At 41.1% G+C, this 243,889-nt stretch overlaps 1 protein-coding gene, 2 long non-coding RNA genes, 1 other non-coding gene and 1 pseudogene across 16 annotated transcripts; 2 read left to right on the top strand and 3 right to left on the bottom strand.

Moving 5' to 3' along the window:
* The first annotated feature begins 12,889 nt into the window (after positions 1-12,889).
* Cobll1 (cordon-bleu WH2 repeat protein-like 1) lies at positions 12,890-176,365 on the top strand. 13 transcript variants are annotated; one of them, XM_039106329.2, is made up of 16 exons: positions 12,890-14,755; positions 15,262-15,388; positions 101,789-101,977; positions 114,440-114,641; positions 117,327-117,555; positions 118,596-118,634; positions 125,315-125,412; positions 125,518-125,742; positions 148,139-148,301; positions 148,979-149,053; positions 150,268-150,372; positions 153,657-153,885; positions 154,835-154,932; positions 163,585-165,482; positions 167,522-167,701; positions 175,162-176,365. In XM_039106329.2, the coding sequence occupies exons 1-16, from the start codon at positions 14,746-14,748 to the stop codon at positions 175,246-175,248; spliced, it is 3,954 nt and encodes a 1,317-aa protein (XP_038962257.1). In that variant the 5' UTR covers positions 12,890-14,745; the 3' UTR covers positions 175,249-176,365. The 13 variants fall into 13 exon arrangements, with proteins under 13 accessions (XP_038962257.1, XP_038962258.1, XP_038962261.1 ...); XM_039106330.2 differs by lacking the exon at positions 118,596-118,634; XM_039106333.2 differs by lacking the exon at positions 150,268-150,372 and having other exon boundaries at positions 148,979-149,038.
* Rps11-ps10 (ribosomal protein S11, pseudogene 10) lies at positions 21,701-31,878 on the bottom strand (annotated as a pseudogene).
* On the bottom strand, positions 109,249-109,312 carry LOC120101991 (U7 small nuclear RNA). The gene has a single exon (XR_005503036.1). It is a non-coding gene; the product is annotated as a U7 small nuclear RNA (small nuclear RNA).
* Positions 131,891-144,449, bottom strand: LOC120101557 (uncharacterized). The gene is made up of 3 exons (XR_005502176.2): positions 143,281-144,449; positions 137,829-137,925; positions 131,891-133,930 (listed from the first exon to the last, which is right to left on the bottom strand). It is a non-coding gene; the product is annotated as an uncharacterized LOC120101557 (long non-coding RNA).
* Positions 176,366-183,598: 7,233 nt separating the features above from the next.
* LOC100911508 (uncharacterized) lies at positions 183,599-191,730 on the top strand. Its single transcript, XR_145872.5, has 3 exons — positions 183,599-183,921; positions 186,431-186,534; positions 190,802-191,730. It is a non-coding gene; the product is annotated as an uncharacterized LOC100911508 (long non-coding RNA).
* The last annotated feature ends 52,159 nt before the right edge of the window (positions 191,731-243,889 follow it).

Genomic DNA, 243,889 nt, shown 5'->3' with positions numbered 1-243,889 from the left:
TCCTCTTTGTAGCTTCCTCAAGTGCTAAATCCGAAGCCGGAGATCCACATGCCACAGTTCTCAGGGCAGCTGCTTCCTGACAGCACAGAGCCTGTGGCCCAGGGCAAGTCTGCATTCGAGCAGGGTGTCAGAGCTTGGGAAGTCAGCGGAACTTGCATGGAATCTTCTTAAATGGATTCCCCCAGTTTTTCACTGTGATAGGCTAGTGATGTACCACAAAAACTCGTTCATGAAAATGGACATGCTTCCCTCAAAAACAACCACGTCTGCTCAGGAATCTTTTAGCCGTTGCATTAAGCAAGACTTTTATTACTGTAACCAGTGACTAAGATCAATTAAAACAATTCGAATTTGTGTTTAACTACTAGCTTTCAGATTGGGATACAGCTGTGGTAGAACATTTGCCTAACATTCAGGAGACCCCGGGTAAATCCCAAGCAGTAAAGAAAAAGGAGGAGACAGAAAAGCAGAAAATGTGAAGGACAAAGAGAAAGGAGGAGAAAGAAGAAGAGGAGGGAGAGGGGAAGGAAGAGGGGGGAGGAAGAGGAGGAGGAAGAGGAAGAGGAGGAAGAGGAAGAGGAGGAAGGAGGAGGGGAAGGAAGAGGGAGGAAGAAGAGGAGGACAGGGTTTTCCAGTTATTAGACATTTAAATTTACAAAAATAGCTCTTCTTTGTGCTGAAGAGGTGACTTACTGATTAAGAGCATTGGCTGCCTTCCAGATCTGAGTTCATTTCTTAGCACCCACATGATGGCTCACACCCATCTTTAACTCAGTTCCAGGGGATTAGCGGCCCTATGCTGGCCTCCTTGGGGAGCCAGGCATGCAAATAGTGTACAGGCATGCACACAGGGAAAACACCTATACACATAAAATAAAGTAAAATATTAGTATTAAAGTTGTAACCCGTGTTCTTTGCTAAAAAGACTTGAGTATGCTTTTTTCCATTAATTTGAGTGGCCTTGGGGTAGCTAATAAATGTATGCCTCCCCATTACTTTATATGCATGCAGTGAGAATTAATTATACCCTTAAGAAATATGGAATGCTTTAGCATCTTATAAATAAACACAAGAGAGCTAGGGAGTTTATACAGAGGTAAGGGCACTAATTGTGCAAGTCTTAGGGTCTACGTTCAGATCCCTAGAACCCATGTCAAAGTGGAAGGCAAGGGCTCATACCCACATGCTCTGCCAGTACCCACATGCCAACACATACACACACACATAACACACACACACACACACACACACACACACACACACACAAAATACAGAGAGAGAGAGAAAGAGAGAGAGAGAACGAGAACTCTCTCTCTGAGTGTCTCACTAATCATATACACATCCTTACACAGAAACAAACATTTTAATAAAAAAAGCAAATATGCAAATAAGAAACTCCAAAGGCCGCACCACCCACGACTACAATTTTGGTAGAGTCTCTCTGCTTGGCTTCCTGCGACACATCATGTGACATACTGTGTAGTTCCCACAGGTGCTCTTCTCCGGGATCTTAAGATCTTTTATATTTTATTTTATTCTATTTTCCTAAGGGATATTTTAAAGAGAGAATTATGATTGGAGTTTAAATGGCACATCACTCAAAAGCAAAGATTTCAGATCGGAGGGTAGATGTCTACCCGATTCCGGGTAGTGACTGACTTCACAGACCTCTGAATTCTGCTTGCCGGCCCAGGAGTCCTGGGAAATGCCATCTGAATGAGTGAATGCATCTTGAGAATTTTAAAATACATGTGCAGTGGGCACTAACAAAGCCAATACCTCACAAAACTCAATGCCTATTAAGTCTCCAACATGTGATCTTTCACTATCCTGTGCTCAGGGCCCCTTAATAGCACTTAAAGCTAACTTTAATTATCAACTAGAAATATCAATAAACATGTGTTCTGAAATACTGGCATCTCAGTTCTGGTCAATAAAGATTGTCAACCAAGCTATCTACATCAGAACAAAACAAAAAAATGAAAAAAACAGATTTGCATGTGGAAGTGTCCTTCAAATAGAGAATAGAGTCATTCAGAGAATGACAGCTCAATGCTATAGAGAAGCACTTTAAACAATTCAATTATTTCCAGTTGTGCTTCTGTTTATTTTTCCTCCCATTACAGGCTGCCCTGTAGTTTAGTGTACTGTGTCATAACAGTACAGATATGCAGAGGAAATGAACAGGCACTTTCCACAGAAGACATGTAAATAGCCAAGGGGTTATGAAAACACAGAGCCTCTCCCTCCCAGAATGAGGCTCTCAGCTACAGTTTCCAGCACCATGTCTGCCTCTACACTGCCATGCTCCCCACCATGATGCTAATGAACTAAGCCTCTGAATCTGTAAGCAAGCCCTCAATTAAATGCCTTCCTTCAAAACAGCTGTGGTCATGAAGTCTCTTCACAGCAGCAGAATAGCGACTAAGACAGTAAGAAAAGGCAAACGGTCGTCTTAAATATACCTCCTGTTGAACTCTAAATGCCACTGAAAATTTGTGTTCTCGTATCCAAGTAATAAGCAGAACTCGGGGCTTGGGGATTTAGCTCAGTGGTTGAGCGCTTGCCTAGCAAGCGCAAGGCCCTGGGTTCGGTCCCCAGCTCCGAGAAAAAAAAAAAAGCAGAACTCGGTGGCTCGGACCTGTACTCGCACGCAGCACTCTGGGAAGCTAAGGCAGGTCGGTTGTCACAACTTTGAGGCCACTTCATGCTACCTAATGAACTCAAGGCCAGCCTAGATGACATAGCACGACACTGTCTTTAAGACACCCAGAAAAAAATTGAAAAGAATCATATTTCAAAGGTGTTTAACATCTTTCTATACAGCTCACTTTTGCATATTATAACCTAAAGGGAGCACGTATTGTACTGCTTCCTAGAATGAATATGTGTGCTGTTTTAGACACCAAGATTAGTGTCATCACATAATTGTGTCCAATTGGAACAACAAGATTTTGTACTTTGTCCAAGCTTTTTATTCTTAGGGAAGCATGTATTTATCTGAGAGTAAATGAAGTAATAAAAAATAAGAAAACATAAAACTGAACATCTGCTTGAGGGATGTATACATATTTTTTTTTATCATTTTGCCTATGTATGATACTTTCATCATTTACAAGAGTTCGAATCCAGTGTCCACTGTCAGATTCCTCCATGGAAGTCTCCTCCATGGCTTTGGCTATAGGAACCCTTTGCTGGGCTGGTCTCTTGTTCATACTTTCTTTGTTTTCCTTTCCCACCTTTTCTATTTGTAATCTTAATGTCTTTTTCCAAAAACTATACAAAACTTAATTACGGGACTATAAATAAAAGTAGTAGTAGATGTTTGTTGGTATAGTAAAGTTTACATCAAAATGTAATATATACTGGATCGAAGTTTTCATAATGAAATTCACGTACATGTAATAATGTAAATGAAAACACTTTTAAAAATATAGTTTATACAGAAACAGCTGTTCATGCTCCATTTCCCTAAAAACATATCTTGATCTTTGTTTCTTTGAAAACCTATTTTCCTCTTTGCACTGAAGACAGAAACATGCAAGCTGATTACAGTTTCCAAATGGGTGGGATGATTATTTGAGTGTCCAGTGTGTTGAAATAAAAACTGGGGAGAATTAGTTTTCCACTACAATTACTTAGGGAGTAACTATTACTTGATATTTTTATAGGAAGCCAGGTACAGTGACATGTTGGGACATGGTCCAGGAATGGGGTGCTGTGGGGGGAATTCTGTGCTTGTGAAAAAACTCTAAGAAAACAAAGTGTTTTGTGACCTCTGTTCCTTCAAAACAGAATTGTGCATGAAATGTGATTTTGTACTCCTCCCAGGTGGAGCAGATAGGGGTGAGTTTACTTCAGATCACTCATTGTCTGCTGTTGCTATTCAATTAACTGAAGTATATTTTACATGCCTTTGTGGAAAGCAAGGTTTTGCCATGTGCGGCTTTTGTTATTGTATACAGCATAACTGATGAGAACTTTACTCATGTGACCTTTCTTAACCAGCAGAGTAGAAATTATCTGGGGTTCAGAATAAAGTTGGCTATTGCATGAGACTTTTTAGTCTGCCACATTTATAGGCTCCATTCTCCCAGGTCCTTTAGAGCAGTCACAGTGGTTCAGTGCCTTTAATCCCACTACTCAGGAGGCAGAGACAGGTGGATCTCGGTGAGTTCAAGGCCTCCCAGTGCTATACACGAAGATCCTGTCTCAGTAAAATAACTGACCATTACACTGTTTATGCACTTTTCAACAGGTATGATAACCATTGCCATTTCTATTCTCATAAAAATTATTACGATTGTGAGATAAATCGCATGTCTCAATCAAATCAAATACTAATACAGCTAGCCATCATATTACCAAGCGCTTAATGGATAAACCCTTCCAAATACTGCAAATCACAGCGATGTTTGGGGAGACAACTGAGTATGCAGAATGTTTTACTATAGTTAATTTTCCATTGTTTAATGGAAGAAAAGGATGTTATATTTGGAATTACCTTCCTAAAATATAAAAATTTACTGGTTTTGGATATGAAACTTAATGTTTACTCACATCAAAGTTTAAAGAAAGGGGACTGGAGATACAATTCCACGATAGAGTATTTTCCAGACATGCAGAGGCCCAGGGATCGATCTTACTTCTGAGAGTAAAAGAACAATACTATGCTTTTTTGTTCATTAAGTCTTGGTTCTGGAAACAGTCTCTTACTCTTAAACCCATACTAGTCTAGAACTAACTGTATAGTCCTTGTTTGTCTCAAACTAAAGCTCCTCCCTGCCTTAGCTTTGCAAAGTGTCTTAATTATAAACACAGGCTACCATTTCTGACTAGAATAATACTATTTTCAAAAAGAAAATATAGGGGTTGGGGATTTAGCTCAGTGGTAGAGCGCTTGCCTAGGAAGCACAAGGCCCTGGGTTCGGTCCCCAGCTCCGAAAAAAAGAATTTAAAAAAAAAAAAGAAAATATAAATCCTGCCTTTCCTCTTCCTATGTTTGGAAATATACGTGCCTTATCATGTTCTGCCTTACTTCCTTTGAATGGTCATGAACTATTCCTGGGGAGATGTGAATAAAGATCTTATCACCTCAGATAAGGGGCCAAATAACAGAACAAACAAGGGGTTCTACCAAGTCAATCTTGAGGAACCAGTAACTATAATTCCAGTTTTGTTTCTTTACTAATAAAGTTTTGGGCAAATTGTTTAGTTACAATTTCAAAATTGTAAAATGAGGTTAGGGATATATATATATATATATATTCAAATATATGTATAATATAATATCAAATATATATACATATATATTATATATATGAATTCAGAGTTCAAACACTCTATAGTTTATAGATCTGAGCGTTTTGCCTACATGCAAGTAAGTATACCCTGAGTGTGTCTTCTCTCCATGGAGGCAGAAGGTATTGAATACCCTGTGCCGGAAGCGATGGGTGACTATAAGCCCCCGTGTGAGTTGTAGGAACCAAACTTGCGTCCCCTGAAAGAGCAACAAGTGTTCTTAACAAAATGAGGCACAGACAGTTTAGATACTTAACATAGATAGGAAAAAAAATTACTTGGAGATCGTGGAATATTTCTGCACTCATAATAGAGATAAGGAAATTAAATATTCCACAGCTAAGTGATTTGCCCAAGGTCATCATCCTGCTAGAAGCTTACTGACATTCCTTACAGAAGCATGGATGACTGGAAGGCTGCTGCCTCACTAAAAAGGGGGACAACATGGGGGACAGCTCATGGAAACTGCATATCGGAAGCTTGCTGCACAACTTGCAGGCAGCTGAGTAGGAGTCTCCTACTTGAGTCTCAGGTCTCCTACCTGAGTCTCTTCAGGAGAGACTCCACCTAGGAATCTTTCCTGCTTGTGTAATTTGTGGAGGAACTCTGTGAGTCTTGTAAGTTTCCTAGACTTCCTGTGACTTATGGGATGTTTACTTCAAGAGCTTTGTAGGTTTTGTTTATTTCTGCCATCATAACAAACCTCCCTCTAGGATGAAAGTTTTTACTTTGACAGCAATTGCTACATAGTATTGTCTCTTGCAACCATTCTGGAAATGAGAAAGTATCCAAGTGGATGCTGTTTTTTTAAATAGTCAGTTTTATTGAATTTTTAACTCATCATGTTTTGCAGTTTTTAAGACAAAAAAAAATCACTCTGTATTTTCCTAGAATAGACTTTCCAGGAAGAGTAAGTAGTCATTAATTAAATTTTATCTCAATGTAAAAAAACATTTATTTCAATGTTAAATCATATATTGGACTAGGAGAACAAGATGGTGAACATGTATGCTGTGCCTTTATGGGGCATGAAGACCTCTGAGCTCTCAAGTCAAAGTGTAAAGGAATTTGGCTAGCAGTAATTATAGGGTCCTCTACCTTTCTTCCATAAAAGAAACTTGTTTAAGAATCCTGGCTATCAAAAGAAGAAATGATTGATTTTTTAATATTCTACAATCTTTTAAAAATAACACTATATAGTCATGTGAAAAATATTTGGGACTGTTGGGCAAGATTTTCATTGCCTACCCATGTTTCATGTCCAGATTCTGAGACAGCAACACTAATGTGTTTAAAATGTATAGCATACTCTCTATCCCTTTAAAAATGTCTTCCTACCAAAATGATTTTTTTCCTAGATTGGATTATTCTGATACCGATTGGTAACAATATTTTTACTCATTGAAAGTGAATAAATCCCTATATTTAAGAGCCAGTTCTATTCAAAGTACCTGGTATTCATATTTAAATCCCATTCAAATATAGGGTTTTTTTTTTCTTTTTCTTAAAAACAAACCTAAGGACCAAAAGATGAGGTCAAATTTCACCTATTTTGACAAAATTAACTACATTTTTTTGCTTAGGACTTTTTCATGAACCATTTATTTCATGCTAGTCATAACTGGGTATTGTATTCCTACTTTTAGTATAAATATGAGCTTTTTAGTATAAATATGGAAACTTTCTATGGAAGGCACCTTTTCACATATGCAGAATATAGTAAACCCCATTCAGCGACCAATTTGGGGACCTTTAGGGCACTATTTTATCTAGTGTTTTCACTCTCTCTTTCTAAGTCTTAGGAGCTTTGCAAACTGCCTGTCAGTCCAGATCACAAACCATACCTGAGCCAGGCCCCCACTGATTTGGGCAAATTACCCAACAAGTCCTACCACATTTCCTCCACTGGAGGCTCCTCAGGCCCCTCCTCTGCCACTCCTCCTGGGAGGCTGAACCTGTGCGGCTAACTTACCACAGCCGAGGTTCAAAGCTCAGATACTCGAGCCAGACAGATTTGGCTGAAGATAACTGAGTTCACCACTTTCTCTAAGCGACATTAAGAAGGGAGCCGCTCTCGGCTAAGAGTGATGCAGAGACCGCCTTCAGAAAGGGCAGTGGAGGCTCTTTTAGCAGGAATGTTGCAACGGAGAGCTCTCTGTGCCTGTGTTAAGGCTCGGCCCTTTGAGCCATTGTCCTGTTCCAAGTGCAGAGCTCTGGCTTCTTACAGGATGGTGACCTTGGGCAAATCACTTAGCTGTGGAATATTTAATTTCCTTATCTCTATTATGAGTGCAGAAATATTCCATGGTCTCCAAGTAATTTTTTTCCTATCTATGTTAGGTATCTAAACTCTCTGTGCCTCATTTGGTTAAGAACACTTGTTGCTCTTTCAGAGGACGCAAGTTTGGTTCCTACAACTCACACGGGGGCTTATAGTCACCCATCGCTTCCGGCACAGGGTATCCAATACCTTCTGCCTCCATGGAGAGAAGACACGCTCAGGGTATACTTACTTGCACGTAGGCAAAACGCTCAGATACATAAATTATAAAGTGTTTGAACGCTGAATTCATATATATATTTGATATTATATATATATATTTGATTATATATATGTGTGTGTGTGTGTGTGTATGTATCCCTAACCTCATTTTACAGTTTTGAAATTGTAACTAAACAATTTGCCCAAAACTTTATTAGTAAAGAAACAAAACTGGAATTATATTTATTATTGTTGCTTAATTTTCAGTAACGTTACAGTCCTTGCCCCCAAACATGAAGCAATTCAAAAGGTCACTCATAAAAATATTGCTATGTAAGATATTCATGCTGAATGTCTTTCCCCGTCTCTCGGTTGGCTTCAAAGGCCTTGGCTGCCTGAACCTGCCTTGTCCCTCAGGATCTACTTCAGTCTTAGGCTGTGCTCTGGAGTCCGGGCCCCACAAGCTACTCCTTATCTGGAACGAAGGCACTGCAAAATCTGAAGGTTTGTTATCAATAGAGCCTGTTCTGCTGTGGGGCTGCAGGACTTCGTGAATCACTCTGGATACTGTGGCAAGTGGGGAAAAGCTAAATCAGGGCCCTCTGTATTTATGTCAAGGTTCACCCTCTGAGGAATTGAATAGAAGTAATTACACTGTCTATGTCTCTGTACTAACAAGGGGACGGAGGTGTGGGAGACCGTCTACCCATAGAAAGCAGCCAGACAAGGAAAACAGCTCACAGAATTTGTATTTGAAACACTGCTAGCAAGAAAGGGGCCCCCAAAGCCCCAGAGCTCCAAATCTAATTAGTCTTGTTTTTTTGTTTTTGTTTTTGTTTTTTGTTTTTTAGTATATATCAAACATGAGTTAAAAGCCTTCTAATATTTATTACCCCCATCCCTTTGTTTTTCTTTACAGCTTCGACACTACTGTGGTAATCATGACAGGAAACATGGCTGTAAGAGCATTGTGTGTGTGTGTGTGTGTGTGTGTGTGTGTGTGTGTATGTGTGTTTGTGTGTACATGTGACCTCATAACGTTGATGAGAAACTAAATAATACCCCAACACACTTTACATGTGTCCAAGCCATACAAATCCAGCTTAACGGCCTACATGTTCAAATAAGCCAGGCAGGTAGCTGTTGACTGGAGTATTTTCTTGTGGGCTTACAGGATTTATCAGCTGTCATAAGACAAGAAGCAAGACGAGGTTACCTACACAAGAGAGCTTTATCGTTTTGTCATTTGTCTAAGACCTGAAGTCTCTGTGCCTATTTTAGGGAATCCTGACATATTCTCTGGAATGATCTGTTTGTGATTTCTCTGTCATCATAAATAAAACGGGGAAAGATCTGGCCCCGTACTAAGTAAACACTTAATTCCAAAATGAAACCATGAAAATGGGATTAAGATGTTCTTTCTGGGTTTGCTAAACAAGGTAATTCAGAGTTGCATTCCGTGTTCACTTTAAGCTCTGGATTGGGTAACTCCACAGGGACACCATGAGTGTCACCTTTTCCCTGAAATACTTCTCAAGGACAGCCTTGCCTCTGCCCAAAGGAAGAGACACTCATCCTTCCAGATCTGGATGTGGATTGAGTACTGCTAGTCAGTCCAGGTGTGATTATTACGCATATTTTAAATGCCACGCTCTGTCGATGCCACGGAGCGCACTAAGTATGACTAACAATCCTTTAGCACTCAAGAGCTTCCTGCCAACTCTTGCTGCAAAATCTCACTCTTTAAAACGTCGGGGGAATTTTAAAAATCAGTGGAATATGCTGATTTTTATGACATTAGTCACAAAGGTGCAACAAAAGCCAGCATACTGTCATTTTAGTATTTGTATATGCTTACATATCAAAGTCAAATCAGTCAGCGAAGCTTGGGATTCTGTAATTATCCTGGTTTCATTATTGGGAGTTCATTATTTGTTACCTGAAAATAAAAAGTAATTTCTTTTTCTCAGTTTTTAGCATCTTGGCAACACAGTGGTGACACACTGGTGATCAGTTACGATTCCCCACAGTTATGATTTCTAATAATCGTGTCTGTAAAATCAGTCAGTGCGACCAGAGTTGATTAACACAGAACCATTTATTTGGTTCTTTGTGTTTGAGGCCCAGTGTGATGGTTTAATGGAGAAACATTCCCCATAGTCTCTGGCATTTGAATGCCCGGTTCCCACTAGGTGGCGCTGATTAAGTCCTCAAGTCACGTTAAGTTTGTGCTCCTGCATTCAGTTTATGCTCTACCTGCTGCCATGCTGTCACGACCATTATAAACTCTGGAGCCATAAGCCCAACATTATAGACTCTCAGTTTCTGGAAACACGAGCCCAAATAAAATCTTCCATAAGTTTTCTTGGCCCCATTGTTCTACCATAGCAACAGAGAAGTAAGCAAGAACCATGGCTAATGTTGAGCCCAGTCCTCTTGCCTCCACCTCCCAAAGGGTGGCACTGAAACCAAGTTGTGCCACCACCACCTGTTAAATCTGAAAGGGAGCATAGAGAAAACATACGATAGTCAACCATCGAATCAATGAGAAAGTTGAACCTTGCAAATTCAATTTCCAGGTTTAATAAACAAAACACACAACGTCAGTATTTCAAACTTCTGAGAAATGGCAGTCGCTTAGTAAACATGGGACACGCTTATAGCCACAGGAAGACATGGTGCTGGAGGGGTAGTTGAGAGTTCTGCATCTGGATTAGCAGGCAGCAAGGAGAGAGGGTGATGCTGGGTCCGGCCTGAGATGTTGAAAACTCAAAGTCCACCCTTAGTGGCACATTTCCTCCAACAAGGCCACATCTCCAAGATTACCACTCAGTATGCCCGTGGGGGCCATTTTCATTCAAACCACCACAGTATAGACTTTTACTTTCCTTTTATTACTCCACAGTGAGAATTTTCAAGCTAGGTGTGTTGGCTATTCTTGTTTGTCATGTACTTAAACCTAAGCAGACAAGTACATCCGTGAGGGATTTTTTTTTTCTTAAATAAGTCATGTGAAGTGGGATGACCCACTTTTAACCCACATCTTTTGAGGTAGGAGGATCCACCTTTACTCTGGGCTCTGTCTTCTGGTGGCAGTTAATATAAGCAACATAGAAGAATAAAGGTCTCCTTCTTTTTACCCTGTTTACCTGTTTACCCCCATTCTTGCTGGACAGTCCATCCCTTCACTAGTATTAGAGCCTACTTTGAGGTTCTGGCATATACTGAAGACCAGCTGAGATATCTAGCCTCATGTACTGGAAGGTTCTTGGACCTTCCATTTGTATACAACCATTGTTAGACTGGCCAGACTACAGAGTGTTAGATATTGTGATAAATTTCCTGTGTGTGTGTGTGTGTGTGTGTGTGTGTGTGTGTGTGTGTGTGTGTTCTAGAAGTTCTGCTCCATTAGAGAACCCTGACTAAGTTATACTCCAAGATATGCATTGAAAAGTTGATATTTATTTTGAGTCAAATGTAGCTCAGATTGGCTTTAAACTCAGTATGTAGCTAAGGCTGAGCATTATGTTCTTCCTGCCTCTACCTCCCAAGTGAGAAGAAGCAGCAATGTTTCCTCCTTATAAAGTCTAACTTACCTCCCATCTGTTGTTTTCAGTCATCCTCCAGAGCCTTTGATGTAAAAAGTCCTCCTTAGACTCCTTTGTTTTAAGAATGTTAACAGTTTCCTCCTATATAGAAACATTCCATCCTGTAGGAATGCTCCTTAAGCAGGGAAGCAAACAACTCAAGCAGCTTCAGGAAGTCCCTGAAACTGATCAGATGCATTAGATCCTTCCCTGTCAGAGTAATCAATAAAAGCAGAGAATTCCTCTCAGATCAAGCGAAGCCAAGTTGCTTAAAAGGACTCAGGCAAACTGAGCTTCCAGGAAGGTTCTCATGAGGAGAAAAGCTGCAAAAAAGTCTCTTGAGACTGATAGAAGCAGAGCCCAGCCAAGCTATCTGGAAGAGGTTTAGACCAACTGAGGTACCTAGGAAGGACACCTCCTAGCTTGTGGAGCTGCCTGTAGGCTGTGCACTGTATTCCATGTTCCCAGCCTTATGAACTATCAACCCAGGATGGGGGTGGGTTTTGGTGATACAGGTGTTTTGAATCATTTCTGCTCCTTTAAGTAATCTTAACAAAACTCACTTGTTCACCAAATCGGACTTTAGTGGTATCTGTACTTGGGTCTGTTGTAAGCTTCCTAGTTGGGGTGAGTGGATGTGTGTTGCATCTCCCCAGAAAAAGTTTTTTTTTTTGTCACACAACAAATCTCTTAAACGAAATCCTAAAGTTTCTTTCATTTCCCTATTCCACAAGTAGTTGCAGACCGCCTTCTGTGGTGTGAGCTACATTCAGAAGACAAGGGTGAGCACAAAGCCTCTTCTGCCCAAACCCCTCCTAGTCTGTTTAGTAGCCAATAATCACTGTCCATTTTCCTGAACTTAGATCATCACCTAGATTAGTAAAGCACACCCATGGGTCTGTGGACAAGAATAGTTCTAGAAAGATTGACTGGTGAGGGACTCCGATTTGGAGCAGCACCTTCTCTTGGGCTAAGAGCTCATAGGAAATAAAGGAGGGAGCCAGACCAGAGCTGGCACATGCCTTTCTTGTTTTCCTGGCCACTGTGGCATGGACTGCCCCATTCCATCACACCATCCTTGACCTGATGAATGGACACCTCTAAATCCCTAAAACCATTGTCATCAGGTATTTTGGTCACAGCAATGAAAATCTAACTGAAACAGGTGTGGCAGTCACTGTCCACCTAATAATCTACTGGGTTGAAGAGAGAAAAGGCTATTTCTATCTGTGCTGTCTGCGAGGCCTTCCCAAAGTGATGATCCCTGAGACAAAACCTTCAGTAACAATGACTGCATGGAGTAAGAGGGGAGATTTCCAAACAGGGAAATTGAGCAACATCTGGACAGACTTGAACAACTTTTCAGAGGGACTGGGATAGGGCTATTTTCCAACATTATGTATGAAAAAAAAAAGGTTTCTAGCAACTATGTTTACCATTTTGCTGATAAGTTATGCAGTTACAAGACTGCAGCACGGACAGTAATGCATAAGAACATGAAGTCTAGTCTTGGTTCTCAAAGATGTTGAACACAGTTTATTGAATTAATCTCACAATAGATTAATAACTGCTTTGGGGGATTCTCTTGTAAACCCTGAACCTCTCCAAGGAGCTGTGCTCAGGGTAATAGTATAACATATTTAGAACCCTTCAACTTAATGTCACCTCCATCTTAACCCATCTCTGCACGGTGACAATGGCGGGTTACACTGTGGAGGCTCAGCACTCTCCTCGGTGTGATTCTACCAGGAAATGAAACGTCTCACTTGTCAAGTAAGCCGTTTGGATAGGCTCGATGTAAGTGCATGGAAAGTGTGGCCCTGCCCTGTGCCCAAGAACAAAAGGATGTAAGGGAAAACTGGTGTCATGAAAATTGCTTTCAGCAGTTACGAAATGTTGTAAAAATGTCTTAACCTTTAAGATCAGCCTAACCGTGATCCATGATATTACTGGTGTGCCATAAATCAAGGTTGAAACTAATTAAGTGCTTGATCCTGTGATTCAAAGTTATAAACTTTAAGTAGTTTCCATGTTACTCACTATTTGCAGCCTGTCTATGCAACAGCTGTAAATCTATCCATTTACGGTCAGAAAGGATTCATGGACTTGTCAAACCTGTGTTATTATTTAAATTCTAAAATCCCGATCCGTTTCAAACAATTGCCTCATTATTAGTCAAATTAGTTAAAAGCAACTTCTAATGATATGGTTCTACTGTAGTAATTGCAGAAGTCACCAGGATTTCTGCCTCCATTTTATATTTAAAGATGCGCTGAGACCATATTCTGCGCCATGAGGGACAGTGAATCGATAACGGACTCAATCTAATTATATGGAGTAGCACTTAGTACTTTCAATTCCAGAAATCATTGGAGGTGGTTGCAATGAATGAGAACCTTTTATTAAGCACGGGTTATAAATACTAGTTTAATTTTAATGTGTGCCAAAAATGTAAGTCCTTTGTTAGCCCACATCATGTTTTTATGTCTATCACAGATTTGTCACTTGGGGTATCCATTTATATATTCTTTAATTTAGCATTATTTTCTGAGGTAAGCTTTTGGACTCATCAATATGACTTTAAAATAGTTGGCAAGCTTCTAAGAATGAGGAGAGGATATGCTAATACCCTTGGTTGTCAGGTGGGACACCTCCTCTGAGAATACTTGTAGGAACCGAAACTACAAACAAGCAAGCACTGAGATTCCTTTATTTCTGTGAAACTTCCAGGAGGCCACTAAATCTCTGCTGTTCTTTCTTAGCTTATAGACTGTCATCATGAGAACGTCCAGTCCTCAGATCACAGCTGTTGGATGTTTACATCAAGAGAAGCATGCCTGGGAAGACAGGACGAGCTTAAACCTGCCAGGGATTAGAAAGATCACAATGTCAGAGGTGCCATTTACAGGCTAGCAACCGCAGGGGTCAGTAAGGTTAAAAAGAAAATCCAGCACTTGGAAGGTCAGACTGCAGGTAGTCAATCAGCAGAGCTCGTTCCACGAGCTCTCCTCACTTCCGCTACAGCTTGGGCCCTCCCTGGGGTTTTGCTGGCCAGGTATCCTCCCTGTCCGCCCACTGTCCCTCTTGGGTTCGCGGGGCTTCCCAAAGCTATGCTCTGGCAGTGGGGGCTGGAACGAGCCGCCTAGACGATTCCTGTCCACCGGTCTCCCCCGCGGTACCCTAAAGCCGCGTGCCCCGGGGAGGGGTGCGGGGTGGGGTAGGAAATTCCTCCTCGCTCCACGTCCCCGCCCGCTCGCCCTATCCGTCCCCTCTCCGGCTGGCTGCCCTGCTCGCTCCGATGCCGACCTCGTCACCTTCACTTCTGCAGGGCGAGTTGGCCGAGGCGACTGCGAGCTCGGGACTCCCGGCAGGGCTATGGGGCAGGGTGAGTTGGGGCGCTGGCGCGGCGGCCGTTCTTCCGCCGCGCGCTCGCTCCGGGGCGTCCGAGCCAGCCGCGCGGGGGAGGAGCGGAGCTCCGGGTGGAGTGCGCGGAGCCTGGACGGGCCGGGTCCCCTAAAGCAGGCAGCGGTTTGGGAAAGCGGGGGCGCTGTGGTCCGCAGCACCTCCGGAAAAGTTTACACGGGATTCTGTTGGTGCGCAGCGGGCTGCTGGAGCCCAAGCACCAACTGCGGGCGTGGCGACCGTCCCGCGCCCGGTCCGCTCCTCCTCCTTCGCAGCCGGGGCGGCCGCGCGCCGCCCCTTCGCCCCCGACTGGCTGCGGGTTGCGGCCGGGGCGGGGACCTGTGGCTGGCATCGCGGCGCCCTCAGGCAGGGACCGACCCGCAGGTGGAAGCGCCCCGGGGAGGCGGGGCTGCCCCCAGCTGCCGTGGGTCGAGGCGGGCTCTTGGCTGTCCCGCTCCCGCCCTGACCCGCCGGCCTCTCCCACCCCAGCAGTGACGCGCCGCCTCCGAGCTCGAGCCCGCGCCGCGGCCAGCAGCGCGATGGACCGCAGTGCCCGGGATCCCGTACCCCGCAGCGCGCCTCGCACCCCCGCCACGCAGTCTGCCGGCTCTGCAGGGTAAGTAGGGTAGTTGCCCTCCCGGCTGCCGAGGCCTCGCGCGCTTCACCTGCCCGCAGCGAGCTCCCCGCGGGGCCGCCCGGCTCCCGGGCCGACCCACACGCGGGCAGGAGACTGCGTCCTCCCGGGCGAACCGGGGTGGGGGGTTCGCTGGTTTGGGCGAGCTTTCCGATCGGGGGGTTGCGGAAGGCCAGTCGAATGGCAGGCGTTGGGTGAGGAGTCCCGGAGCAAAAGTGGTAACAAAGGGCCCCTTGTTGGGGCTGTGGAGCGGCGGGGGACGACACCTGTAAGTGCGCTCCGGGAAAGGAAGGAAAAGTTTCCACGGCCAAGCGCTCGGGCCCAGGCGGGTGGCTTCTGTCAAGGTGACTGCAAGAAAGGGGCTTCCTAGAAGTCCTCGGAGGGCTCAGCAAGGTGTGCCAGCTGTCAGCCCGGCTTGACAGTTCCGGGAGCAGGCGGGGTGCTCGCCTCTGACTGGGGGTGTGTGTGTGTTGTGTGCCTCTGGCCAATTGGTGATGCCAAAGCCGAGCGCGAAGCCAGTCGCATTGGCAAACACCTATACTTTTTTTTTTTTTTTTTTTTTTTTTTTACCGTCACGTGTTTGAGGAGCGATTGGAAGGGAAGGGGCTGTCACATGGTGAGTTAATATTAAATGAAGCATGCCTTCCTGCCAAATATGCTAAAAATCACTCTGTTAAACGTTTGGGTAAACAGTGGTGAGAACAGGTAGTCCTGCAAGGGCCAAGCAGAACTTGAGAATAACCTTTGTCGTGGTAAACGGTCAAACTACACAACCCTGCTTCAGTTGAGAACGCCCCATTGCTATCTTGTAGCCTCTTTACCATAAAGCACCCCCAATTTCTTTTTTCTTTGTTAATCAGAATCTAGAAATGCCCTAAACAAAGTATGAACATTCCGGAAATGGGAACGTTAAGGAACAGGCGACTTTGTAAGCAATGAATGAGAGTCGTTCAGTTTTTTGTTTTTTGTTTTTTGTTTTTTTTTTTTTTTTTTTTTGTGGTTTAAGAGTGAAGAAGTCATTTTTCCCTGGAACATGACAGGCGTTTCCTTAGGAGCAAGTCACAGCATGTTTATTCGTCAGAGGCCATGCGAGCATTGGCAGTTGTCTAGAGGAAACATGGAAGAGTCTCAAGGCTGCATGACTAATCTAACAGATATTTAGTGTAATGCATACGTAGAGGAAATTTGCAGCGTATGAATTCGTTCTTTTTTTCTCTAAAGTTTGATCTTCTCCATGCAAGTATCCCTATTGCTACAGAGCTCCACTTTTTCTTGGCGGGGGGGGGGGGCAGTTTAGATACTAATGTGTCTCCTTCCATGTATTTTAGCTGTGTGAAATAGTAAATATGTTGATGGGATTCTGAATGTAAAACAAGGCCTGGGGACAGAGCTGTGGGTTTATGTAAGTTAACGATGAACCAGCTTTCACCCGAAACTGAATTAGACTCTTAAGAAAATAGCAGAGAATTCCATTGTGCATTTGTGTCATACATTTACACAGAACGCAGTCACAGATGCTCGAGGGTCAGTTCTTTTGAACAAAGTAGGGGAGGGCAGAGAGCTCTGTGACGGAGCAGCGTGAAGAGCTTTCTAGTGATAAGCCTAGAGCACCCCAGTTTGTATGCTCGAGAACGTAGGGGCTAAACCACTGAGTTCCTTAAGAGCATGAATATAATTAAATGCTCAATGAGTCATTCATTCATTCATTCATTCATTCATTCATTCATTCATTCGAGACTCCCTTTAGCCCAGGGTGGTCTGGAACTGCATTTATAGTTGAGGGTAGCCTCCTGCTTCTGACTCCCAAAATTGAGGTTACAGGCACACACACCACCACACCCCACAGAGGAAAATATTTTAAAGGACCTTTGCACTTACTTTTCAAACTTCAGGGAAGACATCTGGGAAAATGCACCTGTAAATAGACCGCAAGAATACCTAACACTGTTCTTTTAAAAAATACCTAACACTGTTCTTTTAAAAAATTGAGCTTCTAATGGCTCGTCTTCTCCCACTTGTCTAGTCCAAGGCTTGTTACGTCCTTTGAGTATCCAGGATTAGCGTTTGCTTTTGCTTTTTCTAAAAAAAAAAAAAAAAAAAAAAAAAAAGCCCTTTAAAAAAGGTTTAAATTGTGGGAAAATGAGAATATTCAGGAGGTGGCAGGGTGCGATCCTGATATGCTATAATTGTTGGTTTTGAAGGAAGGCTCCTTACTATAGAACTAATTATATCATGACTCAATAACCTAATAGGTGGTGAGGCCTCCTTTAGTTCTTATCCCTGGATATTGTTGTTCAAAAGAAGTCCTCTGTTGTCTGTAATTTTCCAAGGTCTAGGCCTCTGTAACAGGTTATTTGAAGGACAAATCAGTGCAGCTCCACATTTTACGACGGGGTGGGGTGTGGGGGAGGAAATGCTCTGCCAGAGTTACTGAACCAATTAGTAAAACCTGAGGTTTGAGGTGTCCGTTCACTGTGGTAATTGATTTGACTGTCTCCTGACTGTGATCTACATTCTAACATACTGGTGTTGAATCGTTAACTGACTGCTAGAGTTTTAGGTATGGTTTTCCTCATGGAGATTTCCAGGTTGGAAACTTTGCCCCTCCCCCTCCCCCACATAACGGAATTGGGGGTGTGGCCCCTTTAAGATCTGGGGCGAGGTCATTAAGAGGGATTAACAGGAGTGGATTGGTTATGGGCACAGAATACAACTGTTGTAAAGTGAGCCTGGCTTCCTCTGCTTGCCTTCTGCTCCGTTTCTTGTGGTCTCTTACTTTTGCCTACTGTACTGTACTGTACCTCGGAACTAACAAGCCCTCACCTGGTGAACACATAGAGCTGTCTGAGGGCAAGCTTTCAGTCTCTACAGCTGGAGCTAAACACACCTCTTTTCTTCATGAAGTACCTAATCACAGGTATTGTATTGTAACATAAGATGTTAGCACCCTTGAAGGGGAGGGGGAGAAACAACATTATTTTAGGAAAAAAAGATATTTTGTAGCCTCTTGGTTACTGTTGCTTTGAAACATTCTAAACAATTGTAATATTGCATATGCAAATAAAAATGTGATAGCTTGTTTTCATAGACTTATGTTTAGCATAGCCTGCTGAGACACCTGGGAGAGACAGACTTACCTGCATAGACGTTGTGGCTGCCTTATGCACACCTCCCAAAAAGACCCTGGCCCTGCAGTGAAAGGTTTCTAGTCATCACACCTCCTCAGGGGCTTACCCTGGCTGCCGGTTCACCTCCTCAAGTCCTCACCACCTTATTGGCTCTCCTTCACAGTATCGGGTATAAGTATTCACTGGCCATTGCAGGTCTCGAAGGCTTGGCTTTTTGACTTTGAAGAATGCTGCTGAGTTTAGACTTCAAAGCCACAGAATTCCGACAGCTTTGATTTTTTTTACTTGGAGATTAAATGTTTGTGTATTTGTTTTCCCCAGGAGTTGGTTTGTTTTGAGACGAGTCCTACAAAGGGGAGGCCAACATTCATCTGGATCTTCCCACACCACCCTCTTGCAAATGATGTTTTTATGTGTTCTAGGATACCAGGCTAGATTAAAGTTTGCATGTTTAACACACACACACACACACACACACACACACACACACACACACACACACGATTTTAAAGTAAACTTGCAAAAAGCAATCTATTTGAACTGGGCTCTGGCACTTATTCCATTGGATTAACCTAATACAGAAGATAATCCTAGTAACTGAGCCTTGTAACCAAGTAATGATTTAGCTGTAAACTAACTAGTTATGCCTTAACTAGCTCCATGGCCAGTAGAATTGTTTTCTGTAAGTGGTATGCAGCCATCTTGGTGGTGAGTGTTTTTAGAAACTGCTCTGATTGTAGGAGCTGTGCAGGTCTTAAATCTCTGCTCAAATTAACAATGGTATTTTGAATTCATCTAAATAATTTTCCTTCTGAATATTAATAGATATCACATAATATATATCCACATATAGGTATGTTAACTGACATCTATTATCTGTATTTATTATATAGATTTTCACATAGATGAAAGTTAGCTGGTTTAATTTGTATTGTGACATAGGAAAATTGCTTACTAGTTTCCATGGTTGGAAATGCTAGGCCAGTGTGTCTTCGAAGAGAAGAGCCCTGTTGAGACACAGATTGAAGAACTAAAAGGTTTTAGAGGTGAGGGTAGTAATCAAACTGATTTTACTTTCTACCGTGGATATCCACTGTTACTGGTTAAGAGTTTCTTGTGGTCAGTGATGGCCCCAAAATATTACATAAAACATTCCAGAAAGGAACAGTTTGTGAATGTCCTCACATCTCTATCTTAGTATATTTTGCCATCTGGATTTAGGCCATCTTATCCAACCCAAGAGATAACTTTGTTTAGTATATGGTACAGTGCCTAGCCATACTTTGTCTCCTAGGCCACAGTCACTTGGTAGCCTTCAACCAACTCAAAGCACAGTAGTGTTTTAGGGTCAAGAAAGCATTATTTGTTGGGTATCTCATGCTTGTAATCCCAGGACTTCGGAAGTTGGGGTAGAATAATTGTCCCGAGTTTCAGCCATCTTGGGATATAGAGTGAGATCTGGTCTCAAATAATAATGATAAAACCAGAAAAAAAACTTCCTCATTTTAATAGTGGTCTCATCATTCCAAGATTTGCGATTCTGAAAATTCAGATATGCCAAAAAAAATTAAGTACACCATGATTTTAAAAAGGCACATTCACCTCATGTAACCTTTGTTACGGTAACATTCTATTTTCTAGTTATGGTTTCTAGCATCTCTTTGTTCCTAATTTATAAATAAAACTATCTGAGGTAGGTGTGTGTATAGGGAAACATGGTATGGATAAGGTTCAGAACCAGCTATAGTTTCAGGCAACCATGGGAGACTTGGAACATGATCACCACAAAGAAGAGTATGCTTTTTCTCCTAGAGTGAAGTTACCCAAGCTTTGTGTCTTAGTCCTCTGTAGTGTGGCATTAATCACTGAGAAAAAGCAACATGCGTGTGTGCGTGCGTGCTGATCTCAGCTTGAGACTTTATCTTTGAAATCATGTGCTTATGCTGGCAATCTTTACTCACCCAGATAAGCTTCTCCTTTGCCTTTTCAAAATGTAAATGTCAAAGTTTTAGTTGACCTTGCTTTGAAGGATCATACTGTCTTGATTCCGAAACAAACCTGGAATAGACGGGATGTCAGCAAACTCACTTTATACTTTTGTAGCTTGGGAGCAATGGAGTTAACTGGAGGAAAATTGAGGAAGGACTTCCCAACTGCTTCTGTCTCTATTTGGATTCATTATTGGTCCTAAAGATTGACTATTGAATATTTAGCATATGTTTCAGTGTGAGAATCACTCAGGTAACTTTAAAACTAGTGGCCGTGCTTTCTCACACATTGATCTGTTCTGGTTTGATTGGCTTGGTCTGGGCCCAGGGCATTGCTAGGATTACTGTGCCACCAGGTTTGAGAGTGACTGATTAGCATCAGCAGCTGAAGTTGGGGCAGAGGCACTGATCATTTTTAAGGAACTAAGCTTGATTTTGAGTTTGTAAAGATTATATTCACAATTTGTATAGTATCTTTTTTTAATTCTTAAAATAAATTGCTTTTCCTTTTCCTTTTTTTTTTTTTTTTGAGAACGTATATTCACTCCATCTTATACTCGCTGGATTGGCATGGCCATGATCACACAACTGTTGTGAATGCAGGGATTGTGGAAGCAAGACCCTATTTCCAAACCTGTGTGTTTTATGGACAGACTTAGCATCATCACACATTGAGTTTACAACTGTGTCATGTAATTACATTTGGTGCTATGGTTTATAGGAAATGGGTGAAAGTGGTTTTTATTTCAAGTTGTCTGGAAAGTTGACTGTCCCCTCTCTTTTCGAAACAGTGTCTATATGATATGGTTTTAAAAATGCTACACACTCCAGTGATTATGAAAGTGTGTAACACTGAAAAGGAGATTGGATACTTGGGCTGCATGTTGAATCTCATAGTAAATTATTTGTGGTAAACTGTTTCCAAACTCACAGTTAAAACTTGTATTCTTACTTTAGGGCGATCATCTGTTGTATGAGAAGGTGTTTAATTTTGTCAGGATGTGTCTGTGAAGTGTACTTCCAGCAAAATTCCAAGAGTAAGAGAGCTTACCAAGTGAGAGACATGAAATTGTTCAGTAGGACAATGCTTATTTTCTCCTTCAAAGTCTTAATTTCCTCTGAGTGAGGTAGAGAGAAACAGAAATTTGCTCCTAACCATAAGTGATTTGCTGAAGAAATTAATCTGTACCCTGTAGGGGAAAAAAGGGAATGTGATATTAGGTGCAATTAGTGTTTTGCTGCCAACTTAATGTCTGGTTTATGCTTTTAACTTGAGATACTATACCCTTCCTCATGAGTTTGCAGACTGTGGCCTGACAGATGTGACCTGCAGGTCAAGATGGGACCCTGCCAGTGCTTTTCTCTCATTTTAAAAATTGTAGTAAGCAATGCACACAATGTACAATTTACCATCTTAAAACATTTAGAAGTGTACATGTAGTTGTGTTAAGCGTATTCACATTGCACCCCCTTTTCCATATCCACTGTTCTGTTGAAACGGAAAGTTTGTTTCCATTAAATGGGTCTGCTTCCTCTCTTGAGGCTCCTGGCAGTTTATTCTTTTTTGGTCATGATTCTGACCACACTGAACACTTCTCCTATGTGGGGTCTTTTTTGATCGGCTTAGTTCACGTGGCTTATTGGCTTCCGTGGTTACATGTTTTAGCTTGTATGAACAGTTCATCCCTTTGGGTTGGTTAAATGTATGTTCGTATGTAAAGATCCAGTCATCCATCTCTGGATGCTTGGTTTCCTAGATTTTAGTTATTGTGAAGAGTGATGTTATACATCTGAGTGTACAGATAGTGCTTAGAGATCCAGCGCTTGGCCCTTAGATCTGTGGTGAGATGTGGAATGGGTATCTTCGCCCTTCCTTTCTCTCTCCCTCCCTCCTTCCTTCCCTCTCTCCCTTTCTCCTTCCCTCTTTCCCTTCATCCTTCCTTCCTTCTCTCCCTCTCTCCTTTCCTCCCTCCCTCCCTCTCTCCCTTCCTTCTTTCCTTCCTTCCAGATAGGGTCTGATTATGTACTTCAGACTGGCCTTGAACTCAAGATCTGCTTCAGGGTCCTGATACTGGGAACATAGGTATGTGCTATCATGGCTTTACTTCTTAAATGTATTTTAAGTGTTTGGAGACAGGGCTTTGCTCTGTAGCTGTGGCTTCTTGAAACTCAGTATGCAGTCATATCTGCCTCTGGCATACGGGATTCCAAATGTGAGCTTCGATGCCTAGCTCTTATTAATTTTTTTGAGGAATTCCTATAGTGTTTTCTTTAAGAGTTGTATCATCTTACATTCCTATTAAAGTAGATAAAGCTCGTAATTTCTTCACTGTCTCAACAACTATAATTTTCTGATTACCCCTTAGGCCAATAGTAGGCATCCTAGTGGTATGACAGAATCTCTCACCCTGGGCTTGGCTTCTGTTTTCCTTCTGGTTAATGACTTCATGTAGCTTGTCAGTTACCTTCTTTGGGCTACTTGTTTACTCTCTTGGGAGAATGATCTGTTTAAGTACGTTCAATGATTTTGAAAACAGATTTCTATGCTTTGTTTCTTGAGCATAGGTGTTCCCTGGATATTAATTTCTTGTTCTCTGCCTGTGAGAGCTGAATTACCTGGCACTGGGCACCATGTTCACAGTGAAGTTGAATAGACAAGATTGTACCCTTGTAGCCTGCAAAGCTAAAAACATACACACCTCAGATACTTTATATGGAAAAGTTGACTGACACCCAACCTAACTTAGGAGGTGGAAACATGATGTATTAATCTTTTAAATTAGAACATTTATTTTTCTTTTTAATATTGAACATAAATGTCATTGGGGTCTAAATGACTTATGCATTCAGAAAATAAAATAACATCATATATTAGAGGGTTTTCATAATAGTAAATTGTTTTTTTCATTTTTTTAAATGAAGACTAGGCATGTTCCTTGGCAAATGTATTTGAATTTTTACATTTAGAAGATATAGGATTTCTGTTATCTTATATTGGTTGGACTTCTAGACTCTTGTACGAGAGAAACCGTTGCAAACAATGAGGGATGTGGTTAGAGTTTTTAGAAATAAATGTCCAGGAAAAAAATGGTTCCGAGGCAGATGGAGTTCCTATCTATTTTTTTTTTCCTGCAAGTTGGAAAATTACTTTATTTGTTCTAGGGCATTGGCCAGAGTCCCCTTGGGACTTCTGAAACTGCTTCTTAGTGTCTGGAGCCTTAGTGAACTTGAGCACATTGAATCGAACAGTCTTGCTCAGGGAGGGGCCTGCACTGTCCCTGAAACAGGGAGACGGATACACAGACATGTTCTTGTACACAGACATGTGTTCTCAAAGCGGTTGTACTTTCGGATGTAATGGAGATTGTACTCACAGATGACAATGGTTCACTGCAGCTCCATCTTGTCACAACCCTAGACGGGATCTGACTTCAAATAAAGACAGTATCAGTTAAGGGGCTTTTCTTGTCTATATAGGTGGCCTTGATGGCCTCCTTGGGTGTCTCGAAGCCTAGATTGATGATTTTGTAGTACAGGGGGAGTTTTTCCTTGCCAGATTCTCCCAGCAAAACATGATTCTTGTTTTGAAAGATCGTAGGCTGCTTTTGGTAAGTAGGCTCCGTCTGAATGCCCACCTTCCTGTTCGCCTTCCTCCTGGCAGCCTGAGAAAAGGAAGAGGTAGCACTATCTAATTTTTAAAAATTTTAATTTACATTCATGTATGTATGTGTGTGTGCATATATGTGTGCACAGAGTCTGAGGTTCTCCCCTGACACTGTGTGTGTTCCCTGAATCGAAGTCACAGTGCTGGCCTTGGTAGCAGCCATCTTTCCCGCAACGCCATCTCATCAGCCTAGTCAAACCAACTTTACATTTTCCATCATTTTCTTTATGGTTATTAAAGATATTTCTTAGCCTTGGGCCTTTTAGTTATCATGCTAATGTTAGTATGATAGCTATGAGACTTTTTTTTTTCACCATTTTGCTTTGCTGAATTTTTTTCCCCCATCTGTTATAATAAAAACAAACTAAAAGTATGGGAGAATGAAGTTTCCCATGACTATTTATAAAGGGCCAAGGGGCTCCGGATCTGCATACAAGCTCCCTATCTTAGGAATGCCTGTCTTGGAAAACGCTTTTTAAGGACTGGCTGGTCCTTAGGAAATGTGAGGAGTGAGCTGTGGTTGCTGGCTTTTCATAGACTGAATCTGCAGTGCTGTCCATGAATTTGAAGTTTTAGGTATGGATTTCAAACATCTGGAAACCATGGAAATGAATTTTGATTTCTTCTGGGGGAAATGATTCAAGTATTTTACAGGCAAGATTTTGAAATATTATTGATTTTGAACTTGAGTTATAATATCTGGGCTTCATCATACGGTTCTGTATAACAATTTTGATTGTGTGTGTGTGTGTGTGTGTGTGTGTGTGTGAGAGAGAGAGAGAGAGAGAGAGAGAGAGAGAGAGAGAGTAGGTTGATTTTGAATAGAATCAAATGCTCGAAATTACTGTAATCTATTATTATAGTAATGACACCATCATAGACAACCTGTATTCTCAGTCTGATCAATTCGAAACCTTAATACTGGGCTTCTTTTTGCTGTTGCTCTGAGAACATTTTGACAAAATCAACTTAAGGGAAAAAGGGTTTAGTAGGGCTCACCATTCCTGGGTACGGCCATCGTGTTCGAAAGTCAAGACAAGGAGGGCTTACGTTTACAGCGAGAAAGCAGTGAGGGATGGGTGTATGCTCAGCTCTCCTTGTCCTTTGTCTACAGCGCAGGATGTCAGCCTGTGGGATGGCACTTTGGTTAATCAGGAGTATCCTTCAGGCACACCCAGAGGTTCCTCATCCAGGTGATTCTGTAGCTTATCAAGCAGTCAATTGAGATTAATCATCATAAATACCGCCAAGCAATCGACTGCCTTTTGGCATATTTGCTAAAATCACAGCATTTCCGTTCATGACCTAATACCATAGTATCTGTAAATAGGCAGTCTATTTCTAAGGAAGTAGTTAAGATACTGAACCCTAGGTGAGGAATTTATGGCCGGCCCTGGAAGATTTCCGTCTGTCTACTCTGTCTTCAGGGTATTATTTATGCAAAAACAGAAGTCTGGAAGCACTAGATGAGCCCAGGGGGATCAGTGGTAGCCAGCCAGCATTTTAACAGCTGTCGCAGTGGTGTGTCAGCCCATTCAAACATTCTAGAATAACAGGAAATTGAGCTACTAATGGGAAAATGACTGAGACCCCTCCATTCTGGACTCCCTGGGATGTGCTACGCCTTCTGGACCAATCAAATCAAGAGTCGTCAGGATAGTTATGGGAACCACTGAGTTGACTTTCTCACTTGTGGAAAAGGATGACGGGTTAGGACAAACTGGAGTGTCAGAGAAGCAACCTGCCCTCCACCCGCCTTCCACCTGGTTCTTTAACATTCTATTGCCACTTGCTGTATAAACTTACAGGCAACGATAGAAAACCCCTCCTCATAGGAAAGAGGTTGCTATCTAAGAGGACCGTATCTGTGTTTCCTGTCCTTTGGCCCACCCTGTTCCTCTGCTGTCTGTTACTCCATGGATTGCTGTACCATTTCTGGACAAGGTATCCTACCAGGCTAGGGAGTGGCTTCTTCCTAACTCTTGTTGCTATGTAAGATATGCCCTTCTCCATCCCTAGAGAGCGGTTAGATACTCTTGGTTTTTTGCCGTGCTTCAAGAGAGTCAAGCTCAAAGTGGCAGAGAAGAGTGTGTGTGGGTGAGAAGAGGTGAGTTGAAAGTGTGCGTTGTGTGATCATATGCTGCAGTCTATCTCTGTGTAAATGTTTACGTGTGGTGAACAAATGTTAACGCACCCATGCATGCGGGTACATGGACACTGGGTTAATGTGGAGACCAGACGTTGGCTGTCAGTATAGTCTTCTATTGTGCTCCTTAGTTTTGGACCATGCAGCCTTAGGGATCTGCCTGTCTCCAGTTCCAGCACTAGGTGACAGGTGTCCATCCCGCCCACCATGCCCAGCTTGGTCTGTGACCCTGGAGATCTGATCACAGCTCTTTCCGTGTATGCGGCAAGCACTTCACTCATTTTTCTGCTTGTTCTTTCTTTTGTTGTGGTTCATTTTTTATTGTGATAGTCCATTCCCTATGAGCTGTTTTGCCATCTAAGAAAGTCTGAGCTGTGGCATCACTTCAAGAAAAATATTTAACACAAGGAAAAGAGGGAAATATACTAATTTTCCTCTGGACATTCTACTTGGAGCAGATTGTTTTTTTTGGGGGGGGGTGTCTCCAATGTATTTCTATCTCTGGTCCAGTCTTCTTTACCATATTTTCTTTTAGAAATGGCAGTGTGCTTGGGAAGGTGCAATTTTCAAAAAGAACTCTCCCCTCCCAAGAGTGATGTTATGTGTTCATAGAACTGTATAAGGCCTTGATTCATACAGCATGCTAAGAAAATTCAGACCTGGGATTTGTAAAGAACACATTTCCTGCCCTCATTTGGGTCCATAGCTGTAAGACACATAGTTTTGAATTTATTTGGAGAAGTTCTTTTTTTTTTCAAAGGACTTATGATTTTATTACATATTTGAAATGCAACATATTGGGATTTACATTTTTAGGTGCTGAGCAGGCTCTGCAAGCTTGAATTGATCGCAATAATGCTGTTATTGGGAACAATTGAACATCATAATAAGTCTTGATAGCTCAAATCCATTCTTTTTTTTTTTCTTTCTTTTTTTGTGTCCTGCCCAGTAAGCACATTAAACGTTAAAACTGGTGGCCTGCTATGGCTGACTGCAGTCTGAGCAGTAAGGAGGGTCAAGCAGGAGGGCTTCTCTAAGGTCAAAGGAAGCCAGGGCTACATACACAGTTTGGGGTTTACCTGTTATACAGAGTGAGCTCTTGTCTCCAAAATTAGAGAATGAGAAGAAAGACAGACTGGTTGCCAGCAGTGGGGCGTCTGATCGTTAGGTTTGGACACTCATCGCTTTTTTATAATTACTTTGAAAACTTAAGTGGCCTAGACACCGTGGTTCTGGAATTTTCATGGATGCTTGCAATGGCTTGGACACCAAGGTGATGTCAGTCAGTGGTAGTAATGGTTTGGGCACTTAGAACAACAACCAATGCCACAGGGACCAAACGGTGAACGTTTTATAACTTCTGGTGTATTAGTCTGCAGCATGTCCTTCGGGAGATTTGCCATCAAGAAGCGGTTTGTAGATGCTCTGGCTGCTGTACTCTAATCGTTGAAGGCCTCTGGGATGTTCTCTGCATTGAAGCAGAAGGTCAGACATTCCGTTGATTGTCGAGTTACTCATCCTGCAGCAGGATTTGGGTGGTGGGTGAGGACTTGTCCCACGTTAGTTGCCACATAGTTGCTGAGCCATGGTGGCTCTAGGACATTTTCTGGGAGTGATGCATGGCCATGCAGGCTCTCCCAGACCCTCTCAGGGACACGTAAGGAGGACAAAGGTAGTGTTGCTCAGAGGCCTTTAACTCAGTTTTAGAGACAAAACAGTTTAACCCCGTCAAGGAAAGGCTGTTGGTGGTGACATATGCATTTAAAGCCACAGAACTTAAAGATAAAAAATCATGTTTATTTTCAAAATAAAACGGCAACGCTTTTGTAATTTGGGTTAACAACTCTATTCATATGCAGTATGACTTTTTAAAATTGTATATCAGTTGTGTATATTAGTTTCTTTTCTCTAGCCCTTTGTGATCACCTAATATTTTTACACTACCCTAGAAAACAATTTCAGGGAGATTGGAAGGGAGAGTTGTCTTCTATTCTGCTTAGGATGGCTGAGTAATGCCTTGTTTGCTAAATGCAACTGTCAAGACGATCACATTTATACTTGGGATGAAGATAAAAGATAAAAGGACAAACAGCTCAGAACGTGTTATATTTAGGGGGTTGATAAATGAAAGATAACGGTTTCTGATGGTGGAGAAACACGTTCTTCTGACACTGACAGAGCTCTTCTGAGGGTTTGGATCTATGGCACTGTTGTGAAACTCGCCAGTGATCTCAGATTATTTAGAATGTTTTATGTGCAAGATTATGTACGACCTCTTCAAGAGCAACATCTGTAACTTCGGGGAGACAGCATGGCTCCCATAGGCTCATGTTTGGGGCCACCTGGTCCCCAGCCTGTAGCACAGTTTTGGAAGGATATTTTGGGACTAGGCTAGCTGAGGTGTGGCTCACAGAGGCTGTAGCCTTTGCTGGTGTAGCCTGTTGCTGTTTCAGGTTCTAGCTCTGTTTCATGGTCTAAAAAGTTGGGGCCTTAGCCAAGGTCCGGCTCTCTAGAAACCCATGGCTTGTCTACCACCAGGGACAATTTGTAAATTGTCTCCCCCTCCCTCGCAAGTTGGTTCTGTCAGTCTTTTGTCACCATGACAACCAAAGTAATATGGGAGTGAGAGGCTCTGATCCTTAGTCTGGTTGACAATTGTGTCAATGAAGGTAAGTCCTTAGTACGTATGGTTTGTATCATTTATCTAGTTGTTTTTCCAGTCAGTATATTTAAATGGCATGAAATGACACAATAATGAGAGAGCTCTCTCTAGCTCCCAGCACACGGGAGGCTGTGGCAGGAGGGAGGATTAATTACAGTGAGTTCAGGCAAGACCAGCTTGAGCAATAGCGTGAAACTCTGTTTCAAAAAAACAAAAAACAAAAAACAAAAAAACAAAACATTGAAACAAGCAAAACCAACACAAAATACACTAGCAACAACAAAATAAACATTTCCGGTCCTGTCCTCTCCAACCCCTGCTTGGAATCATACCTAGGGCCTCACGGCTGGTTTTGCCCAGCTCCAGTTTTACTATTAGTTTGGTATCCTGGTAGGATACTGTAGTTTGAGTTTTTTTCTCTGATGCACATGACAAGCATAATAAATACTGTGCAACACGAAAGTTAATAGAGTGCTTGCCCACCGATGGAGTTGTCTCTTAAGATTTTTAATTTTTTTAGGTGTCTGCATATGCATGTTTTGTGGTTTTGAGCACGTGTGAGTCCAGGTCCTTAGGGAATTCTGGGTCTCCTGGAGCTAGAGTTGCAGGTAGTTGGTGAGGCATCCGATGGGAGTTGCTAGGAACCAAGTTTGGGTCCCCTGTAAGGGCAGTGGGTGCTCTTAGTCACTAAGCCATCCCTTTGGCCACAGTACAGTCTCCAACAGAAATAATATTTTATAGTGAATCAGGTGTAAAGTTTCAGTCAATTCTATAATGTGAAGATTTTGTTTCATGGTCACGTAGCCTGTTTTCAGGTGCTTCAGAGCCTTACGCCTTGCACGTGAAGCCGTGTCATAAGCAAATGTATGTTGGTATTTTGTTTTCTTTTTTATTTAGTAATTCTCACTTTAAACTTAGACTTTAGCAACCATCCCTGTGTTGACAAAGGGCCTTGTGTTGTTGCTGTTGCTGTTCTTTACCCATTGGAAGCCTTTAGGTTTGCTTTATGTAACACATTCTACCTTTCGCTACTAAGTGTACACAGTGTATCTTTACATCTCCCGTGAAATAGGAAGAAGCTGAGGCCATGTTCCTAGCTGCTACCTTTATGTAAATACCAGGTTTTAATTTATTTTCTACAAATACTTAGACCAACAACACTTAGCTCTTTGATAGGAATCAATTTGTGGGAACTTAAGCCTTAGGTCAGTATTGGGAATGGACGCAGAGAATTTGCTAATCTAGTAAAGGAGACGCTTCGCTGTGGTCCGACGAGAGTGTCAGAGTACTGGCTGCTCACTCTTGTAAGCACTGACAGTAGGCTGTTGCCCAGATGCTGTCAAACGGGATTATAAAGTCACTGGTCTAAATAAATACCTTATCACGCTTGAGATTCAGCCCAGCTTTGCTTGTGCTGCGAAACATGCTCGTTATTCTGAAATTATACTGAACATAATCTTTAACAGCACGAGTGAAAGGTGTTAGTGCTGTGGTCATGGGTCAGAAGTAACCAGATGGTGAGACGATGGTGCTGTTATTTACTGGTTTGACTTTCCTGTTTGAATAGGGACAGGGAAGAGCCTTTGATTTGTAAGTCAGATTGGGGCTTTGGAAGGGAAATGATTGTTGAGTCCCCACAAGTAGGCAAGTAGCACTTAATCATTCTGACTTGTGTCAAGACCGGAAAATCTGAATTGTCAGAGGCCTTGGCATTTGGGGAAGGATCTCTGCTTGAAGAGGAATTGGCCTGTTGACATAAACAACAATAGATTGAAACATAAGATAGAATTATGAATGGGTTGTTTGTTCTAGTTCCAGAAAGAAGAGACTGAGAATTCAGAAGTATTATGGGTGGGGGAGGGGGCAAGAAATTAAATTGTGTCAGGCATAGTAGTTCAAGCCTGTAATTCCAATTCAAGTCTTGTAATCCAGAATTTTGAAGGCCTAGGCAGGGGGATCTGAAGGTCCAGCCACTCTGGACTGTTTAATGAGACTCTGTCTTAAATAACAAAACCTGTAAAAACTTCCATTTCTTAGACTGCCCAAAAAAAATCACCTATAGAACACATCTGTTTCTCTGATGGTTTCGAGTGTTTTCTTTTTTCTTCTCTCACTAGATTTAAGTGCTGCTGAGTTTTTTAGTTTTTTTTTTCCTTTACCAAAATGGATATAAAACTGCAAACTTTTATAGAAAAGTTTTTTTTCTTTATCTAGGAATATTTTGGCAATCTGTTGGCATTTTATAGTCGCCTAAAATAAGATGGACTCCTAAGTCAGTGTTTATCTTTAGAATCAACAACAAAACAATAAAACCTTGAAGGGATATTGGGGAGGTGGGGAAGGGGTTGAGAGGCAGGGGGTTGAAGATGGCTGTGAGGGAGGTGAGAGCCATCTGAATGCATTATATACATGTATGGAATCATCAGTGAATGAATTTAATTAAAAGACAACAAAAAGCCCTTTGTGAAATGACAGCATATGGGCAGGTGATCCGGCCGTCCCCGAGCATGGAGCATTAATGGTGAGTCACATTCTTTTCATTCAGAGCTTCAGCCTACTTACAATCCTCCGACGGAATGAGCCAGCATGCTTGGCTCTCTGGCATTTAGCAGCATTCGTTTTGGTTTCAAAGAAAACTGGTCCATCCAGAAATCAGCTGGCCTTTGGCAGGCTGCTGTTGTAGGGTAAGCTTGGACGGAAGAACAGGCACTGAGTCTCTCTGCACTGCTTGTTGGCTTGGGCACTGGGGGACCCCTCCATGGTGTTAGAAAAGTCTAGTACCACAGAATCAAATGTGGGAATAAGACTGGCAGGTACCAAGCATGGCACGGCCAATAAATTTCAAATAGCCGTCCTCAATTTTTCGAAAGCAACCCATTGTCATGTTGCTACCTTTACTGCAAGGATGGACATTTAGCTCTCCCAGGAAGTAGAGGATGGTATTTGGTGAAGCTTCCTCAGTATCCGTTCCAGGTAGGTGCCTCTTTTTTATTTTCACAATAAGAATCATAACCCCCCTCCCCCCATATATTAGATTAGGAATGTGCTAGCAAGGTGATTGCCACACTGTACTTCTTATCATGCCCTCAGGCCTTTCTGGGAACCCACTTCCTCCTGCATCTAGTGGAAACAACTGAAAGTGCCTTTCTTTGATTTTGGTGAGACAGGCTGTGACTACACATTTTCTGTGGTAACACTAAACCCAGCTGCAGCCAGCTGTATTCAAGGTAAACAAGAGCTTGCCATGGTTGTGACCACAGGTCCAACACTGAAGAGAACAGTCCGTTTACAAACTGATCTCCCACCTAGCCTAAACACTGCAAATGCTGTAAAATTGTGTATCTGTCTAGAATCTGACTTTAGTTACTGATAAGCACAAAGAGTCCCAGGGATTCCTTAATTTTGCTCTCTGAGATGAGTGCGGTACACTGCTCAGTGTTTTGAGGGGAGCATGCACAGTGCTTGCCTTGGATCATTAAAGCTGCGACTCTTTCTCCACCCCAGATCAAAAACCTTAATTGTGCCAGGCGTGGTGGTGCACACCTGGCCTCCTAGCTCCTGAGTGGCTTCAGGACAGTGCAAGCTTGAGGCAAGTCTGGACAGTTTACTGAGACGCTGTCTGACAGGGGAAAGTGCTGGCTGACAGATTGCTGGACTCTAATAAACACAAGGCCCTGGGTTCAAGGACTGGGTTGGAGAGCCTTCATTGGGGCAGATATGATAAAATGGGTCTCCTGGTTTTCTTTCTGTTGGCTATGATAATTACTCTGACCCAAAGCACCTTAGGGAGGAAGGGTTTCTTGGGCTTATACTTCCAGGTCATAGTTCATTGTTGAGGAAGTCAGGGCAGGAACTCTAGCTGAACAGAAGTAGGTAGAGGAATGAATGCTTGCTCGATCATTTCCAGGCCTACACTCGGCTAGCTTTTCTATATGTTCTGGGCCCACTGGTCTACAGATGGTGCTGTCATGGTAGACTGAACCTTCCGACATCAACAAATCTGACAGAGGCAAATTCTGGGACATTTCCTCTTCCCAGGTGACTGTGGGTTGTACAAACTCCATAGAGAAGGTAATGGCAGTGCATTCGTATATTCACTTGGATTTTAAAGGTATTTTTGTTTGTTTTAACAAAACCATATGCCAGAAATTGAACCCAGGACCTTGTACAGGCTAGGTAACAATTGCCTACCCCTGAGTTGTATATAGTTCTAGACATTTTTAAGTTGTTTGAGACAAACTTCCATATACCATTTTTCGGCAGGTCTGAGAAGAAAGTTTTCTTCAAAACTTCTTGACACCGTACCAGCTTTTTCATCGTAGATATTATTGGTGTGTTCTGATTATACCCAGACATAAACTCGGCATTTAAGAATGTTCAAAGAGACGGGGTGCTTCTACTAAGTTGGCTTTAATCAGTGTGTTTCGCAAGGTAATTTGCCAAATGGCAGAGACTTTGACAGCTGCAGAGGTCAAACAAATATTCGTAAAAAAAATTTTTTTTTAAATAAATGAGTATTTGTGAAGTCAGACTTCCACTTTTAAAAGGTGCAAGGTTGTGGTAACTTCTGTGGTGATATTGGGCATTAGAGACACACACTTTTAATCCCAACACTTGGAAGACAGAGGCAGATAGATCTCTGGGAGTTCTGTACAGTGAGTTTTGGGCCAACTAGGGCTACCTCGTGAGAACCTATCCCAACCCCAAAACCAAACCAAACCACCAAAACCCACCACCACCACCAACAACAACAACAAAACAAAAAGGACAATGGATTTTGATTTGCCTGCAACTAATCACAGGAGTGATGCCAGCTCCTGTTGGCATTTTACTGCTGTGCTCAGTGGCAACATTCAGCTGACAGCCACTACTTGTTCCAGAGAAGAGTCTGTATCTTGAACCGTTACTATGCAGAGTCACATGACCAGAGAGTGGCAGGTCTGAAAGCCAAACCTCAATGTTGTTGGAGACTGTCTTTATCTTACCAATCGCTGTATGTTCTGCCTTGGAGAACTATCATTTCGACAAGGACAGAGTGTAGCAGAAGTAACCTTAAATGGGGCAAAACTTTTTTTTTAATTTTATTTTTCTTAAATCACTTTTCATTGTAAAAGAACATGCTTATTAATACAGAATATCGAAAGAACTAGTGACTTTAAAAAATACTTTTGCCTCCTGGACATAATAATGCAAATAATGGGCACTTGAAACGTTTCCCCGATGCATTATGAACTTAGAAATTGTCATGTTTTATGCAACATGGCTCCAATGGTCAAATACTCTGTTGAAAGTTGAGTTAAGCAGTTTTCGTTCATTGGACCCTGGGGATACGGCCCTGTGCATTAAGCAGGACCTTGATGGAAATGCAGTCAGCAGCATTTTGCAAATTCATTTATCAGAGTGATGGTTCAAACCTTAAAGTCCACAGTGTTTCCAGAGTAGTGCATATAACATTGTACATAGAATGCATGTTTCAAGACTGTTTTGTGGGCATTCAGGGTTTTTTTTTGTTTGTTTGTTTGTTTGTTTTTGTTTTTTTGTTTTGTTTTTGTTTTTTGTTTTTTTTTTTTGTCTTTTTTGGCTATACCTACTATGTTCATGTTTTCTCTAGGTTTATGCTGTAAGTTGTTAGTAATTTAACATTCTTTTTGAAATGTCTGCCTAGCAAGTTCTCTGAATATCCTTAACATGGTTTGGTGTTAGTTTTGCTTTTCACCTTTTGAGCCTTTGAACTCTTCCCGGTGAAATCATTTCACTGAAAGGTATGTAAGCTTTAGCATCTAGAGAGGACCTTTTTCCAAGTTTGGTGCTAGGAAGGAACCACCCACAGGTTTAATTCCACAGCTAAAAACCAAAATATTTGTGAATTTAAAGAACTCTGTGCATGCCATTGGGGGTGAGATACAAGAAAAAGGACATTCTTTGGAGGAAATAGAGGCAGTTAACTTTTGGATGGAGTTGAACTAAGGTCTGACTGCATGGAATTGCCTCCCAGGTTCAGGATATCATTTCTTCTGTGGTGGCCTGGTTGCTTTAGAGATTTTTGAAAGAGGTTCCCACTGGGTAGTTCAGGCGGGCCTTGAACTTGCCCTTTGAGTAAGGGATGTCAGAGTTGTGCTACTGGCCCTGCTCAGAGGTGTGCCTTGTATAAATACAGCCCAGGTTAGCTCTGGGCTTCTCAGCAGTACAGGGAGGAAGTAAACACCTGACCCTGGGGTACAGGGGCATGAAACAGACCTCTCAGGCTTTTCTAAAGGGCCAAGAAGCTGGGTCTCTGACAGATTAGAAAGGGAGAGGGTTAGTCAGAAAAGATGTGGATTCAGCCTGTTTAGTAGATGACTCATTTGTAAGGATAGGAAACCTTTCTATTCTAATCAACAGTTAACTTTTAAATTAATACTTGCTGAAAACCAGCTGTATCAGATATCAGGTTGGGCATTAGCAGGAAGTACACTGATAATATTACTATAAGACAAAGAAATTATGTTCATAGAACAAGAGCATGTTGGCTGAGAGGAAAAGGTGGTTCTGCCTTAATAATCTTACATCTTTGGCTGCAGATGGCTCACATGGTAGAGTTGCTTACACTCAGGTATGACAACCTGAGCTCTATCTCTGCACCCCAAGGTGGCAGGAAAAAAACCATATTAGAGCGTTGTCCTTGACCTTACCTTGTGATGTGGTGTGCACACACCCGCTCTTACACTTATACTGATTGATTATATATATACATATATAATATGTGTACATATGTATATATAATATATAATATGTATCATATATGTATGTCAATATGTATATGTGTATATCAGTGTGTGTACTCATGCGCGTGCACATACACACACACACACACACACACATCTTTAAACAACCTCTGAGATCATATAATACCTTGTTAATATAAGGAACATCCCAAGTATTCAAAAACGCCAGTCAGTCAAATAGTTTTTAATTTTCCCGTGTTGAATGGTATCGTGTGTGGTTTGTAGTCTCTGGACCTTTTTGAGAAAGGATACAGGAATGTACATTGTGTGAATGTATGTATTCTCTTCCTCACTGGTCAGAGTTTTCCGCAGCTCAATGGACTCTGGGAAAGGCAGTGTGAAAACTGCCTTTCTTGGCCGGAGTTTGTAAAGGCAAGAGTGGAGAAAGCTGTCCTCACCAAGGAGCACAGACTGCAAGGGCTACTAAGGTGCCAAAGGGAAAATTCCTGCAGGGAATATTTCGTAACCCAGGAGGAGTGAGGATCATTGCCATGGCAGCAAAGGGCAGTCGACTCTCCCTGCGGAGCTGGCTGGCTCGGCGGACATGGGCCAGCCAAGCTGCCAGTTGGACAGGCCACATGGAGGTTATTCTTCCTCTGAAGATACTCTGGCCAGGCATCTTCATTGCCTTAAACCAGGGACGGGTGTTTGTGGAGACTCACAGGAAGCAGTTGAAGAAGCTACGTGTAGAGAGAAGAATTAAGGATAGTAATAACTCCTCGAGCACACGTTCATGTAACAAATGTCTATAGCTGAGTGGTTGAAAGTTTTGAGACGCTCCATATCATACGACCTATGCAAGATTGGCTTAACCTGCCCACTTCCAATCCCCCCATTTTGTTTTGAAACAGGGTCTCCCTCACTGGGCAGGCAGTCCCCAAATATGTTAGGCTGGCTGGCCACAGAACCTTAGCTATTATTCTGTCTCCATCAAGAGTCCTTGCCACCATGATGGGCTCTTCACATGGTTTCTGAGGGTCAAAGTAAGGCTCCACTGTTCATAAGGCAGACCCTCCATGAACATGGACAGGGACTAGCTCTCTCTCCAGCCCCAGCTCTCCAGTCTTTTGCTCAGGAAGTCGGTAGTATTTGGCTTGGGAGCATGGTTTCTCAAGTGTAAAGCAGGCTGTTTTGTAACTCATTATTTCGTGGAATGTGATCTCTGTCAGCACATTTTTTCTAGCCTGTAGCAATCATTAGAAAAGGCTCTACCTGCTAAGATATAGAGATAGTAAAAGTACACCGTGTCTATATTAAAAAATTTTACTACCTTTCCTCTAGGAGTGGTAATAAGCAAGTGCACAGTGGATTTTATTGTGAGTTACGGTTTCTCACCAGAGGACTTTGTCTCTGAGCCTGTGACCATCTTGTCGTGCATGGGAAGTTTTTCTTTGGTGATTTTATATCCATCCCATGTGCACAGACTGGACAATACTGGCTGAGGTGTTGAGCAAGTCAACTGTGACTTGAATAGTTAGATATAGGAACTCTCTACCACGGGTATCTAAGAAGAGAACCATTCAGATTGTTGAGGACATGTCTGAAGATGATAAGTGCTCTTACTTGAATGGGTGATGTGTTTCCTCTTCAAATTCCTCCTTAAAAATATGTGTGTGTGTGTGTATGTATGTATGTATGTATGTATGTATGTATGTATGCATGCATGCATGCATGTATGTTTTGTCTACATGTACACCTGCACACTTGAAGAGCAAAACAGATCCCAGGGGCTACAGTCATAGACAGTTGCGTGTGAACTGTCTCGTAGGTGCTGAGAATCGAACTCAGGTCCTCAAGAAGAGTAGCCAGTGCTCTTAACAAGAAAGCCATCTTTCTAGCCTCATCTCTAAAGTCTTGATAAGGGTCCTTGGGTCCTTCTCCTGAAAGCACAGACTGTCTGGAGTACAGAGAATTGGGCGACACCTGAGGATCTGTTGCCATCCGTTAGTTGAGCTCTGAGGTGCTATCACTTGGCCAGTCCTCATGTGCACCTGAATCTATTTAATTAAAAAATTGCTAGGGCCGTTTTTGAAGGAAGACATGTTTTCTAATCACAGAGAGTGATTAGCACCCAACCAGAATACTAGTAGGCTGTGAACGGAGATAGACAGCGACGGTGACCAGCAAGCAGTAGGTCTGGGCAGCCAATGGGGTGGGAGGTGTGTTTCCCTTGTTATCCAGTGGTTTTTGTTTGGATAAACTCGCCAGAAATTTAAACAGCTTGAAAGCACATCACACATCAGTGAACTAGGTAACTTCCAAGATTTGTCAAAACCTCTTAAGTTTCTAGTGAGCATTTGTCTGTTTTCTGAAAATAACTGCATTTTGGTCTGTCCTGAATAGAAAGACTTGGAAATTCATGAAGTTAAGAAAAAAAAAAGTCAAAACTAGTTGTTCCTCATTGATTTTCTTCTGAGATAACCTTTAAAAACCTTCTAGCTTTTGAAATCAAGAATGCACTTTAAATGGAAGTTGTCGAGAAACCTACCATCAACTTGTGGAAGAATGAGCTCCTCCTTCTCCCCCCTCCCCCTCCTCCCCCTCCCCACCCTCCCCCACTTCCCCTCTCTCTCCTCTGCTTTGCATCTCCTGTTTTGGACATGGGCACCTCTCCTGACACCACCAAGCTTTCCTTTTAAGTTCCCATTTTTCAGTTGGAGTTGTCAAGCTAGCACAGCTTCTATGTAAGGGGAAATTACTCTTTATTTCTTGTCTCTTTGATGACTCGTGGTGTTGGGGAGCTCTTTATTTAATAGTGTTTGTTTTGCTCATATGCATTCACACAGTGGGCAGAGATCTCCTCTTCCTTCGCATATTCGTTTTATTTGATTTATTTTTCTCCCCTTCAGCTGGGGATAGCTCTGGATGACTTAGAACTGACCATTTAGACTAGGCTTGTCACAAATTTTAAGAAAGATCTGCCGAAGAAGTGGGGTACTAGGCCCAGGTAGCTGATTGTTATGAAAACTCTTAACACTAAAACCTTTCAACATTGTGTCTTGTTTTTAATATTTTCCAGCCTTAGTGGAGACGTTCAGCTTTGTTCATTGGAGAATTTTAGTGTTTTAGTTTATTACTGTTTTACAGATATATCTGTAAAATATTTTCTGTTACATAGCCACAACAAATAACTACCCAAAACCCGACCAACTACTAGGAAATTAGAAGAATGTTTTTTATTCAGTATATTGTGAAATAGTCTTTATGTCGGAAATTGGAGGTTATTAGAAGGTATAAAAAGGTGAGATTTCCTTGTGACTGGAAGTTAACATTGGTTGGAGGAAGCGGCTGAGAAATGTACTGCTCATCATGGTAAGTCCAGTAATTAAGGCTGCATAGGAAGGCCCGAGGCTTCCTGGGAGAGGGAACTCTTGGGCTGACCTTTTCCTCCTCTTCCTCCACCTCCTCCTATTCTTCTTCCTCCTTTTCCTCTTTTTCTTTTCCTCCTTCTCTTCATCCTTTGAGACAGTAGCTCAGGCTGCCAACTTGTGATCCTGCCTCACATTTCTGAATGCTAGAATTACAGGTACTAGCCACCATGCCCTGCTCTGGAACTGAGGTGTACATCCTGCAGCTGAAGCATGTAGGAAAAATGGTAGGAATTCAGTCTGTGACTAGTTCTGTCCCAGGGCACAGAGGGTCTTTAAAAACGGAGGTGTGAGGAGTGCATTGGAAGTTGCCGAACTAGAGCCGGAAGAGAAAACTTGGCCAGGTCTGAGCACACTAATGCTCTGTGTGAAGGAGATCCCTGAGTGGTTTTGTGTGAGTAAACCAAGCTGGGTGAGGGCAGCTGAGACTCTATGTGGAAGTAGCCTGCTTGCATACATTCTCTGAAGACTACAGTGGGCTGACTTTCCTGCTTGTGGAGCAGTGGGATTTGGCTTTTTATCTCAGTTGTGCTGAAGCTCTGACAGCACTGTCAATATCCCTTTGCCCGGGGCTATGGCCTTTCCTGCCTAGGCCTGGAGGCTTCCTTTATGAGATACAGGAGTACCTTTCACCAGGCTCTCATTGACTGACTCTCACTAACCACAGCTTCTTCCTGCTTGGGTTTCTGTGGCCTCCTCTCACATGCCTTTCACCCACCGGTGTGACTCCATTCAGCCTGTGCTGTTTCAGTCAGATCCTTGGTGTGTGTAGCTGCACCTAACATTTAACTTACAATTAGCAACTCTTTGAGGTTGTTCTGTGCGTTGGCCATCCATGCTGGTCAGTCTCCCTTGTCACCTCTCATCTCAGCTGACCACTTCATTTTACCCCAAATAAAAGAAAATATTTTCGTATCACAGGGGTGACATGTTGTTAAATATTTTAGAGTTTTAGAATCTAACGAGCTTTTTAAACTCCCATTTCCTACTGTTCTTAGCTGTTGTCTCTAGTCCTGTTTTGCTTTTTCTTGTAATGTTTATTACACTTAAAGGACTGTTGACAAACCTGAGGTCAGTTCACATGGAGGTCCTCTCCCCTACTCCTGGCTGCCTGACAAGGCATCAGGGATGCATGGATTCCTATCCTAACTTTCCTCTTTGGCCTCACCTCCCTGCCTTCCTCTGCCCACATGCCTTCCACACCTGGGAAGTCACCTGTGCCCTGTCTAGATATCTAGAGCATTTCACATTTCACTCATCTCTACCCTGCCCGTCCCTCTCCACATGGAATTCTACTGGCCCAGCTCCCTGTCCAGAGGCGCCATGTAATTGTCAGTAGAGGCCAAGTTCCTCATTCTACATTCTTGACGCTTTCCTGGGTCCTTGAACCAGTACATTTATTCTTCCTGATTGCCTTCAGGGATGCAGGCTTTTACACAAAAGGATAAACTTTGGTAAAGATCTGTTCAACTTTTTTGCTACACTAACACTTACTCTCATTGATTTTTTTCCCATGTGCAATTGCTTTGCCCATGATTAGGACTTCAATGATTGAACAAACTATTATAAAAAGAAGGATGCAGTAAAATAATTTGTATTTTTAAAATAATTGCCCATTCTAGACCTACCTCCCACCTCTTTTTCTCTAGGAATCTGGATATATACTTTAAGTTATTAAAAGTGGTTTGGGTAAGGATGATCCTGTTATGTGGTAAAATTCATCCTGGGGAGGTGCAACACATATATCTACTCATCTCAGATAGGGACAGGCCAAAGTACAGATACCACCAAATTCCAACTGGGTGACAGAATGCATTTTTTTGTGGTTACTTAGAGAAATATGGGTGAGGGGTTACTTGAAGGAGCAGAAATAACTCAAAGATAGCTGCATCCTCAAAACCTACCCCAACACACATGACAGCACAACACTCATGAACCTGGAACAGATAGCACAGCCAGTCGGTAAGTCAACAAGTTAGAGAGTATCCTTTCCCGCTGACTCAGTGGTCTAAACCTCTTCCAAGGCAGCTGGTCTGGTCTCAGAGCATCTTTGCACCTCAGCCCCACTAGTCCGAGAAGACACTCTAAGCTATTGTTATTTACTCTGGCAGACAAGGGCCTAGAGAACCTGGTCAGTTTCAGGAACTTCCTGAAGCTATTTTGAGTTGTTTATCTTCTGTTAAGAGACAGAATGTTTCAGTCTCAGAGGATCGCTATTCTCCAATGGATTCCCTGGCCCTTTAACCAATTGGCTCTTTTGTGATGCTTGCTGAAAACTTGCTTGAAAAAGTATCATTAATCCTCCTTCTTTGATGTTTTAAGAACCAGGCCGCATGGCAGTGCCTTGACATAATTTAATTCTTTTCTTATGTGAGATTAATAAGGAATAAAGCCGTGTTTTCATGTCGGACCTGCCTTGGTTTAGTGCACATGCCTTTCATCACTGGGTTCATCTGTTTTATTTATTTAAATATTCATTAAGTGTACATTTCTGACTGTGCCTTTCTGCTTCAAGATCAAATCAAGTTCAGCTTAAAGATCTGCTCAGAGTGGAAGCAACTGACTTTAGCGTTAGCCTCTCTCCAAACTAGCTTAGTCGCTTGCAAGTTCTGAAGTCAGCAAAGTTAGGTTCATCAATCGAATTAATAATAAAAGAGGTTAAAAAATAAATATGGTTTCAGAGTCACTTACATCAACAATAGCTAGTCAGTCAACTCATGGAGAATTGAAGTTTTGCCTCTGCTTTCTTTGTTGCAGAAAGGACAGATAATGAAGGAGCTTGGTAGAAAGCCTCAGATAGCAATAGTGATGTCTTGCTTTTTCTAGAGTTGGGGTAGTTGGCTTTCAAATGGAAGAACGAACAAGCTATTAAATATTTTTTAAAATATCCTTGCCTGTTTATTTTTTTTTAGGTATCAACTATTTTTGGTGTTTGGTGGTGTTTTTTTTTTTTTTTTTTTTTTTTTTTGATAGATTGGTTTGTTGCTGTCTTGTCTTCAGACCAGTATCAGGGTGGTATTGTGGAGGAAAAGTTGGCAAAACGGTTGTCTTGCTGTCTTAGTATTTTCTTCCTCATCAGTCAGTATGGAAGCTTTGAGAAAAATGTGATTGGCAAATTTTTGGACCATTTACTTATTTACTGTTTGAGCACTGTGTGCCAGAATACGATTGGCCAGTATTTATTATTACCTTATTAGTTGTGAAGTCTTTTGTTTTTGTTAATTTTTTTATTTTTTGTGACTGGCCTTCTTTGCATATCCTGGCTGTCCTGGAACTAACACTCTCTCTGTCTCTGTCTCTCTGTCTTTCTGTCTCTCTCTGTCTCTCTGTCTCTGTCTCTGTCTCTCTGTCTTTCTGTCTCTCTCTCTGTCTCTCTCTCTGTTTGTCTCTCTCTCTCTGTGTCTCTGTCTGTCTGTCTGTCTGTCTGTCTGTCTCTCTGTAGATCAGGCTGACCTTGAACTTAGAGAGATCCTCCTGCCTCTGCCTCCTGAGTGCTGTGATTAAAGGCATGTACCACCACTGCAGGACTAGACATGAAGTCTTATGTGGTCTCTTGTAATTCTATCCTAGCATTTGGGGCTCTGTGAGAGCTACTGCTGAATTTGGCCCTCAGAGACAATAAGTGAAGTGTGTCTTCTCCATTGTAGCTCATATTTGGTACCTACAGGTTTATCTATTTTATTCAAGTGACAAATTATCTTCTTGTATGCATAGGAGAGACTTTCCATAGGGAATTTTCCAAAGCTTTGTAAAAAGTAGCCTTCTGGGCCTAGACTGTGGCTCCAAACCCTTTGATGATACTGCTTGTCTGACGTGCACGAGGTCCTGCATTCAGTTCCCTGTACTTGATAGGCAGGGATGGGGATAGGGGAGGTGGAGGCAGTGAAGGAATTTAAAACACCAAGTTCTTGCTAGCTGTTCTAATGTCATATACACATAGACCTGAAAGAAAACAGCATTACTTTTTCTTGGCTGGGTGACCTTGGGCAAATGACTTAAATTCTCCTAGCTGTTGTTCTCTTTCTTACAAAATGAGATTAGAGCTGATTGTGTGTGCGTGTGTGTGTGTGCATGAAGTGGGATCCTAAGTCCATTTGTCATTCCTTTTCTTCCTTTTCCCTATAGAACCAATGGAGTCACATGACCATATTAAAATTCACTGAAAATATCGGTGTTTCTGGTACATTTTCTCATACATTTCCTTAAGGGTTCCAGTGGCTCAAGGAATGTTTTGGGTTTTGGAGAGCAAAAGCTGGAGCTGAATTGGCAGCCCCTGTGCTTCTCTCGTTACACTTTGTCTTTTAGAGGGAGGGGATGCTTCACCAGAGTAATTGGTTCATCAGTTTTTACTGCTTGGAAATGCTTCAAAGGCAATGCCAAATCTGCACTAAGCTGAGAAGGACTAAGGAGAAATGTGGATTCCTGGGGATAATGGGAATCCCTTAAGTGCCTTAGCTAAATCAAGGGGCCAGGTAAAATCTTCCTTCTGGACGAGTTTTATGCTCTGATTCTGTATCCTCTTTATTCCCACGAGACCTCTAGAAGGGTACATGGTTGTTTATCCAGTAAACTGCACAGGCAACCATGAAATTGTCAGTGTTGATTAAACAAAGACCTTTTATGACAGTGTGTGTGTTTCTAGTCTCTTGTACTGTCTGGCTGTGGTGTGAAAAGCAGTTGACTTCCAGGTAGCATATGAGTGTAGTGAAGATGTACAGTACCATGACTGTGTCAGCGTTTCTGCCCATATGATGACACACAACTGAATCTCTCATACACACACACACACACACACACACACACACGTGTGTGTGTGTGTCTCACTTTCTGAGATCTGATTCTGGAAAAATTGAATGTTCAGTTTTGGCTTTCATTTAGATGTGGAAGTTAAATATTTTGGTCTCAAGTCCTTAAGAAAATTGTTAAAGGACTAAATGCCTCAATCTTTGAAGTGAATCCATTAGCCCTAATTTATTTGAGTCTAGTTAAATGGATTTTATTTGGTTTTAGTGCATCATGGGAATATATAAAAAATAACTAAGTTACTTTTTACTTTGTGGTTTAATAATGATTAATAATGATTAACATCACAGAGCCTTGTCCTTGCCCATACTGTATTAACAGGATATCATGGCTGTGGTTTTAACAGTAAAGTCAGCTAGCAGGTATCAAGGGCTTATTATACACCAGGTGCTGTACCAGAAGATCAACTTGTGTGTGTTTTTATATCGCTTCACTCTGGGTAGCTAAGCTGTTTGTTTTACAACTTGAAAGATTAAGTGGGAAAAGTAAGGTCTTGGCAGGCACAGGTGTGCAAGGCGAAAGCATCATTCTGGAGCCACTAGACTAGGTGTCTGTCGCCTGTCATTACCTCAGTGGCACCACAAATGCGCTTCTTGACATTTATAGAAAGTACGTTTGTATGAATTGAAATTGAACTTATGAAATGAATTGACTTCAGTGTTGGAGAGCAAACCTGGAGGCTGGAACTAGTTAGACAGGCGCTTACCACTGAGCTACCCTCCAATTAAAGTTAATCTGCATGCTCTATTTCAGACTGAATTGTTAAACATATAATGAGATAAGTGGATTGCAGAATCTCAAAGATAGACTATGGCCTGCCTGCCATACTGGATAAATCACAAAACTGAGGGACTACCCACCAGCTAATTGAGTTTGGTGTGTGGTGGATTCCAAATTATTATTATTATTATTATTATTATTATTATTATTATTATTGTAGAACAGTGGTGCTGTTTATCCCATATACGTTATTATTTTGGATCTTTCTGTAAAGCAGGTATTCACAATTGAAAAGCATTCAAATGTTCTTGGCATCCCTAGTTCCTTACATAACATCACAAGTCTTAGAAATAAAACAGTTTTGTTGTCTCATTTGTGGTACTAGATGTCGGTTAACAAATAGTATGTCCCAAAATACCTTCACCTACTTGTGCTGCCTAGCTTCAGTGTGTGGTGTGGGATCCTATCTGCTGAAAATGTGGGTGTAACCAGTGACTTGGGGTCAGGAGAACCAAGAACATGCTAGTTTTAGAATGAGAGCACATGTGTTTGGACATCTCAGGCTTCTGAACTGTTGGCTCCCAGAAGAGAAAATGCCACAGTAGAGGATTTTGAGTATTAAACAGGTCTAAAGTTTAACTTGGAGGATATAAGCGAAAGCTTCATTTTCCTTTGAACTTGTTCTGGCTGCTGCCACAGTTCTTGACTTCTTTCTAGTCTTAACATGATAGTAGAAACCTTCCTGTATTTCTGGGGAGCACCTTGGCTCCATTGTTATGTTGGTTCCATCCCTAAGGTCTTTCAGATAGGGACTTTGTCAGTGATATTCGTGGGAGTCAGAATACCTTTGAACACCCAGTAGTCTTAGCCAGGCATGGTGGCTCGCACACCACGACTGGTGTGTGACGTCCCAACAGTCAGAAGCAGGCAGATCTATGTGTCTTAGGGGAGTCCAGCCAGGTGAGTGGCAGGATTCTGGGAGCTACACAGAGAAAGCTTGTCAAAACAAAACAAAACCAACCAACCCAGTAGTCTTCGAACCAAGAGCACGGGGAGAAAAAAACCTGTGAATCTGTTTGCATTTTGGTCAGGAAAGTGTACTTACATAATTGGTCCCAGATCATGGGATTTTAGTTCTCAAATTGGAGTCCCTCTTTAGATGTACTACCCTATGTTTCGTTGAATCGAGGATTCTTAGCGGATGTTGGAGTCAGCATTACTTTTTCTGGTGCCGAATTTTTACATATGGTTCTACAAGTTTTAAGAAATTTTATTGGTGTGTATGTATGGTGTATGTGGCAGTCAGGGACCACTGCTACAATGGGACTGGATCGTGATTTTATACACACTTAGTATTCTTGTGCTGTGTTTTGAGACAGGCCTCCTCATGTCGCACAGGGGAGCCTTGAACTCCTATCAGTTTCCTTGCCTTGGCCTCTCTGGTGCTTCTACTTTTGGTTTAGTGCCTCAGTCTTTTTGTTTTTATATTAATTTAACAAAAATAGACAGATTTAGAAGATAAGAACATGAAAGTGGGAACACTGGTGTTAAAAGGGTTAGAGTGGGACGAAGGCAGATTGATAGGGAAATGAAAGGGTTGGGAATGGCCAACCAACACCCAGTATGTAGGAACATACTGTAAAGAAACTTGCCACCTCGCATGATAACGCTTTTTAAAAGGAAGACTTTTAATCTGTCATGTTGCATCATTGTTGACTCATGTGACCTAGAATATAAAAATGCAGGGGCTGTGCTAAGAGATGGCTTCCTCTGGCTTTGAGTTCCGCCCTTCCCTGTAACTCAGTTGTCCTTCCCTGACGGCTGGCTCTGTGCTTTGTGTTCAAGAGTGTACCCAGAGTGACATGACACTTCTGGAACCAGACGGGCTCTGCTGGTGCCCCTGGGACTGTTTTTTAAGTAGATTATATCTGTTATGCAAGTTTTGGCTGCCATTTTCTAATTTGCCTAATTATAGACTTTTCCCCTTTTTATCCACTGAGTAACGTGCACTTTCAGGTTAAGTAGCCTTTATTCAGAGTCAAGAACTGACAGAATGAAGCTTGAAGCAGGCACCTGCACTTTCCTCTCTATTCCTTTAAAAGTAACTCTTGTTCGGGACAGAATTTTTATTTGAAACTCAACTGCAAACTCTGTCACTGATGTTTGAACTCCAATTAGGAAAGTTAAATTAAACATGAATTTAGGACATTGATGGTCTGCAGAATCATGACATTACAGGTGTGCTCGATGGGAGTGATTATGTAGTCACTGCAGTTGGGTGACCTGTTCTGGTGTGTTAAAAAACGTATTTGTAGCATTAGAGCATATTTATTTAATGGTCTGAGACTACTGTATTCCTCTCATGGGAACATGAACTCAGTTGGGGTTTAAATTGATCAATAACATTTATCAGTGGATCAATTACAAAGTTAGAGTTTTTGTTCTTTTGATTTGAGAATGTAACATGTAAGAAGGGATAACATTAAATACTCAGTGGGTTTCTTATCTTCCTGTCACTGTTTTTTGTTTGTTTGTTTGTTTGGTTTTTTATGCTAACTGATACTAGGAGACTCCACTAATAGCTTATTAAAGGCCAGTCCTATATTTGAAGCAGCTATCTTAAGAAGTTTAGAGCACAAAACCCCTTTTGTATCTTCCTTTCTCCCCTTTTTTCTCAGATTCCTGGTCTCATAAGTGAAGTGACAACATCCTGAATGACCTCAGATCCAGGGAGATTGTGCTATTTAGACATAAAAATTTATTAGATCAGATGGTCCATGATGAATAGGCATCTCCTTTGTATTTAGGTATTTTAAAAGTACTTTAGCTGAATGTTATCAGATACCAAAATACTAAGATAAATAAGCTGTATTTTCCTTCTCGACTCTGCTTCTACAGATGTTGGAAACATATTTCTTTTTTTTTAAAACATTCTTTTTTTTTTTTTTTTTTTTTTGGTTCTTTTTTTCGGAGCTGGGGACTGAACCCAGGGCCTTGCGCTTCCTAGGTAAGCGCTCTACCACTGAGCTAAATCCCCAGCCCCGGGAACATATTTTTTAAAGTTAGCTTTTTCCCTTAAAATTCAAGGCTATGTCTTACAGTTAATTGAAAGGAGAGGCTTTTATCTCACAAGTGAGAGAAATCAGTTACCAATGAGAATGGTTCCACTCTTTCAAATGCTGGTACCGCGTTGAGGATGACTTTCTGTGCTAACATTTTTCTCACTGTTGTGTAGTACAGAGCCGATGGCCAGCAAGACTGTTTAGTGGATGTTGTAGTAAGTGCCACATTGTTTGGCTATAAAGAGAAACATTGTTCTTACTGTTTGAGATTATGTGAGTGGGGCAACAAACCAGCTATTTCTGGTTCTAACAGTTTCACTAAGTGACTTTTTTTTCATAACAAATGGGGTGACAAGGAAGGTATTAAAAACTACTGTGGACCTTTTGTTTTATGTATTAAAATCTAAATTTTAAGTTTTTTTTGAAAAAAGAATGGTAATGTGCTGTGTTAGCTTTAACTTTTTACATGTGTTTGGGTGCTTTAAAAGTCTAGTACACTTTACCCTAGAAAGCTGGACTTGATAGAAAGGAATAAAGAATATGGCCAGTAGGTGAAGGACATGGTATAAAGTTCACATCTGTCTTCCCCTTGGATTGTGCTGACAGATTCCCTGATTAAATCCCATTAGTTTTATTTAACATTACTACTAACATGTAGTGCTGTGACCTTCAAGTCAAAGGCAGAAGCTATAAGAGATGGCTTAGAATAAGGCAGTTAGGCGGTTAGCAGCAAACAGACATGGCTGGAAGACAGAGGCAGAAAAACTGTCAGAGCTAAAGTCAGAAACCAGAGCGCCACCACACACCAGGAAGTCCCCAAGGTTACCATCATTCCAATGATACCAACTAAAGTAAGAGAGGAGTGTAAGGCATCAGACTAAAGTAAAATGTGCTTTTGTGTACCCAAGAAGCTTGTTAAAAAATTGATAGGGCAGCCCAGAAGGAAAACTTAGTTTATTTGCACAGATATAAATCCTTCAATCCAAAGATAGTATTTAAAATAAAGTTCAAATAAAAATAAATCAAGCTCTTGGAAGTAATGATCAGATTTCTCTAGACATTTAGAACAGCAAAGAAACAAATCAAAATGAGTAGAAGGCCCGTGGACAGAAGCCAGTATTAGCAGCAGTCTATGCTTAGAAGCCAGGAACTGTGTGCATTTCATGATGAACGTTAAAGGTGAGAGAACGTGAACTAAGAAATGTGCCCTGTTTTGTTAACTGATGATGCCAAGAGGAAGACTGGTGTACATGAAGAGGAAAGGAACAGGCTGGGAGCCATTCACCTTCAGGGAAGACAAGAAACTCTTACGGACTCAGAGAAAAGTAAAGCAGACATGTTAGGGGGTGCCGAGGGTCAAATTGGGGGGGCAGCCGTTTATACCAAGAATGGAACCCAGTCAGGAGATGGTGAGGGCTTGGCCAACCGAGCTGTGTTAAGTGTTTCACAGTCAAAGCCAAACAACAACAACCAAAAAACCCACTAGATTTGGGGATGCTAAATTAGAAATTCTAGCCAAAATGGAGAATTTTCAAAAGAAAAAAAAAAAAACCCACATTGAATCATGCATGAGCTGTTGAGTCAGCTATAGAAATTTGATGTTGAAAACTGCTTCTTAATGGAGCTGCACTATATCCAGAAGGTTCTGGAGTGAGAACACATTTTCTCCGGGCATTTCCCAAGGCAGTTGGCATGAACTGGAGGACCCCCTGGTTCATGACGGTAGTGTGAAATCCTTGGATCAAATTACTGTGTAGAAGGTAAAGCTAGTGCAGGAATTCACCAACTGCTTCGTGAACCACTGCTGGAATTCCATATTAAGGGAAAGACGGTGTCCAGGGTTATAGGGAACCAGATTTACCTTTCATGGGCTGCTTCTTTTGTTTACCCCTTACGTATTAAAACACAGATTCTAGACTTCTCTGAAATGCATCTATCCTGCAGTTTCTCCCATTTTCGCTAAATGCTGAAATCATTTCAACGCCCTGGCTTACGTTCTGAGTCAGTTCAGGCTGTGACAACAGGGTCAACCTGAGACTGTACCTTAATCTCTGCTGCTCCTGTCCACAAGTCACCATTCTTTCACCTATACCTAAAAGGACTTTGTTTTGCCCAGGGCTGTCGCTTTTTCATGCTCTGGGAACGTTGAGCCGTCCATAGATGTTTCTTGCCTTCAGCTCCCTGAGGTCTGCCCTTTTGGAGCCTGCTGTCACAAAAGCTGGGTCTGAACCATCACTCTCTGGTTTTAATTGGGACAGAGTTCAAGAGTGTCTGGAACGTTTGCACCTGAAAGTCCTCATGTGTATCCTCTTCCGATTAGATTAGTTAACACCAAAGTGTATACGGAAAGTGACTAGAGATAAAGAATCTTGTGTCTGATCCTGTGTTGTAGGTTGTACATCTCAGCACTTGGGAGGGGGAAGAAGAAGAATCAGGAATTCATGTCAACCTTGGTTATATGTAGGTTTGAAGCTAGCTACATGAAATCCTGCCTCAAAACCTAGAACCAGACACAAGACTAAACAAAAAAGCCACCAAGGCGATTTAGCACAAATGTGATGTTGCCTCAGGGTTTCGGTTTTATCCATGCCTTTCTTAATAAGCACACTCGCCTCTCTTTGTCCCTTTGTCTCTTTGAGGTTTACTTTACAACGCTATTCACAACTCGTTAGCAATACATGAAGTTGAATGTTTCCTAGAAAACTTTTAAAAGTTAGACTTTTAAAAGTTAGGTATCAAAATTCTGGGTTTTTTTTTTACATGCTAACGGTTCTATTTGTTTCATTCTGTGTCTGTTTTTTGAGACAGAGTCTCTTTATTATGTAGCAATGGCTGTCCTAGAACTCACTACAAAAACATGGCTGGCATTGAACTCAGAGAGTTCAATGTTTTGACTCCCAAGTTTTTGACTCCCAAGTGCTGGGATTAATGACAAATGCCACCACATCTGACTAAAATCTCTGAGTAAAAAGCTATCCCAGAGTCCCATTTTAATTGCCCCAGGTCTCCTAGAGCATGCCAAAGTGGACGTATATATGTTCTGACTTCTTCACCCACATCACCCAGGAGACTTTACTTGGCAAGCATTGGACTTATGGAAGAGGTCTGCAGAACACCCGTGCATCCTGACAAGTGCTTGTCTGTTGCTGTACTTTTCCCTGCCTGAGTGGCTAAGTAGAATTTAGGTTTCCAAGATAACAATTAAATCTGTTTCAAAATTCATTACTTCGGGTACATAGCCATTTACTTGCTTGAATTGTTGAGTCTTAGCTTATATTACAAAGGCAAGTGTAACTGTATGATTCTTTCGTGAATTGCTACTGGAAAAAAACAATTCTTGGATTATACATTACAAAATGATGCTTGATAACATACTAAATACTGTGTCAAATGCCGTGGAATTCGTGACAATGAGAATAATATATTTTATAGTTTATTTATTATCATTATTATTTTCATATTGAGAGAGGGTTTCTCTGTGTAGCTTTGGATATTCTTTAACTGACTCTGTAGACCAGGCTGGCCTCAAACTCAGACATCTGCCTACTTCTGCCTCCTGAGTGCTGAGATTCCCGGCAAGAATCATGGCTACCTGACCCATTTTATACTGCCTTAATTACTTCCTTCAAATGTGCTTTTTCATTCCTAGCATTTTTGAATATTAATTTGCTATCTATATACTTGGGCATAGAGTATAAATATTAATTATAAAAACAATATATTTGTTATATATTTACATATAATTATATATTGGGGATGTATTAGTGTCCTAAATATATACAGTTAGCACATGCATGTATAAACCTAATTACATGATAGGCTGTTGCTAGAGGATCACTTTGAGTTTGAGACTAGACTAGGGAAAAGATTCAGGCCTCTCTTCAAAAGATATTTTGAAAGACATTTTGAATTAGTTGATAAACTGTCAGATTGTAGAACACTGAAATGACACTTTATATTTTCTTCAAGTACAGCTACAAGGAAAAGGTATCAGTATAATACTGTATTAGGTTGCTTGTCCCCATTTGCATCAAAACGTAATTATGTAGCTGAGGTTGGTCTTGAACATTCTTCTGATTTCTGAAAGCTTAAGAAATAAAACAATCAGGCTGGGAAGGTGGCTCTGTGGATAAAACAGTCTCTGTGCAGGTGGGAGAATCTGGATTTAAATGTGCAGAAGCTGCATGAAGTCAGGGTGGAAGATGAAGGAATCCCAGTGTTCAGTGAAAAGGAACCTAGGTCCCAGTGCTGTACAGTGACATGGAGGAGGGTCCCAGTGCTGTACAGTGACATGGAGGTGGGTCCCAGTGCTGTACAGTGACATGGAGGTGGGTCCCAGTGTTGTACAGTGACATGGAGGTGGGTCCCAGTGCTGTACAGTGACATGGAGGAGGGTCCCAGTGCTGTACAGTGACATGGAGGAGGGTCCCAGTGTTTTACAGTGACATGGAGGAGGGTCCCAGTGTTGTACAGTGACATGGAGGAGGGTCCCAGTGCTGTACAGTGACATGGAGGAGGGTCCCAGTGTTGTACAGTGACATGGAGGAGGGTCCCAGTGCTGTACAGTGACATGGAGGAGGGTCCCAGTGTTGTACAGTGACATGGAGGTGGGTCCCAGTGTTGTACAGTGACATGGAGGTGGGTCCCAGTGTTGTACAGTGACATGGAGGAGGGTCCCAGTGCTGTACAGTGACATGGAGGAGGGTCCCAGTGTTTTACAGTGACATGGAGGAGGGTCCCAGTGCTGTACAGTGACATGGAGGAGGGTCCCAGTGTTGTACAGTGACATGGAGGTGGGTCCCAGTGTTGTACAGTGACATGGAGGTGGGTCCCAGTGTTGTACAGTGACATGGAGGAGGGTCCCAGTGTTGTACAGTGACATGGAGGAGGGTCCCAGTGCTGTACAGTGACATGGAGGAGGGTCCCAGTGCTGTACAGTGACATGGAGGTGGGTCCCAGTGCTATACAGTGACATGGAGGAGGGTCCCAGTGCTGTACAGTGACATGGAGGAGGGTCCCAGTGTTGTACAGTGACATGGAGGTGGGTCCCAGTGCTGTACAGTGACATGGAGGAGGGTCCCAGTGCTGTACAGTGACATGGAGGTGGCTTTGTGTTTGTACCGTAAGGTGGGATGTAGAAACAGGAGAATTCCTGGTTGTTTGTGGTCCAGCTGGCTTGGAATCTGCAATGGTGAACAACAGTGAGACTTTGCCTTGAATGATGTGAATACCAGGCATAGAAACCAAAGGTTGACCTGTACATAATAAGCCCTTGATATGTATATGTGTGTGTGTGTGTGTGTGTGTGTGTGTGTATGTATGTGTGTGTGTGTGTGTGTGTGTATGTATGTGTGTGTGTGTGTGTGTGTGTGTATGTATGTGTGTGTGTGTGTGTGTGTGTGTGTGTGTGCGCGCGCGTATTAAGTGTTCATTTCTCCTGTGGAACCACATAGAAGATTGCTTTCTAAATTACATTGTTAAATATATGTTGAATTTTAGACACCCCCAAGCCACTTTCTAGCATGGTTGTACATTTTTCTACATTGCATGAAATTTTCCTCGTTTTGCAAACTCACCGAGTATGATCTTGTTCGCATTTATATTTAGCTGTTTTAGCACACTTGGAATATTTTTATTTTTCCTCGTTTTTAGAGTAGCTTTAACATTTATTATTTTTATGTGTGAAGAAATTCTAACGGTGGCATGGTCAGTGTTCAATTAACGGTGGTGGAGGTTACACCTAAACTATATAGGTCATGTGCTCATTTTGTTTTTAGTTTTCATTTCTCTACTTGCAGTATATTTATAGTTGCTTCCCAGGTGCTTATCTACTGTGTCATATACACTTTTTACATATCCGTGTAGGTCCTTGGGCTCTTGTGTATTTTCTTATTTTTGAGACAGACTTTCGTGTAGAATCCAAGCTGGCGAGGACTTGTGCCAATTCGTTTTCACCTCTCAGTTGTTGCGATTATGTGAGCAGCCATGCCTCCCTTTGTTTGCACATTAAAAATTGAGTGGTTATTGATGTTCTTTCATCTTTTCCTTTTCTCTCCCCCTTCCCCTCCCCCTCCCTCCTCTACTTCTCTTCCCCTCCTCTTCCCCTCCCCCTCCCTCTCCCCTGCCCCTCCCTTCCCCCTCCCCTCTTCCCTTCCCCCTCCCCTCCTCCCCTCCCCCCTTCCCCTTCCCTTTTTTTTTGGTTTGAAAGGGTCTTACCATAGCTCAGACTATCCTGGAGCTAACTCTACAGACCAGGATGTCCTCAAACTCAGAGACGAGCCCGAATCTGCTTCCTGATTGCTGGGATTAAATGTGCTTGCTACTACTACACCCGGCTGTAGGGTTTTTGATTTTTCTGAGCAATTGATATTCAGGGTTTAATTTCATTATTTTAACTGTATATTCTGTAATACAATTTTTAATTTTGGTGAAGCAATTTCTAAAATTTCTTTTCTACTTATTACTCTGGTGTCCTAAGAATTCATTGTCTAAGTCCACACGGTAAAGATTATCTCTTATTTTGGAGAAAATTGTAACTTTCTAGTTTGTACTTAGCTCTATTACTTATTTAAATTATTTAAGGTACAACCTTTTACTGTTTTTGCTTTATTGTTTTTTTTAGTATAGAGATGTTCAGTTAGTCCCATGTTCTGTCCCTATAGGATGCTGCTTAAGATTTTCTCTAAATGAATTTGTGTACCTTTGTTCCCAGACTGCCCTGTGGTCTGGGATCTAGATGAGTATTTCTTAATGGTTTCTGTAGCTCAATATGAAGTCACCAAGTCATTCATTCAGTCTCCACTCGTCATCCTGTTCCTCCTCACAGCATCATGCATTGCGTTTTCTTTGGTCTGCATTTTGAATCAGGATGTCTGTCTCTGCTTTCCTAGGACTTGACTGTGGTTGTTAAGTATGTAGATGAGGAAGAATTGCTGCCTTTATGGGGCTGCGTTTTCTGGTCTACACATACGATACAGCTCTCCATTTAGGAAGGTCCTTTAGTTAAGCCTGCTCATTAAGCTTCAGAGTAGAGATTTTCAGCATACCTTGGGAAGAGTTAAAATCATTTTGACGTTCTTACTGATACTATACCATTGACTTTCGCTCAAGAAGACAAAGGGGTAACTTCTTTCTGGGTGTTCAGCACCCTCCCTGTTTTGTTTTCTTGGCTCCTTCTCGGTTTCTGCTGCTTTTGAGCCTTGAGCTGGTGAGTTCAGCAGGGTAATGGGAAGGAAGAAGAGTCGGATCTGATGCTCCAGTTCTGCTCTTCCGATGGCCTTATCAGATTTCTCATGCTGTCCTTTCATGTGTCTGGATTGGAGAAACCAAGTAGAGTATGTTTACTCATTTCCTGTGAAGCCAGGACCTGGTCCAGTGTCTTCTGCTGACTGATCAAGCAATGGTTAAAAATCTGTAGCTATGAGGAGGTGGTCTACCTAGATATTGAGACCTTGAGACCTTGTAACAGCCTTCTCTTGTTTTCCTGACAAGAAAATTATAATACAATTCTTTCCTTAGCCTGATTACCCAGTTATTATTTATAGTCAAAGTATTTATTAGGGAAAATTATTTTTGGCTGGAGTAGTTGTAATTAATTTTCTTTTAAAAAAAGAGAAATCTTGGTGTTGTTCCTAAAGAACTAGTTTTGAGTTAAAACTCCCCCCAGTGTCATCCTTTAAAATACTTAGCGAAGTGAAAGGAAACAGCGGTTTTACTTTGTGTGTGAGAAATTTAATGTTACGAAATTTAAACATTCTTAAATAAAAATGAAATTAAAGTGTAATTTTTAAATGGGGAGGGGGGACTGGTGAAGTGGCTTAGTAAAGATGTGTGCCCACTCATGGCGGAAGGAGAGAACCAACATCTGAAGGTAGTCCTCTGATCTACACACACCCACATACCCATACAGCGCAGCAAAATCAATATGTAATTGGACCTTTTGCAGTGTACATATAAGAGATGAAAATGAACCTTTAGAGAGGCAATCCTCTAATGGATGACTTACACGTCACTGCTTTCAAACTATCCATCTATCTATCCAGAAACCCTCCAGTGAGGTCGTTAAAGCCTTCCGTATTGAAATTAGGCAAAAGCATTTTTACTTTACATGTGTCGGCCACTCCTGTGTCTCAAGCTTGCTTAAGTATGCCGTCTAACAGCTAAACTGATACGGGGTTCTGATGCAGTCTGCAGTAACCGATCTTTTCAGGAGGTGTTTTAAATTATCCGCAGCTCCACACAGAGATGTAGGCATAGAGTTCAGGGTTTCAGTTCCTCTCCTCTCAGAGAAGATCTGAAACTGAACATCTGTAGGAACATCTGTGAGGGTCATTCTGTGTTCTTACATGGAGAGAAGAATGCAAAGCATTATATGGTGTTTGAGATAAACGAAGAAAGGGGCTGACTGGCTTTTATACAAGTGAGGCAGAGCATCCTGTGTCTTTCCTTAGGAAAAAAATATGTATCACAGTTCCCAAAATTTGTAATGAGAACTGTTTTGAAGGGCTGACTGGTGTTTGTTTCCATTTTGTCTCATCTTGACGAGGACTAGGAGTCATGGGAATCATGTGATCACGACAAAGTGAGAGCAGAGGCATCGAGGTCAGAAGGGGCAGCGTGAATCCGAGAGCTTTGTCACTAACAGGTTGCTTAAAACTTTTCCTGTTTTCTTGAAGAAACAGATAGTGATATTTATTAGTAATATTTATTTTCAAAAATGTTCCCAACTGTGCCTGGCCCATAGTTATATAAATATTTAGAACTCTACTGGGGCAGTAATGGCAGACTGTTGAGGGATAACCAATCACTCTGTGATTGACTTTGAGGCTGGCTCTTCGAGAGAGACTGCAGATTGAATACTATACACTTGGTCAAGCCTGTGGCTGGGGAGGTTATAGGCCTTAGGAAGGAATACATTGCTGATGTTTTGCTAAATGGACATGTAGCCAAACTGTCTTTTAAGTATTTATGTTTATACCCATAAGACCAGTATTGTTCTCAGTTTGAATCAAGGAACCTTCTTTTCGCAGTGGTTAAAGCAGAGACTCTCAGATGGTCAAGGTGCTAAGACTATGTGACTGTTAAGTGCTTAGTCCTCAACGGAACCTTTTCATCACTTCTATTTTCATCACTTCTTTCTCAGATACAGGAAACCTCGACAGAACGGACAGTAGAAAGATTTTAAGATCCAGTGGGTGGGAAGGAGCATAGTGAAACACTGTTTTCTGGATATAGCATCACTGTGGTAATTATAAAAACATAGCAGCTACGGCCACCTGCCCCATGATTGCACTCAAGTGAAATATGAAAAGGAGAAGAAAGGTTGGGGAGGAAAAAGAGGTCAGCAGAAGCGAGAGTGGAAATGATCACAGAACAGTATACACAAGTGTGTCATTATAAAACAATGCTAAAAATAAAAAAAAAATACAGAAGAAATCTTTCCATCATGGTAGGTTAGAGATCAGAGGAGGAAGTCCTTAAATGACTTAGAGTTATTTATTTATTTAATCAATATCTTGGACTGTAGCCCAGGCTAGCTTTGTACTTAGATCTTCCTGCCTCAGCGTTCTGAGTTGTAAGGGATACATATATACCTGTACACCTGACCACCGCAGGGATCTCTGAAAGATCACTAGTTACTGCTCTTCCTTGATTGAGGAGCATGCTTTGCTTAGTTAATGTTGTGTACAGTTTGGGGTCCTCTGGCTCCCTCGGTCTGTTTATGTATTCTGAAAGTCGAGATGCCAATTAGTATTAGGTTTAAATAACATTTTTGTCTGGGCAGGAGCCAGGCAACAGTGGGTTAGTAGGGTCTTTATAAAATGTTTTATTTCTTAAACTTTTTTAGGTACATGTGGATGCCATTTCTAAATATATCATGAATGTTAGAGGCCCCACTAGGTCTCTCTCTATATCATATGATAATAAGTTTAGAAAAGCACAGAAGCCATACCTAGGCATTCTGAACTCTGGGGTGAATTCATGAAGACTATACACTGATGAGAGGGGTGGGAGAATAGAGATAATTGGTCAAGTACTAATACAAGCACTTTTCCATTACATGCATAGCAGAAAACTACTATCTGGCGTGTGTAGCAGTATGATTTTGATAGGGAAACAGGATCCATACTGGTATGTTGAATAGGAAACTCATGTGAAGAGTCATTAACTGTGTAAAAGCATAATTATGATAAATATATCTCTATCTCTATCTCTATCTCTATCTATCTATCTATCTATCTATCTATCTATCTATCTATCTATCTATCTATCTATCTATCTATCTATCTATCTATCTGGGAACACAAGGCACCCTAGGGTGAGTGAGACCATGGAAGAACAAGCTTGCAGCGGGGGCCACACACTTCCTTGGAGAAAGTATAACATCCATCCATTGGAAGCTTTGGTGGTTTGGTTTGGAGGTGTGGACAACTCTCCAGAGAACACCCAGAGGACAGGCGGTCAGTCAGCCACTAGTGGTGTGGACAGCGGTGGCAGCCCAAGAGCTGCAGGCAGACATTCTTCCTGGAATGCTGGATGACGGAGGATGGGCAAGTTTGAGCATGAAGACATGAAGGTTCTGTTCCGTGTGTAACCTTCCCTGTCCACCTGCAGCAATGCAGAGACCTTCAGAACATACAAGCCTGTGAGGGTTCTGAATTCAATGTCGAGATAAAGTAGAAAGGTGACATTTTTGTACCTGCTGGTGACTGGGGCCGGATCTGTCCATGGATGGTGCCAGCGTTGCTGGAGGTTCCCATACCCACATCCCGCATGCCCCGCCCAACACAAAGCTGGCCGCTTGGTCAGCCTCATCTGTGCTTGTAAGAAGTTCAGTGGCATACAGACATGATTGGAGCAATGCTAAAACCATTCAGTTGTTCATCAAAAGGTGCTCTTTAAGGAGTGTGTTTGGGGCTGAGAAGCAGCAGGTCCCGACACACAGCATCTTTCGTTTTGAAACAGGGAGGGATTACGTCAGTGTGGTGAATCTAGAAATGATGCAAGATACGGCCATGACTCAGTTGCAGCCTTGCCCTTTGAAGGGTTGATGTGTAAATCCTGGTATTTAGATAATATCAGTCTTACTGACTGTTGATGAAGGACACACTGACCTTTGATTATCACATCCCTGAGATCTGTGGGAAGAAGCTGCTTGGGTTTGAGGCAGCGGTTTGCATTTTCCATGGTTGTCATGGTGACAGTATTTCGGGGTTTGTTAAGGGGAACACCCCAGTTCCTTTCCTCTCTTCACTGGCCACCTCCTTTCTTATCTAGCCAGGTAGATTGGTGTTTGCCAAAATGAAGTGTTGTTTAGTTCATCCTGGTCTTCAGATGACTTAATAGTCTTCAGTTTTCTAAGTCAGTTCATTTTTAACTTACGTGAGTTGCTTCTCAGGTTTGCGTCATGGACTCCCAAACATTCTTGGTACCTGGTTATGTCCTGGAAATGTCCTCAAATGATATCTACCATGACTAATTTTCAATTTTTTGAGACTTAATTGTTTTGGTTCTATGAATCACAACAGCACACCACTACCTCCACCCTGGAGAAGGTGCTACCCAGCTCCGGGACTTGGCATTAAAATAGTCGAGTGCTTTCCCCAAAGGGCTCTCACTGATAGACGGGGGCTGTGAGCTTTGATGTAAAGAAGGGACATGGAGGCTTAGGCCAGAGCTCTGGAGTGTGCAGTCCCTAGCAGCTCACCTCCAGCTAGCTTTTAGGAATCTGGCAAGGGAGGGCAGGTTGCCCTGATGGACTTCTTCCATTTGAAAGCGCACAGGCAGCTCCCTTTACACAGCCCTGATTTTCCTGCTTTCCAATCAGGAATCAGTCTCTATAGCCTCCTGCAATACCACATTCAACCAGTTCTTTCCTCGTGCTTTTCTGCTCATAAAAGAAAGCAAAGATGGAGCTTTTGTGTTGAATGCTAAGTGTGGGCCACAGAAAATCTCAACTTTTCTCCTGGCACCGTGAGTGAAGGTCTCTTACAGCCTCTCATCTTCTGACCTGGTTTATTCACGATTGGCTTGGTCACCCCCTTCAACCATCTCCTGCCCTCTGTTGACAGTTAGGCACTGTTTTTCCTCACAAGGTAATTGGCAAAGATCTTAGAATTTCTTTCCCAAGAGAGTAATAAGAGGTAGTGAGCCCAGTGGGTTATTCTGTGAGTCTAAGGCTGCCTTCCTCTTGTGGCTTTGGTCTTTCACTTCATTCCTGCATGTCTGGCCTGTGCACTCTTGATGGCTTCCTCCTAAGGTAGGTTCCTCAGGGAGACGTCCAGCCCTGGCCTTTTGAAGAGGCTTTCATTTTCTCTACAAAATACTGTACTTTTAGATTATTCCAGTTGTTTCCTTGAGATGTTATAAGTGTATGTCACAGTAAATATCAAAAATGGGTAATCTTTTATCCCACGCTGGCACTGTAGGACCATGAGACACTGCAGGGCATCTTTATTTCAGTGACTCCACGCTGCTACCCCAAGTACTCTGACCCAGGCAGTCCATGAGCCATTCCAGTGTGGCACCTTCCTCGCCACACTGCTCCCCCCCTTTTCTTTAAACAGTCAGATTTATGTGTTAAATTCTCAATCTACGATACATCCACACAATACTCAAAACCAACTGATAAAGATATAAACAGCCCACCTACATAAGATAAAGTTACCTATAGAAATGCATCCCTTAAGAAATATATATATATATATATATAAATATATATATATATATATATAAATATATATATATATATATATATATATATATATATATATATATATATATCTAAGGCCATTTAAGACCACCCGGATCTAGGTTGTCCTTCTCCGTCTCCATCTTGATTCCCTCCCTTTTCCTTCTCTCTTGCCTTACAAACACTTTGTCCCCACATTTCTTTCTTACTGTCCAGTCATGGTCTTGACCTAACTGGTGCCAGCCCTCACCTGCCTATAGACATCAACCTACAGGTGTACTCTTAAATTCTTTCACAGAAAACACAGATCTAGGTGAAAGGGTTTGAAGTAAAGTCATTTTTGACAAGATGTCATAGCTGGCGATTGAATGTCACAGCATGTCCCAAAAGGAGACCTATTGCTCACGGCCTCTATTCTTGCATTCCCTTGAAATACTTAGTCCTGCTTGCCAAGTCAGCTAAACTCTTTTGTCTTATATTTGGGTTCATACATACTGAGAAATCATGTTTTCATCCTGATAAAAGACTTGCTTATTTCCCTTAGAATTTGGTTTTAAAATGCAGCTTCGAAAGACACATGTGCACTTTAATTCGCCATTTTACTAACTCTAAATACCAAAGGCTTTCTCTAACTCTGGTCATTCCTTCTCAACATTTAATGACCCTGGGTATTGTGGATGTATCTTCTTAGGAGTTTTAAAAATGAAGATTGTATTCATTGTCCTGTGGAGAATTTTATTTTATTTTTTGCACTGGTCAGCATAACTTGGGGGGGTGAGAAAAGATTAGACGGTACAGGCAAAGATATGTTTAATCAAACATAGTGAAAAAACATATTATCAATAGCAGTGCTATGAAGAGATTTAAATTTAAATATCTTAATTTAGTAATTAAATTTTGAGGAAATTGTATATTTTTCTTTCACACTTGGCTGTGTAATATCTCTGCTTGCCTGCTCTTCTGTGTGCACAGTAGTCTCTTGTTGGAGGATTTTTATTTATATCCTCTGAGCACACTGCGGACTTCAAAATATTATGTTGTTTAAACACACTATAAAGAATCCCCTTTTAGAATGTTATTGTAAAGGAATCGTTTTTAAAGGGACGCTTCAAAAAGTAGTTTCCCTTTCAAAATAAACATATTTGATTACTTGATATGTGGAGCCCACTTTCCCTAGGGACGGAGATGAGAAGAGTCTAGAAGGAAGTGGGTTTCGTGAAGACTGGTCTCGGTGATAAGTATTTCTCACAATTCGCTTTTGTTTTTATTGGCTCCGGCTTTTGGCATTGACTTAAAGGGTTTTAAGATTCATATTCTTTTCTTAACAATGCTAAATCTCAAAACACTAGTACTCGTTGGGTGGGGAAAGGATTTTTCGAGTCTAACAAAGTCTCTGGCTCTGAGATACAGGGCTGACCCAGTAGGATGCTGCAGCCTGAGGATTCTGTGGGTTGTAGGACAGCCCTGTGGCCTGGTTAGTCCTGTCCTCCCTTTTCTGCTCTTGGCATGGCCCAGCAGTGTGCACCTGGCCGGCTAGCCAGCAGAACGTGCCAAGCGCTATGAAATCTGCTGGGCCATCGCTGTGCCCAGCAAAGGGTCACTGAAGTGTCAGAATTTTAACTATGATACTTGGAAGTTCTTCAGGAGCGTTGTTCTGGTTTTGTCCGCTGTCACACTGTGTCTGTCTTTCTGCAGTGCAGTGAGATGACACATCTGTAAGTGCACACAGGGTTCTTTCCCCTCAAGATTTGCCATCAGGACAGGGTTACCTCCAAAACTTAAGGTCCTTTCCTTTGTATAGGATACTCAGTCTTTAGACAAATGGCTTTTTTAAAAAAATGTCTCTTGTATGAATAGTGACACACATCTCTGAAGGATTATAACCACAGTCTGTGGTATAAGAACAGACATTGCTGGCACCATGATACAGATGAAAAGGCTGGGGCTCAGTCTCCAGCTTTCAGTCGAGGTTAGGGTTGTTCATCTCAGAGACATTGGTACATTATAAAGTCAAATAATTACGTTGTTTTACAAAGAAAGTTTGCCACTGACTTCTTTACGTTGTTACGTTGACCTTATAAGTTGGAAACCACATGATTTGAGAGAGGGTCTTAGGAGTTATGGGTAAATAATTAGTATATATATATATGTACATATATATATATGCTATTTGAAAATGCCCCATTTAAACTTCATTAGTGGTAACACATGCACACACCCCTGTAATCTAATTGAGAATTGCTTTTCTAGTGGTGACCCTAATTTTTTGACACTTCATAGCAGTTTACAAAACAATGTTCTGCTAGGACTGAGTGTGTATTCCTGTAATCCTAGCCACTGCCAAGGTGGAGGCAGGAGGGTAAACCAGCTTGGGCAACCCAGACAGACCCTGTCTCAAAGTCAAATTATAGTAAAAAGGGGGCAGTTTTTAGTGGTAGAGCACTTATTTAGGATGCGTGAGGCCCTGAATCAAAGCACTGGTAACAGAAAGGAAACCAGGGGTGTGTTGATGGTCTCATGAGCCTGCAGGAAGTAGGTACTTAGCTGGTCTGGATTGTTGAATGTCTTTACCATTCTGTGCCTCTCCGTGTTTCTCATACATACAATGTTTTTCATGCTGTCCCTTGTCTCCCTTTGGACCTGTCGGCATTGGAAAGGAACCACATGCAGCGTACTGTGGAAAATACGATTGCCCAAGTCTCTTCAGGTAGACCGTGGTTTCAGATCACTAGTGGCTTACATCCTTCAGGATTTAATTTGTGAGCATTGACAAAGATGAAATGTTCTGATAATAGTCTGTTACAAAATGTATCCCAGAGTCACGTGAAAATACTTGAAACTAAGTTTTGTCGTAATTTACCAAATTTGTAAAGTGGCAGATAAAAAAAAAATGATAGGGGCTTTTGATTGTATGGGACATCTATTTAAAGACAGTTTTAATGTCTTCTTTTGAAAATCACCTTAAAGCCTGAAGCCTGCCTTTACGATGGATTATAAGGCACTATCGTATAGCAGAGACTCGCCTGGGTGAACGGAGTCCCTTGCAATCTTACACTGTAGTGCGGAGGGAGCCCCAGAAGGAGGAAGGTGCCTCAAAGGCTGACTCATTCCCTTGGTCTGTCTGGTCCCTATGGATACACTGGATACACCACAGAGCCTCTGTCTCTTGAAGGATCCTGGAGGCTGATTATCTCCAGCAGGAGATAAGGTTGTTGTTCTTTTCTTTCCCCAGCAGAATAGGGATCCCTGATTAGGGGTAGAATGGAATTTAGGGGTAGGAATGTTTATGGGTGGGGAGCCTTGGGTGTGTCTTCCAGTGGAATGTCTACTCCAAGAAGTGGTTCCAGGATCTGGTGGGCCTGGACAGGGAGTCAGTCCCAGGCTGGAGCAGAATAGGTCACTTAATCTTCTCCCTAAATATTTATTTTAGTGCAGGAACAAGTGAAGGGGCAATGTCTGCAGGCAGAGTTTATGCTCAAAAGTATTCTCTCGAGATCCAAGGCCTAAGTAGGAAATCGTAAACATTTGAAGCTAGACATTTTAGCCTGAAACCATTTAGTAATTTTTTTTAAAGGTGAAAAATCTTTCCCCGCTGGGGACATGCAATGTTTATGACTCATTATATATTCGTTTTACACAGACCCTGTTTAGCTGTTACTGCTGAATGTGAGTTTGAAGGAAGCCCAGGCTTGAAGATCTAGCAGTTGGCTCAAGCCCTCTTGTTCGTGGAGTCTTCATTTGGATTCCAGTCTTTGATACTTGGGTTTCTTGTTTCTTCATCATCACCCTCTCCTGAAACAATAGCCAGCCTGTAGTTTCCTGAGTCCAGTCGGGGTGACTCTTAGAACCTATGAGAGTGAAGGAGCCCAGGACATCTCACCCTCAAAGCTGGCAGCGTGAGAAGCTGTCTCATTCTTGCTTTAACTGTTCTTATTATTTCTCGAGACAGCATCTCACTGTCACTGAGGTGGGTCTTGAACTCCTGATCTCAAGGAGTCATCGGGTTCCTGGGTAGCTACAATTTAGAGCATGTGCTCTACCAGACACTATGCTGACCTTTAAAAAAAAGTAAGTCCTTGAAAGTCAGGAGTTGAAGAAGGAGGCTTTTGTCTGTTGTCTACTTGCCGGTTTTCTGATCTGAAGTGCCTAAGAGAACTTCCATTGCTTTGCTGGTAAACCATCTTAAAGGAGACTGGAGAGTTTAATTTCCTGGATGGACTTTCCTTACTAGTAATCTCTCTCTTGGCTAATTATCACTTTTACCTAGGAGGTAGACTAAGTCTACAAGTCTACTAAGTCTAAGACATTACTACAAATCATCTTCCAAGCGTTATGATTAGATAATGGAGTGGTGGAGAGCTGGGGTTGTAACTCGGTGGTGAAGTGTGTACTTAGTTTTGGAAGACCTGAGTTCCAGTCTCAGTCCCATCATATAACAACAATGCGCTCTCTCTCTCTCTCTCTCTCTCTCTCTCTCTCTCTCTCTCTCTCTCTCTCTCTCTCCCCCTCCCTCCCTCCCTCCCTCCCTCCCCCACCCTTCCTCCCTCTCTCTTACTTTCTCTCTCACACACAGACACACTCACACATACACTAATCCTACCCATGAGAAAACTAAAGCAGTTGCGTACTTATCTGATGTGTTCTATGTAATAATCTGAATGTATGTTTTCAGCTTTCAGTTTGAGAGAATAAAGGGATGAACATACAGTTTTAACATTTAATTGTTTATTTACTTTGTTTTGTCCCTTTTAGAGACGGGGTCTCGGTATGTAGCTCTGGCTGTCTTGTTAACTATGCAGACCAGAATGTACTAGAACTCAAAGAAATTGGCTTGCTCCTGTCTTCCTAGTGCTGGGATTTAAGGCACGAGTCACTACTTGGGCTGACCCATACTTTTAAATAGAAAAGAATTTCATGAAAAAGTGTAAAAAGACTGGCATCTTGGGGTAGAAGGGTCTTTAGCTGCAGTGGGGCCAGGGCCATCACACGCAGTGATGCCATTCCTGTAGCTTCCAGAGACATGCTCCGTCTGTGTCTGCTACCGTCCACAGGTGGGAAAGCCGTGTCTCAAGTACGGTTATGATTCCTGAAGCATGGAGGACCACAAATGGCGCTCTCAGCACCTCAGATCCTGTTTTTAGTGTAAAAAAAGCATCTGGATCTTTGCTGCTTTTACACTCAGCAGTGACTGTACACTGGGGCTCTCCTCAGAGGCAGAGCACAGGAGCCCTGCTGAGCTCACTTCCTTCCTGGTCTCTGGCCTGCATATCTGTTTAGCAGAGCCCTGGGTGGAAGGGAACCTAGGACAGGGGAATACTCCGGGGTTTGGTTCTGTCATTCAGGAAGGTTCACAGGAAGGAAGCTGATGCTGGGGTTTACCCCTCCACTACAAAAGTATGATGAGACATTTGCTGGTTTCCATAGCCACATTTCCTGACCTGTGTCACCCCCAGCCATCATGAAAATGTCACCTTTGGTCCTCTTAGACCCGCCATGCACAAAGGTTATTCAATTTCTGCTTTTCTATATACTTGGGTGAAAAAGAGTTTTTATCCATGCCGTGGGTGTGCGCTCAGTGAAAGCACAGTAAATGTGATTAAGTTATCATGGTTAACCTGAAGGTTTTTTTGAGAAGCTAATTTTTACAGCACATGGAAGAAGTTGAGAAATGCCAGGAAAAATTATACGTGATCCATAAAATTTTATATTAGAGGGTTATATACTATATTTGTGATTATATAATACCATAATTTATATACATGCATATAATAAAGAATGGGCTGCACAGAATGATATGTATATATATACTCACATATACATTTATATAATTTATCTAGATGAAATGAAATCTAGATGTGAATTTTGCTGGGTACTTTTGATGGAGGAATTCTTTAAAGAGGCAGTTTCATGGTGCTATTTTAGGTCCTGCAGAAACGTGAGAAGGAAGTAGGTTGTTCCTAGGCTGGGGTTGTGGTTTTCTTGGGGGGTGTTTCAGATCTAGTGCCTTCCTAACACTGCTTAGTCTCACAAGAGACATTTTCCCTCAGTGGCCAGTGATGTCCTCTCCATGCACCGATTTCACTTCTGAAGTCCCTTGTCTTTCTATTTTCTTATCGTCCTAGCACCTTTTCTATTTATTGCACAAGTGTTGGATCCCAGCACGTAACCTAGGGGGCACAGAGGAATGAAATTCTTTGTTCTTGATTAATTACAAAGGGTATTTGTATTAACTGTTTTCTTTATTTGTATTTTTATCTGCTTCATCTGTTTCTCCTACTGCTCGTGAATGTAGAAGAAGAGAGAAGAATGGTAAGCATCTAAATGGAAAACAAAAGAGGAAAACAGGGGCTGGGGTGGAGGTGGGTGACCAGCCCACTGTTTTAGAAGCTTTCAGAGTTACATAGTTAACCCAGTGAGTGTAAAGTGTGTGGAGAAGCAGCTAGTGGTCTCAGCTAAGAATCTCACTTGTTTCATTTGAACTGTGTCCTTAGAAAAAAGAAGAAATCGCAGAGAGACACTGCCTGCAGTACCCTCTAAGTTTCGAGTAGAATAGGCTTGTAGGCTGTGGGTTTCTGGTGGATAGTTAAGGACTAACACATATTCTCACCTGATTGGAAATCCAAATAGAGAAAAAAAGGACCGTAAATCAATTCCTTTGAGAATCAATACATTGATTTAGATATTGCCTTTGGACTCTTTTGTAGATGTTTGTTTGTTCTTGTTTTTCAAAAACAGTTTCTTAGACCACACCTTCTCTGATTAGCCCGGAGTGCATAATGGATATTTTGTGTGTTCCATTTTGCTTTATATCCACTCACTCTCATGAACTGGGTATGAAAATCCCTGAACCGACTGCCTTGGTGGGTGGTGCCATTAGGCCAAACACCATTGCCCACTTTCTTGCTTGCCTATCTACTACTGCCCTGGTCATTTCCCATCAACCCCCCTCATCCTCACCACCACCTCACCCAGACTGTTCCTAGTCTGCTCTAACCTCCTCATTTACGTGCTGTATTAAAACATGTCACAGTCTAGTATTCTATCGCATGCAGTATGCATGTGTTTATTTTCAGTATCTGCTCCTTCAAACAATCACTCTTATTATAGCATAGAATCACCAGACCTTTGAAAAGAAACACTGGTTAGTTCAACCCCTATTCTCCTGGCTTCCAAGCCAATCCTTTTTATTGGCTGTATACCCTGTGCCTTCGTTTCTCTGTATTGATTTAGTTTCTTTTCAAAAAGACGTATCTTTCTCTCTGTCTGTCTCTCTCATCTGTCTATCAGTCATCTATCTTAGCATCTGTCACATGTGTATATGGAGGGCAGAGTACAGCTTGCAGGTGTTGATTCTTTTTCCTTCCAGTACATAGGTTTTGGGGATTGAACTAAGGCCTTCAGGCTTACTGGCAAGTACCCCCTACCTGCTGAGCCATCTCACTGGCTCCTACTCGGATTGATTTCTGTGGTTGATTATTTAACACCTTGTGAATGATTGGATCGGTTTCAGGCTTTCCTTTCTTTTTAGACTTACCTTTGCCCAACATGCTACCAACTGTGAAACTCAGAAACCCTATATTAAAGTATCTCCCGTTCTATTTTCTAACTAGTAGGTGATCCTAGAGGAGAAAGTAAGCCTGGGTTACTCAGCCATTGGACTGAGAACAGGGTCCCCAGTGGAGGAGTGAGAGAAAGGACTGAGGTAGCTGAGGCGTTGAACAGGATTCCTAATCAGCGCCCTGTTTGCCTTTCTTAAAAAGGCAGCCTCCGCTGTCCTTTGTTAATTGCCTTTTTTTCTTTTTAACGTTTCAACCACCAGTGAAAACCCTCAGCAGACGGAGTAGTTGATGACTAGAACATCATACAGAGTTTGTTTGTTACCATAGCAACCCCAGAGATGATATCTCTCTCTCTCTCTTTTTTTTTGATCTCTTACTCACATGAAAATGTTTGTGCAGCTTCCTGCTTTAACCCTGCGGAGAGTTACCACTACATCCTCCTGACTCATCATGAAGGGCTTTGACCGTTGTTGTTTTTTTGTTTTTGTTTTTCTTAAAAAAAAAAGAGGGGGCAGGGGACAAGGGGAAACCTTATTTGATAGTTGAGTATTTCATTCATGGGGTTTTCCAAAAGCTTTAAGGGGACTGCCAGGAGTGCCTGTCTGTTCCTGCTGCTTTAACAGGGTACCACCAACTGGGTGGTTTACAAAGAACAGAAGGTTATATTCTCAGTATTCTGGAGTCCGACCAGTCCAGGATCAGAAGGCGTCAGCTCCCAGTGAGGTGGTGCATCCTCACGTGCAGAGTGCAGAGGGTAGGGAAAGGAATTCACCGCCTTAAGGCTTTTGTGAGGACATTCATCCAAAATGCAGACTCTACAGTGGAGTGTGTTGTAGAAGAAGTAGAAAAGGAATATTTCTGTGTCCTGTGAGGGAATGTCGCTTCCATAGCTTATGGATATGGTCTCTACTTGTGTAGCACATGGACTCTGGGAATCTAGGGCACGAGGCTGTAGAGGGAGAGATGAGGGTTGTCTTCTCAGAAGAACTAACTTGAGAACCGGCTTTTCCAGAAAGATAGATAGTGGGTAGGTAGATAAGGCTATACCATGGTGGAATTCACGGGGTCAGCTACACACAGAAATTCATGTGGGTGTGGTATTGCCATATTACCAGCATTACTCAGGGGTAAAAAACTTGAACTCAAGAAATACCTGTGTGTTATACCCCAAAGGTTTTTAAAAGGAGTTAGAAGTTCAGAGTGCGAACACAAGGGCCACAGCAAGGTTTGTTAAGGGACTCTTGTGTATATAAACCGTGATGTCAGGGCTCCGTTTAATGATCTCAGATTCTTCTTGAGAGGATGAAGCTTGCATAAACGGAACAGCTCCGTTTCGTTTGTCACATTCATTGTGACTGCAAGTAAGAGTTCAGTGCTGGGAGGCTTGTGGCATGAGAGAAATGATTGTGAGGTGAGGAGAGAAACAGCCTCGTTACCACTAAGCTGTAGAGTCCTTTTGCCCCACCCAGCTAGGAATTATGGGTAGGTGAGGGGAAACTTTTTCCAATGTTCACAATGTGCTCAAAGCTTAGGGGCCTGGCTTAGAAAAGACCCAGAGGCATCTATCCCAGAGCCCTTTAGAAACCAGAGGCTCCAGGCTCTCAGGTCAGAGGCTTATTGCAATGGGATTTAATAACCAGTGCCCCCCTTTCCCCACCAGACCGAACGGCTCAAATAATTCTTGAGTTCCGGACAGCAGCAAGGAGCAGCGGGTGCTCACCCGCTTGTATTAAGAGCGTTCAGACAGCCTTGGGTTCCGGAACGCCAGCTCCCTGCGGTTGCAGCTTTGGAGTGTAGGGTATTTGGGGCCCTTGGGTGTGGCATCTCTGGCTGAGGGTCTAAACTGGTAGCCTCTAAGGTTTGGCAGCTCTCTGGGACTCTTTCAGTAACCAGTCCACAGTGTCTCCTTCTCTTCTCTAGCTCTTTGCAGCCTTCTCTCTTCAGCCTCAATTTCCTTCCACTTCCTTCCTACTGCCAGTCTCCCTTTGTCCTCACGGCCTCTGTTCTTTGTTATCGCCCTCCCCCATCACCCTTTTCCACGCCTCAGCCGCTCCTCCTCACTAACCCATGTGTTCACTGCAGACTCTTTCTTCACAGCGCTGTTACATTTCCCTCATTCTACCGTGTCACCCTGCTCTGCTAATGATAACCGTGATGAGCAAAGTTGTTAAGGCCACCTAAAGGAAGCCTATCATCGGGCCTCATGTGGCAACACTAGAGAGCAGCGCAGGATGTCTTTTAGTTGACTCACAAAGGGAGTGGAGCAGTGTCTTGGTTTTTCTACTGCAGTGATACTGTTAGCAAAAGCAGCTTGGGGAGGAAGGGGTTTACTGTAATTTACAGCGTATAAATCCATCCTAGGGGGAAGCCAGAACAGGAAACTGAGGTAGGAACTGGTAGGTTTCAAACCCAGGGCAAATGACTGAGGTGCTTATTTCACATATAAAAACACACCTGGCTGCTAGGTTCTCCCAGCATCCCTCAGGGTATGGTTGACATACCCTGCCCTCTACCCTAAACTTTTCCAGCTCAGAGGCTATGCGGCCCTTCCCTATACAATTGAGCTATTTTGGCTGTGCCAGTCTCTTGGCCCAGGCCACTCCCCTTCTCCCTGGGCAGAGGAGCTTCTCATGCTCTCTCTCCCTATCTTTCCTCTCATGGTCCAGCTCAGGGGCATGCTCACTCTGGACTCTCCCAGATGTCCCTGTCCCTGGCTATGCTCTCCCTTTTATCTATAATAAACCTTATGTTCCATCATGCCTTTGATCAGTCATGTCCTTTCTTTTTACTTAACTTTCTTTTTTCATTTAGAAAATGAAACAGGCCACGAGGATCACTGTTTAGTGACTTGCTCCTCATGGCTTGCTAACCCTTCTTTCTTAAAACACCCAGGACCAGACCCGGGTTGGCACTTCCCATGGTGAATTGGGCCCTCTCTTTATTAATTATAAATCAAGAAAATATCCTACAGACTCACCTTCAGGCCAATTCTATAGAGGCATTTTTCACTATTTTACTCCTTCTTCCCAAATGACCCTAGCTTATGTCAAGTTGACACAAGACTAGCCAGCACGGAAAAAAAAAAAAGAAAGAAAGAAAAAAAAAAGAAAGAAAGGGTTGGGGATTTAGCTCAGTGGTAGAGCGCTTGCCTAGCAAGCAGAAGGCCCTGGGTTCGGTCCCCAGCTCCGGAAAAAAAAAAAAAAAAAAAAAAAAGACTAGCCAGCATGAACAGCTGAATGATAACATCTAGAAAAAGGGTTAAGAGCACCAGTGGAAGGGGAAGCCCTTGGTCCTGCCAAGACTGAACCCCCAGTGAACGTGATTGTTGTGGGGAGGGCGGTAATGGGGGGAGGGTGGGGAGGGGAACACCCATAGAGAAGAGGAGAGGGAGGGGTTAGGGAGATGTTGGCCCAGAAACCGGGAATAACAATCAAAATGTAAATAAGAAACACCCAAGTTAATAAAGATAAAAAAAAAGAAAAAGAAAAAAAGAAAAAGGGTTAGGAAAGGGTGTTTAAAGTAGTCATGGCACATAGTCTACCATGCAAATGAAAACCATGTTCGACCAATCACATCAGTGTCTTATGTAGATGAAAGACCATGCTTGTACCAGTCACAAGACTTCTGGCAAGGTCCCTAGGGAAAATAGTTCTCCTCTGCTCTAGGGGGGAAAGGCTACATAGTCACCTAGAGTTCACAGAGGCTCAGAATAGCAAGTCTAGAGGAGGTTATCTGGAACAGCCCTGGCTGGGTCATACCTTTAGGAGGTGAACCCTTTGGTCATAAGGGGCCTTAGCTGCAATATGGTTTACTCAGGGCATCAGTGGAGTGTTGAGAGTGTCTGTTGCTGGCATGGAGGTAGTCCGTCTGGCTGCTGTGTAACTGTTTCCTCAGGCCAGCCAGAAAGGTCCAGGTGGTTTCAACCTCCTGTCTCCTCCAGTGTCCTTGCTTATTCAAAGAAGTATTTATTATTAACACACACAACGATTTAGCATTACTTTATTGTGCCTCAATAATGTTTACTTCCTGTTCCAGAGCTCCAGCAGGGAGAGGTGGGTCCTTCTCGTTTCAGTCTGAGAAGACTGTGCTCCACATGTTAATTCTCCTCCCTGGACTTCGGTCTAGGGTTGCCTGTGATGGAGGCACAGCTAGGAAGAGCTGACAGCCATTGCCTGGCTCAGGAGACGTGCTTCCTTCATTTAACTTCATTCTCAACTCTGTTTCTGATAGTAGAACCTTGGTGTGTGACTTAACATCAGGGATAGCGAAGGTGTCTTCACTACTCTGGTTCTGGGCAATCCTGGTAGACCCGGTTGCTTATACCAACCATTTCCTGGGCTGCTTTTCTCAGTGCCTACCCACTCCTGTAGATAGATGTATCCTACTCTTTTTTAAAGACCAATGGGATTTGGCATCTTTTCTATGGAATCTCAGAAAAAAATGTAGTTACTATCTAACACTTAAGGGCCGATCTCTCCATTCTATATCATTTAGGAACCTTACAAAGCTATGCATACTAATGAACTATTGATAAAGTATTTTCGATGTAACCATTCATTGACTTTGTTTTTATTTATTTTGTGTATGTGAGTACACTGTAGCTGTCTTTAGAGACCCCAGAAAAGGGCATGGAATCCCATTAAAGAGTGTTACCAGCCACCATGTGGTTGCTGGGAATTGAACTCAGGACCTCTGGAAGAGCAGCCAGTACTCTTAACTGCTGAGCCATCTCTCCACCCAATGTAATCATTCAAGTAGTGGGTGACAATTTTATTTCCTAGGAGATGAAGTTGAATCTTCAGTAGGTTTTATTAGTATTTCAAACATGTAGCTTTTTTTTTTTTTTTTTTCGGAGCTGGGGACCGAACCTAGGGTCTTGCGCTTCCTAGGCAAGCGCTCTACTACTGAGCTAAATCCCCAACCCCGTAGCTTTTGTTAAATGTCATTTAATAGCATGATATTTTTATTCCAATTATTATGAAGTATAAGGCTTTAAACAGATATCTATTTGTATCAGTAGCAATCACACAAACTGGTAGGATAGAGGTAACCAAAAAGTAACTCTCTTAGGTATAAAATTATACACGGTATGCAGCATTAAGTGATATGCAGTGTTATGTAACCAGTACCATACCCAATTGTCATCCTAAAAGAGAGTTTAGTTTGCCTATGTTAAACAATTTGTCTCTGTCTGCTTTTAGACAAGACTTTCCCTTGGGAATTCAAGAGACACATCTATTTACTCTATATAGGGAGCCCCTGAACCACCAAAATATGGATACCACCAAAGTCCAACTTGTGAACCAATGAGTTTTATTGGGGTTATTTACAGGAATTTAGACGAGAGGTTACATATAGGAACACAAATGACTCAAAGACAGGTATATTACTATGGGTGGCCACTTACAAAATCTGGGTGACTTTAGCATGCTACATAGTCTGTAGGCAGCTCAACAGGTTGGAGAGTGTTCTTTCTTAAGTGTCTCAGTTGGCTAAACCTCTTCCAGGCATCTCAACTGATTTCTGCTTCTTTCAGGCAGCTGGAAGGGTCTCACAGACTCTTTTGCAACTTGGTTTCTCTGAGACTGACTCTCAGCAGTATTTGTTGCTTAGTCTTGGAAGGGAAGGGCCTAGTGAATCTAGTAAGTTTCAGGAACTTCCTGAAGCTATTTTGTGTTGTTTACCTTTTGTGGTCAGATGGAATGTTTTCAATTTGGGAGGAAACTACACTTTCTTCTGCAAACTATAGCAATACCTAGTGTGCTTTCTGTTTTGTATTTTCGTTTGACTTTTTTTTTTCTCAATGTAATAGGGCACAAAGTATTGGAAATAGGCTGTTTGATTTTTTATTGCTCAGTTTATGAAATTAAATATATTGACCTATTTACCAGTAATACTAAACTTATTAAAATTTATAGTCATCTTATTATTTTAAAGTTTGTCATCATGACTTAACTTAGAAATAATATGTCTAGGAAGTTTTATTTAACATCAAAATATTTATAATAGAATAATGAAAACTCATCAAAGTAAACAGAAACAGCAGTAGAATTCAGGCTTTCCCACATACTTTCTTAGTACCAAAAATTAACTGACAGAAAAAGTGAGCTCATAAGATGTATCACTTTGTAATCAGGAAATCTAAAGTGGCAAATTACACAGGTAAAAAGGCAACATTTGTTCCAGGTTACAGGATTGTCTTCTTTACTGTTGATTATATGGGGAAGTAAGGTAGAGTAAAATACAATACAAGTTTTTGGTGAGTTGAGAATAAACTAGTGATGCTACTGAGTAGGGGAGTGTGTTTTCAAAATCTGTAAAGTGGTAAGGTTTGAATGCCTAGCTGAATCCTTGAGATTCCTGAACCTTACTGTGTTCCTCTTTCTGTGTGACTTTCTTACACGTTTTTAGTTTTGATTTTCCTTGAACATGTCACATCTATGCCTTTGAAACAAAATCAGGGTGTATGACTTAATTTGGAGCACTTTGGGCATTAAGTTTTCCTTTATTGCAGTGGAGTGCCTTAAAGTCAGATAGCAGTGGCTGTAATTCCTACCCTGCAGGAACAATATATTTTTATTGACTGGGAAGTTTTTATCCTTGCCTTATCGTGAAGCATCTCTCGGGGAGCAGAATGCCTGTCTGGAGGATTGTAGAGAATAGCAAACAGTGTTTAGGGAGCCCTCTACCAAGTCCCTGTGTTCAGGAAGCTCAGCAGCTCTGGGTAAGGCGATGATACCAAGGTGTTCTATAGATAAAAGTTCAGTGTTATCCTGAGGTGTCTGCAGCTTGTTAGTTTCCATTCATTTTCAACAGCCTTTGCAAAGTTTTTCCTCCCTCCCTCAGGAAGTAACTAAATACACATTGTAAAATTCAGAATATTAGAGAAGGAAACACATTACTCACTGTTAGTGAAACTCTGAAGGGATGTGTGTATTGAAAATTCTCCAGTTGGTAAACGCCCCTGGGGATATGTGCACAGCACAAGCAAGGTCTTAAGGAGAGTCTGTTCTAGGCTGACTAAATGGAAGAGCAAATTATGGGCTAGAATGGTATTTGCTCCATGCCCAGAGACCTCACAAGGTGACAGCAGGTCTTCCGGAACACACAGCATCTCCCTTCTGTTTCTGGCTGTCCCTGCCTTCTGAATTCCCACTTTGTCCAGCGAGTGGACTAGACAGCCCCACCCAGGACAAACATCAGTTGGCTTCTAATTAAGGCACAAAAATGAAAATGCACCAAAACGGGGTTGGTGTTTAATAAATAAGGGTACTGTGCTTGTCTGTGCTTTGTGGTGGTGATGATGTGTGTCTCTTGATGGAGCTCACAATCCTCTATGCTCAGTGCCAAGGAAAATAGTAATCAGGTCTTCAATTAATGGGCACGTCTTTCTTTTTTGAGACAGGTCTTGCTGTGTATCTTAGTTTGGTATGGAATTGATGGTCCTGCCTCCACCCCCACCCAACCCCTCCATGTGCTGGGTTACAGGCTTCTGGACCACCACACCCATATTAGTTATTCATAATTTTCCAAGGGGAGACCACATTTAAGTGGATCTGGAGGCAAGCATTCATGAGAAATCTCTAACCTTTTCCATATCGTTGACCAGAAGCATTAAAGACGTGAACTTGACCAGTGAGACTTGTAAATTCAAAGGGAAGACTTGCAAGAGATTACCTCCATTTTTCCAAAATGACTATTTGAAACCTGCCCGTGCTCTTTTTTGTAGCACCAGGAAACACCATGTTAGCTACTTCTGCGCTATGAGCACCGTGCTGAGGACTTTGCAAGAACTCTTAAGTTTTCTCCATAATCCTTTGAGTGGCTATTATCCTTACTCCATTGCACAGATGGGAATCAGAGATAAAGTAGAGAGAAGCAATAGCTTGAGGCCACTACAGACTAATGGCCACTCAAGAGTCAGGTCCAGGGCAGATGATAATCTGCTTTCTTCTTACTGTGCTCCTTTAATTACAACCATCTGTTCCCCATACTGTGGTATTTCCAGGTATCAATAGGACATGTCACTACTCTGTTGACTCCAAGTCACCTTAAGATCTAAGGTTTATATGACTCAGCGTGGCCTTTATCTTTAGATGCTGTGTTTACCGTCCCTTTGGGAAGAACAGTCTCCTGGTCCTCTCACCTATTATCTTGCTCTGTTAATGCTTAGCAATCTCCCATGGAGTGGGGCTCAATTAATGTTGAATGAACTTCTAAGAAGGTCTGTTGGCTTCTGCATGGATCTGAGGAGACTCTTTGCGGAGGAGGCCCTGGAATTTATCTTTTTGTATTAGTTCTTGTAAAAAACAAACAAACGAACAAAAAACCAAAAACAAACTCACAGACAGTGACAGGTTCTCATTTCCTGTTAGCTAGGTGTCAGTTATCCCCGCCACCAGACCTCTGTCTACTTATGGCAGTATCTTTTAAGTTTGATCCCTTTCATTTTGCTCTGCCTCGGTGACCCTCCTGCTAAAGACCTAGTTTTATAGTTTGTGTGCGTGTGCGTGTGTGTGTGTGTGTGTGTGTGTGCGTGTGCGTGTGTGTATAGCATGGTGTAGTGTGCTCACTTACTAACGAGCCCCATCTGTCTTGGTTTGGAAGTGTTCTGCCATTTCTTCAGAAAGGCCATTGTGAGCCTTCTTAACACTCTTTAAGTTCAGGCTTATCGAAGTACTCCAGTTCCCTCTCATGTGATGCTGGCTGCACATATGCTCAGGTGTGTGCATGGAATATTCCAGGAGAAGCCTGGGCAGTGTCCTTAGCAGAAATGAAAACAGCAACAAGTAATATTTTTTTTTTGCACTATTTTTGTTTGTTCGGGTTTTTTTTTTTTTTTCCATCAACAGAACAGGAGTAAAGAGTCACCTATGAAGAGGGTCTCAAGTGAGAAAAGGCTTCCACCAGGTTGTCCTGTGGGCTATGTTCTTGGTTAGTAATTGATGTGAGGGACGACCCAGCTCGTGGTAGGCGGTATCACCTCTGGGTGGGTGGTCCTGAACTGTGAGAATGCATTCTAACGAGTTCAGTAAGCAGCGTTCTTACATGATCCCCGCCTCAGTTCTGGCTCCCACGTCTCTGACCCAACTTCCCTTCATGGTGGACTGCACCTTGTAATGGGAAACAAACCCTTTCCTTCCCAAGTTAGTCTTGCTTACAGATTTTTATCACATCAATATAAGGCAAGCTAAGACCCCCACACAATTTGAAAATGATCTGGAGTGATAGTGGCCTTTCAGATGGGTCTTTAATCGTAACATGTTTACATACATGTGACTCACAGCATATTGGTGTTTTTGTTTTTGTTTTTTTTCTGGTGTAAGACCACTAGAAAACTTTCTTTTTTTGCCAGGAGGAAAACTGAAAATGGATTTTTTTTTTAAGTGAAAAGTTAATATGCCATGTGCTCACATTGGAGAAACTAAGACACAAGGATTGCCTCAAATTTAAGGTATCCTGGGCCAAATAATGACTGCCAAGGCCGGATGGGCTACAGAGTTAGAACGATCTCATAAAATGAGCAAAACAAAATAGAACTCAAATTTAGAATTAAGTTAATGCCGAATTTCATGAGTTATTGGATTTATTATTAGCACATGGCTATATAAAATGCTAGTAGGAGGAAAAAATGAAATAGCAGGCAAAAGAAATAGGATTATCTTTAAAATTTATTTGTCTGTGAATCCAAACTTATTTTAATGCCATGTTTCTTTTTAAATTTAAAATATTCAACATTAATTCATTTTTGTTTTTGAAGAACTAGTAATACTATCCCTTAGATGTGTTTATATGTGCACACATATAATATACAAATTGATCGCAAGTTTTCCCAAAGAAGAGTTAGTCATAATTTTTATAAGCACATAAGACTTGGTAAAATGTCGTAACAGGTGCATTTATTTGACAGAAAAAGATCATGTTGATTCTCAAATCTGTCTCTGTTGGAGGCATCCCAAGAACGATAGGGGTTACAGGGCAACCTCACAAAATAAACGCAAGACAGGACCAGTGATAAATGATTTGGAGAGAATTGTGCTAGTATAGCATGATTCCTGGAAATGTTTATGAGGAGGGAACATTTGAACTGAGTAACAGGAGAGCACAGTGGTTGCTGGAACACAGAGGACAGAAGAGGAGAGGAACCGGAACCGCCTCCCCCCTCTCTCTGGGCCTCCCTTCACCAAGATAAGCCTGGGATTTTCCCAGGGAGTCCCAGGGAGGCGTCGAAGGCTTGAGGACTGAAGTGGCTGAGACGGAGGTGCGGAGATGATGGCACTGTGGGTGAGGTGGAGGTGTGAACTGGTGCGTTGTGGAGGTGAAATGCATTCAAGTGAGTTGAGTATGGGAAGCAAAGGAAAGAGAAACTGAACATTACATACTGTATCCCCATGGGTCTGTTTTTATGATGGCGAAGTCTGGGCTAAGGGGAAAAGAGAGCACTTTGGAGCACCATTGTGTTTGAGATGTCTACTTAAAGAGCTACAAAGAGATACCTGAAAGTAACTAGGAAGGGTAAGGGGTTATCAGTGATGTCACCACCTGGGGACCAGGAGAATGAAACTCAGGACACTGCGCTGGTCAGTACTACCAAAGGGACAGGAGAGGCCTTCCGGCTCAGATTGGATTGCACGTAGGGATCTGATTCCAGACTAGTAGTTTAAGATTGACGACTTGAAAGTAGTCAGATCTGCAGGGACTAGAACAGAGAGCCCAGCTCTTCAAAGCACCAGGAGCAGCACTAGTGATAAGGATGATAAGGGACCCCCTCAAAGCTGCAAGGACAAGGACGTAGCCAGCTGGATTAGGCCAAGAGCAAGTGGGGCAGGGGAGTTGCCAAGTAGAGACAGAAAGCACGAATACCTTTGAAACAGATGCGTATATTTAATTTCCAGCACGATGTGGCTCCTCCATCAAAACGCATTAAATTATTCACTTCACCTGCCTTTCCCACTTCCTTTTCGTTTCCTTTCTTGCTTTCTTTTCTAATTGTAAGAGCGTTTGAAATACCTTAGCCGGTTTCAGTGTTGTTAGCTGCAGCCCTGATGCTGTGTGTTAGAACTCTTCTCTAATACTCCAGGTCAGCACTTGAAAGTTTTGCTCGGCAGAAGGATGTGAATATAAAACAGATGGAGATGTAGAGGAAGCTAACGTAATTCATCAAAGCCGGAAAGGGCTTCCGGATGATTTGGGGTGAAGGTGCTTACCCGGGTGAGTTCGGTTCCAGGCTCCACCTATACACCTTGGTGTGTGCATCTCTTTTTCCCCCACTGAGAATAAATAAATTAAAAAATGTAAGAGCTGGCAAGGATATTGTAGAAAACATGTTTGGTTTTATTTTTACCTATGTCAGCATCACCGTCACATAAATAGAATAAGCAATAATACGTCCGTTAGTGAAAGTCACAGAATGTCTAATTTCGTATTGTTTTGACCACTTTTATTTAGATGGCTTCCATTTGATTTTGATGGTCTGGGGGGAAAAATCTAAATTGTTGCTCAGATATATTTGCATCATACAAGGACTGGCTGTGAAGTTCAACCTTTCAGCTTGCAGCCCACTCACGGGATGGCCTTTGCAATAGGCGTGAAGTCCCCATGCTCCGGTAGCAGCGTCCAGTTCCACACTGGACAGTTGTTCTCAACTTCGTACCAACAGAAGAGCCCTTGGACCATCGGCTGAGAGTTGCTGTGTCCTCGTACCTTTGACACGATCCAATGCTGACTTCTGTTTTCACATGGCGACCTTTCTTCCAACTATTCTGTAAATAATTGTTTTCTTTAATATTATGTAGATGTAGTCCTTAGTACTAAAATAAAGTGTTTAGGTAGTCTGCTTGAATAGTGCTTAAAACACTAAATGTCTGTATGTATTGAGATCTGCAAGCAATTACTGCTTTATAAAGAAGAGAAAATGCTTTCTGTAATTCCATTATTTCTTGAAAAATAACTTTTTTAAAATATTGGGGATGAAATACATTCTTTGTCTCTCTCCCTACCTCTCTCACTCTCTCTTAAAAAAGAAAAAAGCAGGCTTATGAAAATGTTACATGCTCATTCCAAGAATGATTTTGTAAGAATCATTCTTCACAAATTCCTGCCTTTACATATTTGTCAGAGGTAAGAAGTGCCTGGTGCCGGTGTTCTTGTGCCTCTCTCTCTCTCTCTCTCTCTCTCTCCACACACACACACACACACACACACACACACACACACACACACACACACACACTGGGAATGGAACAGAGCAAACAGTCATCCCAGGATTCTCCAAGTAAATAACTAAGGCGGTGCTGTGCCGTGGAGACATTCTGCAAGAGTTGTAGGTATGTTTGATTTTTAAAAATTAACCAGGATTTTTTCCCCCCTAATCAGTTGCTTTAAAGATGCCTGATATTCCACTTCGAGCAGTTAGTCCCTTTAGATGTTTTATATGTAAGGACTCTTCTTTTCCTAGGTCGGCAACTTGTAGAAAAGGCTGAGGAGCTTGCGTTTCTGTTGATGTCGTTTTATCGACAACATCAACTATAATCAGCTATGTAACCCACGCTTGTTGGAGGAGTTGTAAGTGAATGACTTGAGCTCTTGTACGTCTGACCATTGCTGTTCCTTTTCTCTTGAAACAGATTAGACCTAGGAAAGTTCCTTCAGGTTCTGTGGAGCATTCCACTAAGATAACTCTTGCCTGGGCTCTATTTGTTTTACAAAGTCTAATCACAGTTGCCCCTTATTCATGAGAGTCCTATGACGTTTCCGCTGTTCTCCTGTTGATAACATCAAATAACATCCAGAATTGTTCAGTTATTAACAGAGAAACCGAAACTGGAGCGAAGGCATCTGTTTGTCAGAGGACTCACGTCCCTATAGTAGACTTGTTCGGACCTTCGTATTTTAACTTCTCAGTAGTGAGTCTGTATGTAGTCAACTTTACTTGAATTAAAATTTAAAAGGCTGGTGCTACATAACTGTTGAAGCAAGCATTGGATCAAACATCAGCACCACTTCTGTGGACTTTGAGTATGAATGGTTGTTGCAGAAATTCTGACTGGTTCCTGTCCGGCAATTTATGGTTTTGTTTAATGTAAGAGCACAAGCTGATTCACGTCTTTGCTGTGGTGCTGCGTTTCATACTGAGTGAGTGCAAAAGGATTAAACAAAATCGGCAGCACCGGGGATAGAACTCAGGATCTTGCATGTACTAAGCCATATCCTCAGATCCCTGTGTGCTAAAGTCATGATTCTCTTACCAAGGACTTTTAACTACCTCCCAGCAACTTAGATAGTTTCCTGGTATCATGTAATGGTAAACAAATGTGACAATATTTTCACTGTGTGCTAAAAGTTTGAAATTGAGGGCCTGCTAAGAGTAAAAACATTCCATTGCAAGTCCAAATGGTTTGTGTTGAAAAGTTAGTGACCTAAAATAGGGCTCAGAGGTTAAGAGCATGGCCTCCCTCCTCCTCCTGTGGTGATTGGCTCTCAGGACCTCTGCCAGGCCCTCACAACCATCAACTCCAACTCATGATCTGATCCCCTCTCCAGTCTTCTTTCTGGTACCTGCAGGTGTGTGGTATACATTCATTCACACAGACACACGTACACAAACTTCACAAACCAGTAAACAAAAGAAAATCTTAATTTTAAAAAAAGATGGAGAAAACTGAGCTACCATTGTCTAGGGACCTTTGGTGTCACTTCTTAAAGTACAGCTGATTGTTATACGTGGAGATCTTCCTGGTGCTGATTGTTCAAACCTTGTACAAAACAGTAGAAAGCTATAATTGTATGTAGATGGGGTTCCAAGTGTTCAAATTACATGCCTACTTGTTACAGATCTAAAGTCTGGGGAAATTTTAGTCAATCGAATAAAAGCAAGTATGCACACACATACAAGGGGCTATTCCTAGATAATTTATAGAAATACAGCTTACATAATTGAATTTTTAAGTCGTCCATTGACATCCATGCAGAGGATTTTAAATATAAAATATAAAAAAAAAATACTTGTAGGAAAATCCCATCACATACAACGTTCACATTAAATCAACAAAAAAAAAAGTTCATCATATTGTTTTAAAAATAATATAGTATTGTTACTATTGGTCACTGGTTAATTGGTACTTAGGACACAGTATGAGGATTAATGAAAGAAACTCATTTGTTCATGTAGCTGATGAGGTCGGGCAATCAGGACTAGATATAGGCATATTTAAGAATGTCACTAATGAAGAAGAGGAAAATAGTCACTGGAAGTCTTGTTGCTTCCCACTAGAAAGCAAATTACATAACCATGCAAAACCAGGCGAAGAAACTGAGCAGCAGAGCAGTTTAACACAAACCGATTGCACATTCCACATTGAGAGTGTAGTTTTATTCTATTTAGTATTTGAATTAATTACACATTAGTATTCAGAATTAAGTTGAGGCATGTTTATAGTATTTTGAAGTTTATGTTTAAGTGAAGGGCTTAAATGCCCTCCTATAACTATTAACCTTGTCAGAAGTAAATGGGTAATAACTCATGGGAAGATACAGTTGGCTCGTGGATCCTTAGGTCGTGTGCAGTGTACAGTTTAAAACATATTTTCCTCAAATTAAGCTACTTTGCAATGCCTGGTGTTACTGCAGTTTTCTCGGGTTAATTTCCTCTGCTTGTCAAGCTTCCAATCCTCTAGACCTGGTTTGGTTCTATTTCTTGGAACACCTTGGTTTTTTGTTTTCTCACCAGATCCAAACAAGGGCAGTATGCAAGCTAGGGACCTGCCTGGCCACTGAGCTACACCCACGACCTTGGCAACTTGTATATTAGAGCTTTTAACTTCTTGAGAAAGTGTCTTTTAAGCTCAAATTTTTAGTTTGTCTTTTGGAAATGCGCTAATCCTCTGCTGCTGTAAGTGCGTGTATCCAAACATGACAGTATGTTCCCAAGAATGAAACTCTAGGAAATAGTCTCCCGTCTTATTTAAACAATAACACATTACATGGCAGATAAAATTGATGACCTGTCACCTGTGGTTTGTTTAGAATTACGGAAGATGACTTTCAGTTTTCCATATTGAGTCAGAATTAGGTTGCTGGTCAAAGTTAGCTGTAACTCGCCAGAGTGATGTATACGAACACACGCATAACACACATATCATAAAATAATAAAAGAAGCATTATACCCTTGAAGAAAAATAAAGGGCCCGTTTTTCTTTAAAGAAAGAAGGTAGAAGGTGATTGTGAAAATACAGTAACGGTGTGAGTGGTGTTTATGAAATGTTGAGGCAAAACGTAGAAAATAACCTTTTTACAAAACCATTCCGATAGGCACACCTGGTTTCTGCTCAGCATCACAGGATGATGGCGCTGCTGAGACTCTTACCACCTGCACCTTAGCATCAGAGTAATTAGTGAATTAGTAATTAATAATTAGTGAGTCTATTTTAAGGGAGTCCTTGGCTAAAGCAGGTGCCGGTCACTTTCTTTGGGAGGACTCTGAGCAGTGAGGACCACTGCCATTGAGCATGTTACACACCATTGCCTTTGTTTCTAGACCCATCTATTTCCTCAGGGAACATTTGTGTAAGTGAGAATATTCCATGCGCTTTGTGACCTCGCTTCTCGTTTCACGGGAGGAGGAATCGCAGTGGACGGTTATACTCAGCTGTGTCCTATGGAAATGATAAGATGGGAGGGCCAGGGGCAATATTGCTTGATTGAACCGAGGGATGCAAACAGTTTGCTTTTTACAGTGCACTTGTTTTCATTTATCCAAAATGATTTAATGCAGCTTTACAGACCATGAAGACAGGTCTACTGAACATTTCTTAGTGTGTACACATAAAGTGCTTTTCTGCTGGCAGGTCTCATCTATGTGTTCTTTCACAGAAATCTGAGGTCTGAGTTTATTTCATTCAGTGTGCTGTTTGTCTCTCTAAAAGTGTATTCTTAATTTTTCATGATTGGAGAGGATGTATTTAAGGTAATTTCTTTGGGAAACTTGCCAGACCAACAGTGTATGAAAGCATCGCACATGACTTAGAAAAAACAGGAGGAACATGCCACTGTTTGGGTGTGATAGAAATGCTGGGGACCCTATTGGTTAGTTATATTTGAATTGTTGAAGACAAGATTGTTTTGTGGGTGCATGCTGCCCATTTAAAACTGAAAATTTATTCTTTTTATAGCTCCTTGACTACACTGGTGAGAGAAAACTCACTTCACATTAAATGCATCAAAAGCTATATCCCATTGTGCTTTTAGCTAAGGTTTTCTTTTTTTTAAATTGGAATACATTTGAATACGCTGCAAAGTATTTGTGCGTGTGTGGTGTGTGTGTGTGTGTACGTGTGTATGTGCGTGTGTTGTGTGGTGTGTGTGTGTGTGATGTGTGTGTGTGGTGTGTGTGTGTGATGTGTGATGTGTGTGTGTGTGTTGTGTTTCATTTATCTACTGGCATTTTCTTAAGTTGATCCTTTAAGCAAATAAAAGTTACATTTTTCATATGTCAAATGTTCTGTTAAATCAAAGTCTCACAGTATTCAGACTCAGTGGCTTTTATTTGCTAGTCAAAAATCTATCAATTTTGATTGATCAGTACCTGGAATTGTAATTTACAGTAATACATTGTAATTTACAGTGAATACATGGGTATTCGTTGCTTTTATCTATTGAGTGTGTGAACAGATACCTTTGGTTAGTTTGCTATGGTGTGCTTACAGTAAAGAACAAAACAAAACAAAACACCTCGGCAATAATTAAGGAAGCAGGAAAGCAGGGCCTTTTCAGAGACTTTTAGATAATGCTCTTGGCTGATACGTAATTGACTTTCAATTTCATTGTCTTGTTTCAATGACCCGATAGGAGTTTTACAGTTTCTCTGTCTTGACTGCGATTTCTGTCATATTCACCATGGGATGGGCAGCATGTAGGAGAACATGCTTTAAGATACATTTGTATTATATTGAGAACTTCATACATGTATGTTAATCAGAACAGGTAAGTAATAGAAACAGGGCGACTGCAGACTATTTTGTCTCCAGGTAAAAGGCATTTGTGTCTACGGAGGAATAAAATGCAGAGAGACACACATTCGTGCCTTCCTACTTTCTAGAGCACTGTTTCACTGAGCTACTACTTACTACCTAGTATTCCTTCTGCTGTGTGATCTGACCCATGGTGCTCTCACTGAGTGTTGCTGCTGTTCTTAGAAATTAGGTAAGAAGTCGAGCGCCAGGAGGTTTTTTTTAGTCTGCAAATGCTTGCATGAACAAATCAAGTATTTTTGGTCATGATTTTCTGAAGATGTGTGAATGTATGGTTCAAATTCTGTGGCAATTCTATACGTATAAATATTATAGAAGTTTCTACATTTTAGTTAACTAGGTTGGTCATAAGTTTCCTTACCATAGTGAAACAAAGCCCATGTCGGTAGATTCTCCAGTTGGGAGACGATTTCTGGTTTGCAGGTCCATGCCTACTTTGAATTTCATCCAAATGTTGCTTCTTCTTGTTACTGTTATTTCGATTTTTGAGACAGGATTTTTCTGTGTGGCCCTGGCTGCCCTGGGACTTTTTCTGAAGATCAGAATTGCCTCAGACTCAGAAATCTCCCTGCCTTTGCCTCCAGAATGCTGTGACTAAAGGCCTGTGTTACCACCATCCTGCTCCAAATTGAAGACTTAAAATTTTTAAAAAAAAATTTTTTTTTTTTTGGTTCTTTTTTTCGGAGCTGGGGACCGAACCCAGGGCCTTGCGCTTCCTAGGCAAGCGCTCTACCACTGAGCTAAATCCCCAACCCCTAAAAATTTTATTTACTTATTTTTACACTCCAGATTTTATCCAGGTCCATGCCCCCACGCCCACCCCTGCACCATTGCCCCTGAGGGTTCTACATCACATACCTCCCCCCACCCCCACCCTCCCCCAATCTCCCCAAGGATGTCCCCACCCCACCCACCCCACCAGACCTCTAAACCTCCTGGTGCCTCCAGTCTCTTGAGGATTAGGTACATCTTCTCTGACTGAACCCGGACCCAGCAGTCCTCTACTGTATATGTGTTGGAGGCCTCATCTCAGCTAGTGTATGCTGCCTGGTTGGTGACCCAGTGTCTAAAAGGTCTCAGGGTTCCAGGTTAATTGAGACTACTGGTCCTCATACAGGGTTGCCCTCCTCCTCAGCTTCCTCCAGCTTTTCTCTAATTCATCCACAGGGGTCAGCAGCTTCTGTCCATTGGTTGAATGTAAGTATCTGCATCTGACTCTTTCAGCTGCTTGCTGGGTCTTTTGGAGAGCAGTCATGGTCGGTCCCTTATTGTGAATGCCCCATAGCTTCAGTAATATCAGGTCTTGGGGACTCCTCTTGAGCTGAAACCCATGTTGGGCTTGTCGCTGGGCCTTCTTTTCCTCAGGCTCTTCTCCATTTCCATCCCTGCATTTCTTTCAGACAGGAAGAATGATGGGTCAGAGCTTTGGCTGCGGCATAGCAACCCCATAAAATCGAATTTACTGAATTATCATAAACATGGAATTCCTAAAGGAAGTCTCTGTAACAGCGAAGTAAAATGTTTTGGGGAGGTATTTTATCGAGTCACCCCAAAATGTGCTATTGATTAGACATACATGAGACAATGAGGAATGAATTAAAATCACAAAGCCAAGACATTTCTTAAGTCAGAGTGGGCGTCCATGAGGACTTGTGTGTGAATGTCCTTAGCAGTGGCATTTTCAGTAGCTCAAACGGAGGCAAGCCCAAATGTCCATCAGTTGGTGATGACTGAGTCAAGCTTAGCTTCAGACAGTGACTGGCTCTAGGCGATAAGGAGTAACAAAGCTTGAATGCCCAGCACAACACAGATGAGGCTTAAAAACACTGAGCTCCATAGAAGATGCCAGATACAAAACTCGAGTGTTGCATGATTAAATTTACATACAGTTTCTTCAAAAACAAATGTATAGAGACAGAAAATAAACTAGTTTTGTCACCTGGCACTGCGTGGGGTTAGGTTTAGAACAAAGTTACTATAAACAAAAAGAAAATGGTCCATTAGAAATTGTTTCTATGTGTGCACACAGTCCAAAATTGGACTTTGGATTTCTTGAAGTTGGAGTTACACCAATTATGGGTGCTAGGATCCAAAGACGTTGGTCCTTCAATGGACAGTAAACTATTTAAAGCAGCCAATCATCTTTCCAACCAAAAGTGACTTTATATAAAAGATATACACAAATGCCAGAGGAAGAAGGTTGACGGTCTAGTGCAGCCCTTGAGTTTATAAAAGAAAAGGCAGCAGCCACCACTTACGAGTCATTGAACATCATTTTGTGTACCCGGTAGCCAATTTTAAACCTTTACAACTTAAAATCCAGTCTTATTATCCTTCTGTGTGTGTGTGTGTGTGTGTGTGTGTGTGTGTGTGTGTGTGTGTGTACACATGTATGTGACAGTAATCTTCTGTGGAGGACAAGGTAACTGTAGATTCTTTGCCCTCTTTCCACCTGAGGGTCTGTGGATGAAATGCTTCTCTGGTCAGGCAGCCGATAACTTTCTTATTACTAACGAGTTTAAACCTTTCCCCTCATTTTATAACCTGAATACATCTTACTGTTTGGAAGGGCTTCTGTTACTGGGTGTACATCATTGGTTTGCTTTTGTTGGTTCTCTGAGTTGTCTTTTCATCTGAACTTTCAGGTAACCCGAGTTTTAAATTTTGATTTAAGTCAATGAAGACTTTAAAGTTGTTACTTATTTTTAAATCTTTGATGAGCTGTCTCTGAGAACTTTTTATCCAGCATTTCACTCCAAATATTTTACCTCCTAAGGTTTTCTTGTAAACATTGAGGAGTTCATGTTTTACATTTATAGTACCATTTGGTTAGTTTATGTCATAGATTCTGCTTCAGATTTTAATGCTTTTTGAGACACCATTCTTAGGTGTCTGTATTTGTGTTTGCCAGAACTTGCAGATGGGATAACTGTTATGAAAATCATTTCAAGGGGTTTTCTTTCTCCTTCTGACTGGTTTGGTTTATCATGACCTGCACCACTCCCCAACACAGATTTAACACAGTGTAGACAGTGACTGATTACTGCTTTAAAAAATTATTATTTGATTTTGAGATTGTGACTTCAACGTAATTTTTTTCTTCACTCTTTGATTGGCTAACCTATCTTCCTGCTTGTGTGGAAGATGATTCATTCCTACTCTTTATTATACACGCAAATACTTATAAATTTCATGTTTAATTTTTATTATTTCCTATGAGGTTTTTGAAAACTAATGAAACACTTTGTTGGATAAATATTTCTTATGTCTATTTGTTATGTCAGATTATAAGAAAATTATGCATGCATATATTTTGTCTTTGATCAGTAACTTTCTCTTTGCATCTTTCTGAGTATTTAACCCCTTGAAACAGTGAAAGCAAATGCTGAATATCTAAAATCAGCCTTTTATGCTTAGACTTTAGTGTGCAGATAGTCTAACTTTTGCCTAGTTATCTCTCCCAGTGTTTTATTATAGAAACAAATTTCATTGCTATTAATGAATTTTTAAAATGTATTTTTAAATTACGTTCTTATTTATGTGTTTCGCCTATACATACATATCTATATAGCTCATGTGTAAATTACAAATGGTTGTAAGCTATCATGGGAGTGTTAGGAATTGATCCCAGGGCCTCTGGAAAAGGTGTCAGCACTCTTAACCACTAAGCTATCCCTCCAGCCATGATTTTAATTGCTCTTTAAATAACACAGTGTTTTATTATACGTGTTTGCATGTGTACACTCACGGTCAGAGAAGGACTGTGTGGAGTTGATCCTCACCTTCCCTCTTTACTTGTGTTCTAGGGATTAAACTCATTTGTTACGTTCATATAGCAAATGGCCTTTACCCTCTGTTCCAACTTGCCTGCCCTACTTAGCTGCGGTTTTGGCTGAGTTTTGGATCCTCCATGACTTCTCTGTATACATCATACAGAAGATACAAAGCAAGCTTATGAGAGAGAATATTAAGTCCACGTGCTACTGCCATTTATGTTCTCCTGGGCAGAAGCATGTAAATGGGACTAGACGATTGGAATATGGTTCAGGGCTTTAGTGTGTTATAGAGAAAACTCATTAGTAATTTTTGTGTATACCCCGAGGGATTAAGAAGGGCTCATAGTAGAGCCCTGATATTCCAAGTGCTGAACGGTAAAACAATTGCATGTGGGAAACACAACCCACAAGTTGCTCAGAAGTTATTATTTTTTGTTCGACAGAAGCTCATGTATTTCCTAGTGTGTTTGCCAAGTGAGAGAAAGGCACTAGGGACCTTTTTCAGATTTCCAATTCCTCAGAGCCCCAGAAGAGACCCAAAAGCGTCTAAGGACAGGAAGAATTCTCACAAGTAGGAGTGAGTCCTGTCCACATGACTCATCTCACCAACTATTGCCTGGAGATTAGTTCAGCCTGTGTGCTCTGACCAAGTTCTACAGAGCTGCTCGTGTCTGTTTTCAGTGTCTAAACAAAAGTCAAGCTCAAGTCTGAATGTGCTATGACCTAGGATCCTCTAAAATACCACATTGTGGAAATGCTAAAAGATAACTCAGTGGTCAGGCACAGTGCCTCCAGGACTTAGTGAAATCCTCGAAGCCTGTGTGATATTTCCCCAGCCTGCTAGGGAGAAAGCAGTCACTGTTGGGGATGCTGGGGTTGCTGCACACCTGGAATCTGCTACGTACACAGCAGGCCTTATTTAGTTTACCTGTGTTTAGCCTGAGGAGTTTGGCATGCATTTGTGGTCATAGCACCTTCTGTGGGCCTTGGGACAAATTTCTTCATTTCTATAAACCACAAAGTAAAGTGACAACCGCCTCATGAGATTAAATGCAAAATTAAAAAAAAATGTCTGCCTAAGACTTGGCAGTGGTTATTCATGGTTTGTACTCTTTGCTCCTCTGCTGCTTGGCCTTGGTGGTCCATGGTTTATTTTTATTCTGATGGACGCTCTTGAACTCCCAAAGGAATGCTATGCTATAGCTGTTGAGAGCCCTAGCATGGGAACCAGCAAACTTGGGATTAAAACTCTGCTCCATTCTGACTAGCCAGGCGACCTCAGGCAGCCTCGCCAACCTTTCCATGTAGAAGTTCCTTCAGTAGCACTTAACCTCATGGTGTTATGCAGACGTGTTATTACACATCTGGAAACACTGAAGGTGGTTCTTTGTGCTGTATAGCTTTATGTCAACTCGACACAAGCCACAGTCACTGAAGGCTGGGGAGCTTCAGTTGAGAAATGACTGAATGAGATCAGGCTGTACGGGGGCCTGGAGAGCATTTTTGTAATTAGTGATGGCTGTGGCAGGTGAGCAGGTGGTCCTGGGTTCCATAAGAAAGCAGGCTGAGCATGGCATGGGAAGCAAGCGGTGAACTGTAAGCCTCCATGCCCTCTGCATCAGCTCCTGGTTTCTGCCCTGTTTGAGTTCCTGTCCTGACCCTGAACAATGATATGGAAGTGGTCCTTGTGTTTCACTAGAAACCCTAATTAAGACCGCTTTTGCCCCCTTTCTTCTCCTCTGGCATCATTGTATTCTTCCTTGTCTTAGTCTTTGTTGTTGTCACCTTCCTCCTCCTCCTCCTCCTTAAATTGAGACTAAGTCTTGCTATGTTACCTGGACCATTGTAAAACTTCTGTGTCAGCCTCCTGGACCACCATATCTGGCTAAGAATTTCTAACCCATTGAAGTGTTTCCTCTTGAGGATATTGGATAACACTATTTTGTTTCTTACTCTTGTCCTTTATTAGAATTTGTCGTTAGGGCGTAGATGCTAGTTGGGTAGGTGCTTTGCTTGCTTTGGTGTAGAGAATACCCATTGTTTTCGTGTTTGCTTTGTAGTGCCAAATGGCAGGAAGGGATGAGTCACAGCCTTGAAAGAGAATGGAGAACACAGAATTAGATTATTTCTTTTTGATACCGATCATGATTCTCATTGGTTAGTCAAGGGACACGATAGTTGAGACACTTCCAGTCTGACTCATAGATCTTTGATTCAGCCTTGGGTAAGTTACTTGCCTGGGCAGAATGAGAAAAATTTCTTTCTACTCTTCATCTGTGTCACTCCCCATTTAAACCCTCCTTTGCCCAAGTAGTGGAAAATGTACACACATTCTAAGGTAGGGGTGTGTGTGTGTGTGTGTGTGTATGTGTGTGTGTGTGTGTGTGTGTGTGTGTGTGTGTCTGTGTGTGTGTGTGTGTGTGTGTGTCTGTCTGTCTGTCTGTCTGTGTCTGTGTCTGTGTCTGTCTTTGGGCTTTGAGTGACCAATTACATTTGTGACAACTTGTAATGTGTTACAGAATACACTGCTCCTGGCAATCCACCCACGTTTCTCTGGCATTATGGAATGAATGCATCCCTCAGTTAAATCAGCAAATACAGATTGAATTCCCCATCTGTGCCAGCTTAATTTCTAGGGACTGGCACAGGAGAGAAGGAGGGAGTCCAAGTCCCAATCTTCAGGGGACTTTTATCTGAACACTGAATAATGCACAAGTAAAGACACGGGGAAGGTAATGTGTGGTAGTGATAGACAGGGTGAGGGAAGCATTGGGTTCTGAGAGGATATACTGGGTAGGACTGGGGTTGACATATCCTTTGAGAGGTCTGGGAATAGATCAATAAAGTATTTTATTATTGATTACGTATAATAAGGACTTTGAGTGAACTTCTATACATGTATAACATATTTTGATCATCCTCCACACATCCATTACCTCCTCCCCTCCTTAATCCCTTCAGGAGGAAATGCATTATCGAAATGGGCCCAAGGAATAGGTGATTAATGGTACAGTGCTAGGGAGTGGTTTTGGGTGAGGAAAGCTGTGCCCCGGTCCTCAGATGTGGAGGGACTGGGTCTGTTTGAGAAAGCAGTGTTTCCTATGGTGAACCTGGCACCATAGGAAATCTCATGCTTCCTGGGGCTTGCCCAGCTGTCTAGCATGCAGCAGAATCACTTGGAAGGCTGTGGTGTGTGGGCCACCCTACCCTTGACATTGATGTAGCTCTGGAGGAGTTTGCCTTTGTAAGGCTTCAGGTGCTATTGCTGGTGTTCTGAATCACAGGAAAAAGTCCATGGGGGCTTTAAAGGGAAGGAAAGGTCTCTGGGATTCATTGTCAGTGCCAAGGAAAACCGATAGGGAAGAGACTGACTGATGTTTAGGAAGAGGGCCTGACTATTGTGAGGAGAATGGATTTCAAGGGAGAGGAGAGACAGCAGAAGACAGTCAGGAGGTAATGAGAGCCTTATCAGCCCATGAGGTGATGGCTGAATTATGCAGATAGTAACAGAGGATCTGGAGCAAGGAACACAGGTTCCTCGGTTGTAGACAAACTATCCTGAATTGTTTGGTAATGGATTGAAGATAGGTATAAGCGGCTGAGAAGAATCAAAATGGGCTTAGAGTTTTGCTTGAGTTCACTGTAAGGTTAGTTGGAGACACAGAGGTGGAGGAAGGTTGATATAAGAATGGAGGCTGGGGAAGAAGATAAAATCTGGGGTTCTTAAAGTTGGGGGTCCACGCCTGGTCAGCCAAGGGAGATGACTGTGAGATGTGGAGACAGTAAGTGGCAGGTGTGGAGTTGAGATTCATCCACGTGGAGATGCCATTTAAATACTGCAGGTGTTGAGGAAATCACTTATGAGTATGGTGTGAACAGAGACCGGAAAAGGACAAAAAGTGGACAGCAGAGTCTCTGACTGGAGACTGCACGCTGAGAGGATGGCAGTGGACACAGGCATGCCAGTGAAGAAGGAAGAACATGGTGGACTGTGCTCTCACCAGAAAGTCCACAGAGGATCCCAGGTGGAGAGCTTTGGCAGGCATGAAACAGTGCTCAGTGGGACTGAGATGGACAAGTTCATTGCTAGACTTAGACCAATGCCATTAGTGCTGTTGACAGGGGAAATGTCAGCTGGGCCACCGTGGCCCGTCTTCTTGGGCTGCCTTTCCTTCTTGCTGGTCAGATCTACATTGAAAGTCGCTTGTATGTGAAGTTAGTCAGGATTCTCCCCAGAGCTCAGTGTTAAGTCCACTATGGAACAAATTTTATTTAACTAAACCTTCTCCTCCTTCATCACACCCACACGGAAAAATGCAAATTTTGAGGAGCCAGTCCCCGCTGTGTTATGATGAGGCATAGTTGGAGGGCCCCAGAATCCCTGTCAGTTACTTGGAGGAGGGGCTCATCACCCACACTGGGAGGACTCAGGCGTGATAGCACTTTGTATAGGGAGGGTGGGAGTGCTGTTATATTTGGGGTTTGGTCTTGAACTGTGGTATTCAAAGGCTCGTAAGTCCTATTTTCATGCCTTTGTCATTAATAGTGAAGCCAAATATACAGAATATTACATAGCATATTAAAGCAGAGGTGCCAATACACTCTGAGCCCAGAGTTCAGGGAAGAGCAGCCTTGGCTCAGATGCCATTTTCACCTTTTCTGTGAAACGAAGAAGAGACTTCCGATTTGGATTTCATTATTTTCCTAGATCTCTGTTTCTTCTCCATCTCTTATGGATATCAGTTCTGACCATAATGGAGTTAGGATCATACTAGACACAGAAATTTAAGTGTTCTAGCTTTAAAAAAAATGATGAAAAGACCAGTGTTAGTTGTAGGATGCCAGTGGAAAATCAGTCAGCTGAGGTTTTGGTATTTTAAGAATGTATACTGGGGGAGGCTGGAGAGACGGTTCAGTGGTTAATGGCACTGGCTGCTCTTCTGGAAGACCCGGGTTCAATTCCCAGCACCCACAAGGCCGTTTTCAAGTGTCTTTAACTCCAGTTACAAGTGATCCAACACCCTCATATATATAGACATACATGTGAGCAAAACACCAATGCACATTAAATTGAAAATAAAGACATAATTTTAAACATGTATCACTGGGTGTGATGATTGGTTAGACTGCATTTAGAAACACCTAAGAAAGATACTTCTGGGTGTGATGGTGGGAATGTTTCCAGAGAGGTTTAACTGAGGAGGGAGCACCCACTCGGATCATGGAAGACAGAGGCTGGGGACGCAGACACCAGTGTTCCTCTCTCTCCGTGACTCCTTGACTGTGGGCAGACACAATGTGACCATTGCCCCCCACCCCGCTGCCACAGCTGGTACCGCTTTATTACAGTGCTTTCCCCATGATGGGTCCTCAGACTTCAAATCAAAATAAATCCTTTTGCCCCCCCCCCCCTTAAGTTGATTCTGTTAGGTGTTTTGCCACAGAAAAGTAGTACATTGGGTGTTTGAAATTACAGATTTTCTTTTTCCCTCATGAAGATCGTTAGGCAGTAATTTGGGCCAGTAATTTAACTCAGCTGGTAAGAACACTCACTGCTAAGCCGATAGGAGTTCAGTCTGCAGGACTCACATGTTGGAAGGAGCAGACCAACTCAATGGCCTCTGTGGCATGGATGTATGTGTCTTCCCACCTCTTTATAAGTAAATACACGTAATTTATTTTAAACGAACGATCCCACAGTGATTCACTGTGGCTTGCTGGTTTTAAGGGTTGATTAAGTTTTCTTCTAATCTGAAGAATTTTTTTTTTGTCTCAAATATGTTTTCGTGTCTCTTCTCTCTTCTGCCTTCTCTAACTGAGATTTGCCAAGGAGAGCACCCCCTGCTGCGTAGGCCATGGTAGCCATGCTACTGGTGAGGAAGAGCTGCTATGAAAATCCTTACCTCGTTCTCTTTACAAGGCGTGGGGCACAGGTGTCTATCAGTTCAGTAATGAAGCCCATTCCTAATTGTTCAAAGCTATGAATTTGATCCTGATTGTCAAAATCAAGCAGCCAATGGGATGTGTGACTTTAATGACGATATTATCATTCTGAGATTTATGTTTATTACTTAATTATGAGTCTGTGTATGTGTTCACATGGGACCCATGGGAAACAAGGAAGAAGAAGCTGTTCAATGCTATAGCACTGTAGTTAATATGGTTGTGAGCAGCCATTTAGGGATGGGAACCCAACTGAGGCTCTCTGTAAGGACAGCATGTGCTCTTAACTGCTACACCATCCCTTCAGCTATGAAGCTATAATTTTATTACTCTAATGGAAAGTAGGACCTGGTAAGATGCTCAGCAGTTGAAGTACCTGCTAGGTGTATTTAAAGGTTGGGGGTTCAGGTCCCCAGAATCGAATATGGAATGCCGGGCAGGCTTAGTGACCTGCTGTAATTCCAGGCCTGGAAAGTCGAGAGGGAGGGGATCCTGAGGACAAGCTGGCTTAGCTGTACCTGTGAGCCCTGCCTTGAGAGGTGCTGCTTCAATACTAAGGTAGAGGAGCCTTGGCAGATGACTCCTGCCATCAACTCTGGGTCCCCATATAGACGCTGACATACATACACCACACAGGATAAACCGTAATAAAGACTCGAATTGGTAGACGGTAGTTATCATTGAATACTTGTGTTCGGCTGTCTTCTCTCTTCCCTTTCCCTCTCCCTCTTCCTTGCCTTCCTCTTTGCTACTAGAATTTCCTGCATTCAGATAGTCTATAATCTATATTTGACCTTTTTTTTTTTTTTTTTTTTTTTACTGGACTTGGTTGACTTCCAGTTTTTTTCACTGCTCCGTGTCCTGTAATCGAAACATGAACTCCAGAAGTGAGTATGTTAAAACATATTCAGATTTTTCTGCTGATAGTTGAAGGTCATGGAAGTTAAAGTATTAAAGCCATTTAGGATTCAGGCTGATTCCAGGCCTCCTCCTGGTGTTCTCTCCTCCTGGTGTTCTCTCCTCCTGGTGTTCTCTCCTCCTGCTGTTCTCTCCTCCTGGTGTTCTCTCCTCCTGGTGTTCTCTCCTCCTGGTGTTCTCTCCTCCTGGTGTTCTCTCCTCCTGGTGTTCTCTCCTCCTGCTGTTCTCTCCTCCTGGTGTTCTCTCCTCCTGCTGTTCTCTCCTCCTGGTGTTCTCTCCTCCTGGTGTTCTCTCCTCCTGGTGTTCTCTCCTCCTGGTGTTCTCTCCTCCTGGTGTTCTCTCCTCCTGGTGTTCTCTCCTCCTGGTATTCTTTCCATGAGATTAGACGACAGAAGATGGAGTAAGTGACCCAGATAGACAAGCCCACACTTTGTGAATGGGTCACATTTGGAGCCAACACTAGCTGGCAGGACATGCTCTACAGGGAAGGTCTACTGTGCCTGCAGGAGCTGAGTCACTTGACTCTCCTAAGCTCACCCGCCCCACCCCCAACTCCACATAGCCATTTTTAGTTGCTGTCAAATTGCTTTGGTTTTCAGGGTTACCCATGTGCTTGGTGACGGGTGATTTGTTTTGTTTTTGCTGTGTATCTTCATACCTTTCTTTTTTGGTCATTTGATACTGTGAGAATCTTAGTCTCTTGTACTTAGTGTCCCAGGTACTTACATGATCAGTACCAAAAAAATGGGACAAAAGCTTTGTTGATTAAGACAATAAGAGGAGCCTTGAGTATATCCTTTAGGGCAGTTCTGTATAAAATAGCACTTTCCATCTGCCTGTGGGTGGTTCTGCAATTGATGTGTGTTCATAACTAGAGATGGAGTTTCCTCACCAGCTCAGATTACCTTAGGATGCAAGATAGCAGCTTTCGCATAGGATGCCGAAAGGTGAACATTTTCTTTTTGGGTCTGGTAGACAGGGGAGAGGTTGTTCAGGAGGTTTTCCTTCTCTGGATATGGAAGGGCTGGTTGGGAAGTGTCAGATAGCTGAAGCTGCAGAGGGCAGTAAAGATGGAGAACAGGAAAGCAAGACATGGCGTGGTGACCTCTGATCAGCCCGTGATACAGTGCCGACCGAGGCTTTAGGCATTGGACATCATTGTTAGGAATGGGCATTTTGAGTTCCAGAAAACTGAAGGAAATGTGACCCCCAAAGGTGGGGAAACCTGCAGTCTTTTCTAATTCATTTTCCCCCCTCCTGTTCTAAAAGGAATTTTCCAATCACTGTGTTTCCTGATTAGTTTTTGCTCAGGGTAAGTCGACTATTGGCCTAAGCATATTACCTTTGTACTAAGCCACTTTATTTGAATCCTCTTACGTTTTTAGCTGATCCCACTGACTTTTTATCTCCTTTCTCCTCTCTGTAGAGTTTTATCAGCGTTCTACAAGTACGTCTTCATTTGCTTTCTCTGCCATAAATATAAATTATTTCTAGGCATTTTCCATGTATTTAGAGTTCTTCACCCAAATCCAGTGCAATGGTATCCCCCATATTTAAAAACTTTTGCTTCCCAGGAAAATTAGATTCATGACAACAGTACCTTGCACTCACTTAGATCCATCGTCAGACTTCATGGTAATTTTGTATGTCCGTCAGCCCCGTGGGCCATGCCTTTGAAAGTCATATTTGAATCATTTGTCTTTAGGTCTCTTGTGCTTACTTGTACTGGAAGTTATCTATTATAGGATAAATGGTTGTAATCTACGAGTAGTCAATTTCTACAGATTAAAATTTAGCATAAAGCAACATTTTCCTTTGCAGATAAAAAAAAAACCTTGTTATATATAGTAACTGGTTTAAAATTTATTCTTATTGCAAATTATGAAAGAAGCTTTCCTAAATATAAATCTGATTATATGACTAAAAATTAAAAACTAGTTATAATAATCTGATATACAAAGAACTACCTCTGTCTTTTTACTGCAGTGCTCAAAGTTGCTTGGGCTTATAATTGTAAATTTACCGAGTGGAAGGATGGTGTATTTATCTTGTGTGGATCTTGCATTTTCTCAGGAAATGCAGAATTAAAATTTACATTGGTCCTGGGAGGAAAGTAGTAATATTCTTTCTTCCAAAGCAGTTAGTTTTCTTAATATATTTTTATGTGTAAAAGTATTTTTCTGCATATACATTTGTGTACCTTATGCACGCCTACTGCTCACAGAGACCAGAAGAATGTATCCAATGCAGAACTAGAGTTATAGATGGTTATTAGCTGCCGTGTGGGTGCGGGGAACTAATCCCATGTTCTCTGGAAGAGCAGTCAGTGCTCTTAAACTCTGACCATTTCTCTGGCCCTACAATTATATTTTTTTAAGATAACATTTTCAAACTTTTAATTTTATTTAAATACTAAATAATATGTATATGTCACTAGTTATAGTTTTTTTTTCCACATTTCATTTTTCAAAGGCCATCACATTATTTAATTGTTTCTATAAGAATTGTTTTTGGGAATTCTACCCTTTCTATTTCCAAGTAGCCTCATTGCCCTTTTGACATTGAAAATATTTATTAGTGTATATATCTGTGAAATTCCATTGGAGCCTGTTTATAATGTTTGAAATAACTGTATTTGTTACGGTTGCAAACTCTTCCTCTGGTGTCAAAATACGTAGCAAAAACAACTTAAGAAAATGTTGTCCATCCTGACAGGGAGGCGGGTTGGGGGATGGGGGTGGATCCTTGGTCAATAAGGAAGGGAGATGATTGTGCAGCCTGGGGCTCTGCCTGCTTCCTTTCTTGGATTTGATTTATACTGGCACCACCTGTATAAGGACGCGTCTTCCTCTCTCAAGTAAGTCTTTCCAGAAACACTTTCACAGGCCTACCGGTAGGTCTCTCTTAGGTGATTCTACTCGTGATCTTATTCTTTTAGCCAAAGCACCAAGTGATTTCTCTTCTGTGATTTTAAACGTATCCATGTTAATTGTGAATAGTAACCAGTTACAAGTCTGTCTCTTGTCATCTTGATAATCAAAACAGTTTCTAAGCCATAACCCCACACGTACAGTCTTTAAAGGCTCGTGGTCATCTCATGAAGCAAGGGGGCATTTTGGTTCATCTGTAAGAATCCCAAACTATGAACAGTTCTAGCAGTTGTTCAGAAGTCCAAAGTGTCTTAGGAGACCCAAGGTAAAATAAGAAGTTTTTAAAACTACCTTATTGTTTCTTCCAGTTTACAGAGAGAGTGTGTAGAGACACATACTCCAAAGAGGAGGAATAGAGGCAAAGAGGGAAACCAAGCAGGGAAAACATCCAATCCTCAGCTTCATATGCAGACGTGAGGTGTGTGATGCTCTCACTCCAGTAGACTTGGTCAGACCAGGTCCTTCCGTTTCTTCCGTCTAAGTATCCATAGCTTCTAGCATAGACTGGCTCTGCCCCATGCCTGCAGCTCTCCTCAGTGTCATCCAGTGGCACTAACATTTCCGTCATACTGGGTTCTTCACTGCAGCTGGGCATTATCTTCATTGCATCATGGAGCAGTATTTCAAAGTAGGGAGCCCAGCTTCGATGGGCCTATGTGGCTTTATATAACCATGATACCAACCACCATGATCCTATAAATTTTGCATTTTTTTTACACTTATAAAACCAGCCCCTTGTATGTGACGTTCCCAAGATCTGCTGCCAACTCAACATAGAGACTGGACTCCTCTTTCACAGTTTTCATTGGCCTTTGTGTCTTGAGGGAGTGAAACTTAGGAAAATAACTTTTCCTGGGTAAATATTTGTGAGCAGGGAGTCCCTTCCACAAGGGAGACTGTCTGTGGCATTTTCATTTCAGAGTCTCTCTTGTCAAATTGACCTGCAATTCTAAAAGTTAGTGCCTTTCATAGACGGGGTCTTGCCGTCAGAATATCTTTTCCGTTACCCACTAAAGAGTGTGAGATTTATCTTTATCGGTACTAATGAATCTCTTTGCTGCTACTTCATATGTCACAATCTTGTCCCCACCTTTCCCCACACTCAAGTTCCTTTCCGTGTGCCAAGCTGCGCACGTTTTAGTTTCTGCTGTGAATCTCACAGGAACCTCGGTAAACAGTGTGAGCAAACACAAGGCCACCGTCCGAGTGCTTTTGCCTTTTAGTTCTCTCTGCTGAATGACTCAGCCCATTGCTTTTAGCCTCGCTCAAGTTTTTAGAATGCAGCCAGACTCACTGCCAGAACAGAACACGACTGGCCTCTAACCCAGTTCCTGATAGACTCCTGTTCATCTCTGAAACCTCTCGAGAGCCTGACCTTTACTGCCTGTGTTTCTGAAGGCATTCTGGTCTTCTGAAGTCCTGAATGGCCCATTCAGTTCTGCTCATAGCATTCTCAGGCTTCCCCAGCCTGCAGCTCCAAAGCCTTCCATATTCCTTCCACAAAGCAGTTTTGTAGGTCTATGAGCCACAAGGTTAGGAAAGTTGCTTGGTGTCTTTATTTTTATTTTATTTTATTTTATTATTTCATTACCACAAAGTGTTTGAAAAAAGCAAGGAAGAGTGTATTTTGGCTCCTAATTTGCCAGTATATTCTGTCATAATGGTGAGGAAGTCATAATAATTAGGATTCTAGGGCAGGGGTGAATGCCATCACTCCCTCCCCGTCTCCTTTCTATGCAGTCTGGACACTAGCCTTCCGGAAGGTGGTGCCTACACTCAGGGTGGATCTTTCCTGCCTCAGTCAAGCTCATCTGAAAATGCCCACTGGGTAACAGTCGTGTCCGGCTGTGTGTCTTACAGACAGCAAGGGAGTTCATTGTTCAATGCCAGGAGTAGTACCAAATGCAGCCACTTTTAGCTTTCTTTTTTTCTTTTCTGGTATCATTCAGAGTGGTGATCTGGTAATCAGGGAGAGATAGAAAAAAAATTGCTAGATTTAGAGATTCAGTTGCAAACACTGCACCAAATCTAAAAAGAAAGAAGTTCTGTGTACATGTTTGGGACCAGAGGGTAAAGTAAGCTAGATGGTAAAGGATAGGTAATATTTATGTGGATAGAGAATTAGGGTACACTGAACTTGAAGGAAAGACTCAGGGGCCAGTGTGAAGTGTATAGTACAACAGTCCATCCTGAGACATTGTTAATAAGTTATCTCATCAAAGAAGAGATGGAATTCTTACTTCAGTAGACCTGAGCATATTTACTGAACTGAATCAAAGCCAATATAGATTTTCTTTACCTTGTCTTCTTTGTTTAAGTGTATGTTGATTATACACAGAGAGCTCTGGGTTACATAGGGACATTTTCATAAAGATGTATAGCGCCATTCTCAGGTCACCCCCATGTCCTTTACTCTTCTCCCTTCCCCGTCTCCCATTAGTCATCTTCATTCACATTCTTTCTACTTTTAGGTCATACACATAGAAGTGATTCTATGTATCTGTATAAAATCTAGGGTCAACTAATGAGTGAAAACACGCATGATTTTTATCTTTCTGAGTCAGAATTCACTTTCTGTTGTAATCCTCAGTGGCATCAGTTTTATTGCAAGTGACATAATTGTATAACACACAGGCACTGAATCATATGCTTTGTGTGTGTACATATCTGTTTTCTTTATGCATTCTCGTCGATGGATACCTAAGGTGATCTCACAGTGTGGCTGTTGTAAATGGTGGGGCAGTAAACCTCCTTCAATATGAATGCTATGATATGCTGACTTCAGAGCCCTTTCAGTAAAGAGTGGGGTGGCTTAGCTGGGTCATGTGGTCCACTGACTGTGATTTTAACCCACAACCTTCATACAGGTTTCCAAAGCGGTTTGACGAGTTTACTGTCGTACTTAACTATTTATAAGGACTCCTTTGTCTATAGATCTTAACAGCGTTCAGTGTTGTTTTTATCCTTAATGTCCATTGTTCTGATTAGGATGATCGGAGATCTCAGTGTTATCTTAGGTTCTTTACCTAATGGACAGTGATGGATATTTTTCATGCATTTATTGGCCATTTATATTTCATGTCTTTTAATTTAATAAATGTATAATTCTGATGTGAAAGTAATCAAAACTTAGGGATTTTTTAAAATATAATTTGATTGGGTTTTTTCTTTAATAAAACTAGATAATACTAGAGAGCATCTGTTTTATTTTCTGAAATTTCTTTTTATTGTAGGAGGAAAACAAAAGCGAAGGCACCTCTCCCCCCTGCTGAGATGAAGGGCATGGATGTCTCTTCGGCTGAGGATCCTGTAGAATCTATTCCTGTCTCCACAGAGCAACATGACAATATGATAGATAAAGACATCGAACTCTCGGTGGTCCTGCCTGGAGATGTTCTCAAATCTACTACAGTTCATGGCAGGTATGCCGCAGTGGCTAAAATGCCAGCAGGCCACTCTCTTCTGTCGCCATTGAAACCACTGGGATTCATGCCTTCATTTTCCTTCATTTGACAAAATATATCTGTTATCAATGAGTTATTACCCGTTTTTTAAAGTACGGGCTAAAAGAATAGTAAGTCTCCTCTTGCAGTGTATTAATATCAAGCTTGTGTATTCCACTGATGCAGCTCAATGATTAAGACTTGGAATTTTCTCGTATTTCGTTATTTGCTGGTGGGTGTGAAAAGCCGGTCCTGCTGTTTCATTTGTCAGTCAAGGTTCCAAAGCCCAGTATCTGCAGCAGGGTTCATTCCTTCTGTCCTACCCAATTTGTTCTTTCTGCCTCAGGCTGCTGCTGTAGTGTAAGAGTTAAAAAGGTAGCATTTTCTTAACTTACCCAAACAAATAGATTTTTGTGCAACATTAGGGATTTTTTTTTTTTTAATTCACTGATTTAATCCCATGGCTGTATCAAGTAGAAATAGAGAGTCAAACTTGAAGTAGCAGGGAAGGAAGATTCGAGGGAAGGAAGATGTGATTGAGATTGACTGTTTTAAATGAACGAAAGTTGGGAAAATGAAACAGAGCTGCTTGTAATTTTCCCTTCCATCCTGAGGTAGAAAGCGGCATGGACCGTATACTTGACCTCACGGTTCGCCTTCCTACCTTCCGCATTGTGTTGCGATCCAGCGGCATGTGTTAGAAAGAGGCTGCTTGCCCTTAGCATGGGATGATGCCCTGGAGCAAAAGGAGGAAGCAATGTGTTAGTAAGTTATTGCCTTCTAATGCTACGACTTTCTGTAAACTTCTCACTCCGGATGATGGTAATTTTAAACCCATCACAATCATAGGTCACCCTAAACATTATAACTTGTGGAAATAAAATGCAGGCAGCCTTAGGAAATACTTCTTAGAATTCCGGCTTAGGCTTTTGTTCTCCTTAAGTCTCAGCGAGTTACATTGTTTCCATTTGTTTCTGTAGTTAAGGTAGTTTTAGGATTTCATCAGGAAACCCTGTTTATGAGGTTGCTGCACTTGTCCCTAACCTTGGTGGCTCCTACCTGTGCCTGTACTCTACCCCTTCTGGGGGAGAAAGTAGAAGACACTGTTCGGCACTCTAACAACATAAAACAGTCAGAGCAGTGTTCTACTGTCATGCACGGAAGTAAAACAGTGATAAGAATTGATGTAGCAGAGGCCACAAAACCGACCCCCAGCAGTTCAGTTTTCCTGGCTTTCCTCTAAGGCTTGTGGGTAAAGCTGGTTTCTTCACTGGCCACGCCTTTCTTTGGATGTTCTGGTAAGCTCACTGGATTGTGGTCTTTTCTGTCTTGGGATCAGCTGTTACCCCATCTGCTTAGACTCGGACTTGAGCCCTGGTCTTCCCATGAGACTTGTACATTGACAGGAGTCTCAGACTTTCTGCTTACCGTCTTTGCTCTGGACATCTACATCCTGAGTCCTCTGTCCTGAGAGCTTCAGGGAATCTCATGATAAACCGCCCATTGCAGGGACTTTTGGCCTCCTTTAGAAGTCTTTTAATCATCTAGGTTTTCTACCTTCTGTTTCTCGGCTGGATTTGTTTCCCCTTTTCCTTCTTAGTCTAATTTATGACTGGATTTTATGCTGCATTGTATTCCGCATGTCCACAGTTACTTTGGGTCATCTATAACTTAAAGGTTCTGAGTCATTTTTTGCTACATGTCTTCTTACTGGGACCAGAGGACCATAGACTTTTCCTTCCTTCCTTCCTTCCTTCCTTCCTTCCTTCCTTCCTTCCTTCCTTCCCTCCCTCCCTCCCTCCCTCCCTCCCTCCCTTCCTTCCTTTTAATAACATTTTTATTTAATCTTTTTTTTTACACTCCAGATTTTATTCCCCTCCCAGTCTACCCTCTGACTCTTCCACATCCCATACCCCCTCCCCCCTCATCTCCACAAGGATGTCCCTACCCCCCAACTCTCCACCCAACCAGACCTCTCTACTCTCTGGGGCCTCCATTCTTTAGAGGGTTAGGTGCATCTTCTCTAACTGAACACAAACCCAGAAGTCCTCTGCTGTATATGTGTTGGGGGGTCTCATATCAGCTGTGTATGCTGCCTGCTTGGCGATCCAGTGTCTGAGAGATATCGGGATCCAGGTTAGTTGAGATGGCTGGTCCCTGTGACTGGTCCCTTACAGGGTCTCCCTCCTCCTCAGCTTCTTCCAGTTTTTCCCTAATTCATCCACAGGGGTCAGCAGCTTCTGTCCATTGGTTGGGTGTAAATCTCAGCATCTGACTCTTTCAGCTGCTTGTTGGTCCTTTCATACCTTTGTCTTCTAAGCTCTTTGGCTTCTCCATCCCTAAATCCCAGGTAATTTTCCATCAATCAATCTTTGTGTGTGTCTAAGCCCAGCTATTGTTGGTTGAATTGCAGCATTTGCTTATCTATGGAAAAGTTTTGTGCCTGAATTGTTAGGATTAAATAACACATTGTACATTGCTAGGGTAACATGAAATCCTATCACTGCTTGGCACAGATTGGCTCTATTTTTTAGGGGTGGGGAAGGATGTTGGGGTTCAAAGCCAGCGAGCTCTGTATCACAGAGTCAGACCCCCCAAGCTCTTTTCTGTAGGGAACTGATCACCCTCACCTGGCCCCTGGTGCTTTGTTGCTGCACTCACAGATGGCCTGACTTGAGGACTCTCAGTTTGTACAGCTATAGCAATTCAACCCTGAGTTAAGGAAGTCCAGACTACCACGTGTGAAGATTGCGGTTTGTCAGTTTCTCCTCTGACATTACGTAGGCTTTTCCTTCCCTGCCCTCTTTTATAAAGTGTCTTAAGCTTTGCCATATGACTCTTTATTCTTCTGTAGGTACTTGGTTTTTAAACCTCAGTATCTTTATAAACACCACCCCCAGCACTCTACAGGACTTCTTTCTGCTGTTCTCCAGTTAGCTTATGCAGGCTCAAACGATGCTTTATATAAAAGTTTCCTGACATCCCTAGAATCACCTGCTTCCTCTCACTTCCATACTCTCGGTTCTTTGTGCAATAGTATAGTTTCCCATAGTGTTTTATGCTATGCTTTCTATATATTTGTCTTTTATTAAAAAAAGAGATGTATTCTTGTCTTTAACCTGTGCGCATTCAAGTGCATGTGTGCTAGTGTGCACGTTACACACAGACACACACACACACACAAAGACACAGACAGACACACACACAGAGACACAGACACACAGACAGACAGACAGACACACACACAGAGACACAGACACAGACACAGACACAGACACAGACACACACACACACACACACACACACACACACACACACACACAAGTACAGGTACACGGGTAGGCCAGAAGGTCCAGATCCCCTGGAGCATGGGTAACAGGCAGTTGGGAGTCAACTGATATGGGTTCTAGGAATCAAACTTGGGTCCTAGAAGAACAGTCTTAACTGCCACGCTGTTCTTTCCAGGTAGAGATCAAGGCAGAGGTGCCCTAAAAAGGAAGTGTCTCTAATTAAAAAAAATTGTTTAGGGCTCAAGTTTTGTGAGTTGGCAATTACTTGCTAGCAGTTTTTCTTATAGCAGCTTGCTTTTCATAGCCCTGTCACCTGGGATCTGACTGTGGTCGTCTTTACGAACCTTTCAGTTAGAGGACTAATGAGTATTCTAAATGTCGGTGACATAGAGTGTGATTTTGAGGGTCTTAGTATGATTCTGTGATATTTTTGAAAGACCTTGCTCTCTATTTCAGAGTGTAGTGTGGGCTTCTCTGAGTGTAGTTTGGAGTACCGCAGGAGTATGGTATGAGGAATCCTACGGGTGTGGTTAAAGTGGTCTTAAGAGGTCCAGGTACTGATGAGCCATTGTTCTAAAAGGTGTTAGTTAATAAGCACAAAAAATACAAATAGTAAAATGTATTGTATTTATTAAAAGTGTTAACTAAAGGAAGATATTTCAATATAATATCTTCTCATTGTAAAAAGGAAAAAGATTCTACAGAGTGATCCAGGAGTTCTTTGTAGGACTGAGGAATTAGTTTTAAATAAGATCAAGTGCACAAGGGTATTTCAGACAAATCAAAACCTCTGAGGAGTCTGTCTCTAGATTTTTTGAATTTTCTGAATCGGTCTAAATTATATTTGAATGTTTATTTTTAAGCATTTGTTTGTAACATTTTTAGGATTTATTTATTTAGCTTATGTGCAAGAGTGTTTTGCTCACATGTATGTCTGTGCACCACATACATGCTTGGTGCCCTTGGAGGTCAGGAAAGAGGATTGGATCCCTTAGAACAACACGTGTTCTTAACCACCGATCCATCTCTCTAGCCCAGCCAATTCATTTCGATGGCCTGATTTACCATGCATTTGTTGCAAAAAACATTATCGGGGTCAGATTGTAATATGTATGAAGAGTAGTATGTGATGTGTGTGTGCTTTGCTTTTCAAAAGCATTTTCCCCCACAGTATACCTACCCCATCAGTGGGAAGATGTTTCAAGATGTCTTGTCACATCTCCCATGCAAGACTATGTATAGGATGTTCCCTTCATGAACATGGGCATGTCTAACTTTACCTGCAGAAGAATGTCCTTGTGTGTACACTGGTTTTTATTAGAGTTTATTCTGGTTTGAAACACAGTGAGGTTGGGGCATAATAGACCATGCTCAGGAGAGAACAAGCACACATTCTCCTGAGTTAGTGCGGCAGGCTTAGTGGGTACCAGAGTTTCCTGATGTCATGTCCTAAATAACTCGGACTCATCTGTCTTTGCTATCTTCTTACTTTGCTTGTGTTGATGGTAGCTGTAGTCTGATTGAAAATGCGGGGCATTTCTGTCTGCAATAATAGCATAGCATGGATGATGGAAGGAGGGAGGAACTAGAATATTTGTGTATCTCAGGTAGTATGTGTGTGCATGCTTGCTTGTGTGTTTATGTCTACATGCATTTGGGTGTATGTGCCTATGTGCAGGTGTACCACTGAGTTACTGTTCTCACCGCTGCTGCTCTTAACTGCTCAAGTGAGCATTGGAGGCAGCTGCTGTTAAGGACGAGCTGCCCTGGTACTTTGGGGAGAGTTCCTTTTTTGTTTTTTGGATTTTTTTTTTGTTTCAGTCTATAAAACAAACTGATTTCTGCTCACTATCCTCCTGCAGCTGCCTCCCAGGAGAAAGTACTATGCCTTTAAATTTTCCAGTTGGGGAGATTGATGAAAGTTTCACATTGAGTATGTATAGGGAGAGCATTCCATGCTGTACGAGTAACCCCTTTCTACAACAGGGAGGAAGGAAAGGCCAGTTGTTTATAACAAAGGAGGAGACAGCCTTTTTTTTGTTTGTTTGTTTGTTTTTTTGTTTTGTTTTGTTTTGCTTTGTTTTGATGTGATCAAATCTTAGGATACCATGAATGCAAACAAAGGCAGGAATGCTCTTTAAGTAGAATCCCCAGCTTGAAATTATGCTTTGCCTCATAGCTTCATGTGTGTCCTCAAGGATTTTGTGTCAAGTAACTCAGAGACACTTTGTATAAAAGCTGTGGCCCTGTTCCCTTGGTTAGTGCCACTAAGAGCAATTCTGACTGGTACAGGGCAGAAAGCAGTCAACCCAGGAGGATTTACATGGAGTAGAGTGCCACCTATTGGAAGTAAGTAGATTGAGAAAAGTGACAGGCTACACCGTCGTGAGTCAGTTTTTGTTAAAATAATTATGGACCAGAATTCAAAAGTTCACATTATAGTTGTATTTATTGAAAACTGCTAAATAAAGTCATGTTTGTGCCCAGTACTTGGGAAGCAGATGTAGGAGGATCAGAAGTTCAAAATCACTTTCAAATGAGTAGTAAGGTTGTGATCAGCCTGGGCTATATGAGACCCTGTCTGCAAAGAACAAGCAAAATAACAACAAACCAACCACCCAAACAAAAACCGGATTTCTCCAGGCTGGTTTGGTCAATGCCTGAGTTAGGGTTTCTGTTGTCACCATGAAACACCATGACCAAAGAACAACATAGGGAGGAAGGGGGTTATTTGGCCTACAGTTCCGTATTACTTACTGTTCATCATCAAAGGGAATCAGGATAGGAACTCAAGCTGGGCAAGGTCCTGGAGGCAGGAGTCGATGCAGGGGCCATGGAGGAGTGCTGCTTACTGACTGGCTTGCTTAGCCTGATTTCTTCTAGAACCCAGTAGAACCCCTCCCTACTACTCGATCAGGGATATCACCACCCACAGTGGTCTGGGCCCTCTCCCATCAATCACTAATTAAGAAAATATCCTGCAGGTTTACTGCTGGATTTTTAACTTTTTATTAATTCTTGGTGAGTTTCACACCGTGCATCCAAATCCCACACATCCCCCTGGCTCTATGTATCTGCCATCTTCCCTGCAATACCCCAAAACAAAACCAAAACAATTAGACAAACAAATCATAAAAAAATCTCATTGTGGACGTTGTAATATGTCAGTTTGGTCCACAGCATTCCCTATGTCTACACGTCTTTACCACAGATGTTCATTGCAGCGAGTCGTTGGTTTGGTTCAAGGCCTCTGGCTTCTGATACACCGTCAACATTGGATCCTCACAGGGACTCCTCAGATAACCTGCTGTTATGGAGATACTGCAGCTTTGGATCTGTGGGGCTGGCCCTTTCGCATGCTCCAGCAGCTCTCAGATGAGGTAGTTGAGTTGGTCTACAGCTGGGTCTTATGAAGGCATTTCCTCATTTAGGCCCCCCCTCCTGATATGACTTTAGCTTGTATCAAGTTGATGTAAAACTAGCCAGCACGGTTAGAATTCCACTCCCCCTTTTGTCCCTTTTAAATATTTACCATGAAGTGGTTGGCCCTGGTCCTTGGCTATAAATTCACATAGTGAAAGCTAAGTTGTCTTTGTAGGAGTCTCCACCAAAGACTAGCCTGTGCTTGGAGAGGACTTCTGAGGAAGCAGTGTTTGAGGGTGGTAAAACAAACAAGTCAAAGTCAAATGTTGGGTACAGGAGTATAGCCTTGTACTCTGTTCAAGATGGCTCCCTAGACAGCTTTCTTAGATAGTTCTTGGCTCTGTAGTCTGCTCCAGACAGCTTTCTTCTTGAGATACCTCTATGTAGAGACAGCTCTCTCGTGCTAGAAGAAATTCTAAAAGCTATCTGGATAGCTCATGAATTTTTCCCACCAAAGTCAGAAAAGCTGCTATAAAATATTACTGGATTTTCTAGAATAAAATTCTAAAAGGGCTGTATTAGTTCTCCAAGTAATTCTTGGGATTTCGGACCAAGGTCAAAAATCCTGTTAGAAAAATTCTGAAAGAGCTATGAAACATTTTAAAAGAGCTGTGTTTGCTCTCCAGAGATGTCCAAACAGCTCAAGTCTCTCTGGAAAAAAAAAAAAAGCCTGCTAGAACTCTCTGCTGGCTCATCTCATGCAGACAGACCAGAAGCCCAGTTTTTATTTACATATCAGTTTATAGTCTCTTACTCCGGGTTCCCTCTAGAAACCTATGAATTAGCATTCCATGACTGTAGCCTCTTGATTCTTAGGAAAAGGAGAGCAAGCATTTTTGTGTATGTGTGTTTGTGTTGTTTGTTTTTTACATTGCAAATGAATTTGGAGACCTGCCTGCCTTTGTTAGGCAGAGACAATAAGGCAGCTTGGTGCAACCTCACCTGGAAATTACCGTTCCTACCAAGCCTGGACCTGGACCTGGACCTGGACCTGGACCTAATTAAACTCCCTTTGTCCCAGGCTGACCTTGAACTTACAAACCTGCCTGCCTTGTAAGCACAAACAAAAATCTTAGGTGGGTGGATCTTGCTAGTATCTTTCTGACAAGCTATCTTATAGTGCAGCTCCTTCTGTTCCTTTAGATCTGTGAAACTCCTTATACAGTCTATATGCATCCCTATATTTTGCATAGTTGAGAAATTATATATTTTTGAACTCATGTTTTTCAGAGTTCTTTCCCACAGCCTTAAGGGCTGTCCTGAAGGTCTCAGCATTTACCATTTTTTCTAAGGACATGAATACACACTCGATTCCTGGACTCCATTTCTAATTATCATGAAGTCATTAACATTGGCAGAGAGAACATTTTCTTATAACCTTGGCAGGGAGAATATTTCCCCAAGGAGGAACATGAATTAAAATATATATTTTTTTATACATATAACCCTTACATCCACAGCAACCATCCACACTTGTGGAGATCCATGCCCTGCTGGCTCTGTTTTAGGGGAGGGAACCATGTCACGCTGTCCCTTACATCTCCGAGCCAGATTTGGCAAGTCTCTTTCCCTCACTCCATTAGTTTCTAACTAAGACTTGCTTTGTCTCCTTTTCTACTACTGAGCTCTGAATTCCTTTACAGACACTATTCCTACTTCTAGTTTGTAAACTTGGTCGTTGTTAGTGACTCTTCTGTGAAAGTTTCTCATCTTTAAAGAAAAAGCATATGATTTCCTCTGAGAATCAATGTAATATTTACAGGACTTTTTGTTTGAGAAAGCTCTCAAAGACCTGGTCTGATGTCTCTTGGTAATTGAAAGTTCAGCCAGGCTGATAATGAAGACCCACAACTGTGTGGTATATTTAGTGAGTATAGTCTTTTTTTGTTGTCGTTTAATTGTTCTTATTTATTGTGTTTTGTGTGATGGTTTGTTTGGGTGTATGAGTGTTGTTGTTGAGACAGGACCTTTGTCTATAGCCCAGGTTGGGTTTGAATTCCTAATCCTCCTGGTTCAGTTTCTCTAGGTCTGGTATGCACTTGGCAGCTGAAATATATTTCTTTTTAAATGGGAGGGTTTGTCTTTTTCTTAAATAAAGGTCATTATTTCTAACTTGTTCTGCAAATAACATTAAAGGTAAATGTTTGTGTAGACTACAGTATAAAATGGTGGGTTTCAAGGAGAAAACAGTTTTTACTCCATCTATTTTTAATATTTGATAGGAAATCATTTTTAGTGATGACCTGTTTGATTGTTAGCTATCTTCACATTCTGTTGCTTAATGTTTGTCTCCTCGTTTCACACAGCACAGTAAAGCTCTCCCAAGGCCAAGACAAAATGTGTTTTCCATGTTGGATGCACCGAAGTTTGCAGTGTTTCATTTCCGAGTTTGTTTGGACCAGGAAGGGTTTGCACAGCATAGATCTCACTCAGTTGCTAGCGTGCATATGTAAGTCAGAGAAACAATTCATCTCAACATGGATTTGAGGATTCGTTGAAACTACAACAATAAGATACATTGTTAGAGACTAGAATCTTACTTATTCTGTTCACTTATTGTTGGGTGTCCCCATTTTCTAGGGTGTTCCTATGTCTGCCCTTTATCCCTGAGTCGTTCTTTTGCTCTCAGCTGTCCCAGATTGAATGAAAAATTACCTAGGCACCCTGTTGGCAGGTGGCCTTGTTTAAGCATGTGGAGGCTTGGAAATCCACCTATGTCATTTTTGCACTGTTCTTGGAGCTCTTTATTGCATTGTGACCTGAATCTTTTGATATCCAGCTGGATCTTGAAAACACAGAAATAGAAGCTCAGACCATCCATTATCAAAACCAGGTTAAGATTACTACTACTCCGTGTCCCAGATACAGCAAGGGTCCCAGAGGATTTAGAAAATATTTGATGAAGTCTTTGATCTGTGTGGTGAAACTGTGTCCTAAAGCAGATATCCTGCTCTAAACAACCATTTCACCACTATGGACATTACTTTGAATCATGTGGATGCAAAATGTAGCTGGAAATAGTTGGAGAGTCAGGAGATTCTAATCCAAATGACTGTTGTAGGTGACATATTAATATGATTTCTTAAGCCTCATTTGTTCCACTTATAAAATTACAATGTAAGGACTAGCTTTCATGGTAGAGCTGATCTCAAATGAAATAATAGAAAGGAATTAAATACAAAAGATGATTTTTTTTGGTTTGTTTATGAAACATTGGCAATCTCACAGGGATTTCTTCACGTCAAAGAGTTTTTGAAGACTTTTTTTTTATATTAGCTGCTTTAAAAGAATTTAAATATTCTTTCCAGGACATCACTGTATAAGTGTCTGCAAGTATGAATAATAGTGCTAAAACAATGATAATGTTAAGGCTACAACCAGGTAGCGTGACAAATCAGGATTCATATTCTATTTCAGTTTCAGTTTCCGTTGCTGTGGATAAGTGATAAATGGGGGAAGAGACCAATGCACGCATCACCGAGGCCGTAGCAGTTTAATGCATATGCTCCTTGACCACTTTAATAATGTGCTTTGGGTCTCAGATGGTCCCACCTTGGGCTGCAGGGAGATGACTCTTTTCCTGACAATAGTAGTTTATGGCCTAACCTGCTACCTAACTGTTGTCAGTCTTATCATGTGAGGACAGTTATTCTTAAGCCAAGATGGTTGTCTTTGGCAAAAGTGCTTTGGCATTCAGGTGGATAATCCTCATCTATATTAAGGGCTGGCTTCATTTTCTGTGGGTTCAGGATGTGTTATTGCCCACTGCACCTGCTTCAGAGTTGGAGTCCTGCCATTTAGAGTTGCGGCTCCTTTACAACAGAGCCACATTGTAATTCCCACCCTTCTGGTTGAGGGAAACTCTGATGTGGTTTACTGTCAAATACTGAGCCTTCTCTTATGTGTTTTAGCCATTCAGACTAGTCTGAAGCTACATTTGTAAAAGCAAATAGCCTCCTTTATTGTCGACGGCACAGCTTTATATAAAGCAAGGCTACTATGCAAATTTGCCAAAGTTTTCAGTTCATATTTCTTTTCCCTAGAATGTGTGACTCTCCCCTCAACAACTGTTTCCCCTTACACCAGTCAGTGCACACAGATCTCAATAGTGTTTTGTGGGGTGTGTGTGTGTGTGTGTGTGTGTGTGTGTGTGTGTGTGTGTATGTGTGTGTGTGTGTGTGTATTCAAAATAGCATTGTCCAGGAGGAAATAACTCCTCTAAAGTTTTCACATATTAGCACTGCTTTTATTCATTGCCTCCTTTTATTTCCTAGGAAGAAAGACTGCTAAGCTGGGGTCCTGCCAGAGAGGTGTTTGCAGATAGGTATACATGGATTCTAGATAAGGTCTGGGTTAAACTGGCCAGAGCCTCTGTCACAGTTTTAGAGGGGTCTATAGTCCCCTTAGTGACTGTATGTATATAGTCTATAGTCCCCTTAGTGAGTGTAGGTATATAGTCTATAGTCCCCTTAGTGACTCTATGTAAATTTCAATCATCTCTTCTACCACCACCCCCTTTCATTCTTTTTCCTTCTCTCCCTGCTCAATATTTAGTTCAGGCCTCCACACCATTAACATTGGAGGTATAGACTAAGCTTCCCACATAGATTTTTGCTATAGCCTTCTAATTGTTCTTACAAGCTTAATCTCACTCTATAAAATCTCAGTTCTTTCCCCAAGAAGCTTTTAGAAACACTGTCAGACAACCATTGGACTGAGAACAGGGTCCCCAATGGAGGAGTTAGAGAAAGGACTGAAGGAGCTGAGGGGGTTTGCAACCCCATAGGAAGAACAACAACATCAACCAACCAAACACCCCAGAGCTCCCAGGGACTAAACCACCAACCAAAGAGTACACATGGAGGGACCCGTGACTCCAGCTGCATATGTAGCAGAGACTGGCCTTGTCCAGCATCAATGAGAGGAAAAGTCCTTGGTCTTGTGAAAGCTAGATGCCCAAGTGTAGGGCAATGCCAGCGTGGAGAGGCAGGAGTGAGTGAGTGAGTGAGTGGGTGGGTGGATGGGTGGGCGCCCTCATAGAAGCAGGGAGGATGGGATAAGGAGTTTAAGCTGGATGTGAGTACATAGTGAGTTGAGGTCAGCCTAGATTTGGAGCAGATTGTAAGTGGACTGCAATATTGCTGACACCTGGCCCAGTCCATCAAATAGAATAATAGATCTGTCAGGACCAGCATGTCCTCATTCTGTGCAATGACAGCAGAACCTAGGAAATACTAAATAAAATAATCCACATAATTTATTAAAAGTTTGGGGTCCTTATATATTTGTTTAATAGTGCACAATTCTCTCTCCCTCCCCACCCCCAAACCCCAAAGGCTGTACTTCATTCTATGAGAACTTTGCAATGTAGCCAACTCATGAGTTAAGTTAATTTTGAGTTATAATATTGAGGATTGTCTCCTAATCAAAGTGATTAACTATTCTTGGGTAAGGAAGGACTCATACAATTTATGACATAAATTGGCAGATAAAAATCTGTAGCAAATTGTTGAACCAGTGCTAGCATCTAAGACCTTAAGCGTTTTAACCACTGCCTTTAATCTGTTAGGATTTTGTCTTTCTGATTATCAGATATTTAAGTTGCTCACACAACTCTTGTTTTGTAGCCTTGCTTGAAGACAAACAAGGAGCACAGTTTTCAAAAACAGTTAAGTTTTACAGTCTGTTGAGTTGGACTCTTAAAGCCACCATTGTTCGTCTCTTTCAGTAAGCCCATGATGGACTTGCTGGTGTTCCTCTGTGCACAGTATCACTTAAACCCATCAAGTCACACAATCAACTTGCTGTCTGCTGAAGAGAATCTCATCAAATTTAAGCCAAACACACCAATAGGAATGCTGGAGGTAGAAAAGGTCATTTTAAAGCCGAAATCTCTGGATAAGAAAAAACCTACACCTATAATCCCAGAGGTAAGGATTCTATCACAGACTTGATGTTCTTATGTTTGAAACACTCAGTTAAGTTTTTAGTCCATGTTTATTGTTCATATCAATAAAATAAGAAGGACATTTCTGGTCTGGATTTGTGGAATATGGCACTAACGTTTTCCTAAACCACCTGGTTTGTCAACTAGTTGTTTATTCTTAGGTTAACTATAATTGGGGGAACAGTTTAGATATCAGGTTCCCTAAAATTGAGTGGATTGACCACATCAGGATCTAATAATAACCATTCCTATATATTAAAAGTTCTATATTTAAGCAATACTTTAAAATTTCATATCATATTTGATTTCTCTGTATTGGTAAGATACTAACTTTACACACACCAGATCACAGCTTATTATCTTATATAGTAGCTTCTTTTTCTTTTAAATTAATTTTTATGTGTGTGTATTAAATGTTCAGAGGCCAGGAGAGGACATAGAATGTCCTTCTTTATCTGACTTCCTCCTTTAGGTGAGATCTTTCCCTGACCCAGGAGCTATGGTCTTTTCAGCTATTTTGGCAGCAAGCACCAGGTCTCCTCTTCTCTGGTCCCCACAACACTGGGGCTTTAGGCATTTGTAAAACCACGCCTGCTTGTTACATGGATCATGGTTACATAGCAGGTACTCTTAACCACTGAGCCACCTGTTCACATCCTTACCTTTTTAGTGCATTAACAAGAATATTTGAACCACAGTGACACTAATCTATTCAGATGATATTCTTACATTCATTCATTCATCCATTTATTTATTTTTTATTTATTTTTTATTTATTTATACATACTTGACCAAACCCAAGACCTCGTACTTACTAGGTAAACATTCTACCAGTGAGCTAATATCCATAGCACTTCTTTTCTTTTCTCTTAAAGTTATTCACATGAAGTTACTGCTAAAAGAGTACAGGCATAGAAGTTTAGGACTTCAAAAATACTTCTGACTAATGAACGTCAAACAATTTCATAAAATATATCACACTTTATGCATTGAACTTGTAGTTCGCTTCCATTCGACTTGAATTCATACATTCTCCCAGTGTCTCCATACATTGTATAAGCATTTGATAAAAACATTGACAAGGATTTAATGATAAAACACTAGCTGTAAGCTTTGATTGAGTGTTAAATATTAGTAAGGCAGTGGTGTGTCTTCTGTCTAGGTCTGAGTTTATCTGATGTATGCACGTGCTGTTGGACCATATTGGAGCAAGTTTATTTCTGGAGCAGATAGACTGTCAGCCTCATGAGCCCCCCAGTAACAGAATTCTAACTTTTAGGTTTGAGCATCATTGAGGATCTGAAGTCTGTACATTTCATTTAGTGCAGCTACCTATTTCAGAGTTCCATTTTTAATGGGTTTAGTCCAGTTACATCAAAAGAGAGACACACTTGAAAGAGTGCACATAATTTTGAAATGATTAGTATTAGGTCTAATAAGCATGATTTTGCTATTTTTGCTATTATATTAGAGTTAACTGGAAGGTTAATAGTACGAACAGTCAATGTCAATGACAATATGTAGTAGTCACTTACTGATAACTGACCATGCATTTCATTCCTAGCATGATTGATGATAAGGATAGTAGTTTTTCAAATGCCTTTTTAAAAATTGCAGCCATTAACAGGCTATTAAAAGACAAGCATTCCTTACATAAAGGACAACGTAACGTGCAGGTAGTATGATTGTATGCATTTGATCATTTAAAAATAAATATTTTGGGGCTGGGGATTTAGCTCAGTGGTAGAGCGCTTACCTAGGAAGCGCAAGGCCCTGGGTTCGGTCCCCAGCTCCGAAAAAAAGAACCAAAAAAAAAAATAAATATTTTAAGACACAGTGTAAAAATATTAGTAATACTGTAATGTATGAGACTTTTTTTGTTGACTTTAAATCTGCTTAATATTTTACTCTCAAGAATTTTAGCTAGGAAGTGGTGATGTACACCTTTAATCCTAGCACTCGGAAGGCAGAGGCAGGTGGATCTCTGAGTTTGAGGTCAGCCTGGTCTACTGAACAAGTTCCAGGACAGCCAGAGGCCACACACAGAAATTTTGTCTCACCCCCATCCAAAGTATGCATAAACAAACAAACACTTAATAGAATTTTGAATTTAAGTATTTTAAAAAAAACTAGGTCTTGTTCACAAACATAATCCCAGGTACATAGTAGGCTATGACAGGAGGGTCACAAGTTCACAGACCTACCTTGACTATAGATTGAGCTCAAGTTCAGCCAGGATAACTACATTACATCCTGAATCAAAGGAAAATTAGAAAAAGGACCAGGGCCTTAACTTAGTGGTTGAGTACTTGACTTATAAGAATAAAACCATTTGTTTAATCCCCAGGACCATTAAAAAAAATCAAGACACCTAATTTTTAAATCGGTTGTAGCATTAATGAGAAAGAGAATTTTGCACCAGAAGAAGAGAATAGAAAGAAATGTTTGCTGACTGAATGTAAAACCCTGAGTAATACGTAACTCTGGGTAGAATTTCACAGAATTTGTTTTAATTAATGACCTGTGGTTGAGGTGTAACTCTGGTTTTAATTCATGTGTCACAAAATTGAGATTCAGTCATTCTAGATATCATTCTAGATGCCACTGTGGAAATTTTATTTTAGAAAATAAATAATGTTGTAACTGCTTATCATAATTTACATTTCAGAAAACTGTGAGAGTAGTGATCAATTTTAAGAAGACACAGAAGACCATAGTGAGAGTTAGTCCCCACTCACCGCTTCAAGACCTTGCTCCCATTATATGCAGTAAATGTGAGTTTGATCCATTGCATACAGTGTTGTTGAAGGATTACCAGGCTCAGGAGCCCCTCGACCTCACAAAGTCTCTTAATGACCTGGGACTAAGAGAGTTATATGCCATGGATATCAGCAGAGGTAAGTGGACTTTTCCCCATCAGTCGGTGTGTGTGTGTGTGTGTGTGTGTGCTCCCAACTTTATAATGCCAAGGATTTAATGGATCAATCGTACAGATAGAAATAAATACATCCTAATGGAAATAATAAAAAAACATTGAATTGAAATAAGTAAATCAAGCCAGGTGTACAATTTAACCTGATAATAGTTATTGTAATGGAAAGAAGAGTCAGTCTTTTTAGCTGTTAGTCATATTTTATATTATTCTGTCAACCTAGGAATTCCTTTGGTAGCTTCGTACTTTTTTTATTCCTCTTTTGTTTTTATGTTTTGGGGTCTCATCAGGATGCCAAGCTTGGGCTTGAACCTCTGAACTCAAGGAGTCCTCCTGTCTTAGCTGATTTCAGTAGTTTAGGATGACAGGTTTGGGCCGCCTTGTCCAGGTTTTGGGGAGGAATGTAACTGAATTTCTTGTGCCTTTTGGATTTAAACAAAGTCAGTATCTACCTTGGCTTTGCAAGCCTCTCACTGTCCTCCTGAAGCAGCAGTTAAGTTTATGAAGACTTTGCAGGAGGCTTCGTTATCACTCAAGATTGAAGTGTTTTTTTTGTTTTGTTTTGTTTTGTTTGGTTTAGTTTGGTTTGGTTTTCTTTTGCCAAATTCTTTTCTGAGGTCAACATGGGTGAGCATCCAAAGTAATCCTGTATATAAAATGAATCAGGAATACTTCCAAAAATTTTCTAGATTGCAGAGTTTTTATTCATACCAAAAAAGATGTGTTAAAATGTGGGGATATCAAGTGAGATTGATTTTTTTTTTTTTTTTGGTGTTCCAAAGACTAGTTACACCTAAATATTCAGTGTCAATCTCATTCATTGGGGGAAATCAGGGTTTTATGGAGGAGACAGTTAAAGCACACCGCAAAGAGAATTTCAGACATTATTCTGAGGTTGTGGTATAGTGTAATTCACGGACGACTGTTTTGACTCAGTGATAGTTAATAGTTAACAGACATCAATCATCACGGTCATTTTCCCTTTTTTACTCCCTCTTGCTGTAGCCCCCTCTGTTACTGCCTTCAGTAAGTCATCTTTCCAAGGTAAGATCCAAGAATTAAAAAAAAAAAAACCTGTAAATTATAACAAGAAATTGGGAAGATTAAAATTGAGATTCTAATCTTACTTTTTAACATTACTAACACATGCATTCTGTAAGAGATTTTAACTTAGAAAAATCTTGGGGCTTTATTTCCTTAAAAAAAATTTAAAGGTTTTACCTTCTTTGATTTCTGGCGTGAATTATACTAATTTCATTTCAATAGAACACTGATAAATGATATCATTCTAGACCTGGGAGTAGATCCACAATTCTAGCACTCGGGGAGGCAGGGCAAGAGGATTCCACATTCAAGGCCAACCTGAGCTCCATAGGAGAAAAATAATCCCAAATGCTAAAAACAATACAGAAAATAATAACCAGGCTAAAGTGTGGGAAACAGGGTTTGTTACTTCATATAAAAGGAAATGATCTTGGTAGGAATACTTTGGCAATGCTGTGGACGGGATTGAACTTATTCTCAGTGAGCAGCTACTGGGAAAGGTAGCACTCTCAGTTTTATCACAACATTTTTTCCCCACCATTTAGATTTTGTCTGAATTTTGTAATGACATAAAAATTTTATGTTACAATTATTAGGTTTAAAAGCTTATAAGGGCATTTGATACTGTATGTAAAAATATCTTTTACATGAAACCTCTGAAAGGAAATCTATAAAATGTTTAATAGTGATTAGCTCTGAGTGGTTGGGCTGGGAGCAAGTTTTCATATTTTTCTTTTTTCTTTTTTTTTTTTTTTTGGAGCAGGGGACCTCGGCAAGCGCTCTACCACTGAGCTAAATCCCCAACCCCTCATATTTCTTTAAGTATAATTATTTCTGTAGATGCATAGTTTGTAACAAATATATATTATTTTCATAGGAAATTTGGTTAAAAGTATTCAATAATAGAATCTAGGACTCTTTTTCTCCTCCATTACTAATCTGTGTAAAGGTAGCTTTTATTCACCTGATATAATCGTCATCTCTGAGGCTTAGTGCTGCGTAAGCTCACTGTGTCTAGATCTTTGTCCTCTTACTGGCTGGTTTGACTCAGCTGTTCTGCTCAAACTCCTCTCCAAGCTGACTGATTCAATCTGGCTTTTCTCAGCTTCTTGCTAAATTGCTCTGCTTGGCCTCAAACTAACTCTGGCAGTCTGTTCTAATCTTCTAGCTCCTTCTCATTCTCTGGCTTTTGAACTATCTTTGCTGACCTGTAATAAAGTGCACGAACTCACAATGAACTCAACGCCACTGCACTCCCTCCTGTGCTGACTGGCTGAACTGAACCTGTCTGTCCGTCTGTCTCTATCTCTTTGTCTCTGTCTCTCTGTTTCTTACTCTTTCTCTTCCCTCCTCCCTTCCTTCCCTCCCTCCCTTTTTCTCTGTCTCTCCCTCTCTCTCTCCCTGTTCTGCTCTTAAATAGCTTCTCTTGTCAGTTCTCATAAGAGTTGGGTGTATCTTATCTCTGACTCATTCTGTCAAATGTTTCTCTGATTCATCACTTTGTCTGCCCCTCAGTTAGACTTTACTTGTAACAATAGCTGTTTTCTTCTAAAACCTAACCTTACATACATTGTTTGGGATTAAAGGTGTGTACTAACAACCATGTTGCTGGATTAAAACTCCTCTACAGATTTGTCTATTCATTACTGCCCTATTAAAGTACATGTTACATGTTGCCAGGTTCTTCTGATTGAGCTTGCAGGAGCAAGTATATGTTGATTTAGTGGCTATCACAGGCTAGCCTAATCAAAGGAGTTAAAAATTCCTGTCATCTTAAAATATACCCTGGTAGAGAATCAGAAACCAGGTTCTTTAAATCTGAGGGTACCTTGACTGTTAAGCCGAGGTTGCAAGCTTTTAGAGAAAATAGCTTTATGATTCTCCTTCTGTAATGAGTCAAGCAATGAGAACAAATGGTCTTTGCTTCACTCCAGAAACATGCTTGTACTTTGCTTGGTCCCAAGCACATTCCATGATCTTCTTAGGCTCCACTTTAAGGTGTTTAACCCATTGATGTCTAACGTCTTCTCTGGCCTTACCTGAAGCTGGTTTTTCCAGAGACTTAAATGCTATAAGCAGAACCTTCGGAGATAAGAGTTGTGGGATCAAGAGAGCTCATTTTACAGTGTCAGAGTCCAGCAGGGCTGTCCAAACCATACTTGCTTTTATCCCTGGCTATGGCCAGATGTCATCAGAAGCCAGTAGACTTTGTGTTGCCGTGACTTTCTCATCTAGAATCAGGAAGCTACAGTGCTTGAGCTGATTCTCTCAATGAAGGCAGGTTTGTACTCATCTTAGTGTTTAACTCTGACACTTAGCGATCTACACACAAGATTTTAATTGAAGAGGACTGACACAGACATAGTGTGGAGGGGGGAAAGCATCTTTCGACATATTCTGGTGACATTTACTGAAGGAATCTATGAGTTTGCACATTATTCAAATCTCAGGTCACTTGATTACTTAAATGTGAATGGAATGCTGATTTTTTTTTTTTTTTTTACACATTTGTAACTAATATGTGCCAGTTGGGAAAAATAGCTCAGGATGAAGCTTTTATTTCTTCTTTCACATAGTTGTTCTCAAAAATAAAGTGAATGAAAAACTTTTAGCCTTGAAGCTCTATGTCCTCAGTGTTCCAGGTCGGCCTTAGGAAGGCCCGTGTGCAATGGGTACTTCCTGTTTAATGTTTGAGTTATCGAAGTGTTATTATGTGAAATACAGTTTTCCTTTACAATGTTAACTGTGACGGGTTGCACTAATAAGAGTTTTGATGTTAACTATCTGCCCTGTTTTTCTTTTTTTTTGGCTGTGTTAAAACACCGTGACCAAAAGCAACTTGAGAAGGGGAAGTTTTATTTGCCTAGCATATCCCGATCACAGTCTATCATTAAGGGAGGCTTATTAAGGAATTGTAGCAGAGGAGGGACTTAGAAACAAATGGAAGGAGGGGCCATTGCTTCCTCAGCCTACTTTCTCACACAACCTGAGATCACCTACCCTGGGGTTGCCCCAGCCACAGGAGACTGGACCCTCCCCCACGGGAGGCTGAGCCCACATCAATTATTATTTTAAAAAGAATGTCCCACAGATCTACCTACAGGCAATCTGATGGAGAGAGGCCTTTTCTAAAAGAGGTTACCTCTTTTGAGAAGATTGTAGCTTGTGCCAAATTGATTAAAAAACAACCAAACCAAAACCACCACCACAACAAAACAACCCAAAGAAAACCAAAACCCAGCAAGTACACTCTTTTGTGTCCCTACAGTGGTCTCTACATTGACATATGTTGTTTATAAACACATTTTAAAAGCACTTAAGATTGTACATTTATTTCTAAGTCCCATGTAGGTTTTCTTTCAATTAAAAAAAAAAAACATTTACTAGTTCTTTGTGAATGTTACATCAAGCACACCAATCTCAGTCATCTCCCTTTTCCCTTGTACCCTCCCTCCAGCTGGGCAACATCACCACCAACAGAGAAAAGAAATCACTGTGGAAGCTCTAGAGCGTCAGAGTGTGTCCTATATTATATCCGCTTGTCCACACTTCTTTTCTTGGAAATGTTTAATAAAATGACTTGTTGGCCTGGTACGAGGCCTCTGACTTCTGCTACACTATCAAAGCTGGATCCTCACTGGACTCCTCTCAGATATCCTGTTGTTGCCCTGTCATGGAGATCCTATAGTTTTAGAGCTGTAGGGTCTGCCCGTTCATGCCCTCTAGCAGTCCATCTGTGGCGTAGATGTTGGGGTGGGCCAACGCAAAGCCCTGGCTCTGGGCCTGAGATGTGAGCTCATCATCCTGCGAGCTCTCGTGCTCCCATGCCCTTACTAGCAGGTCCTTCTACCAGGGCCAGCTCTACCGTGCTGCCTAGGTTATGTTCAGAGCCCGTTCTCCTGAGTGTTGCCACCAGTGAGGGACATGGCCAGTTCTGCCACTCTTATGACACTGGGCCAGCTTTCCTGCCTGCCATAGAGATGAGGAAGGGGAGGAAGGCGTCTCTTCCTCGTCTGCACTACCACCCAGCAGACAAGAAGCAAGGTGGACTCTTCCGCCCTTCCTTACTCATGCTATTGGGGCTGGCTCATCTGCAACCCCCACATCAGTGCCAGCTCTACCATGCTGCCCAGGCTTTTACCTAGCCAGTCTTCTGGGTGCTACAGTAGGTGGGGAGTCAGCTCTGTCTCTCATGACCTGGGGCCAGCTCTCCTGCCTACCATTGGTAACAAGGGTTGGGGAGCATTTCTCCCTCACCCACGTCACTACAAGGCAGACAACAGGACAGTTGAGAGGGCTAGCTCTCCCACACTTATGGCCTTTAGGCAGGTTCACCTATGCCCCTACCACCAAGGTCAGCTCTCTTGTGCTGCCCAGGTTCTCTCTATTTTTTACGTGAAGTGCTTTGTTTCTACTATCATTGAAATTGCACAATGATTTGCATAAAAATTCTCATGTTTCTTTGTGGAAAAAATATTTTCACAGTTTAGTCCTTGTCTCTCCTTCTTTGAATTTATAATTTTTTTTTAACTGAAGACACAAGGTTCTTTGTCTCACGGGCCATCCAATAGTTTTTTTTCTTTCGCTCTTGGTCCCATGAACCCTGTGGGTATAACTTCACCTACTTATCTATTCTTTATTCAACTGACTATAAATCTAGAGACTTGACAGGTTTGGGTGAGATAATTTGTGGCAAGAATACTTCATAGGAGCTCGATAATGTTTGTCTGTAGTCCGAGCTCCTCAGGAGGTGAAGGAGGAGGGATTGCATAAGCCCGGAGCTGTAAGGCCACCCTGAGCTCCACAGAGAGATCCCCACTCCGGGAAAACAAAACACCTTTCTTAAGTAGCATGGCTTGCACTTCCACTTACAGATACTTTAATAACATCGGTAATCAGCAGCGTCTGCCGTGAGCATCTTAACAAGGAGCTAAAAAGAATGTCAGTCTTAGGCAATCCTCCTTTCAGCCACCAGGTGCTTGTTTTAAATCTCGTGTGTATAAATGTGTGGGTCATGGTAGGATTCCTGGACGGGGTTGTGTGTGCTCTGACATGCATGGAGCAGACAGGATATTGGTCCTTGCTTTCTACCACGTTTGAGACAGGGTCTCTTTCTTAATGTGCCTGCCAGCTAGAGGGCCCACAGGCCGACATCGGTTCTCCTGTCTGCTTCCCAACACATCATAAGAACACTAGAGTTACAGATGTGTGTTCTCACATCTAGCTGTATGTGGGTTCAGGGAATCTGAACTCAGTTCCTCCAGCTCACCTGATACCTTTCAATAGAGTTACTCTTATGCCATCACAACGGTGATGATTTTTGTATATAGAAACCACCATAGGATGGTCCCTCAGCCCTTCAGTATGACTCCCAGTAGCTTGCACACTGACTTGTTTGTAGCTCATTGCTTTATACAAACAAGAAATAAACGAATGCACAGTTCTCATGTTCCTTTTAGTGGGAGACCGGGTTGGAAGTGTGCTTGGGACACAGCGGCTTAGATGCTGGCTTTGACCTTGGTTATTGATCCCTTTGTTGATATTAGGAAACAGGTTTTTTTTTTTTTTTTTTTTTTTTTCGGAGCTGAGGACCGAACCCAGGGCCTTGCGCTTGCTAGGCAAGTGCTCTACCACTGAGCTAAATCCCCAAACCCCTTTTGTTTATTTTGTGTTGTAGTTGTAGCTGTTGTTTTTATTTTAAAGAAAGATTAGAAACAGAGCCTTGAAGTTTGGCAGTCGCCATTCTAACTAAAGTCTAATTGTAGCACTGTTAATATATAGAGCGCTTGGTAATTATGAAACCACTAGAATTTCTAAGAGAAGGCATTTAAGAGACAATACTTGGTGAGACAGTCTTCCCTCAGTGCCTGGGGAAGATTGATTGTGAACACTTGAGGGTTCCAAAAGCTGTGGAAACTCAAGTCCCTGAAAAAGAATTGCCTAGTGTATGTATGTATGTGTGTGTGTGTGTGTGTGTGTGTGTGTGTGTGTGTGTGTATAGGTGTGTGTGTATATATATACATATCTTATGCCCATGTCCAACACCCATATACATTAAGCCATCTTAGGAGTATTTGTGATACCCAATACCTCTTTGTAAAGTGCTTTATAATGGTCATTATTGTGAGTTTCCATCAGAAATGATGGCAAGGAAAGAAATCCGTATGCATTCAGTACAGATCAGATTTTTCCTGAGGCATTTTCCATGCGGAATTTGTTTAGATCCATGGGGGCAGAGAGAGTCGCAGCTGTAATTATAACGGCTCGTGGTTTTCGAGAGTGAAATACTTCATGGTTGTTTAGGTCTGACAAAATTATAGCTGAAATAAACAAAGGGACAAGCGTCATGTGGTCATGTGTCACTGCGACGCAGACTTCTCGCTTTGCATTTGAAATGCTGGTAATTACACAGTACCTAAGAAGTTGAGTTCCCTGTCTAGCCGTGCCTCCTGGCCCTGGCTGTGTGTCTTAGCTTCCTTAAGCTTCACTTCGTTCTCATCTAAAATGGTAACCGTGTCTGTTTGCTGCTTTGAGGAACGTATATGGTGCCTTGCACAGTGGCTGTAATGGGTGGTGGTCATCACCAGAAAATCTTCTGAAAGGGAGGTTAGAAAAGAAACATTAGAAATGAGCGTCCCATCCGAGAACAAAAAGTAAATTGTTTCTTCGTGTTTTTTCAGAGTCCTGCCAAATATCACATAACCCGGACATTGTGAAGGAGAAAGAAAACAAAGGGATTTTCAGCTTTTTCCAACGCAGTAAGAAAAAGCGAGAGCAAGTAAGGCATTTTCATGCAGTATTTTAAGATCCCTAACAAGTGTTTTTAGAGTGGATTTTCATTTTGACCATAAACCGGTGTACTGCCTTTTGATTTTTCTGTTAGACTGCCAGCGCTCCTGCGACCCCACTAGTGAGCAAGCACCGTCCTTCTTTTACGAGGTCCAACACCATTTCCAAACCCTACATTTCCAACACGCTGCCCTCTGATGCACCCAAGAAGAGGCGTGCCCCGCTGCCACCCATGCCCACATCCCAGGGTGCTGCTCAAGGCCAGGAGAGGCGCGCTTCTTGTGTGGAGAGATCCACCAGTGTGGACGACACGGATAAGGTGTGCTGGGTTTGCTTTGTTTCGCAGTTTGCTCTGAGAAGGCATCTGTTATTTTCTGTATCTAACTTGTCTCTTCCCACATAGACTCCCGAGGAAGAAATAGTTATTAATATGTACTGGGGGGAGGGGGGTTGGAGAGATGGCTCAGAGGTTAAGAGCACTGACTGCTCTTCCAGAGGTCCTGAGTTCAATTCCCAGCGACCACGTGGTGGCTTACAACCATCTGAAATGGGATCTGATGCCCTCTTCTGGTGTGTCTGAGGACAGTGACAATGTACTCACATACATAAAATAAATACATCTTTTTTTTTTTTAGAGAGTAATTTTTTTTTTATTAACTTGAGTATTTCTTATATACATTTCGAGTGTTATTCCCTTTCCCGGTTTCCGGGCAAACATCCCCCTCTCCCCTCCCCTTCCTTATGGGTGTTCCCCTCCCAACCCTCCCCCCATTGCCGCCCTCCCCCCAACAGTCTAGTTCACTGGGGGTTCAGTCTTAGCAGGACCCAGGGCTTCCCCTTCCACTGGTGCTCTTACTAGGATATTCATTGCTACCTATGAGGTCAGAGTCCAGGGTCAGTCCATGTATAGTCTTTAGGTAGTGGCTTAGTCCCTGGAAGCTCTGGTTGCTTGGCATTGTTGTACATATGGGGTCTCGAGCCCCTTCAAGCTCTTCCAGTTCTTTCTCTGATTCCTTCAACGGGGGTCCTATCCTCAGTTCAGTGGTTTGCTGCTGGCATTCACCTCTGTATTTGCTGTATTCTGGCTGTGTCTCTCAGGAGCGATCTACATCCAGCTCCTGTCAGTCTGCACTTCTTTGCTTCATCCATCTTGTCTAATTGGGTGGCTGTATATGTATGGGCCACATGTGGGGCAGGCTCTGAATGGGTGTTCCTTCAGTCTCTGTTTTAATCTTTGCCTCTCTCTTCCCTGCCAAGGGTATTCTTGTTCCCCTTTTAAAGAAGGAGTGAAGCATTCACATTTTGATCATCCGTCTTGAGTTTCGTTTGTTCTAGGGATCTAGGGTAATTCAAGCATTTGGGCTAATAGCCACTTATCAATGAGTGCATACCATGTATGTCTTTCTGTGATTGGGTTAGCTCACTCAGGATGATATTTTCCAGTTCCAACCATTTGCCTACGAATTTCATAAAGTCGTTGTTTTTGATAGCTGAGTAATATTCCATTGTGTAGATGTACCACATTTTCTGTATCCATTCCTCTGTTGAAGGGCATCTGGGTTCTTTCCAGCTTCTGGCTATTATAAATAAGGCTGTGATGAACATAGTGGAGCACGTGTCTTTTTTATATGTTGGGGCATCTTTTGGGTATATGCCCAAGAGAGGTATAGCTGGATCCTCAGGCAGTTCAATGTCCAATAAAATAAATAAATCTTAAAGAAAAAAATACGTACTCAGGAGAACTGTTACTGATGAGTGAGAGAAAAAGATCATGGATATCTTTGCTGTGTCTCGAACAGATGTCAGTTTTAAGAAGCTGTCATCCTCAGGTAATACAGGATATATACATTTTGTCACACTTTACTTCATCCCAGCCATCAGTTGCATGTATGAGGAATTAAATGCATATTTTGAGCATATACATTTTAAACAACCTTATAGCTCTGTATGTTCTATTCTTACGTTTCTAACCTCTGGCATCTTCTGAGGTTTCCCCAGGGAGAATCCTGCTGCCTACTGGATCTGCCAATGCCATTTGTAAAACAAGTTTTTTAATAGGATGTGCCATCCAGAGGGAATGTTCTAGGAAACCATTATCTCAATTTACAAAAAAGAAACAAAGAACATTTATTTACTTTAGTGTGGGCATGAGTGTGGGTCCCATGTAGAGGTTAGAGAGCAATGCATGAATGCTCGAGAGGTTGAAGTCAAGTCATTAGGCTTGGTGGAAGGCCTCTGCCCCTTTACCAGCCAAGCCACCTCATTAGACCACCTCAGCTTAAAATAAAAACATTTAATACGAAAGTTTCCCTGAATATACCTTGTTGTCAGGATCCATTTGTCTAAAACTATCTAGACATTCCTTGCCTTAGTCAGGTGGAGAATAAGTAAGATTTGGGTAAATGAGATTGACCATAACATGCTCATACATAGGTGAGATAGTTTGGATGACGTTGAAAATAACGTATTTTGAGATATTTAGACACTGAGTAGAGTTCTTCTGGAAGTTAAAGGATTCTATTACCCCTCTGGGTGGCCAGCAACTCAAGTAGAGAAGTGAACACTTTAAAAACTCAGTATTTTTCTTATCCATGTTAATGCTATGCCATTAAAAAAAAATCTCATCTTACAAAACAGAAGGGTGATTTCTTTCTCCACTGAGAGAATCATTTGCTGACAAATTTCCAAGGTATCCATCCATCCTGTAGGTGGGTGACGCTTCACAGAAAAGGCAGTCTTTGTGTTCAGTCATAAATGCGTGTGGGCGTACAACAGTTGGGTGGAAAAACTCTGTTCAGATTCCAGAATGTCAAGGATACAGCGTGCTTGGGCCTGAGTGAGAACCAGACAGAAACTAAGTGGGGAAGACAGGACAAAGCTGGTCTCAAAGGCCTCCTTTTTGTGTGCATGGCCCCTTTCTACTTCTTCCTATGAACAATAACCCTCCAAAGATTATTTTCTATTTTAATTACCTTAGAACTGAACTGTAAGAATGTAAGCTGCCCCCTCACATAGCTACCAACTGTTCTTGTCTTTGGATAGACGTTATCGCTGTTCCAACAGTCCTCACTGAAGCCATCCCAGTAGCTTTCTGTGTGCTTCAATTCCCAAGGACTCTACATCATCTCTCTCCTGTCTGCCTCTTGGAAGCCCAAGCCATGCCACCAGTGACCTCATGAAAAGCTGGTTCTTCTGATTCTCACCCTCTGCTCTGTGACCACTTCGTGCCCTGTGTTAAATGATTTTTTTTAATATTGCCTTTGGCATATTACACATCTTTATGCAATTTTCTGATTATTTTGTCTTTTGATCTGGACATCTGGGGAGTTCTTTGATGTATTGTTCAACAGGAACCAGAATTATTTGTTTTTCCCTAGAGACGCTGAAGGACCATGTTTTATTTATTCATTACCCAAAATCCTTAATGATTAAGCTGGGCTTCTGTTTGTCTGCCTGTGTCTGCTCATATACACTACTCAGAAACACATGCCTTCTTCCTAGGCATCTCCACATGTTTTAGACCCAGCCAGATTTCATGTGGCTGGACACCCTTCATTTTTAACTCTTCATTCATCTCGATAGTCTCCTTATAACTTACCAGTTTTCTGTTTCCTTTTTCCCCCCCACCCTCCCTCCTTCCCACCCCTTCCCTTGCTGCCTGCTTCCCTCCACCCTCTCCTCTCCCTCTCCCTCTGTCCCCTCTTTCTTTCTATTCTACTACTTTCTCCGTTACCCGTTTTCTTTACTGAACTAACCGTACTAGAATCTGTAGTCTTTAAGTCTGTTTATCACACTCTTTATGAAAGGACATCTGTCATTTGGCTTGTTTTGTTTGTTTTGTCTTTGACTTTGTGAATGGATCGTAACTATAGCTCCCCCAAGACTTGTCTTCAGGCCCTAATGTAACAAGCATGCAGATCCTAAGACTTAAGAGTTCACGAAATGGCCTCTTGTGTGAGTATTTTATTGATAGGGCCCTGGCTCCTCACCCGTCACCATTGTTCCTGTTTGGAGACCCACCCCTGGCATTTCCTTCTATTATCTGGGAATAAGAAGTGGAGTTCTCTGGAAGCCCACTTCTGTTTTGCTTGTCTGTATATGTCCCCCTCTGTCGAAGCCCTAATACTTGTAAATAGGATTTAGAAATAGAGAGTGCGTACGGATTTAAGTTTGGAGGTGCGACCATCTTTTCTTTAAGTTGGGCTCTAGTGCAAAGACTAGGGTCCTTATAAGATGATTGGTACAGCCGTATTGCATGAAGACAGACATGAAAGTCATGTGCAGCCCCGGGCCAAGCTGGGTGCGTGTTCTGCCATATGGGAGCACTGGAAGCCACCGGAGAATGCAGCAGGTAGGGAGAGTCCTTCAAGGACAGCGTGACGCTCTGAGTGTTTCCATTTCAGAGTTCTGGCTGTTAGAACCCTGTTTGAAGCCATTGTGACTTTTTATAACACTTCTTGGCAACTGACATGTCCATTTTATGTTTCCAGTCTTAATACTCTTGCTGTTAAATCTGAACCCGTGCATACTTCCTGACTCACCTTGCATGAGGATGGGCTACTCTGGATTTTACCAAAGAGTTCGTAGCCATCTTGGTGTTCATTTTGTCTTATTCTTGTGACTTCTGTTAGAGGCCCAACCTTCATTTAGTTGCATGCACAGTGTCTCCCCTTCCTTGTGCTCCAGTCATTACCCAAAGAAAACCAGAGTACAGACAGAAGAGGAACAGCTTAAAGTCTTCATGCTGTTCTCTGCGGCCAACTACCACATTTATATTTGTTATTTCACATTTCCCAGGACAGAAACTATACTGGCGATCATATTTTTTGGGGGTCCCAAGGTTATCTGTTGATATCATACTTTCCCTTACAAACCACTGTACCTTATCAGTTTCAGGAATCTTTCCGGTTCTAAGCAGGACACTAGTTATTGTTGATCAAGTGAAGTCCCCCAGAAAGGAATGATGGCACCTCTGTCTCCTGCTCTCCCACTTCAACAGGGTTGATTCATTCCTCTTCTCTGAACTGCCTAAAGAAGACTGTTCTGAAGAGAGTAATCATTACTCTGAATTGACTTGTGTGTTTTAATTTCTCTGTACCTGTATGGTATAGTATATTTATGTACAGTTAACTCTTGAACTGATACTTTTTATATTCGAATATTCATAAAGCTCAGCAGAACACGTGTTTGTGAATGAATGTTACTTACTTTTGTTGCTATTTTGTTTGCAATTTTAAATAAAAATACTAATTATAATTAAGCATTATACACCGCCTTGAACAATTTAGTTGAGAATTTTAGCTAACTTTATTTACTAATTTTTTTAGTCACTGAAAGTAATAACAATGAAATATGTAAACATAATGAAAGGAAAATATCTATGACTCAAGCTGCTATTGCTTGTAATGCAACAGAGACCACAAGGGTGCGCTGTTTAACAGTACAGCATTCTAATCTTTTCAGTTTTCTTTTTTTAAATTGGATATTTTATTTCTTTCCATTTCAAATGCTATCCCCTTTCCCAGTTTCTCCTCTGGAAGCACCCTATCCCATTCCCCCTGCCCCCTGCTTCTATGAGGGTGTTCACCCACCCACCCACCCACTCCCACCTCCCTTCCCTGGCATTCCCCTACACTGGGGCATCTAACTTTCCCAGGACCCAGGGCTTCTCCTTCCAATGATGCTAGACGATGCCATCTTTTGCTACATATGCAGCTGGAGTCATGGGTCCCTGCATGTGTACTCTTTGGTTGGTGGTTTAGTCCTTGGAAGCTCTAGGGATCTGGTTGGTTGATATATTGTTTGTTTGTTTGTTTGTTTGTTTTATGGGATCGCAAACCCCTTCAGCTCCTTCAGCCCTTTATCTAACTTCTCTATTAGGGTCTCCATGCTCAGTCCAATGGTTGGCTGTGAGCATCCACCTCTGTCTTTATCAGAGTCTGGCAGCCTTTCAGGAGACAGCTATATCAGGCTCCTGTCAGCAAGTACTTCTTGGCATCAGCAATAGTGTCTGGATTTGGTATCTGTATATGGAATGGATCCCCAGGTGGGGCAGTTTCTCTCTGGATGGCCTTTCCTTCAGTCTGTGCTCCACACTTTGTGTTCACGTTTCCTTTAGACAGGAACAATTCTGAGTTAAAAATTTGGAGATGAGTAGGTGGCCCCCACCCCCCAACTGGGGACCTTGCCTAATCTCTGGATATGGTCTCTACAGGTTCTCCCTCCCCTTTGTTGGGCATTTCAGCTAATGTCATCCCTATTGGGTCCTGGGAGCCTCTTGCCTTCCTGGCATCTGGGACTTGCTGGTAACTATCACCAGTTCCCCATCCCCCATTGCTACACACCTCTGTTCAAATTCCTGACCCTCTGTATATCATCCCTGTCTCCTCCCATACCTGATCCTGCTCCCCCTTTTCTCCCCTCCCCCTCCTCTTCCCCTCCCATGTCCCTCCCACCCTCTACCTCCATGAATATTTTGTTCCCCCTTCTAAGAAGGTCTGAAGCATCCACACTTTGGTCTTCCTTCTTCTTGAGCTTCATGTGGTCTGTGAATTGTATCTTGGGTATTCCGAGCTTTTACCATGTGTGTTCTTTTGTGACTGGGTTACCTCACTCAGGATGATATTTTCTAGTTCCATCCATTTGCCTATGAATTTCATGAAGTCATTGTTTTTAATAGCTGAATAGTGCTCCATTGTATAAATGTACAAAATTTTCTGTATCCATTCCTCTGTTGAAGGACATCTGGGTTCTTTCCAGCTTCTGGATACTATAAATAAGTCTGCTATGAACATAGTGGAGCATATGGCCTTGTTATATGTTGGAACATTTTTTGGGTATATGCCCAGGAGTGTTATAGTTGAGTTCTCAGGTATTACTATGTCCAGTCTTCCAAGGAACCTTCAGACTGATTTCCAGAGTGGTTGTACCAACTTGCAATCCCACCAACAATGGAGGAGTGTTCTTCTTTCTCTACAACCTAGCCAGCATCTGCTGTTACCTGAGTTTTTGATCTTAACCATTCTGACTGGCATGAGGTGGAATCTCAGGGTTGTTTTGATTTGCATTTCTAAGGATGTTGAACATTTCTTTAGGTACTTCTTGGCCATTCAATATTACTCAGTTGAGAATTCTTTGTTTACCTCTGTTCCCCATTTTTAATAGGGTTACTCTGGAGTCTAATTGTAGGATTGGTAAAGATCTTTTTCCAATCTGTTGGTTGCTGTTTTGACTTACTGACAGTGTCCTTTGCCTTACAGAAGCTTTGCAATTTTATGAGATCCCAGTTGTCGATTGTTGATCTTAGAGCATAAGCCATTGGTATTCTGTTCAGGAAATTTTCCTCAATGCCCATGTGTTTGAGACTCTTCCCCACTTTCTCTTCTAGTAGTTTCAGTGTATCTGGTTTTATGTGGAGGTCCTTGATCCACTTGGACTTAAGCTTTGTACAAGGAGATAAGAATGGATCAATTTGCATTCCATCTCCTAAGATGCTGAGAAAGCATTTGACAAAATTCAATTCAATTCATGATAAAAGTCCTAGAAAGATCAGGAATTCAAGGCCCATACCTAAACATAGTAAAAGCAGTAAACAGCCACCAGTAGCCAACATCAAACTAAATGGAGAGAAACTTGAAGCAATCCCACTAAAATCAGGGACTAGACAAGGCTGCCCACTCTCTCCCTACTTATTCAATATAGTACTCGAAGTCCTAGCCCGAGCAGTTGGACAACAAAAGGAGGTCAAAGGGGGATACAAATTGGAAAGGAAGAAGTCAGAATATCACTGTTTGTAGATGATATGATAGTATACTTAAGTGACCCCAAAAGTTCCACCAGAGAACCCCTAAGACTGATAAACAACTTCGGCAAAGTGACTGGATATAAAATTAACTCAGACAAATCAGTAGCCTTCCTTTTCTCAAAGGATAAACAGGCAGAGAAAGAAATTGGGGAAACAACACCCTTAACAATAGTCACAAATAATATAAAATACCTTTGTGTGACTCTACCCAAACAAGTGAAAGAACTTCAAGTCTCTGAAGAAAGAAATCTACTAAGACCTCAGAAGATGGAAAGATCACCCATGCTCATGGATTGGCAGGATTAACATACTAAAAATGGCCATCTTGCCAAAAGCAATCTACAGATTTAGTATAATCCCTATCAAAATTCCAACTCAGTTCTTCATAGAATTTGAGCAATTTGCAAATTAATTTGGAATAAATAAAAAATCTAGGATAGTGAAAACTATTCTCAACAATAAAAGAACTTCTGGGGGATTCACTATCCCTGATCTTAAGCTATATTACCGAGCAATAGTGATAAAAACTGTATGGTAGTGGTACACAGACAGGCTGGTAGATCGATGGAATAGAATAGAAGACCCAGAAATATCTCCACACCTCTATGGTCACTTGATCTTTGACAGAGGAGCTAAAACCATCCATTGGGGAAAAGATAGCTGGTTCAACTGGCAGTCGGCATGTAATCTTTTCAGTTTTACCCTAAAAAAAAAATAATAATAAAAGGTTGAAATGGTTATATTATGTTATACATTTCTTATTTTGTTTGGCAAATAGACTGAACAGTAAACTATAAAAATTAAATATTAGTAATATGAAAAATGTTTATGATCAACAATGTATTCATTTTAAGCTTCGGTTCATTTTGGTTCCCTTTAAAGCAGTCACTGGTCTTGTGATCCACTGTAGTCAGTGCTAACTTTAAACGTACCTGTTTTTGGAACGAAGAAAGCGTTGCCTATGTCTCTTCCACTTTTGGCTGTCTGTGTTTGACAACTTGCCTCATTCTTCTAGGGCATTTCTCAACCTTGGCAAGCTGTGATATTTGGGTAGTGATTTTTGGAACGTACAGTGGAATTATTCACATAGCTGGCTGCTGACTTTCACCCGATTTTGACAGTTGTTGTGTGTGCTCTTCCCGAAAGTGGTCCATTAAAGATCCAAGTTCTCAGACCCGTGTGGAATTTCTGCGTCTAACATTCCATCTAAAGGAGAAGTTTCACGGGAGCTCCATTTCAGAGCTAAACCCATCTTTCTTGTGTCCCTAAATTTTCCTGTACACTTTGCCATGATTTTCAGCCCCGTGCCATTTTCTCTGTATAGGGGAATGTATTATAGTCTGTGAAAGTGTTCGTTTCAAAATTAATTTCCAGTCAGAAATTTTCTACCAATTTTTTTTAGCATTATTTGAACATGTTGTCAAACAGACATTTTCTAGTGATTTAAAAATCTCCTCTGTGTTACAACGTATACGGTATTCAGCCTTTTTGTTTTGTTTTATATATGGGAACAGTAACTGTATTCCTATATGGAATGCTCGTAACCATATGCATAAGATTGCCAGCAAAATGACATTGACAACTCTTGAGATTAAGACTAAGGACAGAAATCGGAGTCCTATAGCCATTTGCTGTCTGTTGGGGACACATGTAGCAAAATCAGTAGTCAGAGGATGGCCTTTTCTCCATGAGTTGGCCTTTTAGTCTTATTCATGTTTCAACTGGAGAGTTATAAGAGTTATAAAAGAAATTGTTGGAAATCCCAACCCGTAGAACTCACAAACCTTGGGAGAATTTTTGACTCACCCATTTGGTGTAGCTTTATGGCTTAGAATTCCCGGCATACAACAGTAAATAACTTTCCCCAGCCGCTGGCATGGTGTGTAACCTCCTTGGGGTAGGTTTGGGTCGGGAAGCACAGTAAAGGGCTAATCTCTACTGAGCATTTCATTTGGTCTCGATGTGTGTGCTGCCACAGAAAACATTCAAATATTGAGAAACTGAGACGTCTTGCCATCTAATATTGTGCAAGTGAAACTTAATACCCAGAGTATTCGTTTTTCAATGGCTGACTCAATGTTTTAGGAATGCTTCGCGTGCCTCTTTTGCACAGTTTTATCGTTTTTATTTTCCTACATAGTTTGGTTTGAAAGCAGATGATATATACCCACCAAGTAAATAAACATTGTTTTTATTTCACTTGGTGAATTTTTTCCACTTATTTTATGCAGACAAATTAAGGTTGTATTCCCCGTTGTAATAGATTATGTCTTTGTACTCATTAAGAAATATTGCTCTTTCTGATTTTCTTTTCTTTCTTTCTTTCTTTCTTTCTTTCTTTCTTTCTTTTTTTGTCATGTAACACTTTTTTTTTCTTCCGCTCTCCTCTTGTATTCATTGTATGGAAAGTGGACCTCACACATAGTTCTACAGTTGCCTAGAAACTGTGGTTACCATGGCAGTTGCAGCTTGATATATGAGTACATCTGGCCCTGCTTCCAAAGCTATGAGTGGATTAATGCATCTGAGAAAAGTACCAGCACAGTATAATCTTTAGTCTTTGCCGTGCATAGCGCACGTCATTCTGTTGTAACTTTTCTAAGGTTTATTACAGCCATTAAAGCAGTGGTGCCTGCTTCTGTGTTTAGTTTTCATATTTCAGGCCAAGCTCTGCAAACAGCACTCCGTTAATCTACAGCCAAGCCCTCTGTCAATACTGCTTCAAACCCAAAAGTAAAGGGACCTGCTGATTATGCTTTATGCATTAAAGGAGAAGAATATTCAAAGAAGAAGAGCTTTACCACTTGTTGATTGAATACATGGTTCTCTTCTTTGTCTATCCGTGAGCAAAAAGCTGATGTCGCCTTTGGCTTTACACTGAGGTCATAGCAGAACACGGAAGTCACAGGTCCAAGGCTGACATAGCCTCTGTCCTAGTTCAGTGTTGGATGCTGCCTGAGTAGAGTTGCCCTTCTCTAGTCAGCAGCATGCACTGACAGAAGCCGGGTCAGAGGAAGCATAGCCGTGGTTATACGTGTGTCGGGAGGGTGCATATATGACCAAGCTTGCTTTCCAGGTTTGGCTTCATGTCTGGGCTGAACCGGAATGCCCCCAGTCTATTATTTTGGTTGCTGCTTGTCATTGGCATGGGTTCTAAGCTCAGCTAACCTGTAAGATGTTCTCCTCACCTGTCCCTAGAAACATGTCTGTCCAGTGTGTGAGGATTACGGGAACCATGACAGTCACATCTCTTCTTGTTTACTTTGGATCCTAGGCTCTACTTTCTTGTCCATATATGGTGGACTGCTGGGCTCAGTTCTCTTTGGGCTTAAAAGGATAAAGCCAAGATTGTTACTAATAGCCTTGATTATATAAATGTATTTCAGTGAGTGATGGGTGGGTAGGACTGAGGTAAATGCTGATTTGTCTCCAGAAGACGGATGTACAGGTCTGGCAAAGGCATAGCATAAGCTTTAAAATTTGTCTTTTTTTCTTTGCATGTGCGCACACACACACATGGAAACAGTGCACACAGACACACACACACACACACACACACACACACACACACACACACACACAGCCAGTGTGGATGTAAATGGGAAGCCACTAAACCCTCCACGTGTCTTGTGTCATCGTGGGCTCTCCTAGATAGTCTGTGGTGTTTTGATTCTCTGCTGTTTTCTTTCCATCAACTTTCCATACTCAGTGAACTTCTGCATTGCTGTGTTCTTCCCTCTGAGGAATAAAATTTTGCAACTCAATTTTCCAGAACCTTCCAGCTCTTACATTGCAAAACTAAGTAAGTCTGGCTTCTACCTGATGAAGCTCTCTGTAGTGTGGACCTTTGGACGGTGGTCACCAGGTCATGATGGCCGCTCCTATCGAATGATTCCTGACACCCAAAATATGATAGTAACATTGAAGAATTAATACCTGGCATCTTCCTGTCTGCACTTACTATAACACAGGAATCCACACAAGCACCTTGTGCTGCTACAAAGAAATGGAAGGCTTAGAGTGTGGGGAAAATGGGTTTACTGAGCTTATTAGCTGGAGGGTATACGTGTCACTATTAACTAATAATGAATTTTGTACAAGACACTTGATACAAACCTCGTGACTCCCTGGAGGGCCTTAACTTTAATTAGGAACAAAAAGTCACAAGCTAGCATGGCTCAAACTGCTAGATGATCTAACTCTAACTTACTGGCTCCTATCACAGTACTTACTTCAGACTAACGATAGGAGTGGTGCTAACATCGGCAGAGGAGATGACCGCTCTCACATGTAGTTGAAGAACTGCAGGCCCTGTGGCTGAGGTCTCCTGTCTCCTCCTGCTCAGCACAGCTGCTGGTACTTGATGGGTCACCTCTGCTTCCCCACCCCTTCACTGGGATATGTAACCTGAGTAAGACTTTCCATGCTATCAAGGCGGACTCTTAATACGGCCTTAACTAGAAAATAAGAGAATGGATCCTGTGCGCTATCAAGTTTTAGGTTCTCCCCTTACCCAGAGGAGATGTAATAGAGAGCTGAGAGTTTCTGTCAGAAGAATCAAAATCAAAAGAGCCTTTGGCAAAAGCTTTTCCCTATTTTACCTGGAAATAGTTCGTTTTTCAACTGCTTCAGTGACAAACAAGTGGCACATGTCTCCATCCAGTGTAAGGCCAGTTCTCTTTGCATGTGTTCATACAGCTGTAACAATTACGCATGAGAAAATAAACAGCAAAACCTCAAAAGGATGACCAGTGTGTTTTAGAATATACAACTGTCCTTTTTGTTTTTGATTCTTTTTTTAACTAGATATATTTCTTTACTTTCATTTCAAATGTTATTCCCTTTCCCTGTTTCCTGTCCATAAGCCCCCCTCCCTTACCCCTCCCCCATGTGGGTGTTTCCCCCATCCGCCCCACTTACCGCCCTCCTCACATTCCCCTGCACTGGGGGTCCAACCTTGGCAGGACCAAGGGCTTCCCCTTCCACTGGTGCCCCAACAAGGCCATCCTCTCCTACATATGCAGTTGGAGCCCTGGGTCAGTCCATGTGTAGACTTTGGGTAGTTGTTTACTCCCTGGGAGCTCTGGTTGGTTGGCATTGTTGCTCTTAGGGAGTTGCAAGAGCCTTCAACTCTTTCAGTCCTTCCTCTAATTCCCCCCTCCCCTTTTTTAAACTCCTCACTTTCATCATTGCTCATGTTTCACTTGCAGTTATATTGATTTTGTTACAGGAAAAAAAAAAAAAAACCTTGCTTACAGAGCTTACCTACTTTGCAAATCCAGTATCTCACATTTCTATATTCCATTAGTTAATAACATAATTATCTCCAAAATAATGACATTGAAAGCCAGCTTGTGTGTCTAAGTTGTAGAATTAACTTAGGGATCTTCCACCAAGAGTTAAAGCTCAACCATCAGTCATACATGAAGTTGGGACATATTCTTGGTCTATTTGCATAAGTCTGATGTCAATCATAAGATATTTAATAGATGTTATGCTGTCCAAAAGGTTAGCTGAGCATAATGTTAGTCTTTCCTAGAAGAAGAAAGTGTATTTTAAGATAAAAGATCATTTCAAGTGGTTAAATCCTCCCTAAACCCACCACTCCCTAAACGTGAGAATATTCTTAAAAGCAGATACAATCCTAGATTTCCTAATAGAACATTTAGCAACATGATCACAGTTGGGCTGTACTGTTTCTGTTCTTTAGGACGACTTTCTCCCTCCCCTGTCTTCTTACTGGTTCATGGAAGATTTACTGATTTCACTGCCCGTGTTATGGTGCACCCGTGTTAATATGTAAACTACTAACACCTCCAGCACCAGTCCTCAGCACTGCTGGGCACACTACTCCTTCTGCCTTTTGTTAGATGTCATGTCATTTGAGTAAGCGAGTGCTAATCTGGGCGTGGATTCAGATGGTGTCTACCATGTGTTCCCATCTGACCTTACCATGTTCTTTCACCAGCATGTCTATTTTTTCTTGTAATATTTCCCTTTTCACAGGTCATAAAGTTTGTGGGAGTGTGTTCTTGTTTCAGGTATAGGACTTACTAATAGTGCCCAGCCTTATCAGTGACGTTAACTAGAGCAAAGAACTGAGTAGCTAATGATTACCCAAGGCAGGTTCTCCTAGGGAGTTAGAAACCTTTTTTTTTTCCTGGTTTGAGAACCCTTCAGACTTAAAAATAATTAAATCTCACCCCTTCTTTTAAATGTTCTGCCATAATTTGACTGAAGAAAATGAATTTTGATACCAAAACTAAAGAATGTTAAGCAGTTCTTTCTAATTAGGCATGTTTATGAAATTGTTCAAGTGTCTATGCTATATGCACATTTATCTACTCATTGCCAAGAAGTAACAGACCAGTGTTGAGCCTTAATTATTACTGGAGTCCTTCATGGTGTGCTGAAGTGACAGTGGGGATTTTCAGGCAGTATGCCTGACATATGCATAACCCAAGCTCGAGTGCAGAACACAAGTACTGTTGAGTTTTAGAGTTGATTCTAAGACAGATTCTAGTAGGAGTCTATTTCCGCTCTCACCAAAGAGAGAAGATTTAAATGTGACCATTTCATATTGATACCCCCCTCTCTCACCTCAGTACCTATTATTTTCTTATTTACAAAATGATATTCACAGCCTGAAAGTAGACATCTATTGTAGTAGTGCCAGCTGATGTCTGTGTAGTATGTATGGGGTGCTAGGCCTTACTCTGTTGTACATGCATGATGTCATTTGGGTAACCCAGTCCCTTTCTGACATAGATACTTTTTGTGGTTAATGTGCTTACTTTTTGTACATGAGAAGGCTGAAGTTCCCAAGACAATAAATGACTTGTTTCCTGGCTGAAGCCCTGATACTGACTCCAAATCCTACTTGTTTGTAAATATTACAGTATTCCATCCTCAAAATTGATTGAGAACACTCAGTAAGCCTCTCTCCAGTTAAGATTCACACTCAGTGATAAATGATTTGAACCTTATCATGTGCATTTCTTAAGATACTACAGTAGTTCTGAATGTCTGTTTTCTAGTGTTTGATACTCTTGACTTTGGAGCCCCTCCAGTTCTACATGTCGCATATTTGACCTAAACATGTAGTAGTTTTCTTGGCTATGAGTTAGATAAGACATACTGAAGTCTTCTAATTCGCTTGCCCCTGCTTTTCCTGAAAACTTAGACCAAAGGATCTATTCAATAGATTAAAGACTTCTTCACAGTATAGGGCTCTAGGGTTTCACCATGTATTATATAGTGCTTTAGTCCACATAAAAGATCTTCACATTTGACTCTTGTGGCCTTACATTTCTTTGCTTGTATCTTGACTGTAGTTCTTTCCTGAGAAATCTCCTCATGGTAACCAACCACCTTTTGTCTCCGTGTTGTACAAGACAAATAAAACATATCAAGCTACTTTCCTAAAGCCTCACGTTAATCTCATTCATATGTCAAAATGAAACATGTATCCCTGTCACCGATTTACTGCCAATTACCTAAAGTCACAATTCTTATTTGTTCAAAATTCTGCCTTTGGACCATTTGTACCAATCCTTGGACTTTTATTTTGTCATTAAAGTTGGTAAGTTTTCATTACACTTACCACATAGACTGCGGTTATGATATGCCTTTAGGCCTAGCCTGGTGACTCAGTCACATTCTCCTCGAATGTCCACTTTCTTAGTACCTTTGCTTCAAATTGTATCCTCAGAAATGTGTGTTCCTGTTCACTTGCTCTGCAGGCTAAGGGGGTGGATTATACAGGATAAGGTTGTAGTAAAAGCCTTCCTAGGATGTCTGTGTTTTCCCCTTTAAATTGTCTTCATAAATTGTACTAGAGAGAGAGAGAGAGAGAGAGACAGAGACAGAGACAGAGACAGAGAGAGACAGAGACCCCACGTATTTATAAAACTGCAGTTCATTTCACTTTGATATGCTTTAAATTCCTTATCCCTAGAAATGTAAATATCAAGTTAAAAAAAACACAACCTTGCTTCTCAGACCTCCAGACTAATAAATGAATCTGTGGGTCTTCTGTCTTTGAGTTACAGATACGTTCACAGCACATTTGTGAGTCTGTATTTAGAACTCCCTCTTTTTTCCATTTCTGTACCCGCTGCTTTATTCCACTCCTGTACCCCAGGTTTGAGAGCTCTGACTCCAGCCACATACTTTTGCCTGAGAACATTCATGCCGTGACTGCTTTTATCAGGCGAAAGAACAGACCTGTCAGTGAGTGTTAGGATATGCAGCACAGAGGTGGAAAAATTTTTATTATACATCTCATGAAAGACATCAGTCAGAATTCTAGAAGCAGGGAACTAGGAGGCAAATCAGAGTTTCTATTGCTTCCTGTGTCTCTGCATTTACATATTGATCACCTACTGTATTCTCACTTATGAGTCAGGATAGCAGTGGAGTGGCATGCCACTAGGGCATTATCAAAATAATTCATCAAGAAATTACATCTAACACTGTCAGCCTTTGGGGGTAAATAGTTTACCTTTTAGAATTTGAGGCTTCTGTAATGATGTCCATATCAGTCCCTTTTTCCTGTATAACATGGTGTGTCTATCACCTTCATATTGCAGGTGAATTTCCATCAGTTGCTTATGCTTATTTGTTTTCTTTACTGAATCTTATTTTTCCTTTCCAAATGTCATCTGACATGTCACAAAGCATTTTGAAACAGGAGAGCCACATGAACATGTACCCATGGATATGCGTGTTAGATACAGTTATGGTCCTGATAGCGGTTCTGAGAGGAGTGTGTGTGTGTGTGTGTGTGTGTGTGTGTGTGTGTGTGGGAGAGAGAGAGAGAGAGAGAGAGAGAGAGAGAGAGAGAGAGAGAGAGAGAGAGAGAATATATGAATGAGAATGTGTGTGTGTGTTTCTGTGTGTGTGTGTTTCTGTGTGTGTTTCTCTCTCTCTCTTTCTCTCTGTGTGTGTGTGTGTGTGTGTGTGTGTGTGTGTGTGTATGTGTGTGTGTGTGTCCACCCATGAGCACAGGTATCTGTAGAGTCTGGTAGTGGGTATTGATTCCCTTGGGCTGCTGTTACACATACGGCAGTGGGATACCAGATGTTGGTGCTGAGAACTAAATTCCTATTCAGGAGCGGCACATTCTCTCAACTGATGAGCCATTTCTCTGATCCCCCTACAGCTTCTCACAGTTATCTTCTATGACGGTTAGGTTTTTGTAAACAGGGTTGGTGGGGTTTTTTTGCTGCTGTTGTTTTGTTGTTTTTGTTTTGTTTTGTTTTGCTTTTGCTTTGAACAGCCTGGTGACTGTTCCAGGCTCTGCCTTCTGAGCACCATAGACAAAAAGGACTGCCTGCCAAACCTTCCCTTGACTGACATAAGGAAAATTATTGAGTGGAAGATTGAAAACACAGTAGAAGGCTTCTTTAACTTTATATTCCACTGAAAGTGGTATTCAAACAGGACCAGATCCTGTGCTTTATGTTCTGCTGTTTGTCACAGAAGCTCCTTGAATTATTTCACAAGTCCATTAAGGATGCACTTGCCTGCCCTCCCAAGGGGTCTGATCACAATGGTTAATCAGATTTGACATTAGTGATTTGGAATCCAAATGTGGGCTGTGCTGTGCATTGTAGCTCCTTCCTTGAATGGTTATGGAGAGGTCTGAAGAGTTCTGGAGGAAGGAGCAGAGTGTTTGGTAAGGACTGGCTTAGGTTTGGCTGCAGGTATTTTACCAAGTGCTATCCAAGTTTAACTGTTCACCTCGTCAGAGGTCATTATGGAGCGATGCTGTCCTATCTATCCCCTTTGTAAAGGGAGTAAGTGGGTAGAGAGAAGTTTGTAGCTGAGTGTGTGCTGCTGTAGATCTCATGGCTTGCGCCCCATGAGATGTATTCTTTACATCCTGATGCAGGGGCTAAATCAAACTTTCTTTTTCTTGCCTGTGGAAGAGGCAAGAATACTCTGGAAAAGTATTTTAAAAGTATGAAATAATAAATTTGTTAAATTTTTCTTAATAGCACAGTACAAGCATGAAAATTTCCTATGAAGCTGGGTAGCGGCGGCACACACCTTTAATCCCAGGTCTTGGGAGGGCAGAGACATGCAGATATCTGCATTTGAAGCTAGTGCTTGGTTTGCAGAATTGGTTCCAGGACAGGTAGAGCTACACAGAGCAATCTTTTCTTTTGTGCCAGCTTCTCCCTTATAAAAAAAAAAAAAGATAAAATTCCTTTGAATTAGTTCACTACTCTTTAACGTACCTAATTGTTTTGTAAAATTAGATTGACTCAGGATAACATGCATTCCTAGTTCAAGTTCACCTCAGCTTCTTATAATTATAAAACTTCTATGAACCAGACATTGCTGTTGAAATACAGCAGTAGGCAGAATCGAAAAAGAAATTTCTGTACCTTTTTAGTCTTTTGGGGACCAAGTAACAACATCAAACAATTAAGCCAGCTCTGTCGTATGCTAGAAACCTATGAGATGCTGGTCTAAGAGCATCAATCTGACAGCAGGTGGGAGCTGTTGGGAGTCGGGGAATTAATGGAGGAGGTACCTTATGAGAAATAAATAACAGAATACCAGAAGAGAGTTTTAGGCTCAGAGAACGCCAAGGTTCTCCATTTAGAGGTGGAGACAGTAAGAAGACAGTGTGGTGAGAAGGAAAGCGTAGCAGATGCAAGTCAAACATCCTTGGAGTAGGAAATGCAGGGGTCTTGGAGCCATAGTATCGCTCAGAATATTTTCAGAAGTCATTAGTGGGTTTTGAGTGAAGTAGCTTATGGTAGTGTGCACCTTAAGAAGAAAGTGCCTGTTTATTGATGTGCTAAGAAAAGTGTAGAGAAATCAATGTCAATTTAGAAGGGTCTCAAGATTCAGAGTAGAAGCCATGTGGGTGGAAGTTAAGGGAAGAGCTGGCAGATGAGAGTAGTGTGGGTAGAGAGAACAGATGAGGGAAGACTGAAGGTTTTCTCTTGGCTGAGACTTGTGGGGATCGGGAGGAAGACAGTGCTTTGGTGAAGAAGAAAAAGCAGTGGTTATCAAGAGCTCAGGTTTAGTCAGGCTAACACGAAGTATCCTTAGACACTTAGTGGAGATAGAAGAGGGGTCTGGGAGGGAGATAGGAGTTTTGGATCCATTATTACATTACTATGTAAGGAATACTTAAAATCAAGAGAACGTTGAGCTTCCCCAGAGAGGGGGGAAACATGAACATATACTGTGGGATCATCAGGAGATGAATAGTAATGGTCAGCCACATTGTGTAACTAGAGTGTGGGACTATGGAGAGGAAGGAGTATTGATCCTAGGAGTAAGAAGTTTGAATAGCAATGGTCACCTATGCTTAGTGCTGTATAGCTTAAATCATGGAGCCTAATAAGTGACTATTACATATTTGTGGTCAAGTTTGGTAAAGTATTAATGAATCTGAGGTTTAGAAAAACTTAGCAGGACTCCAATAGAAAATAAGAGATTCAAACTCCATACAACTCTGTGAAGCTGTTTGCTTAAAATGGCAGTAGCAGAGCAGATGAGGAAGTTGGTTAGGAGGCAGCAGCCAGCCTCTTGAGAAATGCTTGTCTTAGGGTTTGCTGACAGTTACCTGATATGGGGCAGGAGGGTCTGCTTGTGCAATGCGGCCTCAAAGGATCTGTCTCTGAGATGTGTGTATACATGCGCACACACACACACACACACACACACACACACACACACACACACACACACACACACACACGTTGCAAGTTACCTTCTGATCTTCATATCTGCAAGGTCTCACATATCTATGTATGGGACAGCCACAGATACACAAACACACGCACATACATATACACACACATACCCATACATCTGAGCATACTAATAAGTGTAAAAAATTTAAAGCATTTATTTAATCTATATTTTGATATGAAAACATACATGAAAAATGTAAAAAAATCTACATTTGACATGGAAATGGGAAGGAAAGTATAAGGAATGGTGAAGGGTGTGTGTGTGTGTGTGTGTGTGTGTGTGTGTGTGTGTGTCTTTTATAGTTATAAAACTTCCATGATATATTTTTGTGATTTTCATCATTTTATTTTTTAATTAGCATATGAGGTATTAGATAAAATTATGAAATTGTTGAATACAATGTGTTTTAGTTTATTCTCCTCCCCTTATTTCACGTTCTTTTGTCTTCTTCACCTTATGCCCTCCTTCCCATTCTCCTTTCATTTCCATGTTACATGTAGATGTTTTTTTATTTTTTATACTGAAAAACATAGATTGAATGAGCTCTTTAAATTTCTCTTTACCTTTATTTGTGTATGTGCACACGTGTGTGTGTGTGTGTGCATGTATATGCATTCTTGAGTGCCTGTCCCACATACAGATGTGTGCTACATTGCACATGAGGAGGTCAGAAGACAACTTTGCAAATGTTAGTTGCAGGAGGCCAGCCCTAGCTGTTGTTCTTTCCTGGTTCCTCTTGAGGCAGTGGTCTTGTGAGATTTAGGTTGCTGTTTAAAATAAGACATTTCTCTATCTTAAGTCTAAGCCACTTTGCTCCTATAGCTGACCTGCCTGAGTTCGTTTGAGGCCAGAAACTGCAGTCTCTGCTGTTTTTAGTACCTCATAGGAAACAAGCAGGGCATTAAGTAAAAGATTTATTGCTAGAGCCTTTTTCATCTTGTGTCCAGGTGACTCTTGCTTGTCAGGCTAGGGGGAGGTTTGGGCCAATAAACTTCTATTGAACCAGGAGAAGAAAGTCACCCTTGCAGAAGGAAAACTTAACACAAGCAAATATGGATAAACTCATATACAAATATATGCTTACATATTCATACATCTCCATTTAAACCACTTGGGTCAAGCTTACATGCTTATCTCATAATTACATACTTACACACACATCCATATGTATGTATGTATATGGGGCAAAAGACCAAGTGTCAGTGCAGAAAGAACTCACTCACTCTGGATGAAAAATGAGCTTCAATATTTATTGCATAGAGAAAGGAAAAGCTTCTACCCTCTTGTTGCTAAATGAAGTTTGTAAGAAGAAAGCTGTTTTCTTTAGAAAGACTAAGCCTGCTTTGCTATTTGAAAAGACCTGTTTTGTTGCATGGTGAAAAGAAGCCTGCCTGCTCCTTCTGCTCTATCTGTAGCTTCTTCTTTTTGTCTCTTTCCCTCCTCATTCTGTGTATTGTTCTCTTAATTTTTTAAGTTGCCTTATGGTTTAAGTTATTCTACTCTGCATTCTCCTTCTAATGTTATTCTCTTCTCCTGCTCTGACATAACAATGCCCTTGCTCCTAATACTATTTCTATGAATCCTTTGCCTACTAATGTGATCTTTCTTAGTCTTTTGAACATTTTCTAGAATAGATAACATTGTTTATCCAAGCATCTCACCCCCCTTTAACAAAAGTTTACTATAAGTTTAAACATAAATTCAAATCATAAATTGAGTAAGTTTACAAGAGAGATGCTTACGTGCATATCTATTAAGAGTAATTATCTGGCTAAACATTCATCATCTGTCACTAGCTCTATAGGTTCATGGATAATTAAAGACCATGACTAAGTTATCATTGAAGTTTTGTATAGATAAACCCAGTCAATATTGTATCTTCTGTCCTTGCACCTATAGTAAATTCTCAGTTCCCTTTTTATGACCTTTGGTTAATTGTTTTACAACCTCTTGGAATGTGCTCTAAGTTATAGATGCCTGCTTGGTATCTCAGAAGCAATTATCTCATGACATTGAAGACTGGCAGAGTTCTCAGTACAGTTTTGACATCAGAAAGTATTCGATAGCAGTCCTATAATAAAAGAGCTTAATTATTACTAATATCATTTTAGGAATTCTTATAGGATCATCATTAAGAATTAAATCACCTATTTGCCTATACAGCATTACTACAAGACCATACATCTTGTAGAGATCTACTCAAAAGGGTAGGCCAATACCTAGAGATTATTAGACATATTTAATAAAAACAGGAAAAGCATATTAATAGCAGGAATCTTTCCTAAAATCAGATCTCCTCAGCCTTGCCTAAAGAAGCAATTCTGTCATTAACTTCAAAAGTCCATGGCAGAATCATCTCAAGAAGCAGCTAGTCTCTCTTTTCCTCATATAGGTCCCAGGAATCTAGCAAGTCATCAGGTTTGTCAAGTAAAAGCCCTTACCAATTGAGCCATCTTTGGACCCTAAGTCAGCCCTTAATACAAGGTTACTTTCCCTTCCCTTACCACTGGGGGATGATGGGGGAGCATGTGCATGTACATGCCGGCATGCTCGGGGAGGCCAGGGGTTATTATTAGGTATCTTCCTCTATTGCTCTCCACCTTAATTTTTTTTTTTTGATACAGGGTCTCTCACTGAATCTTAAGCTTACCAATTGATTTGACGGGTTGCCCAGTGAGACTGTGATTCACCTTTATTCCACTGCCCAGCCTTATACACACTGGCTTTACAGACATAGGACACTTTGAGTGGGTTTTAAGCTGGATGCCAGGGATCCAAACTTAATACCGCATGCTTATTGAGCAACCCCTACCCTTTGATCCTACCCTACCCTTTGATCTCCCCAGCTCCTTCTGTATTGTCCTTTGCATCCAATACTTTCTCCAGAGTTTTCCTCAAATGTTAGCTTTCGATTGTGTCATTTCAAAGTCTTATACACTGTAGTTTGTTGTTTGTGTGTCAATTCCATTCTAGGCAAAATTTTTTTAGAAGTGCCATTTTGTTTGTTTGTTTATGTATTCATTCTCTAATCTACAATCTATACATGACAGATGCTTCCTAAATATTTTGAATGAATGGCTGTTATGCTCTGTTTTAGTATTTGATATATTTTCGACAGAGGTCAGGGCCATCCTGAAGTTTGTGTTTGATTGCTTAATGTATAATTGTTTGGCCATTTTGTTTTCTACAGAGTTCCTCTGAAGGATTCATGGTGAGGACAGGATCACTGCAACTCAGTGGCAGTACATCAGTAGGAACTTCATCTCTTAAGAGAACGAAGCGAAAAGCACCTGCCCCACCTTCGAAACCCTCCCTGACTGAGACCGATGAAGGGAGCTCTGCGGCTGCTCATGGTATTCTCCTGGGAGCAGTACAATGGCTTGGGGTTTGTGTTTTAGTGCAGTCAGTGAAAAGTGTAGTGCAGTGGGAGTCATGACTTGTCTTTTTCCCCTCATTTAGACAGGCTCTCCCTATATGCCCTTGGCTGGTCTAGAACTCCCTAATCAGACCAGGATAGCCTCAGACTCACATTGATCTATTTGCTTCTGACTCTGAGTGCTGGGATTTAATGCATGAACTTAGAGATATACTCTTTGTCTGTCTCTCTCTATCTCTGTCTGTCTGTCTCTCATATCTATCTATCTATCTATCTATCTATCTATCTATCTATCTATCATCTGTCTATCTATGTGAAACTAATGCCATTAGGCCTTTAAAATGGTCTGATTATTCTTATGTAACTGCTTTTGAAAAATTTGCAACAAAAAATGACAAAATTATATACCTTGATTATTATAATGGGCACACGAACAGTATACAGATTTAGTCAGAAAGATACTGCCAATCCGTGATTGACTACATAGGAATGGGGATGGAGATAGAACTTACTCATTATACAACTGGACTGTAAAGTGCCCTAGTAAGTTTAGGTTCATCTTTCCTGGATTAAGTAAAAGCAGAAAATTCCACAGGAGTTGTTTCTTTTCTGGGTGTGATTTTTTTTTTTAATCAGTTGTCTTGGATCTTTCAGGCCTACCTTTGGAGGATGGGATTGTTCCAGACAGCATTTCAGAAGTGAGCTCTCCTGAGGGTATGTCCAGCCCAGGTATGACCCCTTCACCCCACACTGAAATTGTGAAGGAAAGAAATGCCTTTAGAGTAGAGAAATGAAACAGATTGGAATGTTCCTTGTACTGAGATTTGAATTCTTTCTACAGAGTTGTTCTACAGAGAATCCTTTGTGCCCCCCTCTCCCAGCCCCCACCCCCCACCAAGGAATAGACACTGGGATAAGAAACTGTCAGAAATCAGAATTTCAGTTCTGAAATTGGACCCCAAGTGATTTCTCTATTTGGTTTCTTGTTCTTCCTTATGTACTCTCTACTGAACGGTTAGCAGCCTTCCTCTAGTTAATGACACACCCCAGTGGGATGATTCATTGGTATGTTTCAAAGACTTAACATTAAGCACGATCTCTTTCAGCAACTGCTTCACTTATGAAGTCAGCTTTCATGTGTTCCCCTCTTTAAAAAGAATTTCACTCAAATGTACTTTCTACCACACAGCTCTCACTGTGGATTCTCCCAAGGAAATGAAGTTAAAAAACAAAACAAAACAAAACAAAGACTTGATCTGTTTTTAATTATTTCAATAGTAGCTACTTAGAAGCTTTTGTAAGAATAAATACAAGCAGAGTGTAGTGGTACAAATCCATAAATGCAGCACTTGGGAGGTTGAGGCCAGCCTGCTTTAAGAGGGAAAAATATTAAAAATGTCATACTCTTAGTACATTAGCATGGCGATAATTTGTAAGTGTCAATGTTGGCCACATATGAGTACCTGGATTATACTGCTTATATTCACAGAGACGGCCAAGTCTAGGGACAGCTTACCTTTATTCTTGACTCTCACGTGGTACTTAGAAGTTTGGGATTTTAAGTTGAAAAAGAATCTCCTGTTTATAGTATTAAAATATTGCCATTAGATAAGTAGTTATGCTTTTTTCCCCCCTTAAGCAGGCTCTACAATTCATTCCATCCCATCCCAACTCATCTACAACCATCTCAGTCCACACAGGGAACTTATTAAGATAATGTTGCCAACATAAAATACACACAGGAATGAGAAAGTTTTAAAGTTTCTGAGAGGCAGCCATGCTACTCTGACTTTGACTGATTTCTAGATCTTGCTACCTTTTTAGGGCTATTTTTTGGTATATGTGAGCTCGCAGCACTGGTCCCACCACGTTTGGATGTGTGCTTGCTTTGTTTTAACTTTCTTTTCTAAGTGCCATTTTTACAGACTCTACTTCTTTGACAGAGGGCCCGGGGTTCCTAAGCCAGGAAGAGTGCTCTGTGCCCAAGCCAATGGATGAAATCTCTGAGGGCCCTGGAACTCCAGAGGCAGCTGTAGCTTCCATGACCTGTAGGTGCTCAGGCTGGAACTGGCTGGGGCTTTGTATACGACATGGAGTATAGATCAGATTGCTCATTACACACTGAAAAAATGTTTCATAAGTAAATATGCGCCCAGTTTCTCTTTCCCTTGAAGTTTTACCTAGGCTTGAAATGTACTGTTTTCCTGAACCATCTAAACAAGCAGCCAAGTAGAGAGAAGTCACTCGATGGCTCTAGGGACCGCTTCTGCTTGTTTTGGGCTTTCTGCCATTCTCAAGGGCTGCTTGATCTTTATTATTCTCAATGAATAGTGAATATGTAAGAGAATATTTATGCTGAGAATATTTAAACTTATTCTCTACTGAACTCTACCCATTTGCTATGTGGCTTATTTTCTCTAACATATTCTCAGATGCTTTTCCTGTTTTAAAAGTAGAACTATTTTGTTCGAAGATAGCACAGTATTATAATTGTATGACACTTGGATCTCCTCATAAATTTACTCATCTTTTATTGTTATTTTGCCTTCTTTTTTTTTTTTTTTTTTTTTGAGCTGAGGACAGAACCCAGGGCCTTGCGCTTGCTAGGCAAGCACTTTACCACTGAGCTAAACCCCCAACTCCTTACTCATCTTTTAAAACTCAAAAAAATAAAGCCCTTTATTCTTTCAACCTAGTCACCTACAATTAGTATACTGTCTCATGCTCCTTGTAATAATGCAAAATTGTTTGAGAACTTTGGCGAATAGTCTGATGAGGATTTGGGGGTGGGTAGATGTAGACTATTGTCTGTATGCAGGTGAAGACAGGCACAAGATAAGGCAAGGCCTGTGATTGGGCAGCGACAAAGTAAGACAGGAGAGAGGAGAAAGAAAGAGGAACCAAGATGGAGGCAGAGGACGGCCCAGATCTGTGTGACCTTAAATGGCCGCAGGTAGTTATGAATATTTCATAAGGGATGGATTCTTATAGGACTATTTATCTTATCTAGGTTAAACAGTTTATATCATTACCAATTGGTTGTGAGTTTATTGTGTGGACCTTTTATGGATTGAGAATTTAAGACATAAATCTGATTGCTAAATTACAAGCTTATTGAGTTTTGATTTTAACGGGTTACTGGGAGTTGAGACTATAACGGAAGGGGGTAGTTGCTGGGGATACGCACAGAGTCAGCAGTCAGAGAGCCTTAAGATAGGCGATCTCTGTATGAAACTGGTGTGGGCAGGGGCTGGCCTTGGGAAGTAGAGATTGCTTCTGGGCTCAGAGAGTAGCTATAGGCAGGGTGGGATGGAGATTGGGAGCTTAGCGGTTGAGACGCTTTGCTGATTGAAATGAAAATACCCCGCAGATGCCATGTGGCCCCGCCAGTGCCAGCATTAATGTGGGATGGTAGAATAATTAAGCCATACAGAGATGACCCTCATGCTTTTTGCTAAGGGAGAGATCTCCCCATGTGCTATAGTGTAGTCTTTGACAGGGTATTTAAAGATGAAATGTATACATGCACTTCCTATAGGACTCAAGAAACCTTGCCCATGGGTATTTTTTCATGGAAAACGAAAGCTGGAGTACACACAGAGTGTGCAGCGTGACAGCTTCTCTCATGCTCATTGCCTGCAAAGGGGAAAATGCTCAACGGTTTCTAAACCGTAAATCAGAATTAAGGTGTAACCCATCTGCCCACACAGTGCAGTGCTGACTAGAAAGGGAAGCGTGTTTAGGATCGACTTAAGAAAATGGTATTTACCAGAGGCATAGTATCTGTCAAGCAAGTTTTACATTTTGATAACTTGGAAAAATGTGATATTTGAAAAGACAAGCTTAAATGTTAAGTTTAATAGCTTCGTAAGTCAAAGTCCGCAAGCAAACACTTCCTTTAAAATACTAGTTGCGTTTCAAATTCATGTGTTTCCATTTTATTTAAATTCTAGTTCCTTAGCAATTTTTTTTTTTTGAGTAGCCAACTTTTTATGAGGGAAATAGTTAACAGTACTAACTACTAGCACTTTTTTATTTCATGCTTCCTTCCTCCTCCCGCCTCCTTCCTCCTCCTTCCTCCTCCCGCCTCCTCTTTTTTCTTTCTTTCTTTTTTTTTTTCTTTCTTTTTTTTTTGAGACAGGATCTGCTCTGTAGCCTGGGGGAGACATACCTACCTCTGCCTTTAGAGTACCGGGATTAAAGGGTGTGCACCATGCTTGATGTTAATTTTGTTTTTATTTTGACTTTTTTTTTTTTGTTTTGTTTGAAGAGGGTGTGGCTGTATTGCTCACTTTAGACTAAAATTCTTAGCAGGAGTCATTCTGTTGGCTTAGTTTGCCCAGGAGCCATATTTACTTCTTCCTTCCCTTTTTTTTTTCTTTTCATTCAGATTGATTGATTGATTGAGACAGGTTCTCTCTGTAGTTGTCCTGGAACTCACTGTAGACCAGGCTGGTATTAAACTCATAGAGATCCGCTTGTCTTTGCCTCCCGGGTGCTGGGATTAAAGTTGTTTGCTACTACCGCTGCCTCGTATTATTTCTCAGAGATCAAAAGTTAACACACTCTCTGGTTTGTTAGAGCATTCTCATGGTCTGACCACTGTAGCCAGTGAAATATGACCTTAGTGCCCTCCCTCAAGGTAAAGCTAAATGCATTCAGATGCTGTTATGTGAATGGAGATGATTAATTTGTTTAAGCAGAAATCAAAACCTTGTGTATACTTTGGCTTTCACAGTTACTCTTGGCAAGAATATGAGCACTTAGCTGCTAGAATGTTTCTCTCTCTCCCTCTCTCTCTCTCTCTCTCTCTCTCTCTCTCTCTCTCTCTTCTCCTCCTCCTCCTCCCTGCTTCCCTTAGTCTCTTCCTTCCTCCCTCCCTTCCTCCCTCCCTTTCCCCCTCCCCCACCCCCTCTGTCAGTGCTAGTGTTACTGAGACAGTTTACAGACAAACTAATAGGCAATACAAAAATCTCACATATTATTAATTTGAATTTTAAGTTGTTAATTTGTTTAATGCACATTATTATGTGACTATAAATTACCTAACCAAAGGTTTCATTTGTAAATGCAATTATGTGAAGTGTATAAGGCTAACTAACTTTCCATGAACAAAGCCGAGAGTGGGAAACACAGTCAGTTCTAGAACAATGGGACTGTGAGGCTTCACGAAGTGCACATGCCCATTCACCATTCACATAAGCATTTCACTATTACTTTGGAACTATATTGTAAGAGTCTAGCTAATTAGGACATCATTGCTAGGATGCTAGATTGCTTAGGATGAGCAGGACAGATTAATATTTAGGATGGTATCTGCATCTCTTTGTAGCTGGCGTAAGCTCGGATTACAGTCTTGAAGAGATAGATGAAAAGGAAGAACTGATGGAGGCGTCTAAAGATCAGGCTGGAAGTGTGAAGTCGCCTACCATTGCTTCAGCATCTACGGATATGATAATTACAGCGGAGAATGATCCTGATTCAGCCCTCAGCATCAGTGATGGAGAGACCTCTCCAGGCTCTAAGGGAAACACTCCAGAAGGCAGAAACCCAGAGGGGCAGTAAGTAGTCTCTATGCCAGAGGTGTTGGTGGTGGTTTGTTTGATTAATGCTGCTCTTTGAAAGACAACTGATATTTTAAGTTTAGCTGTAGTTGGCCATGTTGTTTAGATTCTCTCATACTGTCTTTGTAAAATGCTTACTAACAAAGTTACATGTGATTGTCTTCAAGCGAAACCCAATTCAAGAGTTGTAGCATCCCCATCACACATAGTTAATTTGTATGAGTTAGAAGTAAAATAATTCTGTTTTTTCATATATTTTGTCTATTATCTGCTTGAACCAAACAAATCAACTTTTCACTTTGTACCGAATGCATCTGGGCACTTTCACTACCTGGCCTGTGAAATCACCCTGTAAGTTAGAAATAAATTAAGCCACCACATTTTTTATAGTCAAGTCTGCAATGCAAGAACCACTGTCCATCTGATGCAGAAAGCGTGAAAGCTCTAGTCCACTAGAAATGTTAACATGACTATGAATAAAGATGAAAAAAAATAAGCTCTCTTCATCAGAAGTTTGCCTAATTTGCAAACTAAACTCTATCGCCAGAAAACAAACAAACAAACAAAAATCAGTGATGTCAATTCACATCCTGATTCATGGAGTTGACTTTGCCAGATCAAGATTAAAATGTTGTATTTCATTTCCTTTTCTCTTTAAGATAAAAATAGATCCAGAAACCTAAGTAAAGATGTTAATTTGGAAGAGCGTCCATTTTACCGAGCCCCTTATATCTTCCTTTGCAGTAGGACCAGTGTACTGAAGCTAATGTTTCACAGCCGCATTTCCTCTGTTCTGTTTTTCTTTGCTATCAAATTTCCAGTATTTGGCAGAAGCGGGTGATTATTTCAGTCCATCTGTCTTTGAAAAAAATGATAGCCTAGTTTCTTTGATGGTGTGTTTGAATAACCTTCACATCTCACGTACATTCATTGTCTTGTCTTCCAGAGGGCCACATCATCCTGTTGAGTGCCTTATAGGCAATGAGAACAATGTATCTGACAGTATAAAAGACTTGAAGACACTGAGCCCAAACCAAGAGAGTGGTGAGTTTTACAAATAGTAATGGCCAACCCTCTCATAGAATGTGACGAACAAAGGACTGTTCCTAAGGACATGTTGGGGCAACTCTTTCGTGTATTGGTTCATTTAATAACTGTCTCATTTATGAGTATTATGAGAACTATTATTCTTAGTTTTCATATTACAGATGAGAAAACCATGAAGATGCTGTCTCATAGCTATTAAGTGGTGGACCTAGGATTTGAACATGGACAGTACCACAGTGGTCTTTTAGCTCTCTCGCTGTTCCTCATGATGGTCCACCTTTTGAGGCTATAGAACTTAAATTTCAGCTCTTAAACTTTGGTCCTCTGTGCATCTGTCTGTGACCTGAGTTCCTCTCAGTTCCCTAGTGCATGTTTTACTTCATACTCATATTGCCACACTTTGGATGAAACTTGCCTGCCTGATTTTTCAAGCCATCCAACTATGCAACATCGTTTGCCACCATTTCTCCATTCCCATGCCTAAATTAAGGCAGTTTCTTCTTTTGTTCATGATGTAACGGGTTCAGTGCTGCCAGTTGGCCTAGGGTCATGCTGTCCTTGAATAGCAAACTGTTTCCTTCTACTTTGGCCATTCAGTTTCTATCCATATCCTTCTCCTGTGTTAACTTTGTTACTTGATTACTGCAAGCCACGCACTTCAGAATTCCTGACTTTCCAGCCAAGTCATACAGTGTTGGATAAGGGAACAGAATCTGTGACTTTCTGTGAAACCTTTATAGCACAGAACAAAATGTGAAGACATACCTCACATATCTACATAGGATGGAGCTTCAGAATAGAACGATGCTCAGTAGAGAAGTCAAGGAATTCATGATGATCTATATATCTTAAGGGAATGGGAAAGCCTATGAATTCCTATGGTCCAGTCTGTGCTAAGTGAAAACTTTAATAATGAACACAGGGCTATAGAATTCATGTTTGGGAAGGAAATAGGTAGTTCCAATACTGTGGTTGATGATGGTAGGGGTAGTGGCGGTAGTTGTGTGTGTTTGCCCTGCATGTACTGCAGAACTCTGTAACTAATGTGACTGTATTTGTATCAGATTAATATCTTTTTCAATTTTAGTATTCTTCTCTGACAGTTTATTAAAATGTTCTCAAGCTCTTCTTGGCTCTGATTTTCATTGTCTCTGCTGTTATGGCAATAGTGATGCTATTGAAAACTATAATTTTTATAACTATTACATTTGGTAGTTAGTTTATTTATTTTGCAATGCTAGGCTTTGTATATAGGGTTTTGAACACAGAGGGGAGGTCTCTATCACTCATGTAGATCCCAGTCTTCAGAGCTCTTCCTTACACGTGGCATGGAGACTCAGAGCTGAATTCTCAGTACTCAGAGGGCTGAGACACTAACCCTGCTTAAATAGTAAAACTGTCTAAAAATCAACCAGTCACTCCCCTTTTTAATCCGATAGTCACTTCAGTAAGATTTTGACACCAGGCTAGTGCTAGGTTAGTTACAAGAATATCTCAGTAATATTTTCTCTTATCTACATGTACATTGTAGTGACCTTTATAAACTCACAGGTGATTCTAGAAAATAATTTCTATTATCCTTAAGATATTTTGTTTTCTTTTTCTTTTTTTTTTTAAATTTATTTAATACGTAATAATAATTCTTTCGTTTCCGGGTAAACATCCCCCTCCCCGCTCCCCTTTCCCATGGTTGTTCCCCTCCCAACCATCCCCCCATTGCCGCCCTCCCCCCAACAGTCTAGTTCACTGGGGGTTCAGTCTTAGCAGGACCCAGGGCTTCCCCTTCCACTGGTACTCCCACTAGGATATTTATTGCTACCTATGAGGTCAGAGTCCAGGATCAGTCCATGCATAGTCTTTAGGTAGTGGCTTAGTCCCTGGAAGCTCTGGATGCTTGGCATTGTTGTACATATGGGGTCTCGAGCCCCTTCAAGCTCTTCCAGTTCTTTCTCTGATTCCTTCAACGGGGGTCCTATTCTCAGTTTAGTGGTTTGCTGCTGGCATTCGCCTCTGTATTTGCTGTATTCTGGCTGTGTCTCTCAGGAGAGATCTACATCCGGCTCCTGTCGGTCTCCACTTCTTTGCTTCATCCATCTTGTCTAATTGGGTGGCTGTATATGTATGGGCCACATGTGGGGCAGGCTCTGAATGGGAGTTCCTTCAGTCTCTGTTTTAATCTTTGCCTCTCTCTTCCCTGCCAAGGGTATTCTTGATCCCCTTTTAGAGAAGGAGTGAAGCATTCACATTTTGATCATCCGTCTCGAGTTTCATTTGTTCTAGGCATCTAGGGTAATTCAAGCATTTGGGCTAATAGCCACTTATCAGTGAGTGCATACCATGTATGTCTTTCTGTGTTTGGGTTAGCTCACTCAGGATGATATTTTCCAGTTCCAACCATTTGCCTACGAATTTCATAAAGCCGTTGTTTTTGATAGCTGAGTAATATTCCATTGTGTAGATGTACCATATTTTCTGTATCCATTCCTCTGTTGAAGGGCATCTGGGTTCTTTCCAGCTTCTGGCTATTATAAATAAGGCTGCGATGAACATAGTGGAGCACGTGCCTTTTGTATATGTTGGGGCATCTTTTGGGTATATGCCCAAGAGAGGTATAGCTGGATCCTCAGGCAGTTCAATGTCCAATTTTCTGAGGAACCTCCAGACTGATTTCCAGAATGGTTGTACCAGTCTGCAATCCCACCAACAATGGAGGAGTGTTCTTCTTTCTCCGCATCCTCGCCAGCATCTGCTGTCACCTGAGTTTTTGATCTTAGCCATTCTCACTGGTGTGAGGTGAAATCTCAGGGTTGTTTTGATGTGCATTTCCCTTATGACTAAAGATGTTGAACATTTCTTTAGGTGTTTCTCAGCCATTCGGCATTCCTCAGCTGTGAATTCTTTGTTTAGCTCTGAACCCCATTTTTTAATAGGGTTATTTGTCTCCCTGCGGTCTAACTTCTTGAGTTCTTTGTATATTTTGGATATAAGGCCTCTATCTGTTGTAGGATTGGTAAAGATCTTTTCCCAATCTGTTGGTTGCCGATTTGTCCTAATCACGGTGTCCTTTGCCTTACAGAAGCTTTGCAGTTTTATGAGATCCCATTTGTCGATTCTTGATCTTAGAGCATAAGCCATTGGTGTTTTGTTCAGGAAATTTTTTCCAGTGCCCATGTGTTCCAGATGCTTCCCTAGTTTTTCTTCTATAAGTTTGAGTGTATCAGGTTTGATGTGGAGGTCCTTGATCCACTTGGACTTAAGCTTTGTAAAGGGTGATAAGCATGGATCGATCTGCATTCTTCTACATGTTGACCTCCAGTTGAACCAGCACCATTTGCTGAAAATGCTATCTTTTTTCCATTGGATGGTTTTGGCTCCTTTGTCAAAAATCAAGTGACCATAGGTGTGTGGGTTCATTTCTGGGTCTTCAATTCTATTCCATTGGTCTATCTGTCTGTCTCTGTACCAATACCATGCAGTTTTTATCACTATTGCTCTGTAATACTGCTTGAGTTCAGGGATAGTGATTCCCCCTGAAGTCCTTTTATTGTTGAGGATAGTTTTAGCTATCCTGGGTTTTTTGTTATTCCAGATGAATTTGCAAATTGTTCTGTCTTACTCTTTGAAGAATTGGATTGGTATTTTGATGGGGATTGCATTGAATCTGTAGATTGCTTTTGGTAAAATGGCCATTTTTACTATATTAATCCTGCCAATCCATGAGCATGGGAGATCTTTCCATCTTCTGAGGTCTTCTTCAATTTCTTTCTTCAGTGTCTTGAAGTTCTTATTGTACAGATCTTTTACTTGCTTGGTTAAAGTCACACCGAGGTACTTTATATTATTTGGGTCTATTATGAAAGGTGTCGTTTCCCTAATTTCTTTCTCGGCTTGTTTCTCTTTTGTGTAGAGGAAGGCTACTGATTTATTTGAGTTAATTTTATACCCAGCCACTTTGCTGAAGTTGTTTATCAGCTTTAGTAGTTCTCTGGTGGAACTTTTGGGATCACTTAAATAAACTATCATATCATCTGCAAATAGTGATATTTTGACTTCTTCTTTTCCGATCTGTATCCCCTTGACCTCCTTTTGTTGTCTGATTGCTCTGGCTAGAACTTCAAGAACTATATTGAATAAGTAGGGAGAGAGTGGGCAGCCTTGTCTAGTCCCTGATTTTAGTGGGATTGCTTCAAGTTTCTCTCCATTTAGTTTAATGTTAGCAACTGGTTTGCTGTATATGGCTTTTACTATGTTTAGGTATGGGCCTTGAATTCCTATTCTTTCCAGGACTTTTATCATGAAGGGGTGTTGAATTTTGTCAAATGATTTCTCAGCATCTAGTGAAATGATCATGTGGTTTTGTTCTTTCAGTTTGTTTATATAATGGATCACGTTGATGGTTTTCCGTATATTAAACCATCCCTGCATGCCTGGGATGAAGCCTACTTGATCATGGTGGATGATTGTTTTGATGTGCTCTTGAATTCGGTTTGCCAGAATTTTATTGAGTATTTTTGCGTCGATATTCATAAGGGAAATTGGTCTGAAGTTCTCTTTCTTTGTTGGGTCTTTGTGTGGTTTAGGTATAAGAGTAATTGTGGCTTCATAGAAGGAATTCGGGAGTGATCCATCTGTTTCAATTTTGTGGAATAGTTTGGATAATATTGGTATGAGGTCTTCTATGAAGGTTTGATAGAATTCTCCACTAAACCCATCTGGACCTGGGCTCTTTTTGGTTGGGAGACCTTTAATGACTGCTTCTATTTCCTTAGGAGTTATGGGGTTGTTTAACTGGTTTATCTGTTCCTGATTTAACTTCGGTACCTGATATTTGTCTAGGAAATTGTCCATTTCCTGTAGATTTTCAAGTTTTGTTGAATATAGGCTTTTATAGTAAGATCTGATGATTTTTTGAATTTCCTCTGAATCTGTAGTTATGTCTCCCTTTTCATTTCTGATTTTGTTAATTTGGACACACTCTCTGGGTCCTCTCGTTAGTCTGGCTAAGGGTTTATCTATCTTGTTGATTTTCTCAAAGAACCAACTTTTGGTTCTGTTGATTCTTTCTATGGTCCTTTTTGTTTCTACTTGGTTGATTTCAGCTCTGAGTTTGATTATTTCCTGCCTTCTACTCCTCCTGGGTGTATTTGCTTCTTTTTGTTCTAGAGCTTTTAGGTGTGCTGTCAAGCTGCTGACATATGCTCTTTCCTGTTTCTTTCTGCAGGCACTCAGCGCTATGAGTTTTCCTCTTAGCACAGCTTTCATTGTGTCCCATAAGTTTGGGTATGTTGTACCTTCATTTTCATTAAATTCTAAAAAGTTTTTAATTTCTTTCTTTATTTCTTCCTTGACTAGGTTATCATTGAGTAGAGCATTGTTCAATTTCCATGTATATGTGGGCATTCTTCCCTTATTGTTATTGAAGACCAGTTTTAGGCCGTGGTGGTCTGATAGCCCGCATGGGATTATTTCTATCTTTCTGTACCTGTTGAGGCCCGTTTTTTGACCAACTATATGGTCAATTTTGGAGAAAGTACCATGAGGAGCTGAGAAGAAGGTATATCCTTTTGCTTTAGGATAGAATGTTCTATAAATATCTGTTAAGTCCATTTGGCTCATGACTTCTCTTAGTCTGTCTACGTCTCTGTGTAATTTCTGTTTCCATGATCTCTCCATTGATGAGAGTGGGGTGTTGAAATCTCCCACTATTATTGTGTGAGGTGCAATGTGTGTTTTGAGCTTTAGTAAGGTTTCTTTTACATATGTAGGTGCCCTTGTATTTGGGGCATAGATATTTAGGATTGAGAGTTCATCTTGGTTGATTTTTCCTTTGATGAATATGAAGTGTCCTTCCTTATCTTTTTTGATGACTTTTAATTGAAAATTGATTTTATTTGATATTAGAATGGCTACTCCAGCTTGCTTCTTCTGACCATTTGCTTGGAAAGTTGTTTTCCAGCCTTTCTCCCTGAGGTAGTGTCTGTCTTTGTCTCTGAGGTGTGTTTCCTGTAGGCAGCAGAATGCAGGGTCCTCGTTGCGTATCCAGTTTGTTAATCTATGTCTTTTTATTGGGGAGTTGAGGCCATTGATGTTGAGAGATATTAAGGAATAGTGATTATTGCTTCCTGTTATATTCATATTTGGATGTGAGGTTATGTTTGTGTGCTTTTCTTCTCTTTGTTTTGTTGCCAAGACGATTAGTTTCTTGCTTCTTCTAGGGTATAGCTTGCCTCCTTATGTTGGGCTTTACCATTTATTATCCTTTGTAGTGCTGGATTTGTAGAAAGATATTGTGTAAATTTGGTTTTGTCATGGAATATCTTGGTTTCTCCATCTATGTTAATTGAGAGTTTTGCAGGATACAGTAACCTGGGCTGGCACTTGTGTTCTCTTAGGGTCTGTATGACATCTGTCCAGGATCTTCTGGCCTTCATAGTTTCTGGTGAAAGGTCTGGTGTGAATCTGATAGGTCTCCCTTTATATGTTACTTGACCTTTTTCCCTTACTGCTTTTAATATTCTTTCTTTATTTTGTGCATTTGGTGTTTTGACTATTATGTGACGGGAGGTGTTTCTTTTCTGGTCCAATCTATTTGGAGTTCTGTAGGCTTCTTGTATGCCTATGGGTATCTCTTTTTTTAGGTCAGGGAAGTTTTCTTCGATGATTTTGTTGAAGATATTTACTGGTCCTTTGAGCTGGGAGTCTTCACTCTCTTCTATACCTATTATCCTTAGGTTTGATCTTCTCATTGAGTCCTGGATTTCCTGTATGTTTTGGACCAGTAGCTTTTTCTGCTTTACATTATCTTTGACAGTTGTGTCAATGATTTCTAGGGAATCTTCTGCTCCCGAGATTCTCTCTTCCATCTCTTGTATTCTGTTGGTGAAGCTTCTATCTACAGCTCCTTGTCTCTTCTTTTGATTTTCTATATCCAGGGTTGTTTCCATGTGTTCTTTCTTGATTGCTTCTATTTCCATTTTTAATTCCTTCAACTGTTTGATTGTGTTTTCCTGGAATTCTTTCAGGCATTTTTGCGATTCTTCTCTGTAGGCTTCTACTTGTTCTCTAAGGGAGTTCTTCACGTCTTTCTTGAAGGCCTCTAGCATCATGATCAAATATGATTTTGAAACTAGATCTTGCTTTTCTGGTGTGTTTGGGTATTCCATGTTTATTTTGGTGGGAGAATTGGGCTCCGATGATGCCATGTAGTCTTGGTTTCTGTTGCTTGGGTTCCTGCGCTTGCCTCCTGCCATCAGATTATCTCTAGTGTTACTTTGTTCTGCTATTTCTGACAGAAGCTAGACTGTCCTATAAGCCTGTGTGTCAGGAGTGCTGTAGACCTGTTTTCCTGTTTTCTTTCAGCCAGTTATGAGGACAGAGTGTTCTGCTTTCGGGCTTGTAGTTTTTCCTCTCTACAGGTCTTTAGCTGTTCCTGTGGGCCTGTGTCTTGAGTTCACCAGGCAGGTCACTTGCAGGGGAAAAGTTGGTCCTACCTGAGGTTCCGAGGCTCAAGTGTGCTCGTGGGGTACTGCCTAAGTCCTCTCCGCGGCGGCAGCAACCGAGGAGATCTGCGCCGCTCTTTCCGGGAGCCTCCGTGCACCAGGGTTCCAGATGGCGTTTGGTGTTTTCCTCTGGCGTCTGGATGTGCGCAGAGTGCAGTCTCTTCTGGTTTCCCAGGCGTGTCTGCCTCTCTGTAGGTTTATCTCTCCCTCCCACGGGATTTGGGTGCAGAGAACTGTTTATCCGGTCTGTTTCCTTCAGGTTCCGGCGGTGTCTCAGGCGCAGGGGTCCTGCCGCTCCTGGGCCCTCCCCTACGGGAACCCAGAGGCCTTATACAGTTTCCTCTTGGGCCAGGGATGTGGGCAGGGGTGGGCAGTGTTGGTGGTCTCCTCCGCTCTGCAGCCTCAGGAGTGCCCACCTGACCAGGCGGTGAGGTCTCTCTCCCAAGGGGTTTGGGAGCAGAGAGCTGCTCGTTTTCTTTTTCTTTTCCTCATATGCACTTATCTAACCCATCATTTTGTCCCATTGTAGACATCGATGCTAGTTTTCAATAGTGGGAAAATAGAAAGATAATACAGCAGCTACCTTCTCCCTCTATCAGCATTCCTTGGAACTGATAACAGTCATTTATAGATATTTGATGGGCACCATCATTAGATATGAACGAGGGTGGGCAGCTCATTTATAGCTCAGTATAGGTTGCCTTCTTCATAGTCTTTGGGAATAATTGTAAAATGTTGCCGAGAAATAGAGAGTAATAGGTCAACTCTTGGAAAATATGAGACCTACAATCAGAGTCTTAACATTAATGAATTAGAGTTGCTTATCAAAGATTTATAAAAATATTTTTACACACAATTATTTTTCCATAGACACAGCCTATACTGTCTTCTTTGTTCAACACTTGCCTTTGTTTTATTAGGGTGAAAGTGGATTGTAGCCCTCAAATTATCTAGTTTTAGATAGGTGAGACACATTGAAAAATTGAATTCCCCGGAAACCGGGAAAGGGAATAACACTCGAAATGTAAATAAGAAATACTTAAGTTAATAAAAAAAAGTAATTAAAAAAAAGAAATGGAAAAAAAAAGAAAGAAAAATTGAATTCTCCATTTTAAAATATGTGCTTGACAATATTTTCTTTTGCTCTTAGTAATTCAAAATGAAGTCGTGGTCTGTGCTACAAGCACAGATTACGTGAAAAACAGACCAAGGGAAATGGAAGCCACCATAGAAGGAGAGGCACAGAAGAAAGTCGGGGATGTGGAAGCTGAAAGATTGTCAGGCTCTCCTGCAGGTAGAATGGATGATGTTCAAAGTTCAAGGGAAAATCATCTAACAGCATCACCAGGACCAGATCAAAAATCGAATCAACCACGTGTAGAGAAGACAAAAATGCAGGATGCAGCAATTCAGGCCACCCCTGCCTGCAGCACTTTTGATGGGAATCACGAAGCCCATAATTCACCTGACCTCAGGGTTGATGAGACTGCACAGACTTTGGGTAGCAGCACATCAACTCAGCACTCCTCTGCAAGCTTCCAGGATTCTGTAAATGCCTCAAGAGAAGTCAGGAGTCAGGGCACCTCAACCTATGTACAAGATAGACTCCCTGTGAAAGAGGCAGCTTGTACTTATGGGAACAATGACGCTTTATCTCCTATAGATGGAAGTGGTAAGAATCCGGCTGCTTCTTCCCTAAAGAACTTTCCACTTTATAGGCAAGACAACCACCCCAAGCCAAAACCTTCAAATGAAATTACGAGAGAGTACATACCTAAAATTGGAATGACTACTTACAAAATAGTGCCTCCGAAATCCCTGGAAGTGGTGAAAGACTGGGACTCAGAAGCAGCGGGGAAGAAAGATAACCAAAAGACGCTTGCTGTAGCACAGAAGCATGCGATTGAGACTATGACAGAGACTGCCGTGCAAGCAGAAGCCCTTGTCACGTCTAAAAACTCACAGCAGCCTCAGCCTGACCGTACACCAAAGCCCAGCTCAGGAACAGAGCATCCTTTGCACAGGACTGTGAGCTCACCAGTTGGTACCGAGATGAACCCTCCCAAGCCTCCCAGGATGACTACGGACACTGGCACCATTCCTTTTGCACCGAATTTGGAAGATATTAACAATATTTTGGAGTCAAAATTCAGATCCCGAGCTTCGAATCCCCAGGCCAAACCAAGTTCATTCTTTTTGCAGATGCAAAAGAGAGCCTCAGGCCACTATGTGACATCTGCAGCTGCTAAGAGCGTCCACACTGCCCCTGGGCCTACCCCTAAAGAACCAACAATCAAGGAGGTGCAAAGGGACCCACAGCTTCCTCCAGAGCAGTGTCTTTCTCCCTTGAGTGAAAGGACTCACTCTGCTCCTCTGCCCAATATTTCAAAAGCTGATGATAATAGAATTCAGAAGCCTGCTGAGACTTCTCCTCCTCCTGTAGCTCCCAAGCCTATGGCTCTTCCTGCCGAGACCTCTCCTCCTGCTGTAGCTCCCAAGCCTATGGCTTTTCCTGCCGAGACCTCTCTTCCTCCTGTATCTCCCAAGCCTATGGCTCTTCCTACAGAGGCATCTTCTTCTCCTATATCTCCCAAGCCTATGGCTCCTCCTGCTGAGGCCTCAATTCCTCCTGTAGTTCCCAAGCCTATGGCTCCTCCTGCCGAGGCCTCTCCTCTTCCTGTAGCTCCTAAGCCTATGGCTTTTCCTGCCGAGACCTCTCTTCCTCCTGTAGCTCCCAAGCCTATGGCTCTTCCTACAGAGGCCTCTCCTCCTCCTGTAGCTCCCAAGCCTTTGGCTCTTCCTGGTAGTCAGGGAGCCTCACTAAACCTGAAGACCTTGAAAACATTCGGGGCCCCGAGACCATACAACAGTTCTGCCCCCTCACCCTTTGCCCTTGCTGTGGTGAAAAGGTCACAGTCGTTCAGCAAGGCATCTCCAGAGTCACCCAGTGAGGACTCCTCTGCCCAGCCTCCAGCTGCCATACAGGATGGAAAGACACAAACAGTAAATCAGCCTACAGTGGGCTCCCAACATGATGGTGTTGATAAGGTAATTCTTAACTTTTCCAGTGTAAATTATCAGATTCCGGTGCAACTTGGTTAAAGTAGGGGGCAGCCTGCTTTATACCAATCCTTGGTTATATTTCCGTATTGCGTGGCTGAATTAATATCGTTGGGAAAAGACTGGTAATACTTAAGAATCCGAGGTTTTCCTCTGAGAATTATAATCCATTTAACTCAGACCTTGTTATATGGCATTGTTATATAATTGTATCATTAGCAAATATTTTAAAGTTTCTTTATTCATCCCTTTGTATAATTATTGAAAGTAGTGACTATTTTCCTGTGCTTTGCTGTATATTTTAACTGTTGTCATGGTTTATTTTTCTCTTCCACTTTCATGGTACTATGTAATAGTCAAATAAATAGGTTTTTTTTTTTTTTTTTTTTTTTCCGGAGCTGGGGACTGAACCCAGGGCCTCTATCACTGAGCTAAATCCCCAACCCTCAAATAAATAGTTGTTTTTTTTGTTTGTTTGTTTTTGGTTTTTTTTTTCCAGAGCTGAGGACCGAACCCAGGGCCTTGCGCTTGCTAGGCAAGCGCTCTACCACTGAGCTAAATCCCCAACCCAAATAAATAGTTTTAATTACTTGAAATAAATAGTATCAAAGATGGCAGGGCCTCAAAGTGTTCAATTGTACGTTTGTTTTGTTTTTTTGTTTTTTTTGTCACACACATTAAATGTTAGCTTGTCAAACATCTCACAGATAATTTAATTTAAAATGAAAGTAGCCTTAAAATGTAGTCTTCTTAATTATCCAATTTGTTATTTTCCATTATAAATATGTAGACTATAAAATACCATCCAACCATGGTAATTTAGAAAAAGTCCCATTGACCTGAATTGTCAACTAAGAAGCTTGCTTTCTGGATTCACATAACATAGTCAAAGGAGACGATTAAACTCGCAGTGTGGTTCACGGTAATCCGAAGGCAATCCTACAAAAACTACTTCAAATACTTGACTCTGGTAGTATTTAAAGAATACCTTCGCATATGTGTGACAGTTCCAGGAGCATTTTGTACAGCTCTCTCAAACATTCCTTAACTAAGAGAACAGTGACCTTGCTGCTGAGTAAATATTTTTCTATAACGTTGAGGTAATATTTATCTTGAAGGATATTTCCTCATACGTTTGATGTTTATTGTTGTTAGGGTAATCTAGCATTGGGAAGCATATGTGATACAGAGAGGGATTCTTGACTTTGGGGTAGAGCTTCCCTTTTCCCTGAAACAGATCGCCATTCCTGAACATTTAGCTCAGCTCAGCTTAGCTCAGATAGAGTTTTGGGTCACAGCCTCAGCCTAGTGTAGTTCATTTAAACAGTAAAGATATATATTAGGCAGTTTGTAAAAAAACAAAAAAAATTAAAGATTGCTTGATATAATCCTTCAGTTTAATTGCTCAGTAAATATTTGTTCTTAAGAGGTTTAATTAAATTTCTGATTATTTAATTTGGAAGCTCTTAACGTTTATTTTTAGTCTTACGGGAAAAGTCAAGAAAACCAGCTGAGCTCGTAGTTCTTGAAGTTTCTAGAAACAGAAAAAGACTCAGGCAGTGAAGTGTAGTAGAGACATTAACATCTCCGTGTTAAATCATACCGGATTCAGAAGTGTGAAGTTGCCGGTGTCCAGCTGCCTTGTGCACTTGCCTGAGTATGTTAGAATGGTGAAAAGAGGCCATTTTTCAGTTAGTGGAATTTTTGACCATGGTTTTTGGCTCTGGTAGCCAGTTCCATGTGTTGGCAGTATTAGTGTTGTTGGATTCACACACAGGGAGATCGCCACTTTACGCACGAATCCAACATGTGCACATGGTTCTAAGCTGGGAAGGGAAGATATATTATTGATCTCCCAGCGGGCTCTGACAGACTGAGGCATAAAGGGTAAAGATGCAGAGCTGTGTCTGTGTCACGAGTGTGGCAAGCGTGGTTTTGAAAAGAGTAATCAGTAACAAAAAACTTTTTTTAAAAATAGGCCTTTCTTCTCTTGGAATTCATAAAAATATCTTGCAATTTTTTTATAGCAAAATAAACCTGTTCAGAATGAGCACAGTTCTCAGAGGCTGACTCCCGCTGATGGCCCGTCATCGTTCACCCTTCAGAGACAGAGTTCTCTCAACTTCCAGAGCTCTGACCCGGAGCACATCCGGCAGAGCTTGCTCACCGCAATCCGGTCTGGAGAGGCTGCTGCCAAGTTGAAGAGAGTAAGTTTACCTTATCAGATGGGTAACTGTGGGCTTATTTTTAACCTTGTCAAACTAGTACTTGATCGGGTGTTCTCCGAACATTCACATATGAACAGGAAAAATGACAGCTGTTACTCTTTTCTGCCAGAGATCATTTTTGAGGTATAAAGAGAAGGAATTCAGAGTCTTACACATACCTAAAAGCATGTCAAGTCATTTTTTTTCTTTTTCTTTTCCTTCTTTTTTTCCCCCACTCTGTGGGCCAGGCGCAGCCTATGACTGTATTCATTGCTGTGTTTGTAGAAAAGCTAACCTGAACTCTCATTTTAAGAAGTTACTATAGCACCGTAAGAAAGACTATTAAGCCCAGCCCAGCCCACCCCACCCCATTTTTTTCTTCCAGAAAAGTGGACTTTTACCAATGAGACCATTTATGTTTGCAGTCATCTCTCAGTGGTCAAAGTAACTGCTATATCTGGGTTTTAGGGACAGTTTTATAGCTTTAGTTACAGAAAGCAGAGAAGAATCTAGAGAACACAGAGGACTCATCTGGTGCACAGTGGACAGAATGTAAGCATCACAGGCAATGCTCTCCTCCCTCTCTACCTTCTTCCTCTGAGAGACAATGTTCAGATTGACAAGCCATTGTGGTGGACCCTCCACAGTCATGCTGTGAGAAGCACCTCAACATGGACGTTCATATTTCACTGACTTCCCTGGGTTTCACAGCATGAGCTTCCTTGGTAATCACATTAGAATGCATTCAAAGAGGTATTAAGAGACTTGTCAAAAAGTGCACTGAGTTCCACAGAAATTAAAGCTACAAAGGAATAGAAATACTGAGAGTAGTGTCTTTGGTTTTTCTGCCACATTAGCTCTTGCTGTGCAGAACCATCCAAGGCAGTTGCTCTACGTGTGTGTGTGTGTGTGTGTGTGTGTGTGTGTATGTGTGTGTGTGTGTGTGTGTGTGAGAGAGAGAGAGAGAGAGAGAGAGAGAGAGAGAGAGAGAGAGACAGACAGACAGACACCACTGAGGCAAAACAATGTATGAAGTAGTTTCAGAAATGATAGAAACATAATGGAATAAATCAGAGGACACATCTAAATTTTGCAGATTATGTATAGGTACCAAGGCAGCAGAAAATTCATAGAGATTTAAATGTTGAAATTAGTATTTTTACCAGTCTTTACAATTTTTTTTTTTTGGTCAAGGGGAAAATAACACCGATGTCAATAAATAGCACATTCTTGTTTATGAAATATTTTCTGTTCTTTACTCAGGATGTTAAAGAGGAGTTCAAGCCAATTGCCACCAATCTAAAGATTCCTAAGTTCAATAAATTAGAGGCACACACATTTTTACTAGAAACACAGGGTGGGAAGATAATTAATCCCAGCCTCTGCCTTCTGTGTAGCCTCGACCTGAAAAGCAGTGTTGCATTCGATGTATAGGAGCGCCCAGTGCCTACACGGGAATTGAATGCAATGCCTTAGGACTGGCAAGTACATATACTACCTGGTTTCAGTCTTCTCATTGCAGAATACTGTATGTTGAACTGCACTGTGTTTCAGGCCAGCAGCTGGATGCTGGTGGATGCTTGAGACTGATTTGGCTTTCACACAGGAAACTCTTCACAACTTCTAGAAAGAGCTGGCTCTGAGCCAACAGAAAGGAGACCTAAATGATGTGCTTATAATTGCATCCTATATAAAACTCATTACATTAGATTCTATTGAGGATAAAACTTTATTGAATTGAGCAGGAGGTTATTAACAGCTCAGAGGCCCATAGAGTGAACTCTTATGTTTTTAATGAACACTTCAGACACAATCTATTTTATTTCACTAATGGAACTGGTTATGTTCACAATCTCTAAACATAGTGACGAGTATTTCAGTTCTAATATATACTCTTAAAAATTATTTTTCTGGGGGGGCTGGAAAGATGATTCAGTGATGAAGAGCACTGACTGTTCTTCCAGAGGACTCAGGTTCAATTCCCAGCACCCTCATAGCAGGTCACAACTCCAGTTCTGGGGGGTCTGACACCTTCACACCAATGCATATTTGAAAAAGTGGAAATATATTTTTGTAAACCAAGACTGATTATATATATATATATATATAATATATATATATACACACACACACACATATATATATATAAAATCGCTGCTCATGCCATATTTGCTATAAGTTGCAAATAAATATAACTTGAAAAATGATAAACAGAAGTGTTTCTGAAGAATAGACCATCTTACTGAAACATTTTTTATGTTCTTTGAGGTTCCATACCTTGACAGTGTGTGTTGATCATGTCCATCCTCGGCCACCATCCCTTCACTCCTCTGACTGCTCCCCGCCCCTCCCAACTTTATACCCACTTGGGGAAAGCTTTGGTATTAATTTTGATGATATCCATTCCTCCCCTCAGTCTTCCCAGGTCTGCTTCTCATCCCTTTCTCTCCCTATTCTGCGTCTTCTTTTTTAAGAAATCCCACCAAGCCCAGTTGGTGCAGCCCATGTACTCTGGAGCATTTGGCTAACTACAGAAGTGTGGTTAGCCTACCACAGAGGCACACGCTTAAAACTCGAGTTCTTCTTTGCCAACAGCCATCAATCATCAGCTCTTCACCGGAAGGTGGGGTCTCATGTGACTGATCTGTTGTCTCCAAAATCCACTTCCTTTGTAGTCATCCACCACTTCTGACTCTTTCTGTCTTTCAGCTTCCTCTTTCCCAAAGGTCCCGGAGCCTTGGGAGGAGGAATTGTGGTATAGATACCCCTATTTTGTGATCTCCCTCTTATAATTCTGAACCAGTTGTGAGATCTACTGCAGCTTCTCTGATCCTCCTGAGAGGTGCACTACTCTGTGTGCATATTGCTAAGTCATCAGGAGTTGGTTTAAGGAATAATAGTCGCAGATTTTGTTTTAGGGACCTATGACCCGTCTAGCCAGAGGTTTGGGGACTCCAAGAACTGTTCTAGGTTTGAGTTTCACCATGTGGAGCAGGTCTTAAATCCAGTCTGAAAGTGGTTGGCTATTCCACAATATCCATTCTACTCTTGCACCAGTGGGCCTGCCTTACAGCAATGTGAACTCAGCAAGGGTGGTGACACCATACACAAGTCCTGCACAAGCTCAAGCTAGACTCTGAATGTGGGATGGGGAGCTGGCGCCATGTTTGCCCGTATCTATCTTTGAACTCATTTGTTCAGTTTAACTCCAGGTACCATCTGAGCTATATCTCTGGTTCCTGGAGAGCAGCTATCCTCTGTTAGAATAACTACCTGGCATCAGAGCATTCAGCTCATGTGTGTTTTGTGAATGTGGCTGTGAACATGCTGTGATCTTTTCATGATTCTCTGGGGTTTTTCCATATCTCACTCGTGTAACCATGGAGACTAGCTGTCTTCATACAAAGCTTTAATTAGCCTATAACAGTATTTTCAAATTGTGTCCAATCTTCAGACTTATCAATGAATTATAAATCAGCAGATTGTTCATAGAGAATGAAGGTAAATCATCCATTCTTGTTGGTCTGCTCTGACACAAGAACTTCAGCCGCTTTCAGTGTTTTGTGTTGCCCCTGAATTAATTCATAATCAGGCTGTTGCATTGTTATGAATAGAATATTGTTTTTAAAAACAAGGCCTAAAGTAAATTTGTATTTTATACTTCATATTGTAGATTGTCTTGGAATGTAAAATTTATCTGACCAAATGGTAGTATGGAAAGAACAAAAAGTCACGTATACCTTGCAGACTCTTCCTGCCTTGTATCATTTAATTAGCTTGCTTTTTATTCTTAATTTTTTGTTTTGATTTTTAAACAAAGGATCATACTTGACAGTTCTTCTAAATAAATAAAAGTTTTTGTAAAATTAGCTAGTGTTTCATAGGCACAGTTTGGATTGGGTGTCCACTCATGAAAATTCTTTAACCATCAAGGGTAGATGATCTACGAGCACACCAGTAAGTTCGTAAATATTAGTTTTTAAAAAGTAACTTTTCGGGGGTCTCGAGAGGTGGCTTGGGTTAAGAGTACTGTCCGTTCTTGCAGACGACTCAGGTTCAATTCCTGGTGCCCGTGTGACCACTCACTACTGCCTCTAGCTCTAGTTTCAGTGTATCAGAGACTCTCCTCTGGCCTCTGTGAGCACTAGGAATGCACATAAGACAAAATGGATCATATTCAAAAATAGCTGTTTTCAGTGAATTGTGTACATTATGTATATAGTTCAAAAAAGTCAAATAATACTTAGTTTCTGAATGTTTCTTAAATTTCTATCTAATTTAAGAAATATTCTAAATCTCTGATTTCGGAATTAATAAATTATCATAGATTCTAATGATATCTTCCCATATTAATATATTTAAATATCAAAGAAATACTTTTTTCTTCTTTAAGATAACCTCTCTTTAGTTATCGGAGGTTTTTGTTTTATTTGTTTGTCTTTTTGTTCTTTTTGAGACAGGGTGTGATTTACCTATTCTAGCTGAGGGTAGTCTTGCTTTCACAATCCCTTTGCCCCAGCTTCTCAACATGCTAGGATTACTATAGGTTGATGCCCTCACATCTGGTCAGTAATAGCATCTGGCATATTGCTGTGTAAACTTCTACAATATTTTATTAGTGTATTAACAAATCTAGTTTTTACAATGGAAACTTCTAGAAATATATTAACTTACATGTCTGTGAAGCTTCCCATCATAGGTAGATCTATGCTATTTAAGATGATACTGTATTTGCCCTTCTTTATAAAAAAAAAAATTAGCTTTCAAAATACTAGGTTTCTACTTGGGTTTTTCTACATGCATTTTAGTTGACTCCCCCTTGACTCCTCCATCTACCTCTTCGCTCCTCCCAGTATAGCATTTTGCCTCCCTTTCTACCTACTTTTACTTGGTTCTCCTTTCCCGCTCCCTTCCCTTAAATTATGTTTTCCATCCAGTTCCATGGCCCCTTTCTAGTTTCCTCGCCTTTATTGATATTTGCCTTGCCTGGTGTCCTACTCACAAAATCTGTTGCTATTTAAATCCATGACCAAAAAGCAACATGGGAAGGAAAGAGTTTATTTGGTTTACAGATTCTAGTCCATCATCAGAGGAAACCAAGGCAGGAACTCAAGGCAGGTGCTGAAACAGAGACCACAGAGGGTCCTCTGCCTACTGGCTTTCTTCCCAAGGCTTGTTTAGCTTGCTTTCCTATACAATGCAGGACCACTTGCCTAGGGGTTGATACCACCCATAGTGAGCTAGGCTGTACCACATCAGTCATTAATCAAGAAAATGCCTTACAGACTTTGGGCCAATCTAATGAAGGCATTTCTCAACTCAGGTTCCTTCTTCTCGAATGACATTAGCTTTTGTCAAGTTGCCAGAAAACTCACCAGTACACCTGGATAATGCATAGCTAGCAATGAGAATTTAGTATCACACATGTGAGAGAGCATATGGTGTATGCCTTTCTTTGGGCCTTTCTTACTTTGCTTAATATGGTATTTTGCAGTTCTAACTGTTTGCATGCATGTTTTGAAATTCCATCTTTTATTGCTGAATAAAATGTCTTTGTGTATAATACAATTTTTTTTATCTCTTCATCTATTCATGACCATTGAGGCTGATTCATTTCCTTGCTGGGTTATCCATAGTGATAACCATGGATGTACAAGGATCCATGAGTTATATCTCTGAAGCAGGGTATGGAGTCATTTGAGAGCATATCCAGGAGTGGTATAGTATTTCAGGGTCATGTGTTTCTTCTATTTTTAGTTGTTGGTGAAGCCTGCTTGCTAATTCCACAGTGGCTTTGCTAGTGTACACTTCCACTCACAGTGGATAAGCGTTCTTTCCCCCACTTCCGTCTTTTTTTGGTGGTAGCCATTTTGACTCAGGTAAAATGGATTCTCAAAATAATTTTAGTTGCTCTGATGGCTGTGGCTAGAGTTGTTGAACATTCTTCAAATAGTCATAGATCATTTGCATTTCTTCTTTTAAGAGCTGTCCAGATCACTGATGCTTTTATTGGTTACCAGTTTTATTTTTATGGTGCTTAATCTTTTTCAGTTCTTTATATAATCTAATGTTAAGTCCTCTGACTACCTCAGTGGCAGCATGATGTTTGATATATACTGGATGAGATTGAACTGGGTTCTGTTTATGGTGGTACAACGAGCAAATTTACTTCTGAATAGCAAGTTACCACTTTGGTTTTGTGATTACATTTGTATATTTGTTTCTTCTTTTCCTTTTTCTGTTTCGTTTTTCGAGACAGGGTTTCTCTGTGGAGCCTTGAATGTCATGGAACTCATTCTGTAGACCAGGCTGGCCTCAAACTCTTAAGAGATCTCCCTGCCTCTGCCTTCCAAGTGCTGGGATTAAAGGTGTGCACCACCACTGCCTGTCCATTTGTTCCTTATAAAGAATTATGAGGGGACCCAGTGGAAGAGCATTTGATGCTCTTTCTGAGGACCAGAATTGAGTCCCCAACACTCCTGCCTGGCAGCTTACAAAGAATTAAAACTCTGGCTCCACGGGATCTGATATCCTAAATCTTTGCTGGTCAAATTTCAATAGAGAGATTGTTTTTCTTATAGTATTTTATTGTATTTTATATCTGAAACACATACATATGTATGTATTTATTATTCATGATACGTAGGGTTTTTTTTTTTTTTTACATTCTTCTAAGGCATTTAGAAAATTCTTCAGTCTTGGGGGGTGGGGTAGGATGTCTGACTCCGCATCCCACACTAGCCTGGAATTCTCCTGCCCCATTGTCACCAGTTCAGGTGTATACCATCCTGCTTGACTGTCTTAAGTGATTTTGTTTTCTTCCAGTGGTTTGCAAATGGAACACTCAGCCATTGGGTTTTGAAGGCTGAGTGTTTATTGATCGAAACTTCCTGTGAAGCCCTTCTATCATTCGATTGTTCCAGGCATGCTGGTTACAGGCCTGACAGCTGGCTATAGCCCTTGCCATGAAAAAATTCTTAAAGATCCAATTTTGGTGGTTGATGCTTATGTCTTGAATATATAGGGAGTTGCGAAGTGGAGGAGTTCAAACTACTTACTGTCTGACATTAGAAGCAAATTTGTAAAAATTTGCAAGATTCACTGTAACTTTTTCAAAGCCCTTTGAGAAGCCAGGATTCATCTAGCTGAAACTGCACTGAACAGCTTGGCCTGCAGTCTGTTTGTGCTCTTGTCTTTTATGTTGGCTTGGTAATTTTATACAGATTAAGATGTGTTGATGGGTTATTTAACTTGTTTGTTGTGGAAATATCAACTCTCATTTTTCCATTTCATGATAGAGTGAACATTTATTCTTAATTATTTGTAAATCGTTGAGTGATAAATACTGAAGGCTAACGTTTACAGCTGAGCAGAAGTTATAATGAGGTAATTGTTAAAAATTAGACAGCTGTCCCATTTTATAAAAACTGATGGGAACAAAATGTGTTTCTTCCTCTTAGGTTACTGTTCCGTCAAATAGAATATCTGTGAATGGGAAGTCGGGGCTCAGCCAGCCCATGTCCATTGATGCCCAGGACAGTTGCTGACATCACCCTGCTGTGACGCACTTCACCAACCAGCTTTCTGCCTACAAGAAATACTGACAAATATATATTCAGATGTACATTAATATATAAATCTGTTCAAGAATAAACATTTGTATTATGGATTTAATGCCAAAAGAAAAAAATGAGAATTTATAATTTATAATACTTTTTGGCCTTTTTGTTATAGCTAAATACTGCTGCTTTAGAAATGTTAAACAAGGTGTCAATGACTTGTTTTTCCAATGATGAGTAATCACTGCTTATGTTTTTTTTTTCTTACGGACACAGTGTGCACCATGAAACAAAGGTGTAAATTGAGATTTATAGATATATTGTATGACACAGAAACAGGCAAGCACAGACTAACATTTACTGCCTCAGCATTAGGCTATAATTAGAAAAAGAAATTATAGTACGGCCTTTGTTGCTGAAAGATGTGGAAGACTAGTAAAACAAATAAATAATGTTCAGTTATTTTTACTGAAGAGTCACTAGGAGACTTATTTTATGTCTTTTTGAATTACAAGTGAGTGTCGGATCTGTAGGAAACAACTGAGTATTTTTAAATAGAACACTTTAACCTTTAGACGTCAAATTGCACAAGACAACTTTAAGATATTTTCTGTATATAATTATGATGTTGTTACACAGATATTACATATTTTCTAATGCCAGAGGCCTTAAAATGTTCCTATGAAAATGTTGATACATTGTGACAGCTATTTCACTTTTGGTATAGGGAAGAATAGGGTTAGTTTATGTGCACATTCAAAACCTCGAAGTTAAACATATGCAAAATCCCAATTTTAATTTAAAAAAAATGCTAAATTAGTCACTTATGTAGCTCAGATGCTAGTCACCTAAATAATAATATATATTTTCCTGAATGCCAAAATGGTTGAGAGAAACAGTACTTGCTGTGTTGGCTTACAGTGGTCTAGAGGTTTAGAACATGTTAGTGTCCTGAACTTCCTTCAGAATTTCATTCCTCTTTTATTCAAAAAACTACACAATCAGCCTGACACTGTTTGAACTCTTACTAAAGCTACTGGATTATCTGTCATCTTGACACATGTGAACCTTTTTCCGTTTAATAAAAGCAAGTTATATATTTGAAGTCTGTTGTTTCCAGTGTAGCCTGCGTTAACTAGTATATTTGAATACCTGGTGTGGAGAACGTGTAAACGTGTATTTTTTATGAGTGTGGATTTTGTCCTGCATGTATGCCTGCCCGCTCTGTGTGTCCAGACCCTGTGAAGTCCAAAGTAAAGCACTGGATCCCCTGGAACTGGGGGTGGAATCAGAGTCATCTGAAAGAGCAGCCGCTGCTCTTAACTGCTGAACCATTCCCCCATCCCCCAACCCTGATGAACTTGTTTCTGCCAGTCACTAACATGCATGCAACAGCAGTGCACTCCTTTCCTTTCCTTTCCTTCCCTTCCCTTCCCTTCCCTTCCCTTCCCTTCCCTTCCCTTCCCTCCCCTCCCCTTCCCTTCCCTCCCCTCCCCTTCCCTCCCCTCCCCTCCCCTTCCCTCCCCTCCCCTCCCTTCCCCCATTCCCTTCCCTTCCCTTCTCTCCCCTCCCCTCCCCCCTTCCCTTCCCTTCCCTTTTCTTCTTCTCTTCTCTTCTCTTCTCTTCTCTTCTCTTCTCTTCTCTTCTCTTCTCTTCTCTTCTCTTCTCTTCTCTTCTCTTCTCATTATCAGGATTCTCAGCGAAGAGTTGAGCTCTGACAATTGGATACCGACACGTAAAATATTTAGCCTGGTTCCAGACCCTGCTGACTCCTTGTTTCAAACATGGAGTGAGCACTTTCTGCACCTATATTTAGGTTATAGCATTATGTACCAGGCAAGAGCAAATTCCCAAAAACTAGTGTTTATAGTTATCTATTTGAGGAAAGACATGATCTCTATTTCAACCTGTACCACTAGGTTGTTTATGTCAAATTGAAGGCTTTTAAAATAATCTTTTCAAATAATGTTTTAAAACTTAGAACATGGTTTGTGCTTTCAAACTACAATATGTGAAACTTGTTTAAAATTAAGATGCTGTCATAAAACACACGATGAATCTCAGATCCTTAAGTCAGATAATGTGAGTACCATGAAGGCAAATAAGCCCCTGGTAATAGCGTGCTTTAAATATGTAGAAGGGTTAATTTGTTAACAGTACAAGGAAATCTAAAAGACTAGTAAGTATGCAAAATACCTTTTACATATTCGCATGTGCTTTGCATTCGCATATATGCATTACATATGCTAATCAGAGAAGTAGTAGAGAGTCAGTAGGAAATACACAGAGGATATCATCTCAGACTCAGGCGGGCTGCAGTCAAGCATTGAAAACAGGGACAGCACTTCTTGCTGTTGTCAGGATGTGCACTGGGCAATCGGCGGTCCCTTGCCTGTATCCTCAAAATTAGGAACATGTAAAGGAGACGTTCGCAAAATATGACAGTCTTTTATGCAACCTTATCAGTGTGCCACACTGAGGTATAACACAGATACAGCAAAAAAATGACAGGCAAAAAAAGTTGTGGAACAGGATGTGTGTCTCATGGTATCAGTTACAGAAAAGTGTAAAATATAAATGACTGTGTGCATGGTGGTTGAACATACAGAAGAAGTAAGGTGTACTCACCTGGTTGGTTGGTTACCTATTGAAACCAGACCAGAAAAGCAAGTGAGAGCTCTGGGAGCTGTCAATTGTGTTGCTACATTTTATTTTAGAGACTGTTGTTGGAAAACAAAGGCTTCTTTTACCTCGGATTCTAATCTACAGAAGTTGTTTTAGTATTTTATAGGTTGCGTGGGATGTAGGAGATGCGGTTGTCTCTGAGTCACGAAGACAGGTGTTTGGAAAAGTTGTCTTGCCTTTATTGCTTTGGAATTGTCACCCTCTCTTCTTAACTGAGAGGCCTTCTGACAAGTTGTTTTTCCCCTCGTTTCCTTGAAGTAATGACAAGAATACAAGGCAGGAATAACCCAGAACTAACTATAGATTATTTAATGTTGAATACCGAGGCATTTAACCCTGATGGGCTATTTACAACATTTTAAAATTGTAACTTGGACACGAGAGATTTTTTTATCTCTAGCATCTCAGCTCCTCTCTGGGGGACTACTGTTAATATTTGGTCAGCCCATTGGATGGATGTCAAAAGTCATGAGTATGTGTTTGCCGAACAGAGTCACACACTAATGCTCTAAGGCAACTTGACTTTGATCCAGTCAATGCTCTGGAAGAGAGGGTTTTTGATATCTAAAAGTTCTGCCATATTTGTTAGCCATCTTCATTTTCCTTCCTGTGGTATACTGAACTGCCTGACATCAAGGTATTTGTATTCAAGTTTCAAGTCTACCTAATCTTTTAAAATCACGAGATCTTGGGACAAATTTTCTTCCTTTTTTTCTGAAAAAATGAATTGATAAGCTTATCTTATGGGGATGATCTTAAAGATTAATTGAATTTTAAGTGGGTCCGTTACACAGAATTTCCTTCCAAATGCACTTACTTTTCACACTTAAGGAGCAAGTTTCATACTTGTTTATTATTTGGGGGAATGACCCTCAGTCACATTTCAACTGCATGTGCTGTCAGGTCTGGCATTGACAACAAAATCCACCCCACAGCTTAACCAGAGTCCTTGCAATGAGACCAGTCACTTTCCAAAGACCAGAACCTAAAACCCAAGGCTCCATTAATATATGTGCCTAACAACAACCCCTTATGCTTCTCACGACTGAGAGAGAACCCAACTACGAAGGAGCAGAGACTCATAATCATTACTTTTGCTATTCCATTTTCTAAATTAAAGGGGATTTGCAGCTGAAGGTTTTAGTGAAGGTCCTTGCCCAAAATGATAGTTTTAAATTTATTTGAAATTCTTATATATATTTGGTGGCTTAAATTTTGCATAGGATCTCGATGTCATTTGATTTACTGGGGAACACAAACATGTAAGATTGCCATGTTACATATAACCACTGAGCCAAACACATCTCAGGGTTTCACGTTCCCAACTTGTTCTTTCTACTGACTGAGCTTCACACATGGTGGTTAAGGTGCATGGCACTGCGGTACAGGCTCTCCAGAGTTCTAACCCACTTTCTTGCAAATTTCCAGCCCTAAAATTCTGGTTCCTAATGTGAACAGATATACTTTACTTGTCACAAGGCAAAAAAAAATGCTACCATATGTTCTCTCAAAGAACATTTCAGACAGGTTTTTTGATAAATTTTGCAGAAAATTCTGATACTGTTTTACATAGAATTCTTGGTCTTGTTGCATCCTGGGCTTTAAAAATCCATTTTAAAGTTGAACAAATTGTTTTTCTTGGAGGAAAATACATGCTACATTTCCAAAAAATTTCATAATTTGCAAAACAACTCCCTAATTTATTCTTATTTTTTCTCTTCTGTAGAGGTGGATCAGTGATAGCCCAGATTATTTTCCTGCCATTCACACACACACACACATACACACACACACACACACACACACACACACACACACACACACACACACACATTCACACACAGTTGCCCTTTGACTTGGCAGGCATTCTCTGTACAGAGGCCGGACCCATTTTCCTGCCTGTAGAAGCATCTGGTTTTGTGCCTATTGAAAATACAGGGGTGACATTGTGCTGGTTCTAAGACGTGTCGAAGGTTAACATATTTTGGTTGCTGGCACTATGCTTCAGATACTGCTCTGAGAAAGATATCTCTGAGTGGTCCTGAGGGAAGGATGAAGGGCAGGGAAAAACAGAAGTGACTGCTAAGTCTGGCCTCTTGGCCTGAGCCAGCCCATATCCCAGAACCTCACCCAACACTGCACTGAGCTGGGCTGTTACAGCTTTAGTGGGGTAGGAGGTGAAACACACCATTTTAAACCTGAGATCGAATGACTTTAACCATATTCATAGATTTGTTCAGCCTGCTCAAGTTCAAATGCCATTTTCCCCAAAGTCTATTGACCATTGACTAGATCCAACATGAGTACATCGCAGATACTATCTAGATCCCAAACAGCTACAAGGAAACCTAACCTAGAGACATTTTGTCTTCATTGCCTTCCCTGTACTTCTGTCCTATCTTGTCTTTAGGCTTAGAAGTATGAGGACCCCAGTGCCACCTCCAGTCTTTTTGGAGTCTTATTTTATAAGCTGACAGATCACATACAAGATGTCCAGATAAATTTGATAAATGTTCTTCAACAGATGTAGGTCTGTGCATTTTGCAATTACCATCTGAAATTCCATTTTTAACTGACCATCCTTTATTTCACTTTGCCAAGTTTGTTAGTATTATGATTTCTTTGAAAACTTGGGAAGAGTTAAGAAGCAGGTGTTATGAGTTGAGTAAAGAACAAAGAGGAAACAGTAGGTCTGGGCCCAGCTGAGGTAAACCAGGAGCTTGTGTTACAGAAGAGGTCAGCCTTGGAGCTTCTGGATGGATAGATGTTCATCAGAATTCCCACATCCTGAAGGGGAAGTGTCTGTTGATGAATTCCCAGTGAAGAGGCCACTTGGGTGACTCTGTTGAGGGTTATAAATACTTATAAACCAACAGCAAATCATAAATGCTGCTAATGTCTCCATTAGCCTCAGGTTGTTGTTATAATTATAGCATCTATTAAATCTGTGGTGGTACGGAACTATAGATAAATGATTTAAAATCACTTGTTATATTTGAAGTTATTTGTAAGAAAGTTGGTGGATGAGTTATTGAGCCACACTTCTGCATAATACACAGTAAGTAGAGGGAGATTTAAGTTGGGCCATTTGTTTATTTTCCACCAAATATGAGTGTTGCTCAGGTCAGTATAAATAATGAAAGGCAAATAGTGATTTGGTTAAAGCACCTCATTATTGAAAGTTATGGTTCAGTCCTAGACACACAAACTGCACAATCTATTTTTTAGAGAGAGGGGAGAGGATAGGAAATAAAGTCTGTGAAGTGTTTTGTGTGTGTGTGTGTGTGTGTGTGTGTGTGTGTGTGTGTGAGTGAGATTTACTCTGTGAGGTGAGCTTTGATACAGATGCTGTCATCCAGTTGACACATAAGACTCAGTGAAGCTAAGGAGCTTATCCTGGATGGTGATGGTGATCAAGACACCCACCATAGTCTAGTAGAAGGATGATCCCATTGTTATTTTTTATTACTCTGTTCTTACTCTAGTCATTCAGCTCTTGACAAGCCAGTATCTTGCTCTTTGTGTGATGAGTATCTCTTCTAGGTTACCTTCTTAACCCTGGTAACCTGATCTCACTTTTGTATCATTGGCTAAATTTTCGCTAATCCCACATAATATACACTGACTTGAAATCCAAACTATAGTTGTAAAGAGAAAAGAGTCAGAAAATGACCAGCCACTATAAGCTCTAAGTCGGATGCCTCCTTCAAAACAATTTCCATTGAAACACTATTATGGTAGTTAACGTTGACTATCAACTTGACAAGACATAAAGTCACTGTAGAAATAAATCTTTGGACTTGTCTATGAGGGATCACATAGGTTGGGCTAATTAGGGTGGGAAGAGCCACCTGATTATGGACATCCCCTTCCATGGGTTGGTGTCTTAGTGTGAATAAGAAGGAAGTGAGCAGCACCATTTATCCCTCCCTCCTGACTGCCGAGGCAATGTGACCAACTGTTACCTGAGCGCATCCATACTGACCATTTTCAGTCTCGTAGGCACTATGCTAGGTGACTATGTAATAAACATGGCTAACACATGGTTCTATCACTGCAGAAAGATTTTAATTATAGTTCCTGAAACAAGAAACAGGAAAGAAAATCACTGGCAATATAAATTTCCCATCTTCCCATAGGTTCTCTTTCTTTTTGGTATTTGGGTACTAGCCCATTAAACATTTTCTTTGTGTTTATACCTTCTTGTTTCAAACTTAGTAAGCTCAACTTATAGTAATTGGACATATTAATATATTCTTCCATGATTAGGTTTCTCTTTAAATCAACCTTAAGAAATTTCACCCTACTCTCAGGACAGAAAAGGCACTCAATCACATTTTATTCTGACAATGTTTAAATTTTTCTGTCTTAAAGTTAAGGTCTGATTGTTTGCAGCGTAAAATTGCAATCCTTTTTCTCCTTCATCTCTAGATGAAAAAAAAATCATTCTTGAAATTGTAATTTAAGTAGCCATGACTCTCTTTAGTGATCAAAATGGCTCCTCTGGCATGGGTAGTGGTCTTTAAATGTGTGCCCTTGGGGAATAGTTTTCATCTGTTCTATTGATTAAGATAGGTATATTTTAGTTTATACTGGAGGAGGCAGTTCGTACTGTCTTGAGCACCACCCTAATAAGTACCCTTTGTATCCTGGGGGTTGTGGGGTGGGGAATGTCACTCCTTTCCTTCCTGAAATGTCTTGGCTGTTGATTAGTTTTTATTATACGTAAGCTTTAGCATAAAATTCAGTTTTGTGATGCTGAACTAGGTATTTTATAGAAGAGTTAATGTATCTATTTAGCAAATGGAAGAGAAGCTCTAATTTTCCTGAGTGTCCGGGCAGGTAGGGATCATTCTGGTCTCCTGAAGCTGTTGGTCACTGCCTCAGCTGATGGAAACACTTTGGAAGATGAGATGGAACTGAACAGTAGTTCACGTTGCATGCATCTAATGTATCCCGTTGGAGCTAGTCTCCCGCATTCCACATCCTACTCTTAGAAAAAGACATCCGTAGTCTTCATTCATGGATTCCCATGAGGAAGGAAGGGCTTCCTGTCTAGCTTATGTGGTACTGGCAAGATATTAGAGGAAAAGGAAAGGAGTCAGGTCAGGGTTCTCTCCACCCAGCCCTCCTGTTGGCTGTTATCTACCTCATAACTGAGAGCAGGGGCTCTGTTGAGTCAGCCTCTCTCCAGCAGCATCCTTTTGGGATTCCTCTAGTCACTACACACCCTCTTTGCCTCTTTGGGGCTAGGGATGATTTTATGCCCCTACTCCTGTTAGTCCTTGCATGTTTTATTATCCTCTAATAGTTATCCATTAAACGTGCCTCTGTGACAGTTGACCTTGTCCTTACATGATCATTATTGATACTTAAAACTCAGTGTGTTCACTGATTCAAGAGTGTTCAAGACTGGTAATATATAGAAAAATAAACAAAGGAAAAGAAAGATATAAAGTGGCAAGTTAACATTATGGCATATTTTCCAAATATAACATTATAGAAGAAAAAACTCATTGATTATTGACACAGGCAACAACACAGATACACTTCTATAAGCAGTGTTTAAACATTTCAAAAGAAGTCAAAAAAGTGTGTAGTGTATGTGTGTGTGTGTGTGTGTGTGTGTGTGTGTGTGTGTGTGTGTGTGTATCTTTATGAAAACAAGTAACATATAAAAAAAAGTGCTAGTTTTTCCAAGTAATGATAAACACCAACCTTGGAGAGGTTAGTGAATCAAATCTTGTGGGTGAAGTGAATCCCAAAACTCTATTTCTACAATGACTTTCAGGTTTATTTCCTATTTATATTATGTCCTTCAACTGCAGGATATTTCAGGGTTGTCTATTTTTAGTGCACTCAAGTACCACTCCACAGAGGAGTGGAGACTTCACATGTCACTATACGATTGTAGCAGTCCTGGATTGTACCTGCCTGGCTGCCCTGGTTACTCTCAGGTGTCTTCTAGCTAATGGGGTGAGTATGTTTCCTCTTTATGTTTCATTTCAAACAATGAAGGTGGTAATGCCAAAAAGAAACACAACGGTAGTATTGTTTTCGGATACCTTAACTGACTTTTTACTGTTTTTAGTGTATTTATTAATTATTTGAGAATACAAAATATTTTAATTATATTTGCTCTATCTCCTGTCCCCTACCCTCTCCCAACTTTTCTCTCATCTAACTGTTCTTTTCTCACTCATGTCTTTTTATTTTATTTTATTTTATTTTATTTTAGGAGATGACATCATAAAGTAGATGTCCTGGTCACGTGTCTCTTATAACCAACCTTTCCACTTCTTCTTCCTCAATGTCCCCGGATTTTTAATGTACTAATTGGGGCCGGGCATTCCACCATCAAGTGATGTCTGCATTTTGACCAGCTGTGGCTTTCTGTAATGATCTCTATCTGCTGCATAAAGAGGTTTCTTTGATGATGGAGACAGATGCACTTATCTGTGGAAGTGGCTAAGTGTTTATAATGTAGTTAGATACTGAATTTATCCTGGTTTAGGAAAATGGCAGTAGTAGGTTCTCGTCCAGGTTCCTTGGCATCACCAACCATCATTGATCAGAGTGGTAAGACTGGTTTCTAAGACTGACAGTTGCTCCTTTTAAAAATGTTGCCTGCACGTTTAGAAGTTCAGATACTTCATGGGATTTCTAGACTTCAGCAACTGAGCAAAGATTGTAATAAAATGATTCACACTTGTTTTGTTTCCCAGTAGTCTATAAAAGTTACATTTCACCTAGTCATGGTGGCAGAAATCTGTAATCTTAGAACGTGGAAAGCTGACACAATGAGATCATTAGTTCAAGGTCAGTTGGGGTTAATAGCTAGACCATGTTACACACAAAAAAAAGAACACAACAAAAGTTAGTTTATACTGTACTCGTTACCTCAAAAGTGTGTGATAGGATTTATTTTGAAATCTAATGCATGCATGTTAATTAAATATGTTTTATCATTAAAAATGCTGACAGAATTCTGAATTATTGAAAAATGCCAATATATTTAGTTTCCAAAAAAAACAAAAAACAGAAAACCCTCCAAATTGAAGAAAAAGTAGTATTAACAAAATACAGTGTAAACTGAAGTGCAACCATTTGAAGTTGGTCTATATCTGGTTAATATTTACACAGATTATCCACATCAGCTCAGTTGTAGAAGGCTGAAGAGAAGGTTTACCTAAAGTAACTATGTAGTTGAGGTGTGTGCTGTGGCTTGAGGCAGGGGTGGTTATGGAACTGTAGGTTCTCTCCTCCTAAACCACCAGTCTGTGGAAGCTGTCTGCCACAACAAAGAAGCCTGTCTTCAACAAACATTAGCAGTAGGTTTCTTCCCAGAACTACTTGTTTTCAAGACAAGGGTCCCTGGAGCTTCACTAAGAATGTGCCTGAGGAATGAATCCAAATGAACTAAAGGAATGCTTTCTTAAAACTTTAAATATGGGGGAGGGGAGGGGTCGTTGGGGATTTAGCTTAGTGGTAGAGCGCTTGCCTAGCAAGGTCAAGGCCCTGGGTTCGGTCCCCAGCTCCGAAAAAAAGAAAAAAGAAAAAAAAAACTTTAAATGGTCATTTAAAGATGAGAAGTAAGACTGAACTCATTCTCGGTGCTTGCCCAGCATGGTGTTCTTGATGGGAAATTCCCTTTGGTAATTAATTGAAAAGATGTGATACCCATAGAGATAATAAAGATTTGGAGACTCAGTGACCACTCGCAGCAGTGTGCGTCATGGCTCTCCTAACTGCAGGAAATAAAAAAACAAAGCAAACATACATAGAAAAATAACTGAACCTACCATCGTGCTTTGGACACAGGGATGGTGTAGAATGATCTCTAAGACTCCAGAGATCCAGTTTGTTGTTCTGGTAATGGCACCCATTTATCAGTAGACCTTATCTATGAGTTACTTAATGTGACAGTGACAGCTTGAACACACTTAGAACCATCTGTGACATTGAAATGAGGCGTTCCTCTATCTGTGTCCCTAAGCATTTTCAGAAGGCAAACTGTTAAATTAGGACCCTTTCTGAATGTAGGTGGTCCCACCCATAAGCCAGACAGGAGCAGAAAGGGAAAGGAGATGTCTGAGTGCTTCGTCTTTTTTCTCTCCTTTACAACTCCCATGAAGTGAAGTGGTGCCTGAGGTCCATGCTCCTGCAGCCCTAATGTCCTCAGGGAATGGGACCCTGCAGCCATGACTGAGCTCTCATGACTGAGCCAAACCAAATCTTCCTTTCTAAGAGTTGTTGGTAGCAGGTATTTGTTCCCAGAGACACAAGAGAAATATGCTTCTCAGAGCTTCACGTTCTTTGTTCAGAAAACTAAGGTACTTTGGGAAATTTTTTTTTCTTTTCCAGGAAATACACATATTGATAACTTCAATTAAGTGCTGTGATTTTAATAATGGCATTTTTTTAAACTACCCATTTTCAAGGTAGAGGTGGCAACTTCTTTCACAAAGTCTACGTTTTCTTTTAGTGATAGGGTTTCTCTGTCAAAAATCGAAAGGAGCACAGCGAAGTGACTCGTGTAAAGGATCTCATTTGAGAGGTGCCGAAGGGACAGAGACTTGTCATTGCCAAGTAAGTCACATTTAAATTCCCCTAAGCCTTGAGAAATAATGTGAGGGAAAGCACAAAAAATAGCACAGTCATTCCTTTGGAATAAGTCAACTCCCAGGTCTCCTGAGAGCATCTCAGCTGTGGGTTCATCTATATGCAAAGAGAAATAATAAGAATCCTCTATATTTGGCACATGGCACTTTTCAATGCTTCAGAGCATTCAACTATCAATGTGTGTGTGTTATGCTGCGACTTTATGGAGGAAGGCACTGCCATGCACATTGCTTCCTGCACAGCAATAGACATAACACTAAAGATTCTTTGCTCTGCCTGCTGTACAGACAATTGCAAGAGCTCACGCGAGAGCCACACTTGACCAACCAGAACACAATGAGAGGCAGCCATAGCTGATTGAAATCATGGTGAAAATTGAGAATGACAGAGTTGCAGGGCCAGGAGGTTAATGAGTCCAGAGTCTTGCCTCTAGGCACAGCTGTCCCAAAACATTTCAGTCAGATGACAGCTCAGCTTCTTGGGAAACAAAGAATCTTTATAATACATTTCAGTAGCCTATCCCATTGTCTAAATGTCCTTAGTTTCATAAAACACTGAAAACAATGTGAATCCAATACTTTCTTCCTATTATCTCCATATTGACAGATACATAAAATAATAAATTGACAGAAATGTCAAAGATGATGAAGGCCTTACAGGTAGGTTGCAGCTGGTTTTGCTCACCTTTCCAGGACCTTCCAGAGGGAGGGCAATGGAAAAGTCTCCTGTGGAGTGTGGTCCCAAGTACAGTAACCTTCTGAACCTAATGGTTTATTTTTAACAAATAGGATTTATTTATCCTGAGTCCTCAGATAAGATTTGAAATTACATTTCATAGGTGATACCAGAAGTTGGTCAAATACTACTTTTAGCTGAAAGAAAAGCATCAAAGAATGAGTTCTTATGTAGAAAAAAGTAAAAAAGTATAGACTCTGAATGCCAACAGAGTACTGCCTCTTTGTTTACTAGTGCTATTTTATTTCAATTCATGAAGACCGTCTTATGTAACGCTATTCATAGGTAACCAGCTGGCTCCTACTTCTGGGACTTGGGAAAGATGAGCACATGTTATTTGAGTGTTATATGGAGAGAGGAGTAGGCGACTGGAAGTCAGAACTTCAGCGTTCTCTCTACTTCTTTCTTTGTGGATTTCAGTTCACAGCAAGTTTCATTTGCCTCGTGTATGATATGAGACTATCCATACCTGTTTTATGATGGACTTGAAGGATGGAAAGGCATAACACTGAGGAGATCATCTGGGTCACAGAAAGATCTAGAATAATATCAGTTTGCCAAGATGCTCATCAGTAACATGTTGCCTTTATTCTTCTCTAGTCCTTACACGTTCTGAGAAATGGTTAAATGATTAAAATTGCCTCCACAGAGGAATAGGCTGGGTTCTGTGACCATTTGGCCTCTCTCTCCTATTGCTAATCCCCATGCAAACCCATGAGGCTATTTTCCTTAGGGACCCAAATGGCAAGAGCAAAGTCAATCCAATCCAATTGAAAACTAAGTTTGAGTTTTGCTTGCACTTTAAAAAATAAGAAAACTGTATATGTACATAGTTCTTATAATTTTTGGTTGTAGTCTAGCCTTTTATGACTGAGCCATCTCCTCAGCCTTTTGTTTTCTTCTACTAAGAAAACATTGGGGGTTGGGGGATTTAGCTCAGTGGTAGAGCGCTTGCCTAGGAAGCGCAAGGCCCTGGGTTCGGTCCCCAGCTCCAAAAAAAAAAAAAAAAAAAAAGAATGCAAATAGTCAGGGTCTGGAGAGATGGCTCAGCGGTTAAGAGCACTGACTGCTCTTCCAGAGGTCCTGAGTTCAATTCCCAGCAACCACATGGTGGTTCATAACCATCTGTAATGGGATCTGATGCCCTCTTCTGTTGTGTCTGAAGACAGCTGCAGTGTACTTAAATATAATAAATAAATACATCTTTAAAAAAAAAGAAAACATTGGTGGAATTTAGGGCCTAAAATACTATATTAACACTTATTTTATATGTATGAGTGTTTGCCTGCAATTATGTCTGTTTGCCATGTAAGTGCCTGGTGCTTACTAAGGCCAGAAGATTTTGGATATTCTGGAATTGGAGTTTCAGGCAGTTGTAAGCCCCTGTGTAAATGCTAGGGTTGAACCTGGTTCCTCTGCCAGAGCAGCAATGATCTTATCCATCGAAACTATCTCTTCAGCCACCTCTTCAGTATGTTCAAGTTTAGAAGGTTGCAATAGAACAGCGTTGTGGATTAGACCAAAATGTTCAAAGATAGGGAGTAGTTTGTAGTTATTCAGTATGAGATAGAAACACTGTCATCTTCACAACTCAGAATGTGTTTAAATCGCTTCTTAATCAGATATGTATGTTCTTGTACATAAAATGAAGAAAAATATATAGAAAAAAACATTTTAAGATGTCAGTTTTAATTCCATGACCCATGGGCAGCCCCTGACAGCACTTCGGCACATGAACTCTTTCTCTGAAATATTTTGACTGCTCCCTAGCTGGCTCTTGGCGTGTTATTTAGTCTCTCTAAGCATCTGTTGCTTCCTCTAAAGACTGATGCAAACTCCTAGGATGATCGTGAAGAATACTGAGGTAATGTCTAGAAACAGACCACTGTGGGGTCCGTAATGAGCTGCCAAAGTCAGCCACTGCTATTTCCAGTATTTTCTCCGTGATGCTTTAAAGGAGAAACTGCAATTCAAGGAGGGGAAAGGAAGGTCACTAATAAACCCTTGTAGTCAAGCTTCTGGAGGATAAACACTACAGGAAGTCTGGTTTCTCTTGCAGTAGGACAGGGCAACTACATGCTCTGTTGTCACAGATAACATGAAGGGAAAACCAAGTTCGTACAATAGGTCTGTAAAGCAGAAACTACTGTTGTTGCTTTTCCCATTTTACAGACCAATACATGGAGCCAAAGTAATCCATTAAAAATATTAATGATTATGTGGCAAAACCAAGATTTGATTGCAATGGCCTATTTCCAAAGTCCAGTTCATGTAAATCATTATAAGAAAGCTTAATATGTGGCAGGAATAAACATTGTAAACACTGTAGTAAATATCAAACTTTCTGATCAGCACACACTTTGTAACTCATATGAAAATGATCACAGACATGAGTCCCAAGAAAGTAATTAGATCACTGGTCTATCAACTTATGTGAAATATTTTCCCCATGAATCCAATTGGCCATTTATGCCCACCTGGTCACAAGGTCCCTGGTTTGGTTCATTTCTTCTGAACTTTGTAAGTACGTAGGAGTTGTTGGGCAGCAGGCAGCGTTCTTGGAAAATGGTTTGTATTATTCTTGGAAACACTACTGTAAGAACATGTTCGGCCTATGGCAAGGTTGAGCATGCGCAGTTGTCTCTCAGATGCTGTGGTTTTATAAACCCAAGTGGGCCCATGCAATCCTTTGCTTCCTTTCCCTTTTTTGACACCATCGAACACACATCTACGTATTGAGTCCCACGCCCTGTTTCACTGAGTGGATATAGACTAAGTTAAAGCTCATGTTCCCCAAGTTATATCCAGTTACTAAAAAGAAGAGGGGGGATGGAGATGTGGCTTAGAGGTTAGAGCGTTGCTTGAATAGGCCTGTAACAGGATCCCAATGGACACCTGGACTCATGGGCACACACCACCACACACGAAATTTAAAATAAAATAAGGAACACACCAAGAATCTATAGGGCTGGACAAATGGTGAAACTATCAGCAGGAACTTTGGGAGAAAATCGCTGCTAGATGTGGCTGAGGAAAGTGTAAATTGGAGCATCCCTTTAAGACAACAATTTGGCAGCCTTCGTTGAGTACTATAAATGTTCTTACTGTTTGGCACGACTCCCCCATTCCTGGGAATTTATCCTAAGGCAATAATTAAAATGAAAAAAAATGTAGAGAGAATTCAAATGCAGTGTTCATTATAACTGAAACCTAAGGAGTCAGATGGTTGCTCAACAAAAGACAAAATAATAAACAGCCATGAAATATTTTGCTCTCTCAAATATAAACATGAACTTTCTGAAACAGAAAAGTAAGAGCTAAAAATCAGAATGTTAAAGGTGTACTCATCTGAATACTTTGTAGCATTTGAGATGAATGAACTGGAAAATAACATTGAAAAACTGAAGCAAAGATTTTGTTTCCTGTTTTTGATTCTTTTATTATTATTATTTTTATGGTTTCTTTCTTTTTTCTTTCTTTTTTTTTTTTTTTGATACAGAGTTTTACACTACCACTTTGGCTGCATTCAGACTCAAGACAATTCTTCTATGCCAGCCTTCTAACCACTGGGATTGCAGTTGTGAGCTGTGGTGCTCGGCTTTCAGCATTCTCAAAATTAGAATACAGACTATCAATTTTTCTTCTTAAATTTCTTTGAAGATTGTGAAACAAACAAACAAACAAACAAACAAAAAAAACAATGATTATATGGATGTCAAGTTGTCTGTGTCTTTAGAAGAGAAAACAAATCTTCCCTTTCCCTTGTCCATCTACAAAACTCCTTTAAGGAAGCACAGCACAGAGTAAAGGGCTTGCCCTTCACCTCCAAGTAGAGATGGCGTGCTCACCAAGCACCCCCATGAGGAAAGAGGCCGAAAACAAAACTCTGCTAGAGCGCCATCAGCTTACAGAGAGATTGATGCATTCAATTTATGTCACAGCTTTGGCGTGACTGTCACCTAATTGGTGATCTTGCTCCCTTCCTCTGCTCCCAGCTGCCACCGGTGACTACCAGCCTGTCATTACCTCTTTTCTCTCACCACTATTTCATTGTGACCATTTGACCTTTCGTTTCTTTTTGTTTCCCATAGTTAGTTCCTTAACCCACGTTTCGTTCTCACTGTGATCTGATCTCTTTTAAAGATGCCTGGACTAACTAGCTACATTTTCATTTTTGGTACTTGGTGTAATTAAAAGCTCACACAATTCTAGGTCTTAAACAGTACTTGATAATTTCCCAGAAGGGTAAATGATTATGGATTCCTAACACTGAGAACATCTTATTATTTCTGCCTCCTACTAAAATGCTGTATTACATACAAAGTGAATACTTAAAATTGCTGTTTATTTCTTTGTTTGAGATTGATGCCTTGTAGAAAAGTTGATGGTTCTTTCCCACTTAACATTAAATGGTTTTGTCCCTTGGAATGTGTACTTTGGTGTCCCTATTGAGTGTTTCTGTTGGCCATAACGAGCTAGGAGTTCCCTGGGTTGGTCTACATTAATTTTCACTTTGTTGTCTGTTGTTAGCGGTATTTATAGAGTTATTCGTCTGGAGATACTTTCTTTTCCTGATTTCAACTTAATATATACAAGTATTGGCTGGACCTTTTTCTTTTATCATGAAGCCATGATGTACATAAGGCTTCCATTTTGACTCTGTCCTCTTACTTTTGCCTTTTCACATATGAAAACTCCAGTTGACAGTACAGAATTGTATGCTTCCCCAAGCGGAGGGGGTGCTCTAGGATGAGACCACTGTTGCCATAGTTGATGACTTAGAGCATTCCACAGTCTAATGCACCCCCATAGAGGACTGTTTCAGCAGTGTTACCTGGAGTAAGATACAAATATACAGTCCTACAGCATAAATCATGGGTAAAACCTGACACCCTCTGCATCTTCTCACAAGGAAACTGTTACTTCACCCCTAAAATCTCTTTTAGGCATGTTTTCTCCTCTTGATAAATCCAATCATTTATATTTTAAGAATCATAAAAGGACTTGTTTACAAGTAAATGCATCAAACTCTTTTTTATACAACAAAAATGTCTGAATTACTTCATAGCACATCCTTTAGAATATACTGTAATAGAGACAATGGCTGAAGAATATGAAGAATATTAAGAATGTTTGGATGGATGGTTATGGATATCCATATTTGCAAGTGTCAAAATACATATACACTGGACAAAGAAATTTAAATGTACAAGTTGTTTTATGGCTTTGGAATATTAATCAGGCAGAAACACGGTAAAACAAGATGGACGTTGGAGGCCCATACAAACAGACTAAACTACATTCTGGAAAGTACTTGGTATTTCTACTACCATCGAACTTGGAAGAAAGAAGGGTCCTATCATATTGTTCAGAAAACCCAGTGTTAAAAGGGACATGTAGTAGAGAACCTTGCCAGTTCTGCATTTTACTGTGACACTTGGTTAACCCTCGGAGGCACTACTTAAAAATCCCACCTTTCTGATCCCACTGCAAAATTTCCATTTCTACAGTTCTAATCTGTTATGCAAAGGGCAAGTTTATTGTAATTCTCTTCCAAGGGCTGAATAGCCTCAAGGTCATTCAGACTCACTTTTGGCTTCTGTGTGAAGACAGCCTCAAGCTATTTAAGGTCTATCTGGCTAAGGGAGAGCTTAGAGCCAACCTTGTCACTCATCACTAACAAGTGAATGTTAAGATGTTAGCTTTCTCTCCTGCTTTCATCTGGCCTCTCCATGCCTACCTCCCTTTTACCTCATTTAAAAACACGTATCATTCACTTAAGATGTTTAATCCTGCCTATGTGTGTGTGTGTGTGTGTGTGAGAGAGAGAGAGAGAGAGAGAGAGAGAGAGAGAGAGAGAGAGAGAGGAGTAATCAACCGTGTTTTGCTTTTGTTGCATATCTCTAATAAGTAAATGAAGTAAATGCATATAACGTGTGGGGATATTAGAAAACCCACACTATTATGACTATTTTGATAATAGAAATGAGTAACAACTAACTGAATATTGATGAACAATTTATGTTAGTAAAGACTTACTCTGGGAAAATAATGTCACTGAGATATATGGGTTTTCAGTAGCCTCAATGGAGCAGCATATAAATCCACACAAACTGAGACATTTTAGAAAACTCTGTTTTCATCTTTAAAATGGTATGTCGGCATTAATTTACAACATAATTCTTAAGAGAATATCTGTGTCACTGACATTAATCCTGTGTAATCAGTGAGACTTCTGTGATTTCCACACAGCAGTGGTTGCTTTGCTTAATGAATGAATGCTCAAGCATTTGTGTCACATTTCTGTGGAAATGTTTGGATATGCCTTTAAAAATGTCTGTGGTAAATTATTTTGGAACCTTAATATTTTTGGTGACAAATTATAAATACTGAAATAATATTTTTATACAACTACTAATTTATTCTGGAAGACTCTACTCAGGGTATCATTTTCTTTGTATAATACAAAGTTTGTATCTTTAGGGAAATGTATTTTCTCTACCAGGAAAATCATTCTAGCATTGGAATATTTATTTCTATCCCGTGGCTGATTGTCATTTGTTTAACTCAAAAATAGTGTATTTAGATTGAAAATATCACAATGAGATAGAGTATATATCAGTAAGGATAAATGCTTTAACTGTGGCATTCTTTTCATTAGTAATAAGCTCTTTCAATATGATAACATGGTAATACTCTACTTATAGACAATTGCCTATTACCAGTAGTATATAAAATGGAGCATAACTCTATGGAAGGAACTATTTGAAATTCCATTCTTCTGACTGATGCAGAAAATATATAAAAATTAAAAATATTTGAATCAGAAAAATACCAGTTACAGTTACACCTTCAAGATGTATCTTTACAACAATACAATCTAAGAAATAAGATAAACCCTAAAATAACATTTTTATTTAACTACCAACTTATTTTGGTAGATTCCAATCCCAAATCATGATATAGTTTTTCCTTACCACTTGACTTCATTAGGGTTTTACTATTGTGAACAGACACCATGACCAAGGCAACTCTTATAAGGGATAACATTTAATTGGGGCTGGCTTACAGGTTCAGAGGTTCAGTCCATTATCATCAAGGAAGGGAGCATGGCAGCATCCAGGCAGGCATGACAGTGCTGAGAGTTCTACAACTTATTCTGAAGACAAACAGAAGAAGACTGGCTTCCAGTCTTCTAGGATGAGGGTCTTAAAGCCCACACCCACAAGGTGGCTACACTTTCATTTTTGTAATTAAAATTGAATACCTACTCCAACGAGGCCACCCCTCCTAATGGTACCACACCCTGGACCAAACATATACAAACCATCACACTGCCCCTTTGGCTTCCATACTTTCTTTGTGTTCAGTTGGAATTTCAGAGGGTTGTCATTCTTTACTGAAGAGTCACTGGTGGCCTTAGCTGAATCAGGTTGCAGTAGAATCTCATAGACATTTTCTTCCTATCCCGAGTATAGCAGTAATTCTTTCTTTAAGAAAAGAAGAACCAGCACGAGTACACAGTAACACTGCTGTGCTGTGTTGTGTGTTTACTGCTCACCTAGAATATGACGCTTATCTATTAGAATACAAAATCAGAGGGCAGAAAGAAAAAAATCAACTCGTTGAGTCATAAATCATAATAGGAACACTGTATCCTAATTTCTTACATCAGGATTCCACACTCTATATTCAACGTGAGTGGGGAAGAGAGTGCTTGCTGAGTCAGAGCGTACTGCTTTGCAGGACAGCATCGCGGACTCCTAAATTGTTTACCCGTGGGGAAACCTATCTGGATCTACTAAGTTATTTACCCTTCTTTGAGTAAACCTATCTGGATCTTTATTGAAATGAGGCATGTGCAAATGTCAATGAATCCGTCAAACATTAGCCTAGGGCCGTGCTTGTTTCTTTCCAAAATTAAAACTCATTTGAAAATTGTATCCTGTAAACAGAAGCAACAAGACATTTGTTGCCATGACCTTGCAGAAGAAAGTAGATGATGTTAATCACAGAGAAACATGGTCAAGGAAATATGACTATTGCTGCTGCTGCTGGTGGTTGTCCCGCACGCGACTTTCCGCTGGCAAGAAGCACGCGGACATTTAGAAATCCTTACTGTGACCACTTTATTAATCTTAGAAGAGGAAAGCCCCGCCGCGCCAACATGGTGCTTATAAAACCCTAGTGCGGCGCACCCACACCTGATTGGTTGTTACCCATTATCTCATAAGGCACGCCCCGGAGTGGGCAAAGACCTGGCACGAAGGCACTCTTGCACATGCGCACAGTTAACTTCCTGAAAGGGGGGCCGGCTAGCGTGGCGAGGGCTGGCGCCATCTTGTAATGGCGGAGGCGATCCTGGCCTTCCACGTGGGGCGCAGTGGAAGCCAGCGCCATCTAGTGGTGGTGAATATTATTGCGGCCCTCTACAGGTGGTGGTGGTGCTGCTGCTACTACTACTACTACTACTACTACTACTACTACTGATGATGATGATGATGATGATGATGATGATGATGATGATGATGATTTAAAATAAAATAAAACCCACAAACAAGCAAAATTACAAAACCAGAATAAATATCCACTGCCCTACAGAAATCTTGATGCTCCTTGCAATTACAAGCTAGTAGTTATCCAGTATAGACATCTCAGCCCCTAACAGTTCTCTGAAAGCTCCGGATGTGATGCCTATCAAGAACCCATGATATGCTGCTGATAATGGAAAGCTGACAGATTATTAAGTCGATAGACATCCCCTTGGACCAGAACTCAATGTTGCATATGCTTCTTTCCTTTCATGAGGAACATTTGTTTCATAAGCACTGGAAATTGTTGAGAAAGAACCATGACCTCTGGTTCACCAAATAGATCACTTTCTTCATGCTAGAAGCTTTGTGGAGAACATGTATCTTTCTAAAGAAACCATTGGGGTTGGGGATTTAGCTCAGTGGTAGAGCGCTTGCCTATGAAGCGCAAGGCCCTGGGTTCGGTCCCCAGCTCCGAACAAAAGAACCAAAAAAAAAAAAAAAAAAAAAGAAAAAAAGAAAAAAAAGAAAAAAGAAACCATCCTGTCAGCCCATGATCTCCCTTGAATGCAAAAGTCATTAATACAAAGTGACAAAGAGATCCCGGCCCGCAGCAGCTCTCTGCTCCCAGACCCCGTGGGAAAGAGACCTCACCGCCCGGTCAGGTGGGCACTCCTGAGGCTGCAGAGCAGAAGAGACCACCAACACTGCCCACCCCTGCCCACATCCCTGGCCCAAGAGGAAACTGTATAAGGCCTCTGGGCTCCCGTGGGGGAGGGCCCAGGAGCGGCAGGACCCCTGCCTGAGACACCGCCGGAACCTGAAGGAAACAGACCGGATAAACAGTTCTCTGCACCCAAATCCCGTGGGAGGGAGAGCTAAACCTTCAGAGAGGCAGACAAGCCTGGGAAACCAGAAGAGACTACTCTCTGCACATACATCTCGGACGCCAGAGGAAAACACCGGGGGCCAGCTGGAGCCCTGGTGCACTGAGGCTCCCGGAGGGGGCGGCGCATATTTTCCTGGTTGCTGCGGCTGCAGAGAGCACGTGGGCAGCACCCCACGAGCGAACTTGAGCCTCGGGACCACAGGTAAGACCAACTTTTCTGCTGCAAGAAAGCGGCCTGGTGAACTCAAGACACAGGCCCACAGGAACAGCTGAAGACCTATAGAGAGGAAAAACTACACGCCCGAAAGCAGAACACTCTGTCCCCATAACTGACTGAAAGAGAGGAAAACAGGTCTACAGCAGTCCTGACACACAGGCTTATAGGACAGTCTAGCCACTGTCAGAAATAGCAGAACAAAGTAACACTAGAGATAATCTGATGGCGAGAGGCAAGCGCAGGAACCCAAGCAACAGAAACCAAGACTACATGGCATCATCGGAGCCCAATTCTCCCACCAAAACAAACATGGAATATCCAAACACACCAGAAAAGCAAGATCTAGTTTCAAAATCATATTTGATCATGATGCTGGAGGACTTCAAGAAAGATGTGAAGAACTCCCTTAGGGAAACACAGGAAAACATTAATAAACAAGTAGAAGCCTACAGAGAGGAGTCGCAAAAATCCCTGAAAGAATCGCAAAAATGCCTGAAAGAATTCCAGGAAAACACAATCAAACAGTTGAAGGAATTAAAAATGGAAATAGAAGCAATCAAGAAAGAACACATGGAAACAACCCTGGATATAGAAAATCAAAAGAAGAGACAAGGAGCTGTAGATACAAGCTTCACCAACAGAATACAAGAGATGGAAGAGAGAATCTCAGGAGCAGAAGATTCCATAGAAATCATTGACTCAACTGTCAAAGATAATGTAAAGCGGAAAAAGCTACTGGTCCAAAACATATAGGAAATCCAGGACTCAATGAGAAGATCAAACCTAAGGATAATAGGTATAGAAGAGAGTGAATACTGCCAGCTCAAAGGACCAGTAAATATCTTCAACAAAATCATAGAAGAAAACTTCCCTAACCTAAAAAAAGAGATACCCATAGGCATACAAGAAGCCTACAGAACTCCAAATAGATTGGACCAGAAAAGAAACACCTCCCGTCACATAATAGTCAAAACACCAAACGCACAAAATAAAGAAAGAATATTAAAAGCAGTAAGGGAAAAAGGTCAAGTAACATGTAAAGGCAGACCTATCAGAATCACACCAGACTTCTCGCCAGAAACTATGAAGGCCAGAAGATCCTGGACTGATGTCATACAGACCCTAAGAGAACACAAATGCCAGCCCAGGTTACTGTATCCTGTAAAACTCTCAATTAACATAGATGGAGAAACCAAGATATTCCATGACAAAACCAAATTTACACAATATCTTTTTACAAATCCAGCACTACAAAGGATAATAAATGGTAAAGCCCAACATAAGGAGGCAAGCTATACCCTAGAAGAAGCAAGAAACTAATCGTCTTGGCAACAAAACAAAGAGAATGAAAGCACACAAACATAACCTCACATCCAAATATGAATATAACGGGAAGCAATAATCACTAGTCCTTAATATCTCTCAACATCAATGGCCTCAACTCCCCAATAAAAAGAAATAGATTAACAAACTGGATACGCAACAAGGACCCTGCATTCTGCTGCCTACAGGAAACACACCTCAGAGACAAAGACAGACACTACCTCAGAGTGAAAGGCTGAAAAACAACTTTCCAAGCAAATGGTCAGAAGAAGCAAGCTGGAGTAGTCATTCTAATATCAAATAAAATCAATTTTCAACTAAAAGTCATCAAAAAAGATAAGGAAGGACACTTCATATTCATCAAAGGAAAAATCCACCAAGATGAACTCTCAATCCTAAATATCTATGCCCCAAATACAAGGGCACCTACATACGTAAAAGAAACCTTACTAAAGCTCAAAACACACATCGCACCTCACACAATAATAGTGGGAGATTTCAACACCCCACTCTCATCAATGGACAGATCATGGAAACAGAAATTAAACAGTGATGTCGACAGACTAAGAGAAGTCATGAGCCAAATGGACTTAATGGATGTTTATAGAACATTCTATCCTAAAGCAAAAGGATATACCTTCTTCTCAGCTCCTCATGGTACTTTCTCCAAAATTGACCATATGATTGGTCAAAAAACGGGCCTCAACAGGTACAGAAAGATAGAAATAATCCCATGCGTACCACGGCCTAAAACTGGTCTTCAATAACAATAAGGGAAGAATGCCCACATATACGTGGAAATTGAACAATGCTCTACTCAATGATAACCTGGCCAAGGAAGAAATAAAGAAAGAAATTAAAAACTTTTTAGAATTTAATGAAAATGAAGGTACAACATACCCAAACTTATGGGACACAATGAAAGCTGTGCTAAGAGGAAAACTCATAGCTCTGAGTGCCTGCAGAAAGAAACAGGAAAGAGCATATGTCAGCAGCTTGACAGCACACCTAAAAGCTCTAGAACAAAAAGAAGCAAATACACCCAGGAGGAGTAGAAGGCAGGAAATAATCAAACTCAGAGCTGAAATCAACCAAGTAGAAACAAAAAGGACCACAGAAAGAATCAACAGAACCAAAAGTTGGTTCTTTGAGAAAATCAACAAGATAGATAAACCCTTAGCCAGACTAACGAGAGGACACAGAGAGTGTGTCCAAACTAACAAAATCAGAAATGAAAAGGGAGACATAACTACAGATTCAGAGGAAATTCAAAAAATCATCAGATTTTACTATAAAAACCTATATTCAACAAAACTTGAAAATCTTCAGGAAATGGAAAATTTCCTAGACAGATACCAGGTATCGAAGTTAAATCAGGAACAGATAAACCAGTTAAACAACCCCATAACTCCTAAGGAAATAGAAGCAGTCATTAAAGGTCTCCCAACCAAAAAGAGCCCAGGTCCAGACGGGTTTAGTGCAGAATTCTATCAAACCTTCATAGAAGACCTCATACCAATATTATCCAAACTATTCCACAAAATTGAAACAGATGGAGCCCTACCGAATACCTTCTACGAAGCCACAATTACTCTTATACCTAAACCACACAAAGACACAACAAAGAAAGAGAACTTCAGACCAATTTCCCTTATGAATATCGACGCAAAAATACTCAATAAAATTCTGGCAAACCGAATTCAAGAGCACATCAAAACAATCATCCACCATGATCAAGTAGGCTTCATCCCAGGCATGCAGGGATGGTTTAATATATGGAAAACCATCAACGTGATCCATTATATAAACAAACTGAAAGAACAGAACCACATGATCATTTCATTAGATGCTGAGAAAGCATTTGACAAAATTCAACACCCCTTCATGATAAAAGTTCTGGAAAGAATAGGAATTCAAGGCCCATACCTAAACATAGTAAAAGCCATATACAGCAAACCAGTTGCTAACATTAAACTAAATGGAGAGAAACTTGAAGCAATCCCACTAAAATCAGGGACTAGACAAGGCTGCCCACTCTCTCCCTACTTATTCAATATAGTTCTTGAAGTTCTAGCCAGAGCAATCAGACAACAAAAGGAGATCAAGGGGATACAGATCGGAAAAGAAGAGGTCAAAATATCACTATTTGCAGATGACATGATAGTATATTTAAGTGATCCCAAAAGTTCCACCAGAGAACTACTAAAGCTGATAAACAACTTCAGCAAAGTGGCTGGGTATAAAATTCACTCAAATAAATCAGTTGCCTTCCTCTATACAAAAGAGAAACAAGCCGAGAAAGAAATTAGGGAAACGACACCCTTCATAATAGACCCAAATAATATAAAGTACCTCGGTGTGACTTTAACCAAGCAAGTAAAAGATATGTACAATAAGAACTTCAAGACACTGAGGAAAGAAATTGAAGAAGACCTCAGAAGATGGAAAGATCTCCCATGCTCCTGGATTGGCAGGATTAATATAGTAAAAATGGCCATTTTACCAAAAGCAATCTACAGATTCAATGCAATCCCCATCAAAATACCAATCCAATTCTTCAAAGAGTTAGACAGAACAATTTGCAAATTCATCTGGAATAACAAAAAACCCAGGATAGCTAAAGCTATCCTCAACAATAAAAGGACTTCAGGGGGAATCACTATCCCTGAACTCAAGCAGTATTACAGAGCAATAGTGATAAAAACTGCATGGTATTGGTACAGAGACAGACTGATAGACCAATGGAATAGAATTGAAGACCCAGAAATGAACCCACACACCTATGGTCACTTGATTTTTGACAAAGGAGCCAAAACCATCCAATGGAAAAAAAGATAGCATTTTCAGCAAATGGTGCTGGTTCAACTGGAGGTCAACATGTAGAAGAATGCAGATGGATCCATGCTTATCACCCTGTACTAAGCTTAAGTCCAAGTGGATCAAGGACCTCCACATCAAACCAGACACACTCAAACTAATAGAAGAAAAACTAGGGAAGCATCTGGAACACATGGGCACTGGAAAAAATTTCCTGAACAAAACACCAATGGCTTATGCTCTAAGATCAAGTATCGACAAGTGGGATCTCATAAAACTGCAAAGCTTCTGTAAGGCAAAGGACACAGTGGTTAGGACAAAACGGCAACCAACAGATTGGGAAAAGATCTTTACCAATCCTACAACAGATAGAGGCCTTATATCCAAAATATACAAAGAACTCAAGAAGTTAGACCGCAGGGAAACAAATAACCCTATTAAAAAATGGGGTTCAGAGCTAAACAAAGAATTCACAGCTGAGGAATGCCGAATGGCTGAGAAACTCCTAAAGAAATGTTTAACATCTTTAGTCATAAGGGAAATGCAAATCAAAACAACCCTGAGATTTCACCTCACACCAGTGAGAATGGCTAAGATCAAAAAATCAGGTGACAGCAGATGCTGGCGAGGATGTGGAGAAAGAGGAACACTCCTCCATTGTTGGTGGGATTGCAGACTGGTAAAACCATTCTGGAAATCAGTCTGGAGGTTCCTCAGAAAATTGGACATTGAACTGCCTGAGGATCCAGCTATACCTCTCTTGGGCATATACCCAAAAGATGCCTCAACATATAAAAGAGACACGTGCTCCACTATGTTCATTGCAGCCTTATTTATAATAGCCAGAAGCTGGAAAGAACCCAGATGCCCTTCAACAGAGGAATGGATACAGAAAATGTGGTACATCTACACAATGGAATATTACTCAGCTATCAAAAACAACGACTTTATGAAATTCGTAGGCAAATGGTTGGAACTGGAAAATATCATCCTGAGTGAGCTAACCCAATCACAGAAAGACATACATGGTATGCACTCATTGATAAGTGGCTATTAGCCCAAATGCTTGAATTACCCTAGATCCCTAGAACAAACAAAACTCAAGACGGATGATCAAAATGTGAATGCTTCACTCCTTCTTTAAATGAGGAAAAAGAATACCCTTGGCAGGGAAGGGAGAGGCAAAGATTAAAACAGAGACTGAAGGAACACCCATTCAGAGCCTGCCCCACATGTGGACCATACATATACAGCCACCCAATTAGACAAGATGGATGAAGCAAAGAAGTGCAGACCGACAGGAGCCGGATGTAGGTCACTCCTGAGAGACACAGCCAGAATACAGCAAATACAGAGGCGAATGCCAGCAGCAAACCACTGAACTGAGAATAGGTCCCCCGTTGAAGGAATCAGAGAAAGAACTGGAAGAGCTTGAAGGGGCTCGAGACCCCATATGTACAACAATGTCAAGCAACCAGAGATTCCAGGGACTAAGCCACTACCTAAAGACTATACATGGACTGACCCTGGACTCTGACCCCATAGGTAGCAATGAATATCCTAGTAAGAGCACCAGTGGAAGGGGAAGCCCTGGGTCCTGCTAAGACTGAACCCCCAGTGAACTAGACTGGTGGGGGGGAGGGCGGCAATCGGGGGAGGGTTGGGAGGGGAACACCTATAAGGAAGGGGAGGGGGGAGGGGGATGTTTGCCCGGAAACCGGGAAAGGGAATAACACTCGAAATGTATATAAGAAATACTCAAGTTAATAAAAAAAAAAAAAAAAAAAAAACAAAGTGACAAAGAATGTACATATAACCTTTGTGTTAATATATCCCTTTGAATCATTTAAATAGCCTCTAGATTACTCATAATACCTAAAAACAATATGAATGCCATGTAGTTGCTATGAGAATAAGTTTAAGCATAATAAGACAAGTGATAAGTATTTTATTCAGTCCAGGCGCCACCTCTCACCCCAACAAGTACTTTTACTTTTTGGTTAGAGGACTCTGAAGATGCAGAACCTATGAACATGGAGGGTCAACTGGAGTCACATCCTGTCTTCACTATGCCAGGTCATGCCTCTTCAACATATACTGTTTTGAACCTTCTTCCACAGTTCTCCAACTCTTATTATTTCCAACTATCTGGCCTTCCGACCAACCCATTGTTCACTGATTTGGCATACGCTCCCATTCTTTTACCTTTGCTGCACAAAAATATTGACTCTCTGCTTTGTTTCTTTTAAAAAATAAAGACATAATAAAATGTCTTTTGTTATAATTGTGAGCTCTATTGATGAAGAGTTCAGGTGAGACACGGTGAAGGGGGGTTTTGTGTGTTATTTCATGTCTACTACCTCAGTTAGGAAATCTTGAAAGCTGGAGATGGCTTTGACTACTGGCTGGAACCATCTGAAAGCCTATGTACTCAAACATCTGGCACCTAGATTGGGATGATTGAAAACCTAGACTTTGAGGCTAGAGCAGGTACTCATGGACTCCCTTGACAATCAGATACCACAACAGACACAGGGCTGATGAAAATGTCAGTAAGGTCAAAGCCTTCTGCCTTCCTTTTAAAAGTGATTTGTGAAGGCTCATTTTTTTCTAACTTTTTATTGATTCTTTGTGAGTTTTACGTCTTGCACCTCAGTCCTGCCAGCCATCTCCCTGTCTCCCAGTATATACCCTTGACCTTGCACCCTCTGAAGGGGAAATCTCTGGTTCTTTCGAGACGCAGTTGTGTCATGTGATGTTTTCCTGGAAACTGTCTTATAAGAGGATGTTTTTGCTGAAGCAGATATGTGGGAGGGTATTTTGCAAAGAACAGACACATGGTGTTTTTCTGCAGGTGGCCTGGAAGCGGGCAAGCAGATGCTTGAGAGAATACATGATATTTGGAAAGGATATCAATATAATCCAGTGGACAGTGGATGATGCTGGATGGTATTGGTGTGCCATGACGTTCATAGCTGGTCATGGTCTTTACTGATGATGCTGGGTGGACATTCTTTGTTGTTCATCAGGAAACTTCTGATGGTGTCCTGGCAGCTTCTTCCTCAGATTCAGACCAAATGGCAAAACCATGTGGTTTTTTCTGGATCGACCTGCCATTGCTGACTCATGGATGGAGTTTGGGAATGAATCGAGCTGATTCATGTGAACCGAACTGGAACGATATCCTGACAACCCAGATTATATTTGCCCAAAAAAACGATTTCTAAAGAGGGCCACATCCTCCTTTGCCCTAATAACCGTTCCTTTCCACTGCCTCTGGTGAGTGGTGGACTACAAGGGATGTTGAAGGATTCAAGAACTCTTACTAAAAGTAGGTTTTGAAAAATCTAGGCATACAACCCAGTCCCACCAAAGTAAAATATGCACACACAAACAGGCATTTCAAGTGGAAGCTGTGGTATGTCACAGTGTGTCCCACGGTATAACCCTCTGTCCACACCATCTTCACCCGCAAATGTTCATTGCAATAAGTCATTGGCTTGGTTTGAGATCTCTGGCTTCTGCAACAGCATCAACATTGGATCCTCATCAAGTCTCCTCCTAGTTATCCTGCTGTTATTCTGTGTCATGGAGATTCTGCAGTTTTAGGTCAGCAGGACCATCCCTTTCACAACCCCCAACACTCAGCAGGTGATATAGATTTGGGGGTGGGCCAATTCAGAGCCCTGAATCTGGGCCTGGGTGGTAGCTGAGGTGGTCAGCCCACTGGCTCTCCCTTTTCTGCACTACCATGGCAAGTCCTCCAGCACTGCTCCAGCAAGGCCACATATTACCATAAGCAGGAGCTAGGATCAACTCTCCTGTGTGTGCTGGGAACCAGTTCACCAGTAGCCACACCTCCAGACCCAGCTCCACAATGCTGCCTAGTCGAGGATCCAGGCCTACTCTGCCAAGTGCTACAGCCTGTGGGAGGTTGGACTAGTTCTCTGGCTCTCACACCTTCCAGACTGCCTTACCTACACCCCTGCCACCAAGGCCAGCCCTACTGTGCTGCTCAGGCAAACTACAGTCCACTCTCCAGAACGTTCCAACTGTCAAGAGGCACCAGCAGCCTCCTGCTCTCATGACCCTGGGGCCAGCTCTCTTGACCATCTCGGGTGATGAGAGGTGGGAGGTGGAATCACTCCAACACCCATGCCACCTTATGGTAGATGCCTGGCTGGGCCAGTTCGCCCATGCAGTTGCCCTTGAGGCTGTCTTACCTTCGACTCCACCACCAGGATCGCTTAGTCAGTGCTGCCCAGGAAAGGTGCAGGGATTAACTCTCCTGAGTGCCGCAGCTGGGGAGGGGCAGAACTTGTTCATGAACTTAGCTCATGCATGACCCTGTAGGCAGCTTTCCTGACTGCCAAATATAGCAAGGGCAGAGAGGAGGTATCGCCTCTGTACTCATGCCACTCCAGGCCAGATGAGTGGCAGAGTGAGCTCTCCCATATGTATGCCCTTGAAGGCCAATTACCCATCCCCCCTGCCAGCAGGATAAATTTCACTGTACTTCCTGGGCGAGGTGCAGGGCCCATTCTCTGGAGTGCTGCTATGGGTAGTAGGTGGGCTAGCTCTCTAGAGAGCTTCAGTCAGTGAGGTGCGGGCAGGTTCACGGCTCCTGGACATCCCATACAATCTCTGTGGCTGCCCTGAACAGGGACACCCCTATGTTTTGGAGCAGTAATATGAACCTTGGTGTGTATAGTTTGAATATGCTTGGTCCAGGAAGTGGCTCTATGAGGAGGTATGGCCTTGTTGGAGTAGGTGTGGTCTTGTTGGAGTAGGTGTGGCCTTGTTGGAAGAAGCCTGTCACAGTGGGGGTGGGCTTTGAGACCCTCCTCCTAGTTGCCCAGGAGACAGCCTTTCCTAGCTGCCTTCTGATAGAGATGTAGGGCTCTTAGCTCTTTCCAGGTCCATGTTTCCCTGGGCACTGCTATGCTTCTTGCCATGATGATAATGGACTGAACCTCTGGACCTGTAAGCCACTCACAATTAAATGTTGTCCCTTGTAAGAGTTGCCTTGATCATGGTGTCTCTACTCAGCAAGGAAACTAACTAAGACACTAGGATATCAACACGGATGCGCTCCCACCCCAACCCCCAATGCCACCATCCCAGCTATTACATAGCCATGGACCCAGTCATGGCCCTCAGTAGCTGCTTGGTCTGGGACTTCACTACTGCCCCATGTGGTGGGTCTCATCCCTCACAACAGGGTTTTCAGAGAGCAGTTTGATATCATATCCACTTAGCAAAATGAAAATGGCAAGTTCACTTCTAGGCCTGTGAACTCCCCAGCTATGTGTGGTGACAATTTTGGTTTCTTTAAAAATCCAGTTATGCTATGTGAATAAGTTTGTGTTTTAATCCCAGGTGTGGGATTAGGGCTGCTTCAGTTTGTCCACAGCAGTTTATCATGATTGTTTCCTGCTCGAAGAGGGGCATGGTTTTTGGCAGGTGCAGGTGGTTTAGTTCAGGGGATTGTGGAGAGGGAATAAATGTCAGAGCCCAGAATGGGCAGAAGGTGCTCCTCAGATTAAGGGTAGTCTGCTGCTGGTCCCTCCCTGCTGCTTTTGGTTGCTGTTGATGTTTGACAGGAAGTTGGAGATATCCTGCTGACAAAGATGGTCTTGACCCAAGGGACCCAACAGTCCTAATCAACAGGAAAAGGCTGCTAGAGGTCTATGTCCCCTTCCCCTCTAATCTCTCTCCTACCTAGTGTTGAGGGGTTGGAAGGGATTAGGGTGGAATAAGGGTTAGAAGGGAGACAGAGGTATAAAAACCCAATATAATGGAAAAAAAAATAGCAACAGCCATGCCTTTGTTTGTAGTTTGGAGAGAGTAGATTTGCTATATTTCCCTCCTGTGGCATGGACCTAAAATTCAATCAGAAAATAGTCTTTTTTTTTTTTTTCCACATAACATCGGCGCTACCCATGAGCATATATTGCTACTCTGGCCATCATTGAAATTCAGAGTTTATAGCTGGGTAAGACCATTGATGGCTTTTCTTTCTTTCTTCCTCTCTTTCTTTCTTTCTCTCTCTCTCTTTCTTTCTCTCTCTCTCTCTCTCTCTCTCTCTCTCTCTCTTTCCTTCCTTCCTTCCTTCCTCCTTCCTTCTTCCTTCTTTCATTGAACAGCCATTCTAGCACTATGGATGTGAAATATTAGAAAGTCACAAAACAGTAGATTTCTCTATGACCTTTCAAATATTCTTAGTTATCCCTACCCCAATACCCATCTGTGCACTGCCCTCCCTGTCTTTACTAACGTAAACATTCCTCCTCATTATTCGCCCCTTCCCTTACTTGTCACTGCTCACTGTCCTCCTTCCCTTAAGGTCTTTCCTCATCCTCTGTACCAATGACTTCTTTCCACCTTCCTGGATTATACAAGTATTCCAAATGAAAAGTGGGCGAGACCACGTGACATTCGTCCTACTGGCCTTGCATCACCTCACTCAATATGATTAGCAGCTCTACCCATTCTTCTGGGAATGTCATAACTTTTTTTTTGTTTAGAGCTGGATAAAATTTTCTATGCACATAAGTACACATTTTCCTTATTCATTCATCAGTTGACTGACATCTAAGCTATTTCTGTATCCTAGATGTTGTGAGTAGAACAGCTCTGAACATGGATGAGCGTGTGTCTCTGTCGTAGAAAATAGCATCTTGGACACATGCCCAGGGGTGGTAGATTTGGGTGATATGGGAGATCTATTTCTATATTTCTGAGGAGCCACCACCCTGATTTATTTCCACAGTGGCTACTTCAGTTTGCTTGAAGGTCCTGATTTCCCAATCCTTGTCAGCCTTGTTTGCTTCCCTTTGTCTTTGTCTTTTTTTTTTTTCATCTTTATTAAATTGGGTATTTTTTATTTACATTTCAAATGTTATTCCCTTTCCTGGTTTCCAGGCCAACATCCCCCTAACCCTTCCCCCTCCCCTTATATATGGGTTTTCCTCTCCCCATCCTTCCCCCATTACCGCCCTTCCCCCAACAATCACGTTCACTGGGAGTTCAGTCTTAGCAGGACCAAGGGCTTCCCCTTCCACTGGTGCTCTTACTAGGCTATTCATTGCTACCTATGAGGTTGGAGCCCAGGGTCAGTCCATGTATAGTCTTTGGGTAGTGGCTTAGTCCCTGGAAGCTCTGGTTGCTTGGCATTGTTGTTCAGAGCCCTTCAAGCTCTTTCAGTTCTTTCTTTGATTCCTTCAATGGGGGTCCTGTTCTCGGTTCAGTGGTTTGCTGCTGGCATTCGCCTATGTATTTGGATATTCTGGCTGTGTCTCTCAGAAGAGATCTACATCTGGTTCCTGTCAACCTGCACTTCTTTTCTTCATCCATCTTGTCTACTTTGGTGGCTGTATATGTATGGACCACATGTGGGGCAGGCTCTGAATGGCCATTCCTTCAGTCTCTGTTCTAAACTTTGCCTCCCTATCCCCTTCTAAGGGTATTCTTGTTCCCCTTTCAAAGAAGGAGTGAAGTATCCACATTTTGGTCATCCTTCTTGAGTTTCATGTGGTCTGTGCATCTTGGGTAATTCGAGCGTTTGGGCTAATGTCCACTTACCAAAGAGTGCACACCATGTGTGTTTTTCTGTGATTGGGTTACCTCACTCAGGATTATATTTTCCAGTTCCATCCGTTCATGAAGTCATTGTTTTTGATAGCTGAGTAGTACTCCATTGTGTAGGTGTACCACATTTTCTGTATCCATTCCTCTGTTGAAGGGCATCTGGCTTTCCAGCTTCTGGCTATTATAAATATTGCTGCTATGAACATAATGGAGCATGTTTTGGGTATATGCCCAAGAGAGGTATAGCTGGGTCCTCAGGGAGTGCAATGTCCAATTTTCTGAGGAACCTCCAGGCTGATTTCCAGAATGGTTGTACCAGTCTGCAATCCCACCAACAATGGAGGAGTGTTCCTGTTTCTCTACATCTTCACCAGCATTTGCTGTCACCGGAGTTTTTGATCTTAGCCATTCTCACTGGTGTGAGGTGGAATCTCAGGGTTGTTTTGATTTGCATTTCCCTGATGACTAAAGATGTTGAACATTTCTTTAGGAGTTTCTCAGCCATTCGGCATTCCTCAGCTGTGAATTGTTTGTTTAGCTCTGAACCCCATTTTTAAATAGGGTTATTTGTCTCCCTGCAGTCTAACTTCATGAGCTCTTTGTATATTTTGGATATAAGCCCTCTATCAGTTGTAGGATTGGTGAAGATCTTTTCCCAATCTCTTGGTTGCCGTTTTGTCCTAATGACAGTGTCCAATCATAGACATCTCATCGGGATACAACAAAATCTTGAAGTAGTCGAATTTAACTGACAGCTAAGAATGGTGAGCACTTTAAAAAGTGTTTCTGAGCCTTTTGCATTTCTCCTGAGAACTGGGCTCAGCTCTGCAGCCAGCCCATTCTTTAATTGAGTTGCTGGTTTTTCTCAATGTTTAGTTTCTTTTTCTAATTTCATATATTTTAAGCACTCATTCTTTGTCCAATGTATAGCTGGCAAAGATTCATTCCACGTTGTAGGGTGCCTCTTAAATCAATTAACAGTTTCTTTTGTAATACGGAAGCCTTTTAATATTTATAAGGACTGGATCTTTGGCTTTAGAGAAACTCTTAATGAACAAAATTTGTGAACTTGAACTTTTGAAAGTCTGAGTGGGCTTTTTTCCCAGGGTGTGTGTGTGTGTGTGTGTGTGTGTGTGTGTGTGTGTGTGTGTGTGTGTGTGTGATTAAAGATTATTAGAAAAAAATAGTCACCTCTGAATGGTTACGGATCTAATTTTTTATTAAATAGAAGTTGAAATTTGGATTTTCTTTTAAACTTGCTCTCATAGTTCTTCCTTAAACCTCAGCAGTTTGGCTGCAGGACACCAGGCCCACAGACTGAAGAACAGACAGCTCAGCCTTCTCCTGAGCACACAGAAATCTTCTCCTGGGGGCTTAGGGCGTAGCTCAGTGGTAGAATGCTTGCCAATTATGTGAAGCCCCTGGGTTTAAAAAAAATCCTTTCATGAGAAACTTATTTAAGTTTTCTTATGAATTAATTTTGGATTTTCTGCCTAACTCCTCTCATCTGAGCCATTCTTCAGCAGCCTGGTTGTTACCTCTGAGGGTGATCCAGTCTTTCCAAGCCAACACAGGATCTTTCCTCACTCCTGGGAAAGACCACGAATATTTGTGGAGGGAGAGGTGATGTGACCCAGGTTTGGCTGCCATTCCTTTTCACAAAGTATCTGTTATGGGGGAGGGGGGATGTTAATGGGGAATGCCTGGAGCCAAGCTTTTAGTGGCCAATACTGACTGAGAACCAAATCTTTAAAAACCTCGGTTTGAGTAGCCTCCACAGACCTCTTACCTAAATGACACAGTACTTTCAAAACAAAGTCATGTTTCATGAATTCATAGGAGAAGAATGCTTGCCTTTTTGGACAAAACTGTATTTTGCCAAAAATTCCACAGTTTGCTATGCAATTTGCTGCATAATGGATCCAAATTTTCAAACAGGATTATGACAGAGAACTCATACAACAGACTGTTCATACAGTAACAGACATTCAGCAAGAACGTTGGATTTTATTTAGTTCTTCTGAGTCATGTCTGTGTGCTAAAGGGAAATTCCCATAGAGGTGCCGGATTTGAAAAATGGGGTATTTTCCACTCTTCTCAAACCGACATCAGATGAGAAGAGAGATTCACTCAGCGAAGCATGTGGTCCAACTGCCCACCAGGAGCATGCTGAAGGGCTAGCAGTGTGGCTTCAGGGGGGTTTGCACAGCAGGACACCCTCAGGCTATACTTCGCAGTCAGTTATACTAGTTCCAAAATGGAGGCAGCTAACAGTAGCTATGTTAGCGTGCACACACAACTGAAGGCTATTGGTTGAAGATTCATCACAGATTGATCCTGGGTGGATTTCATAAGTGATTCGTTTTCTCATGGTGCACCATGATTTTAGAAGACTGTCCTAGCTCCAGGGGCCAGTGAAATGACCAACTTAATTAGCTGATGGAGGAAAAAATCATAAATGCTGGCGCATACTGTATTCCTTTTTTTTTTCTCAATTAGTTTTCTCTGATGGGGATCTCACTGGGAATACAAACCACACTCAAGTGAAGGGTCCTGTGTCTAGTGGTAGCAGCAGACGGCCAGTATAAAATGAACTTGGTGGTGTTTTTGGAGGTGTTGTTGCTGTTTGTCTGACTTCAAATTTGTCTTTATGGGATTTCTGTGTGTGCGAGTATGTGTTGATCTGCATCTACAAGTGATTCTTGTGCTCTTTTCTTTCAGATGTATTTTTATTCCTGTTTATTTGTTTCCTTATTGTCTGTTTCTCTCTCTCCCTCTTTTTCTCTCTCCCTTCCCTCCCTCCCCTTCCTCCACCCCTCTTTTCTTCCTTTCTTATTTTAAACACGTGTGTTTTCCAGTGAGAGAGCAAGGAAAAATGTGGATTTGCATAGGTAGGAAGGCAAGGAGGGTCTGGAAGGCGTTGGGGAAGGGGAAACCATAATCCAAATATACTGTATATAAAAATTTACTTTCAATAAAAAAATTTTTTTTTCTCATAGGGTCATGCACAAAAAAACCAGTGTCATAGCAGCGAGTTAACATATATATGTTCTTGGACATCATAAGCTATCATTAAATCTACTTGCTAAGGGAGAAACTAAGGTGTTAGAGCCTGGAACCAGGGTACAGACCCATGAAGTCAGAATAGATTTTTGGAAGGAAGTATTTGGCAATGCCCTCTGCCAAACAGAGTTAACATTGGCCTAATGTGAGAAACGTACTTGAAAAATATATGTAACTTTTGAAAATGGCGTTATATCAACCCTGAAGGACACTCTTTCCTATTGCAAAAGTGATTGTCATTTTACATAGACCCTTCTGTCTGTCTGCTATTCTATACTGCTTTTCGGGGTTTCTGAGAATTTTATTTTGTAGTACATGTTTAAACAACTTTGCTTTATTCTTTGACTTAAAAAAAAATCACTCCAGAGTAGTACATTTGGTTATCTTCACCCTACCCCGGGATTCAAAGGCTATGTTTGAAGAAGTCTGTGTTGGCTTCAGAAGTTCACTCCACCCATCACTACTTCCTGCCCCAGCTGCTTACATTTCTTCTCACTACTCCATTCCCTCAATGTTGTTTCCACCTAGTTCAGACCTTCAGTCTGTTTCGTTCGGATTACTGAAATGCCTTTTTAAATTCTTGCTTCATACTTGAACCAGATGGATTACATCATACAATTCCCGTTGCCTTTAGGAACCCAGCTATTGCCACCTAACTGTGCAACTTCATCCAGATGTTTTGTTCTCTGTGCCTCAGTTTTATCATCTATAGTCTTGGGAGCAATTAGAGTATATGGGTAGTCGTAAAAGCAGAGACAACCTCAGAAAAGTGAAGACTCTGTAGTGAACCCTGAAAAATGTGACATAATTACTATGTTGACTCTAGTTCAAATCCCTCCAGAAAGCAGTCTACACTGTGCAGATTCTCCTCTGCTTTTTTATCTCCTGTTGTTGAAAAGATATTGATTTAATGTGCATAAGTGTGTACCTGAACATATGTATACTGCATGCATGTGAGATGCCTGCAGGGGCCAAGATAGGGAGTCAGCCCCCTTGGGACTTGAATAACAACAGGCCATTGTGAGCTCCATGTGGGCATTGAGAACGAAGCCATAGTCTTCTGCAGTAGCAGCAAGAATCCTTAACTACTGAACCATCTCTCCAGCTTGTTCCTGTCTCCTTTTAACCACCATTGTGTCTCATGGCATTGTCTTAGAGTCCCCACCATGCTCTAACCTATCTTACAGAACGACTTGTTCAGGTGTCTAATATAATATATTCTTTTCTGTCTTAAGACTTACACAGTTTGACTGACCACAACTTACTCATTCCTTAGCTTCATAGTCATTTCCTTGGCAAAGGTTTTTCTGAGTTTCAAACTAGGAGAAGTCCTTGTATTGGATATGTACTGGTGCTGTTCGTGCATTCAAAGTGTTAGAAGTCCCTGGATTGGATGGATGGCAAACAACAAACTCTTCTGGAGGCTGAAGCATCCAAGATTAAGACACTAGCAGATTCATTGTCTGTTGGAGGCCTGCTTCCTGGCTCACAGACACTGCCTTGCTGCTAGCGCCCCAATGACATGCGTGGTGGCTCCATGCTCATCAACATCTGGTCATTTTCTGAAGGCAGTGCCTCCTGATCAAAGAACTTTGACCATTAAGAGGCAACAATGAGAAGGATTGGAAGGAACCACAAACATTCAGAGCATAGTAAGAGCCTTGTGTGGGAGCAAGTCAGTTCCATCTGCTAGCTTCTTTCTCTCATTCACTCATTTTTCCAAATGATTTTTTTCTAATACACATTAACAGCATGCCAGTGCGTGTCTAATAAAAGGACTTCACCCGGTTTGAAACTCAGAAAACCCTTTACCAAGGAGAGGACTATGAAGCTAAGGAATGAGTGAGTTTTGGTCAGCCAAACTGTGTAGACAGAAAAGAATATATTAATTAATTAATTTATTCATTGTGTGTGCATTTGTGTATGAAGTCAGAGAACATGTGGGGAGTCTATCCTTTCCCTCAATAGTGTTGGTTCCAGGGATCAAACTCAGGCCTCAGGTTTGTCAGCAAGTGCCTTTCCCAGCTAAACCATCTTGCCAGCCCCTCCACAAGATTCGTGAGGGTAGAACCACCTGAGTTCAGAATATATGTTGGTAGCTGAAGTATAGCACACATTTAATACAAAAAAATTGGTCACATATAATAATATGGTACATTTGTTGTTTTAAAACCCCGAGAAAGCAAAGCAAAGCAAAATATTTGTGTTTTATAAACACGTTTCTCCTTTGAAATATGCAAAAATATTATCAAGGCTATAAACAATACTCCAACCTAAAGATTATCAGTATTGTCGGCTCAAATGCGTCAAGGGAAACTATTGATTACACAGATTTTCACTGTTGCCAGTATTATTTTAAATTGGACAGTTGGACTGTCTTAATAAGTGAAGAATTTGAAATATAAATCTTATAAAACTTTAAACAGTGTCTATCACATATTTGCATTATACACTATAGTATTTGTGCATATTTGCAGATATACTATAAAATATATTTAGTGTAATGAGCACCACTTTTATATTGCACCACTTTTTGGAAAAGATGAAATTAAGTTGAATACAAATATACACAGGCTATAAACAATACTCCAACCTAAAGATTATCAGTGTTGTCGGCTCAAATGCCCCAAGGGAAACTATTGATTACACAGATTTTCACTGTTGCCAGTATTATTTTAAATTGGACAGTTGGACTGTCTTAATAATTTAATGCTCTTGCCACAAGGATGTGTGATTCACCATTTGCCCTTCCCCTTCAACTGACGATCTTTAGGGATAACTGGTGATCATTTCCCTCATGGTCTATATCTGTCAGCCTTAAGCTCACAATCAAAAAGATAGTTCTGAGGGCTCAGAGGGTTCGTGGCTATGTCCACTGAGTCTTCTGTGAAATAGAGGCGTGCACTTTGGTGTGGGTCAAGTAAGATGAGTAGAACTTCCTCCTGCTCCTCAAAACAACAAGGTGGAATTAGATTAAGAAAGGGCGAGCAGGTTTCATCTGCCATCTACTTCTCATGTGTGACACTGCCACCGGCTCAAAACCACAGGCCAACTACTTAATCGTGGACCTGAACCAAATTATGAGTCTTCCTCTCCAAACCACCTTTCCAATTTGTAAGCTAACATTCTCCGGTGATCTAGGTAGCGTGGACAAAAACTGGATGACGCATGATCTAAAACCTGGTATGGCTTCTTGGTTTGAAAGCTGATTATCTTTGAATGATGCATATATTACTGTTTCTTCTTTAGTAATAAACAAAAGAAAATTGAGAAATCATGAACATTCTGCCCTCATCTTATGAATCTTCCCTTTATGAAATTTTCTTTTCTTGTTTATAAATTCTTTGTATGTTTTTTTAAAACTGGTCTGTTATTACTCTTAATGGCATTAGAAGTCAGGCCAGAACCATGTCACAACAGGAAGTTTCTAACCTTGCTCTCTCAGAAAGAAAGCACTGGCTTTGAAACAGCAAGCAGTCCTCAAGTCCTTTATGATGATGCCGGAAACAAACTAGGAAGCCGAAGTACCACAAGCAAGCTTGATGTCCACAAAGTCAAGAACAGCTACATGGACAGGAAGGAGAGAAGCCAGTGTGTGTGTGTGTGTGTGTGTGTGTGTATTGTTGTTGTTTTTAAATTTTTTATTGGTTAATTTATTTATTTACATTTCAGATGTTATCCCCCTTCCCAATTTCCCCTCCAAAAACTCCCTATCCCATCCACTACCCCCTGATCTATGAAGATGTTTCTCCACCTCTCACCCACTCCCACCTCATGGCTCTAACTCTAGCATTCCCCTACACTGGAGCATCAAGCCTTCACAGGGTCAAGGGCCTCTCCTCCCATTGGTGCTCGACAAGGCCCTCCTCTGCTACATATGCAGCTGGAACCATGGGTTGCTCCATGTCTACTCTTTGGTTGGTGTTTTAGTCCCTGGGAGCTCTGGGGGGGTCTGATTGGTTGATATTGTTGTTCTTCCTATGGGGTTGCAAACCCCTTCAGCTCCTTCAGTCCTTCACCCTGACTCACGCATTGGGGTCCCTGTGCTCAGTCTGATGGTTGACTGCAAGCATCTGCATCTGTATCGGTAAGGCTCTGGTAGACATCCATACCAGGCTCCTGTCAGAAAGCCCATCTTAGCATCAGCAGTTGTGACTGGGTTTAGTGGCTGCATGTTGGATGGATTCCCAGGTGGGGCAGTCTCTGGATGACCTTTCCTTCAGTCTCTGAGAGCCATTTAAAGAAAAAATTAAAAAGGGCTTGAAGTTGGGAGAAAGGTGAAGTAGGGAGCACTTGGGGGAATTTTTTTTTTGTATAAATACATAAATATGCAAGTAATAATTTAAAAACATGTTTAGAAGAAACAGACTGAGGAAGGGTAACAGAGAGACAAATGCAGTCAAAGTATTTGATACACATGTATATACTATATGTATGGATATATCATAATGAAATCTTAGTACAACTAATATGCACTAATAAAATAATTGGAGAGAGAAAAAGAAAACAAAAGCCATTTGACGTCATCTAACCAGCTCCTCTTTCAAGTTGAAAGACTTAGGACTTGGAAGGAGGGTCCAGTATTTGGCATCTGCCTTGAAGAGAGAAGACAATGACGTATCCAGTGTCCCAAATTTGGGGAAGATGCCAAAGAGGCTGTTTCTGCTTTTACTAAATGGTCAATGACAAGAGACCCACACACTTTTGATTCCTGGGGTCCCAACAACGAGAGATCTCAGCAAACTCTGGCAGTGCCAGAGATCCTGCAGTGCTCAAGAGAGACACAAGACACTAGTGGGAGCAGGGAAACCAGCAAGTCTCTTACATTGGAAACACATATGCATGAGGAGAGAAACATCACAGCACAAGATTTATGGAACTATGAGGATAGTCACCCACACTGATTGATGTGGCTTTCCCCTGAATAATGCCGATCTATAAAGATCAGAAGAAACAGTTGTGTTTTAAATGCAAATGCCACCATCATCATCAACAAAAAAAAATAATAAGACCCATATAGAAACAAGGAAAGATGACCAAATTCAAAGAATTAAAACAAATCCTCAAAGAAGAAGTATATACAACCAGAAATCCTTGAATTTTTTATTAACAAAACAAAATGTTTGTTTTAAAGAATCATAATAGTTCACAAGAGACAAAAAACAAACAACCAAAGAAACAACACTGGAAGTGGGATAATAGTCAGAAACAAGGCAAGAGCAAAATCCTCCAGTAATTTTAGAGACAAATAACAAAATAAACTTATTTTTATTTTTTACTTTAGACTTCATCAAATGAAAAAAATGAATCAATGAACTTAGTAAATTGTCATTTAAAATTACTAAGAGGAGTAGCAATACCAAAGGGATAAGAGATGTGATGAGGGGCTGAAGATGGCTCTGAGGTTAAGAGCACTGACTGCTCTTCCAGAGGTCCTGAGTTCAATTCCCAGCAATCACGAGGTGGTTCATAACCATCTGTAATGGGATCAAATGCCCTCTTCTGGGGTGTGTGAGAAGACAGCTAGAGTGTACTCATATACATAAAATAAATAAATCTGAGAGGGGGGGGTAATGAAAACCTAAGGGATTTAGGGACTTGTGGGGAATCACCAACCTGAAAAGGAAGGTACTGTGCAGTCCTTTGAGAAGACTCAATGAGAAGAGAGACAGAAATGAGAAGAACTCATTTGAATAGGTAATGGCTGAAAACCCCCCAATGGAGAAAGGACACTGAGGAATAATTTTGATGAATCCAACCAGACACAGCATACACAAGAGGTCAAAAATCATAGACAATGAAAGGAATAATTTTGAAAATACCAAGAGAAAATTTCCCACAGCTTTGAGACAGGTCTCATAAGAGTAAAAATAGATTTATCAGCAAACATTTCAGCCAGCCAAATGGGATGAGATTCTCAAAGTACTTAAAGGAAAGAAATGTTAAATGACAATACTATGCAGGAAACTTCTTGAAAATAAATTGGAAATAATGACTAGCTTAAGTAGACAAAGGCTGAAGAAATTTGTCTCTAAAACTACCTGATGAGGATTAATAACGTAAGCTCTGAAATTTGAATAGAAAGGGTGATATATTGAAAACTAAAACCATATTAAACTATAAAGTCCCCTACTAAAGAGAATATACAGACAAATGCAGAATTCTGCAATGTTGTACTGGCTCCACACAAAGCTAGGTATAGAATGTAAAAAAATAACTGTAAAGTCAACTTAATAGATAGATACATTACAAAGGATGAACTTTGTGACTTTTTTCATATAAAATAGGAGGAGATGGGAAAGACAGGTCTTATGCATAATGAGTATTATTATTAATATAAATTGCTATAACTGTAGCTATTTTATGCAACTCCAGTGGTAACTACAGAGAAGTTTTCATTAGACTTGGATGGACAATGTGCAAAGAGAATCAAAGCATGTCACTACAAAAGAAAGAAATCCACTAGACACAAAACAAGACAGAAGAAGAGGTAAGATCACTATGTGATGCGTGAGAAAGGACAATGAGAGTGGTGGATTGCACTCCACTAGGATTATGTTAAAAAATAATAGAGTTTCAAAGGAAAACTTTGTAATTACTTTGTTATCCACAGTATTATGTTTGAAGCATGAATCCATTGTAAAAATTATTAGATCTAGCCAATCAACAGATATTATTTTCTGTTGTTACTATACTGTGTTTTGGTTTGGGGTTTTGAATAGTGTCCACTTTTTATGAGCCTGCCTCTTCTGATTTAGTTTATTATAAAGACAGCTATGAATCCACCAGCTTACATTGAGGAGAAGGGAAGTGTGATTTTTAAGACAAGTAGAAATCTGATATTTCTTTAAAAAAATTTAAATCGAATATCATCAACATTGGCTAAAACATTTTACAAAAATACAATTCAGAATTGGTCTTAGTTTAAACTGTCCCCCTCTAATGCAAACTGAACACATAACTCTTAGTACTTGTGTACTAGCCTTATTTTGTATTAGGGTTTTTCAGATACAGTCAACTGAAAACCAGATCCTTAATAGACAGAAAGAGAAGTCCATGTGAAGGCTGAGACCACGAGACCAAGATAGAAATGATGTGTCCTCAAGCTCAGAATGCTGAATATCAAGGATCATTAGGGCCTCTAGACCAAGAGAACAGGCAGGAAACAGATCACACCGTGGAACCAAAGTGCTGCCAGCTGGAACTCGGATGTCTAGTCACCAGCAGATTTGGGCAAGAATACATTTTGGCTTTAAACTTCTCTTTTTATGGTACATTTTTCTTTCAGTTTCATAAAACTAATATCAGACATAGTAAAGATACCTATGATTCAGTAATCTTCTGGAATAAATAAGCCTAAGCATGTGTTTTTCTTTTAAAAAAGCATTTATTGTAGCTATGCCTTTTCATATAATTATGCAAGGTACTTTGGTGCCATTATCAAGACTGCTATCTCCTGATCTGTGATCCCGATACATGCCTGGAAAGTTTCACATCTCGCAATACACATTATTAGATACTTATGACTCGATGAAGCAGCACAAGAGGTAAAATTAGAAATAAAAAATGCATTTCCTCAAGAGAACAGCTTAATAATAGTTCATATACAGCAGCATCCAGGAGGAACAATAGCACAGATTGCACACTAACAAAAGGGATGAGAAAAGCCATCATCAAAGGACTGAAATGTCAACTAATTGTGGTGTGTGTGTGTGTGTGTGTGTGTGTGTGTGTGTGTGTGTGTGTGTGTGTGTGTTTAAGGGGGGGTGGCAGGAAGGAAGACAGTCTTTCTGTGTGGTCCAGGTTGGCTTGGAATTCACTATGGAACTGCCTCAAAATATCAATCTTTCTGCCACAGTTTTTAATTGTGTTTAAGTGCTTGGGCTACAAGAATGGACCACTGTGTCTTGTTTTTCTGTGGTCTCTGAAGGAGACATTTTCATGCCCCTACCCCGGCTTATAATGGTGCCAACCATCCTTAGTATTCAACATATTGACTTGCTAATTCATCATTTAATCTCTTTCTCAGACTCCACATGGTGCTCTTCCTGTACAATTTTTTCTTTTATTCTTCTGATAGTATTGCTCCTAAACCTTTCATGGATTTTCTTAGAAAGCATAGGAGGATTATTGCCTTCATGTCAGGTAATAGTGTAACTCCATAGTGTCTGCAAGACTCTGGCTCCGCTCGCCCACTGCCCATGCATGCAAAGCTACATTTCCCAGATGTCACAGCTATGTGGAGCTATGAGACCAGTTCTGCCAAATGTGTAAAGTCCACAATACACAAGCTATGGTTTTCATGCTCCCTTCCCAAACCAAGGCCAAGGAGATCATATGTTCTAGATGTCACTCTGTCATCTGGGAGCCTGAAAAACTATGCGAAGCAGGACTTCTGCCACACCATGATGGAAAGATAGCTTTGTTTTGTTAATCCATGGAGACTTGAGAATAAATCTCTGGCAGCACTTATTCAGTCTACTACGCTAATTGATCTGGAATGCATACTCGGCAAATTTTCTTCATTCCTTTCACATTAAGAAAGATAGGGAAATAGAAATGATGTTTAAGTTAAAAATACAAAATTAAATCATGTACTGCCAAACTGCTTACAATAAATATCTCTTTCCGACCCCTAGACAACCCAAAATCTGTGGCTGACAGCTGAGAAGGTATCTTACGAAGAGCTGGCACAAAGATCCATTCGTGGTCAGAAAACCACTCATTAAAGACCGTCTTTCTCATTCCTCAAAATCAAATTATCCCACGTAAAAATAGAAGTACATTATAAAATAACACATAAATACTAAAACTTTCAGCTTGCGGCTTCAGCACTAGTGAGAACATACCTTCAGGGGGTTTTGGCTGCCATTACTATGAATAGAAGACACACCGGAAGGCATTGGTCAACAATGGAAGTCTTTATTTCTCTATGAATAGGGGAGACCTATGTGGGGAGACAGATGACTATACTTACAATTTCAATGCTCTACTGTACACTCAGTGTCTCACATGTTCAATCCTGCTAAACAACCGTTTTTTTCTGTTTTCACCTAGCTTATACTCCCCTTTAATCCAGCCTCCCCAAAATCAACCAACAGCAAGCTACAATTATCCTTCTTTAGTCCACTGAATTTGCCTGAAATGACTTTTTTTCCCCCTTAGCAGCCTGAATCCTAGATATGTCTCTAGCAGCAGGATGATTTGAATGAATGCTTAGTCTGCAGTTGGTAGAACTGTTTGGGAAGGATTAAGAGGTGTGGCCTTTCAGGATGAGGTGTGTCACTGGGGGCTGGTTTTGAGGCCTCCTCACCATTCGCTCTGTCTCTCTCTGCCTCACGATTGTTGTTTCATGGAACTTTGCAGATATGGAGGTGAATTTTGCATTCTTCTCTGGTTTTTATATTTTTCACGCCTTATCTGAACCACAAGCACTGCAACAAAAGAAAAAAAAAACAGAAAACAAACAAACAAACAAATGAACAAAAAACCCCCAAAATAAGGTCTTTGTATTTCACCTCCATATCCCTAAAGTTCTATGTGACAGTTTGGATTATGAATGTTCCTCAAGAATCTATGCACTTGATTGTTGGCTTATGGTGCTCCTGGGTGGTAGGAGAGTCCTTAAGAAGTGGAGGCCACTGGGAAATCTTAGATTATTGGGTATGTACTCTTGAAGAGAACTGTATATCTGATCTCTCCCTGTTCATCTTTAATTCCAAGCCATTTTTTGCATTTAGCACCTGTGCCATAAGCTTAAAAGAAACAAGCTGACCACCGACTGAAGCAGCCAAAGCTGTGAACCAAAATGAATCTTTCCTTGTTTCTTCACTTTTCTCCAGTATCTGTCATTGTTACCAATGCTGACTGACACCCTTGTTATGGTATTGTAGTAAATAAATAATTGGTTGATTGGTTTATAGCTCTATGTGCAATGGTGATCAGGATAAGAGGGAAATCCATACGGTTTTTGTAGAAGAGCTAGCAATTGATAAAAAATCAGTTTCTGGTAAGGAAAGACTTTTTATTATTCGTTTTTTTTTTTTTTTTTTGATGTGTTAGACTAGCCGTTACATTAGATTTAGAATTCCTACTAGGAGAGGTTGAGAGGAGTTGAGTTTACCATTCATTTGATTCATATTTTTTGAGTGCTTAGGCCCTATGTCAAGTGCAGGGAGCTACCGGAGAAGCAGGTAGACTTGCCTTCTGCAACAGAGTGAGGAAAAAAGCAATAAGCAGTGAGTAGCCTGAAGCAGTTGAGGTGGAATTTTCAAAGTGGCATGGACGTGTCATTGATCAAAGGCTCCCTGGGATATGAGCACAGCACAAATCAAAGGGGAAACCATCCCAGCACAGGGCTGTAGTCTGGGATGAGCTTTGTATCTGTGTGTCCGAGGAATTGTAAGAGACAAGAGAACATGACAACAGAGAAAGAAGGAGCAGAGAGACAAGAGAGGATGGTGTGGGGTCAGATTGGATAGTCACCAGGGTGCACATTGGTTTTACTGAAGACTGGATCACTCCTACTTGCTCTGCTAATTCTGGTGGTCTCTGCACATCTTATCTTCTCTGATTTTCCTAGCTAGTGGGCCCAGGTCCACAGACTCTAGGACTACTGTTATGAAGGGCCTACCATCTTTCAAATTGGATAGTTTTGTTTCTTTGGGGGGTTATTTGAAGAAAACATGCTCTGGTTTGCTTTCCACGTCTCACAAATACAGTCCTTAACATGTGGCTCCTCTGCCATGGTGGGTAGCCAGGAGGAAGGTGAGTGGGAGCCTTCCAGAAGCTCTGTAAATCTTTTGTGGTATTGATGTGTGATGGCTAGCAGTTATGGCACAGGAAGGATAGTAGCTAGGTCAACACTTTTAAGATTTCAAATAATATTGAAAGTTATTTTGAAACCAGGAGAAAACTTTTGTTTGAAGAAGCCAGCTATCTTCATGGAAATACGAAAATAAGTATAACTCTACAGACAGATGATCTTCTCTCACCGTGGGATTGTATCCTAACAAACTCCTTCAAAGCTGAAACTATCTTAAGTCAGACACGATTTTAGTACATATTCCATTCTGAACATCTTAGCAACCAAGTGTGCTATAGTGGATAATTATATAATTCCCCTTGGGATTGCTTGATGCCTGCAGCTAAGACACAAGATATAAACTTAGTCTACTCTCCTCAGCCAAGAAAACATAAAAGTTCAAACTTTGATGTATGGTTTCCACTTAATGAATATCCCTTCACACTACCTTAATGTGGAAAATCTCTGAGTCAAGGACCATTAGAAAAATAAATTACAGTATAATAGCCTGAGATGAATGTTTATAATTAATTATATTCAATTTAAAGTCCATTATAACTTCAGTTTTTAATAATTTAGCCTGAAACATAGCTTAGATTATTCCTAAATGTTACATAGTAACACTTTTTTAGAACTGGGAGTATTTGTCTAGATTTAGCCAACCTAGATTTATTCAAGATGAGGACACTGGAAAATACAACAAGTTTGAAGTAACGTTGTAAAAAGAAGTTTGAAGGCCAATGGCAACAAAAAGGCTTTCTACTGAGTCCATTGCACTGCCTTGGCCTAATCCATATTTACCAACTCCCCTCCTTCTAGCTATTTTCTTCATCTTCTATCATTAACTGACAGTAGGACTCAGTCTTGCAGCTAACAGAAATAACCCCCTGATGGCAGTAATAACTACCTAGATTTCTGACTACACTTTCTCTGTATACTTTGAGGTCTCTTCCTTTCCTGCCCACAAACATTCCTGCTTAAGGTTTATTCAAGTCTTTACTTCTCAGACCTTTGTGTCTGATGGCGTCCAGTACTCTATTCTTGCAAATATGGCCTCTCTACAGAAGGGTCTCAAATAAGTAGCGGTAGCTAGGACTTCACACTAAAGGCTCATGTGACAATTCCAGCTCCCTCCTGCTCAGACATCTGCATACTCCCCAATGGATCAAAGTTCATAAATACAAAAGCCAACCTCCAAACTTCCTACATCCTAATTCACTTTTCTAGGTCTGCTGACACTCCCTCATCATCTACCTACCCTGTCTGGACACATAGAGCATCTTAGAACCCCCTACCCCTCTTTGTTCTAGCCCCACTCACACTACATCCATGGGCACTATTTTCAATGATCATCCCCTCGTCTCTATGCTTCCCAGTGAGAAGAGTGTCAAACTCTTCTCTATTTACCCTAGAAGGTATAGCTTATATATTAAAGTTGAAATTCATCACTATCTACAATAAGATTTTGGTTTTGCTACCTACAGAATGGGAATTACCAAAAAGGTTCAAAAGGAACTCAGCAGTATGACTGAAGTCACTGGTAGATAGCCAAGAGAGTTGTCTGTACCATGCCCCGCCCCTAAGGAAAAATGCAACCCACAATTTTCTACATAGATCCAATATCACGTGTGAAACAAGCACTTTAAAATAGTGAAAACCTTGCTTTCCTTGGCTGATGATGCTGAAGCTAACATCAAAGCCCAGTCTATTTCCAGAACTCAGAAACTTAACCTAAAATTGACTGGAATGATGGGTCTACCTTTGCCTATTGAGAAGGCTAGGATGATTCCATGACAGACTTCAAATTGGCAGTTAAGGAGACTAGGCCTAAGAACTGGGCAAGTCCAAGTAAGTCAATTACTAACAGAACAAAACCCCAAGCTCCAGCTTTTACACCCTGTGATGGTTTGCATATACTTGGCCCTAGAGTAGAATGTGATGGTTTGCATATGCTTGGCCCAGGGAGAAGCCCTATTAAAAGGTGTGACCTTGTTGGAGGAAGTGTGTCACTGTAGGGTGGGCTTGGAGACTCTCCTCCTAACTTCTCCTAGGATGCTGAATCTGTTCCTGGCTTCCTTCAGGTGAAGATGTAGAACTCAGCTCCTGGATGCTGTGATGCTGCCACGCTCCCGCCTTGATGATAGTGGACCGAACCTCTGACCCTGTAAGCCATCCCCAATTAAATGTTTCCTTTATAAAACTTATATTGGTCATGGTGTTTGTTCACAGCAATAAGACCCTAATTAAGACATACCCCAATAATGGTTCCAGAATGCCTAGAGATAGAGTAAGATAAAGCTCATCTACCCCAGAATTCCAGCTCACTTGGTTGTCTCTCTCTGTCTTGGTAATGGGAGACCCCAACATGTTGGACTTCTGCTGGAAAAAACACTCTTTGTGTTTACATACTATTTGAGCCCGGAGTGTCATTCCTCAGTGAGTCATGGACCCTTTTCCTAGGACTCCTCTGTGACTGATGGATGAAACCAGTGTAACGTTTTCTTTAGCTGTGCTGGGCATAACACTGGACAACTAATTGACCCTCCATACTGGTCTAACCAGGAGCCATGTGGCATTTGAATGAGAAAAAAATATACAAATTTTCAATCCTGTTGGTTTGGTTGTTGTCCTGCTCTGATTTTGCAAAAAATAATGCACAAGAAGTCAAAATCAGAATGTAAGGAAAGAAAAACAAATTGAAGGTAATCATTTATATCATTTATCCACAGAATACAAGCTTTAGGGGGGTCTATGTACTGCCTATAAGTGGACTGCAATAATAACACTGAGTATTCTTATGTAATAAATATTAGATCTTTGAAGGCAAATTTAGTTTTCTCAGTGGTGGTACACATGCTTAATTCCAACATTCAGGAGGTAGAGGCAGGTGGGTATCTGACTTCCAGGCCAGCTTGGTCTACGCAGATGAAACCCTTTCTCTCCAAAAGAAAGAAAGAAAGAAAGAACATTTCTTAGATTGTGAAGCTAAAAGAGAATCTGTAAGGGAGGAGTGTGTGAATAGTTCCTGAATACACTGGCCTACTCCAGCATGTGGCTCTGGCAGACTATGTCCTTCTCCCCCATTCCCTCTGCCTTGCTAATCCATTAGATTGCATTCCTAAAGCTAGCCACCAAGGTCTGTTCCATATTTGCCAATCCATTTTCCTGAGGCTGATTACCAAGGTCTAGCTATCAAGGTATTGAAGTCTCCTTTGGATCACCTAATGGACTTGCCCAATTAAAATTAAACATCTCATCCTAACACAGGGTTTCAGCTTTTCCCTTCATACACTGCCATTTGTCTCAGGGCCACATCTGTCTCCTCTCTTTTTTTCCACCCCTCTCCCTATACCTCTTCCCCCTCTCCATTACCTCCATCTCCCCTCTCTATAGTTCTCTTCTTCTCCTTCTTCATGAATTTCCTGCCCTTGTTCCTTATCCTTCCCCGTTGACCTTCTGGGGCAAATAAACACTCTTTTGGTTGAGAAGTCTTGGGGTGTCTTGAGCCTACTTAAGGTTCCCTACAGTCTTGCAGAATTGTCATTTCTATATCAGCCTGTTGCCCTCCCACTAATATGACCATTTTGCATTTGCTTCCCTTGTTCCTCCCTACTTTTCAAACCTAATCTAATCTGTGTGCTCCTTTAAGGCATCCACTAAAATGCTAAGGTTTAGATTTACTGCTAGGAAAACAAAAACCATAAATTTGTGGATTTTTTTAAAATTAGTGACAAGTGAATTAGACCTAGCTACTAAAGCAATAAAAGATAAGCTGTTAAATAGCTCATTTTGCCTTTCCAACTCAAAGTGGCGGATATGCTCACTGGCAGCCATCTGGAGTGCAGAGGTCTAAGAGCATGTGTGATTTTCATCTGATAAAGCCAAGTATGCACACATGTGGTGAGACTCGTTCAGGAAAACTTGTGTTCATAGGACTGTTGCATAATGCTGACTCCCTTGTGGTTTTCTTTTCATGAAATGTGTCAGACTGACAGTTTTTTAGATCCTCAGATTTTTCCTTCCTGCAATACAAGAGCTTTTCAAGCAGGAAAATGTCAAGCTTGTTGGAATATGTTTGGTGTGAGGAATAATTAAAGAGCCTAACTGGGCAGTATAAGAATTCATAACCATGCTACAATTCCTATCATCAGGATGACCAACCGAAGGCTGTACTAAAAGAGGGATGAATAAACTTCCTAATAGAGAGGTAGCTTTCCTATCAATTATTGCTCATACAAATTGAATTTGATAAGATTACTTATCATATGCATTTGTGGGAAGGGACCACTTAATAGATAATAATTGATGGAATTCCCAATAGACAATATGCCATTAAAATGAAACCTCGACTTGTTGACCATAGTAACTAGGTAAGACTTTAGAAGATCAAAAGTTTAACCTTAAGTGGTGAACAGTCTGTAGACTGCTGCTGTTTCCCAACCCTGACAAAGCAAATACAATCTTTTCTAAAGTAAATTAGAACTGTTCTAAAACTACTTTTTAAAATTATGTTGTACATTAGTGTCAGTCAGGGACTTCAAATAAATCAATCATTAAGCATTGGAGACAACAGGAAATGAATACAATTTACCATAATAAGTAAATAACAGAAAAGTGTACTTTTTTTTTTGAGACACTATTAGTTTGAGACTAGCTAGCCTGGCTATCACTCTGTAGACCTGGCTGGTATCCAATTTGCGATGACCTATCTGCCTCTGCTTCCATATTCTAAATAACATTATTGTTTTCAAAGAGTCAAACAAGATTTTTCTTCAATTCTTTAAAATTAGAAACAGAATAAACTAATTCATATACTGTTGAATAGGCTTATAATCATATCTAACTTAGCTAAAGAAAGGTATGTGAGAAAAAGCACCCAGAGCTATAAATGTACCTTTTAATGACTTGATGTAATTGTCGTCTCAGAGGTTTACTGCTGCATAAGATCACTGTCCTCTTTCTGAACTCTGGCTGGCTAGTTCAACTCAGCTGTTTTGACTCAAATTCCTCTTCAAGTTGACTGATTCAATCTCGCTTCTCTTAGCTTCTCATTGACTTATTCTGCTTGGACTCAAACTATCTCTGGAAATCTGTTCTAATCTTCTGCATTCTTCTTGTTCCATGGCTTCAACTGCCCCTGCTGACATGCACTGAACTGTATGAACTCACAAACAAACTCAACTTTACCACACTGCACTAACTGCACTGACTCCAACTGACTGACTCTTCTCTCCCTGTGCTGCTCTTAAACAACTTCTCTTTTCTGTGCTCTTCTTGTGGAGTTATTCTATCTCTGACTCATTCTGTCAAATCTTTCTCTGCTTTGTCACTTTGTCTGCCCCTCAATTAGACATCATTTCAAGCAGCAATGCTTCCTTCTACAAACTAATTTTACCTTAAAGGTATGTACTAGAGTTTGTCAGTATTCCAGTCAGAGAGATTAAAAGTGTTCAGAGTGTATGCACTCCTAGGTCTTTGGATGTGATCCCATGTCAGAGTAGCCATATTGCTGGATTAAAATTAATCTACATAGAGAAAGTAAGGAAAAATTAAAATTGAGCAATATATTAGTGCTGTTGTAAAAATATAAAAAATAAAAAAAATGTAAGGTTGTCTTTTATATTTTTGGTTTTGAGCCTAGCCTTTAACGGCTGAGCCATCTCTCCAGCCTGTAAGGTTGTCTTTTATCCCCACTAGGTCCGTACCACGGTGCCTCAAGATATCTGCTGGATACCTTAATTCTCAGTCAGCAAAGTGTCTCGCCTGCTCTGTTCCATCCCACATCACTGCCTAAGGCCTCTCTCTGAGCCCGGCAAAAATCTCTCTACCTATCTAGTTCCCAAGACAGGTTTCCATGCCAGAAACACATATCCCAACTCGGTGGCAGCCCAGACCATCCGCCACACACTTTCTAACACTTAAATTGCTACTTGAAAGAACATACAACATAATAACCTTTGACCCAATTGATAAAATATAATTGCCCACCTAAACATACAAAGCCCAGTACCATTCATCCATTAAGAACATTAATGACAACCTGCAAATACACAGAGCAGAATCTTTTTTACTTTTTAATATTTTATTTATTTAGTATATATGTAGCTGTCTTCAGATACACCAGAATCTGTATAGATGGTTGTGAACCTCCATGTAGTTGCTGGGAATTGAACTCAGGACCTCTGGAAGAGCAGTCAGTGCTCTTAACCACTGAGCCATCTCTCCAGCCCCCACAGAGTGGAATCTTAACATCGCCTGTCATATTGTCCTGCTACGGCTTCTCTCCCTCTCCTTCCTGTCTTTTTCCTTTCTGTTCCAGTCTTGTCTTCCTTCAAACTTCTCTCCTGCCCATCCTTCCTTCTCCTCCAATGACAGGCCTCCTTCTATCCTGTACCTGCCCCTCACCTGTATTTCATGAATGCAATGGGGAGAAGGTTCTGGTGAAGTCCCCTGAGTCCTGAGTACTTGACTAGGCAGCTGTCCTTGGGGCAGTGGAATTAGCCTCAAAATACAGATAACTCCAGGGCAAATCACAACATATTAATCACAATGTAAGACACGGAAGTGTTGGGGTAAATTCTAAGATGCTTAATTGCTAAAGAGAATGTGGGAGACGTGCCGTTTAAACAGATAATGGCTAAGAAGATTTTTAAATGGACAGAAGAAACATTACATCATAGATGCAAGAGCACTTACCAGCTGACTGCAAGAAGAAAGTGAAATTCTCAGGAACATTACAGTTAAACTGCTATGGCCCATGAAAAATGGGAACCCTACAAGTAAAGTGGCAGAGCATAGATTACTCTCAAAATAATGAGAGTTGAGCACTAAGGGCATGGCTTGTTAGCTGAAGTTCTTGACTATCAATTATGAGAATCCAGATGTAGATCTCTAACACCTCCATAAAAGACCAGGCATGGTGGCACCTGCCTATAATGCCAGCACTACCTTAAGGAGAAAGCATCAGTTCCATTGAAAGTAAAATTTCTGTGATCCAGAAGCTCTCTGGGCAGCTAATCTTGCTAAATCAGTGAGCTCCATGTTTGATTAGAAATCCTGTTGCAAAAAATTAAGTGAAGGGCCATAGCCACATGACACATCCAACTCTGGGCTTGACATGTACACATACATGTACTTGTGCTCCTACATGTGAAACCTTACATGCAGGAACATATATGCACATACACATACAAAACAAGGGAAAATCAATTCCATCTATAATGATACTGTAAGGACAAAATATTTATGAATAAATGTTGTCATAAATGGGAGACTCCCAAATAGTGTAGAAAGAAACTAAATAATACCTAAAAATGAAATAGATTCCATGACTAAATACTGCAAGATAATATTACTAAAATGAAAATACTGTTCTACTTGAACTACAGATTTCATGCAATTCCTATCACAATACCAGCTGGCTCCTTTCTGCTAATTGAATAACTGGTCTAGAACTTCATAAGATATTCAAAGGACTTGGAATACTTATGTATTCTTTGAAAGGAAGAACACAATTGGAGGGATCATAATTCTTGATTCCAAACATTGAAAAGTTACTGTAAAGCTAATAAACAATTCAGTTCAACACAAAACAGACAAGTAGATTAATGGATTACAATAAAGATTATGTAAAAAACCCTTATAGTTATGGTAAACTTGTTTTTGACTTGAGTGTCATGGAATAACTGAGAATGGGGCAGCTGTCTATATGCATGCGAAATAATGAAGTTTGGCTCTTCATGTGGTATAATGCACAGAAGTTAACTTTCAAAAGTAGGAAAGATCTAAAAGTAAGAAATGCAACTAAGACTCCTAGAAGGAAGACAAATGTAAATCTGTGGGACTTAGGAAGAGTAGAGAAAAGGCTTCTCAGATATGCTACCAAAGCCACAACTGTCAAGAGAAAGCAATCAATTCCATCAAAAGTAAAATTTCTGTGATTCATAAACGTCATCAAAAATGTAAAAAACAATTGCGAATCATAAACTGGATAGAGAACTTTCATGTAGACTACGTAGAAGACCATTAATGCCAATAATAAAAACAGAAACGGCTCAATTAAAAAGGAGCAAATAAATTGGGTGTATCTCACTGACAGAGCCTTTCAATATCAAGTCCAAAGTCAAGGCTTTATCCTTATCACCATGCCAAAACAAAACATGACGGAAACAAACAAACAAAACAAAACAAAACAAGTAAAAAACTAAGAGCAAAGGGTCTGAACTTACATTTCTCCAGAGAGAATACATAAATTGCTAGTAGGCACATGGAAAAGATATTTAACATCATTAATATGGTGGTTTGGATAAGAATGGGCCCCATAGACTCCTATACTTGAATGCTTGGTCCCCAGTTGGTGGAACTGTTCTGGAAAGATTAGGAAATGCAGCTCTATAGGAGGAGGTGTGTCACTGGGACAGATTTTGAGGTTTGAAAAGCCCACACCATTCCCAGATTGCTTGTGGCCTCGCTGTTGTGCATCAGATGTAAGCTCTTAGCTACTGTTGCAAAGCCATACCTGTATGCTTGCTGCCTTGCTCTGTGCCATGATGTTCATGGATTCAGGCTTTGAACCTACAAACAACGATCTCCCACCCTCAGTTTATATACCTTTTTTAATAAATCGGCTTGATCATACTGCTTTGTCGAAACAATGGAAGAGTAACTAAGACCATCGTGATGAATACAAATGAAATCTAATAGTAGAACCTATATACTTACCAGAGTGGTTGAAATAAAAAGACAGTAAGGGTTAGGATTTGTAGAAATAAGAGTACTCACTCATGCACTGATGAGTGGGAATTTAGAATGGTGTAGACGTTTTGGGAAATGTCTGGCAGCTTTTCAAATGATTAATCACAGAGTTACCACAGGACCCAGCAGCAAATTTCGAAGAAAAGTAAGGTCCATTTTTATATATAAAAAAGGTACAAAAATGTTCTCTGTAGTACTGTTCACAACAGCTAAAAGAAAAGTGTAAGCAAACCAAATGGCTGTCAGCTGATGAGTGCATAACCACCATGTATGTAGGGACAAAAAAAAAAGTTACTGTATCAGTACCCACAGAAATTAAAGTAGCGGTAACAGTATACAGAGACTGTTCCAGTAGCAGTAACAGTATATAGAGACTGTTCCAGTAGCAGTAACAGTATACAGAGACTGTTCCAGTAGCAGTAACAGTATATAGAGACTGTTCCAGTAGCAGTAACAGTATATAGAGACTGTTCCAGTAGCAGTAACAGTATATAGAGACTGTTCCAGTAGCAGTAACAGTATATAGAGACTGTTCCAGTAGCAGTAACAGTATACAGAGACTGTTCCAGTAGCAGTAACAGTATACAGAGTGTTCCAGTAGCAGTAACAGTATACAGAGACTGTTCCAGTAGCAGTAACAGTATACAGAGACTGTTCCAGTAGCAGTAACAGTATATAGAGACTGTTCCAGTAGCAGTAACAGTATATAGAGACTGTTCCAGTAGCAGTAACAGTATATAGAGACTGTTCCAGTAGCAGTAACAGTATACAGAGACTGTTCCAGTAGCAGTAACAGTATACAGAGACTGTTCCAGTAGCAGTAACAGTATATAGAGACTGTTCCAGTAGCAGTAACAGTATACAGAGACTGTTCCAGTAGCAGTAACAGTATACAGAGACTGTTCCAGTAGCAGTAACAGTATATAGAGACTGTTCCAGTAGCAGTAACAGTATATAGAGACTGTTCCAGTAGCAGTAACAGTATATAGAGACTGTTCCAGTAGCAGTAACAGTATACAGAGACTGTTCCAGTAGCAGTAACAGTATACAGAGTGTTCCAGTAGCAGTAACAGTATACAGAGACTGTTCCAGTAGCAGTAACAGTATATAGAGACTGTTCCAGTAGCAGTAACAGTATATAGAGACTGTTCCAGTAGCAGTAACAGTATATAGAGACTGTTCCAGTAGCAGTAACAGTATATAGAGACTGTTCCAGTAGCAGTAACAGTATATAGAGACTGTTCCAGTAGCAGTAACAGTATACAGAGACTGTTCCAGTAGCAGTAACAGTATACAGAGACTGTTCCAGTAGCAGTAACAGTATATAGAGACTGTTCCAGTAGCAGTAACAGTATATAGAGACTGTTCCAGTAGCAGTAACAGTATATAGAGACTGTTCCAGTAGCAGTAACAGTATATAGAGACTGTTCCAGTAGCAGTAACAGTATACAGAGACTGTTCCAGTAGCAGTAACAGTATATAGAGACTGTTCCAGTAGCAGTAACAGTATACAGAGACTGTTCCAGTAGCAGTAACAGTATATAGAGACTGTTCCAGTAGCAGTAACAGTATACAGAGACTGTTCCAGTAGCAGTAACAGTATATAGAGACTGTTCCAGTAGCAGTAACAGTATATAGAGACTGTTCCAGTAGCAGTAACAGTATATAGAGACTGTTCCAGTAGCAGTAACAGTATACAGAGACTGTTCCAGTAGCAGTAACAGTATATAGAGACTGTTCCAGTAGCAGTAACAGTATATAGAGACTGTTCCAGTAGCAGTAACAGTATACAGAGACTGTTCCAGTAGCAGTAACAGTATATAGAGACTGTTCCAGTAGCAGTAACAGTATATAGAGACTGTTCCAGTAGCAGTAACAGTATACAGAGACTGTTCCAGTAGCAGTAACAGTATACAGAGACTGTTCCAGTAGCAGTAACAGTATATAGAGACTGTTCCAGTAGCAGTAACAGTATATAGAGACTGTTCCAGTAGCAGTAACAGTATACAGAGACTGTTCCAGTAGCAGTAACAGTATATAGAGACTGTTCCAGTAGCAGTAACAGTATATAGAGACTGTTCCAGTAGCAGTAACAGTATATAGAGACTGTTCCAGTAGCAGTAACAGTATACAGAGACTGTTCCAGTAGCAGTAACAGTATATAGAGACTGTTCCAGTAGCAGTAACAGTATACAGAGACTGTTCCAGTAGCAGTAACAGTATACAGAGACTGTTCCAGTAGCAGTAACAGTATATAGAGACTGTTCCAGTAGCAGTAACAGTATACAGAGACTGTTCCAGTAGCAGTAACAGTATATAGAGACTGTTCCAGTAGCAGTAACAGTATACAGAGACTGTTCCAGTAGCAGTAACAGTATATAGAGACTGTTCCAGTAGCAGTAACAGTATATAGAGACTGTTCCAGTAGCAGTAACAGTATATAGAGACTGTTCCAGTAGCAGTAACAGTATATAGAGACTGTTCCAGTAGCAGTAACAGTATATAGAGACTGTTCCAGTAGCAGTAACAGTATATAGAGACTGTTCCAGTAGCAGTAACAGTATACAGAGACTGTTCCAGTAGCAGTAACAGTATATAGAGACTGTTCCAGTAGCAGTAACAGTATATAGAGACTGTTCCAGTAGCAGTAACAGTATACAGAGACTGTTCCAGTAGCAGTAACAGTATATAGAGACTGTTCCAGTAGCAGTAACAGTATACAGAGACTGTTCCAGTAGCAGTAACAGTATATAGAGACTGTTCCAGTAGCAGTAACAGTATATAGAGACTGTTCCAGTAGCAGTAACAGTATATAGAGACTGTTCCAGTAGCAGTAACAGTATATAGAGACTGTTACCATTAGCACAGGTCTTAGAAACTAAACCTCCAGGACAATCTGTGAGAAGGAAATGTCTACATATATAGTAGGGTTTCATTCTAGGAGACAAAGAGTCTGGCCAAGAAGGGAAGCATAACGAGACTAAATACCCAAACTTCATACTCTTCCCATGGTTCAGAGTCATGCTGTGCATTCCTTGGACAAGCCAAGCCCTGTTTTAAGTGCAAGGGTGTACTTGGATGTCAACCACAAAGTAGATCTTCTTGGTGGTTTAGGGTAGGGTAGAGGGGGTTGGAAGACATGTCTAAAGGAACTAATGGGGTGGGTGGGCAGGAATAGAGGAAGAGCCATCCAAAAGCAAAGGAGAAATAAAGGAAATAGGAACATGGAGTTAGTGGGGCAAAGACCTAACACTAAAAACAACCTATTTAATACAAAATGTTTAAAAGCTCTCATTTAAAAAATGAAAAATAACAGAATGAATACAAAAACAACTAAGCAAAGAGCTCCAGTCATTTAAGAAAAAGCTATCAAAAGGTAGAAATACAAGGCTCAGGGTGTGGCTTAGTTGGTTATGTGGCTTAGCATACATGAGTTCCTGGCTTCTGTCCCAGCATTTGGCAGGTGCATATAGGAGAAAAAGAAGTTCAAACATAGGACCCTATCTCAATGAATGAATAAATAAATGTATTTCTTAATTAAAAATTAAATGAAGGTAGAGATACAGGAATATTGATAATGAAAAGCATGGGAAAGATGCACTATAAAATGCCAGCTGACCCATCCTAATAATAAGCTAAGACTCAAAGACAAAAAATTAGCAGGGATAGAGAAGAACAATTCAGAATATGAAAATTTCCAAGAATACCAAGTATTCCAATTTTTGAAACGTTTATTAAACTTTAGCTCCTAAAAATAAAGCCTCAATATTGTGTGTGTGTGTGTGTGTGTGTGTGTGTGTGTCTGTCTGTCTGTCTGTCTGTCTGTCTGTCTGTCTATGGAGAAATAAACAAAAATAAATAAATCCATAACCATAGAGATTAAGGAAAGAGTTTGGAGAATTTATACACAGATAAAGTGTTTGACCTAATAAATGAATACTTAAAACAATAAATCAACCAAGGACAGAAAACCAGTGGCCTTTGGAGGTAGTTCAGGCCACAGATTTCAACACAGACCTGGTTACAGTCAGACCAGGGACCCAGACATAGCCCTCTGTGGTAGCATGGGCCTGGAACAGTCCCCATTTTTAATGGTCTCCCTTTCTGTTATTCTCTCAGAAGGACAACATGAGAAAGAAGAATTGAAGGCTGAGCTCACTCATAAACAGGGACAAAATCTTTCAAAGAAAATATCAGAGAACATCAAACTCTATTAAAAAAAAAGAGTAAATAGCATTTATTTATACGTTTAAAAATTTTCGTTTCTTATCCACCTCAGGTAGACAGACGGTACAAAAATGAGCTACAGCTGGACCGTAAATCAACTTTTAATACATTTCAAAGGGTAGAATCATAGTATGTCACAAGAATGTAGTTAAAATTTTTATTAAAAAGAAAGGCAAATCAAATGTCAACTACAATAGAAACTCTAAAATATTTTGGTGTAAATATTTCAAGGTCCACTTCAAAGTAATAATAATAATAACCACATGGTACTAACATAAAATAGGTTGGTCAATGAAATAAAATTGAAGACCTGAGCTGGAGAGATGGCTCAGAGGTTAACAGGTCCAGAGTTCAATTCCCAGCAACCTCATGGTGGCTCACAACTATCTGAAGACACTGACAGTGTAGCCACATACATTAAATAAATAAATAAATCTTAAGAAAAAAAAAAGAAGAGGCTGAAAAAGAAATTGACGACCCAGAAACAAACCCACTCACGTAAGGACACTTGATCTTTGACAAAGAAGCCAAAACTGTACAATAGAACAACAACAACAACAACAACAACACAACAACAACAATAAGAACAACAGCAACAACAACAACAACAACAAAACAACAACAATAAGAACAACAGCAGCAACAACAACAAAACAACAACAATAAGAACAACAACAACAACAAAACAACAATAAGAACAAAACAACAACAAAGCATTTTCAAATGGTGCTGATCTAACTGGCGGTCTGTCAGTAGAATACAAACTGATCCATATCTATCGCCCTGCACAAAACTCAAGTCCAAATGGATTGAAGGCCTCAACATAAAATTGACCACGCTGAATCCAATAGAAGAGAAAATAGGAATTGACTTGAACACCTTGGCACATGAGACAAATTCCTGAACAGAACATCAACAGTGCAGACACTAAGATCAACAATTAATAAGTGGGACCTCATGAAAGTGAAAAGCTCTTGCAAGGCTAAGGACACCATCAATAGAACAAAACAGCAGCGTACAGAACGGGAAAAGATCTTTACCAACCCTATATCCAACAGGACTAGTATCCAGAATATATAAAGAACTCAAGAAATTACCAACATATCAATTAAAAAAACAACAACAAACCAAATAACCCAATTAAAAATGGGGTACGGAGTTAAACAGAGAAATCTCCAATGGCTGAGAAGCACGTAAAGAAATTATCAATGTCTTTAGTCATCACGGAAATACAAATAGAAATGACTGAGATTTCACCCTACACTCATCAGAATGACTAAGATAAAAAATCCACGTGGCAGCACATGCTGGCAAGGATGTGGAGCAAGGGGAACACTCCTCTATTGCTGGTGGGATTGCAAATTTATACAAGCACTTTGGTAACCAATTTGGCCGTTTCTCAGAAAGTTGGGAATAGTTCTACAGCAAGACTCACCTATACCACTCTGGGTATATACTGGAAAGATGCTCCACTATACCACAGGGACATTTGCTCAACTATGTTCATAGCAGCTTTATTTGTAATAGCCATTAGCTGGAAACAACCTAGGTGTTCCTCAACTGAAGAATGGATAAAGAAAATGTGGGTTATTTACACAACGAAATGCTCTTCAGCCTTTAAAAAAAGAACATCATGAAATGTGCACACAAATGGATAGAACTAGAAAATAATCACGCTGAGTGAGGTAACCCAGACCCAGAAATACATGGTGTGTAGTTACTTATAAGTGGATATTAGCCACAAAGTATAGGATAACCGTGCTACAATCTTCATCCACAGAAGCAAAGAAACTAATTAATAAGAAGGACCCAAAAGAGGATTTGTGAATCTCACTCAGTAGGGGAAATAAAGTAGACAGTGGGGGTGGAGGGAGGAAAGGCACTGGATAGGAGAGGGGGTAAGGAGGGAAATTGGGATGGGGATCAGGTGTGGGGAGGGGGTAGAAAAGGGCTGGGAGAGAGGAAATTGGTGGAGGTCATCTCTGGGATTAGCTAGACACCTGTGATGGAGGAGGCTCCCAGGAGTCTTTGGAGGTGACCCTAGCTGAGACTTCTAGCAGCTGGAAATATGTAGACTGAAGTGACAACTTCCTGTAGGGAGAGGGACAGCAGCCCACCAACATATAACCTTTCACTTAAAATCTGTCCTGCCTACAAAATGTACAGGGATAAAGATGGTGGAAATGAGGAAAATGCTAACCAATGACTGGTGCAATTAGAGACCCATTCCATGGAAGAAACAACCCCTTGCATTGTTTAGAATACCCTGCTGTTTGCAGACAGGAGTCTAGCATAACTGTCTCCCATGAGGCTTCATCCAGGAGTGGATGGAAACTTATGCAGAGACCCACAGCCAAATATCAGGCATAGCTCCGGAGTCTTGTGGAAGAGTTGGGAATTGAATGAGCTGGAGAGGTCAATGACAGACACCACAAGAAGATGTACTGGGCCCATGGGGGCTCAAAGAGACTGAACTACCATTCAAAGATCATGTGAGTGCTGGACTTAGGTTCCCAACATGTTAGTAGCAGAAATACAGCGTGGTCTTCATGTGGATTCCCAAATAATTGGAGTGAGCATTGTCTCTGACTCTGTTGCCTGCCTGTGGATGCCCCTAGATGCACTGCCTGGTTGGGCCTCAAGGGAGAATGCAATTAGTCCTGCTGCAACATGATGTCCTAGGGCTGGGTGATATCCAAGGGGGATGCTTCCCCTTCTCGGAGGAGAATGAGAGGGGGTGGTGAATGGAGGGATTTGTGAGGGTGGAGTGGGAGAAGAGAAGGGACTGGGATCTGCGATTGGGATGTAAAGAGAATAAATTAATAAAAATATAATTTTTAACCAAATTGAGACGGATCAAGTGTGTGGAAATTTGAATAAAAATGCTCTCCATAGTGACACAGAGAGTGTCACTATTGGGAAGTGTGTCCTCGTTGGAGTAGATGGGATCTTCTAGGAAGTGTATTACTGGGGACCAACTTTAAGATTTCAGGTGTTCAAGCTAGGTCCAATGTCACTGGAGAACTCTCAGCTACCTCTCTGGCACTATGTCGGCCTGCATGTTGCCTTGCTTCTCATGGTGACAATAATGGACTAAACTAAACTGCAAGTCAGCACCCATTAAATCCTTTCTGTTATGAAACGTGCCATGGTCATGATGTCTCTTTACAGCAATAAAAGCATAACTAAGACAAAATGAAATCCTATCAAAGTCCCAAATGGCCTGTGTAGAATTCAAGGAGTGAATTTCATCTAATACTAAGTCAACTTTGAGAAAGAACAGAAAAGTTTTCCTTTAACTGCTATTAACATTTGTTTTTAAAACTTAGCAATCAGGACATGAAGATATTGACAAATTTGACAACTAAGCAAATAGAAGAATAGATCTATGAATAGATAAGCATTTAAATATGAAGACTATTCTTTCACTGAATGTGGCTGTGACTGTGTTATTGGGGAAAAAAAAGGAGTGAAAGAAAAGAAGAAAAATCTGGTCATATTATCTCATCTTTACACCAAAATGAAAAAAACAAAATAAAAAATTTAACCTGAGTAAAATGTCACGTTTAAATGCTAGAGCTAAACAATAAATTTCTGAAATACATGGGTGAGCTTTTTATCCAGATATAAAAAATGTAAACCTGACATAAACTAATCTTGTTGTATTATATTTTAAAACTTCCATTTACCATGAGATGCCTAGATGATCGAATGGATCTAAAGCAACTTGTGTTCACAGCCCCCTTTGTGGTTTGAATGGCTCTTTCACAGGGTCTTTTAGTTAGGCTTGTACTGTTGTGAACAGACACCATGCCCAAGGCAACTCTTATAAGGACAAATTTTAATTGGGGCTTGTTTACAGGGTCAGAGGTTCAGTCCATTATCATCAAGGTGGGAACATGGCAGCATTCAGGTAGACGTAGTACAGGAGGACCTGAGAACTCTATGTCTTCATCTGAAGGCCACTATGAAAAGGAGGAGGTTAGGAGGAGGGTCTCACTGCCCACTCACACAGTGACACATTTCCTTCAGCAAGGCCACACCTACTCCATCAAGGTCACACCTACTAATAGTGCCACTCCCTGGGCTATGCTTATTTAAACCGCCACACTGAGGTTACATATCAGATATTTACATTATAATTCCTAACAGTAGCAAAATTACAAATATGAAGAACAACAAAACTAATTTTATTGTTGGATCACTACAACAGGAAGAACTATATTAAAGGGTCATGGCATTGGGAAGGTTGAGAACCACTGATCTAAAATGTTAGCCCCAGAGTGGAAGAAGACGCTTTGAAAATTTGGAAACGACAGGGAGCTAGCAAACTGAAAAACAAAGAGATGTATAAATGAGTTTTTAAAGAGGCAAGTGTGACTGAAGAGTGATCTTGTTCAGTGGACAAGATCACTGGCAGTTCTTCAGAGGACCCAGGTTTGGTTCCCACCTGGCAGCTTACAAACATCTCTAAGTTCTGATGCCATCTTCTGACCTTAGAGGGCACTAGGCACACACAGGCTGAATGTATATGCAAACAAAATGCCCATGCACATAAACTAAATAGACAAATTAGACTATTTTTTTAAAAAACACAATAACCAATGATAAAAATTTGCAAAAGATGTGAATTGATTCCAAATGAAAATAAGAACAAGAAAACTTCAATAGTTATTTTTTTCCCATGTTAGCTGCTAAATTAGGTTGACTGTGTACAAAAAATGCCAATCTGTCATTTAATAGCATGCTTTTTAAAAACTTACATCATGCACCCCAGCCCTTCTCTGTCCTTTCATATCTGGCCTTTTCCCTTGCAACCTCCCCCTCAAAACACACACACACACACACACACACACACACACACACACACACACACACACACACACACACACCAAACAAAAAGCAAAGCAACAAAGCATAGAAATCATCTCATTGTGGAAACTGTCATGTGTCACAGTGTGTCCCATAGTATACCCCAATGTCCGCACATCCTGACTTGCACATGTTCATTGCAATATGTCATCGGTTTGCTTTCAGATCTCTGGCTTTTGTGCCACTATCAGTTTTGAGTCCCCAGTGAGCTTCGTTCTTGTTATCTTGTTGCTGCCCTGTTTCATGGGGATCCTGAAGTTTTGGATCAGCAGGGCTGGCCCTTTCGGGTGTCCCATCCATTTGTAGATGACAGAGATAGATTTTGAGGTGAGTCAATTCAGAACCTGGATCTGGTCTTAGGTGGTCATCCCACTAGATCTCTCTTTTCTGCACTACCAGGGAAAATTCCCCAGCACTGCTCTGGCTAGGCCACCCAATATAGCACCGTCAGCAGCAGGCGACATCAATTCTCCTGCTCTCGTGTCCTAAGGGTGGCTCATTGACATCTATGCCTCCATGGCCAGCTCCACTGTGCTGCCTAGTCAAGGTTCAGGGCTGCTCTCCCAAGGACAGTAGCAAGCAAGGGGCTGGGCCAGCTCTCCCTCTCTCAAATCCTCAGAGCTGCCTCACCCATGCCTTTGCCATCAAAGCTAGTTCCATGCTGTTTCCCAGGCAAGGTGCAGGGCCTGCTCTCCAGTGGCTGCAGCCAGTGAGAGACAGGGCTATCTCACCTGCTCCTTTGACCCCAGGGCCAGGTCTACCAACTGCTGCAGGTGGTTAAGGGTGGTGGTAGAGTTGTCACTTCTGAGCCTGTGCCATTGTACAGCAGACAAGTGTTGGGGTCAGTGCTCCCATACTTGGGGTTGGCTCACCCCCACCCCCACCACCTGGGCTAGCTCCACTGTGCTTTCTGGGTTAGGCTCAGGGCCCTCTCTCTGGAGTGCTGCTGCAGGTAAGAGATGGGACCAGCTTTTGGCAGTGCTCCAGCCAGTGATGGCGAGGGTCAGTTCTGTACACTCCCTGGACATTCAGGTGGTTCCCAACAGCTGTCCAATGGTACTATAAGCTGTGGACACTGACCCCTGCCTCTGTGTTGGCACATACTCAGCATGGCCCTCAACAGTAGCTAAGCCATGGCCCCAGGTGGTGGGGCTGGGCACTCACAGCAGGCGACCTCTCTCTACCCTTAAGTCTCTAGTTCCATCTCTCTTCATAATGCTCCAGCTGCCCCACTTCTCTTTCTCTCCATCTGACCACAACGTCCTCACTCATTGTAGTGGCTTCTATTGCAGACTGGCCAAGTGGCTCAGTCTGAGCTGTCTGGTGTGGGGGCGAGAGGGTGGACTGCCATGCTGTGTGCTGGAGGGCAGGTCTGGGGGTCTCTGTCTTCCTCCTCCTGCAATGGACTGTCTGGAATGTTTTGTTTGGTTTTGATTTTTATGTGTGCTAGGCATAAAACAGCTTTGGCCACCAAGCCAGGCACCAAGCTAGATGAACAAAGGACTGCCATCTGCTCTGTCCCTGACTGATATAAGAACACCACCACTAACAAGTTGTCTTTGCCTACTGCCATTACACATGGTCGTGCACATGCATGCATGCATGGGGTGTGTGTGTGTGTGTGTGTGTGTGTGTGTGTGTGTGTGTGTGTTCTATTTTTTTAAGTTGAATTCTACTCCCCAGTATTGCTGTTAGAGTCATGAGAATGTTTGTTGTGCAAACTCTGATAATGTGGATAATATGCCCTGTGTCAAGGGCTGTGAAGAATCAGTGGAGCTTATGGTACTGATGACCATTCTTGCAATGATTTTGGAAACTGGCCATATGGACTAAAGTTGACCCTTATACTATGACCTCAGAATACCGCTGCTACCCAGGATGTCTGTATATGCCCACCCAAGGTACAATATGAACTCTGTAGTAGTATTACTTATAGTCAGAATGGCAGAGAGCCTAGATGCCTATCTGAATTACCCTAGATGCGTACAGTGTGGTGTACATTTCGTTATTTTCCTAGCAATGCAGTGCGAGCTCACGGTTATATGCACACACAGAGAGAAACATCACAAGCAGAATGTAAAGGGAACGGAAGCAAATGATTCCATCTGCATAAAGGGCAAACCCAAACAACCTAACTGACCATGGTTAGGTGAGGATATATAGTTAGAGCAAAACTCAGGAAGGGTTTCCATGACGGTCTCATGGGAGAAGTGGCAGGGCACTGGCCTGGTGCATTTCTTTTCTGGGACTGTGTTGTCTTTCCCTCTATAAAGGGATTGATGAGCAGGAGACAGGAGAGTGAAGATGAAGTGGAAGATGGTTGGGGTTACTCAGGACAGGGGGTTCAGGAGGCAGGATAGAGATTGTAGAAGGGGAGAAAGGGCTCCAGTGGGGGAGGAACTGGGCCGACTCTTGCCTCCCAAGTTGACAGGTTCAAATCCAGAGAGCCCAATCCACTCAGATCAGCCATTCTGGTACCAACATATCTGCTGTATTGTTTCAGAAAACTTTGTCAGTTATAGGGAGAAAAGACTCTATAACCATCCCCTCCCCCCTCTTCCCTCTTGTGGAAAAATCTCTCTGTTTACTTGTGGTAGTGTCCTATACTTTTTATAACACATAGTCCATGGTTTAGAATAATTTCTTGCAAACTTAGAAGTGAAATCAGCTTCATTTTTCTTCAAATGTATTTGGATAATGCTGGTACAAATATTCAAGGTCCTGGTGGTAATTAATTTGATACAGGACAAAGTGTTTAGAATCTTATTCCTAGAGATTTATTCCCCTTTCTATTTCTCGGTGTAATTCCTTGTAAAGGCCTTATAATTTTGACTTATGGGGCTTACAGGAGGTCCATAGAGTCTGGATATTTCTTTGATTTTTACTAATTATAAGGATGCCTGGAGAGGGGAGACATATTTGGGATCTCATTCGAATCAGCAAAGGCTTTTCCCTCACGTCAAGAAGATTTCCTGGGAAGTTGAATAGAACTCACTGTAGATAGTGGTCTTCCCAGTGAGCTAAGACATATATAAAATTTCTTCATAGTCTTTGCTTCAGGAGATAAAAATAGAGTACTCTCTTGCTGAAAGAGGAGAAGGACAAAGAGGAGGAATAGGGAGAGGAGAAGGAGGAGTAAGAGGAGGAGGAGGAGAGAGAAAGTGTGTGGAAACGCACATGCATATTAGAGTGCATTTGTTTGTGAGTGAGTATGTGTTGTGTGTGTGTGTGTGTGTGTGTGTGTTGGGAGGGGACAAACTTTAGTCATTGATTAACTCTTCTGTGACAATGTTCATACCCTATTATTTTTTAGAGACTATATTTGAGAAACACTGCAAAGCCTTTTGGGTAAAATTAAGATAATGATAATGGCAAGGTTTATTGTTTTTCTTTCAAGATATCTATAAACACATACACACCTCATTTTGATTCTGCTGGACTGGCTTTAATGTAGAACAGTCTGTCTTAGTTGGGGTTTTATTGCTCTGAAGAGATACTGT

Source organism: Rattus norvegicus, chromosome 3, assembly GCF_036323735.1.
Source record: "Rattus norvegicus strain BN/NHsdMcwi chromosome 3, GRCr8, whole genome shotgun sequence".
Classification (NCBI taxonomy): domain Eukaryota; kingdom Metazoa; phylum Chordata; class Mammalia; order Rodentia; family Muridae; genus Rattus; species Rattus norvegicus.
Note: the sequence above shows the minus strand (reverse complement) of the source record. Positions and strands in the feature narration are given on the sequence as shown.

Excerpts from the sequence above, each read along its gene's own strand:
- Cobll1 (XM_063283617.1), top strand. The coding sequence starts at position 18,103 with ATGGGCACAGAATACAACTGTTGTAAAGTGAGCCTGGCTTCCTCTGCT. Across the intron at positions 125,413-125,517 it reads GTAAGAAAAAGCGAGAGCAA|ACTGCCAGCGCTCCTGCGAC; the intron begins GTAAGGCATTTT and ends TTTTTCTGTTAG. Across the intron at positions 167,702-175,161 it reads CTGCTGCCAAGTTGAAGAGA|GTTACTGTTCCGTCAAATAG; the intron begins GTAAGTTTACCT and ends TCTTCCTCTTAG.